Genomic DNA, 207,231 nt, shown 5'->3' with positions numbered 1-207,231 from the left:
GGTTCAAATCCCCACTCAGGCATTAACTTCACTAGCGGACCTTAAAGCAAGCACTGCATCTTAGCCTCACCCAGCTTACAGGGTTCCTCTGATGATAAAATAGAGAGCAGAAGGCAAGGTGGTTATAAATGTGTTTTTTAAAAATTGTTTTGTCTGAAAAGGTTGTTTACAATCTGTAACACATGCTTCTCTTCTCCCACCCCTATAAAATGTATCTTCATACTGCTGTCAAATGCTAGATTGCACACTCATGAAGACTCTTTCCTTCCAGTATTTTGGAGGTGCTTTATAAATAAGTAGCAACAAAATGGATGCCTGCATACGTACAAATTGACAACATACACGAGGCATGTGAAAATGAGTACAAAAGACATCTCTTAAATGTTTGACTTTTCAAATCCACTTGCAATGTGTCAAGAAATGCTATATAACACTGAAAAGCTCAGCTATTCAGCATTAAGTTTTCCCCTCGCTCCCTTAAATCTGTTCACTGCTTGAGCGCCTTCCAAGGGCCATAGGTAAAGGTAAAGGGAACCCTGACCGTTAGGTCCAGTCGTGGCCAACTCTGGGATTGTGGCGCTCATCTTGCTTTATTGGCCAAGGGAGCCAGCGTACAGCTTCCAGATCATGTGGCCAGCATGACTAAGCCACTTCTGGTCAACCAGAGCAGTGCACAGAAACGCCATTTACCTTCCCACCGGAGCGGTACCTATTTATCTACCTGCACTTGACGTGCTTTTGAACTGCTAGGTTGACAGGAGCAGGGACCGAGCAACGGGAGTTCACCCCGTCGCGGGGATTCGAACTGCCAACCTTCTGATCGGCAAGCCCTAGGCTCTGTGGTAACAAATTAACAAGTTGCATGCAAGTCAACAGGGGACTGTTGGCATCCGCTTCTGTGAGTATAGCTATATGATGCATGTGCTTTCCGAACATTTATTTGCTACGACTTCTGTGTGCACCTGAAAATAAAGTATGTGAAGAGATCCTGAAACACAGCAGGCACAGATCTCTGCTGGGGAGTTCATGTAAGCTTTTGAGGCGTCACAGTGTTCTGGTTTTTGTTGTCATGTATTTTCTGATTTTGAACATTGTGGACCAATTCACTGTAACTCAGGACTTTAGGGGAATGTAAAAGACAAGTGTGGAAGTGAATGCAGGTGGACTCTTGGCAAAGCTAGTAGTCAAGTGAGTAAGCAATTGAGTATGGGCAGATAAATGTTTTTCAAAGCCTGCATATGCATGGAAAGCAGAAGTAGAACTTTGTAGATCTGGAATTATTCAAACACTCGGGTAATTAATACAAGTGTATTTTGTTTCCTTTTTTTAATGCTAATGTTTTCAAAATGCTGGGATCTATTCAGGCATTTCCCTATCTTATGTTTAAGCTAAGGCTTGAAAGCACTGAACTATCTGCAGGTCTGTACTACAGATTAAACCTGTACAACTGAGATGACCACCTAAACAAAGATGATGAATTCCTAAATAAAGTGATTTTTGAAAAATTCTCAAACTGAAGTAGCGAACATTGTGCATAGTCTAATGGATTTTATGCAACCATTACACTGGAAGAGATAGAAGGCCATCAAAACTTATCCCAGCACACAAAGACCATTCACCCACTTGCACAACACAGATCAACCTGTGGCACAATTCAGCTCACAAAACAAACTCCAAGGCCTCCAGGCAACTTAATCTAGAGGAAAATCCCTTCCAAATGTAAATCATACCCAGTTCATACCATGTAAAATTTATCCAAGTTATGCCACATGAATTATTGTGAGTGTGACTTATGCTACAAAGCTTCCAGTCTAATTGTAGCAGTCTTGGCACTCCAATAGAAAAAGAAGGGAACCAGTTTTCAATGTAATGGTTCGCAGGTGAGAGATGTGAAATTGTACAATTTCATTGATAAATATTATTGTATCATATTATAAGCCCAGCACACTCCATTTCCTCTCAGCTAGGCTAGCCAAAAAATTAACTCAATATAAATTTTCTTTTGATTTCCACAGTTTGTTCAATTTAATTAATTGCTCCTCTATTGCATTAACTCTGCTGTTATTTGCTGTGCAACAATTGTCCCTTTCACATTTGTTTGATCAAGCAACCCTCCTGGCTAAGCCACTGATGTAATCTATGCAGGTGCTGAGGGATACAACAGGATGGCATTTAAAAAACAGAGGTCAAGTCAGGAAAATGTTCTACAGATTTTATTTAAGAACCAATGTGGTAAATATAAGAAACAAGCATTGAAAGTTTAGTGGCAGAACATAAAGTGTTTGGCTCCAGGGGGGGAAAGTGAATACATCTTTTAAGGAAAACATTTTTTTAAAACAGTAAACAAGTACAGATTTTGCATGGGAAACATGTCTTTGCAGCACACATGGAATACTGTTGTCCAAGCCACAACTGAGACCCAGTTCATAGGTTGAATTTTGCTTACACAAGACATGGGCAGTGCATCAACTGAGTGGCATGAGTACTATTAAACAGCTGGGTTTCCCTACAGTAGACACAGGGGAAACTAAAAGAACCACACACCCTTGTAACCAGGTATATTTAGGGAAAACCAGCAATTTTAAGTGCATGCTCACCATTCAACCAACATCTGCACATGTATTCTGTATGCTGATATTTCTATGCAAGTAGTATCAGTTCTGAGCTGAATATGGTAGAAGTACTCAATCTGCAAAACGTGGAGAAACTAAAACATGAAGAACAAACATTCAGGTTCCGGCGGCAGCCCAGAACATTTCAGCCTTTGTTCTCACTGAGGTGATAAACCAATCTGAGCTGTACACAGAAAACTAGGTGTTAGGGAGAAGGATTCTAGGTTAGAAACTTCTTTTCCTGAGAAGCTAGTCTTCTATGTGGAGGTGTTGTGGTTGTCAAATACAGAGGAACATTTAATCCTGTGAGCCCACTTCCTCAGACTTTCTTGAAAGAAGCCAAACACAGGCCTACCACCTCAGAGGAGAACGAGGCCTAAAGACCCAGCCTAGATATGACCCTAATTTGAATAGAGCAGAAGGGGAATTTAATTCTTTCTCTCATCAAAATTCCTTCTGCCCAGAATGGAAAAAGGTAACAGGCCCTAGTATTTATTCTTGCAAGTGCTTGTGTGTATTGCTCAGTAGGTGGTTAAGCACCACCCTCCTTCCAACTCTGATCAAATAAATGCCCTTGCAACTGCATTAAACAAAAACTATTGGGAAACCCTCCACACGTCTCCTGCACCACATCAAATTTGGCCATAAGTTACACCATTCACTTTGATAAACATCCAGGTATTCTTGAAAAACTATGCATATTTATCACTAGAAGGCTACTTAACTGAAGGGTAATTACAAAGAAGGGAAAACCCTCAAATCTTGTTCTTAATTTTACTCAGCAGAAATATTTTTTAAAGTACAGGTTCTGTAAATTAAAGACATTTATAGCACACCAAAGTAAACAATCTAAAGTGACATGTAAAAATTCAAGTTATTCACTTGAAGGACGTCATAATGCAATAAGGTATCAACAACAACAAAAATATACCAGATCTGGTAAATTCTTAATAATATATATATATATTAAACCAATGAGATGCTTACTCTGTTATTGCTATTAGACCATGCCTCCGAGCTATAAAGTATAAAAACTTATTCCAATTACATAAAATACAGCTGAGATTATTCTCATCACTGGCATAATCTAATATAAAAATACCTTTGACATTTACAAGATAGAGGTTTCTTCTATGTGTGCACGAGAGGGGTGGGAGTGGGGGAAATACATGGATGGCACTGAGCCGCTGTCAACATACAAGGCGAGATTACTTTGCTTGCAGGATTAGCACATCTCAAAACAGACCTGGCGACAGCAATAGGCCCATGGTCAGGTCACTACTGTTTTATTTACCATCTAGACACTTGGAGGAGCCCCTCCTATGAACCCATCATGACAGTGCAAAAGTCTTCTAACTTTAATAGCCTTGCTCAGGCATTTATTGGTGTGTAATCCTCAAGTCATGTAAACTGGCACAGGTGTACCTAAAACAGTTAACTTGTACAAGAGTCTAAGATGCTGAGCTAGTTTAACTTACTAATTCGTGTCTAAAGAAAAACTGCAGATAAGGTAAAGTGCTTGCACCAATTTAAAAAAACCTAGCAGAAAAATTGTGTGTGTGAGAGATTCATAAGCAATCAGGGGTCAAAAATGCTTTCATACAGGCACATAGCTCCCAACCCACTACGTGTTTTAAGTTTCGTTAAATTTTGTAGCTGTAGGATGGCTGCTCCTGTTTCATGAGCTCAACATTGAAAGCTTATCCTCAGATCCCATGACCATGCAGGGATGAGGATGCTGCTGCTGTGTTTGATACCCATTGACTCTCTGTATGACCACCAAGGGTGAAACAATCTTGTTGTAAGGCAACTGCAATCTCTTGCTTGAGCGCTGCTAATTTCCCAATCCCCTTGCCCTTCCAAGGAATGTACTGCAAGGATCCCAACAGGTTGTTGTTGTTTTTTTTAATCTCCAAGCCAAGAAACAGAATGGCAAATCCTGCCATTTAAAGCAAACAAAAGAGCAAACATCCCATGTCTACAAAATGAAACCAAAGCAGATAAGCTGTCAATCCATTGAGAAATGGGACTTCTCCAAAGCAATAAATAAAATAATAATAATAATAATAATAATAATAATAATAATAATAATAATAATATTCACAACATATAGTGTTACTAAAAAGTAAAGGTGTAGTTACATCTCTTAAACATTCAACTTCTCTTTTTAGAAGGCAGCAGGTTCAGCTGTCGTGAAGTGCTTTTTACTGGCCAAAGGGAGAGTGGGGCAATCTAACCCACAGCTCCAGTCAATACTTGGCAGTTTGGGGAGCAGGCCTATGCAGGTTGGGGAAAGCTCTTTATGCACTGCGCCACACGGAGTATCAGCGAGAGCTGGAGGTGAAATGTGGAGCCCCCTGCTTATATTTATCTCCACGTGTTCACTAGAAGCATGGCAAGGTCTGAATCAGGGCCAACAAATTTGTACTCTCCATATGCCAAGAAAGTGTTGGAGCCAGTCAGTCAGGTAAAGTACAAACAATATAAGCATTTTTCAGAGTGTGTCAGAATAAAAGTTTATAGCTAGATACCAGGAGTGAAAGTAAGGCTCTAACCACTTTGAAAGAAAAAGGTACTTCAGTTCTATAAAGTTACACAATTCCCAAGTATTTAGGAAAACTGCTATTCCAAAAATTGGTGTTTGAGTTGTTTTTGATTTTTTTAAAAAAACACTTACTTGTTAAAAATAAAACACTAAAACAAACTGGAATAAAGATAAGTGACATCATAGGTCTGGACTGCCACATGGCAAGTCCCATTATATTTAACATATGAGTGATAATTTGTAAACACCTTGTTAACAGCAAAGCTACTAGGCAACAGTACCATTTAAAACAGATAAAAAATGTCTTCAACACAATTATTAAGGGTTTAAAAATAAACATTTGGCTGAAAAATAGAAGTTTCTAAATTTTCACACAATTTAACCTAAATATAGGGTTAGGCTCTGTTACACATGCATTTGGATGATCAATATAACTTAAATGAGCAGGTTTGCTGTGCTGTGAGTGAGCCAGGCTTGATTCTTTCCAGGCTCGCTCTGTTTTTGTTGGCCTCTGAATAAAATAATATCTATTTCTGCCTATTTACAGTTTCAAACAATTAATTACACATTACTGTTTCAACAAACAGTTGGTATTCCTCTTCAAAAGAACAAATAAACCTATCCAAAATGAGAGAAAAAAGCTTTTTGCAGAAACTGAGCCAATGTTGTTATAGAAGTCAAAGTGTGCTTATTGTAGGCTCCTTTGTACAATCACAAGCTAAATATGTTCCACTTGTCTAAGAACAAACAAAAAAGACACACCTCAAAAGCAAAGGCTTCCAAACCTGGAGAAGTCCTCTAGCACAAACCCCACAGAATCCCAGAGTAGAGATATGAAGACAAGTGGGAGGTGGGGGAAGGAATAATTGAGTAACAACTGCCTCTCCACGACCTAACCCAATTTTCCAGTCCCCATCGCCCCAGGCCTTCACATACCTATCCCAGAAGTTAGGCAACTTCCAGCTCCCACTCACTCAATTAGGACTTGTGCAAGAGAAATTGCTACTGGATTAGGCCCTAGGACACTTAATATTTTTTGGCTAATTTTGCCCTTAACCATTGAAAATGGTAATGTTTTTCTGCCACCAACTCTAGATGTCATGGAAAAAGTGTCTCTGGCACTGGTGGTTGTTTTCAGTAGAGAAGCTGGTCCTCCTAACAGTTTTGCTCTGAGTGCAGAAACAGGGAGAACAAAGAGTTGAGGCATCCTGCCCATCACTGGGGGACCACTTCTTTTAGAGAGGCCAACGCTGCATGTATGCGGACATGCAATCTGTTCTCAAAATCATACCCTGTGAATTCCTCCTGCAATGAAAAAGCAAACAAACGAATACATTAGCCTAAGTCACCCAGGTTTACCAAAAAAACATGGTAACTTCTACGCAGGACAGAATATGGCATTTATTTGTTTATAGGACATAGCTCAATACCCTCAATGGCAATGCAGGCTGGGAAGGATAAGAGGTTTCCATTCACATGCCACAATTTCTATTAGCAATGCCACCCGCCAAGTCCAGCCAGGCTATATCATGAAGGAAAGGACACACCATCTGTATAATAATAACGCTCAATTCATTTACTTTTTTTTTACCTTTGCCTGGAGCAGTAATGCTTTGCCTCTTGGTACTGTCTGCAGGAGGAAGCAAAATGTCATTTTTTAAATTTGTGTGCAAATGCAAGAAAATAATACTTTGGGAGACAGACAATAGCACATTATGGGACTTTCTCCATTTCTTCACTCTCTGCTTAAATCTGCTCTGGAGGTTTTCCAAACCCTACAGTGAAAAATTGGGGGGTAGGCAGGGGAGAGGAGAGGACATCTTGTTGCACCAGTGGAAACTTGTTCTATGGTCTGGTTAGTCACCACTGAATGCCCCTCTTTAACTGGTCTAATGAGAATTCAAGTTCTAATAATGAGTTTGGCTAGCAAAATGCCAACTACCAGAAATTAGATACGTAATTTTAATAAATAACGTCACTCAATAAGTTTTTAGGTATCTCAAAATAACTGGCAGCTGTCTCTCCACATTAAAAAGAACAAATTTGCACACACAGTGGGCGATATTCAATTAATGAGTCCCATTAGCACAAGGATTTCTGCTTGTGCAGCGTGACTCCCCCCCCCCCAAATCTCCTTCTAGAAAGCAGTAAACCTCGCAGGCCATCTTCCAAATGCATTGTGTGTTTTTAAGTATACAAAAATGGGGCATAGCCCTTGTATATCCCCTCCTTTTCATGTAAGGATCCAAATAAAAAGGCAAATTCAAAATACTGATACATCATCGATGTGCCAGTGGATCTCTGATTTTCATGTTCAAAACAAGCTCGTGCTGCCTTTCCATGGTCTTGCTGGAGAGCAATTAAGAGGCAGGTCTGAAAAGCATTAATTAAAAGCTATTTTAAGACCTTCTCTTTAAATATGGCAATGAAGAGAAGCGTAGACGGCTGAGTGTATGAAGCACGAAGAGAAAGAGTACAAAGATCTCTAATTTTTACATGCCTAGATCTTTACACTCTTACTAGCTTCACAAGTTTTACCACGCACAGTTGGGAGGCATTAAGTATATGTTAATAATGCTTGGACTACTCAAGAGTGTTCCCTACTGGAAAAGGGCTTAAGCAACCCAGCAAGCCACCCATTCCTCGCTCTCTTTACCTGTACCGATGCTCTTCCCTTCCCTCCTAATCTCATCCATGATGCTAACCACCGCTCTCCCACTTCACCCTAAATGTGCTGGAAAGGTAGGGGTAGGAAGAGAGACTCCAAGCCACATTCGCAGCCAGCTAATGCCTGGTTTAAGAGTAATGCTGAGCATGCAAAAGAAAGGAAATAAGAGGAGACGGAGAACCCTTACCCAACAAGGGTTCAATGTATGTAATTTAAAAAATTTGACCACTAGGCTCTACCTACCATACTGGCATAGCATCAACTACAGGTCCCTGACATGCTAATGCTACATGTATACAGACCAGCAACACAATTTAGATATCTTCTCATGCAGTATTCTTTAACCTTTTATTGTGATACTTGAACTCAAGCCTCATTGCAAAAGGGGAAACGGGTCACCTGACACCATGCTGATGTCATGTGACCAACATCAGAGTGGCTGGGGATGGTGGAGTTCAGGAACTAGCCCGCCAGGCTGAAAAGGTTTTCCACCCCTGAGCTAGATCATATGTTGAAATGCCATATGCAATTCATTTGACTCCATCTGAGAACATCACCTGCACTACCAGTGCAATATCATTTCACAACATTTAAACATTTTTCACCAACAATGCTGCAGTGACTGAATAAATGGACATTTCAAATGGACCACTGATTTTATTGCATTGATTAAATGCAAGAGTCATATCAATAAATTGCTGGTAAAATTGATGCAATTATGTTAGGCAATCAGTAAACTGGTAGGATAAGATTAATACAACTCCCCAGAACACAGGAGCACGTGTTAAAAATAAAACCACTAAGAAAGGCCAAAAAGAGAAAATGCACATTCCAGCTTGCTTGCAACCTTCCTCTACTTCTCTTTTGAAGTAGTAATGTCACACCAAATTTTAGACAGTTCCAAAGTATGCTGTACTGTTTACCTGTGGGTCTTCTAACAAGAGACAGCCAAGTTCATAGCAAGCATAGGGTTGGATATATAAATTGTTTTGGCGGCACAGTTCATCTTTAAGGGCTTGTTGAAAGAACTGTAAAACAAAATTGACACATTCAACACACAGTGACATTTCAAAGAACAAGAGAAACCTTCACACTGGACAACATATTCTCATATCTTGCAACTATCTTCACCTGCAGGACCTGTTGATTTGCCAGTTAGCTTCAGAACCAGTTAATGCATCAAATCAAAAATAAACTTGGAATAACTCCCTAGCTCTTAGGAGTTCAGGGACTATAGAAGAGGAACATACCTGAACAGCATCTTCAGCATTTCCTAAGCATTTGTGTATGGCCCCAAGTAGCAAGTTCTTTAAACCAACAACAGTGGAATCATCAATTTCATGGCAAGCTTTATCAGAAAAGAAAAGGTTGAAGCATTTAGTTTTTAAACTAGATAAAAAATATTAAATTTAGTTCAACAATTTGTACACCATTTTATTACAATTGCCTTTAAGCAGTATACAAGAAACCCAACGTAATTATAACAAAAATGAATTAGATACAGAAAGCTGCTTGAAAAGCTTTAAAATCAATCTTCCCCAAGTTGCTGCTCTACAGATAAGTTTGGGACTTCAAATTCTCATCAGCCAGTGGACAGGGATGATAGGGGTTGTAGTCCAAAACATTTGGCGGGCAAATGATTGAGGAAGGCTACTTTAAACCTATCCCCTAATCTTCTGTCTTCACTTTAGACTTTTTAGTCCAATCAACATCTGGACAAAAAAAATGCTAATATTCTCCCCTTTCAATCAACAACCACCAGATGGATCCGGTGCCAACCCTACTACTCTTGCATGATGGCAATGGGTCCGATCTGGGCTGTGGAAGCAGCAGTGGCTGCATAGCTCCATCAAGCCCCACTTGCCAGCTAGGGGGATGGACTGACCCCTAAACCTTCAGCATGGCCATTCAAATATGCAGGAGAGCCAGGTGAAACAATATATGAATTGGCTCATAGTTCAACCAACACCAAAATGTTTATAATAGCTTTAAAGCATACTGTTCTATTGCACAAATATTTTCATTTATGTTTATGCTGGAGGAAATGCCAAATGTGTTTAAAGAAGCAGCAAATTTATGTTGACTAAGAATTGGTTAAGAAACAAAGGAGCAACGAAAGGTTTGTGTATTCTGTATGAGTCAAATGGCACAGAAAAATGAACTTCTGGAAATATGTTCAAGTTGCAGCCTTTACCTCTGGATGGCTTTTCCAACCCTAAAGCCAATTTCCCAAGGCCTAAAGCACAGTCATAAAAGTCAGAAGAAGGCCTTGAGAAGCTATATACAGTTTATATACAGAAACGTGTTTTAAGTCTTGTCTAAATTGCTCACAGCGAGTGCCAGCTGCCATTTTGAATATGAATCTCTTCCATCCTAAGGCTTATAGCCTTTTCAGCAACCCGAGACAAATGACATCACCACTAAGATCAGCCTTGGCACTATAAAGAGATGCATGACAAGGCATCTGTATAGGAATGCTGTATAGTTTTGTTTTTCCTTTGAAGAAATATGCTTTTTTATCTTCAGAAATCCACAGTCTAACAAAGTGTGGTTCAAATTAAGGCAAAACATGAGTAGATAGTAAAGAATATTTGTCATCTGTGCCTGTCTCTACTTCCTGAAGATGACAGATCTGGCATCAGTTGTTCATGCCCTAATTTCGAAGTGAATAGGTCGTGACAATGTGGGGTTCCCTTTAGACATTCAGGAAACTTCTACCAGTTGTCATCAGGTACTGGAAGACTGGGTCTTATACCATCCCTACTGGTTGCCCATCTGTTTCAGGGCTTTATTTACACTGCTGGTTCTGACCTTTAATGTGTTAAGAGTTTAGGACCAGATTGTTTCAGAAACCAGTTGCGATATATGAAGATGCAGACTGGGCAACTAACAGCCAACCCTATCTATGTAATATCAAGTAATCTTTGCTGCGCACAGAGGGGAGATAGTGAGAGGAGAGGGGGTGGCATAAACTGGATGGGCAGTGGCTAACTGCCTCAGTGTGCCCCTTCCCATCACCTTGGACTCCTGCATCTATTGATAGCTCTCTCTTGGGAAGCTACGTGAGCACTGGTACTCACAGCCTGAACATCAGAAATAAAGGGAACAATGGCAAACCACAACACTGAACCAGTAGCTACCATGCACTATATTTTGGCTCACATTACTGCCAAGAATATGTTCTGATCGGTGGTGGGAGAACAATACTCAAATTTCCACAATCTGGTTTATTATCCACTTCAAACTGCTTATTATTCAAAGCCCAAGAGTTTATAGTGTATCAATCATTAGATGAGTAAGCCAGTTTCTGCCTTAAATTGGCACAAACAGCAAGTATTAGCGACAGAAAAGTGAGGGTTTGTAAAAGAAACAGTTTGTGCAGAAAACAACAATAAAAAGAAACAGACATCACATCTTGTACCTTGACTCATGTGCTGTAGGTTTGGGAAGGAGCAGTTTGGAAGAGCTTTCCATAAATACAATACTTCAATGGATGCCAGTATACAGAGTTGCTTGGTTGGTTTCTGCTTCCTAAATCTATCTGCCTGAAAACAATAAAATGGTTTATTTTAATTTCCATCTAAGCCAAGGGCAAGAAGTTTTCAACATGTTTTCAAAATGCAACCTTTAAAGTTATACAATTGGACAAGCTGAAGGGTATTTTTAACATTCAGCCAGAAAAACAGCAAACCTCTAAAGACTGAAATGTCAGCGTAAAGAATCATGTGCCACAACATAATGCTCCAGTGTACCCCTAAATACTACAAAGTGTGTGCTGTTCAGGTCTTCAGCCAGTCTAGAACAGGAACTTTGTAGTACTGTTTGGGACTCGCAGAGCGCACATTTTTAAGTCCCACTCTTCCAAAACATTCCCCGCTAGTACTGAAAGGCTCAGAATAACGACAGGCCATGGTGCAGCTGGGCATTTAACCCTGTTGTTAAATTGCTTTGAGACTTTTTTGTACAAAGCAACTAACAAATATAAAGACCAATACACACGATGCAGATCTCATGGATTTAAAGTTAAAGGCACTTCCCTTTAACTTAAGAATTTGGCGAAGCATTTCTGAGCTCACATCAAAGGAGAGCATTTATGTTGCATGTACCCACTTTCTGGATCAGAGTCACAACTTGTCTTGCGAGGACGAGAGACTCTTTCCAATTAGTTAAGAAAAAGGCAATTTGTGGGCAAGTCCCAGACTCCTATGGGGAGATCCATAGCATATCACTTATTAGATCCTTCAACCTCATTCAACCACCCCTGTCCACCCAGACCAAGCCACCTCCATAGCAGAAATGTACTGGTTTTAAGGTCATCAACACACACTTGGGTTACTGCCCAACACCATGCCCACAGTTCCCTCTTCTAATTTAGATCTGCCTCCAGGAATCTAAACCCCTGCTATTATCTCAGGTATCAACAAAGCAAGGGGACAAACATGGGAAAGTTTTCAAGGGCAAGAGAGGACAAAGGAGAGAGAAAGAAAAGGGACCAGATAAAAGAAGTGAAGCCTTTTTCTCTCCAGATAGCTTGTTGGCAATTTAAACTGTTTGACACTCAGTGGTAGAAGCTGAGATATGAAAACTAGGAGCTAAATGGCACATTAAACTACCGTATTTTTCTCCTCATAGGACGCACCGAGTTTTTTGGAGGGGAAATAAAGAAAACAAATTTTATTTCCCTCCAGGCGCGGGGCTGGGTCGGGGGAAGCCGGGGTTTCCCCAGCCCCCAGAACAGGCTGCTCTCCGCAAGCCGTGGGAGCCATCCCGCGGCTTGCGCAGAGCTACCGAAGCCCGGGCGCGACTGCTCAGCACGCCCGGGCTTCGGGTGTAGAGGCAGCTCTGCGCAAGCCGTGGGAGCCCGGCGGGAATTCCCGCGGGCTCCCAAGGCTTGCGGATAGCTTCCTGAAGCCTGCATTCGCCCCATAGGACGCACACACATTTCCCTTTCATTTTTGGAGGGGAAAAAATGTGTCCTATAGGGCGAAAAATACAACAGAATGACTAGGCACACTTTTTTATAACAATACAAAACTGAAAATTAATGAACTGCTACTAAAATCTTATGTTCATTTTTCACATGGTCTAGTCCTCATCTGAAGACTGCAGAAAAACACAAAGCCATGCTTCCCCTGCCTGCCCCCTTAATATTCGAGGGTCCCTCAAAACACTGCCTTTCTATAAGGCCAGCTGAGAGGCAGAACCTATCAGCTTGCCTGATGCTGCAGTGATTTCTTGGAAGTTGAGCAGGCAGAAATTTCTCCTCCCACGCCCTCAGCATCAGCAGCGGCAGTTTAAATCAGAAATTTTAGGTGCAGTACTGCTCAGAAATTGCTTGTGCTAATGAAATTCCCAGTCACAAAATGTGCCTAGAACAATGGGAGTTTTGAACACTGTTGACACTGCTTTAAGCCAAGACATAAAACAAATGCCATACAGAGATTTTAAAATGTTCTTCCAGCACTAACCTTAATAGGATCATTCTACAGACACTAACAGCACAGTAACTGAACAAGGAAAACGGCATGAACATAGTAAAAAAATGGATTGTCTATTTTTCTCTTCAGAATGTCACATGCAATATAGTATTATTTTGCTTTCCCATTAAGACAGAGATGATTTAGCTTTTCCAGTGGAATTCTTCAACTACCAGTTTCCATTTACAGAAGTATTCCTGCATCTGGTAGAAGAAGCATACAAAATAAAGATTCTCACTAAAATTATGTGCACTCTCTCCATAAGGAGAAAATAATGTACAAACCAGCACAGCATTGAATTATTCTCTAGTGCTGATCTCCGGGGGTGGGGGGGGGGGAGGTGTCCCAGCCTGAAACACACATGTTTCTCATGACAGGTCCTGACATACTTATTTTAACAGGGTCAGTAAACATCAGTATTTAAACTGCATTGTTCAGAAAAGGTTTTAAAAGTTTCAGCTTAGATTGCTATCACCACCACCACCATCATCAAATCAACTCGGCCTATGCTCATCAGACCTTTTTGACCGAAAACTGCTCAATTTGATTGTTTTTTCTTTTAAAAAGCTTCTGGACTTCTTTGAACACATTCTGAGCTCCATTCACATCACCGGTGGCACCTTGACACACTGTAATAAAAGAACACACCAAAAGTTTATTCTAGTTATCTTAGGGCAAAAAACATTTTCAGCTGCCATTCCACATATTCTTAAAATTTCTTAAATGTTTAATGACTAACTGATGCCTGAATTTGCTTGTTTTTCTTTCCTTGCTCCATCTTTATGTAGGATACCTATGAGATTATAAGCCTACAGGCAGGTTCTGTGTTGCTTTTGATATTTGTACAGTGCCTAGAAAACATTATGTGCTTCGTACATAAATAATAATGAGATACAAACAAATGCAGGTAGAGGCTATCATGCAGGAAGAATATTGCATGCTCACATTTCATCTAATTAATATTAAATAAAAATATATAAATACACACCACTGTTACATTTATCTTGTGATTTGTGAAGCTATAAATCTAAGGTTTATTTACAATACATAACCTAGAAAAGGAAAAATGTAAGTTGTGGGTAGTTTTCTTGCAGAGATAGGCTACTGCCATATAATGATCAACAAATTCAACACACACACACACTCCTATTCATGTAATGATACTTCCCTGCTGTCAAATAGGCATAGTAGCATTGGGACCATCTTGATTCATTTTTAAGACGCTCAAAGGATTCAAATGCATCCTTGAAGTTCATTTCTATCATGCTGCACCAGCCTGTAAGAACAAGCAAAACATTTTTTAAACACACTGAAAAGAAACGGTTCATACACGGAATAAGCACACACACGAGAGAGAGAGAAAGAGAGAGAGAATATATATCTGGAGGAAATAGAATCTGCCACTGATGCAGGGCTGAGTGAGTCCTGATCCCTCACTGCACATGAGAGCACAAGGGTCTTGGGTGTCAACAGCCATTGCAGAAATGGAGTGGAGTTTCTGTAAGCAGGCAGCTTTTCTGGCAGCAAGTTGCCCATCACACTGCTTCAAGTAAAACCTGCTTGTTTTCTGTCTGAAGGAAGTCCACAAAGGTTAGGAGATGTTACAGTTTCAAAGAGTGGGTGAAACAAAAATGCATTGCTTTGTCTTCATTTAGAAGCCATGGTGCCTTTAATTATATCAGAAACACAGTCTTCTGTAAGAAGTCAATGAATAAAAACTAGAATCTGAAGTGTAAACACAGCTCTTAACATGCTTTCAAAATGTGTGTGTATGTGGGGAGAAGAAGTGTAGTTTTGGTTTACTAATGCTGCACTTTCTTGACAGTAAGCAAGACATGCATTCACTCCACAGTCACAGGTTGAACATTATCAATGTAACTTTTTAGGTGTGTGTTAATAAAGGCAATGAGTATGTAGCTCAAGTAATCCTTATGCATCAATGGGCAATTAAGTGTGGTAAACTTAATTTTACCCTTTGTCTGTTGACCAACAAATGATCATGATTATATAATTTACTAACACAGCTCATAAAGAAACCACTGGACCATAAAGAAGGCTGATCGCTGAAGAATCAATGCTTTTGAATTATGGTGCTGGAGGAGACTCTTGAGAGTCCCATGGACTGCAAGAAGATCAAACCTATCCATTCTTAAGGAAATCAGCCCTGAGTGCTCACTGGAAGGACAGATCCTGAAGCTGAGGCTCCAATACTTTGGCCACCTCATGAGAAGAGAAGACTCCCTGGAAAAGACCCTGATGTTGGGAAAGATGAAGGGCACAAGGAGGAGGGGACGACAGAGGACAAGATGGTTGGACAGTGTTCTCAAAGCTACCAGCATGAGTTTGACCAAACTGCGGGAGACAGTGGAAGACAGAAGTGCCTGGCGTGCTCTGGTCCATGGGGTCACGAAGAGTCGGACACGACTAAAGGACTAAACAACAACAACAACACAACTCAATATTGCTCATTCAAGCACTAGTAGCAGTGATTAAACACAGTAGCAATAAGAAAATACATTAGTATTATTATATACCAATTTCATATAGACAGACATGCTGAATCTCTCTCTGATCAGTTGCCAGTTCCAAAGCAGTATGAAAGGAGGTCAAGGCACTGTTGATTTGACACTAAGGAGAGGGAGAGAGAAATACTATTATCAAAATGCAAATATGAATAAATACCAGTTCTATCATTACAATTCCAAGCCCTCCAGCAGAGTTTGGAAGCAAGGATGGTATGGTGTGATTTTACTGCAAGCCTGCAGCCCAAACATCAGCTGGCTACTCAAATCAGGCCTGGTTCACAGGACACACTAACTTGGCTTAGCAAGATTACATAAATGTATGGTCTGCTGGACAGGAGCTGACGGCAACTTTGCTGTTCCCTGGTCATTTTAGCTGCTGCAATGTACTGAGTTAAGCCAAGGTTTGACTTAGTATGCCATATGAACCAGGTTAAGTTCTCCTCTCATTAACCAATAGCTGTAACAAAGGTTTGTTGGTTCGTTTCTCTCCAAAGAGTTTGTTTGTTGCTTTGTTTAGAGAGAAACAAACCACAAGCACTGGTTTACACATAATACTAAGCCAGCCTCCTGTTTTTCTTCCTCCTGGCATGGCAAAACGGGAACTGAGTAAGAGCAAAGCAGGCACAAATGAGGAGCTTTCACTGGCAGGCTCTGGTTCTCATTAAACCATGGTTGAAGTATGGTTTAACACTGCACATGAATAAGGCCACTGTTGTGCTGCCACCATTTTAGCTAGCCATGTACAATTTCAGAACAGTTCACTTATTCTCCCACAAGGGGTCAGGAAGACACTGGATTGACAGGAATTAATGCTACCAACGGAGCAGCAGCCAGATATGAAAAATGTCACCCTTTTGCCAAAGGAAAACCTCTGTTTTGACATCTATGACTGCCAACACATTTTGGAGATATTCTCCGCACCTATGACCTCTAGAAACTTGCTTTTCAGTTTATTTTTCTTTTTTTAAGAGTCCAGGGTGCCATGTTTCATGCTAAATAGAATGCTCCCCAAATCCCTGTCCTCTTGACTATATTATGGATAGGCCAACTGCATTGACACTCTGTTATTGAAATGGTTTTGACTCAACAAATCTTGCAAAATTACAGTCATACAGAGAAGTCTATCAGTACCTCTAGACGCTGTATTCTTCCCTTGAAGAACATAAAGAGAGACGAGTTTGGATAAGCAGCTTCTTTTTTCTGGAGAATGTCTTTAGCCTCTTGCAATCCTGCTTTGGTGTCACTGCCATCCAAAGCAAAAAAAGGACGAACCACAGTGTGGTACCACAGCAAGGCTAATCTGAAAAGACACGCACACACACAAAAATCATGATGCTAGCTGGTTCTGTAATGAGGAGATACTGACAAAAGATTTCTCTCTCTCTCTCTCTCTCTCTCTCTCTCTCTCTCTCTCCCTCCTGTGCCAGGCCAACATTATGCCAATACCTTAATTTAAACCTTAATCACAGCAAGAGGAGACATTGCCTTTAGTAAGTCTTTTTATGCTTCTAAGCAAGGTCACAATCCTACAGCATCACACACACAGGGTAGGACAGAAGTGTGCATTTGTGTTGTCATTCATTATGCAACAGAACAAGCAAACATTCCCTCCACCCAGCTACATACCGGTACTTAAAACCAGTTTGCAATTCACCACACAATCAGCTACAGTAAAAGATTCAGAACACCTCAGGCTATGCCCAACTTATTCCTCCAGCTGTGCCAGAGATGTCTAGGTTCCAGTTGAAGACCACTTGTGTGCACAACATGTAATTAACACTATACTACAAGAAGGAAACAGCTCGGCACCCCTGCATTATGGGGCTTTCATTTCAGAGGAAGAGGTAGCCCTCAGCATGCATCTCTTTGCACATACAAAGCTCTACTTTTATTGATGTGAATACACACAGTATTTCTCAATCCAGAACCCTAGCGTAGTATTAAAAAAATATGAATTACAGACTGCAATTGGAATTAACATGTTAAACCAGAATTCTAAATGAAAACAAATAGCTGCCATGCAAAATAAAAACCAACATTAACCCAACTTTGCAGGCACAAGTCAACACCAGCTAAATCCTTAACAAAAAAAATATGTTTCTACAAAAGGTAAAAGTGGTATATAATTCATTAATATCATTCAAATCTTTCCAATAGCTTCACTGGATGGAGGCTGCATTCACAGTATTTCACCTCAAGCCAAATACTTCTTGCAACTGTGGAGAACCAGAGGGTCCTTGCCACAGGGCTATTACATGCAAAAGGAGGCTATGGATTGGGCATAACTATTCCCTCCACTGAGCTGGATGGAAAAGCCTGAATGGAGGAGTTCTACATGTTGGTCACAGACCACTCAGGGCTTTTAAGAAATGTGGTCCATCATTGGAATACACAGAATCATACAGGGACACAGAGACACAAATAAGAAATTCTATACAACATTACTGAAAACCAGTTTTAAAAGTGCCAAATTATTATTGCCTTAAGAGCTGTTTATTTCAATCAGCATTTATATAGGTTGTTTGAATTTGTAAGCATCTGAGGACACAAAAATATATCCTTGGTGAATTAAAAATCTCTCTAAAAGCCAGATTCTCATTTCATAAACCATCGCACATCAAGCAACAACATTATCTGGTGATGTTTCCATTAAAATAAAATGAAAAGAACAAATACAAGACCGCTTCCTAACGTACGTTGGCTTGCAGTTTACTTACTTTCAGTACTAAGTTATTTACCAAAGCATTGCAATATAGCTACTCACGTAGCTAAAGGGGCCTTCATGTCCTTACTTTCACTTGCATATATCAGTGAAGAAAGCCCCTGCAGGCGGTCTCCAGGAAAACCCAGCAGGTTGATGATTTTGAGCAGGTTTGGGGGCACCATGGATATGCAAAGATGAAAAAGTCCATATCCAAAGCTAACAGCACCTTTCAGACGGTTTAGTGAATCCTCCGTTATGCTTTCTGCAGCAATATGATTATCATTTGCAGCGTAAGAAGTCAAGGATTCCTGAGTTATCTTCTTCTGATATAATTCCTGAAGTGTATTAATGTCTGTATAGCATTTATTGTAGATTTTCCAAGCTTTTCTAAGGATCCACCCACCTTTTATATAAGCTGAGAAAAGAAAAGAAGAGTTCAGTCAAAGACAGCAGCTTTTCCAAACAGAGAAACAACGTAATAATGGTTCCAGAACTGTCCTGGACCCTGCAATCATAATCTGAGGCCCTTCTTCATGTGCTTTCTCCATGAAAGGTCCATGAGAACAGGCCTTTTCCCGTTTGTGGAATGCTCTCCCCAGAAAGGTTCGTCTGGCACCTTCATTATACAGTCAAACCTCAGTTCTCGAACATAATTCATTCCAGAAGCCCGTTCGGCTTCCAAAATGGTTCACAACTGAGGCATGGCTTCCGATAGGCTGCAAGAGCTTCTTGAACTCAAGCAGAAGCTGTGCTGGATGTTCGGCTTCCGAAAAACAGTAAAAAACCAGAGCATTTACTTCCAGGTTTTCGGTGTTTGGGAGCCGAAACATTCCAAAATGGAGGCTTTGGGAGCCGAGGTTTGACTGTACATCTTTAGGGGGAATGCAAAAACATTTCTCTTCTTCCAGACCTTGGGCTAATTAAACAATCTATGTATGGCTTTTTAAACTGTGTGTGTAGGGTATTGTTTTTGTTTGTTATTAAGGTATGTATTTTTGTTTTTTTATATTGTAAACCGCCCTGTAATATTTGGATGGAGGGCAGTATAGAAATTTAATAAATAATAATACTAGTAAAAGTCATTCATAAATACTGAACATCAACGTATTATACCTTTCCCCACAACAAACAAACTTTACAACACACAAAGTGTTCCACTAACGCAAGCATTTTTGGCTATGCGATGGAACTTCATTTCCTGTGTGCCCCCTAAATAAGTTCTGGGGGTTCCCCCAACCCTCCTCAGATAAAGGGAAGCAAGGGGGTGAGGAAGGGGAAGGGAATTCCCATTGCACAGTCAGAAGTGCTTGTGCTAGTGGATCTGCTTAATGGACTAAAACCTAAAAAACCTTTCCAACTTATACATGTGCTCAAACCAATATGCAGGGATTCTGAAAACAGAAAAAGACTAAAGAAACTAAGCAGTTAGTATGTGATATTAAGAGGAGATTCTGGTTTTCGGAGGATTCTGCCCAGGGACTCAGAATATGTGGGGACATATAGGGCCCAAAGAAAAAAATGATGTAGCATGCAAACTCTAACCATAAATCTTTACAATGGTTAAGTCACTATTCATTCCCAATTGCTTTGGATAGGCTGTAAACAATGAAGGAAGGAACAGTTTCTTTTTTAGAACTACCAAGCTATGGAAAATTAAGCTGTCTGTTGCAATAAAAACATTCAGACCAACAGCCATGATTCAGCTTTATTAGGAGGCTAAAGTTACTGCAAGACTGTGCAGTTCGACCACTTTCTGCTGCATAGCACATTTGGTTCTTGTGTGGCTCACCACAAGGCAAGTGTTTACACAATTTTGTTCAGCAATGCCGCAGTAAGCATGGAGGGGGTAAAATACACAGTCCTCTCCTCACCTTGTGGCCTGCACATTGACAGATAAAGGTCAAAAATGAGAGGTACACTTCAGAACAATCTTATATAGACGTGCTGCGTTTTGCACTGAAATGCTAGTTTTTAAAAAATAATCAGATATACATGTATTTCTTCAGTATGCACTAGATTCATTTAAAATATTTCTAATATCCAAGGGTGACACAAGAAAGTAAAAACACACACACATTCTGTATGCAGAATTACTGTTATCACATCATTTGATTAAATGTAAAGCAGCTTCTAATCTGACCAAGAGTGTTAACTGAAAGGAGACCAACAACTCACTAACAGTAACTTGGATTTATAGGGTCTAATGTTAAATAACAATAGGAGTTCCAAAAAGCATTTGAAACCACACACAAAGAAAGCTGTAGCATGCACATGAAAGGAGAAAAATTTCTTTCCTTCTAGCAAACTTTCTTAACAGGCTACTAGAATGGAAACTGTAAGCTGTCAATCACCTGCGAATCAAACTGGTCAACAACATTTTATACTTTTTTGTCACCTACAAGTGGGAAGGACTGGAGAACTCAAAAATTCATTTGGGGTGGGGTGGGAAAATAAAGATTTAATATTAGAAGTCAGAGCTCACCCGAGAGTTCTTGTTTCACAAAAGAAAGCACAGCAAGATAAACTTGACAGTCTGCTACAATGATTTGTCTCTGCAGTCGATCAATCATGGATGGGGTAGCCTTTCGGCCATCAACCTGTTTGAAAGCCATGAAAGTAGGGTAGAAACATCCAATGAATCTTAAATTCTTCTAACTCAGGCAACACAACATATTCTTCCCTGCAACAAGGTAGTCTTTAATTTCCCAATAGGGACACACACAAAAACTGTGTGGAATCCTAACACAGCACTGAAACTAAAGAGAATTGCCTATCACATTTACAAAACTGTCTGTATGTTTGGAAACTGAAAATATTGTACATTTTCCATATGTTGCAGAGGAACACTTTCATATGTAAGAGCATTATAAGGAATGTATTGTCCATCCAACAGAAAGTGTGTGTACATACTTCCTGTCTTCTGCTCTAGCAGGTAAAAAAGTTCATTACTGGAACCATGAAACAAGCATATCTATTGTATTTCCCATTCCAGCAACCTTTATTTGAAATCATTTTCTTATTCTGTGGAAGCATAGAAGGAGATGAGAGGCAGTAGCAATAAAGCAGAAACCCTTCATATAAAGCCATGGTTAGCTTCATATTTTAGTTTGCTTTGGCATAAATAATCAGATTCTATTACGTAAATGCATATGCAAGAGTGTTTTAAAAGGAATGGATTAGAAAAGCAAGCAGTAATACCTGCACATACATTTCATAAAATGTTGGGAATATATATCACCTTTTCTTTATTCAAGTGTCAGAGGATGTTACTGTCTTTTACAAAAAAAAAGGTGATAATCTGAGGAGTGAGCACTGAGTTTAATAGGGAATTCTGCCTGCTGTTCCTCTCCACAAAGTTGCTGCCCACCCCTGCCCCTCTGCAAAAGATGATGGATGGTGCATTTGTACACTGGGAACTGGAAAACAAAGACCTCCTCATATTCCCATTAGAAAAATATATGGAACAGTGAAACTAAACAAACTGCTCAGATTTTTATACACTCAACATTAATAATGCAGTATGTTCTCAAGGGAAGCCAAAGCTTCATTATTTATAGACTATGCAGTGCTGCACTGGTCCACTGAACTAGCAAAGACAAACAGCATCCATGGGATACTTCAGCAGGATTACTAGCCAAAATTAATCACTCTGGTTTGGAAGAGGAGACGTGCCAACTACATGTTTACAACAGGTGGTGGCAACTGAAGCGGAAATCCTCTATTAACTTACATCATCTGAAACAGTAATATATTAATTGTAATTTATTTTAAGTGCAAAAACATGTGCTTCAAATGTCATTTCAATTACAAGCGTCGGCTTTGCAGTCACAGACAAGTATCAAAGGTAAGCAGAGATCCACATAGATCTGTCAAGTCACAACACTGCAAATACCGTATTTTTCGCTCTATAGGACGCACTTTTTCCCCTTCAAAAATGAAGGGGAAATGTGTGTGCGTCCTATGGAGCGAAGACACCATAGCCCCGCGACCCTCTCCCAGCTGGAGAGGTGATGCGCGGCTGTGGCAGGAACCTCTACAGCCCCGTGTCACCTCTCCAGCCGGGAGAGCGCACGCGGGGCTAAAGAAGCACCCTGCGACCCTCTCCTGGCTGGGGAGGTGACGCGCGGCTATAGAGGCTCCTGCCGTAGCTGCGCGTCACCTCTCCAGCTGGGAGAGGGTCGCGGGAGGCTGCTTTAGCCCCGCGCGCGCTCTCCCGGCTGGGGAGGTGACGCGCTGCTATAGAGGCTCCCAGCTGGAGAGGTGATGCGCGGCTGTGGCAGGAACCTCTACAGCCCCGTGTCACCTCTCCAGCCGGGAGAGCGCGCGCGGGGCTAAAGCAGCCCCCCGCGACCCTCTCCCAGCTGGAGAGGTGACACGCAGCTATGGCAGGAGCCTCTATAGCAGCGCGTCACCTCCCCAGCTGGGAGAGCGTGCGCGGGGCTAAAGCAGCCTCCCGCGACCCTCTCCCAGCTGGAGAGGTGACACGCAGCTATGGCAGGAGCCTCTATAGCAGCGCGTCACCTCCCCAGCCAGGAGAGCGCGCGCGGGGCTAAAGCAGCCTCCCGCGACCCTCTCCCAGCTGGAGAGGTGACACGCAGCTATGGCAGGAGCCTCTATAGCAGCGCGTCACCTCCCCAGCCAGGAGAGCGCGCGCGGGGCTAAAGCAGCCTCCCGCGACCCTCTCCCAGCTGGAGAGGTGACACGCAGCTATGGCAGGAGCCTCTATAGCCGCGCGTCACCTCCCCAGCCAGGAGAGCGCGCGCGGGGCTAAAGCAGCCTCCCGCGACCCTCTCCCAGCTGGAGAGGTGACACGCAGCTATGGCAGGAGCCTCTATAGCCGCGCGTCACCTCCCCAGCCGGGAGAGCGCGCGCGGGGCTAAAGCAGCCCCCCGCGACTCTCTCCCGGCTGGAGAGGTGACGCGCGGCTATGGCAGGAGCCTTTCCGCTGCGCCTTTCCGCTGCTCCCTGACCTGCTCTTTGGGGCTGGTGGTGGGCTTCCCCCCCCCGCCAGCCCCAAAGAAGAGGTCGAAAGGAACCTGAAGCCTGGAGAGCGAGAGGGGTCAGTGCACACCGACCCCTCTCGCTCTCCAGGCTTCCAAGGTAGCCGCCTGAACGCACCTTAAACGGCACCTTGTTTTAGAGCGGGAAAACAAGAGGGGGAAAGTTCTCCCCCTCTCTGTGCAGCGCCTCCTGCCGCTTCACTGAAGGGGCGCTGGGCAGAGAGGGGGAGAATTATTTTTTTCTTGTTCTCCCCCCTCTAATACAAAGTGCGTCCTATTGTCCGGTGCGTCCTATGGTGCGAAAAATACGGTACCTGTATGAACCTGCAATTCAATAGACAGAAGCATGAGGGCTAGAAGCTAAATGGTAATTGGTAACAACTGGATTAACAGATGCACCTTCTTTGCTCTCCAAGTCCTGCCTTTAAACTAGTGTGGGGAAAGTGAGGAGAAAAGACTAGATTTCAATGGAGGAGGTTTGCACAAATGGCAAAGAGAAAAAATGAGATATTTGGGGGTTGGGTAAAGAAATTTGTCTGGGGTGTTGGGGGGAGGAGAATCTGGGTAAGATTTTACTGTTTCAGAGAATCTGAAGGGCAAGTTACTTTGGAAGGTTTGATATTTGATGCTCAGATTCCACCCTCTGCTCACTTTTAGATTTTGGGCAATTGCCCCATCGAGTTAGCATTCCACTTCCACCAGGAGCCAATGTGGAGTTCTATTTAGAGTTTTCCTAAATAGAAATTCTATTTAGTTCTCCTGGCTGAGGATGCAGGCTTCCATGGACAGAGCTGGGGTGCAGCAGAAACCAAGGGAAAGTGAAACAGGAGTGGATTAACAAGAGTAGGGCGTTGTAGCTTTGGTCCCTCTGGTTTCAGGGGTTATCAGCTACCACTGTCAACAACTCAGCAGGGCTAGCAAATAGAATGGAACACGCTTCACAAAAACAAGAAAGCCAAACGACTATATATGGCCAATATCTACCAATGATATTCCTAGTGGCACCTGAAAGAAAGCTTCTAGAACAGCAAGACTAGTCATATCAGGCTACATTTTTTGTCATGACAACCAGAAGCCAAGACCTTATCTATCAATTGCCATAAGCAGTCTGAAGTTGGAGCTTGTGACAAAACAAGGCCTTTAGGATCTCCTACCTGGAGCTCCAAAGACCAAAGCTTGGGTACTAATGCCTATTTGAACAGATGGCGGTTAGGTACCCTGACGATTCTACAAAGTGGTAAATCACAGGGATGATGGGTTGAATGTAAGACAAAGACCTCAGAGACCAAGATTTAAATCTTCACTCAGCCATTAGACAGATATCTAGGAAGCAGTTGCCATATTAGCATGGGGTACATTAGTTCACATATTAGCAATGTTGCACTTACATTCTTCTTAATTTTGTTTTTAATGGTTTCTATAACTCCTGCTTCTTCACTCTCACACAGTTTTTCGGTAGCTTTTAAGTCCTCACATGCCAGCTGCATTTTTTCTTCTTCAAAAGTCATCATGGCATTCTGTTAAAACATAACCAAAACCAAAACAAAACACCCCTATTAAATCATAAGGTGACAACCTAATCTAAACCTGCTTACTGCTGCACAATCTAAGGATATTGTATAACGGTTTTATAAGCACTTGAAATAAGCTCACTATCTAAGACATATAAGCATCTCACCCAAGAGCACTGCATTCAAAATGTCACTGTGAAAATGAGAAGAGAAGTCAAAAATTTAACCATTTGCTACTGTGCACTGAATAAGTATTATAAAAGGGTACTGGGATGAAGGCTTCCCAATGGAAAAATGATATACAATTAACTGAAGACTTTCTTGGAATCATTACACACTTAATGTAATGCCAAGGTCACAATTAACTTTGCTAACATGATTGTAATTCAGGAACAGAGAGCATGTTGCCCTCCAGATGCTGTTTGATTCCATTTCCAGCTCCAGCCAGCATGGCCAGCGGTGAGATATGATTAAAACAGTGGTCTAATACAGTGTTTCCCAACCGGTGTTCCGTGGCACACTAGTGTGCCGCGAGATGTTGCCTGGTGTGCCGCGAGATGTTGCCTGGAGGGAGGTGTGCGAGTCCAAAAAAGGTTGGGAAACACTGATTTAAGTTTCTCTTTCAAAAAGGAAACGTGGGTTAAAGCGGCGCCGCCGCCCCCCACTCACTTTCCTGCTCTGGCTTCCCTAACAGTTTTCCGAGTTGCGTCACTGGATCCAGCCCCCTTTTCCACAGGTGACACGGGGCTGGAGGGAGGGAAAGAGGGCTTTACGTCGCGCACAAAGGCAGCCTCCTAGAAGCGCTCTGGGCTGGCGCCGTTTCGCCGAAGGCCCCCCACCCTCAGCTCCTTCAGAAAGGACTGGAGCGGAATAGCCCTTTCTCTTCTTCCCCAACCCTTGTCGTTGGAGGAGTCCCTCAGTCCCTCGCTTTGCTGCCTCCTCCCCCCCCCACCCCCAAAGCTTGGAGGTTCCCCGGCAAGGGGGAGGGGAAAAAATTGAAACTTACACTTTCGTGCGTCCCTCCTGGCGTGACGCTGCGCGCTGACATCACGGGGCTGTAATGGTGGTGTGCCTCGAGATTTTTTTCATCAAACAAGTGTGCCTTTGCCCAAAGAAGGTTGGGAAACACTGGTCTAATAACTCCTGGAGAGCCACAGGCTTCCCATCTTGGACGTAGTACTTATCAGATTGGCCATTCCAATGCATCATCAAGAACATGAATCTTTTCCCATATGGCATGTACTTACTCTAATAAGTCTAATGCTATATCAACTAGCATCAGGAGACCACCATATGAGACTCTGGGAGTGAGGACACAGAGTCGAAATATTAAGACACTAGAAGATTGTGCTCTACTCTCATTAGATGCAAACTAATGTTAGTGCTCACGTATTTCCAACAGAGCCTGAAAATTCTGTAGCATCCAAACTCCCTATATATAATATTCATATTTGGCTATTAGTTTTGATAACCTGTCAAAATTATCATGGAATTCTTTTTAAGAGCTTACATTTCAGCTATTCCTGATAGAGCATGTATATTCCCTACAAGTTTAGGGAAGCTTTTAATGTTTAATAGGTTATTGTATTTTAGTGTTTTGTTGGAAGCCGCCCAGAGTGGCTGGGAAACCCAGCCAGATGGGCGGGTATAAATAAATTATTATTATTATTATTATTATTATTATTATTATTATTATTATTACTACTACTACTACTACTACTACTACTACAAGTTAACTCATTCTTGCGCTTCCAGGCTTTTAACACAGACATAAAAAAGAAATAATCAAACCACTTTCCAACATAAATGAATATACATCACCAAGCTTAAATAGTTACTGCCTGTTCACATTATAAACCTATCAAACAGAACTTACTAAGCATCAAGACAGCTGTGCCTGTCCAGCCATTCTAAAAGAAATGTTAACTGAATGCCCACTGTCCATCCATGTTTTCTGTTTTTCTCCCAAAATTCCTATTAAGGAAATAGATGCTCCCATGAAAATTTCCAAGGGAAATAAAATCTTCTTTCATCAAATTAAAAACAACACGAGTTAGCAAACACTACACAGAAGCCATTGTCTCATTTGAATTTTCATAGTAATATGATTTTTCATCTTATTTTTGGCACAGCACTGATTTTTTTACACATTTCAAATTTGTCCTCATGTTAGGATAACAGGGTACAAAGTACACCTTTCTAAGGGCAATTTCACTTCCCAAACTGCCGCATTACTCTAGTGCAACTGAGGTTGTACAGTCTTTTGGACTCTTATTTCTGCTACCAGGAAACAGGACAAGCAGTAGCAGACACGCCAGGGCTGCCATTGTTATTATTAATATCACACTGATATCTCAGCATTCCACCCAAAGGAACCAGTTGATCTGGGTCTGGGAGTGCTTCAGCTCAAAGCTGAGCCCTTGCTTTTGGGTTAATATTTGGAAATTTCCATCTCATGGACCCATACTTCTCCCATCCCAAATCATCCACAAATCACTTTTGCATCTTGGTTGGGGAGAGCTTGAGACTGAAAGGGGAACGTCTCACTCCGCTTGCCTCTTGCTTTTACTACCCAACTTCTCAGACTTTGCTTCTTCCCTGACAATGAGGGATGGTACTGCCTGTACAGGTGCACTCAAAGGCTGTTAGAGGTGCTGTGGCTTGGAACCTTTCCCCTGCTCAGCTTCTTCCTGCAATGCAGGGAGGTACCATACCTGGGATCCAAACCAACTTCAAAGTGATCCCAGACAGGCTCTGTCATTTCTGAATCTGCCTTTATTCTGGAGGACTTGCACAGGACAAGCATTAGGGGGTGTGGGTATTTGAAGGAGTATTCCTTCACACTGATGTCAAAGCTTGCTCTCCCCAGGTGCCCACCACCAAGACACTGCTGTCTGGTTGGGGGGGGGGTGTGCTATAAGAGCTGCTGAAGGTAATATCCTCTGGGATCTCCTCCTTGTCTCCATGCCTAACAAGCTGATCTCCAGTACAGCTCCAGGCAGAGGCATCTCCAGTGCTGCTCTACAAAAAGAACAACAACAACAACAATAGCAGTAGTAGTAGCCAGAGTAGGCTTTCTTCCACCACTAGTGCTGCCAGCTTCAGAGGTGGGCTGGAGAGCTACTGCATATCATTGCTGTTCCTGCCTGCGGTAGTAAATGTGCATGTGAGTTTGTGGGGGGGGGAGGGGAGAATTCAATGGCCAAGTGTTACTCTGCCACTGCCATTGCCACCCGAACACCATGGACAAGCTCAGAATCCTTCCAAAGTGTCCCACTTCAGCTTGGGATTCATCCAAACCTGCTGCACTCCCAGAGTATTAACTCTGCCTTTATAGCTTGGCAGGTATCTGGGGTGGGGTGGCCAAATAAATAATGGCTAAGCAAATAAATAATGCTTAAGCAAGGCTGTTGAATTTATATACAATGCCAAACCATACTTTTAACAAACACAAAAACTGTAGCTTCACATCATGGTTGTCAGAAAACAACCCATGGTTTGTCTACTGGGGCGGGTTCAGAAGTCCAAACAATGTGCTTCAGTCTAATTGAGCCAAGGCTTAGTGTTGTGTGAACCAGTCCAAGAAAAATCAGAAATTAAAATAGTTATCTGCTTCTCCCAACATAACTGGGTGTTTCATATACAACTGAACTGAAATTACCATGATACTGTGTTTGCTGAAAAGAGAAGTAATGTTACATAAACACTTCATTATTGTTACTTCTGTAGTTTCTATTTGTACAGATTCTCCTATCTATCTATCTATCTATCTATCTATCTATCTATCTATCTATCTATCTCTCTCATCACTTTTATGCCTCAAAGTCAAAAGCAAATAGTAACCCCTTTACTTCTGGACAGGGTAATTTCATCTCAGCTCCCACATATAGCAAATTTATTTCTCAATGCTTTTTCTAATGGATGTTTTGAATGACACAGGCATGCAAAGTGCTGCAGCTATATTTAGAATAGTAACTAAGCAAAAGCTTTTCAGGGCACAATGATGCTGTGATGTGGTGTTACACTGGTTCAGCAAACCAGCTCAGATAAGCAAGGGGGGTTTTTTTGGGGGGGGGGTGTTTCTATTTATACATACCAGAAGGAAGCTATTCCTAAGAAAATATACTGCATTAAGCCTTTCCCTGACATGACAGCTGATGTTACTGGGACACTAGCAAACTCCTAGTTTTACAAAAATGTCAACACAGCTGCAAGTGGGATTTGCTCCATACTTCTTTGCTTCCCATGTAAATTCGACAATAGAAGAAAGTAGGACTAGTATATAGGCACATTCTTAGTCTAAAGGTGCCATAAAAGCTTCTGCTGTCTTCACTATTTACCTGAAACCACCAAGTTTTACAACATTTATCATGGCATGTGCTTTCATGGACAAGGGTGTACTTCACTTGATGCATCTTTATCAGCAGCATCTCAGAGGATGGTTAAGGGAAAAGGTTACCTATTCTAATTTGCTCTTGTATGTAGGTAACGAACAAAAAATTTACTATGCTACTGAAGGAACAGGTCTGTCTTAAAAGTAGAATTCATCATCAGATGCTACAGAGTTATCGTTTTAATGTATGTTTGAATTCTTAGAAGATGATCTGCAGTAAAAGTTCTAAGTTGTCAGCATAGCCAGCATGAACTGTGCATGTGCTGCCAGGTTACACAAAAATTTGGAAGTGTTTTTGCTAGCCACTAACAATGAACCTTCTTTTTCAAATTAAATAATTCAGTATCATACTACCAGGTGCAGAATTTACCAACATTAAAATACTTCTAGATCAGGAGTGGAGAACAGGATCTTATGGGTGGGCCTTATCTGCCCTACCCAATGCAGGCCAAATTTGGCAGGTCAGCAGGTCATCCACCTGTTACTTGATGTCAGGAGACACAATGGAGTATTCTTCTCTACCCGCCTGCTGCTGCTGCTGCTGCTGCTGCTGCTGCTGCCGCCACCTGCCCACTCACAGGTGAAGTGCACAAGCTGCTCTAAACAGCACTTTTGAGCCACTGATGAATGGAGATTAAATCCTGCTACCTTGACTGCATGATCCTGTTCCATGTCCTCCAGTGATGTCAGTTGATAGGAGGTGGGTGTGCTTTGAGAAAAATGGCCTTGCAAGCAAACTGGACCCCTGCATATATCCTGCGTCACATTAATTTATTTAGACAATATAATATAATACAAATGACCGCAAGAGTATTTCTGCTCACTTACCAAAAAACTGACAAAGCTAGCCCCAAAACTCATTAATGGACTATGGTTTCTGTAAAAGAAAAAGAAAAAAGGTAAAATTACTACTTGTGTCAACATTCCATATTACTACTTGGGTGGAAGCACAAAAATCTGATCAAACATCTTTGAAAAGAGCCAACATACACATCCAGCCGTTTTAAAGTTGTACTGGCGGGGTCTATTGTTCTTTAATTTTCAGGATCACAATAAAGACCTGTTCTATAAAATAATCATTCAAAATTCAAATCCATGTTCCACTTTTACACAATATACATGGATTTAATACATTTCCAGGATTTTCCAAATTCCTAGCATAAAATCAAACTCCAGATTGTATTTTTAACTAAACTTAGAATACACACTAAATATGAACTAATTGAAATTAATGACTACAGTGGTACCTCGGGTTACAGATGCTTCAGGTTACAGACTCGGCTAACCCAGAAATAGTACCTTGGGTTAAGAACTTTGCTTCAGGATGAGAACAGAAATCGCACAGTGGCAGCACGGCAGGCCCCTTTAGCTAAAGTGGTGCTTCAGGTTAAGAACAGTTTCAGGTTAAGAACGGACCTCTGGAATGAATTAAGTTCTTAACCCGAGGTACTACTGTATATGAATTTAGTGCAGCAAGGAAAAGTTCTAGTCTGCAAGCCAACTGACAAATAATAACAAGAGAAGGAATCAGGTTTGCAGGCAGATGTTTCTTTGACATTTCCACCTGAAATCACACTGCTATGAAGCATCAAGCTTTATTTTTGACAAAAAAGTGGCTTGCTTCATTAATGGTATGATTGGCTACAATGAAAATTCCAAAAATATCCAAAGTTCTCCTAAAGAACAAATTTCCAGAATAACCCCATATAGAGAGTATTACCATTTTTATCCTGAACACTAAAACACATGGATAATGAGGGAAGGACCCCTATTTTCCAAAAGCTGGTATTATAAGGCACAGGTGACAATAGAGAGTTCCATCAGGCTACATAATTTCTATGACACAGAGCTAACAACCCTTAAACTCCTTCTTTCTACGTATACCCAGAGGTACAGCTAAATAATTTGGGACCTTGGACTTAACTCTCTTGGAGTGCCTTTCAGTTGATCACAGTCACTCTAAAAAGTACTCATCACTTAAATTTATTTGCCTTAAATTGCCTTTTATTGTCATTGCACAACTACATCTCAAAACTAGATAGCCCTTTTAATCTTAGCTTGGTGATTTGAAGTTATCATGCTGACAGCTAATAAGACAAACTGATTTCAGTATAACCAAAATATGGAAGGAATGAACTGGGAGTGTTGCATACATTAAGTAAATTTAAACAGTAAATTACATACTTTCTACTCAAGCATGAACAAAATATTTAATTGCCCCAAAGTTAAGAAAAATTAACTGTTTCCCAGGAAACATAAATCTATTCCACAAGAGACCACATGAATTTTAATTAGCTGCCAGCAATAACAAGTCCCCCCCCCCCCGGAACTTAATTAGGACACAAAATAATCAGATGAACAAAAGAAATGCCTGAAAGGTCATCCTTCGTTATTTCATCTCTCTCTCTCCCCCCCCCCCTCTCACACACACCCTATGCAAATTCATATACCCAAATCCCAAATTAGGTATAGAATGTACCTAAATCTAAACTTTCAGATAATCTTGGGAGGAAGGGGAGGTTGCAAAAGGGAAAACAGACAGAAACTACTGTTTCGCAGCCATTTTCAACAGAACTGTCAACTTTGGCCTGATCATGGCACTCAGCAGCTAGATTTTACTCTATGCCAAATTTCAGATGGTTTGGACAAATGACCTGGAGCTTATTAGCATTCAGCACTTATAACTGATTAATGCCCTTTGATTCCTTCACTGAGCCTGTATAATTTAAACAGAATTCAGAGTGAAATGGAATTCAGCTAGCATGCTACTGCAGAAACTCGTTAACTGACCCTTACATGTATGTGCTACTTCATTTAAGATGTACTGTATATGACTGGCACATCATACAATGACCACTGTGCTTTCCCTTCAACTGTCTTCATTTCATCCAATTCCACAACTGGTTTCTGCTCTAAAACAGCTGTCTTTTTCTGTCTCGGTTCAATGTGTGGAGTTCAATGTTGCACTATGACAAACATTCCATCTGTGCAAGCATTTCAGCTCACCAGACAGCACAATCCTTCCTCTCTCCTCCCATGTGCTCTTCTGTAGGTTCTCCAACCCCACCCAGAGCCATGGGGAGGAGAGAGGAGAATAGCTCCACTCCCCAAGCGGAAGACTTTGCACTCAGGTTCTGCTGATGGAGCTGTTGTCCAGCGGATCTTTAAAAGAGAAAGAAAAAGCATGCCTCCCGTCAGTTATTTTTTCCACAGCTACGAGCAGGGTTTGGGGAAAAGCAGCTCATATTAATATCTTTATCATTTCCAGCCTTTTTGATGGTTTTCGTTCAACACTATTTTCTTGATAAGGCTGCATGCCTTTGAACTACAGATCTCCATAATGGGATTTACTGGCTAGAAAAGAGAGCAATTCCATATTGGTTAATCCTCTCCTGAAAGGTGGGGGCACATGAGGGATGAAAAGAAAACACTAATACAATATAAGAAACACTAGAATACAGTGGTACCCCGCAAGACGAACGCCTCGCAAGACGGAAAACCCGCTAGACGAAAGGGTTTTCCGTTTTGGAGGCGCTTCGCAAAACGAATTTCCCTATGGGCTTGCCTCGCAAGACGACAGCCCATAGGGAAATCTCTGGGACAGCGGGGAAGCGCAGCGTGTCTTCCCCACTGTCCTCGGACCTCCTCCTGCCGCGCGGCATCGGAACGAAGCTCCGATGCCGGGCGGGGGGGGGGAACGCCTCCTCCCGCCGCGCGGCATCAGAACGAAGCTCCGATGCCGGGGGGGAGGGGGAACGCCTCCTCCCGCTGCGCGGCATCGGAACGAAGCTCCGATGCCGGGCGGGGGGAACGCCTCCTCCCGCCGCGCGGCATCGGAACGAAGCTCCGATGCCGGGCGGGGGGGAACGCCTCCCCCCCCGCGCGGCATCGGAACGAAGCTCCGATGCCGGGCGGGGGGGGGAAACGCCTCCTCCCCCCCGCGCGGCATCGGAACGAAGCTCCGATGCCAGGCGGGGGGGGACGCCTCCTCCCGGCGCGCGGCATCGGAACGAAGCTCCGATGCCGGGCGGGGGGGAACGCCTCCTCCCCCGCGCGGCGTCGGAACGAAGCTCCGATGCCGGGCGGGGGGGAACGCCTCCTCCCGCCGCGCGGCGTCGGAACGAAGCTCCGATGCCGGGCGGGGCGGGGGGAACGCCTCCCCCCCCGCGCGGCATCGGAACGAAGCTCCGATGCCGGGCGGGGGGAGGGAACGCCTCCTCCCCCCCGCGCGGCGTCAGAACGAAGCTCCGATGCCGGGCGGGGGGGGAACGCCTCCTCCCGGCGCGCGGCATCGGAACGAAGCTCCGATGCCGGGCGGGGAGGGAACGCCTCCTCCCGGCGCGCGGCATCGGAACGAAGCTCCGATGCCGGGCGGGGGGGGGGAACGCCTCCTCCCGCCGCGCGGCATCGGAACGAAGCTCCGATGCCGGGCGGGGGGGACGCCTCCTCCCGCCGCGCGGCATCGGATGGCTTTCCTGAAGACTTGGGGTGGGAGGAGGGTTTTCCTTCCCACCGCCAACATTCAGAATGCTGTTCTGAATGTTGGCGGCGGGGAGGAAAAAGCCTCCTCCCACGCAAGCCCCGGGAACAGAGGGAAAGCGCTGCGCGCCTTCCCCTCTGTTCCCGTACCTGTCCTGAAGGCTTGCGGTGCGGAGAAAAGCCCTTCTCCGCACCGCCAGCCTGGCAAGCGGTTTCCCTAGGAACGCATTAATTGATTTTCAATGCATTCCTATGGGAAACCGTGCATCGCAAGACGAAAAAACCGCAAGACGAAGAGACTTGCGGAACGAATTAATTTCGTCTTGCGAGGCACCACTGTATTAAAGTAATGGTATTCTTACTACACATTTTTACAAACATTGGAAAGCTATTTGGAAGCAGGCAGCTTTCCATCATGCTTAAACAATCTCTGTAGAATTGGGCAAATAACAAAACAACTTACAAGTAGAACCTGCAACAATTTTTTGCAGTGCTCTTGCTCATTTTCCCACCCATTTTCCAGGGCACTCCATTTCACTTCCACTCCTTCCAACCCACCTATCTTTTTTGCCCCCTTAGCAGAAGTATTGAGTTTACAGAAGTACAAATATTCCCCAGAGGCAGGGTAGGGACCACTAATACCTCTCTCTTTTTTCTCTGTGGCCCCTTTTTGGCTAAAAACCTGTTGCCACTCCCTAGAAGAGTTTGCTTTTACAGTGAAGAATGCTATTCCAGGTTTGTTTGGGGTTCTTTTTATTTTATTTTATTTATGAAACATTTCCTACAAAGTACCTCAGAGATTTCACGTTGCAATAAAAACACACATAAAAGGGCGTATATAAATACAATTGCAATGTAATACATGTACTGACTAGAATAGGTCTCCACATAGAGGGCTTGCTGAAAGCGTTTCGTCTATAAAAAGAAACTCCTGCATCTTACGCTTACCGTATTTTTCGTCCCATAGGACGCTCTGTCCCATAGGACGCACCTAGTGTTTTTTTTGGGGGGGGGGAAATAAAGGAAAAAATTTTTCCTTTATTTCCCCCCCAAAAGCAGGTCGGGGAAACCGAAGCAGGTCGAGGAACAGTGGGATGGCGGCGCTGCGCCTCCTTGCTGTCCCCCGAGCTTGTGGGGCTGGCCGATGTCTGTCCAGCGCGTGGGGCGCTCTGCTTCAGGGCGCCCCTCGCACCGGGCGGCAGGCTGCTATCCACAGCGTGGGGAGCCCTGCGGGAACTCCCACAGGGCTCCCCACGCTGCGGATGTCTGTCCGGCATGCGGGGCGCTATGCTTCAGGGCGCCCCGCACGCCAGGCTGCTATCCACAGCGTGGAGAGCCCTGCGGGGAACTCCCGCAGGGCTCCAACACACTGCGGATGACTGCCCGGCGCCAGGGGCGCTCTGCTTCAGGGCGCCCTTCGCGCCGGGCGGCAGGCTGCTATCCGCACGCTGCGGATGTCTGTCTGGCGTGCGTGGCGCTCTGCTTCAGGGCGCCCCGCGCGCCGGGTGACAGGCTGCTATCCGCAGCCTAGACAGCCCTGCAGGACCTCCCGCAGGGCTGCCTAGACTGCGGATGTGTTCCCGAAGCGGCGGGCACTCTGCTTTCAGCGCGCCCGGCGCTCCAGGAAGCAGGCTGCTATCCGCAGCTTAGACAGCCCTGCAGGACCTCCCGCAGGCCTGCCTAGACTGCAAATGTGTTCCCGAAGCGGCGGGCGCTCTGCTTTCAGCGCGCCCGGCGCTCCGGGAAGCAGGCTGCTATCCACTGCCTAGACAGCCCTGCGGGACCCCCCGCAGGGCTGCCTAGGCTGCGGGTGTCTTCCTGAAGCCTGGAGAGCGAGAGGGGTCGGTGCGCACTGACCCCTCTCACTCTCCATGCTTCAGCTAAAGCCTGCATTCGTCCCATAGGACGCACCCAGATTTCCCCTTCATTTTTGGAGGGGGAAAAGTGCGTCCTATGGGGCGAAAAATGCGGTATTTTCCTTACATGATCGTAGCTTTGCATGGGTGGGGAGAAATAAATGAATATATGGAGAACGGAGGAAGCCCACTTGCCATTTATTTGGCAGAAAGCTGTGATCATGGGCATACTTGGCTTTGGGGAGGCGGTCTGAGGGCTCTGGACTACAGCTGCAGTTGGCAATAGTCTTTTATCAACAGATGTCAAAAGCTTTTTAAAAGACATCAAAGCCTTTTAAAAAAGGAGAGCTGCCATGAACCTCAGCCTGTTCCACAATTTACACGATAACCACAACTTATACTTATCTGAGGGAGTCTTCTCCTTCCATCCTCTTCCCCCATTTCCTCTACATAATGACCAGACTTGAGCACCAACTATTTTCAGAGCCCTTCAATGAACAGGAGCACCCCATTAATTCCAAAAGGGAAAGCACACTTATGCAAGCAATCTCATGTGTGCAAATAATGCTTTCTTTGTTGAAAGTAATGGTTCTAGCATAAAACAGCAGCAAATTTTCATGTAAGAACTGGACTCATTCAGTAACCAATACTGCTGCTACTACAATTCTTTAAACTGTACCAAATGTTTATTTTACACTCTGTTCATTTCATTTTTCATTACATTACATTCTGTTCTCAAAGTTACAGCTCACTAACACAGAACAAAAACCAGAACAACCCTTTCAATCTTTATAGAGGACAGAACTCAAATTAGGTATTTGTTGGATATAAGCAAGCAAGGAGATTGGTGTACTAGCTTCTTGGCAGAAACAATAAGCTCAGAGGGCTAGCAAAGAAGCTGTACACTGAAAAATCCAACAGGTATGAATTAATTAAAGGTACAATCCAACTGCAATTGAGCTCTGGGAAGAGAGTGAGCTCTAGCTGCAACACAGAAGAACAATGATCTATTAGTAACACAGGTGTTTTCGAGCACAATTTGAAGTGTTGATGCTGACCTTTAAAGCCATAAACAGCCTCGCCCCTGTATACCTGGAGGAGCATCTCCACCCCCATCATTCAGTTTAGACACTGAGGTCCAGTTCCGAGGGCCTTCTGGCAGTTCCCTCACTGCAAGAAGTGAGGTTAAAGGGAACCAGGCAGAGAGTCTTCTCGGTAGTGGCACCCGCCCTGTGGAATGCCCTCCCATCAGATGTCAAGGAAATAAACAACTATCTGACTTTTAGAAGACATCTGAAGGCAGCCCTGTATGGAGAGGTTTTTCATTTTTGACATTTTATTCTGTTTTTATATGTGTTGGAAGCTGCCCAGAGTGGCTGGGGCAACCCAGTGAGATGGGTAGGGTATAAATAACAAAATTATTTATTATTATTATTATTCAAGATTTTAACTTGTAAATCCCCCAAAGCTTTGGTTCTTAGTTCTAATACTACCATGGTGATGAGTTAGTAAATTCTTGTTCATTTTTATAACTGTCAGTTTCCATTTCATCTTCCTAGCTATTTTTACATTTGCTGACACTCTTAATTTGCCTTCTTACTCTCATATCTTCTCTTTTCATTATTACCCTGACCCCCAGCAACCATGTTAATGCTACTTTTCACTCTTACACCAATCAACATCACTAAATTTGAGTCCTCTTCTTCTTTTCTAAAGCCACCCATCTTCAGCTCCTTGACGGCATGCATCCCCTCAACCCCCATTTCAACCACACAAAATTATCCTCTGATCTGTACATTCTCCATCGGGATATGGAGCTGTTTACTCACTTTGTTGGCAATGACAGTGACAGTGAAAGAAACAGATACTGTACAGTTAAGGTGCAATACTGAGCAATGACAGGAATAAAAAGGGGGATGCAATTTTGGAGAGAATAATGGAGGTAAGAAAAGAATATTTGTCAGGAATTAAAAGGTGTGAAAGACAAAAAGCAGAGCCAGGTGTGTTTCTGTCACTGCTAGGAGACTCTGACGGACGGAGTGAGTGAGTGGCGAAGACACTAGATAGCTCAGGTGGGAAGAGCCAGACACTCAAAACTACTTTAATTGAATGTTTCAATTACTTCTACACTTGTTTTGATGCTAAACTACAATTTAACAAACCTTTTTACATTATTGCATTGCCCCAAACTGTCCACTATTTCAGTCAATTTAGAAGAGGCTTAAAGCTTTGATACACCTGACATGACACTGAGAAATTTCCTATGAACATGTACTTTAAGTGACTGTTCTACACAAGTGGGGTTAATGGACTAGTCCTAGTTCTGACAGGCAGCAACCTTGGTCCCAACTCTCAGAAGTCTCTCCCTGTTACATCACCAAAGGTCCTCACCCATATGTTCAAGCTTCCCGGAGTGGGAGGGAATTAACTTCAAGGTTACAAGCCTCTCAGGCCAGAAGTGGCTGGAAAAACTATAGGAGAAGCAGTAATTGACTAGCTCAGACAAAATCACATCTCACAACAAGGGGTGACATTTTTTTTCAAGTAGTCAATACTGTTATGAGTTGGGGGGTCACTCTGAATGATACACTGGGTCTCCTCCAAACCTGTAATTCTGTGCCTGTGAAGATAGAATGAGTAAGATGAAGCCTGCCAAACCAGTTCCTTAGTCAAGGTAATAGCTTTGGCTAACCAGTTAAGTAAGGTAAAGGTAAAGGACCCTGGGATGGTGAAGTCCAGTCCAATTCAACTATGGGGTGCAGCGCTCATCTACACTTTTCAGGCCAAGGGAGCTGGTGTTTGTCCACAGACAGCTTTCCGGGACAAGTGACCAGCATGACTAAACCACTTCTGGTGCACGGAACACTGTGATGAGTGCCAGAGCACACAAAGAAGGAAAGCCACTCTCCATTTATTTATTCCCCCCACTAACCTGCAACCACAGGCTTACCCAACTTTGGGAAAGCAGTATAAGGACTCTGGCAGAATCCCAGAGCCCTCACGGTGTCATCCCAAAGCTGGGTAAACAATTACTAGGCTTTGGGAAGGAAACGGGAGGACTCTAGGACCCTGTCAGAGGCTTTGCACCTTAAGCTGGGCAAGCTGCTCACTACTTTGCAGAGGGGGGCAGTTCTGTGGGTTCCTGGCTTTACGCCATTTTGCTTATATTCGTGATGGCCAGGAACCCAACCCACCACGTAACATGTGAGTTAGCTGTACTGCTATTTGCCATATGCAAAGAGGTCGCTCAGTTGCCATCCCACCTCACTTGGTTGGATGCCATGCCATCCTAGGATAGAGTACAATGAGTCAAGCGGTGTATAGGTATGTGAAAGTGCTGTGTGAGAGTTTTGAGTGATGCTGAAAGCTGGGGACAGAGAAACATGTCTTGCTCTGAGCTGTACTTGAGACTCCCCTGGAAAACTAATGGGGAAGCAGGATCTGTTGAGGGTGTTAATGTTGTGAACCCCTTCATCTAAACATTAGGAAGAACTTCCTGACAGTAAGAGCTGTTCGACAGTGGAATTTGCTGCCAAGGAGTGTGGTGGAGTCTCCTACTTTGGAGGTCTTTAAGCAGAGGCTTGACAACCATATGTCAGGAGTGCTCTGATGGTGTTTCCTGCTTGGCAGGGGGTTGGACTCGATGGCCCTTGTGGTCTATTCCAACTCTATGATTCTATTCTATGATTCATCTTACGTTCAGGTGCATATATGTGTAAATATAAAATGATATATCCTTAAGACATCACACTCACCACTGACCATTCCAACCCTGGGTAAGTGCACCCCTGGAAGCTCTTGCAGCTTACAGACTGGGGTAGGATGCAATATACAGCAAGAAAGAATTACAACGATTATTATACCATTTGACTTGCAGTATTCTATATTCTTCATAAATCATCTTTTTCCTTGGGTACAATTTTTTTTATTCAGAAGATAAGTCAGAAAGCTCCAGGCAAAAACCACAAATAAATAAATAAATAGGAGAGCTGGGATTCTAGGAAAACTTTTCTGTGAAATCTGCTTTGTGTCCTATCTTCCATGCAGCAACACAATTAGTAAATGCTGGAAGTGATTAATACTTTCCATAATTTCCGTTACAACTAGCTGAGAGTAGGCAGCAACTAACGGCAGCCACCCCCAAGTCATCTTTTGATTTCCCATTCCAATTACTAGATTGTGGTTTGCATTAACACCGATTGGATCATCTATTCAAATAAGATGCTATTTGCAACACCCTGAAGCAGTGGCTGAAACTCTTTAATTTCAGAGGAGAAAACTGAGACATCATTTCTTTCTGCCACCATTTCTTCCTGTTAGCTGGGCTCTTCTAGTTTCCACCTCTGAGGTCCACAGAATAGAGGAGAAGGTTGTTTGACCTATATTCATAGTGCTGGTAGAGTTATACCACATGTTTTTTCTCAACTAAGATCAACTGAAGGATTCCAATTTCCCATTGGTATATACAGTACTTTACTATCCACTTATCTAAATATCACAATAATTTTGGAACACATATGCCACTTCCCACATCTCAGCTGTTATTGCTTCCTAAAGTCTGTCCTAGAAGTTAAAGGATACACAGACATACACATACGTTCATGAGTCAAACTTTGATGTGACAAAGATATCTGATATGTTCCTGATTTGTGAGTAGACAGGTATACCAATTATCAGCAGCAGCACTCCTGTGACTGATTATTAGTAATGGTTTATGCAAATAATTTAGATGTTTTACTTGAAATTTACTTGAAATTGACAGGAAGCATAATTATGCTGTTATAGTTGTTCTAAAACCACATATACCAGTTTAAGATCAGATTAGTTTCCTCAAATGAACAAATTAATATGAAATAAAAGGTGAAACAGCTATTTAGACTTAACTCTGCAAAGCAACTTCCTCAGATAATAAGATAATGATTTCGCCCCCCCCCCCTTTGAAGTACAGGATTCTTGGAGTGTAAAAAAAAAAAAAAGAAGCACTGATTTTGATGCAGATTCGAAGTCTGTCAAACCTGCATCCCATCCAGCTGGCACTGCTGTGCACCAGGTGTTCAATACCCAGCTGTGTTTACACCTCTTCCACGGTAAAAGTCAGGACACAGTCAAATATCTGCCAGGATACAAAATGCACTGAAGTATACATTTGCCCCTCTAAAGAAAAAAATATTACTCTTTCATACTTCAACTTGCCTAGAGCTCAGTCTTTGCATAATGAAGATCACAGGAGAATAATTACACGAACGGGTCTCATTTTTTAAAATCTTAAGAAATCTATTTTGTGCAATAGAAACAGAAGAAATGGAATGCAATGTATGATTTTTCTAGAGGATTTTTTTGGCTTGCTAGAAAACATTTGCTGAGCAGCTCTACTCTTAGTAGAGCTTCTTCTAGTAGTTGGTATGCTTTATACACACGTATTCAGTACAATATGAGGCCAAAACAACATCCCCCAAGTAAATTGAGGCCAAAAGAAGTCATGGTTTGTTCCCCCATACACTCCCAGTCCCGTAGCATCCCTTGCACCCATTCTTCCCAGTCCCATTACAATTTTGTAAAGCTGGTATACTATTTATAACTTGGCACTGAAAGTTTGATGGGGGGCATGTAGGAGGGCATACTTATACCTATTTTGCCTGCAAGACCAACCACTGAGACTAAAACTTAAAACAACATAAACTATATTAATATAAAGAGATTCAGTCAGCAGCAGTCATGAGATCACCGATAAAATCAGATTCCATTCTTCTTCTTTGGCAATCACTCGTAGCAGAGTAAGATTGTCTTCCATAAACACGGTTTTAACAATGAATCCGTAAGTGACTGTGGAGGCCAATTCTGGATCCACGCGTCCTTTCACAGTGGGGACATTGGTTTCTGGGTGGGAGTTGATCACAGATGAGATCAGCAATAAAATCAGATTCCATTAAACTAGCTAGAAAGAGAACTTTCATTTCTGTCTAAAAGCTGCAATGATAAGCCCTCGACAAACTGAAGTAGTGAGTTCTAAACTGAATAAAACTAATAAAGACATTTCCTTTTTGAGATAATTGTTAAAATCTGAATGGGGTGGTTCTGAAGACAAAAAATGTTTTCTGCAAGAATGTTTGATCAATTTCCAAGTCCCTCTAGCGCAGCAGCTTTACTGAAGCTGAGCAGGTTGATAGTGCCTGAATGAGAGGTCACCTAGGAACCCAATATATATTGACTTGAGTTATATATTTCATCCCTCTTGGATTATGTATGTAACAAACAAAGTAAGTGATGCAGGAAGGCTGGCAAGTGTATTTTTGCTGGTTCATGCACTACAAAGAGGAACAGGAAGGACTAAGCATAAACTTAACAATTTTATGCTGAAATAAATCTCAAGGACTTCAGCAGAAAACACTTCCAAGTGAATGTTGTAGAATTAGGGCATAAGGATATAAGTTCTTCACATTTTACCAAACTCTAAATATACCAAAACTTACTTTGGCTAACAAAAGTATCTATGAAATTGTACACTGGGAAAACAAAAACATACTGAAGGGGGTGAAATGGGGAAGGGAAAAAAGTCAACTAAGCAGATAATCTGCTCTGCTGAACTGAAATAAAAGAGTGTAATAGAAGATGACAGTACTCTTCCCCCAAATGCTTGCAGGATGCAAGGAAATGCTCTCATTAAGAAGATACACAGCATTTGTGCTTAAGCTTCTCTCTCTTCAGCAGAATTTAGGTGGAATAAAAAGAGCTACACTGATGTGATCTTAGTCATGCTAAGAGAAAGACTTGCTGTGAAAGACTGGAGAGTGAACTGGGAGGGGAGGGGGGAAATTGGCTCATACAGGATGTAGAGATGGCACTGTAGCTTATGCGGGTGGCAAATGGCTGATCACAGGCCTGCTTACCTAGGTGCAACAGGAGCACTAAACAGGGCTTGCAGGGAAGCACAGGCACTATCAGTAAGCAGAAGCAACAAAGCTTCCTCAGAGCAAAATAGGGCAGACGTTAAGCATGACTGGAGATCCCAGAGACAATACTTTGAGACAGCCATCATATTAGGGAACTGGCAGGGGAATCAGCATCAGCTAAATCAATGTGAGATAAACGGTCACCAAAGCAAGATTAGCAAGCAACCTTATGAGAATTATTTCTTCATTTCAAGAAATTAGTCCCAACTCTAGAAGCACTGAGGTCATAACAGCCTCCCCCACTCCTGCTCCGGTGTCTCAAACACAGAGAAATGCATTTCTGTGATCAATGAATGGACTTGAAGTACTTGATGCAAAACTGTCTACAAAGCCAGAAGAGAGGGTGCCTGGGAATACAATTCCTTAAGAGGCAGAGAAGGCCAAATACAAGTGTAATAATAAATACTACTTCAAATTATGAGAAACCACATTGAAAACTGGTTTGACAGAGGACAGGAGACCCAAGCTGTTGCCAGTCAACTTTTGAGTGAGGTAGGGATGAAGAGAATGGAATTCAGGAAAGCGTCATATATGAACAAGGTAGGGTGGGAGAAAACAGGTATAAGGATAAAGTGTTAGAAGGTGGTTAATGATCACCAGCAGTGGCATCTCCTTGAATAGTAATACTGCTAGCTAGGTTGGCAGTTCAAAAGCACACCAGTGAAAGTAGATAACTAGGTACCACTGCAACAGGAAGGTAAACAGCATTTCTATGCGCTCTGGCTCCTGTCACGGCGTTCCGTTGCACCATAAGCCGTTTAGTCATGCTGGCCACATGACCCGGAAAGCTGTCTGTGGGCAAACACTGGCTCCCTCGGTCTGAAAAGTGAGATGAGTACCGCACCCCATAGGCGCCTTTGACTGAACTTAACCATCTAGGTTTACCTTTTACCTACCTAATACTGCTAGCTAAATGAATTGTAGAAGGTACCACTGAGTGCCTAGTTAATGTTTTCTAGACACTGGTGGTGCTCATTGGTGAATGGGACAGGGGGTAGAGAATTCAAACAAGGTCAAATGCAGCTGTTTTCCTGACCAGGATTAGCAGTACAGCAGTGTTTGAGCAAGTACAAAGTTCCTCATTTTCACCACTGAATCATCATTAGCACTCCCATATATACAAAAATACGTGTGTGCGTGCACACGTGGGGAGTAAATTTTTGTGTGGCAGTACTCACAGGTATGGAGGACAAGCATCTCTCTTTTTGCTGCCCCTGGCAGCCATCTTGTGCAGGCACTCACAGCTAGTATACTGATATAATATACCAGCTCCTCATTTTTTACACCACCACCACTATACACACACAGGCTTCCAGGACATGTTGCATGACTACCAGGCAGCTTGGAAGTAATAGGAGCAAACTCCTAGGGGCTGAAGGGTCTTCGCCACGCCAATAAAATATCTGAGGGGGCTGGGCCCCTCCAAAGTTGATGGGCATTTCCATTCAGATTGTGTGCATGCACCATGTCATGTGATTGATTTTGCAGGTCGGGGTTTACCTGCCCCCCTCCAAATGTTTTATTCAAGTTGGCACCCCTGCTGGAAGTTTCTACCAATTCCCATTTTATAAGTTAAATATTAGGGAGCAGCTATCCCTGAAGCCCAACAGATATTTCGCAGTGGGGAGACAAGTAAACTGGGATGAATGTAAGAAACGCAGACAAGGAAATAAAATGAATATGTAATTGTGATGTGAAGTCTAACCATAGCTGTCAAATTTTCCCTTTTTTAAAGGGAAATTCCCTTATTCCGAATAGGAGTCCTCGCAAGAAAAGGGAAAAGTTGACAGCTATGAGTCTAACAATTTGTGGGCAGGTCATGAGGTATCCAGAGTCACTGGAAAGTTCACGCAACAAGGCAAAGTAAGGGAGATTAACTGTAAGCAAACAAATAGGCACCAGTGGCTGTAGTGAGAGAAGAACTAATTGATTCCCAGCAGGAAAATATTTTGGAAAGATTGAAACAAAGGCCACCATGCAGAATTTCAATTTTATTGTGAAGGGGGTCATCATACTGATGTCAAAGTGGTACCCAGGAGTATTATTGCAATCTACTTCATTTAGCACTTATTCCAGAGGTCTATAAAATTGATTAAATTTTTTATTAAACTGTTGGGGAGGAATATAAAAACTAATGAGAGTGGAGGAAAAACTACTGAAATAAAACCAACAACTACTGAATGTGTGAGGTAACACAGCATAGTGAAAGTACCCAAGACAAGGGAGGGAGGAACCATAAAAAGACTCTTATTTGTTTGTGGGGAAGAGAAGTTATGTGGCTTATACTGAAATACCGATATCCACCTGGCTGTTACATACAGCTTCTACATTACAGTAGTACATTTCTCTAGAATTGTCATCTTTTCTTCACACCATTTTCATAGAAGATCCAGTTTGGTTGACAAATCAAATATAGAGTGATTTTAGCTTTCGCATGTTTCTCACACTCAAGTTGTATCACTTTTTAAATTACAATTTAAACCCAAATGCATTACCAGACAACACTAGTGTGGACAAGCAAAGTGCTACTAAGGTTTTTCAGAACACCTATACCTTTAATTAGAAGTATCCTGCTTGCAGGTTCTGTCCCTTCATTACTTCCTGCCAAGCATACACAGCTCTTGTTCCTAGAAATAATTGTCGAGTACTTTAATTAGTTCTTTTCTCTCACTGTTTTCTTTATTTCCCCCCTTTATTTTATGTAAAATTGAAAAGAGAACTATGAGAGGAAATCGCTGATTAAAGTCCCTATCGGAACTGATAATAAGGGACAACTAAGTGAAGCTGCTGAAGCAATAATTAAGAAGTTATTTATCAGTAATCCCACTGCTACACTCAATAGGAGCCAAAAAAAGGATCAAAGCATTCAAGTAGGAAGCTTTGGAAGAGACCTTTGCTTATGAATATATATTACAGAAAGACCGTAGTCAAGGGAATAACATTGCTGGGTAATATATGAAGTGCAGTCTTCATTTTAATTCTGCTTCCCACTGACTTCAGTGTGACTGAGGCGTTACTTTTCTGTAGAGCTCTGATGTGGAAGTAACATTAGTTGTAGTCAGTGCACAACTTTCCCCCCACATATATCATTACCAGGATAAGACCAGCCACCACAAAGCAGCACACTGGGCACATTTCACCAAAGAATTGCCACTGTGCAGTCTCTATAAACTCTAGTGGTTTTTATACAATCCCCCACATATACTGTATATGAATGAAGTTCTATCAGCAGCAGTGTTAGTTGAATGGTGTCCAATGCCTTCCTGGACAGAAGAAGCAACCCCCTTTCCACCACTGCTTAACCAGTTTAGAGATCAGTCCCAGGATCTGCTTTTAATGCCAATGCTCAGGTCTGAAGCCCGTGAAGTTATTAAGCATCTTCAAGTATGTGCAGAGTGGCTTTTTTCTTTCACCACTAACCACAGTTGATTGTCATATGTATCTGGGTATAAGCATTCAAAGAAAGATACAGGACACTGGGAAAAAAATCGAAAATACAGTGGCCTGAGAAAAGAAGAGATCAGATCATGATCTGGAAGTGGTTAGCTCTCAATGTATAAAACCATTCTGCCATTCAGCCAGATTAGCTGAAGCAAGTTTCAATAGACACCTGCTGAAAAAAAGGTGCATTAGGTGACACAGGGTGTGACTGCAGTGACAGGTATTGCTCCAAATAGGAATTAAGGCACAATTGGAAGGTGTGATCTTGTTCAGCAGGAGATGCAATAAAAGTGAAAGACGTCATTTATTTAATTTGGTATGTGGGCAACCCTTCTACATATGTGGGTGATACATACAGGAAGAGCAAATCCCTCTGAACATGCTCAAGGCTATTACCTCACACATCCCAGGGCCAAGTGCAGGCATTAAAAAACAAGCTCAAGGATGAGCACCAGCGAGGGCCGAGTTCTAGGTGCAGCAGCGAGGGCAGCAACGCCAAGCACAACAAAGGGAGAAGGACAAGTGGCGCACATTGCTAGGGTGGCAAGGGAGAGAGGAGCAGGTGGAGGGCTTCTGGCGGGCGAGCCTCCATGCACCCGAGGGCAACCCCAACGGTTATCATTCCAAAAAAGAAAAGCGGGCCGGGGGGCGGCGGCTTAAATTTAGGCTGGAGATCCGTCCCTCCTCACGTGCCCCCAGTTTAGACTGCAAGGTCCTTGGGGGGCCAGAGAGAGAGAGAGAGAGAGAGAGAGAGAGAGAGAGAGAGGATGGCGGGTACCTGTATTTCTTGAAGAGCTGGTCGGACTCCCGGAAGCCGTTGTTGAGCAGCATGTTGATGCCGGCCAGCGCCAGCTCGGAGTCCTCGAGGGGCAGCGGCGCCTCGCCGGTGCCGCCGTCCTGCTCGGAGCCGGCCATGGCAATGGGCAGGTGGGAGACCCGCCCAGCAGGCTCCGTCGTCCTCCTCCGCCTCCTCCTGTACGGGCGCCGGCAAGCGGAGAGGCTGGGCTAGCGCAGAGGGATATAAAGGCGCGCAAACAAAGCCGAGCCTCGTTCCCTTCGCCCTTCGCGGCCCCTCCTCCCTCAGCGGCAACCGCCCGCTCTCCCCTTCGCCGGCCCGACGCGAGTAGCGCAACCGGTTAGCTAAGGCGACTCCGCAGCCCTCGGAGCGAGGGCTTGCCGCTGGCGCGCCTGCGCGGGGCAGTGCGTGAGCCTGCGTGCCTCTGGCGCCGAAGCCGCTGCCCTCAGCCAGCCGCCGTTGGCACCTGCTCGGAGTGGCTGCTCGGGGTTCCGAAGGGGAGAGATCTGGGGCGGGACGTCACGGGGAGAGTTCCTGTTTGCTCTTCCAGGTGGCGTCAGCGGGTGAAGGTGGCTTCTTTAACAAACCGAAAAAAGAGGAAAAAGAAGGGGGGGAGGTTTTGGAGAGGGGGGGATGTAAGCTTTCTATTAAGTCCGCCACCTCTAAGCATCGAGAGGGCTGAAGGGTGCATCTGATGCAGTCCTTTGTTTCCAGCGGTGGCAGAACAGCTGCCTCTGTTAAAGTCTCCAGGCACCTGGTCTTCAAAGATAGGCTGCTGCTGAATGTGGAGGTTCCATCATCTAACCATCCTAGTTAACAGAGCTACATAGCCCAGTCCTCTTCGGTGCATGTTTGCTCAGAAGTAAGTTACACCGATTTCAACATACGTATATGTGCTTGTTTCCAAGCTTTTAAGTCCTGCCTCTCGGTCATAAGTGTGGTGAGCTAACAACATAAAAAACAGGGGTGGGGGGGGAATCGATGTTAAATTCGTCAGTGGGCCATTTCTCTCTGGTTGGTGTTCTTAAGACTGCAGCAGTAAAGGATTATTGTTATTTAATACAGTACTTACAAAGTGCCTAAAAATTTCCAAGCACTGTACTAAAATAGATGTATTAAAATATAAGATAGTTCCTGCCAGCAGTTGAAATGTGATACTCTGCACAATTGAACTATATTTTCAAACATTCTGTCAAATGTCCATTTAAAAAAACCTTTATGTGTGTTTTGATTTAGCTGTAATTTCTCCTTAGAGTGAACAAATCACGATAACGCTGCTATGACTGTGTGTGTGTTGTGCCTATATAGCAATTTATCTCGTGTGTCCATAATATATATGGTTTTCTGAAGCAAAAAACCCAGGAGACTTGAAATAAAAATGCCAGAGACGCCACGGTGTAATATGTTACAATTATATTTCTGTCTGCATTGCTGCAGTAGTGAATGTGAGAAGTTGAAGCTGTGTTTTCACTTTATATTCCCCTTGTCATAGAAGCCCTGCCTCCTAATACCAGGTGTCTGACAGCAGCAGGAAAAGTACCACTCTAAACATGTTCAAGGAGGTTGCCCTCCCTCTTGTTATTCTTTCAAGGACAAACCCTGGACTCCAAAGCAGATTGTGAGGCCAAGCCTTGGCCCAAATTCAGTGTAAACATGTGACTGCAGTTTAACACAGAAAATGAAACAGGAAAGGGCACATTTTCCTCCTAATAGCAATGGATTGAATCCAAACTGAAATCCTGTGCATTCTTACCTGGGAATAATTTTCATTGAACTTAAGGGGCTTGCGTCTGACTGACTAGACAAGTAAAGGCTATTGCTGATGAAGAAGCACACAATTTTAAAATCTTGAATGTTTATTGACACAGCTGTCATTTAAGCTGCAAGAAGCCACACAAAGATTATAATGCAGAAACTACTGGATTAAAAATAAAATGAAATACCAAGTATAAATTTCCAATTATGTAGGACTAAAGATTGTGGGCAGCAGGGGGAGGGGAGGCCACCTGCTCAATGTCAAAACTGACCATGACACTCAGGTTGGAGGTGAGCGGTGTCAGGCCCACAACTTGCAGGGGCCCCATTGCCAAACCCCAGAATCTCCTGTCCTTATTCCTTGCTGTTGCTGTTTGTTTATGCTCCGAGGAGGACCTTAAGGTCCATAAATAACAAAATTTTGGAGGTCCTGAGCCTCAAGGAAGTTAGATTGGTCTCAACTAGGGCAAGGGCCTTTTCGGCACTGGCCCTGACTAAGTGGAACTCTCTGACACGAGAGACCAGGGCCCTGCAGGATTTGACATCTTTCCGCAGGGCCTGCAAGATGGAGCTGTTCCGCCTGGCCTTCGGCTTGGACTCACTCTGACCCCTTATATGGGATTTGGTATATACCGGTAAATTTTCCCTTGGCCTTTTTGCTGGCTCATGTAGGACCAACATGGATAGCTGTCTCAGGTGAATATCTGATGTTTCCTCCCTTTATGGTCTTGATTTATGGGCTACTACTAAAATGAGGCTGCATTTTAAGCTGTATTTTAAGTTGTATTTTAATTAACTGCCCCCCCTTTATATTATGTTTTATTGTAATTTATATTTGGTGTTAGCCGCCTTGAGCCTGGCCCTGGCCGAGAAGGGCAGGGTATAAATAAAAAAGTATATTATTATTGTTGTTGTTGTTGTTGTTGTTTGTCCTCTTAAATGCAAGTAGTAACTAAGGGAAGAAGATGCGCCTAGAATCATAGAATTGTAGAGTTGGAAGGAACCACAAGAGTCATCTAGTCCAACTCCCACAATGCAGGAATCTTTTGCCCAGCATGGGGCTTGAATGCACAACCCTGAGATTAAAAGTCTTATGTTCTACTGACTGAGCTACAAAGGCTTAATATCCTAGTTCCCACTAATATCGTTCTTAACAGGGACAGTTCTGAGTTTAAGGAGCAGCTAGGAATTAAGTACACACAGGTATATGGCTAGAGCTTTCTGGATTTTCTGGTGCGTGTATACTGTGTGCTGTTGCTTGTCAATGCATCGGTGTATTCAACACACTTCACCTGGACTCCTCATCCTGCTGCAAGAGACATAGCATTAACATTTAAAAACTGATCCTAAGCACTGTACTGCCAAGTTGTTTTGCCTACTAGTGACTGCTTTACAGTCAAGCAAGAAAAGGATTTCAGACAGTAAGGATTGTGGTATTAAAATTCAGCAACAAAAATCTTGCAACTCTTGCTAAAAGATGGCTGAGCACCTTGCAAAGCCTTGCTTTCCGCAGAAGCCATTTAAAAGAACCCATTTATTTACCAGAGTGGATGCTGCTAAAAATATTCCAAACCTGCCTGAAATAGATTGTAGGGCTTCACTTATTACTGAAATTTAAAAGTCCTTGTATCAGAAATGTTACAGCTCTTCGGAATATGAGTCCTTACTTTAAGTGATTGTCATCTGACAGCACAGGCTCTGCTCTGCCTAATCAAAAATGGTCTCAATTTTTTTTTAATGCATGAGTTTACAATTCTTTTAGTTGGCCAGGATAGAAGTTAAATCTAAAGAAGAGGTAGTTCTTCTCTATGTAGGTTCATATTTAAACACTCAAGCAATCTTCCTATCATTCAGCCCAAATTGGAGACAGGCAACCGTGGTCCTTCTAAAATCTGCCACCTAAAGTGATATACTCCTTTGCCTAACAGTAGAGCTGGCAGTTTCTACTGAAAGCAAATAACAACTTCCCAGCTGTATCAAATTCAGAGTGATAACAAATCCTTGTATGTGATGTTCGGCCCATTCCTATGCATGTTTTCTCAGAATTAAGTACCACACGGATACCCCTTTCTCTCTGGTTTTCTAGTCCTTATCTCCAACAGTCCATTAGCATTCTGTGGTCACTGAGCACACCCAGTCATCACTGGGCTGTTCTGCAGGGTTCCCTTGTATCCTGTTCATAAGACATGTAGATTTGACGGATCAGGCCCCTGGTTGCACTGAAAGACTTGCACAGTATGTTCAGAGAACAGACCAAACACATTTGAGTTTCGTTGGGACAGGATCCTGCACACACACACCACCCTGCAAACATTTGGTATATATGCCATGTGAGCCATATTCACCCATGAAGCTCACAGGTTGACCTGGGGCTAGTCCTTGTCAGCCTAACCCAGTGTTTCCCAACCTTTTTTGGGCAAAGGCACACTTGTTTCATGAAAAAAATCTCGAGGCACACCACCATTACAGCCCCGTGACGTCAGCGCGCAGCGTCACGCCGGGAGGGACATGAATTGCTAGCAAATTACATAATCACCTCCTTGAGGGCTGGCTCATCTTCTCCGAAGGCAGAACCCCATTAATTAACAGGACAGACTCACACCATAGCCAAGACAAGGGGGGAAAACCTCAGTCATGCACAGTCATGCACATGTGGGGGCTAAATGAGGACGAAGACCGGGCAGAGAGCAGGGTTCAAATCACCCCACCTGGCCAGGACAATCCCTGGGTGCTCCCTTGGGCCACTCGCCTGACCCACCTCGCAGGGCTGTTGTTGCGAGGATAACACGGGGAGAACCACGCGCGCCCCCGGGAGCTCCTTGGAGGAGAAAGCGGGCGATGAATGCAATGCACAAAATATATGAGAGGCGACCAGGTTTTGCAGGTGAGGGGCCCCCGCCAGCCTCCGCTTCCAACACCCGGCACAACGACGCCGAAGTTTCCCCCCGGGCTCGGCTCGGGGAGCAGCGCTGCTCCCCCCGGCTCCCCTTCGCCCTCCCGGCTCTCTCTGCCGCCCACTGGGGACCCCCCTCACCTGCCAAGTCCGGAGCGCCGGTGGAAGTTGCATGCATGCATGCAGGGTGCCGCGTTGCCATTGCATTGCACTGCACTCCATGCAACGCCTGCACGCATGCATTGCCTTGCACGCCCTCCAAGGGGTCTCCCCGCGGTCCGATGCGTCCCCTCCGGCGCGGATGCAGCATTGCAAGAATAAACACCCCCCGACGCAGCCCTACCTGGGGGGCAGCCTCCGCCTCCGCCGCTCCGCCTCCGCGGGGATCCCCGGGCTCCATCCTGCCGCCCGATCTCCGTGGGGGCGCAGGCAGGCTGCGCGGGGTCTGCGCGGAAGAGCCCCTGCCCGCCCGGCCGCCGCCGCTGTGCTCATTCCATGGCCGGGAGAAGAGCGCTTCAAACAAAATGCCCGGCCCGCCAGGCCACGCTGGGAAACGTAGTTTGCGCACCCTGCGCGGGCGCGGAGCCCAAGGGCGAGGGGACTACGGATCCCGGCAGCCCCCGCGCCGGGGACGGAGGGGGAGAGGCCGGGTGCAGGGATGGAGGGACGGGTGGGCGAGCGAGTGAGTGAGTGGCAGCTGCCAAGCCTTGGCCGAGAGCCAGGAAGGGCCTCCCCGGAGGAGGAGGAGGAGGATGGAGGCGCAGAGCGGGAGGGAGGGAGGGAACCCCAGGGGTCATCTAGTGACGGCGCCCCAATCGAAAATTTGACTTTTTAAAAAATATATATATCTTTCGAATTTTTTAATTTTTCCCGCGGCACACCAGGCAACATCTCGCGGCACACTAGTGTGCCGCGGAACAGTGGTTGGGAAACACTGGCCTAACCTACCTCACAGGGCTGTTGTGAAGATAAATGTGGGGAGGGTTAGAATCATGAAAAGTACCTTGAGTTCCTTAGAGGAAATGTGGTATATAAACATAATGGAATAAACAAACAGATGAAATGTAATCTGTAAACAGACAGCCCCGATGTACTTCTTACATTTAGATTTGCCTTCATAACCACTACTCTTCATGTGGTTTGCAATTTAGCAGAGCAAAAATCATGGAGATAGCAAATAAGTACCTAAGTCCTGTGTGTTATCTGTGGAGTTCCCTGCAAAGTGTGAGAACCATGCTCTTTAGTTAACTCTGTTTGGCCCATTTACAATCAAGTTGTGCCAAATGCTTAGGAAGATTTGTGGTGTTGAAAACTGTATTTCCACTACATTAAAGCAAACATGACGTACTTCAAACAGCAGTGATCAGGCAATTTTACTGGTGCTGTTAGTGCTACAGCCTGTTAATAGTTTTATAGTCCTTTTCCTGCGTTAATAAAGTGCATTTAATCTCTTTACTATGGAACATCAAGAGATCAGCGATGCTGCAGGGTTGCTTGCAGGCAAAGTCTGTTGCATAAAGGCTGTAGGTTACACACAGGGCACTGATTTGCAGGACTTCAGTTTTTAAAAAGTTGATGTGAACAGAATAAATCTGGATTGGTATTGGTAGGGCTGTGCAGCTTTTTTTAAGAAGACCCCAGAAATGTTGAGCTTTTTAAGGGAAACCTAACCCCAAAATAGTGATTTGAGCTGTTTCCGGTGCTTTTTCTATTGCATTGCCATACATCTGGGTTTACCTACTAACACAGTTAGCCACTTAAAAAGCCCATTGTGGCTGAAAAGCAAAATATAAATATAATTTATTAATTAATGGGCAATATTTGCCTAGTCCTGTTAAATGTCTGTGGGGGGGGGGGCTATGATTGGCTGCACCTCTTGCAGATTAAACTGCATCCTTCAAAAAGAGGATGGGGACTTTATTTGGCAGGGGAAGGCTGCCTAACTTCTCATGATGGCAAAGGTGTTCAAGCTTAGCTCAGTGCTGATCCTCGGAGCTCGCAACTACACCTCGCAAACAGGGACAAGGATTGCAGGAGGAGACTGAAGAGAGTGAGCTTGTGTCTTCTGGAGCCTGAGCGTGTGGGTGGCTGATTGCTCTGTGGGAACACAGGATCTGAGCGGGAGGCGTTACAGCTAAGAGGAAGCCAACTGAGATGGGAGTTAGCAACCAGCAGCAGTCAAACTTAGCTCAGTGCAGATCCTGAGAGCTTGTGAATAGACCTCGCAAACAGGGGCATTTGTGAGGGCGTTTAGTGGGAGAGTTTAAGGGGGAGGACCAGAGTTCTGTCTCTTGGTGTGTATAGGACCAGAGACATGGAGGGCGAGGGAGCTGCTGCAGTGACCTGTAACACCTGTGCCATGTTTGGATGATAACTCAAATGTTCCTATATTTACTTACATGGGAACAAGTCCCACTGCACTCAATAGGACTTTGGGGGGACAAGGATTGCACCATCAGTGAACTGTGAGGCACCCATACAAATATTGACATTGTGCAAATGAAGGTCAACGTGAGCACAAACTTCCCCATCCTCTTCGATGTAAAGGAATGTATCATGTATACAGTGCACATTTGACTCATTTCCCAGTCTTGAGGGTTATGGTGCAGCCTTCCTCCCATGCACTTCCATGGGGCCCTGTGTCTAGGCAGATTATTTCAGTAATGAAATAATGAAATCAAGGCATAGAAGGGCCTTTCAGCCCCTAAATCAATCCATTCAAGATTAGTCCATGCTGGTAAAATTATTATCATATGATAGCCTTGCTTAGGCATCTGTGTGTGCGCGCACACACAAAGAACATTGTGTTCTCTCAGACCAGTTATGATGTCTATATACTGCACTGAGAATCAAAGGCAGTATGCTTCTGAACACCAGCTGCTGAGGAACAATAATGGGAGGCAGCTATTGGCCTCATGTCCACTGTGGGAAGAGGATGATGGACCAAATAGGCCTTTGGTCTGATCCATCATGACTCTTAATGTTAGTCGCCCCTAGAGACAGTCTTTAAAATAGATAGATGATAGATAGATAGATAGATAGATAGATAGATAGATAGATAGATACACAAATTGGGTGGCAGGGAATCAATTTTCAATAACATGTCAGCATTGGGTGTGTGTGAAATAAATCAAAATATTCATTACTGCTATTCTCAACACATACTATCAATATAAAATTTCTGCAAGTTAAGCCACTCATAGCTGCAGTACAGAAACTGATTGCTGAATAACCCTGAGAACATAACAAAATGTACTTGAGTAACCTCGTGAAGTGCAATACAGGGAAGTCTATTCCACCTTCAGTACCTGTTTTGGTTTGATGTACAAATACCTAACATCTTTACCCTCAAGGTCATTTCAGTAAAGGGTAGTTTAAGCAAGGGTTTTAGTCTATAATTAACTAGCTCTTATTTTGCTGTCCTTTCCAGAATAGCTAGTTTCTCGGGTGAACATAGTAATAATGCTAGAGCTGTTAACCTTTCCAGAGATTGCATTACATTTGATCCTTTATGGCAATAATCCTTCACTTGAACTCCACGGGAATTACTTCTGGGTAGGCATATACAGTGGTACCTCAGGTTACATACGCTTCAGGTTACAGATGCTTCAGGTTACACACTCTGCTAACCCAGAAATAGTGCTTCAGGTTAAGAACTTTGCTTCAGGATAAGAACAAAAATTGTGCTTCGGCGGCGCAGCGGCAACAGGAGGCCCCATTAGCTAAAGTGGTGCTTCAGGTTAAGAACAGTTTCAGGTTAAGAACAGACCTCCGGAACGAATTAAGTACTTAACCTGAGGTACCACTGTATAGGAATGGACTGTGCTCAACTAAGTTGCTGAGCTGGCCAGTTCCACTTCCTGATGTTGTCCCTCAGCTATCACCTTGTGTTCCTTGTGACTGACAATGCCTCTGACTCACTCACATTATGCACAAAGCGCTGTACTTAAGTCCAGGCACAACCAATCACAGTGAGTGAGTAACTCTAAATGACTAGTAACATACATTTTACTGTTCAGTTTGGAAACTTATTGCCCTCCAGATGTTGGACTATAGCTCCCATCATGCTTGACCATGGCCCAGTTGACTAGGGCTGATGGGAGTTGGAATCAAACATCACCATTGGAGGAGGAGGAATAGTTTTCTCATCTACCTTAGTGTTTCCATTCTCGAGGGGGCTTCAGCTAAGACTGAATAAAACAGTAAAATCAATAGGTAATTCAAAACAAAATGTATAACAATCAAACAGTAGAATATGGGTTTAAAATCCAAGTCAACGAAAAAGCCTTCACCTAGAACTAGAAAGTGATCAAGTAGGTACTGGGTGAGGTTCCCTGGGGGGAGCATTCCATAGGGTGGATGCCACAATCAAGAAATCTTTCTCCCCACAGTCATTGCCTGCACCTCCAGAGGCAGGAGAGCCAGAAAAAGGCCTCAAAGGATGACTGTAATGTAGTCACAGCTTATTGTGAAACCAGAAGGGCATTCAGATACCCACACCAAAGCCATAGGGTTAAACACTCAGTCAAACTATCCTGGCAGCTTTGAACTGAAAAACACACACACACACACACACACACACACACACACACACACACACAAACACCCCACCCAAAATTCTGATTACAAATCTATGTCATGTCCAGTTTGGCCCTAGTAATAAATGAGGGCTCACACAATATTGACTCTGGAAAGAGATTGTACATATTGTACTGGGGAGAGTGTTTGTTTCTAACATCTGATATAGCATCCCTGAGAAATACAGTTTTGTAATCTGAAAGGTTTTGCCACGTGTGCTTGGGAAAATAAATGACTGTAATATGTGTTTTAGGAGTGGGACTGATAAAAGTCTTTGTTTCCCTTTGTATGCCTGAACACGAAGGACTCTTCCTCAATTAAGTGTATTAAATGTGTGCATTCAAGCACAATAATTTTCATGTACGTTCAAGTGACAGCATTATCCATGGGCAACAGCTGGGTTAGGGCTCTTAATGCTTAGATAAGCTTTAGTCAAAGGCCTTCATGCCTTCCCTTCCTTCTCAAGACACTGGAGGTCACAATGCTGGCTTCTTTGTTTTTCTAAGGAAAAGCCAATTCACGAAGCTGAAACTGGAAGAGAACTGACTGTTTGTATTTATGTGTGCTTGATCCTTTCCCCTCTTGATATCTGTCGGCTTAAAATAATCCCCAAGTCACTTTCCTATCCACAGGGGGAAGGATATAGAGACACCTTATATTTTCCTTTTCAGGAAAAAAAAGCAGCTGAAGGAAAATAGTAAAGCAGCCTCATCCTGATAGCTGTCCAATTCCAACATCTTGTTTCATTCTGCATTTATTTCAAAGGGGAGGCTGCATTTATTTTGCAGCCTCCCCTTTGAAAAGGATGGCAGGCAGATCTGTGACAGGGGATATGTCTGTCATCCTTTTTCAAGTGTTAAATTAAAGATGGGGAACCTGTGGCCCTCCTGTTGTTGGATTCCTGCTCCCATCAGTCCCAGCCAAGATTTATCTCAGTCCATTTGATACCTGTATGTGGAGTGGTACCATCTTGTCCTTTGCCTCAGCCAGCAAAATATCTTGGGGCTGTCCTAGGCAGGAGTATGTGAGCTGGAATTAGGGGGAATATAGAGCAGCTATTCAGGGACATGGGTGGTGCTGTGGTCTATACCACAGAGCCTAGGGCTTGCCGATTGGAAGGTCGGCGGTTCGAATCCCTGCGATGGGGTGAGCTCCCGTTGCTCGGTCCCAGCTCCTGCCAACCTAGCAGTTCGCAAGCATGTCAAAGTGCAAGTAGATAAATAGGTACCGCTCTGGCGGGAAGGTAAACGGCGTTTCCGTGCGCTTCTCTGGTTTCGCCAGAAGCGGCTTAGTCATGCTGGCCACATGACCAGGAAAAACTGTCTGTGGACAAATGCCAGCTCCCTCGGCCTATAGAGCAAGATGAGCAGCGCAACCCCAGAGTCGTTCACGACTGGACTTAACTGTCAGGGGTCCTTTACCTTTACAGTGGTACCTCAGGTTACAGACACTTCAGGTTACAGATTCCACTAACAGAGAAATAGTACCTCGGGTTAAGAACTTTGCTTCAGGATGAGAACAGAAATCGTTCTCCGGTGGCACAGCAGCAGCGGGAGGCCCCATTAGCTAAAGTGGTACTTCAGGTTAAGAACAGGACCTCCAGAACGAATTAAGTTCTAAACCTGAGGTACCACTGTACCTTTTTAAAGAGTAGCTATTCAGGCTAATGATGTAGCACTACTGTATATTTGAAGAAGAGGCAGAAGACAAAAAGTTTCTTTAAAAAAAGCATATGCCACCTCAGGTTCCATGACAGAAGAAAGCCAAGACATAAATATAGTAAATAACTTTCTCCTGTGCTACAGTTTTAAAAATATTGACACACCAAGGTGCCTAGTCATACATTAAACCTCTAAATAAGGGTTTTCCTCTTTAATTGTTTCTTGTAGAGAAAGGGATTAGCAAGGGGCTTAAGGCAAGTTTCCAGTTCACTGCTGCACCCCTTTAAAAATATATATAAGTTGGCACAGCCTGTAAAACAAATTGCTAAAGAATCTAGCAGAGGTTCCTTTCAGGAGGTAATACTAACCTACTAAAACAGGGGTGTACAAGTGATGAGCATACCTTGTCCAACCTCCAGCCTGCATGGTTTTTCCCCCATCTGCACCAGGCTTTTGTCATGTTGATGAATTATTGTATTATGAGTGCAGAGAGGCAGTATGTCAACATGCTATGCTAGGGCAAATGAATAATGAGATCTTAAGCAAAAGGTGAATAAGTAGGGAGTGGTGCTTGTAAATGGAAACAGGATATGCTTCCTTTAATACTGCTGCATTGCAACATAGCAAAAAGAGTGTTGACACTATGCTCCAACAAAGCCACTATTACATTTCTGACTGGTGCCACTTAACTCTCATGAAAAGCTGTATTTCCTGGATTAGTACAGCAGCTCTGATGATGGTATTCATGGTAGGTGTATTAGAGGCTTGTCATCTTGTGTAACCGCTTGCTTAGATCCATAGGCTGCCTCATGCCAGGGGCTCAGGGAGGATACTCAGAGAGTCATCCATCTGGAAGGGCCAGAAGACCATCAGTTCAATGCAACTGTACAACAGGGCAAAACCAATTATAGTGGTCACATCCTCTTTCAGCTTACCAAAGGTTAGGTCTTACCACAGCAGCATCCAATGGTTTGTTGAAATATGCTGTTGAATTACCATGCTTTGGCTTATCTATACACATGTGAAACTGGCACTGCTTTCTTGCGGGCTATAGAGGGGATCTGTACTTCAGCTGACTTTGCAAACGAAAGCAGGGAAATGGACTAGAGGAGGCATGGAAAAATAATAGGATAGATAATTACTAGTCACAGCTGCAAATAGGCACTTGTTTAATGGTGCACTATGCACACATAAATGTGACTGTCCCTTTTTTTAAGGAACTGGATGCTTCCCTATATATTATGCAAAGTGAAACAAGCAAAAGGAGAAGGCAAGGGGAGAAATCAAGTTGTATGGGTGGCATTGCTGTGACTCCTTTTGCTCTCAACAAACATGACTTGTGAACCATATGGTTGAACTTCAGTGCTATTGAGCAAACGAGGAAATGGTTTGTGGAAGTAAAGTATGAATGCTAACACTAATCCAAGCCACAGAGCTGATAACGAGCAGCAAGTTTTTCTATGGGAGTTTTTTTTGGAGCTAACAGGACCAGGATGAGGAAATTAAGAAGTGGGCAAAAGGAGGAAACCTCCCAAATGTTACTGGCCAGGTAACAGGGTGGTTAATTACTTTTATGGTTTTATTAATTTATAGACAGGGTTGTACCTCTTTCAACTTACTATCAAAACAATACATATCCTATTGGGTGCCACAGTGATAGGAGGTGCTAATATTCTAGTGATGAAGGGATTCTTAGCAAAGTCCAAGTATCTATGAGCAATGAGTGGTATCAACTAAGTCGGCGTACGTCCACTGAAACAAATGGAATTATGTTATTCATAATTATTTAAGTCCACTCCTTTCAATGGGTCTACCGTGAGAATGACTGGAAATACACTGATTCCTTCATCCCTACATTATACAGGTGTAAGCTGGCTGCCAGCATGGCAGGACCATAGGATTACTAAACTGGTTTCTGAAATGTATGTGTTTCTCATAAGAAACATCATCTTCTTTAAAATATGAAATTGATGGTAGAATTGAGTGTATCATTGCAGCCCACATTGCTCAGGTATTTCTTAATTGTTATTTTTTTAAGTGGGCTGGTATAAAGGTAAAAAAGGTGGAAGGAAACCCTGAAAAAAATGGCAGTCTAAGATGTAGATAAATCATGAACCAGTTGAATTTTCTAGACGTGTGAAAGAATACCTCTGGTTGCAGATCTTGCAGTCTCCAGACTGAAACACTCACGGAAGATCAAACTACCTTCATTTTCTCCACACACACAAAAGGGCACAGCATCTTTCTCACTTCTGTTATTATGGGAGGAAATTATACCACATAGAGATATTTTATGCATATTAAGTAAAAGATAGTGGGCTGAAACTTACTGTTCTTATTCAGCCAAATTATTTTGATTAAAGTTGTTCAAAATAGTGCCATGTGTAAATACAATAAACATACAGATATTTTTTTTAAAGCAAATTGCATTTATTTGGCCATAGAACTCTTAAAACTGTAACTTCTTGGATTCCATTCTTTTAAAGTGCTTCATATTCAGGTTTATGTTATTTTTTGTCAAATGCAGACTTATAAGAAAGAGCTGGTTCAGCAACCCAACATAATTGTCTATTTTTTATAAAATTCTGCCAACAAGGTCAGATTCTGGTTGTAATCCAAACATTTTTCATTTCTAATTTGGGTAGTGCTTGTCATGTCAGGTGCCTCAGGACTGGCCGCTTATGTCAATACAAGTGTTCTAGTTATGCACAACTGTGGCTGAGAGCAGAGTCTCACCTGATAGTATTATGTACAACAGCATTTTGTATTTCACGTGGCTTTATCATATAGAATGAATTGTACACAGCAAAAGCCAAACAAAATATCAAAGCATCTAACAATGGTGGCCCAGACCACAATTCTGAAAAATATATACATCCTTAAACCATGTTAGAAATAAGTGGCAAGAATCACACACAGTTTAGAAGAGATGAAAACATATTGTGGCATTCATACAGTACATTAAGGAGATTTCATCCTGAGGAGATACATGGGGAATTTAATTGACAGGGCACCCTTGCAAGCTGACAATACCATGAACATCTGAAATTTTGCTCACTAAAACAGGTTTGTCATTAATTGAAACACCCTTCAGACAGCCAAGGAACACGTCCTGAACAGGAAGCCACGGTGTTGCCAAATTTACTGTAAAGAGAAAGGATAAAGATAAGTTGAATACAGCACATTGCGGTTTGGTACAGAATTGTAGAAACTGCAGTATTTTTTATCAGTAGAAGTGGAATGAAATCAGTATATGCCTATTCCTATTCAAAATAAACTTCCTTCTTTAGTGTAATATATAACAGCTATTAAAAATTACTTGGAATTCATCTATGTTTTGCAACAAATGTTAACATTTTACAAAGGCTCTCTTTCCAGTCCCACTGATTGGACAGCTCTAGAAAGATTAATACAGAACTCTCTAGTCAAGTATCTTCTCTTGCTCCCTCCCCTTCTACCTAAACTCGCTGGCTGTGGTCCTGTTCCTATCTGTTTTCTTCCTGACTGGCCTCTTGGGCTGACAATGCTATCTTCCCCTGCAAGCATCAAGCTCCCATGGAACTGGCTGGAACTTCGAAGTTCTTTGTTGGGATGACTTGTGTGTCTCCTCCAAAATCTTGGAAATACATCATTTGCCCCTGGAGGGAAGCCACAACTGACACCAATGATGATCAGCTTCACTTCTGATGTAAATAGCAGCTTTCTTAAGGTAAGGCCACTTGTCATTGGGGATAGCTGGGGTAGGGGGAAGGATCAAACCTTTTCTTCCCCCTTCTGTGGTCCCGCTGCTTTTGTCCCCATGGCTACTATTTACACTTTTTTAAAAAATTGCATTTTATTTCATTAATGTGCATGTTAACTGCATTAATGTAATTAACTTCTCATCTAGTTTAGCCTTCAAAGAGAAAGGCGTATTCATAAGGAGTGAGAAAGAGATTCTACTTTCTTTTGACCGAATGAGGTTTTTCCGGATAGAAGGTTGTCACATTCATTACATACATTTCTTTAAAAAATAATAAAAAAGTTAGCAGTACTGAAAGATTAACCAGAAAGAGTCTCCCTACCTGGAACTCTCCCAAAATAAAGTGGTTGAGCATGGCTGGTGGAGAGCATAGCTGATGGTCCAGTGGTGGAGTTACTCTTTGCATCTACTTCGAGGTAAACAATGTTCTGTTTCCAAGTTACTATAAACAATCACATAAATCAGTTAGTCCTGACTTTCATTAAGACATTCCCCAGTTTCAGTCACAGTAATACTTCACTTATATCCTATCTCCTTGGATCGATCTATCTATCTATCTATCTATCTATCTATCTATCTATCTATCTATCTATGAATGAAAATCTTTCCTCACCTGCAATTCCAGGACACCTATTCTAGACAAATACAATATGACTGGAGGTAAAGTAAAGGTAAAGGGACCCCTGACCATTAGGTCCAGTCAAGGCCGACTCTGGGGTTGCGGCGCTCATCTCGCTTTATTGGCCGAGGGAGCCGGCGTACAGCTTCCGGGTCATGTGGCCAGCATGACTAAGCCATTTCTGGCGAACCAGAGCAGCACACGGAAATGCTGTTTACCTTCCCACCGGAGCGGTACCTATTTATCTACTTGCCCTTTGACGTGCTTTCGAACTGCTAGGTTGGCAGGAGCTGGGACCGAGCAACGGGAGCTCACCCCGTCCTGGGGATTCAAACCGCCGACCTTCTGATCGGCAAGTCCTAGGCTTTGTCCTAGATACACTGTGTATCTGAAGAAGTGTGCATGCACACGAAAGCTCATACCAAGAACTAACTTAGTTGGTCTTTAAGGTGCTACTGGAAGAAATTTTTTTTATTTTGACTATGGCAGACCAACACGGCTACCCATCTGTAAGTGTAATATGTAGTTTGGAATGCAGGAATGTTATTTGCAGTACTGTATAGTTTATTTCATTGTTATTCCAGTGAGAAAAGCACGTGGGAAAGCTGCTACAGAGAAAAAGAGCAAATATGACTTCTCCAATCCACCGTCTAATGTTACTTAATAGATCTGTTAGCCGAAGCAATAAATCACCTTGCTTTAGAAGAATCCTGCTGTAGTCCCACTGAAATCTATGGGGCTACTCTTAGGTTATTCTGAACTAATTTACAGATTGTGTTCATAACACGTGTACAGTCAGAATTCATATCAAGCTAAACTGATAATGCACACAAATACATCTTAAACAGATACAAATTAAGTTATGCATTTAAAGAACATTAGTTAAAAATGCATTAGAAATCCAGTTAGTCATCTTTAAAAAGCATGAAGTGCTACTTTTTTTTAGAGCAATGTCTGACTCTCATTTTCTTGCCTCTAAAGAACTGGTGAATGAGATTGCATAGTACCTGCTACGGAGTGCCATTTTCCATCACACAGAGGCTGCCGAGGCGTGACTGACGTTGAGAACTCTCCAGCGCCATTATTACCAGAGGCAGTGAGCTGTGAAAACAGACATCTTTTAAATTAGCAGCAACAAAAGGAATAAAATAAAAGCATGGACACAAGAAAATGTGACAATGAAATGTTTGCTGAGCTTGATTAATTTAGCCAATGCTTTTAGGGACAGTTGTCTCACTTGTAAACCCTAGATTGCTATGCTGTTGATCTTTGGGTATACTTCCAATCCACAGAAATGCCAAGAAAGTGTGTTTTATATTCGGTGCATTACTTTGGTGAAAAGGAAGTAGCCATGTTAAGAGTTTTCTAGGTGGTTATTGCTAAGTTGAAGCTGATTTAATAATTTATACTGACATCACAAGACGTTGGCTTACACTGCCCTTGACAATGCCAGTGTCTGCGGTGAAGCTTAGATTTTGCCCATTGCCAGCTATGTCCCATACTGCTGCCCTGTACCACATAAATATATAGGAACCATGAAAACTGAGCCAGGTTCTATTTGCACACCTCCATCTCTTCATCTGCATAGTCCATCACCAGTTCCATTTGTCATGCTTGAATGTGACAAAAGTCTGGGAGCTGGCTTTTGTAAATACTGATACTAGATCTTAGTAGTTCAAAGTAGATGCTCCCTTCCCCTCACCCATTCTGTCTTCACCAAATCTGGGGGGCGGGGGAGAGATGGAATCACACCTACCATGCCTTCTTCCATGTACACAGTTAAATAGTTCCTTTGTTTGCTGCCAGTATGAATTAAAATGCCATTCAAGCTTCTTGAACGAATGTTAAATACAATCCTATAGTCCAAGCTCAATGAAAAAGCATTTTCTGGGAAGCAAAAAGAATTGGGAAAACATGTTAAAGGGGATACCAGCTCTATACTGTACATTGTTACTTGCTACTGAGATGTGTATGTGTTCCAAGAGTCTTTTCTTTTAAGATGGGTATTATATAGTCCCCCATTCTGTAAGATGTCCCTGGTCCCAAAAGGGTTCTGACTGAATGCACAACTTCTGAATCCCTGTTCTGATTGAATGCACAGCTTGTGTTCAGAACCAACAACTCCTACACCATACTTACCGATGACAATATGCCCCCCTTCGTTGAAGAAAGAGATCCCATTCTCCAAAACATTATCCAAGCAAGGCAGAACGCCGCTGTTCTGGTGGTATGTACGCATGTGCTTTCCTTCTGCGTTAAAGTTTCTCAGGCAACCTGCAAAACTCTTTCTTGGTATACTCTGTAAATATAAATTCAACATAGATTATGATAATATTTACTTGAACAATGCATCACTCCATGCTGGCTGGCCTAGGAGCAGATGCCTAAATAGATCATGCAGTTTTTAGGCTATCTTGAAATGTCAAAAAGCTCTAGAGCTATATGTATTTTAACTTTACAAAGGAATCAGGGTCAGGCTAGAACATTGGTGAGGAACTTGTGCATCCATATTTCTCAGTGGGAGTCAAGTTGGAAGGTGACATGCCAGTGACCATCTTGGCTGTGAGACCTAGAAGACCAGCTCCCTACCTTGCAGGCCTTTTCTACCTAGCCTGGGAGGGGGGAGCCCTGACTGACTCCAGCTACAAAAGCTGAGGCTGCTGAAGAGGCCAGAGACCATCTTGGCTTTCTCTTAGTGCAGACCCAGGTCACTGCACCTGAGCTTCCACAGCCACTACCTGCCATGAACCACCATTGGCAGAATTGGCAGCAACAGAGATGTTCTATGCTTCTGGTAATATTTTATTCACTTGTTAATTATGCTGTTTTAAAAGTGCATTTTGTATTTGATTTCCTTTAGTAAAGTTTTATTTTTAAATATTTAAGATAATATTTTAGTTTCCTGTTAATTATGTTGCTTTGAATGTATACTTTTTATTTGAAGTTCTAATGTGTTGTAAACTACTTTGAGATATTTTCCCCCTCTTAAAAATATAAAGTGGTAATAGTAATAATGCAGTTGTCACAGACTGGAAGTACTCCGGTAAGAACTATGTTGTTGTTTAGTCGTTTAGTCATGTCTGACTCTTCGTGACCCCATGGACCAGAGCACGCCAGGCACTCCTTTCTTCAACTGCCTCCCACAGTTTGGTCAAACTCATGTTAGTGTGAGAACTAGACTGCCACTATTTTCAGGTGGTGCCTAGATAGCTCAGTTGGCTAGAGCATGGTGCTGATGACACCAAGGTTTCAGGTTCAATCCCCATATGGGACAGATGCATTACAGAAGGTTGGACTAGATGATCCCCAGGGTCCTTTCCAACGCTATAATTCTATGATACTAGTGGCATTGAAACACACACCAGCAAATTCAGGTTGTGCCATTATAGCTGATTGGGATGTATTGTGCAACAAGCCCACTTCCCCAAAAGATTGGATTTTTTATGATAAGGAAAGTGTGGGGAAAATGCACTGGAAAACATGGGATACTAGCATTGGCTAAACTTACCTCCTTGCTAACAAACTAGAATGAATGCTCATTAAGTATTGTTATCTAATCTGCCTACAAACAACTCAAGATGAATGCTGAATAAGCAGGTCATCTGGAACCACCCCTGATTTTATGCAGCTGGAAAAAGAAAATGTTAACTGCCTTGAGCCAACCACATCTAAGTCCACATCAACTGAAACATCAGCTTTTTACCTGAATTTTCAGTGAAGGAACCCCTCCTAGGTAGATCGGTGACTCAGTCATGGCAGAGAAGGAAGGTTCTGTGTTTACTTCCCGAGCTTTCAAACCATCAACAACAAGTCGTACTCTCTTTCCAGCTCTGCTGAACACCACCTTTTCAGAAAACAAGCACAGTCTTAAACAAATACACCCAAGTTTAAAAAATAAAGCAGTGCTAAATGTCCTCTTGGAGTAACACATAACTGCTTTTTTCATGCTAAGTGATAACAGGACTGTGCCTTTTTAAAAACTATTTTGAAGTTTAGCATTCTATGGGGGACACATAACTGACCTTCACCTGGCATTGTCCACACATCCTGAAATATATATTCACAATGAGGGCTGGAGGCTTCAGCTGGTGACAGTAATGCCTGAGTGGATGTTAAATAAACTGTAATTTGCTGCCATGTAGTCATCTGGCAGTTCCTTAATGTGGAGAGTATGAGAGATTCTCTGTGTTTTAAATTTCACCAGAAATTGATCTGAACTAACCAGCCACAGAAGGAGAGGGGAATGAGAGGCAAATCATGGATTGGGTTCCAGTCAGATACCCTCAGCAGATGGCATGAAAATAAAGTGGTTTGGACCAGTGGTTCCCAATTAGCGAAATACTGTGGCCCCCCTGTTTTTCAAAAGCCAAGACATGGACCCCCTACTTTTGAAAAATTTGATACCTCTGTAGTAGCTTTTGTGGGTCTACGGCAGCGGGTCCATGGCACAATTCTCACGTAGGTTACGCAAACTCCCTGGGGTCCATGGACCACCAATTGGGAGCCACTGGTTTGGTCAATAATTGTATCACTAGACTTTGCTGCTTCTCCTTCCCACCATGGCAGTGATAGCTTTTGTCCACAAGCTGCCTCCTTCAGAGTTAGAGATCTGTCACAATGGCTACCCTATGCACTAAATGACTGAATCCTTTAGCCAAGGCAGATTTCATACTCACAGTATGCCACTGTCCATCATTGTATTTAGCTTTGCTTTTGATTTTTATCTTCCTTCCATCAGCAGCAAGTAAAAGCACAAAACGCCCTTTTGAAAGGAAAAGAGCTGTGTAGCTGTTCCCCAGCTTGTCTCCCATGAAGAAGATCAATCCTCTAGATGATGATGTACGAATGTCCACAGCAAAATGGGACCTTGAATTACATTTTTTTAAGTTCAGAGAAGATTAACCAATACAGAAGCAGAAAATGCAATGGTTATATTATTATATTTCTCATTAAATTAATATTCAGTTGCTTCCAAGTTCCTCTCTCTTCTGTGCTCTCAATTACTCTTTGATGAAGGATATAATTTACCACAAAGACATCAATAAGCTCCAAGTATAACCAGATATTTGAACCTGGATTGCTGTATCCAAGCCCAGAACTGATTATCACATATATAGTCAAACAAATGCCGCATTGCCTTATTTACATGATTATTACAATATGGAATAAAATATGTTCCTAGGAACCCAGTCTGAAAGTACCTGTATGATGTTTGGGGACATGATCCCCTCCCTCCGGCAACCTGGTGCCTAGCCACCAGCCTGCCTTCCAATTGTTTCTCTGGCCCTTGTTTGTCTGTTCCAGTGTCTGAATTCCAGCCTGTTTGTCTGCTGCCTTTGACCCAGCCATCGTCTACTTTGCCAGACAACAGCTAGGTCTCAGCCTGAAAATATTCCATGGAATTCTAGATGCTTTGAAAATGTTGAGAACAACAACCACAACAAATCCCATTACCTGTCTCTTGATGATGCTTGAGATGTTGTAAACAACAAATAAGTGTCAGGAGTATTGCCAAAATGATATGCTCCAGTGACAAAATTTAACTGAGCATGTAAAGGACAGCCCTTCTTGTTTTGCTGCATACTTCCATCTGTCAAATAGGCAATGGTTTTTTTCCTCTGGAAAAGAAAATGTAAATATTTAGTACTGGCACCTCTTAAGAATAATCTAATACAAGGTTGGGGGGTAATAATTTTGCAGAGTTGTGCATTTCCTTGAGATCATTGAGTGTATTCACTCATTTGTCGTGTCTGAAAATTGACATCTTGTTTTTCTCTCTGGTATCTGTCGTAGATCTGAGGATATTTTTAGAACTATGTTTCAAAAATCATTGAGTCACAACTTGAGGTTTTCAAGGTTTTCAAAAGTAAATGCTATTCCTCTCCGCTCTCAGTGTGGTGTTCTTGATTAAATTATCCATCCTCTTCTGATTGGCAATCTATGTATGTTTACTCAAAAGTGACTCCCTTTATAGTAGGGATGGTGAACCACAATTCCTGTCATCCTTTACCATTTGTCATGCTAGAAGGAGCTGATGGGAACTGGAATCTATAGAAAATGGAATCCATGATGAGCTCAAAAGACGAGAGTAGCAGTTGCCAATCACCATACTCCTGATGAAGGAAGCAACACTAGCACAAAATGAGCCCATGCAACCCACCTCTGGATCTGAACTACAGCCAAGTACCGTATTTTTCGCTCCATAAGACACACTTTTTTCCTCCTTAAAAGTAAGGGGAAATGCCTGTGCGTCTTATGGAGTGAATGTGTGGTCGATCGCTGGCTCCCTTTCTGGCCCTGCCCCCTTGCCCAGGCCTCCTTGTTGAATGTCCTGCAGACGGAGGCTGTTTCCCCAGCGACATGTGACTGGCTGATTAGATTATCTGTCTGGAAACTGTAGAAACTGCTCCCTTTCCTTTCCTAAAGAAGCTGCTGAACTGTGAGGTGAACCCCATAAAAACGGGGTTTTTTCGCTTTGCAAAGTCAGCTCAACAACTGTGAGCTGATCCCCCCAAAATCGGGGCTTTCCCCCTTTCCTCCTCTAAAAACTAGGTGCGTCTTATGAAGTGAAAAATACGGTACAGTGGTACCTCAGGTTACATACGCTTCAGGTTACAGACTTCGCTAACCCAGAAATAGTGCTTCAGGTTAAGAACTGTTCTGTTAAGAACAGAAATCGTGCTCTGGCGACGCAGCGGCAGTAGGAGGCCCCATTAGCTAAAGTGGTGCTTCAGGTTAAGAACAGTTTAAGGTTAAGAACAGACCTCCAGAACAAATTAAGTACTTAACCCGAGGTACCACTGTACTTCTTCTGGCTATTGATCAACCACACTTGTCCCCTTATCATCCCATGAAGCAGCATCCAGCAAGGAAGCAGAGGAGGAAGACTACATTTGCTGCACTCACACCTCACTGGTAAATGCAGCGATGCCCCCACCCCCAGTTTTATAGGGGTTGTTCTGGTTTTATGCAATTTTGCTCATAAGTACAATAGCCAGGAATGTAACCCTCACGTAAGATGTGAGATAACTATGTTCTTTCCATGGTAATTACCAACTGTTATTCTTTCAAAGCGTGTACTGTATATACTAATTCAAGCACATTAGCAAAAAATTTACAAATGGCTTATTTGTTGACAACGTTCACTGAATGTATCCAAATAGGTTTCCCTTCCATGCTGAGCAGCATGGTTATTTACAACAGATCTTTCTACAGTACTTCCTTTACCCAACTCATTTCCCAGAGTTTGTTCTCAGTCAGAGCTCTCTTTCATTATGCTTCTGCTATCACCACTTGCCCTACTCAGGCTTTCATTATAAGGCTTACTAGCACAAGCAAGGAGAGGAGAGGGGCACAAGCTCACCTCCCATCCCCATTGCCCTCTGTGTGTTTAAGGGTAACTGTTTGCAACAAGGACGCCTCCTGTACTCATGGAGGCTCCCAAGCATTTTGGAATCCTGATTTCTATGTCTAGAGAACTAGACATAGTTCTATAATTAAATAACATAACAATCAGAAGTTACCGTATTTTTTGCTCCATGGAACGCATTTTTTCCCTCCTAAAAAGCAAGGGAAAATGTGTGTGCGTCATGTGTGCTGCCCTTCTCCCTCCTCGGGGAAAAGCCCCCGAGAGCCACACACACACTCCACGTGGCTTGTGAAAGGGAGCGCTGAGCAGAGCCTGGGATGCAGACAGGTTCTGCTCAGCGCTCCCGTTAAATAATATTTTTTTTCTTGAATTCCCTCTCTAGAAACTAGGTGCGCCTTATCATCAGGTGTGCCTTATGGAGCGAAAAATACGGTATGTTTTCTTGTTGCATAAACTTGCATTTTCTTTTCTTTTCCTTTTCTTTACAGAACTCTGAACTCCCAACCTTTAAAAGCCTTGGATGGTCCACATCATTCAGGTCTTTCAGCAGCATCAGCTTGGGTTGTTTCTTTATCATACAGGATCCTAAGGACACATCAATCTTCTTAGTGTTATCAGTTAGGTTTTGTACTTGAGGAAGCCGATCTGATCTGGAATAGATGTAAGAGAAAGCACATATTTCACATAGCGGAGCCAGCTGATAGGCTTGTAAAATACATAGGAGAAATTCTTTTTTCTAGGAAGACAGTACAAATAAATCAATGTAGCCTAGTTTTCCCTCTAAATGCTTTGCCTTTCTACTGTGTTTTGTATACGAGGTGACACATTTGGAGGTGGCATTTTTATTGGCACTACTTTATTAGTGAAAAATTAATGCATCTTTGGGAAAGGTGTTCTGAATGCAGCTGTGCTGAGAATAAGCACACACAATACAGGCAATAACATCTATAAATTTGAAAATCTTAGTTGAATTGATGAATGTTCTGCCTTGCCCAGTCAATAATACTTCTCTTTTAAGTGGCTCCTTACTTATTCTGTTAAGGGGCGATGTGCAAAAATATTACTTTCTCTCACAGGGGCCTCCCACCTGGAATCTGATTTAGCAAAAAGTTCTATAATATTTATGTTAGAAAATAGCTGATACACTGGATAGGTTACATGAGCTAAAGTCTACAGGGGGTAAAAGATTGCAGCCTGAGTTGAGAGAAATGAGCAGGTGGTCTCAGTATGGGTGGTACCAGAGGAAGAGGGGCAAGCGCCCCTCTAAATGAGGAACTTGCCCTTCTCTTCATTGCTGGACCCCTGTCCTTAACACATACTGTTATTTTTCTTTCAGAGAGCAACTTGCCTACCTAGAAATATACTTTGCCCCTCCTGTTTGCAGCCCCTGAAATATTTTTCTGGTGCTGCCTCTGGGACCCAGCAACACCAAAACAGTTATGAAAGTGTAAAAGTATCACAACTGTACCTCCGCACATTTTGGGTGGGTTCTGATAAACTGATGCAGTGCAAGCTGCACTGGGAAGCTGCAGTGTGCCTAATCTGCACCAATTTCCTGATAGTCCACGAGTTAAGCTGTATGGCAAATGCCAGCAGTACAGTCAACACAGAGGAACGGTGATCCAAACCCTGCACAATACAGCATTGTCTTTTTCAGGTACTACTTGCTAACGTTCTGGTTTCACTTTCAGGCATACAGATGCTACTTTTTCAGTATGTGCCCAAAGGCATCGTGCAGCATATTACGATTCTGTTGTGCTCATTGTAAACACTGGTTTTGTGAGGAGCAGAAAGTACCATATTAATGGATTGGAACAGTCTGTGCTCTTGTGCAATATGTTTACCTTTGTATAAAGACATTGGAAATGCATCCTTCAAAATCATTCCCACCCAACTCTATTGGCCGACTCATTGTTTTCCTTCCAAGGGTTCCAACGATTGTTGACTCAGGCACATCATCAACTAGCATCTTAAGCCTGGAATGAGAAAAACAAAACCTAGCGTGAAATTTTGAGAGCAAAACTGTTAAGTCATCCCAACATTAATTTCATCAGCCACTTAACATTCGTACAGTACGTTTTAACCGTGGTTCACAAAGCTGTTTACAGCATAAAGCACTACTAGTACATTTTTTAAAAAGAAAAGAAAACCAACCAATCAGATCAGTGTATATCTTAGTTAACTCATTTTCAAAAGCCTAGAACATTTTTTTTTTGCCGGCCTCAAAAAATAGGCAAGTGAGAGCCCCCAGAAGGAGGACATTCTATAATACTGAGGCAGCTACCCAAAAGGTCCAGCTTCTAATGGACACTAATCTAGAATTCACAAAAGATGATACCCTGAGCGGGTAAATTATGACTTCAAGCACAGTCTTGTTCTCCTGTTACAACTTAGATGGAAAAGGGTTGCATATAAGCACCACTGTCTATTTATTTTTTAATCGTGTATTTATTAAATTTGGACTGGCTGCAGTAGAGCTCCCCTTTTCTGCATGGGACCGTGATTAAGCAGAGTAGAATAAGATTCCGCACAACTTATGCAGAAGTATGTGGCCACGTTGGTGCCTCTTTTGCTCTTTGTTTTCACACTGCAGCACAAAACCTACACCACTCATTAACAGTCTAACATTTTCTGTGGCTAGCCAAAGGGCCCATGCAGTCTATGTATACCCATGTGACTAAATGAGAGCATCCAATACAGATTCTAAAACTCCATATAGGCATTATTTTAGAAATCAAACCATTACATTTGACACATTATTGTTGATGAATTGGATTGTTGCCGCAGTGCTCTCCACACAGAATTCAAGCAGCTAGTTGGTTGTCATGGGATAGGGTTATTTCCTGCCAGGTTACCTTCCAGAAGCTGGTATACATGGAGTAAGAAGCCAATATTTGTGATGGCCAAACCATGACTGAACGTTCAACTAACCAGGTTAACCATGGTGATGATCGTCACATGAGATGCACATCAGCGGAATCTAATCATAGAAGCTTCTGCTCCACCAAGCCAACACAAATTAACAGTGGGCACAGGTTTCACAATTGCAGCAACATTACAGAATTTCCCCATTAGGTGGATTTATGTAAAATTAAAAATGCCATGATTCCTAGGTTGCTAGCAAATATCAAAACAGATGTGAAAAGAAGATATCTGAGCAAGTCCATACAAAGAAGATGTGGAGGCAAAAGGTTAGCAGCATCTGTGTATTTAGCATAACCTGGGAAAGCTAAGAGATCAATTTATACATGCTAGTTGTGATCTAGCAGTTTCAATCTGCTTGCAGAGCTCTGTGTGCACAATATTTGCTTCATTCTGTTCTCTGAGAGGGAAGCACATAGTGCACACAATGGGAAATGCCAGTGAAGTCTCACGGAAGAGTATGAAAAGCCTTTCTACTCTTATGTGCAGAGCTGCAGAGCTCTTGATCATGCCCTATGGAAGAGGAGTGGGTTGTGAAACTGGCGTACCAAGCACAGGGATAAGCGCATACAGAACACACAAAAATAAACTGGGTCTACGTTTTGTCACAGAAAATGCTCTAATATTCAATAATGGAACTGTGATGACTTTGAAAATACAAAAAAAGTCTCCTGTTTATTCAGAGGTTCCACATCAACTGCTGGCATTAATCCTAATGCAGTTTTAACTTTCTAGATATTATATAATCAAATGTCAAGTCAAGCAATACAGCCCCATATTTTTTCTCTAACATAGTATTCACTCTGTCCCATAAAGTGTTGGACTTACGTGTCACCCTCTTTCATCACTGTTACATAATGCATTGAGCCATCTTCATATCTCTTGCTAGACTGACCTTCTTCATCAGCTAACTTTACGATGACAAAGCCATTTCTCAGGAGCACAGTAAGCACATCAGGCTAAAAACAAACAAACCAAAATTTAATTTTTGAGGTTTTAGCTTTGGCAAAAAGGGGGCTATGATTATCGTTGAACAGGAGAACAAAAGAAGATATATCTCTCATACCCGTAAATTGTAATATAGCAATGTTCCATCAAGGGCCAATGTGTGAAAGCCAAATCCAATTTGGAAGTCGTTAGGAAATGGAAAACCATCATCACTCAAATCAAGTACTCCATTCTTAGAAAAAGTCGCAGCTCTCACAAGCTAAAAATACAAATGGATAATGAATAGGTTTCCTTTTTCAGAAGAGTCATTCCCACTTTCCTTGCTTCTGTCTAATATATCAAGTGCAATTAATGGATCTCACATTATGGGCTCCATGGGAATGTGGGGCTCACATATCTTATTCTGGAAAGGTGTGAAAGTCCTCACTTTGCAAAGTTTTTTTTTTGGGGGGGGGGGTCTTAAATTCATTATATGAATGAAATGCTATCATGATCAAACAATGTTGAGCTCTATAGATTAGTATCCAGTACCTAAGGAAGTTGTAATCGGCAAATTACCTTCCAGTCTTCGGGACAATTTTTGCTGACACCAAGCATCTCAGAGATGGTAGGAGAAGACTCAAAAGAAGTTTTTACATTCTTCATGCACCCACGAAATGGAGGTGTCGATATATTAAAGCTGTTTCCATAAAGAAAGAAAAAATACCACATAGCCTTTAAATTTGCCATTATTGATTCCAAATGTCTCATTTCATGTACAAACTGTTTTCCACTTCTTATCTCCAGAGTAATTCAGTAAGTGCTGTTAAGAGATTGTGAATTGCCCTAGATCACTAATTAAATATCTTGGTTAGAAAAGGGTATCCCACTCTCAAATCTGCCACTCTATTCACTGGCCCCCACTATACACATGAGAGAAGTATTACAATGGCAGAATGACAAGTGCAAACCGGCATTAAACTTACGTGAAGCATATATTTGTATCTACGTAGTAAGCTTTTGTGTTTGTGAACTGGAACTGGAGGTACAAACTTAAGGCCTTACAGTTCAACCCAGACCTGGAAAAGGACCATCTAGGTCTTTCAGTGAAACGCTCTGCTTTGTGTTAATCATGCCTGCACAAATGAAACCTACCAAGCTGAATACAGCCCAGCCGCCAAGTATTTGTAGCGTTCAAGGTGATTTGACAATACTCACACTAGGCATCAAACACAGGAGAAACGTCAGACCACAACACATTCAGCTCGGTGGACCCCAAGTTGTGCAGGCCTGACTTCCATCCATAAAACAACACAACAATCTTAGGGAGTAATCTGTAGTGTAACTCACCGTTCTCTTATAGAGGCTGGGATTCCACCGAGGTAATATGAATTGAACGGAAACATACTTATGTTAACTTGTTCTCTAGGCCTGCCGAAAGCAACTATTTGTGGGCCAATGAGTAAAAGAACCTGAAATGAATAAAACAATCAGATTTTAAACCAGCCTACAAAGAAACAAGGGAATTTATATATAAATTTCATATTATCACAACTTGTTTTTAAAACAAATAATGCTTCAGAAGTTAATCTAACTGTTGTTCCATTGGGTAGTTAAATAACTAGTAAAAGTGAGAAGACTAAGTTCTAAGAAGAAGAAGAAGATGATGAAGAAGAATTTATTATTTATATCCCGCCCATCTGGCTGGGTTTCCCCAGCCACTCTGGGCAGCTTCCAACAAAACACTAAAATACAATAACCTGTTAAACATTAAAAGCTTCCCTAAACAGGGCTTTTTTCCCTTTGAAGGAAAAAAGGACATAACATCTAGAAGATGCTAAGCAGAAATGTTAACTTTTATAAATGGTGTGAATTTGCTTCATTTATAGCATCATTCATAAGTGATTACATAGTCGGATATTCATTTATTTTACATTTTTTTAAAAAAACCTTACTATTTGATCCATTCCGTTGTTTATGACCACTTGGCTCTTTGCTTCTTTTGGAGGCTGTGAATCAACTTTATACCTGAGTACCAGCTGGCCTTTTTCAATCCTCAAACAAATGAACTTGTCCTGCAATTAAAAAATAATATGTCATGTAATATATTATAAAGAGTCATTTATTTGAATTAGGCATAATTAGCAGTACTCTGTGCAGTAATCCTGAAAATTTCAGCCTCAACATTTTAAAGAAAATGTGCATTACCAGTTCTAGTGGCTGAATGTACAGATGAATTTGAATCTGAGCCACATTTCAGAAATCCATAACTCGCCTTTATGCGGAACACAACAGCCTTACAACGTCAGCCTTACAATTGGCTGCATACAAGTTTCTGGATTGGCCAGAGCTGGTATGATTGCCATGGCAGGTTCCACAGCCTTATTATACATTTCTAGGTTAGGAGTTCAATATGTTGTACCACGAAAAAGCTCAAGAAAACACAGGCATTCCTTTGAGGACTTTGTTCTGCTTACTGCAGTTCTGTCCTACTATTACGTAAGTGGCCTACGTTAGAGAAAGCAGAAGGGCAACTCTGAAAGAAAATTTTATCGCTATGCCCTGAGGAATAATTCATCCTTTCAGTTGATTCACATCTACATTTTTTTTACTCAAGCAGTATTTCCTTTGATCTGACATGTGCAAAACTTTTGCCTCAACTCTATTTATTTATAAAACACATATAGCATTTTTCTATATGAAGACAACACAAAGCAGTGAACACAGTAAATCACAGGCTGAATATTTAGGTTGGGGGTTGTTACAGTAATTTCTCCTAATCTTTCATTCAAAACATTTCACCTGCTAACCTCACTTCTTCAAGTCTTTTGACTGTGGGCAAAGGAATTGGGCATAACCATTCTTTCCACTTCTGCCATATGTTTCTATGGTGCCTGCTGGCATCAGAATTCCTTGCTGGAATAATACAAAGCTTTAAATGGATCTAAAATAGTCTTCTTTCAATTGATTAAGCTTCTGCCCTGGCCTGAAGAATTAGTTAACTAAGATTTCTCAATAATCATTGAAGTTACTCATCAATTTTTGCCACCAAGCAGTATGAAACACAGTGGTACCTCGCAAGACGAATGCCTCGCAAGACAAAAAACTCGCTAGACGAAAGGTTTTTCCGTTTTCGAGTTGCCTCGCAAGACAAATTTCCCTATGGGCTTGCTTCGCAAGACGAAAACGTCTCGCGACTTTGTTTCCTTTTTCTTAAAACCAGTGGCGTAGCGTGGGTTGTCAGCATCCGGGGCAATGCAAGTAATTTGCGCCCCCTAACCCGTGGATTTGCGCCCCCTAACCCGTGGATTTGCGCCCCCTAACCCTAACCCCCAGATGTTGCGCCCAGTGCGGCCGGCCCCCCCTGCACTCCCCACGCTACGCCACTGCTTAAAACCGTTAAAACAAAGGGTGCTTAGCTTGAACAGCTGCAGTTGCGACTTGACTTCGAGGAGCAACTGTTAGCACGTGGTTTTGTAGCCTTTTCTCAGACTTTGCTCACTTTTGAAGCTTTTCCAAAACTTTTCCAGAACTTCTCTTGCATCCATTTGGTAAATTAAACTTTTAAAACTTTTTTTTGGGGGGGGTTGGATTTTGGGTTGGGGTGTTTGGGATTCAAGGACTTGGTGTTGTGGGGGGGGGTTGCGATGATCTGGGAGCTTGTGGGGCTTTTTGGGAATTTTTATGATTTTCTGTGACCATTGGGCCACTCTGCTGTTTTTTTAAAAAAATTCTGGATTTGAATTTCTGTGTGGTGGGTGGCTGGGGGAACAGTTGAGGAGGGGGTTCTTCAGCAAGAAGCAAAGAATGGAAGAGGAGCCTTCTTTGAGTGGTCCCCCAGAGTCTTAGAAAATGTACTGTACACTTTGTTGATTTTTAAATGTTTTTCTGTCATGTTTATAAAGTTAATTTATTTTCCCTTCAATTTTTGAACTGCTCTTTACAGTATGTGTGACTTTAAAGAGCAGTTAATAAACTGTTGTTGTACCAAATTTGGCTTTGTTTGGACTTTTTTTGACCATAGGAACGCATTAATTGATTTTCAATGCATTCCTATGGGATTTCGTGATTCGCAAGACGAAAAATTCGCTAGACGACAAAACTTGCGGAACGAATTAATTTCGTCTTGCGGGGCACCACTGCACTGTGTTTTACAAGACATGTGTAAAGCACATGCTTTTTAAACATTTTTCCTAATTACATTCAGGTTCTACAATTCAATTTTCTTATCCATTCACTCTTAATTGTTATGCAAATATTATTTGCATGAATCTCTTTCTCCACATGAGCAGAAATATTACCTGATTACTTGCAAAAAACACAATTCCATCATCTGTAGTAGTCTGAATGGTTTGTTCATATCGTCGAAAAGCGCTAGTTGGTGAAGTTACATCAACATGTGCATAACCTGTGCCTTCAAAATAAAGTCTGGAAGACTGTTCTTTATATCTGTAACAAAGAAAGGGGGAAGTGAGAACTACTGCGTGTTCAGAATCTCAAGAAGTATGTTAAGCAAACATTCACAAAATTAGTATTTTTCAGTTTGAGATCATAAAAAGGGGAAGTTGTATTTTAAAACTTTTTATAACAATTTTTTTGTCACAATTATTTAAAAAAAGGCTGCTTTCTCCTGTTGGGATATAAACAAGAAGAATCTACACAGTGGATTTATCTTGCACGATCTCACAGCAAGCCCACACAGATGACCTTCCTTCCCCAAGATGAGCATTCTCATCCTCTGACAGCTTAATCATTAGTATCAACCTACTAAGTGGAAAAGATTTTACACAAAGAATGCCTGAGTTGTCTGTATGGGCTTCTTAAAAACTGCATAGGACTTGGAGCAGTTCAGCACACCTAATTGTAAGGCTTGCTGAACACATGTTCAGCTTCCTTTGCTAATTCTGTTCCATGTGGATGTCATTACAATATGATAGAAAAGATCTCTCTTGAGGCCACAATTGCTAAACTTTGACTGGGATAAGGAGAGTGTGACAGTGTTAGAAACTGAGATATGAAAGCTAGGAGCTAATTGCACCTTAAACCTAGGTTATGGGCACAACAACGGTTTAGGCGCGCTTTTTTGTAACAAGAATACGATACTGAAAATGAATGAACTGCAGCAAAAATACTATGTTCATTTTTCACATGGTCTAGTCTTTCCCCTGCCCACCCCCCTAATATTCTTAATACTTCTCTAGTCTTCAGAGAGTAGCTGGAAGTGGGGAGGCAGAAAAAGTTCCTCCTTTCCTTCCACTCTGCAGTTTTAAATCTGAAATCTTAGGCGCAGAACTGAGCCCAGAGCTCAGAAACTGCTCACACCAATGAAATTTCCTGTCGCAAAATGCACCTAGAACAATGGGAGTTTTGAACACTGGTGATAGATTATTCTGTGGCACAATGCGTCAGTGCACCTGGCTGTCAACCAGAAGGCTGGTGGTTCGAGCCCACCCAGGGATGGCTGTGGGCAGGATTATTGCATTGCAGGGGGTTGAACTAAATGACCCTCAGGGTCCCTTCCAACTCTATGATTCTATGTATTATAAAATTCCAAATATACAGCACATGCCATGTGATAGGATTTTTTTTTTTTAATTTACCTTCTGCATGGTTGTACTTCACTGGTATCAAGATTAAAACTCCTCTTGAAATTGTACAGGCTGATAACTCTCTCATTCAAGCTATCCAGTTCAATGCAGCCTTCATAAGGAGAGTAGTTTAGCGTACTGGGAAGCTGTAAAAGTAAAAACAGTCTTCAGTGAAATTCAGCCCCATAATTTTAATTAATTATTCAGATTGATGAATTCTGCTTTTCAATGCAAAATTTGGTTAGATTTTTTGAAACCCACCTATGATATATATCTCATACTGACTAATAATAATAATAATAATAATAATTTATACCCCGCCCAACTGGCTGGATTTCCCTAGCCACTCTTGGCAGCTCCCAGCAGAATATTAATAATAACAATAAGTTATGCATTGTTATTGCTTCGGTCCTTTTTGTGAAGCAAATATGAAATGAAAGACTAATCTGGAGTATCAGCACTTGATTTACAACACACACACACACACACACACACACACACACACACAATATTTCCATAAGTTATAAACACATTACTATAAAATCTGACGGATATCCTCCAACATAGAAGACCACATTGTCAGGATCCAGGTTGAGAAGAGTATGGCTGTTTCCACTGCTGTCATCAAAAGGCCCAAAGCTTGATGGTGAAGGAGAGGTTGCACCTTGAATGTAATTCAGTTTTGCATACTGGTAAATCCTAAAAAAAGGGGGGGGGACAAAATTTGAATATCTCAACCTAAGCCCACAAAAACATCGGGAAGGATTTTTTTTATAGAGTCCCATACCTTTCAAACTGCACACGATCCAAAATTGCATCCTTGGTATCGCTTTCAAACACTGATTCCGGCACCCGTATTTCGGCTTCATCGCCCCCTAAACTATAGGCGCAAATGAGACGGCCATCGCGGACAGCCATGCCTATGTAGTCCTTGGAACTCTAAACATGAAAAAAAAAAAAATTAATTAAGAAAGCTGGCTTCACATTTATTTATTTTTAAATAATCTTTAGAAGTATCAGTTGTTTGTGACTGTTAGGCTGTGCACAGGGAGTACATTCCCCTCACCCAACCTTTTCTACCTATTTTGTGGTCCCAGTGAAAATTACCCTCCTAAAGCTGCCATTTGCCCCAAGATGGCAGCTGCCAATTGGTGTCATTTATAACTTGAAGCATAAACCAATTCTAGGCCAGTTAAAGAGGCACACCAACTCCAAGAAGTATTGGAACTATAGTTTTGAGCCTTCTGGTTATGTTTTTATTTCTTACTTGCCTTTCCCTATGGGTTCCAGAAATTTAAAAATATAGTATGCAAACAAATTACAGTCACAAGAATTGAGAATATTTATCTCATGTGTCAAAAGAGTAAAAATGTGCCTCTGCAATATATTATGTAAACTACATTATGAAGGTGTCAGATACATCTCTGTGGGAATAGAATTCCAAAACTTAAGGACCGCCACAGGGAATGCCCTCTCCAGGTCACAAAAACCCAAACTTCTGAGAGTGGCCAAATTACCAATAGGGCCCCTTCTGTTGATCTTAACATCCAAGAAGGTCCATAGGGAAATATTTGGCCAGGGAGGAATTATTCCCTAAGCCAAATTGAGCCTATCTGATGCTTTTGCCTACCTCATAGCTATTGTCACAACTTGCTAGTGGATAAGGCATGGTGGTGGATCTTTAGTCAAGGCAAAGGAGTGGGGGTTGGGAGTCCCATCCCTTACTCCCAAGAATCAGGGTACCCCATTAAGGGAGTCCAGAGGAACACGTTTCTGTCCAGGCAGGGAATGATGGGCCATAGCTCCCCCACCCCAAATGATGATTCTGGAGGAGTCGCCCCAATTTGATATACGTCATAGCGTGACCCTTAACCTAAGATTAACCCTGCCAAATCCAGATGGTCTGTATGATTCAGAATACACACCCAATGCCTACTGACATCTGCAATTATTGAAGTTGTGGTCTGTTTAATCCTAAAATGCTTGTCTTGTAATTACTGCATCTTCCCGTGCCTTGGCCCCCACCAGCTTCAGCCTACTATGCCTGGGCCCACAAGCCACTTTCAGTTAATTGACTGTTAGATAGAATAGTCCGATGTCCATTCACATTTGCCGCCCCAAATTAAGTTAATAAGCCATGTCTGTGCATGTTTAAAAGATGTAACCGTCACTCTACTTTCAGCTAATATTATAGTCAAAAAGTGGGACACATTCACACAGTGATACACAAACTACTTACATATGTGAGGTTCTAAGGTATAAGAATAAAATTATCCCTTTATTGTTTTTTAAATTCCTGAAATGTAATTTTAAATTATAACACAATGGGCCTTTATTTACAATTGGACTGCAAGCTTTCAAATTATCAATGGATGGCAAATTAAAAGCACATTTGCTTTTTAAGGCTAATTTGGTTCCAAATGGCCACATAAAACTGTGTGTATCTTGCATAAAATAAAAATTGAAAAAATTGCCACCTAAAACTATATAAAATAAACAAATTGGCAGAACTGAATTCACATAGACTTTTTGTTTTGTTTGCTTTTTGCAGAGATACTCACTTTATCAAAGTAATTCAATTATTGAACAGCTGCTCAGATATTTACAACCCATTGTCCATAATGATGGGTGAATAACGTAATAAATATTAATAAAAATAATGGAGACAAGAAACGAATACTTACATCCTTGTCACCCAAGTACATGACAAACATGTTGGACGTCTGCCGCCGTGGGCTGTCCAATCGTGAGAGAGGCCTTTGCAGATACAAAGAAAGAGAAGTATAGCCTTTCAAGTCATCAAGGTTATGTGGAGGCCGGACCTCAACCCCAGAACTGCCATTGAACCTCATGGGAACAGCAACCTATTAAAAATAAAAATGAATATAATCAGTTACAAACTCATATGGGAATCAAAACAGACATGCAATATTATTACAATTTTGACTTAAGTTCTGGGGAGCCATGCAACAGCCTTAATATATGTAAACAACTACAGTCCTATTCGGACATTTCATTGTCAGTTATCACTGTGTGACTGGGAGAGTGCTCCCTGGCCCACACCAGCTTTTGTATCCCCATTGGCTTCCCTCTGCCACCCATTTTTTTGTGTGTGTCTGGAGGGAGGAGCCTACCCTACATACATGGGCTTCCTATACAGTTTGTAGCCTATGTGACCAGGAACCTTATATGTGTAGAACAGGCTCCTCCTTCAGACCCCCCCCCCTAAAGTATTCAAGAGGAAAGCAATATTTACATTCTGTGAAACAGAGGAGAAGCAGGCAACTGAAGCTTTGTTACTGTGGGCCTGTAGGATATGTTTGCACCATGTACCCATGGAAAATACTGGTTTTTCTTGTGACTTACATTGGTAAGCACAGGAACATTTTTAAGCATGTAAGTAATGGTTCTTACTCAGTTAGTGAACAATATTAGCACTTAATTCTTGTACCCTCCTTCTCTGGGGCCATCTTGCCTGCTCCATAAGGGTAGAGTCCTATGAACATTGATTAGCATCTTTGCCCCAATGCTTTTGTGAACTGACTGTTTTAATGACTGGACTGGTGCCGTACTGTGTTTTTTAATTGTAATTGTATGGCTTAAACAGATTTTACATATGTGTCTAACTTTACTTCTAACAATGTTTACTTTTTTATTATTGTTTTTCCTATACTTTTAGTGGCTCTCATTTTAATATGTAAGCTGCTTTGAATCCCATCAGGGAAAAAGGTGGAGTATAAATAAAATAATAATAAGAATAATGATGATGATGATGATGTCCAGTTGGCTTTTCAGCATCAAACCTGTCCTGGGGGAAATTGCTCTCTGGGCAGACCTAAAGAATAAATTATTCCTCTTTATTAAAGGTTTCACTAAATACACCTGGGTAACAATAATAAAATATGTGAGCGTGGGCATGTAGCAACATTCTTGGGCGAACATGTGATGACAGGTAGCAAAAGAGGACAGAAAGAGGAGCTATGGAAGATTCTGCCACAAGCCACATACCTTGTTAGCAGCATCTCTTGCTTGCTGGATGAGCTCTCTGATGCGGTTTATATTCTCCGATATGTTAGCTATTGGCATAAGTTGTTCATTGATGCGTGTAATCTTGTTAAACAGATCTGGGAGGATGTTTGTCAAGTTCTTTACTGTGGATAGGATTTTTTATTTTTTTAGTGACATGAGGGAAGCATTATGTACTAAAATGCAAAATATGAGTCATGTAATCTGCAATTGCTGGAATACAATGGTACCTCTGGTTACGTACTTAATTCATTCCAGAGGTCCGTTCTTAACCTGAAACTGTTCTTAACCTGAAGCACCACTTTAGCTTATGGGGCCTCCTGCTGCTGCCGTGCCGCCGGAGCACAATTTCTGTTCTCATCCTGAAGCAAAGTTCTTAACCTGAGGTACGATTTCTGGGTTAGCGGAGTCTGTAACCTGAAGCGTATGTAACCTGAAGCGTATGTAACCTGAGGTACCACTGTATAATGGGGCACACTCAATTCATACCAAGGTAGTTTCCCGACAACCTATTCATTTAATGTTTATCCTGCCGGTTTGAGGGGTAGTGGGGATGGTTGTACGACATTAAGTAAAGCAATTGTCATCCCTTGCTTTCCAGTACATTTTCCTTTCATTTCCCATCGTGCTCCTTACTTTAAAAAAAAAAAATTGGAAGGAGCTTTGTTGTTTCTAGTCCACTTTAACTGTATAACCTGAATTTTCCAGTCTTGAGAGTGAATCCCACTCACAAAACAGTGACAGTCTGGAAGTGCCCCAAGTCTTTGGGTAAGGACCTTTTCTAGGAATTCCCAGCAATAACCAGATTTATAACATCTATATTTAGCAATTTGTGAAAGAATATTCAACAACAGCAACATGGCCTAGTTCTCCCCTCCAAAACAAATGCCGATATCACTCCTGAAAAGCTGGAAGAGGCCCATGGAACAAACAAACTGCCTACCTGTATTGTTTGCATCATTCAAAGCCTTGTTATAGTTAGAGCTCTGTGTGCTTCCATAGGAAATCCTTATCTTTTCCACATCTTCTTTAATTGGGTTCAGTTCCGTGAGAACATTAGCAGTAATGTCATTGGCATTTTTGACCATGTTCTTTGCGCTTGTAATCAAGCCGTCTGTGTCATCTAGCAGAAAGGAAAAGATGCACAAAGATCCAAATATTTGAATGGTTTCTATATGACCACATATTTTGCTCCTTATTATCTTTCCTTCCCCATTTGGGTAGGGCTGTTTTTTATTTACAAGGCAAGGGCTGTCTAACGTTTTTGGTCTGAGGGCCACAGTTACCGTTGGCCAACCCTCCAGGGCCTGCAAGCCACTGGTCTTGGCCTCTGCACCCTCTTGCACGCAGCTCCCCTGCTCTACGTGGCTAATTCCTGCAGATCATCTTAAGGGAATACCTCCTCCCCACTCATCAGTTGATTGATCTGATGACTGGGGAGAGAGTGCAGGACACAATCTCTATTCATTTATTCATTTATTTATTTTTCTGCCAATTGCTAAAATTGGTGGGGGTTTGGGTGGTTGGCAGAAGGTAGGGTTTTGCTTGCGGGAAGTTGGGCCAGGGATTAGTTGCTTGGCATAATAAGAAATGCAGAACAAAATATACAGCAGTGGAAGTCCACATCAAATTATTTACCTCTATTTATCCCCTGAAGGTTGTTTTGAAAGCTTGTAAGATTTGCCTTTATCACATTTTCCTTGTGCTCAGCAACCTCAAGTCTGCTCTTTAAGTCATCAAGAGTGGGACTGATATCTGTAAAAAACACACACAGAAAAACCACCAACCAACTAAGTGTTAAATCAGTCTGATAACTATGGATTGGATCATTTTCTGGTGAAGCTTCACTACTTTGTTCTCTAGTCTTTCAACAGGAGGAGGGGAAGCAACTCCATCACAGCCAAATTCAATCCTAATATAAGCACATTAAATGGCCACCTTTACACTTGACTTTGGAGATGGGTGAGCATTGGGTATACTCAGTAAACTTGTAATTCTGCATTAAAAACCCAATATTCTGCAACCAGATAATAGCTTTCTATGGGGTCAGGTTGTAAGGAGTAGAATACAGGAAGAATTACCCTTTCAAAAAAGCTCCAAACGGATTTTATTACTTGCCTAAAAGCAGCTAGCTGAGAACTAAGCAGGACAGAGATATTTGGAATCCTATTACATATTACTCCTTAATAGCCAATAACAGCGATGAGGGTGCCACATGTCTTATGAGCGGACTGGAACTGCATGATTTTAATCACTGAAACCCAACTATTCTCAGAATCCCTCAATCCTGCATATAGCATCCTGGGCACTGGGAGTATTTCTGGCTGCACACCCCTGATCCCTGGTGGGTCAGGGTCTGCAATAAAGTAGGTATCAATCAAGACGTTGCACAAATCCCTCAAACAGAAATATATATGACTTCCAACAGTTTTTGAATGCTATCCTTTTCCTCATGAGTCAAGAAGCATGCTGATCAAGCTACATGCAATTTCCCCCCTTCACGTTGATTTCATCTTGTTAAAATTGCTGCAGGCCAGATAAAATTGTTGCATTGCCTAGATTTGTCCCATTCCCAGCTTTGAAAGGTTGTAAGGCTGTAATGCTTTCTAAAGTGGTAAAGCCCTCAGACAGTACTTTTACCACTTCAAAGCAGAGAGATCTGTTTCTCCAAAATTGTTCCCAAGTAACCAAAGCCCCCCACTCTTCAAAAGGAGCCAGTCTTTCATCTGATACTGTTACTTTGTTATTGGCTCATCCGAAAACTGCCAGTTTCATACTAATGTCTTTCACCATTAACATTGCAGTAATAAAGATGGTGCAACTCAACCCTTAATGAGACATGAAGCAACAATACCAGAATGGTGGCAAAACTTTTATGAACCTGCACATTATTTATTTGCTTTTCAAGATACCCTGTAAGGTCTTTTCTGCAGCCTGTGCTTGGTTTAAGAGATTGCCGCTGTTGGTCTTCAGTCTCTTGGCACTTCCAGCTAGGTCTTTTCTCTCCACTGTCTGAAAATGAAGCATTGCCATGTAAAGTCTTCATATAAGGGAGGTAGGATACATAAAAAAAAGTCAAAGGAGGCAGTGCACACAATCAGGAGGATTTAATCTCTGCCAGGTGTTTTCTATTTTTGTTGGATGCAGTCCATGAACATCTGCTACTGTGCAATCTCCATTCATTTTAAAGATACTTCCATGCAAGCCCTATTCAGAATATGAGACGCTTGGAGAATTGTCAGAGTGTTGCCTTGGAACCTATTGTGAATCTGCCTGGATTAGTTCTATAATATCTAAAGCTATGATGAAATGAGATGGTGTCTTTTTTTTAAAAAAAAAAATCACAGCTAAGCTGAACAAAATGTAGGCACCCTGAGATATGTAAGATTAGGATCAAAGCTTCCCGTTCTATCTCCCTGATGAGTCTGGAGTGCTATTAACTCACTTTTCATCAATCAATCACTGCTTTTAACTGCATTAAAAAAATAAACAAACCCGTATGTGTGTAGCATATTTGCAACGGCAGCATTCCAAATCATGCAAGATACTAAGCTGTGAATTTGAATTCACATTCAAATTCTATCTAAATACCCAGTTAAGAGTTGTCTTAAGAGAACAAAAACAACAAGAAGGAGCAGGGCGGTGTCTCCCACTCTGGTGCTTCATTGGCTCTCCTTTCCCACCTGCTATGAGGCCCAATAAGAATCCTGGTGACAGCAGGCAGGAGAGAGGGATGGGACCAAAGAGATTCTGGAAGAGGAGAGCTGGAAGCAGGCTTTCCCTTATGTTTTCCCTCCCCTTATGGTTTTGATCTATGGGCTACTATTAAAATGAGGCTGCATTTTAAATGATATTTTAATTTATTTTAATGTATTTTAAATTGCTTGGTTTTCTAAATTGTAATTTTACTGGTATTAGCTGCCCTGAGCCCAGCTCTGGCCAGGGAGGGCGGGGTATAAATAAAAATTTGTTATTATTATAAGGTTAACTTCAGCTAACAGGCAGGCTGTCTGAGGTTGTACCTTAAGGGCTGTGCATTTTATTTAAAATAAGATAAAATAAATCCAATGGCTAAAAAACAAAACAACAATTCTGATGTGATTTCAGAATACTCTTACTGATAAAGCTGTGTCTGCAGCATTGGATGCACTGTTGGCAGCAACCTCTGCTGCTTTGATGGCATCAATAATGTCATCGTAGGCAGTAGCTGCTGCCACAGAACAGGACACCAGCTCGTCATCGCTGACGTTTTTCTTGATCCTGTGGGGAGAAAAGCAGAAAATCTAGCAATTTGGACCATGTATGGTGAAAGTATTTTTGGTTGCTCTTTTGGTGGCATTTGCTCACAAATGCCCGACAGAAAAGTATACATCATATAATAACACAAGTGGTCCAACAAATGGTACTTTAAGGTGCCCTTTTTGGGTAGGGACACTCTGCTGCTGAAGTCCCTTTTTTACCTTGAGAATTCATGTCATGAGGCTGTAGATCAAAGAGACCACTCCAATCCCCAAGAAATGTTTACATGAAAACCGCAGAGGTAAGCGCTTAAATCAGAATTTAAAACTGAAACACACACACTTTTATGAAAGAAGAGAAAGAATGAGAGGCTTTGGAGCCATAGGTGCCAACTCCCTGGGTGCCCGAGCACCCACAAATTTCAGTGCCAGGGCCATGCACACTGCATGACACCCACGGCCATAGGCGCCGACTCCATGGGGCCTGAGGGGGCCCGAGCCTCCTCAAAAATTCGTTTGGGGGGGCTCCGCCCCCCCAATAATTTAGGAAAATTATTAGTTATAGAGTGGTGTGAATCATGATAGTGTTCTCGGGCGCCTCTCCAGCAGAGCGCCGCCGCCGTGGACCCCGCCTCCTCCCCACCTGCTCCCTCGCCAGCCAGCCAGCCAGCCAGCCAGCCGCGCGCCCTAGACGGAGAGCCCCGGCCATCCCCGTCGCGCAATCGGCTGGATCTCCCTTCAGCAGGCCGTGCTCACAACTCGGCCCAGGGACCCCCCAGCAGCGGATCTCCGGCCCAGCTGAAGAATCCGGCAACAAGCCCCCTCCTCCCCAATCGCTCCGCCGAAATACGCTCCAAATCCCCCCAGATAGGCCGCCGGCCGCCAAGTCTCGTGGCGCCCTGAGCGAGGGTCTCTCCCCAACACCGCCACCTCGAACTGCGTTCTCCCGGCTACCCGAGCGAACCAGCGGCAGGACCCCGGTATGGGCCCCCCCAATATTTTTTATAAGTCGGCGCCCCTGCCCACGGCTCCGGGCACCCATGGTCATGGGGCCAGGCTGGCACTCCTGGTCAAAGCAAAACACTTTCAAATCCCACCAGTTCCATCTAGTTAAACGCTGGCTTTACTTTCCCACTGAAAGCAGTGAGACTTAAGCATGCTTCCCTTTAGCTGGTTCAGGGTTTTAAGGCTGGCAAATTGACAGTGCAATGTGTAGATTTGGTCAAAAATCAGAACCCCTCTGGCATTCTAAAGATATGGTCATGTTCTGGAAAGTGACTGATACACAGGTATCATCTGAAGGGAGCATGCCTGCAGGTTTGGCACCAGTTTTATGGGACCCTGGGCAAGCACCGTCCTGGTTCCCCATCTCCACCCTACAAGTGGGAAGGGGCTGCAGGAGGCAACCCAGTGCTCTGAAGGGAAGCTCCAGGTGAAACAGCTGCCATCTTAATTTCCTCAGAATGCCTCTGGTCCCTATATCAGGGGTGCCACAGAAATTAAAGATGGAAGAGGCTGCAACTACCTCTTCTCTTTAGAATGCTGGGCCCCAAATACTTCAAAAGGCAAGAGGACACACAAAAAGAGGCTGGTGTCAGTTGTGGTGGGTCCTTTAGGACCCTGACATTTGTCCTACCATGCTGGCTGCTGGAGCTGGGTCTGAATGTTCATCTTCCTTCCTGCTGGTGTGGGCTTGAAGGGCAGGAAAAGGGGTTTAGAACATGATTCAGTATAAGAACCTCTCCCATCTGATCCATGAATCAGCTCTCACATATAAATAACAAGTTCCTCTTCTTCTGCCTTCACCGTTCACCTTTAGCACAATACAGTATACAATGCTCTTTAGCAAGATACATGATATCTAGCTATTCATCTGCAAAAATGAAAACATACTCATCCAGTTTTCTTGCCAGGTCTTGTAAAAAGTTGGCATGCTCTTCTGCTCTCACTACTAGAGGTTCCTTGCTGGCCGATAAAGACTGGCTCTTCAGTTTTTCACTTAGGTCCTTCCTCGCGCCATCCAGCTGGGCAGCTAAGTTTTCATATTCCTGAAGTTTGAAGGCAAATGTCACTTTATTTGCTGTGACCCACAGGAAATAAATGGCAATTCTATCTTTTGTGTGCTTCAGCTTTTCATGCAAATCTTGGTGCTTTGAGCACAGCACAGAGGATTAGGCACAAAAGATTAGACAGAAATGGGGGGAAATGTTTTCAACATATAACTTGTATTTTGTGAGCAGCTATTACCGCCTACAAAATCAAATCATTACTTGCAATAGATTTTTATTTCCATTACAATGATTTCTCTCTCTCTTCACAGAATTAAAGCATTACTTCTTCAATACCTCTTTGCTCTTCTGCAGCAAGCCAAACACACTGTTTGCTTGAGACAATGATGCTTCAGCGGAGCTCAGAAGATCCAAGATCCCAGTCTGTTGTTTAGTCATTGCATCAATCCGTTTCTGACAAAGAAATGAAGAGGAGACTCAATTTTTAAATGCAGCTGTCATTGGCAGAGATATAAGTAACATAGCTTTCTGAATAGTAACAAGGGGCACTATCTATCCATAGGCTGTCTCCAGGTTGCAAGTGCAATTTTGGGAAAGGTATAACTTGTTTAATGGTCAGGTTGCATTTACCCAAAGGCAGGTGGATCCTAAATCAAGCATGTGTCTTAGGGCCAATCAACATGTTATACCATCTACTAAATCATAGCTTTAAGTGAAGGTTTTCATTTTTGGCATGAATTGCCTAATCTGGATTGGAACCCATGCCTGCAATTTGCATAGGGAAGAAGTTCCCATTGAAGCAAATTGCAGGTATGGGGCTCTTATCCAGTTCAGAACCATAGTATGGACAAAAGGTTAGAGGCCCCCCTTTATAACCCAGACCAGGAGTACCACCACCACTTCCACAGCCACTTTGTGTACAATACAAGCAGACAGCTTTGTATTTAAAGGCACAGCTGCATAGCTAATGTAACCTGGCATGTAGAAGTAAAGATTATGATTAGGAGCAAAGGAACACTGGCTTCCTCCTGCAAACCCTAACTGAAGGGAGGAGGACATAGAAAATTCATAGTGCAAGCCTTTGCACGGTCTACTCAGATTTAGGTTCCACTGAGTTCATTGGGCCTGACTCCCAGGTAAGTGCATATAGGTCTACAGCTTATGCCTATTAGCACTCTACAGCAGCCATTGCAGGGGTTCCTTATCAGTGCTCTACAGTTCTGACCCTGCTTCCTGAAAGCCAAGAAGGGTTGGTCCAGGATTAGGGAAGGAGAAAGCCCTTCCTCACTCACATCCAGTCCCCCAGGGGGTACTCAAGGGTACGCAGTACCGGCATCTCTTGTTGTTGTTAAAAAGTGTGTTACTTACTGTAACAACTTCATGGTGAGCACCAGCACCTATTTTTCAAGTGAAGGTACTGCTGTAAAACTGAGGACTGTCCTATCCTGAAATCTCTGGATAATTATTTCCTAAACTAGAAACATTTACTATTATTATTAATAGGTAACTAATTAACTACCTACCTACCTACTGGTATTTGGCACAAAAGAAAAGCAGAACAGGATGGAACAATTTATGACATGTCTGTGTATCATTGGGTCATCCCAGGTAATTTCAGGACAAAGAGAATAGGTCTGGGCAGGCTGAACAATTAAATTACACTTCATATAACTGTTCCAGAGAAACTAAGCTTTGTTTCTTTATTAAGAAACAAAAAGCAAAATAAAGCAGCAGTTTCTTATTCCATCAGCCTTTCACAGTATCCTTTTTAGAGAGATTATTGATAAGGCCAGATAAAACGACTTGGAATTTCACATATTCTTCATCTATTAAAGATTTTTTTTAAAAGAAAAAGAAAATAGATAAAAGTGGTATTACCTTAACATCTTCCAAAAGGAGTTGATTATTTCCATTTAAATTTTCAGCCTGCTTTGTTTGCTCTTTTGCTTCATTCAAAGATATCCGAAGATCTTCGAGCTTGGATTCATACTCATTTAATGACTCTCTTATAGTTTTAATAAGTCCCTGGTTTTTTGCTTGGTGCTTTAGTAGTTCAGTCCTTACACGCTCCAGCACTATGGAGAGAATTAGAATGGATAAAGTTTGATTATCGGATAGCAAAATAAGAACAAATTTGATTATCCATACTGCTGTAAGCAGATAGCGTCCACCTAGCTTAAGTCCTTTCTGGCCACTAGTCCTGTTCTGGTCTTGCCAATGAGTGGATTTTAATCATCTGGAACGTTCTCTCCCAACCTAGTGCGCTCCAGATCTTTGGACCAATTCCCATCAGCCCCAGCCAGCATGGCCAATGGTCGGGAACGATGGAAATTGCAGTCAGAACCATCTGGAGGGCACCTGATTGGGGCAGACAGAGATTAACCATCTGTGACTGGACTAGTGAGACTACAGGAAGGGAAACATCCATTATTTTTCTTTAATTTGCCTGCCATAACATGATGTGACGACATTTGTCAGGCTAAAGTCTTAGTGAATAAAGAAGTGTTTCAGCTGACTTACATTAAAGTAACTAAAATAATACAATGCAGAATTATGCTACTGCTACAATTCACATGAAGACCTTTAGTGGGCATCCAGAATGTACTTTGTACTACGTGATTTTCTCGTACAATCCTACCCTCATTAAGTATTTTGCATTCTCTCCGCAATTTCTTTACCAAATTGTGTAGCGGCAAATGATGAATGCACATCTGTTGCAGGCAAAGTGAGGAAAAAAGGGGTGGACATTACATATCACTGCTTGCTGGTTTTGAAAAGAGAAAAGAAGTTCTCACCTTGACTTCTTGAAATGCAAAAATTAAAACACAAAGCTTATAGGCCCAGCTGCAGTAAGCACTGAAGTCACATCCAACCAGGAGGACTTGTTTAACCTGCTCCTTGGACTTATGGACCTCAGAAAGTTTCTTCCTGGTCTAGCATTTTCTGATCTTACCATCTGTACTCCTGTCCCCAAGCCTACCACCTTCACCTTCTTCTTCTCCACCTCATGCTAGCTACAGAATGATCGTACATGATAAGACCACTTTCAGTTCCACGTTGTTTACAACTCCACTGGGCATTTACAAAGAGACAACAGTCCTCCTCATTCTACTCAGAGTCATTTCTATCCCAGGATCTATGCATACAGTCTTTATGCTCTTACAAAGCTGGGCTTCTCTTTTCTCCTTTTCTGCTTCTGTTAGTTGTTGCTCGAAATTGCGGTTTCTCATCTCGTTAATCATTCGCTGAGCTTGAGCCAGCTCTTTGGCACCATCTCCTGAAGCTGAAGGAGTTACTGCTGTAGAAGTACCAGTTATCTGATCCAGGAGAACTACGACAAGGAAAAAACACAGATGAACAAAATACTCTGACAGATACTTATTTCTCAGAGCCATGTGTTGTGTTGTTTTCTTTTCTTAACCTAAAAGGTTCTACTTTCCATTCAACACATATTCAATGATGCAGAAATAGTCCATCAAACGATCCTAGTGAAACAGCCCAGGCCTCTTGCCTTTGGATCACTTTGACTGTTGTCGGGGTGGGGTGTTACACCTGCTTTTTAACATGCAGATTATATCCCACTTATTTGGTAAGGAACTGGGGCGAGTGCCTATGTCTATCTTGCCAAGGGGATGCTTCCAAAACAACTTTTCCCTGGTGAGTTGTCCACTCCTTAGCTGTTCTACTTAAAAGCAGTGGTTCTCAAAGGGTGTGGCAGGAGGAGATGGCAAGTGTGGCAGGAAGATTCAAGGACAATCAAAGAAACATTTGCACATTTCATTGCAGTATAAAATAGCATTTATTTATTTATTTATTTATCTCAGCTGCGGCTCCAATCTGGTGGAATGCTCTGTCACAAGAGACTAGGGCCCTGCGGGACCTGACATCTTTCCGCAGGGCCTGCAAGACAGAGTTGTTCCGCCAGGCCTTTGGTCAGGGCGCAGCCTGACTCCCTCCTCTGGCAACCTGCACAGAATTTTGCTTAATTGGTTGCCATCAATTTGATTTAATTAATTTTTATAATGAAATATTTTTAGATTGTGTAACTATTTTACTGTTTGATTATTTGATTGCTGTTAGCCGCCCTGAGCCCGGCTTCGGCTGGGGAGGGCGGGATATAAATAAAATTTATTATTATTATTATTATTATTATTATTATTATTATTATTATTATTATTAATGCATGCATGCATAATATGGATAGATCTCTTCTCAAAATGAGAGCAAGAGCATCAAGTGTTCAGGGGATGATTCGTGTTCTTATGCAGCTGTATTGTTTTATACTATGTGGTGTCCTATGATCATATTATAAAGTAGTTGTGGTCTATGTTATAAATCAAGCACTGCTTCAGAATTGTTTCTTTTTGTTTTCCAATGTATTTCTTATCAATAAAAAAATTAGATGTTTATTCTGAAAGTGTGACCCAGAGAAAAAAGTTTGAGAATCACTTAAGCATATTTTACTGCACAGATCATCCTCCTAGACACCTTCACTTTTTGGCAGCTCCTAGCAGGGCAGGGCAGCATCATGAGGGCAATCCATGGGATTTGAACTTCTACATCAGATGTAGGGAATGTTTTTCAGTCTGAGGGCGGCATTCCCCTCTGTGCAACATGCTCGTGGTGGGGAGAGTCAGAGGCAAAAGCAGTTGAAGCAACAAATGTGAAAGTTACTTTAGGACAGTAGGGTAGTTATATACATATTCGTATACTCTCCTTTATCCTCAATCCAGACAAGGAATAGGACTATCTGAGTTAAACTGCAATTGCAATAAAGCAAAAGTAGTCTGGGCATGAAGCAGGGCCAGTGAAGAGTATGGCCTAGGAAGAGTTTTGAGGCCTAGACAGAGAGGTTTGGGAGGTGGGCACATTTGGCCACCAGGCCTGAGGTTCCTCACTCCATTCTACACATTACAAATTGGGGGAGGAGAATTACCACAAAGATGCCATTTTCAATAACACTTCTGAAGCAAGCATAATGTCAGATCTTAATCTAGGGCAATAATCATTCATAAGAATTTCTCATCAATAACCACTGCTCATAAACCCCACCTTTTATTTGTTTATGTTATTTTATTTTATTACAGATTTTCTTGGTTTACAAAAGTACATGTCTTGTCTCTTTTTTCAAGTTGCAAAGTCTTTTCTACAGATCCGTCACATTTGTTATGAGACATTAGTGTTGAGTACAGTATGAGGTAAAGGGACGCGGGTGGAGCTGTGGGTTAAACCACAGAGCCTAGGGCTTGCCGATCAGAAGGTTGGCAGTTTGAATCCCCGCAATGGGGTGAGCTCCTGTTGCTTGGTCCCTGCTTCTACCAACCTAGCAGTTCGAAAGCACGTCAAAGTGCAAGTAGATAAATAGGTACTGCTATAGCGGGAAGATAAATGCCATTTCCGTGCACTGCTTTGGTTCTCCAGAAGTGGCTTAGTCATGCTGGCCACATGACCCGGAAGCTGTATGCCGGCTCCCTTGGCGAATAAAGTGAGATGAGCACCGCAACCCCAGAGTCGGTCACGACTGGACCTAATGGTCAGGGGTCCCTTTACCTTTACCTTACAGTATAAGGTTGGGGAGGAGAGGAGGGAGGGTGGTGAAATTCATATTTTTTACAGTGTATGTGTGGGATTTTGGGTCAGCGTCAACTAGATAGGTTCTCTTTCTATTTGCTTGTTATATTTTCTTGGTAGTGAGAGAGGTTGGAGGCCCAGGGTATGGTTGGTTGTCTGTAATGGGGTTTGTTTGCATGGGGGGGGGCATGTTGAGCCAAGTAAGACAGTCTGATTCGTAAGCTGTTGCTGGGTTCTTGTTGTTGTCTTGTTGGGTTGTGTATGTGATGAAGGGGAGTCATATTGTGGGGTAAAGGCATCCTCTTCTATTTGTCCCCGTGTCAGTTTCAGTTTATTGGTTAACTTTCCTAGCAAGGCTGTTTCCCATACGATTTGGTACCACTGGTCCATGTAAGCCCCGTATTTTATAACAATACTCCATAATCAGAGAAATGTGGTATATCAAGTTGCAGTAGTGAATTAAATCAGCTGGAATTTATCTCCACAAAACAGAATTGTGATCAAATAAAATAATGTAGGAGATCAGCAATTACTCTTACCGTTAATATTGGTGGCAACACTTTGTATCTTTGAAATCAAGTCTTTCCCCCTTTCATTAGTCTTACTGAATTTGTTGAATAGCGTCTCTGCTTTCTTGTAATTGCTTTCAGCCTGACAAGAAGTAAGAGTTTTAAAAGAAGAGAGCACAAATCAATATTAGTTTTTTAAAAGTATTTGCTACTACAATTCAATGTTTCTGATAATAGCTAACAAAATTTTTTAAGTCATGACAGATTTCAGAAACTTGGTGAATTTGACATTTACTGGTCATTCTTAAGATTTTACAAGAGGAAATATCAGAAGTGTTTGTGTCATGTTGCCCTTGGCTTCAGTGGGCAGGGCACCTTGAACCTGGTTTCATCCATATCCAGACCCCATGAATAAAGAGGAAACCAAGATGTAATGCTTACCAGTCATTCATTCTGATAGCTATAAATACTTTTGTTCCCCAAACTACATCTGTGGCGGAGTAGCACAGGCAGCATGGATCACCCCAAGTAGAAGGACAATTAATCTTTAGTTCTGCTATGTCCTCTGCAATATCACAACTGGGACCTTCTTGGAAGCTTCCTGGTTCTGCTTTTCAACAACATATTCAGTTACAGGGATACCTCTCCACCTGTGTCCTCTAGAAAATGCTGGCTGTTCCTAAATGGGAGCTCTAGGTCTTTGATTATAAGTAAGCCCCACCAGGATACTGGCACAGTGTTCGGCCTGTAGGATCTCATCATAGGGATCCCAAAGGGGGATATCTACCCTCCAGGTTGCAGACCTACCCAATTCACCCCTCTCACACCTTTATTTTTCTTTCATTGTGTGCTCTTTAACGCCACTGCCTTCAGACCTTCAGTTTCCAGCTTTTTTGCTGCAGCTGCAGTCTGGGGTTGTTCAAGTCAGTATGCTATCTGGTGGCCTCCTTTCCTGTGTCTTCCTGTCTTCTTTTTCTATCCTCCTGAAGGATAGCTTTCTGTCTGTCACTTCTCCTCACCTTTCCCCTGTTAGCTCTCCTCTTTCTGCTGAGCTCTTTCATTCTTGCCTCCCCTCACACCACATTCTTTATTTCCTTCTGATCACCTTATGTGGCTATTATTGTCTCTCCTCCCTGGGCATCTGTTTCTCACTTCTCGGCTAATTGGCAGGGCGGAATACCAGCTGGCAGTGCCCACATGACTTGCCATTTGTGGGTAACCCCACTCAGAATCTGCTCCCTCAGAACTCTTGAAGCAAGGGAAAGGGAGCTTCCTCTGGCTGGGATCCCTCACAGTCAACACAGGTAAATGACATTTAATACCCCATACATGATCAAAAGTCTTTCGACTAGAAATTAGGCTTTCCATTAGAATTTTAGTGAAGGCACTGACATTTTCTGACCAGCAAATTCCAGCACTTCTTATATATAAAAAATGTAAACAGCTCACCTTTTCTTTTAGAGCATTAACATTTTGGTTAAGGTCGAGCAGGTCTGTCTCCAGTTCATCCACTTTTGGGCCGTGAGTCGTAATAACGGTACGATAGCGGCTCAACAGAATCTGAAAAGAAAGGCCACCAAAAAGAGAGGGAAATTGGATGTCTGACTGAGCTGAAAACTGTATCTGAATTCAGCATGAGTTTGGGCCAAAAACATATTTTACCTAGACAGGAATCATAAGTCATTTACATAGGAAAGAATTCAACTGAAAGACTTAGGTTGCAACCACACCAATACATGTAGGAGTAATTCTCATTACACTCGGTTTGATGTACTTCAGAGGAAGCATGTGTTGGAGCAAGCTGTTACTTCCTAGAAAAATGTATTTAGAGTTTTGGTGCCAGTCAGAACAGATTCAAAGATCTGGTGCATCCAACGCCTTTAAAGTATTCGGCATCTAGCTTGTCTATAACCCACGCTAGTAACAGTTTATGTGGCAGACTGAAAAGATTCAGAGTATCAGTTGAGGCATCATAGCAGGATGAGACGACAGGCAAAGCCACAATCTACTTGGACAGAGCATACAAAATCCCACCCAGCATGTCTTACTTCCCCAACTTATGGGTTTGTGCTAAAGAGATGAACTGGGGCCATGAAAAGCTTTCGTACAGACAAGCCTTAAGCCTACCTTCAATAAAGCAGAGCCTAAATAGGTCCCTTATGGCACTTCGCAGACCTAATTAATTCTGTCAGTTCCAACGCCTAGCAGCTGAAGCTAGGGGACCTGATGGGTATTGGGCGGTGGAGTCACAGGGGCTGCTAAGTCAGCAATGTGCAGTCATGTGGCTGCTGACGGGCCAGCAGCAACCATCATAGACCATGTCACGGCCAGTGCTAGACACTGCTTGCCATGGTGGTAAACGAGCAGTCCTTGAGTCTCCGCCACTGTTCCTGCTCCTGCTGTTTACAGGGGCTGATGGGAGCTGGAAACAAGGGAAGGTGGGAAGCTCCTCTTTCCACACAGGCCCAGCTCCAAAATACGGCACCCTTAGGCAGATGCCAGCATTCCAGTGCCCTGGCAGGCCCCACTGCTATGTTGACAGCTACCCTGCTGGTTGTTCCTAGGGCAGGCTCATGTGGAAGAAGGCAATCTTTCAGATACCGGGGTCCCACAAAATGTAGGTTTTCAAAGACAAGCACCTGCACTTACCGTATTTTTCCGTGTATAACACGCCCCCGTGTATAAGATGCCCCTTAAAAGTAAAGGTAAAGGTACCCCTGCCCATACGGGCCAGTCTTGACAGACTCTAGGGTTGTGCGAGCCAGAGCCGCACACGGAAACGCCGTTTACCTTCCCGCTAGTAAGCGGTCCCTATTTATCTACTTGCACCCGGGGGTGCTTTCGAACTGCTAGGTTGGCAGGCGCTGGGACCGAGCAACGGGAGCGCACCCCGCCGCGAGGATTCAAACCGCCGACCATGCGATTGGCAAGTCCTAAGATGCCCCTTATTTTGGGCCAAATTCATAAAATGGGGGGAAATTGCCCAGAGTTTTTTTAAAGGAGGGATTGCCGGAAAATGCTCACCCACCTGACATACACTGCCACTCGCATGCAAATGCCACGTATTGTCTGTCACTTCACTGGCAGAAGACACCAATGACACGCCCAATAGCCACTGACAATCTCCGGCTCGTGGCAGCAACCAATCACATGACCCCCTGCTATGCACTATCCGTGTATAAGACAATCCCCAATTTTTAAGAATTTTTTAAAATAAAAAACCTCATCATATACACGGAACAGTATGGTAATTGTGCTCACAAATGGATCTGCAGCCAGTATAGCAGGCAACAGTTATTCCCCCCTGCCAGTGCCGGGCACTAACCATGCAACTATGCCAGCTTTCCCCAACCTCCTGCCCTCCAGAACTTGTTGGACTACAACTCCCATCACATCATCTCAGACCACTGGCTGGGGAAGACTGAGCTATGCTATGGCTAACTGAATTTTCAAATAGGGGAACCCCAAGGACGATGTGGACTGGGCTGCCACGGTCTTTCCCAAAGAACCGGCACAGGAAAGGACAATGCAACTGGCTCCATCAGTCCAACCTCAGCCACATGGGATCACGTCACAGACAAGTGGATCTCGCCCAGCTGCTTCTAAAGGTCATCACATTGTGTAGTTAATTTGAAACCTGTTTCTTTATTTCTTCCCCCAGCCCTGTAAGGAAATGCCAGCTTTTCACATTACCTTCAGTTCCTTGATGTGGTCTTCCAGATGCTTCATCTGCCCCAATGTGTGGGCACTGGCATTGACGTTTTGCATCTGAGACTTAATCAGACGGAGCTCGTCCCCCATTGTACTCAAATCCTTCAGCAAAGTAATTACACAGCTATCACAGGCTGAATGGAAAAGAGCACATCCAAACAGTGCAAAGTGTTAGTTTGCTGTATGGGCAGAGAATGACAGCACCAAAATAACACCTTTCCACAAACTGTCATCTACTGCTATAAATGAACAACAAAGGCAGGGGAAGCTCAAGTGCATTTAAGGCAGTAACCAAATCCTGAGGCCCTCCCTGGTATGTCTTGACTTATTTTAGAGTTACTCCCTGTCAATTTTCCTTAAGAGTAGGATAGAGGAGAACCTTTTCTTTACCTCAAGAGATGCATTCTCTCAGAGGTAGTTTGTCAGGAAAAGTGCACTGGTGCATCCTAGCAGTGGCACTATAAACACACTCTCTGAAGATCATCACCACTCCCATATGTTCTCTCTCTCCTACACATACACACTTATTTATTGCATTTATATCCCAACCCCAAGGAGTTCAATGTAGCATACATGGCTTTCCCCATCCATACACACACGCATACTACACAGAGACATTCAACAACACAGACACCATCCACAGCTACACTCCAACACTCATCCATCTACAACCTTCTCCACTCCTACCACCACCACCATCATCCACACAAAGCACATGCTGAGTCCCCTTTGCAATCAGCAGAGGGGGGGGCAGAGCTGATCTGCTCCTCCCCACCCCCCTACGCTTCCTACCCCCCAGTCCTAATGGGAAGTCTTCCCTGTGGAGGTCTTTCATTCTGGATACAAAGGGAACTAAGCAAACTGGAGGAGCAGGACCGAAGGACGATCACGGTGGCGGGGGAGGCACAGTGAAAAAGTAGGCACCAGCCCTTTGTAATCAACAAAGAGGGAAAGGGGGAGAGCAGAAGCACAGAGTCTCTGCTCCTCTAGCTCATTTGGTGTCCTTGGCTAGCACAGAATGCAGCAGGAATGAAGCCTTCTTTAAAAACTCACTTCATAGCAGATGAAAGGAGAAGGGGCTGCAAGACAGCTTTGAGTGCACTGTGGGCTGAATATCACTCAAGGGGTTCCCCACCCCTGTGTAAGCATTTCTGAATAAGTTCACTGTCAAAGCATGTGTTGACCTTTGCAGTCTCCCGTTTAAAACAATGGTGACTCTTTAATAAAGCCCTATAAGCAAGCATCCAGACTGCTCATGCGTTATTACTTACAGTCGCAATCTTCTTGAGGATCTATATCTTTTGGTTCTTGGCTTATGCATTCTGGAGGTTAGGGGGCAAAAGAAGCAAATTAGAATCACATGATAATACAACACAGATATCAGACATGAGATTTTGAAATCGCATTCAGAAAACTGATACCGCTATATAATGGATGTTCTCTTTATTCACTGAAAACTAACCATAACTCTTAGCAGGTTTTCTACTCCTGGAAGATGGAACTTGTCTTTTCAAGAGTTACTTTTCCGGCAGGTACTAGGGAATGCTACTCAATTTGGCTTCCTTTGTTCTTGTTTCTATCTAGGACACCATCTGAAATTAATCTCTACTTCTCTTCAATTCTATTGCCTACCTAACAAGGAGCTTATGTGTTTTACTAGAGACAAAACGGGATGCGGGTGAACGCTGTGGTCTAAACCACAGAGCCTAGGGCTTGCAGATCAGAAGGTTGGCTGTTCGAATCCCCACAATGGGGTGAGCTCCCATTGCTCAGTCCCTGCTCCTGCCAACCTAGCAGTTCGAAAGTACGTCAAAGTGCAAGTAGATAAATAGGTACCACTCCAGCGGGAAGGTAAACAGTGTTTCCGTGCGCTGCTCTGGTTCGCAAGAAGCGGCTTAGTCATGCTGGCCACATGACCCAGAAAGCTGTCTGCAGACAAACGCCGGCTCCCTCAGCCAGTAAAGTGAGACGAGCGCTGCAACCCCAGAGTCATCCGCGACTGGACTTAATAGTCAGGGGTCCCTTTACCTTTACCTTTAGAGACCAATCAGGGTTAACTGGGGAATCAATCACTGTGTGTGCCTTTGTCCCAGCAGTTCTGGGTGCAACCTGAAACCCGCACAGCATCTAATCCAACAACTTAATCCAAGTGAGTCTGTATCTTTATTTTAAGGCTGTGGCTAAATACAGATAATCTCAGTAAATTCACATTAAGGATGAGTATCTTGCATCTATGCCAAAAGTTACCTAGGCTGGAACTAGGAACTTGTGCAGGTGCTCTATATGTGCAGGTGAGCTATCAGACTGCAACTTGGGACATCTTCCGGACTCTGCCCTACCCACCCTCTACTTAGCTGAACTTCCAGCCTGATGAAGAATTCTGGAGAACTCGAAATCTTGCTCACTCACTGACTGTGGATTTTGGATTCCCCCGACCCCATGGGCCAACATGGCTTCATTTGCTTTCTGACCATCTTGCTAGTTGTGGTTAGAAAAAAGGTCTCAGGCTGTCCAAACTGAGTAATAGCTTGACACCGGAAAGCAAGTTCACACTACCTAGAGTCATTGGTGTTCTCAGGGTTATTGTTACAGACTGGTTCTCTTTAAATAACAACTTCCATTGACATGAACAAAAATGTCATGCTCTATCTTAAGCCATTCTGAAGTCTGCTTCTGCAACAACTGCCAGAGGCAATAACCCTGCTGTTGTTCACTTACACAGTGATAAAATGAGACCAGTCGAGAGCCCTTGAACTTGCTATTTAAAAAAACTTTGACCCTGATTTAGCTCTTGAACATGTAAACAGAACAACGGTTAAAGTGACTGTAAGGCTCATAATTTCACAATAAAAATGTAAATGAGCCTTGAAAGTCTGCAGTGAAAAAACCCTGAGGCCCAAGAATTAATCTTTAGGCCTGTCCAAATTTCCGCTTGTCCTGTGCCTCAAAATCACAGGTTCAAGCATGTTTCCATTTGACCTGCACATTCTAAGCAGAGGTCTGATCTTGCCCCACTTTTCCCAGGAAAGCCCCACTCTTTGGTGCTAAATCGGAGCAAATGTCAATCCAGAGAAAGCTCCAATTGCCATTTGCTCCAATTAAGTGCTAATTACCTTATTTATCGCTCCATTGGATGCACCGGACCATAGGACGCACCGAACCATAGGAGGGGGAAACAGGGGGGAAAAAAATTTCTTGTTCTCCCCCTCTAAAACAAGGTGCGCTCAAGGTACATTCACCAGAGCTTGTGGGGCTGGCGGTGGGGGGAAGCGCTGCTTTCCCCCACCGCCAGCCTCAAAGATCCCTGAAGCCTTTGGAGCGCAGCGCCCCGCTGCCCTGCAGAGGTTTGCACGCAGCAATCCCCAAGCTAGAGCAGCGAGACGGAGCCCTCCGTCTCGCTGTTCTGGCTTGGGAACAGCCTTGCTAGCTTCTGCAGGACAGCGGGGTGAAGGCACCCCGCTGCCCTGCAGAGGTTTGCGCGCAGCCGTCCCCAAGCTAGAGCAGCGATACGGAGCCCTCCGTCTCGATGTTCTGGCTTGGGAACAGCATTGCTAGCTTCTGCAGGACAGCAGGGTGAAGGCACCCCGCTGCCCTGCAGAGGTTTGCGCGCAGCCGTCCCCAAGCTAGAGCAGAGAGACGGAGCCCTCCGTCTCGCTGTTCTGGCTTGGGAACAGCCTTGCTAGCTTCTGCAGGACAGCAGGGTGAAGGCACCCCGCTGCCCTACAGAGGTTTGCACGCAGCCGCTAGAGCAGCGAGATGGAGCCCTCCGTCTCGCTTTTCTGGCTTGGGAACGGCCTTGCTAGCTTCTGCAGGACAGCGGGGTGAAGGCACCCCGCTGCCCTGCAGAGGTTTGCGCGCAGCAATCCCCAAGCTAGAGCAGCGAGACGGAGCCCTCCGTCTCGCTGTTCTGGCTTGGGAACAGCCTTGCTAGCTTCTGCAGGACAGCGGGGTGAAGGCACCGTCCCCAAGCTAGAGCAGCGAGACGGAGCGCTCCGCAGTGCTCCGTCTTCCTGTTCTGGCTTTGGGCTTAGCGGCGCAGCCTGCATTCGCTCTATAGGACGCACACACATTTCCCCTTAATTTTTGGAAGGGGAAATGTGCGTCCTATAGAACGAAAAATACGGTAGCTGTTTTCTCCAGGGGGAAGCAGCAGGACAAGAGGAAGTGTGGATAAGCCCTTTGTAAGGATAAATCACCCTTAGGTCAGACCAGGATTATACTTCACGCTGAAATTTTATACATTTATTCCAAACCTGAATAAAGCATCGAAATCCACAAATGACAAAAAAAAATCTCTAAACATTAAATAAGTAGTTCCTTCTGCAGCATTTGGTTCTTTCCCATACTGATCAACAATGAAATCAAAGGTTGCATAGCCTGGGTCCATGCCATAGGTCCAGACCATGCCAATTCTGCTCTAGTCCTCTGAAGGATTGATGCTGGCATTTGAAGGAGCCATGGTATGGTACAGACTGCTGCTTATGTGACCCCAGACTCCAGTAGTTCTCAAACCACTATAAGTAATCTCAAAACAAGCCCTTATTCTCACATTCCATGGCTTGGCGGAGATTCCAGGTTGTGTTTAGCCCATACTATGAACACACTGGATTAGAATACTTAAAATGGACTGAGCCTGAGCTACATGGAACAAAAGGCTTTTTACGGAACATTCATGTGTCCGCTATCATGGCCAGATGAATTCAGCCTCTCAGTGGATTGTCTGTCTGCTACTGTGTGAATTGAAAGCAATTCAGGCTAAGAAAATATGAAGCTAGAAGCTCAAATTGGAAAAACTGCAGGGGATGTAATCTTTCACATTTAACCATTGACCACCATACATAGAAATCCCCTGTAGATATATTGCACGATATATTTAATAGGCACCTGCCTTTAATGCAACTTTTATTACAGCCTAGGTTGGACTGATGGAGCCAGTGCAGTATTAAGGACAGTCCATGATGATGCAATTAAATGCTTCAGTAATCTAGTGGAAGACCGCAATAATGTCTGAACCTACTAAAATCACTGGTCTGCTGATTACAGGTTATACTGCTGCTGATGTGGAAAAAGTTCAACACTTGAAATAAAACTGCATTCTGAGTCAAGATCAAACTTGTCCTGCCAACCTTTAATTTCAGTAACATATTTTCTGCAGAATATATCCACCAATAACACAACTCTAGTGAAGGAGCTTTTGCATAATGGAAGATAGTTAACATTACCTTTGAGAAAGAAAGCATCTCAGTCGATTCATATTAAGAATGAATGAACTGCCTTCATGCCAAAAGCTACCTGGGCTAGAGCTAGGACCTTGTGCAGCTGCTACCAGACTGCAGCTTGGAACACTTTCCAGGCTCTGCCAACCAGGTTGGTTGCTGGGCTCTTCTGAACAGGTAGAGCTTCCTGTTTGGATTGGAAACTTGCCTGAGCAGCAAAACTTTCCTGGCTCCAGCATAGGAACATAGAAAGCTGCCTTATACTGAGCCAGACTATCAGTTTAACTAGCTCATTATTGTTTACGCTGACTGGCAGCGGCAGTCCAGAGTCCACACAATTTCCTTTGTGTTGTACAGTTCAATGGAATACAGTCACTAGGAATAGCTATACAACTCTACATACCCCCAGTCAGGCGCTCACAGGTCATGAGCTGACCATTATCAGGGCAGTTGCACTTCTGACAGTAACCTCCATATTTGAGTGGGTTTCCAAAATAACCAGGAGCACAGCTACACAGGGAAAACAAACACAATTTGCAATTAATACATTTTTCCTCAGACTGAAACATCTTCTGCTGGCATTATGGTCTGCACAAAATCCAGTCGTGAAATCTAGCCATTTTATTAGATTTAACTTGTAAGTGCCTATTCTGACAAAATTTTCACGCACAAAAATTCTTAACACATCACATTGAGCATCTGGGGTTAGCTGTAACATCTGAAAGACTGCAGAAAGCAAATCCAACTGTTGACACACAAAAAAAGCAAACCCTGGAAAACTTGACTGTATCTTCTTTCTTTCAGATCTCCTATGACACTGGCCTTCAATTGGTGGGTTAGGACCCACTCGTAGGTCATGGTCTGATTCAATGTAGATCACAACTAGAGCACTTCCACCACCCAAATATATATTAAAAGGTTAATAAATGGGTCCCCAAATGCATGTTTAGGTTAAAAATGGCTCCTGGATATGAAAAGGTTGAAGACTATTGTCCTACGAGGCAAAGGACCAGTTAGTCCAGCCAGAGTTGTAGGCTGCTCCTCATTGTCTGGACATGTAATTCAGGACTCCTGGAATCTTAAAGAAAATTAATATGTGGTCATGAAATTCAATTATGTTGTCATTATTAACATAAAGAAAGAGAAATTAATTCAAAGTTATGCAAGCCAGGATTAGGGAGAAAAGAAATAATCCAACAGAGATGATGTTTCAAAAAGTCTAAATTAAGAGGAACACATTGCAAAGGGCTTAGGCACACTTCCTCTTCTCCTACTGATTTCCCCCAACAACTCTTTAGTGCTCAATTGGAGCAAACAGCAATTTGGGTTTTCTCCAGATTGACGTTTGCTCCAAATGAGCACTAAAGAGTGGGCTTTGCCTGGGAAAGGACTGGGGAAAGGGGGAAGCCTGCAAAACCTCTTGTACCCATGCTTTCTAGGCGTGGGGCAAGTGGAAGTGTGGACAAGGCTAAAGTGACAGTACCCAACTTTTTTTACTGCATTGATTTGGCCAACAATTCCTACCTTTGAAATTCAAAGCTGATTTCAAGTTGGCTTCTTTCAAAATGAACCACATTTAATAGTACCCACTACATGACAGTTTGGACAAAACAACAAACTACAGTTAAGGCATCCTTTTTGCAACTGCTTGAAGTGCACCTAGGTTACCGTATTTTTCGCTCCATAGGACGCACTTTTTCCCTCCTAAAAAGTAAGGGAAAAAGTCTGTGCGTCTTATGGAGCGAATGTGTGTTCCCTGGAGCCAAATCGCTGTTGTCCTATGCTCCTGGGCTGCTCTTTGGGGGTGGGGGGAGGAGCCACGGTACTCTGCCGGCAACCTCTGCTTTCCCCGAAGTCCCGACAAGGTTTGCAAGCAGCAGGAAGGCTGTGCGCTCCCGGGCTGCTCTTTGGGGGTGGGGGGAGGAGCCACGCGGCTCTACCGGCAGCCTCTGCTTTCCCCTGAAGTCCCGACAAGGTTTGCAAGGTTTGCACGCAGAGGGAAGGCTGTGTGCTCCTGGGCTGCTCTTTGGGGGTGGGGGGAGCAGCCACACTGCTCTGCCTACAGCCTTTGCTTTCCCCTGAAGTCCCGACAAGGTTTGCAAAGTTTGCAAGCAGAGGGAAGATTGTGTGCTGCTGGGGTGCTTTGTGGGGGTGGGGGTGGGGGTGGGGAGCTACACTGCTCTGCCTACAGCCTTTGCTTTCCCCTGAAGTCCCGACAAGGTTTGCAAGGTTTGCAAGCAGAGGGAAGGCTGTGTGCTGCTGGGGTGCTTTAGGGGGGTGGGGGGAGGAGCCACACTGCTCTGCCTACAGCCTTTGCTTTCCCCTGAAGTCCCGACAAGGTTTGCAAGGTTTGCAAGCAGAGGGAAGATTGTGTGCTGCTGGGGTGCTTTTTGGGGGTGGGGAGCTACACTGCTCTGCCTACAGACTTTGCTTTCCCCTGAAGTCCGGACAAGGTTTGCAAGGTTTGCAAGCAGAGAGAAGGCTGTGTGCTCCTGGGGTGGGGGTGGGGAGCAGCAAATTGCTGTCTCTCAGTGCCTCCTAATTCAGCTGCAAAGGATTGCCTAACTGGATTCTGAGCTCCATTTGAAGTTTAAAAATAGTAAGTTTGGGGATTTCTTCAAGTAGCAGTTTTGGGGAAATAGTCATAAATACATGCAAAGCATCTCCACAAACCAGTAATAGTAATTTCAGCTAAAACTGAGCAGGTATCTGGCTCAGGAACAGTTTAAACTGCACAGCTATAACCAGACATCCTGTGTGTGTGGACCATGTTCCTAGTAGCTAATCTTTACTGCTGAAAAGAGGCTCTGATATTCCACTCCAACTCTATAATTCATTATACAAATTCTTACAAGTACAGTCCACCTATACTAAACCAAAAACATTGTGTTCTCTTGGTATTGAATGGAAGCTATTTATCTGCCCTCTTTTCCTCCTCTGTTCTTTGCTCAGTCACTCCATTTTGAATCTTCCTTTCAAAACAACCATGCCTGTTTTGAGAAAACTTCAGAGATTTAGGAACTGGAGCACAATCATTTGATCTTTAGCTTCACAGTATTTTAATATTCTTTTGGAAGCCGCCCAGAGTGGCTGGGGAGGCCCAGCCAGATGGGCGGGGTATAAATAATAAATTATTATTATTATTATTATTATTATTATTATTATTATTATTATTATCATCATCATCATCATCATCATCATCATCATCATCTTTTTGCTGTTCCTCCATACTCCAAGCACTTCTCATTTGCACAGCCCTGGTTTCTCTCCCTGACTATTAATATTCTTGATTAATAACAGTAAAATGCTCAAATTTTAGTTTTTGTGACTGCTGCCAATACTAACTTCCCAGTGATAATGAAAACAGCTACATTATAATGGAATGTGTCCTTTTTCCATTCTCATCATTATATACCATGGCTCGCTTTAAAGCAGCAAAGTGGACAGGAGCCACACACTTTGCTGTTTTAAATAGTTTAGTACAAAATTTGAGTCAGATTTTTTTTCTTGTTTTCCTGCTCTAAAAACTTGGTGCGTCTTTTGGTCAGGAGCGTCCTATGGAGCGAAAAATACGGTAATTCTTGTCAGGCTTAACTATGCTTTACTGAGATGTCCAACATATTATTAAATATAGGGTTCGATCCAGAGGGGTGATGAAGTGTACTTTCCTTTGAAATTTGTAAAATTTTAGCAGAGTTAAAATTTCTTTGGACTGCACTTGTATTTCACACTACTGCTCAGATCCAAATGCTCCAAAGTACATACAAGGGCTCTCATGTACAATAGGAGAGCTGCGTAATTCATGTCAAAACCAAGAACAGTGTGCACAATTCCAGCGGAATGTGCAGACTTCCCAAAACACTGAATTGAATGCAGCAGGTTGTATTTGCAGAAAGCTTTCAAACCCCACAGCACCTTGGACTGTAGACCAAGTATGTTAATATGGCACACCCTTAGAATACACAATGGGCTGATACGCTTTTCATGAGGAGCCAGACCATGGCTCGGTGCAAACATCGATGTGTGGTGTCTACAGAAGACTGTAGCTCCCTGGTTATTATGCTGCAGACTTGTACTGAGCTAAGCCACACCTTGGCTTAGTGTGTTGCTTGAACCTGGGCACATGAGTTATCTTTCTGCACACTAACCACAAGCTATAACCAAGGCATGGTCTAGGTTGATGGCTCACAGTTAATCTGGAGAGTGCTCAATCATAAGCCTGGATTTGGACAACATGCTGAGCCAAGTCATGGTTTTGCTCATGCCAGAGCCATAAAATAGGGGGCGAGGAAGTGAAGCAACCACACTCCTGTCTTCAGTAACCTGCATGCTTATATGTTTGTACTAAACCATGGTTTGGCTTAGCATGATGTGTGAATTAGGCTAATATTTTGCAATGTGCCACTTTTTAATTAGAAAACCCATATTGAGACAAACAATCACCTTTCACAGTGCATTCCAGTATAACCTTCTTTGCAGAAACACTGAATTTCTCCACCATTTTCCACGCATCCATTAGCAAAACTGGAGGGAGGGACAGAAATACAATATTTAGACAGGTTTCAATATTTTGCAAGAAGCTGAAATTTAAATTGCTGCCAAAATATCAAATAGCATTGAGAGTTCAGGTGTATTGCTGCCTATCTGCCTAGACCTTCTGAGAACAGTTTGTTCTGCTTAACAATGCAAACAACCAAATCCTTTAAAAAGGAAATAGGGAATAAAAATGACATCTATTGATGTGTTATTATTGAGCAAATACAAATGTACTGCATTTCCTTGAGGATTCTAAGTGAGGCGTTTTTATCTACAGAAATCTTTGTATTTGGTGATGCATTGCCATGGATAATCTCTATGACAACTCACTCACTGTTTCTCTGAATTCTGCACAAGATTTAGTCTATACCCACATAGCAGATCAAGGCATTTATGCCAGGCTACCAGCCCAGCCCACCCTTTACCAGGCTCATAGTGGCTGGTAACCCCAGTGAACTGAGCATGTGTAGTATGATGGCACCTCTGCAATTCACTAGATCTCACTCATTGCACAAGAACAGTGCCTGTTGGTAACAAAGGGCGATGAGAGGAAGCAGGAGATCTGCCACTGTATCAAATTGCTCAGACAGTGGTGCTATTACATCTGCTTCTCCTCTGTGGTGTAGTTTCTCAATTCCCTTCCCCCAAGAAAAGATCCTTGCACCTTGGGAATCTTGATACAATTTGGTCCCCCACCCACCATTCAACTATGCAACACATACATAGGCACGAGGATCAGGATGTAAAACATTCACTATTATTTGCTTTTTAAAAAATCACTTTCTACACACTCCTGAGGGAAACCATGAGTTTACAGAGGAAAAAACTACTTAACGTCAACTATTTATCTATCTATCTATCTAATCTATCATCTATCATCTATCATCTATATCTATCTATCTATCTATCTATCTATCTATCATCTATCATCTATCATCTATATCTATCTATCTATCTATCTATCTATCATCTATCATCTATATCTATCTATCTATCTATCTATCTATCTATCTATCTATCTATCATCTATCATCTATCATCTATCATCTCTATCTATCTATCTATCTATCATCTATCATCTATCATCTATATCTATCTATCTATCTATCTATCATCTATCATCTATCATCTATATCTATCTATCTATCTATCTATCTATCTATCATCTATCATCTATCATCTATCATCTATCATCTCTATCTATCTATCTATCTATCATCTATCATCTATCATCTATATCTATCTATCTATCTATCTATCTATCATCTATCATCTATATCTATCTATCTATCTATCTATCTATCTATCTATCTATCTATCTATCATCTATCATCTATCATCTATCATCTATCATCTCTATCTATCTATCTATCTATCTATCTATCATCTATCATCTATCATCTATCATCTATATCTATCTATCTATCTATCTATCTATCATCTATCATCTATCATCTATATCTATCTATCTATCTATCTATCTATCTATCATCTATCATCTATCATCTATCATCTCTATCTATCTATCTATCTATCATCTATCTATCTATCATCTATCATCTATCATCTATCATCTCTATCTATCTATCTATCTATCTATCATCTATCATCTCTATCTATCTATCTATCTATCATCTATCATCTATCATCTATATCTATCTATCTATCTATCTATCTATCTATCTATCTATCTATCATCTATCATCTATCATCTATCATCTATCATCTCTATCTATCTATCTATCTATCTATCTATCTATCTATCTATCTATCTATGTATCTATCAGTTATTTTCATAAGGCTCTTGTCCTCTGCTTTCGCACCTGGCAAATGTTTGAGGCCCTTGGCCATTAATTATCCTAATTTTAAGTGCTACAGGGTCTTGCTATTTCACAGGACCCCAAACATTTTTAGCCAATCTCATTCTGCAGAGTCAGGTTCAGTGTAATCTTCATCAATTCCTATCAACCCTTGAAATGAAAACAAACCCCAAAGGCCACTATCATACACTGCAGTGTGCTCTGTCCACACAGGCATATATAACTATTTTTGCACTGTTGTCATTAATTGTCCCACCTATATTCTTTTGGCAAATGGTAGTATTTCAAGAAGATCAGACAGCTGCAATCTGCCCCATCCATATACCCAGTAGTAGCTTTTTGAACTCCTATCATAGGATCAGGTGTCCCATTTTAGGGAACCATACACATGGGAAAATACACCATATCTAAGGAATAACATGCTCAAGGAAGCCTCAAGCATTCAAAAAATAACTACACTTAGCAGACATAATTCTTTTCATGGCAGAATAGTCCAACACCTTTGTCAAGCAGATGGAAGATAAGGAGAGGACAAAGGGTGAGGAAAGAGCTGTCAGTGGAGGGGGGCCCTTTCTCCATCCTCTGGACCCCCTGGACTACTCAGCTAACCTGCTGTACCTGAACTGGGTGTGGAGAGTACAGCTGAATGGGACACAACTGGGGCAGTCTGAGGAAGTACCATTCACCTTGGGCCTGCCCATAAAAAGCAAATCTAGAGTGAGAGACTAGGGTGATGTCTGCTGTTTCCAGGAACTCTTTATTGTGAGACTTTTGTGGGTGAGCTGAAAGTTTGTTCGGATCCTGGACAAGAACCCAGAGCCTGAGAGGAGGGTGTGTCAGAAGGTAGATGAATTAATATTGATGTAGTATATATATATTAGTAACTTTGTATTACTGTAACATTTTTATATGTAACTCTGTATTTTTGTAATATGTTGTTTAAGTTGTCTGTTGTTGCTTCAGTGTTCTGTACACCGCTTAAAGATATTTTTAATATGTTAAGTGGTATAGAAATTAATCAATCAAATAATCAGTCAATGTGTCAAGCCCAAGAAAAACAGAACTCTCCTTTCCTAGAATCCCTCCCCCACGCCCACACAGTACCTGCTTGTAAAAGGACAGCGACAAGCCCTGCAGGTTCTTTGCGTGGCATCTCCAAAATAGCCTTCTTTACAGCGTTCACACTTCTCGCCAGCAGTATTATGCTGACAATTCTTTTAAAATATGTACAAATATATAAAACCAGAGAGTTAACAGCAATTCAATTACCAGCAGGAGAAAATTAGAGTTGATCAGCTCCAAGCCATTTCCTCCACACAATTATATTACCACAAGAACAAACATATGACTTTGACAATGTCTTCATTCTCTTGAATCATAGAAAAGTTGCTCGCTGGGGCCAGAGATGGTAGAATATTACAGTATCCACATATCTGGTTAACATGTCAGTGGTTTAAATAACTACACATCCAAGAATCAGACTCTTAGTGATGCAAATACTTGTGAGCAACTTTGGATTCATTTCACAATCTATTCGAGTCCCTCTATAAATGAATATCCTGCTACCCATTTTTTTCTGTTTAGCCCTTTAGTTTGAACAAGTTTATATAGTCTCAAATCTAGGTAGACTGGTCCAATAAAAGATTTTTTTTGTACTTCTCACAGCCCTAGCATAGGACTTAACAGTCCCAACACCACTGGAACAACAACACTAATACAGGGAAGCAATTGCCTCAGGACAGGTACAACAACTTTTCTTAAAATTAGTTTTTATTGAAGATTTTATTGTGTTACAAAATAAATAAATCAAAGTACATATAGCGTATCCACTTTCAATTCATACAGTCTTTTTCACAGTTCGTTTATGTTTGGTATAAGATACTAATGTCCTGGACATCTTGTGGTTCGGGGGAAAGGGGAAAGGGGGGGAGAGGGGGGTATTGTTCTTCCGTTCTGTTGCATAATGTTACCTGCCACAGCAACAAAACCTGATCAGATCATCAAACTGCCACCAATGAATTAACATTTTTTACTTTATGTGGACACATAACTGCACCCTGGAAAAACTATTTCCTCTGCAAAATGAATTGAAAGTGTCCATCTTTCAATTTGAATTTGGAACCAATAGTCATCTAACAGTCGAGACCACCTATACACACAGAATGCAAGCTGCATTAATTAGTAGCAAATATATGGCACTAGCTATAACACAGTTTGCATGGCTATTAAAACAGCAGGAGCAAGGCTGAAAAAGCAAACCTTGTCTTCTCTTGATTTTCCTGCCTGTATGTTTTCTTGTCATGGCCTGCCCCATTTCTCTAATCAAAATTTCTTATGATTCATACATCTCCTGGAACATGCTGATTTGGCTAACAACCCCAAAAAGGTTTGTTGAAACCAAAGTCAAGGGAAGTATTGCATAATCATCGTCAGAGGATTTCAATGCAGCCAAAATAGGTTCATAATGAAAAAGGCACCCATGCAATGAATCTGGCAGTGAATCCATGCAGTGAATAGGGGGCATGATCTTATGATAACTTTTCAGAATAAACTATTGAGACAAAAGCAGTGAAATAGAATACAAGATAACACTCCCCAAAGAGTGCTATTGATGCAAACCCTGATCCTTCAACTAGAGCTCATATTTGTGCAAGTTCTTTAGCAACAGAATTGTAAAGTACACTTTTAAAAGCGTGATTCATTTCAGATGAGATTTGTATCTTGCTGCAAAATTAGTTTGCAGAAATCAGACATTTACCAATTATGTCTGCATTATAACTGTCCATTTCCAATGTGCAGAACTACCTTCTCTTGACATGCTTATACATGCATTCTGTAGCTTTCACTCTTTGAGCAGAACTAGTTGCTACAAGAGAAACATGCTGCAACCACTTTCTAGTCTTTCTATCAATGTGTAGCTTATTATCAATGTGTGACATGGTTACTGCCCAGAATGTTCAGACAGCCAACAAGTTGAGATGGTAGTGGAAAATGCAGTGCCATGGCATCACACCACACACTACCAGGAAAACTGGAGACACAAAAGTGGCAGCAATTCTGTATTTTTTGTAAAATGCAGTTTTATAATGAGTGTTTGAAGTCTGCAAAGCAAGCAGCTGGCACAATCATACTAGCATACCCACAATCATGGTTCAGATAAATAGGATCAGTGAACTAAAGTTTCCAAAAGGAATGCACTGCTAAATGGGTTGCTTTTTTAAAAGATCGGGTGCCATTTTCAAATGATTAGAGAGATGGAACCATTTATTATTGTGACACACAGATTTGTATTCCAGGTAAACAACTTGCATTCTTACACATACTGTATAATGGATAATATTTTACCTATGTTTACGAGAAAAACAACTAATAGATAAACAGCACCTTGAAGGCTAACAATTTTATTATGGTAAATATTTCATGGTTGAGGGTGTACTCCATCAGATGCGTGGAGTGTTACTGGACAATACTCCATGCATCTGATGAAGTTGATTCTAGTCCATGAAAGCTTGCACAATAATACATCTGTTAGTTTTTAAGGTACCGTGCAATTCTTTGGGGTGTTGTTGTTGTTTTTGTACTAATAAACCAAAGCAGACACCCTTATGAGATCACTAAGCTTTATGAGTTCACTATACATGTGCTTATAGAACTCATTCACTTCAGAGGAGTGGTTCAATATATGCATTGCTTTGCAAACACAATTTTTTACCCTCTACTAGACAGAAGGGCCTAGGATCTAGTCCAGTACCAGACAGAGCAAAACTACTATGCACGTCAGTGTTTAGTAACCAACAGCAGTGATAAATCTCAACAATCTTTGCTATTATTACTTACAATACAAATTCCAGAACCATCCAGGCATCTATTTGCATTTCCATGACAATTGCAAGGAACACACCGTCCTGTTAATAGGCCACTGTTCTCACGGTAGAATCCTGGGCTGCATTCCTATTGCATACGAAGGAGACTTTTTTTAGAAGGCTATACGTTTATACCTTTAAAAAGAGGTGTTCTGTGAAATTTTAAGGTAGAAGAAATTAAATTGCTACATATTGTCATATGAATACCTATTATATGATTAAGAGGCATAGGTTGTATTCTAATATTCATCTCAGTTTGGTAAGCCAAGACATATGGCCAAAGTTTTTCAGTTTGGACGTAGCAGGAAACTATACTTAATGGAAGACTTCTCGGCTTGTTTGCTCACTTTCAGGAAGGGGTGAGCCAAGGGTCTCCTTGTGTGAGGCCAAAAGGCTCCTTCATAACTTGTCATACTGAGATATGATCAAATGCAGTCAATGTCAACCATGTCTAAAGTCCACAAACTGCCCAACCATTCTGAAAAGTAGCTGTATATATCAGTGCTCTAAGATCTGTCAAGAAGGATTCTCTCAACCTAAACCCCTGAAGGCTGTTCTGGCTGAACATATTTCATATCCTGTGAAGAATGTTTCCAGAATAAGTCCAGTTTAGTAAAGTATTTAAAATACAGCTAAAGGTGTTTTTGTTCTAGATCCATAGGTTTCTGTAGAACTATGCTTGTTCACTAGCGTTTAACCAATTTAAAGTTTAATTTTCAAAACTACTTGCTGTAATATAACCTCATCCTGATTTCCTCACCTGAGGGTATGTGAAACTATGTTGAAGCAATGAGAGGCATTCTTTAATATGAAGCACAATTTGTACGTACAGGCTTGTCCCAAAGACAAGTGAAGCATGAAAAGAATGTTCATCAACTAGAAGCATTTAAGAAGTAAAGCTGCTCTTCCGCGATCAATGTCAACTGACAGAATTTTGGGGAGCAGGATAATAATTTTTTTAAAAAGAAAAGAGACACAGTTGTCAAAAAACCATGTCCTGTTCCAATAAAGCATATCAATTGAAAATGTGGCTTTCACCAATGAAAAGGGATTGTAAAAAAACTATAATAATCTCTGGGCCACCACTTCAACCCTCCCCTCTTCAAAACCTATAGTCCAGTTGTGATGTGAGCATCTTGACAACCCCAGTACTGCATGCATGCTCTTTGTGCTTAAACAAATGGAGTTAAAGGAGGGGCCATATACAATGGCCCCTCCCCAGATATCACCATGCCCCCCTGGACCTGTCCTTTTCCTCCATACATGAAGTTTGAGGTCTGAAAGCGGCATGTACATCCCTAGGTGCTCCACGTGATGGGAGACCTTGCACATTCAGACTTCCCAATCGTGTGGAACTGCTTCATGTGTCTATTCATTTCTTGTAGCATGAGACCTTATTCCTGGCTGAGACTGCAGAGGACAAAGGATTAGCAAAGGATTAATCCCCACCCCATGCTAAGGTCCTGATCCAGATTGCTTCCTCCCTCTGCCCCCAGCAGCAATTTGTGTAAAAGAAAGAAAGCAGTCAAGGACAAACAATGAAATGAGTTGTCATGTGCAGTTTTAGCCCTTAGGTGTGGTTCTGGGAAACTTGTCTTGAAGTCCTATCTCTCTCATGAGTACATTGTTCAGAGCTGGGCAAAACTCCCTACGTGTGAAAAAATAATGAGTAACCTCACTTGTTTATTGTGAGGACGAACAAAATGAAGATTATAAATCACATTACAAATTAGTAGGTCTATGTGGATGGTTGTAGTAGATTTTTTTAAAACAACAATTGATGCTGTTCACAAGAGGGAATTATCCTGCAGCAGCTACCAGTACAGGCATTTAAAGTATGGATTATTGCAAAAACAGCTTGCTGAAATAAAGCTACTTATGACCCAATTATTAAAAATCAGTTAAAGAGAACTATTTGAGATGTTCATATGAAATAATCACTTTAAAGCTAACTATTGTCTTTCTCGTGTAACATTTTTTTAAAAAGTTCTTCCAGTAGTAGTTTCCCTGCACACTCAAATTCCATTTTCAATTGCCTTGAAGGAAAATAAGATATCCTGTGCAGATAACACTTCCATGGAGGACACTGGAGTGTGCACTGTAAGTTTTGACAAATGCATATTTGTCCACTTTGTTAAAATGGATGGGGAGCAAATATTTTGTTGGCCACATGGCAATACCACTCTGGCGGTCAACATTTCAAAGCCATAGCAAAAGTGAATGTGCATTACGTTTTGTGTTTGAAACAAGGACTGCAATCTTAAAAAGAAGAAGAGAAAAGAATAGAAACAGCCTGGCTAACCATTCTATGACCTTGTACACCAGTAGAGTCTAGTATAAATGGTTAACAAACTGCCCAGCTAACGACTCAAACAGCAACATTTGGTAGCTGTCTTCTGGACAATATAGTCCAATGGATAAAGAGATCAGCTTGTTGTTGTTTTCACTCAAAATACTGCACTTTTATGTCAGGGCTATAAAAAGCAAAACAAAACACCTTAAAGCAGGGGGATAGGGGAAGAGAGAACACACGTTACCTGTCTTGGTTTAAAATCCCAGTGATTTTGCTGCTGCTGCCCTCCGCCACGAAGATAAGGGAATGCTATCCTGTGTTGTGTAGCATGCACCAAACAGTGCCTCAGGCCTATGCACAACACCAGCCATCCAATGTTGCGCGGCCTCTGAATTCCGGCCGTCATTTTACTTAGCTTAAGGCTTTGCTGCTCACATGCAAGGAGGCTCTTTTTGCTATGCAGCCCTTTTCTTATACTACCCTCTTATTGTTCAGCTTCTCTGACTCAGTCGGTGTGCTGTGATATGCCCCTCCTTTAAAACTTCATACATGAGTCAGGTTGTGCAACACATAGCAGTTCTTGAGGTTAACGAACCGCTTTCTAATTCCTGCAAATGAGCGTATATCTGCATTAAGGTGTGGCAGGCATCACCTTTTCCCTGCCTAAGACAGTCAGGCAGTACTAGACGATTAGAACTGTAAATCACAGGCTGAGTAATTCTGCGAAAACATGCAGGGTGTGTGAGCTATTTTATGGAGTACTGTGGTTCTATACCTTCCTCTGGGCTACATGTTTTAATCAGTCCAGGAAAAGGGAGCAAAAGAGGCATTTTTTCACATGGTGAGTAGGAATAGGAATGAGAAGAGTTTAGTTAGTGTATTAAATGCAAGCCTTGGCATGCTGATCGATTGCATTTTTCATATAACAGACTGTGAAGTGTATTTTTTTTTAAGCCTCTGAAAGTATTTTTAAAAATGACAAGCAAGCTTTATGTTATTATTGTAACCTGAGAATAAAGTTGATAAACTTGCACATCAATCCAAGTGCATTTACTTGGAAAAGTCACAACGAACACATCAATGAAGTGTTACCAAACAAGTAGCATTATTAGAGGTAGTAAAACACAGAAGAAGACAGAAGCTTAGTAGGTACAACTTTTCTCCCATGACAAATGGCAGCTGTCAAAGCACATTCTCCTGTGCAGATATCAAGGCACAGGCCTTTGGTCACCCCCATGAGCAGAAGCTTAGGCAGAGAACCAAAATACCTGAAGATCAGTTATCACCCCCTTCCCATCCATCAAATAATCAATCTGATGCCCGCAGGGGGTAATTTGCATCCCCACTAGGGAGCTGGAGTGGATGGAGATTTAAACCTCTCCCAAACCATGTCTACTTTCTTCCTATTTCTCCTTACTTCCAATTCCTTCTCCTTCTCCTCCTTCCCACTGATGCCAATATCAGTGGGTTTCTGGGAGACCTGAATATGTTGTTTGAGGATGGGTTCAGGCTCCCAGGCCACCCCGTATGTAGGATCAAACCAGTCAAACCCAGATTTTCAGATTAATAATTTAAGTACTAGGCAATTTTTTCCTCTCCTTTACTTCTGAACAATTCTGAATATACCCGTCACACAGCATTATGGGGCATAATATGGAAGAATAGTTATCAGAGGTATTTCTGGAGGCAATGATGTCTTGGCAGAGTGGGTGGGAGATATCTACTGCATGACCACTCCTGCTGATTGGCAACTGAGGAACTAGCTAGTTGGCTCAGGATATATGTGAATCCATTCCTCCTCCCCCCCCCAAAAAAAAAAACCCCCCACAGCCTGACTTTTTAAAGAAATGCTGAAATATTATGCTTCACACATCTTTAGAAACTGGGTTGTATTTTATTGGTTTTACTTTTAAACGTTTCTTGATTCTATTTTTGTCATTTGGATGTTTGAAGTTTTTTGTTCACACAAATGAATTAAAATGAAATCCATAAATGATAAAACTCCACAAATATATAATAGCTGAATTAAGTACAATTTCTACAAGAGGACTACACCGTGAAGGTGGAATGTCCCATCGAACATAATTGTTCAGAAACGCGTCTCTCCTGCTCTTTTAAGGCAATCAATAAGAATGAATGAATAAGACTCTCTCGTTGCTATAGCTAAATCAGTACTGTTATCGTGTGTCATGAATGATGCAGAGCAGAAACAAAGACAATTTCCTACCTGACATGAATCACCCATATATTCAGGAGGGCAGGAGCATGTCTCTACATCAAAAGCAACGATGCCATTTCCTGCATTGGAGGCTTCTTCCAGACCGACCTCGCCCAAGGTTAACCGCTGAGATTCTGTGAAGTAAAGTCCTCTGATTCGTAATCCATCCAGTCTAGACAGGACCATCATCAGTTCCTCTCGAGATACCAAGCTATTGCTGCTTGCATGTCTGAAGTTTCCCTGCACATTCAATATATAATTAAAGTTAGGAGAAAGTTTAATTAGAAATCTACTCAGTGTAAAAGTACTGTTGCACATGCAAAGGGATATAGATTAAACATAATAATAATAAAACAGGTTCATGCCTTATAAGAAGCAATGGGTGCTGGTAGCCTAAGGGAAAAGGACACTAGCAGAATGAAAACCCAAGCAAGAGACAATCTAAAGTAAAGTAAAATAAATGAGGGTCAGCCTCAGAAGTAGACATATAAGGGCAGATTACAATAATAACATACAAAGTCAACTAGGACAGGAACAAAAGGTTTCACTTGACACGGGGCTGTGCAAGAAATTCCCAGTGTTTAATTATTCCACAGAAAATTTCCTGTTTCATTAGTAACAATAAATGGGTGCCAATTTTGAAAGGAAAAAAAAACACCATACTAAATTGCATATATGCATACATTGTAATAAAATACATTTAGAAATCTACACTTGAGAGAAAATACATTCATAAATGTGCTATTCTATGAGAAAACGCGTTCAAAAATATATATTTAAATATCATGTGAAACTGACATGGGACGGAAATACACTCATCCATCCACACTTCATTGACAGAGTTTGTTGTAGGCTGGACTACGAATGCCTGAGAGGAAACCTCATGCATCAAAATGTGATTTGTTTGGAATGGCCTCAAACCATTTGCAAGCACATATGTAATTGAAGGCAGAATATAACTCAAAAGTACTTTTCTTTTTCAAGTTCAGGCATGAGCCTGACAAGAACCCAACTTGACTTTGAGACTGCGGGAACAAGCAGCTGTTTCACTGTAAATAATGACACTATTTCTGGACAACAATGAGGCACAAAACAGAATAATCTGAAGCCCTTTTCAGAGTTTGGCTTTTCAGAAGTCTTATACTTCCTCGGGCTGTGAGAAGTCCAGGTGCAGCACAACAGGAAGTATTTAATTTAGTTGAGAGAGAGAGAAAAAAATACTGGAGAAGTATTTCTGTGAAGTGGGTTGTACCATCTCCAGTATACAGACTCGCCAAGCTCAACAGTCACCGGAGTCTCATACAAAGGAAAAGTTAGGAAAATATGCAGCAAAAAACCACTCACTTTCCACAACTAATGAACCTTAGAATTAATAACAACTGTAACCCACACATTACTTTGACCCCATTGCAGTACAGATTAGGGAGAGACCCCAGTGCCTGCATGACGCCCTCATAAATCTATGCTTCAAGTAAGCACCAGTCATACCATCTAACTCAGGATACAGCAACTTCATATATACCATTTACGCTTCACATTCTCAGTTCCTTATTGACCAAGAGGCAAGGGAACTAGGCTTCACCTGGCATGCATATTGATATTCTCTTTGTTGTATGGTTTCTCTTCCAGATTAGAATACACTTGCAACACAGTTTCTTCACATTTGTTCAATTTCAAAAATTTTGTTCAGTGGGCTCTACCTGCTCATAAGAGTATTAAAAACTGCAGCCTTTAAAGTGTACTTTGAAGCAAGACTGTTTCTGATGCTGAGCTATAAAATAAGCAGAAATGTCAGCTAGTGATTTATGAAAGGGGACTTCCATGAGTCTTACCTCAAGTAGCCGAACTGATCCATAATACTGTTTGTCGGGCAAAGGATTGTTAGGATCCACATAGATTAATTTCATTTGGTGGCCCTGTGCAAAAACATTACCATTCCAAACATCAGTATAATATTCAATGTGCAGAGTTAGCATGCTTTACAGAACTGCGTTAGTTGAGAGATATTTCTGTTGTTATTAGATCTCAACAAAAAGAAATGTAGTTAACATTAAAGTTTAGTGGGGGTAGGGGGGAACCTTTTTCAGGCTGAGGGTGGCATTGCCAGAGGCAAAAGTGAGTGTACCAATGAATGCCAAGTTTGCTTTTGTACAGCAGTCTAGTTTCTACACCCACTCCTCTCTAACCTCCATCCAGGAAATCAGGAGGAATTATTAGAGTTCAGGGACACATTCCAGCCAGGGTGTGTGGTCTGAGGAGTCCCAAGGGTCAGCTAGAGAGATCCAGGGCTCATCCAGACTTCTTTTTGTGCCATGTTTCTAGGCACAGGTCTGTGCTTTAAAGCTACATGTCTGGGTGCTCCCCCCCCCTTTTTTGCCCCTATGGAAAAATCCACTTCTTACCACTGAATCAGAGCAAATGGCAATCTGTGGGAAACCTGAATTGCTCTTTGTTCCAATTCAGCATTAAAGAGCAGGCTTTCCTGGGGGAAATGGTGAGGCAAAAAAGAAAAGAAGAAGCACTCAGACATGATGCTTTAGAGAGCAGACCTGTGCCTGGAGAGCAAAAGGTAAACCCCTAGAGAGCTGCATTTGTATGAGTTCCCCACCCTGGAAGTACAGTATGGTATCTCATAAATGATTAGCTAGCTTATTGCATCATTTTAGAATGCTGTAAAATAGAAACAGTGTAAAAACTCTATTCAGACCAGGATGGTTCTTGGGGAAAGTTTAGGAGCAGGCTTCAACTTTTTCTTCCAAGAAATAGTAAATACCAAAACCAGGAAATCCCAGGTTTATTTTAATGTGTGGTCTTCCAGTTCCTTGCAGCTAAAGCTAAAGCCATCTTTCCAGCAGATTTATTCTCATGTGGTCATAAAGATGGCACATTCAAATAAACACATTTCAGGCTTTCGCCTCTCCCAACAGGGGCTGTATAAAGTGAGCAGCAGGAGAAGGAGAGGGAGGAGCAGGAGAGGAGAAAATGCCACCTGAACAAAGCAGAACAACCCTTAAAAACGGTTTAACAGGAAGACTCTTGATTTCACAGACAACTTTCACTTACAGTAAGCTGCACATCAGGCCTTTTTTCCAGTAGAGTCATGCCTTCGCTAGGCAAGCCAAAGGATTTAACTTGATAGCTCAAGTAACCGCCATATGAAGAAAGCTGAACAACATATTTAAAGAGATGATGAGAATTATTATGAGAGCTTATAACATGGTTTCTAAGTATTCAGAGCACACTTATCTCAGAACCTTGACCCTTGCAAGAACATTTCCAGTGCTACTAACACAGGATTAATGGAGGTGCAGAAGCAGTCGGATCAGGAAAGGGGTAATGTATTCTGAAACATGCATCTTTAGAAGGCATTTCTACAGGCATAACCCCAAGAGGAACTGATGATTATTACTTAAAATACTTAATATAGGGCAGGGAACCAAAGATTACTGTACCTTAAAAGTGGCTAAATTGTGTGCTGCTGCTATAAAATTAAGGCTACAAGCTTAATTTTAATCTATTTATGTTTGTATGCTCTCTGTTGTTGTATATGTTGCACTCTGGTCAGTGAGCAAAATAAATGGATTCATTCACTCATTCATTCATCCAGCCTTAACACACATCATGCCCTGTGATATAATGCCAGGTCAAAAATTATGAAACCAATATCAAAATATGGACTTCAAACCAGTTTTGGACAGTATATCAATATATCACCCAGCCCTACTATTGACCTTGGATGTTAACAATGTTCTGAAAACAGCTTTGAGGGTCATGTACCTTTTCTCCCAAGTAAGATGGTGGTGCTACCCAGTATAAATTGTGCACGGAGGGAGGCAGTTCTTGAACATCAGCAACCACACTGTTGCTTTCTGGATTGAAAGTTACAGGGATGCTCATGCCATTATCCACAGCTTCTAGGTGCCAGTTCCTCATATCAACAAACTAAGAGTGAAACAGACAATAAGACACTTAGAGACGTTTCTATACTGAATACAGTTTTCCCAGAGCAATAGAGTTAATGTACATGACTACCTGTTTTCTGGTGGAAATGTTTTGTTTTGCCTCACGTGAGAAGTTTTTCCAACTCTTTTCCATGAGCAACAGCTGCTGGTTTTGTGTGACATCACAAACCGTCTCAGGCAAGTTACTGCATTCAGTTCTACACACCCACCAGCCATATCACAATATAGAAACCCTTCTGCAGCCCCCACTACAAGGAATGGGAACTAGGAAGCCACAAGTGCTGACAAACTATGTGTCTGGAGGGGTGAGAGGCTTTTCACAGGGATTGCTACGGTGAGTGGAACACATAGCCTGTGTGTTATAGTGATGTGCAAAGCTTATTGCTTCTGTTCACAGTGAACAAGCAAGTCAAACTCTCTTCTGCAATCAACAGTCAGCCAAAGGCTGAAGAAAAAAGTACCAGCCACAAACTCAAGAGCAGCCTCAATTATCCCTAGCTCTTCTAAGAAATTACAATGGCATAAAGGGGAGGGGAATAAAACATCTGAAAGACACATGTATATACAAAGTCACAACCCCAACTTCAGACATAAAAACAGTGACTCTAATTCAGTCATATCTTGGTTCTCAAATGGAATCCTTTCCAGAAGTCCATTCGACTTCCGAAAATGTTTGAAAACCAAGGCAGGGCTTCTGATTGGCTGCAGGAGCTTCCTGCACTCAGTCAGAAGCCACGGAAGCCACGTCAGACGTTCAGCTTCCAAAAAAAGTTTGCAAACCAGAACATTTACTTCCGGGTTTGCGGAGTTCGGGAGCCAAAACGTTTGAGTCACAAGACGTTTGAGAACCAAGGTAAGACTGAAATTGGAATATGTCTTTAATTTTAGGCCACAAAATTAGACGAGACTTGATCCACGATTGGATCATTCATTTTAAAGAAGAGGTTAGAAGCGGCGCACCTATAAGTGTTTCCCTGCAGGTCAAGCAGCACCTTCAGGCAGAGGGCTGTTTAGACTGGGGAAAGTGAAGTGTGTAGATTCTTCATGGCACCGAAGCCCAATCTAATTTCCCCATGCCACAGCTAATTTGAATTGAAGCAAACAGGAAATCCAATCAGATCTCCTGCTAGTTGCACCCTTAAAATAGTGATTGAAAAAAGAATAACTTACAGCAAACATACCTTAACCCTACGTTTATTTGTGCTGCGACAAATATTGGTTGCTCCGAAACAAAAGCAATTGGTGCAACCCTTCGGGTTAGCAGAGTCCAAATAAAACGACCCAGGGCGGCACATGTCACACTGAATACCTTCAACATTCTCCTATAAGTCAGTTGCAATAAGTCATTAAATGTTTCCACATAAAGCTCCTGCAGTAATATACACATGAAAAAAGCTGTAAAATACATACAAAATAATACATAACATTGTTTCATCGCCTTGATTTTCAGTACACAGTAGCACAAATGCAAATGAGGTTGACTCCTTCTGAAAGGAGTTTCAAGCAAATGACACACATATGCTTTTGCTCCTTTGAGTGCATAACAAGCAGCTCCGTCAATACTATGCTCGTGTGCATTAAAATTAAGGTGCTTCCAAACAAACCTTTTTTGTGGGTGTTTGTCACACATTTTGACTGCTGTCAGTCGCAGACTGATTCACACTGAGCACACACAATATTGTGAGGCTCTTGATCTAGTTGGAAGCATGGATGAGAAAAATCCATCTATTTCTGGTCCTTGTTGCTATTTCATGTGTTCACCCATAAGTCTGTTCTGTTCCATTTCTGCATTGATCCGCATTTTATTTTTATTTTAAAGCTCTGCACAGAAATTTGCAAAATATGCATTTTAAAATGCACTTGGATATTTTTGACCCAAGAACAACAATGTGTCAGAACACTCAGGAACTGTAAAAGCTTGTGAATGTTCTGATTTGAAACTTAGTCCAAGAGGTTTGTTTTGGAATTTGCAAAGATCAACATACAGTGGTGCCCCGCAAGACGAATGCCTCGCAAGACGGAAAACCCGCTAGACGAAAGGGTTTTCCGTTTTTGAGCTGCTTCGCAAGACGAATTTCTCTATGGGCTTGCTTCGCAAGACGAAAACGTCTTGCGAGTGTTCCGATTTTTTTTCGCTCCCCCCCTTTTTCTAAGCCGCTAAGCCGCTAATAGCCTTTTAGCCGCTAAGCCTTTAATAGCCACTAATCCGCTAATAGGGTTGCTTCGCAAGACAAAAGAAACGCTAGACGAAGAGACTCGCGGAACAGATTATTTTTGTCTTGCGAGGCACCACTGTACAATCTTTCTGAGTTTAAAGACTGAGCCCAACTGTGTGTGTGTGATAGCCACTGTGTCAGAGAATTACAATAATACCAGATATATGTGATGTGCAGCTGATAAGACAACTAAATTAATCATCCTAGAAAAAGATAATTGAAGCTCAAGGGATTGTTGAAAGTGAGCAGTTGCACTTGTACTTACTCTTGGAAATGATTGTTTGGAAGCACTATTAAAGTTTGGCAACGAACAGTTAGTACATCAAGTTAACACTTTATATACGGGACCATGTGCATATTCCTGAACTGCAGGGGCATGGACTAGATGATCCTCAGGCTCCCCTTCCAGCCCCCAAATTCTATGATACTATAAGCCAGAAGCTGAATTAATGTGGGATCACAACTGAGTAACTCCCGCAAATCCATTGCTACATTCACTGAGCCCATTACTAGATGATTAGTAGTGAAGTGGCAGCTGGAGTGAAGTTAGCAACATTCCACCAGCATTATTCAACGAGAGTCCTAGAAATGTGCTAAGCAGTGCACACGAGATATTGGAGCAGTGTACACAAATATCCCCAGGACAACGGAAGTGGGTTTTCCTAGAACCATTTGCACTACTGGCAGTAGAGAGTATTTAAGGGGGGGGGAAAGGTTTTTGCACAAGGGTTCCTCTTGATCAATCTGTATAATAACAGAATCCAGTTGAAGTGTTTCTATTGATTTCAGCAGCAGCTGAATTTGCTTCTCTCTGAAATAAGGGACGAATGGTGAAATAGACATTCAAGGAACAGCAGTGTTGCTACATGTTTCCTTCCGTGGCTTGATTGCAAACCAAGGTGTTGTACTAACAAATGTTTCCTTTGGAAACTCACAAGTGTTAGCTCCATTTAAGAATTACCATTGGTTTCATATTATGGTAATTTAGACATGGAAAATGCTATACAGCTAATTAATAATTTTATTATTCCTTAAGAAATCATGGGAACGGTAATCACCACTAGTTAATTAAGGACAAACTCCTGGCAATTACAGTCGGACCAATTTTGAATGCAAAAGCACCTGACCTTACAGAGGCAAACTCCTGTCTGTGGATGACAAACATCTGGCTCTGTTCCTTCTCTGTTACATTCGCAGGGTTTGCAATTTGGAAAACCATAGGAACCAGAAGCACATCGATCGCACCGTCGACCAGTTATTCCTATGCGGCATCTTCAGTAACAAAATAAAACCAAAAAACAATTTCTGAAAAAAGGTTTGCTTTTTTGGAAACTCTGAGCCAATGAAAGAGTCTTTATGTAACAGTATTAAAATCAGTGTATATGGTAGTTTTTCATTAGCAAATAAATATCACACTGTGATATCATAAAATACTAGTGTTTCTTAGATATAATTTAGGCATCAAAGCTGGACATGCTGGAACAAACATTTAGAGGTGTCAGCATTAACTGAATGCCATTCTGTAAAGACCTCATTATTAAAACTCATTGCTTTCTTTCACAGTGGTATACAGCAATGGCATTTTTTTAAATATCTGAATAACAGATTAACCTGAAGGACTAAACAAGGTTCAGAGCTCTGCTTGAAGTATACATAAGGCAAGTAAGATAAGAACACTGCACACAGGTGAGGCACAATACACACAGTGTTGAAGTGCAATATCCACACATCTTGATAATAAAAGCAAATTTGCACACTAAATTGGGACTTTGAGCTTTGGTGCACTGCATAGATCTGAAGCTGTGGAAAGACAGTAGCTCTGTGCCAGCAGACATGTGGCTGCTGACCAGCCCGAAGTGCATGTCGTTCAGAAGTCACATGTCTGTATGGTGCTAACCCAGCAGCCCCCATCCCATTTTCTTCTGCTTAGGTCCATAGGTAAGAGGGACAGGATCCGCTGTTTCCTCAGCTGATGCTTGATGGTGGTAGCGTCTTTCTTCCCAAACACACCCAATCACCACCATAAATGATATAGGCCAGTTGGCAACTTTGATTCATATGTGGGAAGTTCAAAACACTTATTCTTTCATCACATAATGTAATGCAGGCCAGGGAACCGTGGCTATTGGGTGGGACATAGATATTTTATATAAATAACAGACACATATAGCCAACAATAAAGCATACTGTCTCCCACAAATTGTTTCTCAGAGTAAACCAACCTCCTAGCACACACTAAAGCTCCCAGGCATTCCACTTTTCAGAAGTTAATTAACACTGCAGAGATGCCTATTTCGAAGAAAGGGGCTTCTTGTCCCATCCTATTTCTCTCCCTTGCATTCCCCGCCCCCCCCCCCCGAACGTGGAAGTTTAAACTGTAGCCTGATAATATGATAATATGGACTTACTTGCACTGCCCAACAATTTTATCACATTCAGCATTTCCCGGATTAATAATGCCTTTCCTGGAGCAATTGCAGCCCTCGCAGCCAGTGAGGGGATGATAGCCAAAGTGCTGCCTCACACACACTTCACATCTGGGTTTAACGGTTTGAGGAGGACAAATACACTTTCCAGTGATGTCATCACAAAGTCGCCGCCCGCAACTGCATGCTGGGATTGAGAGAACCATTTGACACATGAACAATATTGTATACCAGTATATGCAAGTTCATCTAAATTTGAATAGAAGTTTTTTAAAAAATCCACTAGAGCTTGTTTTGCCTCATATCAACTTTATCATATAATGGTCTTAAAAGAGTTTAAAAAGTGAAAAATGAAACATACATATGCTACAGGAAGTAGTTATTTGGGACAAGCGCTAGGCTTTTCCGTCATACTTTCTAATTAGGTTTTTAAATAAGAAACACAAAAAGCACAATAAAAAACAATTAGAAAAAGACAACATCTCAGATATCTCATCAAGTACTGTGAAGAACATGAAGGTATAATTCTGCTGCCAGGGTTTTTTGAGGCGCAAGAAAGACTTGAAAGCCTTGCAGACAAGAAAGACTTGCAGCTGTACACAGACCTGGACCTCAAAACTGGAGAGGCCAGCACTGCTGCACTGCCCTCTACCTCTGTCTCTCTACTGAGATCTGCCCAGTGTGTTCTCCACAGCTCTCCTCTGAAGCCCCATCTCTAAACCAGCTTCATGCCAGCATGGGACTTACAACTTAAATCAGAAATAAGGGGAAATGGTGAGAAGACAGGATGCCATATAACAGTTACAGCTATATGATAAACCATTATTTGAAACCATACACATAATGGCTTTCTTTGGGGGACATATATCTTGAAAGTGCATGTTTGTTGCTTAGGAGCAGATATTGAGTACGTACAGATTGTGGCATGCACTCCTTTCAGAGCGGAGATCAGTACCCAATCTCTCTCCATTTCAGAAAACGTGTCAAGACATATATTTTCAAATGGCCTTTTAAATCAGTATTAGTGCTCCTACTACTGCGTGTAATGCTGTTAGTTATGCTTTATTGCTTTAATGCTTTTATGATACTGTTGCTTTATTGTTCTGCTTCGTTGTAAACTGTCATGACTGGTTTACAAAAAGGCAGTATAAAACTATTAACAGAAATAATCTTGATATTACTACAGATGCACTTGGATGTCACGTTACACTATTGTATAGCAAAACATAAATGAGCCTAGCCTCCTCTAAGGTAAGCTTAAACAAGTCAACTTCAAAAACCATGGTTTTAAAGTACCATAGTTAAACATTAACCACAGTTTGTTGGTCTGGGCAGCAAGACAAACTGTGGTTAACAAAAAGCAGAGGAGAAAGCTTCTGAACACTTACATGGAGAGGAAATCGGGGAACATGTAAGTCCAAGAGGATACTAGGCTCATTTACATCTTGCTAAAACATAGTTTAGAGTGACATCTGAACACCAATAGTACAAGCATATATAATATAATAATTTCTCAAAACCCCACAAAGAGAGGGAACCAAGGCTTTTTGTGCAAATGTAATAGCTGCATTAGTATTTGCTTTGGTCATTTAAAAAAACACCTGCATATAGATGACCACTGATGGGACAGGCTATAAACTTAAGGGAAATAAAACTGGAATGAAATACAGAATGAAACTTTAAACTCTTTAGGCAACATTCCAAAAAAGTGTAACGCAGCACATGACCTCTCCCAACAGTTATTAAAGACATTCTTACGTTTGCAAAAGGGAAATCCATAATAGCCTGTTTGACACCTGCTACACTGGCGGCCAATGATGTGTTGTCTGCAATTGCACTGCCCTCCCACAGGGTCGCAAGTGCGACTGGTGGCCCCATTTCTGTGGCAATTACAAGGCAGTGCTCCATCATTGTAGGCAGCTACAAGTGACCTTGCAGACGTTCTACAGAATTCTGAGGAAGTGGCAGGGCTGTTAAAAGAAAAGGAAAAAGTAATCTGTGATTTGTAAAGCACCATGAACACCACAGTGGGCAACCTATGGCCCTCCAGATGCTGTTCAACTACAACTCAAATCATTCTTGACCATTGGCTGGGGATGATGGGAGATGGAGTCCAACAACTTTTGGAGGACTACAGGTTCCCCACTGCAACATTACATAGACAGTGTAAGTAAAATAAATTAACTAGCTAACTGGCACCCATATAATAAATAACAGATGTGTTTGGTGTTGCGGAATATGAGGCTGACTTACTTAATGTAAAAACTGTTCCCACCACAATGATAGATGAAATCAAATGACTTGTCCACAGTGTCTTTCTGAAGAAGTCTATAACTGTAGCTGTCTGCTGGAACAGCCAGGACACGTTCCTTTAAAAATGATAAAGAAATGAAATGGTATGTTTAATCTTAAGTATCCAAGCACTGTTTCCTATTTCTATTCATTTCAACGCAATGTGTATGCAAACGGCACTTGCACTGCACTGATAGGCACTCCAGAAAAAAAGGGCCTTAAAGTATTTTTATTTTACATACCACCCTCCATCTGAAACTTAGCAACAGCCCATTAAACCCAATAAAATAGGAGAAATAAATAAAACATATCACAGCAGAGACAGAAAACACAACAGAATCTGGAGAAATAAAGCGGTTTTTCACTGGTGCCTAAAAGATGTTAATGTAGGGACCAGGAGGGACTCCCACAGGAGAGAGTTCCACAAGCAGGACATCACAGTCTAAAAAGTCTTCTCCTCCATTGCCCCCTACAGCCACATAGTGGTAGCACTCAGGAGAGCTCCTGAGGAACAGCTTGATATAGTAGAAACAGATGATTGGGGGAAAAGACAATTCCCTCAAAATACAGAGGTCTCAAGCAGTGGAGGTGAGAAGCAGCACTTTGAATTGTGCTTAGAGACAGACCAGAAGCCAATGGAGCTCTTTAAAGATTTGGTGAAATGTGTTCCCAACCCAACATCTTGTCTCATTTGGTGCCATGGTGGCAATGTTTTGAACTGCTGTTTCTAAACAGTCTTCAAAGCAGGCCTTCATACACCAATAGCTGTAGACTGGAAATTACTAGAGGGTGGATAATTGTATATTTTTTTTAATAATACTGTAATCCTAAACAACCAGCTCATTCAGCATACATCATGGGGATGTGTGGTTCTAAGCACTAAAACATTTTATAATTATTAAGTCATAAAATATTGTAATCTGTCTGTCTCTATCCAGATAAAAGGAATCTTCCCTGGTTGAAAGAAAACTGCAGCAGCTGCCTGCATGACTCAATGAAAATAGCTATACTACTGTTATCTATGCTTTGGGTAACTTCCCATTTAAACTATTATAACATATGTAGCATGTGGAGCTGTGTTTTTAAAAAGTTAGAAAATCAACATTGGTCTGGAATAGGGCTACAGATTTATTGACTGGGCAGTTTGATCATATTACATCTGTATGTTGTCAAACGCACTGGTTCCCAGTCTGTTTCTGAGCCTAATTTAAAGAACTGGTTTAACCTTTACAGAGATAAATAGATTGAGACAATGTTTGCTGAAAGAATCTTAAGATCATTTTCAGAGGTTCTGTTCCAGGTGCCCTTGCCAAACAAAGTGAAGCAGGTAACCACAAGGGAAATGGCCATTTTGGTAGTGGTATCCCAGTTATGGAACAACCATCCCTTCGAAGTTTGCCTGATGCCATCTTTGTGGTTTTCTGGTGCCAGGGGAAGATATTTTTGTTCGCCCAGGCCATTTAAATAATGTATGTCTTATGGTCTGGCCTGGTCCTCTTATGTTTAAAAAAACAAAGCAAAACTGTATTTTAAATGTAATTTTAGTTTTTAATAGTTTGCATTGTTTCATACTGTAGTTTAATTTTTGCATTTGTTTTGTAATGAACTTCTGAATTGGGTGACAATATAACTTTAGTGAGTTGGTTAAATTAATATTTTTTAAATAATAATAATAATTAAATTGTCTTGAATATAACAAACCCTACCAACACAAGCATTTTTCCATTAGGAATTTTCACAGTGACTGAGATATCGTGCTGAGGGATGTCAAGTTCAATTCGATTTTCTGCCATCACCAAACCTCGGCATCCAGCAATATGCGGACAAAATGAAGCATTATAAGCCCCTAAAACAGACAAATGGAAAATAAAATGAAATGAAAACTGTGAAAACTCAAAACGTGCTAAAAATATCTAAACCTATGTAAAACCCAACTCACCTGACCAGAGTCGTCCTCCATCTACAGTCACATGTACAGGAAATGTTGGGACCTCCGGCTGGTAAAACTGTATGACAAACACGTATCTGCCCAAATGCGTCACTCTCCCATGCAGAGTAATTTGGTTCTGTCAACATAAAAAAGTTTTGTGTTTTGAGCTTCATCCTATTTGTAGTCAAAGTGTGGCAATGTCCAAGCAGCATCTTTCCACACTACTGGTTATTCAACTTAGCACAACTGAAAGTGTGGGAAGGTATCCTATATGAAAAAGAAGGTTAAGTTTATGTACAGGATTGTAAAAAAATAAATAAATGCTAGAAATCTCTTGTTTGAATTCTCATCCTGCTAATTCTCAGATAGCTGCTTGGACCTAGAAAGCTGCAGTAAGGACTGTCCTTACAGGAAAATAGAGGCACAGCTAGTGGCTTCAAGAACTACTTCTTTCTTTCTGCACCAGCTTTTTGCCCAGACCTGTAGTAGAATTTAATGTCAGAGCAAAAGCTCTGTAAGAGGCCAACGTATTGTAAATCATTTAAGAGAAACTCCTACAGTTGTGCAAGAGTTCGGCTGCATGCCAGATGATATTAACTTCTACAAATCAATTGACATAAACACAGCCAAGTCTGTGCTGGACTGTGACCCGCATTTAATTCAAAATGTTAAATACCTGTGAAGAAGTCAAAGTTACTCCATTAGCTGTATGAGCAGATGGCAAAGGAGAACTCAGTGACTCCTGGTATATCCCATTTCTTTGCACTTCTGCAACCTGCCCATCCCTCAGAGCATCCAAGACCACGGCTGAAGGAGGAGTTTCATATTGCGAGGGGAGGCATGAAGCACTTTAAAAGGGAAACAGAATCAGAACATATACATGTATACACAGAAAAGTGAGTACAAATAAATATGAAGCCTATACATTTCATTTTCAATTTGTTTGCTGCCATTTACATTACTATATTTACAACATACCCTGTAAGTGTCCCAGAAAAACCGGGACATCCCACTTTTCCACATGAGAGCATGGCGGCCTTTTGGGTGGCATGATTTCATGCAGAGATCTCACCCCCCAAAAACACTTGGGGGGGCACAATCTGACACAGTGCTCCAAAATACATGTTTTGGGGCGTCTGCTGTAGTGCAAGAGCACAGCCCAGAAGAAAGCATGTCTTTTGGGCTCCTTTATCTTGCGCAGGTCACATGATTCACGCATGAGCATGGCTGAGAAGATGCACATCCCAGTTTTAGGACTCAGCATGTTGGACGGTATGTTTACAACCCACAGAAATAACGAAATACACAAACAAAATGTACATTGTTGTGGTATAACAATTAAAAATACTGGTGTGTGACTGTTTTAAATGTCCTGAGCTGGAACATTTGTCAGAGTTTGCAAAGAAGCTAAAATAATTCAGACAAGCCAAATTTCTCAAGAGTGTGTGCACAGCTCTGGGCAAAGCCTTGCATATCTCTGCTAAGAAGAAAGCATAACTGAGATCAAATTATTCTTATTTCAGAATACATGGCAGCCTTGCTGTATGATGGGTACTGCAGTTATTCCTAGGTCAGAAAGAACCTTAAGCCTTCTCTTGATGGAAGCAAAAGCAGTTTACCTTGGATCAGCTGAATGGCCAGAAGTGGCAATGCAATATACTTTAGGTTCCAAGTACTCTATAGAAAAATCTTCCAGAGGAATAAGGCAAACTTTATGCTAGGAAACAAAGACGACAATGAAGGTTCTGTTATTTTCTTCTTCCAGCTAAGAGCAGCATGTGAATAAGGCAGCTACAATATGTGAAAACAGCACACCATTTGTGCTGTTAAAGAAAGGAAGGAAGCAATTCAGTTTAGCAAAGAGGCAGTGCAGTATGTGGAGACCTGTGAATGGAAGGCTTGTAAGCTACAGGATCCTGCCAAGGAAAGGGAGGACAGAGAGCTGAAAACCCCTTTCCATGACCACAGGGTCTTCCACAATCTCTTGCTTCATTAGAAGGATTTGTGAGAAGCCATGAGAGCAATGTGGTTGGCCAAGAGCTGCTACTCTACCATTATATGGGATTAGAAGTGTACGCTTTTGACAGTGAGTCACACAGCAGTGCCTTGAACTGCTCATTGGTCTTTACTAAGAATAGAAGCAAAAAATAAGCATTCAGCCTACTTTTACTGTTCAACCACAGTAAGATTATTCATTCCAACTTCATTTATTCAAAGCTGGTAGTATTCCTGTGCAACTACAAAATGTGGACTGTATCCCAGAATTTGGCACATTGAAAACCTCAACTTATTTTTGAAGAAGCACAGTTCTAATCCTGATGAATTCAGATAAATGTCTGAAAACACACAATGTGTACCTATTAGACGGCCATGTATCCTATCCATGTATCCTGCACAGGCTCTCATAAAGACAAGTTGAATAAATGCATGCAATGCAAGGACTGCAGCTGAAGGCTCAGAAACAAAAGCTGACCTCTTCTGATAGCTCCAGAATCCATCTTATGGTGAACTTAAATTAGCCTCCCTTGGGAATAGTAACAGCCCCAGTCCTGTGGAAGTGAGAGATCCTGTGGAACTTTGTTTGCCACTTTCCCAGAGGCAGGTAAAATATTTTCTTTTTAAGAAAGCCTTTGAGAATTCCTGAGAACAAACGGCTATTGTGTTTTGTACTGTCTGCTCATATTTCAGATATTGTGCTGCCATTTTACAGTATTCCGCAATTTTTCCCGTTCTGTTATTTAGTTGGATTTCATTAAGTGACTTTCTATACATTGCTTCTAACTGTGTAAAGCTGTGAGAGATATCATATGAAAGGGAAGTGCAGAAAGGTTTAAAAACAAACAAATAATAAATAAACCAAATGTCTAACAATGATTCAAGAAACATAACAGCAAAACAATCTCACTGACTAACCAGTGAGCCAAGAAATTAACTCCAGAGAAATTTTTAAAAAGGGGTGGGCGAATCCCCTGGCCAACAGGATCTGGGTACACTTCCTTTCCAATTCTGGGTAACTTCACCAACAGGAACATATGAATCTGTCAGGCCCTTGGTCCATCTAACTTAGTATTGTCAACTCTGATTGGCAGTGACTCTATAGGGTTACAGGCAGGAATATTTCCTAGCTCTGCCTGGAGATGCCAGGGACCTGGAACCTTTTGAATGCAAAGCATGGGCTCTGTTACTGAACTATGGCCCTTCCCCTATTCAGCCACTATTTATTTTTTAAAGGAGTATTCAGTATGAATGTCCACAGTACCTTGCAACAAGTAGAAGTTCAACTCCTTCTGAATGCAACCACCAAGTAGCCGCATTCTATTCTGGTTTTTATCCCAGCGTTCTCCATATGCATGCTAGCCAATGCATTGTTTTGGAAGCAGAAGGCGCAAGGGGATAAGTGAGGAAATATTTAAGTATCCAAAAGGTGGCAGCAAAGATCTTATAATGAAACTTTTAAACCAATTTACTCACAAACGTATCTTCATAGCCAGTCCCTTTGCTTTGCATTTGGGAAGGGTTGAAAAAGACACACACGCCCACATTTTTGTGGGGGATATTATGGAACCGCACAATCACTGTGATCCTTTGAAACCAAAATATGTGAAAGCCTGCATCACAGCGGCTGGCAGGACATTGATAATAATGGATTATTATTGTGGTTATTGTTATTTATTTATTTATACCCCACTTTTTTCCCTGGCAGGGACTCACAATGGATCCAGGTGGCAAGAGATCCCTTATTAGAGACCCCAGAGTAGCCCACCTGTCAGGAAAAATGTCACAGAACTGAAACTTACTAGGAGAAAATCTATTGCTGAAGCCCTGAGATGGAAGTTTGCGTCAGCCAGAAGGTCATAAACTGCAACTCGGTGCATTTCATCAAGCACGACACTGCGGCATAGAAAGCTAGAATAGATTTTAAAAGTAGTTAAAAAACCATACTGGAACTCTTCCACCCCAAAAACTCTTCTACCGTTTGCTTATTTCCTCCAAAGCCAAGAAACAGTGAGTTATTTATCAGGATTGTACCATTTATATCTGGCTATTTTAAATCATGTTGATTGGAAAATAGGGAATGATCTGGGATAATCAATACAATCCAAAACAGGGAATTATGTTTGGAATTAAAGAATGAAGTTCTCTCTATGGATTAATGCAATGAAAATTATTTTAAAATCTATTTAAATCAGTATTTCACTCCCTCAGATTATTCTGTTTTCTTTAGATGGAGACACACACAAGCCGCCCAATCCATACACTATCTGAGCCCGGCCTTGGCTGGGGAGGGCGGGGTATAAATAAAAATTATTATTATTATTATTATTATTATTATTATTATTATTATTATTATTATTATTATTATTATCAAACATAGAGCACAAGAACATAGAAATTTGCCTTCTAATGAGTCAGACCACAGTTCTATCCAGCTCAGTATTGTCAACACTGACTGGCAGCAGCCCTCTAGGGTTTTAGGCAAGAGTCTTTCCCAGTTCTGCCAGGAGACACCAGGAACCTGCAAAGCACATGCCCTATTGCCAAGCTGTGGCGCTTCCCCATCTCAATTCCCATTTATTTTAAAACAGTATTCAGAATGAGTACACGGTAGGCATATATAAGCAAGTTTAAAAAGAAAGACAAAACAGATATTCAACCCAAATGGATAATTAAGTTTCCACATTTCCCCACCTGTATTTGCAGCTATATATATTGATTTTTGCTTCCATCACATTCCCGGGGGTATCAATCTTCACATTGCCGACATATACTCGATCATGTTCATTAGCATACTCCAGGACTACGACGTAGCGGCCAACTTGGGGAACTGTCAGCCTTATCTGCAGATCCACCTAAGAAAATTTGAACCACACTTGACTACTACCAAAGTAAGGATTGCAGGGGATGCCATCCATTTCCCAGTAAACACTTTTCTCAAGCATGCAAGAGTTTCAAGAAAGCAAAAGGAGAGCTACATAATTCCTGAACGCCGAATCCCAAATCCACCAAAGCCTTTCCTACAGAAAAGGCCTTCCTTACCCTGCCCCCAAGAATGATTGCCCCATGGGTAAGTCACACAGTAATACTGCAGGGGATGCATGGAACTAAAGGTAAAGGTAAAGGACCCCTGACAGTTAAGTCCAGTCATGAACGACTCAAAGGTTGTGGCGCTCATCTAGCTTTACTGGCCGAGGGAGCCAACGTTTGTCTGCAGAGTTTTTCCAGGTCATGTGGCCAGCATGACTAAGCCGCTTCTGGCAAAACCAGAGAAGTGCACAGAAACACCGTTTACCTTCCCGCCAGAGTGGTACCTATTTATCTACTTGCACTTTGACGTGCTTTCGAACTGCTAGGTTGGCAGGAGCTGGGACTGAGAAACGGGAGCTCACCCCGTTGCAGGGATTTGAACCACCGACCTTCTGACTGGCAAGCCCAAGGCCTTTAGACCACAGCGCCACCCATGTGGAACTAGAATGTACGAAACTGACACATATGATGGCAGATTTACCCACAAACAGAGCCATCTTACCTCTTGACCAGTGATATGAGACATTACGGGATGTTTGGCTGTTGGCTGTTGGGAAGCTACGTTCCTGTACTCTCTTCTGTTCAAGGAAACTCTGACTTCCGAACCAAGCACACAGCAAAATCTATCCAGTGGCAGGTGCTCATACTGTAAACAACTTTTTAAAGAGGAGGAAGAGACACCATTAAAATCAAATAAAACAACCCAAGGCAATGGTCTCAATAATATAATAGGTGCACTAACTTATCTGTCACTGCCTGTCCTGAATATGTGCAAGCCTCTGTAACTGGTATCTGCAGGATGGGGGCTTCATAGTAGTCGCTAGGCAAGAGCACCAGGTAATCCTAACAGGACAAAACAATATTAACATAAGCATATTTATTAAGCACATAGAAAAGGATTATGTGAAAATTTCAGCATAAGTTACAAACAGAGTGGGTTCCTGTTTCCACAGAAGATAAACAATGCAAGCCCATGTATTCAGATATAAGCCCCCAGTTATTTTGACTTATTCCTATGCAAATGTGTATAGGATTGCTCCCCAAGGACACAGTCCTGTACTCAAGATCTTCTAGCTGAGGGATTTTAAGAAGTGGAGGAAGCCAGGAAACAATAGTGGATCTTGATCTATGGTGCCACATGTCCAATGGATTTGTATGATATTCTTCAATCTTCAGTCCTAGGTGCTGTTGGACTACAACTCCCATCATCTATAAATGTTGGCTGGTGATGGTGGGAGTTGTAGTCCAACAACATATGGGTGTTAGGATAGTTCCATTCCACCTTAAAAGGGAACAGGCTGTTGTGTGTCACATGCCTGTTTAGTTCCAGCTCTCGCTGGGAACTTCCGTTTTGTATATAGCTTTTGTTCCGGCTGTTTTCCTGGACACGGAGACAAGCAGTCATGTTTTTCCTTTGTTCTGAACTACGTTGAATAAAGCTGTAAAGATGCTCTCCTGTCTGCATCCTTTTGTTGTGGAGACTCTGCTGAAAGGGTGTGCATGGGTCTTGGAATGTCTCTGAGGCTCGTGTCGCTAATTGACTGATGATGTTCCACGGGAGACCGGTGATCGTCCAGAGACAACTGGGGGCCTGCCTGATGCCTCCGTCTCCTTGACAGTATCCCAACACTGGGAACCCGAGGTGAAAGACTAGTGGAACTCTTCCAGTGTGCTAGTGGCACCATCCCATCAGCAATTATATGCCAATGGGGGGGGGATGGGGACAGGGTAGAGTTGTATATGTGAGGGGTACACTTGTCCCAAATCCTATATTCACTCAGACCACAGTCATGCTGCTGACAGCATCATTTTACACTAACCCCAGAACTGGACAATAGAACTGAAAGCAGTCCCTCTGCCCACTCTGGCACAGAATATGGTGTGATTCAGCACCTAATCACAGCACACAAGCCTAGCACAGAGAGACCACCACTCCAATAACTAGGCACAGCTCATGAGGCTATATTTCTCTGTCCTCATGTTGTGCAAACTGAGAGATCAAAAGGGGGAATGATGGGGGGGGGGTCAGAGAAGAGAAAGGGCACTCTGCACAAAACAGCCCAACCTCACACAGCATAAATAAACTCTTAAGAGGAGCTCTGCCTCAGGACTCCAGGCACAACCAACTGGCAGTAACCTCCACTTCACCAACTGGGGTTTTCAGAACCAAGCATGTAAGGGGAAGGGGAACACAAGTTGCAAAACGTAATATCTGTCATAGCCTTCCACGCCCCTTTCCCCTTTTTTTGCTATATATTAAAACTCTGTTTTGACTGAACTATACTGCTCTAACATTATTTTCTCCTCGTAATTATAGCAAACATCTTACCAAAAGGACTCCCTCTGCCATGATTTTAAAAATCCAGGTTCCAGGAGTCAGTGAAAATGCATCTGCAAAGCTCTTCCCCGGGACAGTGACAAAAGCAGGTTCTTTACTGGGTGGGAAGACAACACCTTTGCTCTGAGGAGTCCCTGCCAGCAAACAAGAAAATAATAATAATTTTTAAAAAACACTCCCTGATGACTCAGAAACCAACATTTTTATTAATTAAAATGAGATAAGCAGCAAACTGAAAGAACAGGTGCATCCCCCTGCCTGCCCAACCATGTACAGTGGTACCTCGGGTTACATACGCTTCAGGTTACATATGCTTCAGGTTACAGACTCCTCTAACCCAGAAATAGTACCTCGGGTTAAGAACTTTGCTTCAGGATGAGAACAGAAATCGTGCTGCGGTGGCAGCAGGAGGCCCCATTAGCTAAAGTGGTGCTTCAGGTTAAGAACAGTTTCAGGTTAAGAACGGACCTCCGGAACGAATTAAGTACGTAACCAGAGGTACCACTGTACCTGCAACTCAAGACAACACTTCATGTGTCTGATAAAAGGGACTGTAGCTCACGAAGGCTTATGCCATAATAAATCCATTAAAGGTTACCACATGACATTTTTTAGATTTACACTTTGGGGGGGGGGGGACCTTGGGTGGCCAGCTAAAGATTATGTATGAAGAGGCTCAAAGTGTGTGACAGACATATTACTGCAATGCACTGCAATAGACTGTATGAGGTATGAGATTAAGATCCAGCCAAATCCCATGATATATGCGATCCACATTCTGTAACAGGCTGCCCTCCATGAAACCACCCTGGGAAATATCTGTCAGAAGAACTAAAAGTGGCAAGCAAGCTATTAATAAGCTAAATTTTTCAATGAATGTTGGCTTATATATTTTTTTAGGAACCTACATGTTTTTAAGTCTAGCATCAGAGGTCTTTCTCTAAATATCCCTGCCACTCTGTAGGCTTTCATAAAAATAATTACTGTTATTTACATGCCGCCACCTGATTGGTTTTTCCGGAGAGCCATGTTTTAGACTTTTTTTTTTTTAAAAAAAAGATTGCCCAGGATTTAAACTGATTTTCTATCTACCGCTTTTTGTATTTTTACTGTTGCTACAATAACTGTCTTTTTACTGTGTATCTGAAGAAGTGTGCATGCACACGAAAGCTCATACCAAGAACTAACTTAGTTGGTCTTTAAGGTGCTACTGGAAGGAATTTTTTTATTTTGACTATGGCAGACCAACACGGCTACCTATCTACTACTGTCTTTTTACTGTGGGTGGCGCTGTGGCCTAAACCTCCTCGTAAATAGACAATATGGCATTGAGAATTTATCCATGGAATGTGCATGGCATGAACATGCCACAAAAAGGGGGGGGGGGATCACATTTTGGAGAAACAAAATTTGGACATAACTTGTCTACAGGAAACCTACATTACAAGACTACATAGAAAAAATTTAATAAATAAAAGATTGGGCCAAGAATTCATTTCCTCTGACAAAGTTAAAAAAAGAGGAGTGGTTTTCTACATCAAAGATAAATGGAATCCAAAATTTGCTTTCAAAGATGAGGAAGGAAGATACATTGCAGTTGAAATTTCAGCACAAGGCGAGAAATATTTGTTATTAGAAGAAGAAGAAGAAGAAGAGTTTGGATAGGATATCCCGCCTTTCACTCCCTTTAAGGAGTCTCAAAGTGGCTAACATTCTCTTTTCCCTTCCTCCCCCACAACAAACACTCTGTGAGGTGAGTAGGGCTGAGAGACTTCAGAGAAGTGTGACTGGCCCAAGGTCACCCAGCAGCTGCAGGTGGAGGAGCGGAGACGCAAACCGGGTTCCCCAGATTAGGAGACTACCGCTCTTAACCACTACACCACACTATGCACCGAATGATGTCAAAGCGGAATTTTTTAAGAACCTAGAAGCAAGTCTGCTAGAATACATGGATTATAAAATTATTTTGATGGGGGACCTGAATGGAGTTGCATCTACTTTAATGGACAGAACTCAGAGATCAAAGGTTACGAACTCTGGCAGACTACCGAAGACTTTCTTTGACTTAAGCGGAAAATTTGATCTGTCAGATATATGGAGAATTAGAAATCCAATGGAAAGAGGCTTCACTTTTTTTTCAGATGCAAATCAAGTATTTTCGCGAATAGACTATCTATGGATATCCAGAGTCTTGGTTTCTAAAGTGATAAAAACAGAAATTTGCCCTAAAACTTGCTCGGACCACAGTGCAGTTTCTATGGACTTGAAAATGTTTGTTCAGGGTTCCTTCAGATGGCGAATGAATGATGATTTGTTGAGAAATTCATCAATTGTCACTAAGGCCCAAAAAACCCTAAAGGATTATTTTGAACTTAATATGAATCAAGGAACGGAAATAAGGGTGATTTGGGAGGCCAGCAACGCGGTAATGAGAGGGTTTCTGATACAACAAAATGCAATTAGGAGAAAGTCACAGAATGAGACAAAAGACAAAATTATGGAACAACTGAAAGATAAAGAGAAAAAGCTTAGAGGAAACCCAAAGTATTTGCAGATCCAAAAAGAAATTAAAGCCTTACATTTTCAATATTCCACAGTTAGTTAACCAAGAAATTGAATGGAAGATAAGAAGGATGAGACAAAGAAATTTTGAATCTGCAAATAAATGTGGGAAATTATTAGCCTGGCAATTAAAGAAGAGACAAAAACAAAGTACTATTACAAACATCGTTACAGAAGGAAAATCAGTAGAGAACCCTGTAGACATTAGAAAATGTTTTTATAAATATTATAAACAACTGTACAAAAAAGAAAAAGAAGATTTAGGGAAAACCGAGCAATTTATAAAGAACAATGGACTGCAACAGATTCCAAAGGATAAAAAGAATCTACTAAACAGCTTAATTACAAGTCAGGAAGTGGAATACACAATAAATTCAATGCAACTTGGCAAGACACCAGGACCTGATGGTCTATCAGCGAAATATTATAAGACATTGAAAGACTGGCTTATGCAACCTCTGGTAGAAATATCTAATTCAATTTTACGGGGGGGGGGGGCAAAGCACCTGAAACCTGGAAACAAGCTTACATTACTCTGGCTCCTAAACAGGGTCAGGATAGATCCAACGTTAAAAACTACAGACCAATCTCCCTACTTAATGTGGATTATAATTTTTTTGCAAATATATTGGCTAATAGGCTAAAGAAGGTTTTATCTGAGTATATTCATAAAGATCAGGCAGGACTTCTGCCTGGAAGACATATGAAAGACAATATTAGAAATGTTGTGGATATTTTGGAAAAGTTAGAAGCAACGAAGAGTTGTAAAGCAATGTTAATGTTTATCGATGCTGAAAAAGCCTTTGACAATGTTTCTTGGAGTTTTATGTTACATAACTTAGAGAGTATGGGGATGGGTCATGACTTTCTAAATGGTATTAAAGCGATCTATCAAGAACAAAAAGCTAAAATTATTGTAAATAATGTGGTTTCAGAGGAAATTAGAATTGAGAAGGGAACCAGGCAAGGGTGCCCACTGTCCCCTCTGCTGTTTATCTCGGTTCTGGAGGTCTTGCTAAGTATGATTAGAAAAGATGAACAAGTTAAAGGTGTTACAGTAGGTTTGAAACAATACAAATTAAAAGCCTTTGCTGATGATTTAGTTCTGACATTACAAGATCCAGATTCCAGTGCAGTTAAAGCACTGGAGCTGATACATGAGTTTGGTCAGGTAGCAGGATTTAAATTAAACAAGAGCAAGACCAAAGTAATAGAGAAAAATCTGGATAATGAAGAAAGGAAATTACTACAGGAAAAAACGGGCCTAGATTTTGTGGAAAAAGTTAAATATTTGGGGATGAACCTGTCTGGGAAAAATTTGAATCTATATAAGGATAACTACGAGAAAGTATGGAACGAAATTAAAAGAGATTTAGAGGTATGGTCTAACTTAAAATTGTCATTAATGGGCCGGATTTCCGTGATTAAGATGAATGTGCTGCCAAAGATGCTTTTTCTGTTTCAAGCCCTCCCAATTATAGATAATGTGAAATGTTTTAAAGAATGGCAAAAAGCTCTTTCTGGATTTATCTGGCAGGGGAGGAAACCCAGAATTAAATATAAATTACTAACGGATTCCAAGGAAAGAGGGGGATTCTCTCTGCCAGACTTAAAAATCTATTTTGAAGCTGCTGCACTTTATTGAATTAAAGACTGGATGAAATTAGAAGATACAGACTTATTAGATTTGGAGGGATTTGATAATGTGTTTGGTTGGCATGCATATTTGTGGTATGATAAGGTAAAAGCCCATAAAGCATTTAAAAATCATATAATTAGGAAATCGTTGTATAATGTTTGGATAAAATACAAAGACCTTTTAGAAAGAAAGACGCCCAGATGGCTTTCACCAATGGAAGCAAAGGCCCAGAAAAAATTAAATATGGATACCAAATAGTTGAGATATTATGATTTATTAATAGAGGAGGAGGAAGGTTATAAATTAAAATGATTTGAGCAAATTAAAGATAAGCTAAATTGGCTACATTACCACCAGATTAATGGATTGTATAAATCGGATAAGAGAAATGGTTTTGCCTTGGAAAAGTCTAAGTTGGAGACGGAGTTGTTGGATACTGAAGGTAAAAATTTATCTAAAATGTACAAGCTTTTGCTGGAGTGGCATACGAAAGACAAACAAGTTAAATCTGTGATGATAGATTGGGCAAGAGATTTAGGACATAATATGTTTGAAGACTGGGAAAGATTGTGGAAGAAAGGGGTCAAGTTCACTGCATGTACTTTGTTAAAGGAAAATATTATGAAGATGATGTATAGATGGTATTTGACTCCTGTAAAATTAGCAAAGATGTATCACAATTGTGATAATATATGTTGGAAATGTAAAGAAAAGGAAGGAACATTCTTTTATATGTGGTGGACATGTCCCAAGGTGAAAGACTTCCGGGAAAAGATTTATAATGAATTGAAAAAAATGTTGAAATATACATTTATAAAGAAACCAGAGGCCTTTCTTCTTGGAATAACAGGTTTGGAAATGCCCAAGAAAGATGTTAAACTATTTTTGTATGCCACAACTGCGGCTCGTATTTTGTTAGCTAAAAAGTGGAAAATTCAAGAACTACCAACAGGAGAAGAATGGCAGATGAAGATGATTGATTTTTTGGAGCTAGCCGACCTAACCGGAAGAGTCCGCGACCAGAAGGAGGAGGAACACTACGAAGAATGGAAGAAATTTAATGATTATTTAGCTAAATTTGTTAAGCTAAACTAACCGGAAATAGCTTCCAGATATTTAATGGGCTTAGGATTGTATTTATGTTAACTGATAAAATAATCTGAAGAAGTGTGCATGCACACGAAAGCTCATACCAAGAACTAACTTAGTTGGTCTTTAAGGTGCTACTGGAAGGAACTTTTTATTTTGATAAAATAATATGTTTAATACTATAAGAAGATTTAAAGATGTTAATGTTCAATTTAAAGTGTATAAAAATTGGGTTTTGGAAAACCATTATTAAGGATATGCAATGAAATTCAACTAAGGGGAAATGAGGAAGTCGCTTTACAAAGTAAATAACTGTTATTTTCAATAAGGTTATGATTTATGTTTGTTATGTTTGTTCGTTTTGTGTTTTTGTTTGTCGTTAACATTGTAAAAACCAATAAAATTTTTGAAAAAAATAAAAATAAACTACAGAACCTAGGGCTTGCTGATCAGAAGGTCGACGGTTCGAATCCCAGCAACGGGGTGAGCTCCCATTGCTTGGTCCCTGCTCCTGCCAACCTAGCAGTTTGAAAGCACATCAAAGTGCAAGTAGATAAATAGGTACCGCTCCGGCGGGAAGGTGAACGGCATTTCCGTGCTCTGCTCTGGTTCGCCAGAAGCGGCTTAGTCATGCTGGCCACATGACCCAGAAGCTGTACGCCGGCTCCCTCGGCCAATAAAGTGAGATGAGCACCGCAACCCCAGAGTCGTCTGCAACTGGACCTAATGGTGAGGGGTCCCTTTACCTTTACAATAACTGTCTTTGTACTGTTGCAAAAACATACATGACACCAGACAACATGTAGGGTGGACGGGTGGGCATGGCATAAAAGAAGCTTTTAGTTCAACTGAATTCAGTGCATGAAGACACATTGCAACTACCGGCTGAGTTCCGCTGCCATTTTGCTCTACCTACCTTTACGAAGCCGAGAATAAGCGATTATGTGGCCAGATACCGCAGTAGTTCCAGGATTAATATACCTCAAGATAACACGAAATAAACGGAGGTTTGATTTCTCCACGTACAGAGTTATCCTTACTTCATTCTGTAAAATGGGAGGTTAATAAACAAGGAGGAAAAAGCCATAAAGTACCAAAAGGATAAATCTTCAGAAGCTGTGCAAGCAAAATACACAATTCCTACAGGGGGAAAAATAAGAATAACAAGTACCACACATATAGACAGAGACATTTATGCGGAAGGAAAAGCATTTTCTGGCATAAGGAAGAGAAAGGCAGGCAAACCTAGCAAGAAACGTAATTCACTTACAAGTGTTATTAGGGCCAAAATGTTTCCCCTCAGCAATTGAGATCCTCCCTCTACAGCTTTTTGAAACCAAGGTGACATAGTGCAGTGCTAGGTGGAAGAGCTTAGGAGAAGCCACAGTGACAGGTACTACCACCTCTGGCTGGGGAAAAAAGAAGCAAAGAAGAGGACAGGAAAGCATATTATTTTAATACTACCACCCAAAAGGCAGAAAATGTCTAGAAACATTTAGCAAATGTAACACGACAATCAAAAAAGTTATGGTGGGTTTGGATGAAACACAGGTCTAAAGCACAGGTCTTCTTACTGATCCTCACTGTGAACGATGTCCTGATGAATCTGGAAGGATAACAGGTTTTGGCTGTACTATGGTCCGCATTTTTACGTCTGCACTCTTATACACACTTACCTGCATCGTCTGCTCCTGTGTTTCTGAGAAGACATGTATATCATTGCTCTGTTAAGCTGACATAGTACTGTGGTGTCCATGTGGCATGGCTTAAGGATAAGAACTGTGTTAAAAGATGTGTGCTAATGTTAAATCATGGAAGATGTACCTTGCACTTCTCCAATCTATTTTAACTTGGCATTTGAGATGAAGGTTTTCCATGTATTAACTTTAGGGTTGCCAAGTAACTACTACCTAGAGAATCCAACTGGATGTGAACGATGCAATGGGAAGGTTTGAAACCAGATGACTGGAGTTCATTTGGCATATGCCTAGAGTTCCATGCATTATTAAACTTATTTGGTTCAATTATGCTTCCTCACCCTTTTTCTATGCATCTCCCATTGCTTTTTCATTGGTGACCACCAACTACAGAATCACTGCAGCAAGAAGAAGGAGGGGAGAAGTTTGGAGTGGGGATGTCAGCATTGCTTCCCTTCCTCCTCTAACAAAAGCTTCAGAAATGAAGTTGACTTAATGGGAACAAAACAGGAAATGCTGAGCTGCTCTACTATCTAAAATTAGTATAAAAAAGCCAAAAATGTTCTTCTCTGGATCATCTTAACTAGGCATTTCTGGGGGCTGATCCAGGTTTCTTAAGAGCATGCTCTGTTTTTGAAGGCTAGGAAAAGCAGAGGGGGGAAATGGCAATGGAGAAGTTGTAGTTCATAAATTTATATTTTACCCTTGTAAAATTCTGACACGGTTAAAAGAATAACCCTAAGGGAAAACCCTAGATTAAGAGGAGTAAGGCATACAAATGAATGAAGATTAACCAGAAGGAATCCATTATATATCATGCTACTCCAACAATCTCTCTGAACACGTCCCCAAGGATGAACAAGCATCAGTTGATGAAATAAAACATATTCTCCAAAAAGATGCCAAGACAGCACTTACTGAATACATTTCTCCAATTTTTTCTGTAATGCTCACAAATTGAGAATCACAGAATCATAAAATTGTAGAGTTGGAAGGGACCTTGAGGGTCATCTACTCCAACCCCTGCAATGTAGGAATCTCAGCTAAAGCATCCATGACAGATGGCCATTCAACTTCTGCTTAAAAACCTCCAAGGAAGGAGAGTCCAACACCTTCCAAGCAAGTCTGGTTCACTGTTGAACAGCTTTTACTGCCAGAAAGTTATTCCTGATGTTTATTCAGAATCTTCTTTCTTGTAACTTAAAACTATTGATTCAGGTCCTACCTTCCAGAGCAGGAGAAAACAAGCTCGCTCCATCTTCCATGTCACAGCCCTTTAGATATTTGAAGATGGCTATCATATCTCCTCTTAGCCTCCTCTTCTCCAGGCTAAACATGCCCAGCTCCCTCAACTGTTCCTCATAAGGCTCGGTTTCTAGACCCTTAATCATCTTGGTTACTCTCCTCTACATGTTCTAGCTTGTCTATATCCTTAAATTGTGGTGCACAGAATTGGACACAGCACTCCTGGTATGGTTTGACCAAAGCAGGATAAGAGTGGTACTATGACTTCCCTTGATTGGAACACTATACTTCTGTTGATGCAGCCTGGAATAGAATTAGCTTTTTTCTGCTGCTGCTGCTGCTACATCACACTTTTGATTGATGTTAAGCTTGTGGTCCACTAAGACCCCTAGATCCTTTTCACATGTATCATCGGCAAGCCGGGTGTCCCCCATCTTATATTTGTGCAAGTGGTTCTTCCTGCTTAAGTATCGAATCTGACATTTGTCCATATTGAAATTCATTTTGTTAGTTTGGGCCCAGTTCTACAATCTGTTAATGTCACCTGGAATCTTGATTCTGTCTTCTGCAGCATTAGCTACCCCTCCCAGTTTGGTATCATCCCCTGAATTCCTTCATCTAAGTCATGTATAATTGAACAACAATGGGTCCAGGAGAGAACCCTGTGGCACCCAACTTGTTACTTTTTCCCCATGATAATATTCACTTCTGCCTCACAACTCCAGCTATTACACCTAGGAAAACTTGCTATATGGGTCATCTCAATCACATGGGGAGTTTCTACAACTACAGTGGATTTCCTGGAAGCATCTGTCCCTGGTGTGGATATATCTCCAAGTGACTGGAAGGAATCACATGGCAGACTGGAGCCAGTGGTGGTGTAGTGGCTAGAGTGTTGGACCAGTACCTGGGAGACCAGGGTTCGATTCTCCACTTGGCCATGAAGCTCACTGGGTGACCTTGGTGGCCAGTCACAACCCCTCAGCCTAACCTACTTTACTGGGTTGTTGTGAGGATTAAATGAACTATGTAAGCCACCTGGAGCCCCATGGAGACAAAGCTGAGCTATAAATTCAACAAATAAATAAAAATAATAAACTGCTGCAGAAAATGCAAGAGGGCATGTGGAGTCACCACTTAGAAGATCTCCCCACAGAGAAAGGGTAAATGCATACAGCAGGCTTTGCTGAAGAATGTTTCCTTCACACCCATTATAAACTTTTAAGAAAGAAAAGAAGTTTAAGTATATGTGGGATCAACTTCTTCTGGCCTCTTCTATAATCCAGCAGGACCAAGGAAATGAACTCACATCTTCTTCCCAAGGTTATTTCACAAAGTAACATCTGGTCAGTTAAATACATACTTGTACTGAGGACATCTGTGCATAACCTCGCCAGCTAAAGCCAGGAAATTCTTGAAGATCATAACCAAACCGGATTCCTCTTCCGTTAGGAGATGTACCATCTTCAACTTCAAACTTCATGTGATGTAAATCAGGTAAGTAGTAGTCCTTTTCAGGCCTTTCATAAATACAAAAATGAAATGGCAGGCAATGCTTTTATTTTCTAAAAATGTTTCATTTGCTGCATATGAAAAATAGACATAACACTTAAGACCTGGCCTGTTGGATTAGACCATATGGCATAAGTTAAGGAGGGAGAAGGCTAAACGAATCCTCTCCATACAGTGGTGCCTCGCAAGACAAAAAGAATTCGTTCCGCGAGTCTTTCCGTCTTGCGATGTTTTTCGTCTTGCGAAGCACGGTCCGTCGCAACTGCGCCTCTTCAAGCGGCTTTAAAAAAAAGCGCAAGACGTTTTCGTCTTGCGAAGCAAGCCCATAGGGAAATTCGTCTAGAGAAGCAACGCAAAAACGGAAAACCCTTTCGTCTAGCAATTTTTTCTTCTTGCGAGGCATTCGTCTTGCGGGGCACCACTGTACTACTACCAAGGTGAAGTCACAAAGAGCGCCCTCGCAGAACTTGGCACCCACTGTTGAAAGTAGCTGGTTAATACTAGATTACCAATCAAGTGTTGATGAATCAGCACAAAATCTTAAGGAAGTTTTGATGCTGTATTGTGTTTTTAATATTTGATTGGAAGCCAACCAGAGTGACTGGGGAAACCCAGCCAGATGGGTGGTGTATAAATAATAAATTATTATTATTATTATTGGATTTACTGGTGCCTAAGCTTCACTTTTCCATCTTACTTACTCATTGCAGGATTTTCCAACCATGTGCCTTCTGCACTGGCAATCACCCGACAGATCATCGCACACACGGCTTACGGCCCCTCCCACGTCACATTTGCACCCTGTGAGTAAAGGAAAGAACCAAACTTTTTAAGCAAAAATATATGATGCCAGAAGATAGATTTGTAGGTTTTCTGGGATAAAGAGATGGGAAGAACACTCTCTGCCTTTCCATAAATGACTTTAGTGCCGCATTGTTTATGCTCGAGATCAATTCTCAAAAATGTATATGTATGGCTTTCTGCAGTGGGCTGGCACAGCCCCAGAGTCATCACAGCAGATGCTCAACAAAGTACCTGTATAGATACAAAGTCACCTCTCCATCTCTCACACACAATCAAGAGCAAGGAAAGAGCAGAGGAGGAAGAACTGACATTGCCCCAATTGCTATGGCTGTTTTACCGCAGGTCACTGTTGGAATGAGTCCCTGTTTCTGAAGGGAAAGAGTAGCATAAACAGAATGAGATAAGCAGGGACTCATTAAAACAGTAGTCTGTTTTCTATTTATATCTCACCTTTCCTCCAAGGTAGCTGACATAGTTCTCCGTCCTGCATTTTATCCTCACAACAACCCTGTGAAGCAGGTTAGACTGAGAGACTATGACTGGCTTGAGGTCATGAGGTGAGCTTCAAGATTGAGGGGGGACTAGAACCTTGGTCTCCCAAGTCTGGGTCGCTAACCACTACACCACACTGACTCTCAAAAACTCCGCACTGGCAACACAGTAAGTGCGCAGTAATCAGGAGTGTGAACACAGCTTAAGGCCATCAGTTGAAAGAGTGATCTGTGTTGAAGGAAGCAGATATTTAATACTGAAAACTTGCCCCCTGTCACTTACCAAAATTTAAACAGAAGACTCACATTGGTAAGAAGCAATAATAAAAGTTCATATGCAAATATGTTATATAGGAGTGATTTGAAGACTGTTTTTTAGAAACATGTCCTGTAGTAACTAAACCACATTTTACCTTGACATCCAAAATAATTATTGTCTTCTAGGCCATAATAACCATCTTCACAAGTATCACACGAATCTCCACAAACGTTAGGCTTGCAGTAACATTCACCATCCACCTATAAGGGGAAGGGAGTGGAGAAGCTTTCAAGTTTTCCTTTGATTCATTTCTTATTTCAAAAGAGTCTTTAGTAATGACCTAAAATATGCTTAAATAGGCATGAATGGATGGTTGTGGCATTAGGTGGGAGCTGGTTTGCAAACAAAGAGATCACGATATAGGAAAGGAAAGAAGCCAAATGTCCCACTTCTGCAGGATAGCCTTATGGGGAATTATCTCCCAGGTTCTAGTCTAGTGATGGGGTCTTTGAGCCACTGTTGGACTCCAAATCCCAGCATTCCCAGCCAGCACTGTCATGGATAGGGATGGAGCCCAATAAAATCTGTGGGGCCCTGTTCTAATAGAAGCCTAGAGTGGGAAGTTCCTCCTGTGATTTGCCAGATTTGAAGTCAGCCAGTCATGGGTAACTTTGGCAGGGTGAGGGAGCTCATTTATAAAAATTAGCTGAACCTGACACCAACTTGCTAAGCAAGCTACTTGGGATACAGATATGAACATTTACATGGGAGAAGTTCCTATTTAATTTAGTATTGTATTTATTTATTTATTTAGGTAGGCTATTTTTCGATTGCCTAATAAAAAAGCTTCTCTAGGAGGCTTACAATGTAGACCAAAAATTCAAAAATAAAAAGATTACAATATAAGCCAACAAATAAAACACAGCAGATCAAAATGTAGAGAAAGGGATAAACAGAGAGAGGGATAAAAATGCACAGAATTAAACCAGTTTTAAAAGAGGGAGCGGAGAAATAAAATTCACTGAGGTAAAACTAGGTTGTCATCCTGTTTGCCTGGCAATGAAAAGACATTAGGGTAGGTGCTAGGTGGGTCTCTCTGGGGAAGGCATTCTACAAACTAGGGAGTCACTACTGAGAAGGCTTTTTCACTCATTGTCATTTGTAGTACCTCACCTGGAGGGGACATTCATGCATGTCACCAAGGACTCAGAAAGATGAAAAGCAAAGTTTTAAATTGGGCCTAAAAAGCAAGACTTGCACCCAAGCAACAAAGAATATTGGGATGCCAAGGGCCCTTCCCACCCACACATTTGGGGCTGTAGACCAGTGTGAGAGCTGGTGCTTGATATGGATTTGTCCAGCCAAAAAAGTTGAATAACGCATAAGTGAAAACTGAATATTTTTACCTGCCGACACTCTCTGACTCCACTCAGTGTTCCAGATGCCTCACACTGGCACTCTGTAAAGGCAAACGTATCCACCTGAAACCATTTTCTTAGAAACCTTTATATGATTGACATCTGCTGGATGAGGGCTAGACAACAGGCATGCCTAAAGGAACTCTCTGCCTTTTTAAATTATAAGACCAAAATCCAGAAAGACTTAGGGTTCATATAATACTCTAACTTGGAATGTCTACCTGTGGTGAGATGAGCCTGTCTGCCCCCTCCATCCCTTCTCCATCCCCATCTGCAGAGCAAAACTCCAGAACTAGGAGATAGCATCTGTTTGAGTGGAAGCTCCCTCTGATTTCACAATCCAGACCCTTAATGAAAACAAGGCCAGGATTACACAGACAGGGAGATTCCACTTTAAAATAAATATGGGCTGTTCCATTTCAGGTATTAAGTTTATGATGGAGGAGGTACACATGAGACAGAGATATGCTCCTGATTTTCCCCAAACATAGAAATTATGGGGGGTAAGTATCTTGCATGTGTTCCTGCTAGGTTGACTATCTGTTATCTTCCTCAGTAATTCTCCTGGGGCTATGAAAATCTTACCATCACAACCACTTTCCAGGGAATCTTTGCTGACCTTGCCACATTCTGTTACCATGTAAGTGGAATTCAGTACTAATAATTCCTGTATCTTTTGCTAGATTGGTGGAGGCACGTTACCATAAAAGTGACACAAATTTTCTTTGGAGGGAAAGCTATTTTAAGACTCCTTTCCACACAGCAAGCTGTCTAGACCTATCAGATAAACTTTGGGCGTTGCTGAACATTTTGAAAATGCTTCCAGTTATTGTTGTACTTATTTTCCATGTTCTGCATCTCAACATAACTCTAGGCAGTCCATGAAAAAGGCAGGTGTTTTCCAGAAAACTACCAACAGGAGGCTTCTTGGGCAAGTAAATAAACAATTTTCTCCAGGCAAAATGGCCTCACTCTGTGCCAAATCAAACACTAGATTGAGGGTGCAATTCTATAGCCCTTGAACCTGGGAGTTAAGTTTCATCGAACTTAAGAGAACTTACTTCTGAGTAAATATTTACAGGAATGTGCTGCAAAAGCATGCTTGCATTTGTGTACTTCTAATTTTATTTTTAAATAGCAGATGTAGATGACCCTGATCCAGATCAAGACTGTGGTGTATAGGAACAGAGGCTTAAGTCCTTTATTCTGTGTCATTTTCATTATAATCCTGGGCCCCAAAAGGCTGCTATATGAGTTTTGCAAGTGTATGTTGCCTAACTCTGCTAAATTTACATCAAGTGATTCTGCAGAACAGAATTTGGCTATGCATCATTAGGCATCTGTGTTACTAATGGGAAACAGAGTGGTGTTTTTTTTTTGTTTTTTTAAGCAACTGCAAGAATACTGGTTTGTTTGATACTCTCAGCCTGTGAGAATTGTGCTTTCACTAAAAGAGGAGGACAAAACCTTCTGCGATATACAAGGTAGCTGAATCCAAAGCCAGTGGTTTAAGACTGCACAATGAAGGCCTTTGCAACCATGTCCACATCCGTGTCAGTCAGTGAAGCCCCTTTGGAATCTCAAATGTGTACAGGTACTATCATTTTCTTAGGGTTGCTGTATAAAAGATAATAGTGGCAGGTTTGGAGGACCTGGACTGGGCTGAGAACAGGAAAAAGCACAGGCTTTATTTTTATAATATAACATGAGGTGTGTACAGTGCTTGTTTCTTTAAAAAAATGTTTAGAGGTACTCTCATTTTCCTACTCATATTGAAAAAGTGCCCCTCAATGAGGCCAAACTTAGATTCACAAAATGTTTAGGGGTATGCGTACTCCTGCGTACCCCCAGAAAAAAAGCACTGGTTGAGTATCAACACAGCCTTACCTATGCATCCATACGGGTTTTCTCTGGCCAGATGCCAGTAAAGTGGTTTGCAGATGCTACAGGTTGGACCTTCTACATTTTGCAGACACCGGCAATCGTCCTAATGGACAAAGGGAATAATGCATATGTCATGACAGGGAGCTAAGGGTCTTGACAAACTAGTATACAGCTTTGAAATACACATAGGAAATGGGAGATGGAGAACAGTTTTACAGGTGGAGAATCCAGACTTAGAATTAGTAAGTTGTCTGAAGATACACAATGAGCAGAATACACCTAAGGAGTTCCATCAGCAGAAGTCCTGCACAAGGGCTTCTGCTCATACAACAGGACTTTCCCCCTCTCCTTCCCCTGCAGCCCCTGAAATTGCCTTGGAGAAGCCCCACAGACAGCCTACAGGGAGAGGAGAGGGGAGATTGTTTCATCTGGCAAGCTGCAACGCTTGCACTGATGGGACGTTCCACCCAATACAACCCCAATACAATGGTCTGTAGCTGCTAGACTATACTAGTTTGGATCCTTGCATGGCTCAACATGTGACTGGAGGAGCTGAAGGAACCTATCCAAACTCTGAGAAAGCCCCCCCCCCCAGGCCAACTTACAGTTGCATCCTTCCAACTTGCAGGTGTACCCTTAGAAAATGTGTTGATTTCTTCATGCTTTTTAAATTAATATTTTTATACTGCCCATCAATAAAGTCCACTGGAAAATTTACATTAAGTTATGGATCAATAAACACACACACACACACACACACACAAATAAAAGATTATCAAAAACCTGTTTGAGTGGGGAACAGTCTTACACCTCTTTGCTCAATGGAACTAATGAGACTTGAGCAGAACAGAGGCAAATTCACTACAGAACATTTCCCTATTATGTACGTATATTATCATCAAATCTCACAAGTAATAATATTCACACATTTGATATTAGGAGATATGACAAACATTCCATTTCTCCTACACTTATGAACTAAAGAGGGCTTACCATCCCACTCCACACAGTTCCTTATCTAAAAGTCACTTACTGGAGGAGTCTCCTCCCTGGGGCTACGGTGCCTGTGAGGACAACTTGCCCCGTGCCCATTAACTAGCAACGGAAAAGGGTGGAGAACCAGTCATTCAAGCCCTAGCAATGTGGCCTTGTGTTATAATTGTAGATGCCACAGTCAGGTTATTTAGCAGGATAGGTGCTAATGTGTTGCCAGTTATTTGTTTCTTTCTCCATATAAATCCACTGTTATGAAAATGAAAGTTCAATGAACTATGGCCTTTGCATGACAATTCTATTATGCAATACAATTCTATTATGTAATACTTACAGAATAAGAATCCATGGTTCCTGCTGGGTCACATTCGTTGCTGTTTCCTGTTTACATTTTTTAAAATGAAAAAACCCATTATTTTAAAGCTATTTATTTTCAACAATCCATATAGCACTTTTTAAGTGAAGAAAGTATTCCCTGGTTATTTCACTATACACTGAGCCTCACAACAAACACTGACAGTTTCTCTCAGATATATTTTTAATATATTAATTTAATATTGAAATACTTCCTTTTATGTACATACTGAATAGTGTTTTATCCTCACACTGGCCCTGTAGTCAATGTTCCTCCCATTTTACAGGTAGGAAACAGAGATGGAAAACATTAACTGAGGCCAATAACATGAGTGAGATTTCCCATTAATTTTATACATAACACTGCCCAGTCATTGGTTTTGACTGACTTGGCCACGGCCACTGAGGGAACCTCATGGCCACAGGAAAGCAGAAAGAGATTTATGTGCTTGTATCTCTCAAACTTAAATCCAGACACATTCCATTCATGGAGGATTGAGCTATAAACAACCATTAACTCCTTTCTTCTGGCATCAGTACAACATAATTTCTCCGATGAAGCAAGATTATAGCATTTGAAACTTCTTAATTTTAAAAGGCAAGTAAAAGGGGATGTAAAGGAAGTGTATAAAAGTATGCATGGCATAGAGAAAGTGACAAAGAATAGTTTTTCTCCCTCTCTCTTAACACTAGAATGCGTGGGCAAACAATGAAGCAGGAATAATGTTGATTCAGAACAGATAAAGTACATCTTCACACAGCACATAGTGAAACGATGGAATTTGCTCCTATCAGAGGCAGCAACTTGGATGGCTTTAAAAAGGGATTTTCAAATAAATTTTATTTACTTCTTTATTTAAAACATTTTTATCCCACTCTTCAGCCGAAAATGGTTTGCAAATGTCTGAGATAAGGTAGTATGGCTTCCTTGCCTCAATAAACTGTCCCTCTAAAACACCAAATGACATCCTTCAGGACACTTGCCACCACCTGAGCATAGCTGTCAACTTTTCCCTTTTCTTGCGAGGAATCCTATTCGGAATAAGGGAATTTCCCTTTAAAAAGGGGGAAAGTTGACAGCTATGCACCTGAGCTCTAAGATCTAAGCATCTTACACTTAGCAATGGCAGCCTAAACAAGTAATTAGCCGCACAATGAGGGCAAAACTTGTCCAACTCCCCTGATCGCATACAATTTTCTGCTTCTAAAAAATCGCCATAAATAGATGTGTCTTGGTAATTATTACCTTGGCAATGAGGAAAACTGTTGGCTGCTGAGAGACATCTGTGACACTGTTGTCCTGTAAAGCCTGGTTGACACTCACACTGGCCTGTGACTGCATCACATGCGTCCTGGTAGGAGCCATGGGTCGAGCACTGACAAGCTGAACAAAGGTGTTAATTTTATAAGGACACCAGGTTTCATATTACTACGCACACACATATACACATATGGATAAAAGTTTGGAGACATGCTCCAGCAAGCAGCTGCTGCTTTGTGGATTGATACATTCCATGCTTCTCCTTTTAGAGAGAGATATGTAACTTGGGGTCAGAGGTCTTATTCATCCTCCTTCACCTCATGTAGCCCCTAGCTATGTTGGCAATCTCTCTGAGGACACCAAACCAGAGAGCAGAGGCTCCCTCAACTGAACGAGAAGAGCCATATTTTCCTCTAGTCTTCATGCCTCCATTCAAGCACTTTGGGCATTGAGCAAAAAACAAAAGGCCTCACAAGTTGGTGGAATTCTGCAAATATAACACACTGAAATCATCAGCTTCTGAAGTCCACCTACTCAAACGCTTTCAAATCTTGCAAAAATTTTGTTGCAAAAAGTTAATTTTCACAAAAAGTATCAAGATGCAGCTAGTTCTATATTGAACAATACAGTGCTGAAACCTGCAATTTTGAATACAGGCCTCTCTCCCCCCCCCCCTCTCTCCCAGTTAATCTGAGGACAGGAGTTGTTTGAAGCAAAGAGCATGGAAAACATGTTCTCTGCTTACTGTGTAGGTTGTCAGGAATTCTGTCAGCTGCACAGCTAACTATACTGTTCTTAGTTATGCAGATTTTGCCAAGTTGGTGCCCTCTGGATGTTTATTATATTATTATCTACATTTCTATCCTTCCCTTCCTCCCAAAACAGCACAGCCAGCCAGCAACAAATCAGCAGAATGGTGCAATAAAAATCAATAAATTAAAACATCAAGGACATCTAAAAACATTTTAAAACAGTCACATATCCTCATCATTTCAAGGTTGCCAGGAAGAGTCTCTTTCAGTCATCAAATGCCTGGGTGGACAGAAATGTTTTTAAATTCCTCCTAAACGCTGATATTGAGGTAGGAAGATACACCTCATCAGAGAGGGCATTCTACAACCAGGGAACTGCCAATGAGAAGGCCCAAGCAGGGGTCAGGGCCAACCAAGAATACTGGCTGGGACTAATGGCAATAGTAGTTCAAGACATATTTGAGGCCACCAGATTGGGGAAGGGTAAGTGAGCATCACCATCAGAGAGTGTATTCTACCCAAGCTAGAGTTGCTGGGCACACAAACAAAACATTTGCAATATATTGAGCCAGTCTGCTGCTCCTTATGCAATCGAGGGTCAATTTACACTTGAAATTTGTCATGTACCTTCCCCTTGTGCAGCTGGTCTTTTAACAAATAAAAAGCTGGTGCAAGAGTGGGGGGGGGGGTTTGACCAAGATCAGCATCATGGCACAAGGGCATTAATCCTTTGCCTCCAGTCAAAATGCTCCTCCCACCCACATCATAGCTGTCAACCTTCCCTTTTTTGTGGGAAATTTCCTTATTCCAGTGCCCTTTCCCGCTGCTTCCTGCTGCTATCCCGGATTGTTAGATATCCCGTAGACTTTCCCCGGGACAGGTGAGGCTGCTGGTCCCTTATTTTCGAGGCTGCTGATCCCTTATTTTCAAATCTGAAAATTGACAGCCATGACCCACATGCCTGTTAGAAACAGTTTAGTCCTAAGTGGCAGCTCCTCTCTAGAGCAGGGGTAGGGAAACGTTTTTGGCTCTGTGGGCCAAATCCCTCATCAGAACTTAGCATCGCAAGCTGAATTTGACAGGTGGGCAGGGCAACCCACCTGTCAATCATCTGACATCATTTTTCTTAAATACATCTAGTAAACTAAAACAGTTTTGCTTCCACATATAGTAATACATTGTTAAATCAGAGTTCATATCTGAGAAAGAAACGTGATTGGTTACTTACGCAAACAATTGGGATAGCTATAGTAGCCAGGAGCACACTGGCTGCATTTTGGCCCAGCATAGTTTGTATAGCAATGACAATGTCCCAAAGAGCCACACATGTTGCTCACAGACCCAGATATATCACAGTTGCATTCTGTAAAGGGGGAGAGAATAAGAAACCATGACATTGTTGTTTGTTAGTTCTCTTTAAGTTAGAGGTTCTTGGCCATTTTCGGCCTGTGGGCACATTTGGAAATCTAAAACACTGTTGTGGGCACCACAGAATGCTGATTTCATAGAAGGAAAACTGGTGATGCTCAGAATCACACACACACACCCCAAAAAAATCCCACTTATACGCACTAAAGCAGGCAACCTCCCTGCCTTTAAGAAGCTAGCAACCTCTCCAAAACAAAAATTATTTGAAAAAACATTGAGAGGGACAGGTGGTTTTGGATGGTACCTAGAAGACTGTCTTGGGGTTCTGTGGTGCTCACAGGTGTTACACAGGGGAACCCCAGATTTTAATCATAATTTTTATTCCCCAAAGCAAATGTCAAGAGACGGCAGTAAATATCCTAATGTTAGGAGGAGGGAGGGAGGGAAGGACCTTCAGCGAAAGGAAAAAAATATGTTCTTCTTAGCACGTCAATATTTAAAATTGTGTCAACATTTATTTAAAAAATAATAATTCAACTAATTTCAAGCTGCAAACCCTGAAGCTTTCCAGTGGACACCAATGCACCATAACCAAATAATAATCGCTATGCCTTTTTGTCTGTAAAGTTAGAGAGATGGCTCTAGCATTAGGCAGAATGAGGTGGCTACCTCAGGAGGATGCTTTTGCATGTTATGAAAGAGCAATAAATTATTGCCTATTTAATTTAGTGTTGTCACATTTTCACTGACAGGGAGGGGAAGAGGTGGCTGTGGGATATTCTGCCTCAGGCATGAAAACGACTTGACCTGGCTTTGGTACTATGAACCTTGACTTGGGAAGGTGGGTGCAGAAGGCAACATGTGCTGCTCTCCCTTAGGCAGCAAAATGTATGGGGTTCACTTTATAACTGACATGTCTGGGGACCAAGCAAGATGAAATGAAGCTATCCTTAGTTAAGTGTTTGTGGTCTTGCTAGACGATACCCTTATAGTACTAATTCCCTGAGCCCAGCAGCCGATTACTAAATATGCCTTAATTTTTTGCAATGTCAGCTATTAGCATAACCATCTGACGTTCTGTGAGCATTTTAAAAATGCTGATCAGTCTAAACTCTGCAAAAGCAAACTGACAGATTAATGGCTGCTTAGAGCCAAAAGTAATGCATTTATTATGCATATGCATTGGCTTGTGGTACATTATGAGATTTAACAAACTACTGTTGCTACTTCACTTTTTAAAAAGTTCTTTATGCACCTCCAGCTGTGAGTTACTATCTGAAGACGCCCAGAGGGAGGGCAGGAATGCAAAGTAGATGCCTCTTAAGATCCATTGTAACCTAATCGCCTTTTAAATATATCAGAATCGTTATTGAATTTGGCTTCAATATGGAATTTAGTTCAGATTTCTCAGCTCCATCTTGAACATGACTGTGGCAAATTATCTTGGCCGTTATTAGACTGTATGGTGAATTCTGATGTTCTAAGCCTCATTAGGTCCTCATGGATAATTGTACTTAGCTGGAGGCTTTTGCTGCAAAAAAGAGTGCCCTCAAAATCACATACAGTGGTGCCTCGCAAGACGAAATTAATCCGTTCCGTGAGTCTCTTCGTCTTGCGGTTTTTTCGTCTTGCGAAGCACGGCTATTAGCGGCTTAGCGGCTATTAGCAGCTTAGCGGCTATTAGCGGCTTAGCGGCTATTAATGGCTTAGCGGCTTTAAGAAAAAGGAAACAAACTCGCAAGAACTCGCAAGACGTTTCGTCTTGCGAAGCAAGCCCATTGTGATGGCCTGGGATTCCGAGTCTGAGAGCGATCCGGAGGAATCCCAGCCGGCACAGGAGTCCCCGCCTCCAGGGCCGGCTGAACTGGGGCAAGGCCTAGATGCTGAGGAAACTCAAGAGCAGGCACCAGGTGAAGCCATTCTGGCCCCAGAGGTGCTGGAAGACTCAGTGGCCACAGGTGAGCCTCCTCCAGGGCCCAGTAACCCTTCGGCCTCTCCTGATCTGCAGAGGCTTAGGGCAGAGAGGCGAAGGGAACTGGTTGCCCCCAGGAGGAGTGCTCGCCTTAAGGCCAGAGTAGGCGGGGCTCCTGGGGGTCGGGACCGCCCCTGACCTTAGAAGAGGATAAAAGCCCACTCATCCCGGCCCCAGGTTGCAGGAGCAACGTCGTTGTTGGCTTCGGACCTTCCTGTGATCCTGATCCCTGCTCGGCCTCCTGTTCCTGAATAACCGGTACTCCTGTTCCCTGCTCGGCTTCCTGTTCCTGACTATCCAGTACTCCTGTTCCCTGCTCGGCTTCCTGTTCCTGACTATCCAGTACTCCTGTTCCCTGCTTGGCCTCCTGTTCCTGACCATCCGGTGTTCCTGTTACCTGCTCAGCCTTCTGTTCCAGCGTTCCTGTTCCCCGCCCGTCTCTCTGCATCGGACCTCGCCCCGCTTCGTGTGGACTCTGCTACACTCACGGTACCTTACCCCCGGGACCAGCACACCCATAGGGAAATTCGTCTTGCGGAACGACTCAAAAAATGGAAAACTATTTCGTCTAGCGAGTTTTTCGTATTGCGAGGCATTCGTCTTGCGGGGCACCACTGTACTGGCCTCATTCAGGCATAAGGCTAAGCCCAGCCATAGGTTGGCGTAAAGAAGTAAATATGAAAGCTCCCAGCGAGATGATCATGGGCCCTCCAGTCCCAATTGCTGTTGTGTTGCTGTCCAAACCTGGTCTTCTGATTTTCTAGCCCCTGAATAAACCATAGAACAAACCTTTTGTTTTTCATGGTGTAAGCTAAACCGTGGGCCAGGGTTTTGACAAAGTGCTAAACCAAACTATAGCTTAGCACACAGCAATGTGTGCAGGAGCAAAAGTAGAGGAAGTGGTCACTATCTTCTTATTGCAGGTTTGCTTATTATGTGCAAATGGGATCACTGATTAGTTCCATGTAACAGAAAACATCCCCCCCCCCCACTCCCCAGTACTTCAGGTGCTTTCGTAAGGGCTCTTGTACTGTCAAATCAGTTTTCTGAGCATTTTCAAATAAAAATGGCTCCACTTAGATCAATATAACGGAGAGTCTTTCATCAATTTTAATGGCTATGGATTTAATGTCTCCCACATAAATCTCAACTCTTATATTTGGAATTTTAACATTACCCTTCCGATCTATTTAGCTTTCATAGGATGTTTTCCTTTCTTTGGCTGCCTTTTGTGAGCCCCTCTCACCTGGGCCTCATGTCAACTTTTTAAAGCTCAACATGTCAACCAAGCCAATTTGAGGTACATTTTCTTAACAAAGCCATGAACTGACTCATTTCCAATGAAACATTCTTCCATGCCGACTAAAGGATATAAGTTATGGTTTTCATTAAATCATTTGTATGTCTTCCCGGTCCAGCAATATCAAACTCTTTTGCTGTGTCGTCTCAATCCAGCATTTTGCAATAAGTGGAGAACTTTTCAAAGTTCATAATATTTTCCAGTGTCGCATTCAGGAAGGGGCAAGCATTCTGCACTCCTGTGAACATAGTGCTTTTTATATTTTATTTTGCCTTTATTTTTCATCACTTTCCAATTACTGGGTCATGTGATAAGAAGAAACTGTCACACAGTCCTGTGACACATTGCATCCTGACACCGCAACACATAATGTACGGGGAGGAATTATAGTACAGTAATTGCTTAGTGGGATGCGGGTGGCACTGTGGTCTAAACCACTGAGCCTCTTGGGCTTGCGGGTCAAAAGGTTGGCAGTTTGAAACCCCGCAACGGGTTGAGCTCCCGTTGCTCTGTCCCAGCTCCTGCCAACCTAGCAGTTCGAAAGCACGCCAGTGCAAGTAGATAAATAGGTACCACTACAGTGGGAAGGTAAACAGCGTTTCCATGAGCTCTGGTTTCCATCACAGTGTTCCATTGCACCAGAAGCAGTTTAGTCATGCTGGCCACATGACCCAGAAAGCTGTCTGTGGACAAACGCCGGCTCCCTTGGCCTGAAAGTGAGATGAACGCCACAACACCATAGTCGCCTTTGACTGGACTTTACCATCCAGGGGTCCTTAGCCTTACAGTACAGTGGCACAACACATGCTTTGCAGTTCCAGGTGCAACTCCTAGCCTCTTTAGTTACAGGATCTTAGCTGAGGGGAAACCTTGACTGAGACCATGGAGAGTGCCTGCCAATGAGAGTGGATAGCACCTAACACTGCAATCCTATACAAGTCTATTCAAAAGTAAGCCCCATTGGGTAAGCCCCATTGAATTCAGAGGGACTTACTCCCAGGTGTGTATAGGATTGAAGCCTAAATAACCCACTGCCTTACTCAGTGTAAGGCTGCTTCTAATATCTCAATATGCTTCCCTCCCAATTCTCAAAACATAAGGATGCAGCCAAAAGGAACACATGACTGTACACATTTTCAAGTTTGATGTCCCCCTGACCAGATCAATGCGGTCAGATTTCTTTATTTGTTTATTTTACCTTGACAGAAGGGGAAAGAATAGTATCCAGGCTGGCAGGCGCTGCACTGAAAGCCATCTACACCAACACGGCAAAGGCATCTTCCAAGGAAGTCACATATTTCAGGGAGGGTGCCAGCTAAATTGCACTCACACACTGCCAGGGGAAGACAGGGCACTTTCAGAAGTGATTCTGATAGAAGCAACACACTTCACAGACGTCAGAAGCTAAACTACCTCCAGGATTGTAGTGAAAATTATCCCCCGTCCCACCATTTGCTAGTTCCCAGTTTGACATGCAGGTCATAAAAACGTTGATTCTAAAGAAAGCTAATTATTTATGCCACTGCAGAAATCCAATTAACTTGAACTTGAACACTCACAAGTTCCATAACTAGGTCAACATGCTCCTTCCCCAAGCCTTTTGGAAGTGATATTTATTTTTTCTTCATTGTTTGATTTTTTTAAGACAGATATGGAACATGTGGCCTTCCCGAGGTTGTTAGACTCCAACTCCCATCATCCCCAGGCAGCATGGCCAAGGATCAGAGATTATAGGCAACAAGGTGGCTAACAAATACAGTATAAAATGAAGCCAAAACCATGATTACTTACTTTGACAGAAAGGGTAATGGAAATAGCCTACAGCACAGCTATCACAGGCAATTCCCTGGAATCCTTCACGGCATCGGCACTGTCCTGTTCGTCTGTCACATTCACGATCACCTAATGCACCTGAACCATGGCACTGGCAAGCTAGGGACATTTTTAAAAAGTTAATAGTCTTGAAATTCAAACGTATTTGGATGGGGGGGGGGGTTAAAATTGCATTGCATTTGATTTTGGCATCTGTCAGCAGAATCAGAATCGTAGAACTTACGTTTACAACGTGGCCCAAAAAATCCTGGCTTGCAGCCTCCTAATGCAGAAAGACAGAATGACGCCGTGGAATTAACAGAACAAGCAAAGGAAACCCTCAAATGTAGCAAATCTATTAGTTGCTAAAGAACGTTATTAAAGGATAAGCCCTGCCTTGCTGATTTCCAGGTGCAGGAACTGAGGAAGCCAGGAAGCTCTAAGTAAAAGATTTTCAATGCTAAGAAACAGACAGGTCTTGTGATGGAGGAATTCTTGACCAGCAGAAGTCAACTTCCTTTGCAGGTGGACATACACACACGTATTAAACCTATCTTTCTCTTCTTTTTTAAAATGTAGTATTTATTAAGCTACTGAAACAAGCACGTACAGTTCCAAATGTTGGCGCTGTTCAAATGTAAGAAGCTATGCACAGTGTTGTTTATTCTGATTGGTAGTTGCTCTCCAGCATCTCAGGCAGAGATCTTTCACATCACCCTGCTACCTGACTCTTTTTTTAAAAAAATGGAAATGCCAGGGTTTGAACCTGGGACTTTTTGCATGCAAAACATGGGTTCCTTCTCTCAACGGAGAATGAAGTGAATCATTGTGATGCACTGTCTGCCTTTGGTCACGTCCACGCCATACATTTAAAGCACTCTTATACCATTTTGACAGCCATGGTTTTCTCCAATGAAATCTGGGGAATGGAGCTTGTTAAGGGTGCTGGGAATTGTAGCTCTCTGTGGGATTCTCTAACAACCCTCAACACCCTTATAAACTTGGATTCTTTGGAGGAATTCTTTAAACACATGCATTTCTACTCAAAGTAAGCCCCACTGGGTTTAAGTGATAAGGCTCCACTGAGCTCAAAGCCTCAATCCTTTGCATACTTACTTGGGATTATACTCCTGAGTAAGTATGAAAAGATTGAGGCGTTGAAGCCTCTTTCTCTCATCCCAGCACAGAAGTCAAGCAAGCTGCCAGAGGACGGACAGAGCAATCAGTCCCTCTCTGGGCAGTGTGCTGCGTGGAAAAGAAGAATGAGGCAAAGAGAAAGGAGAAAAGTGGGTGGCATAAAGAGAGGGAGAAAATGAGATGGCAGTAAGAGAGAAAATGGACACCAACCAAAGGAGGAAGGCACTCGCAGGTTTTAATCTAAAGACGAAGCACATTTATACTAACAATTTCTGAACATCCACATACAAACCAGCCTCAGAAAGGAAAACTCATATGCTACTTGAGTAAACCCACCCTCAGATTAACTATATTTACCGGGATTGTGCCTATGATGGATACAGGGTTATTAAATTATAAAAATGCAAACACAACAGAAAAAGATCACTTGCCAGCTATATGACCAGCTGAAGGGTCTTCTGGACTTGGAGTAACAGGATAAACAGGATTCCCTTTCAAGAGGGGAGGAAAAGAAGACAACTTTCAGAAAATATCTACTACATTTTACTTACTCACTACATTTATACATCGCTCTTCTACCCAAAGCACTCAATGTGCTTCACAGTATAAAACAATTAATTTCATAAATATGATACAATGGCTCAGGATCGCATTATCTCAAGAACCACCTGTCCCCATATGAACTGACCCATACCCTGTGATCATCATAAAGCCCTTCTTCGTGGGCCTCTTCCACAAGAGGTCTGGAGGATGGCAACATGAGAGTGGGCCTTTTCCGCAGTGGCTCCCCATTTGTGGAAATGCTCTCCCCAGGGACATTCAGCTGACACCTTCATTACGCATCTTTAGGTGCCAGGGGAAAACTTTCCTCTTCAACCAGGCCTTTGGCTGATTCTATGACCTTTTAAATGTGTTTGGGGCGGTGGTTATGGGTTTATTTTGTCCTTGTCCTTGTTCTTATTATGAATTTTGTGTTGTGAATCACCCAGTGACCTTTGGGTGAAGGGAGGTATACAAATTTAATACAACAATAATAAAATGAATCATGACAATTACCTGAGACAATTCCAGAAGATGTGGGGGGATGTGAGTTGGTGCATCAGAGAGTATCTCACTGTGTCTCACCCTTTCCTCTACTGTAATATAGGAAGCTGCCTTACTCAGAACCAGACCACTGGTTCATAGCTCACAATTGTCTACACTCTCCAGCATCTCTCCAGGGTGACAGATAGGAGACATTCCCAGTCCTATCTGAAGATGCCAACAACTGAACCTGGGATCTTTTGCATGTAAAGCAGATAACTCTGTCATTGAGCTACAGTCCTTCCCAGATATTACATGCATGGAGCTGCATAGACTTGTTGGGATTAGGAAGGTGGGGCAATGGCTGAAAACAAAATCTTTTGCTTCTTACCTTCCTTTTTTCTTTTCACTAACTCTGGCTCCTCACTTGTCAACATTCTTTGTCATTCTTCCTCCTCCCAAATCCCCCTCCTGACACATCATCTTTACCTCTCTTCTCCCCACCCTCCACCCTTGGCCTTATGTTCTCCCTTACCCAAATCTTCTTCTTCCCCTTCCCTCACTCAAAACATCCCTCTGGCTTACTTCCCCTACCCTTGCTCAGATCAGCGCTCTGTCCTGGCCCTCCTCATCTGAAGAAGAACTTGAGCTCACAACTCTGGTTCTGCCAAAGGCTTTCGTTTTCAGATTAGATCAATGCATGAGGCGTATTACAGGTCACAGGAATCTGCAGGTACATGGGAGGTGAAATATAGGGCTATGTGCCAGCTAAGGCATTGATGCAACAAGCAACATGCCCTTAGTGGCAAGCAGCAGCTGCAGTCCTGAGACTTGGCAAGCAGGTAGGCACTACTTGAGGTGGGCTGGCCTTGTTCCAAGGTGACAGAGGCAGAGACACAACTAACATGGCATCAGACTTACTGCTAGCCACCTCCCCAGAAGGGGGTGGAGTCTTGAGTGACAGGAGGAACCACCAAAGGACTAGGCACCTCTTGAGGGAGAAGAGTAGAAGGCTCCTCCATCCATCTACTTGGGCCCTCCCCAGTGTCCCCCAAGATGCTGTGTCCCTCCTTGAAATTTAGACACATTTTGTGCCCCAGAATTAATGATGATCATAGGGACCCTCCCTGAGGTCTTCTAGTGCCCATTCTTCAAGCCCCTCCAACTCTTCCTCCATGTCTGACCACTCCCTCCATGATACCCTAAGGGACTCATGACACCCTCTCTTGCCCACATCTCTCCCTGGCTCACCTTCTCTTGTAATCAACCCCTTGCACTTCTTCACCCAGTTCTCTTCTCCTCCACTCTTTATTTCACCCCAGTCCACCCTGTTCTTCATCCCTCCTCCTCACCTTCCTCTGTTACAGAGAACTGAGTGAAATGATGCATTTAAAAAATATTCAAGGGATTTCCCTTGTGCTGGTAGACCTTTGGAATGCTTCAATGGCCACCTGCTTCCTTTCCTCTAGCTATTTTCTGCATTTTTATCCACCCGTCCCCACCATGTTTAGGTATGTAGACGTCTTGCAGCTTTAGAAAGAGAATTCTATATACCATGACCTTTGACACCAGACTAAGATGTATATTTTTAGGACCCATCCTATTTTTCTGATTGTAAGTTGTTTTCAATTGTTTTTAATGTTGTGTTTTAAATTGTTGTACGCCGCCCTGTGACCTTGGGATTAATCGCACATCATCATTATCATCATCATCATCTCATTATTTTCTAAGGGCTGTGTTCTATAAGTAACAGTAGCCTGAAACACAACTGAAATATTACGCAGTATTGGAATGGAAACAAAGAAAACAGGGTTGGGGAGGGGCAGAAACACTCAGCCAGAGAAAACATGTTTAAAAATAGAAGTTGCAGATGTCTGCTTCCCAACCCATGAGCCAACCAGTCACAGAGATATATAACAACATGTTTTGTTAGTAGAATTCAGCTTTATCTCACATTTATGACTGCTACTTCCCTCCATGCTTCATTGCAAAACCCAGAATATTTATTTCCTTGTCTTTTTTTGCAGTATAGCTTTTACTTACTGGTGACTTTGGGGGAAATATGATTGGAACAAATGCATGTGTAGGGGGGATATTTAATGAGACAGGACAAAAATGCAGAGCTGTGTGTTGATATATGGATACTCACCATAGCAGAAGGGGAAGCTATGGTATCCTTCAGCGCACCGGTCACAGGTCTCACCCTGATAATTCAACTTGCAGTAACAGCGACCAGATCCTTCCTCACAGCCATCAGAATGTTCTGGGTTACAGCTGCAGGCTGTATATAAAACAGTATCAGTCCCAAATCTTTCTTCAGCTTGAATTTATTTACTTCCTATTAAAATTAAAGGAATGTCCACTGCACTTGGGCTACTTCCTGGTTTAGATAGCACTGTTGCAATAATCCTTTCCCTCTTTAAAGTGCTGTGAGAACTTTACCTCTTCAGTCAATACAGTATGATGCTTTCCTGTCAGCAACAGCTTAGGTTGATTTTTCTCGATATATGTCCCTCGTAGGCTCACGCGGGGGAGCGGGAAGAGGCTGCCTGCCTGTCAAATTGCTTTCTAGTATCCCAATTAACATCCTGGGTCCCAGTTTCTGAGCTTTATTGTTGTTTTTATTTATTTAGGCAGTTATGCCCCACTTCAATGTTACCACTTCTATTGCAACTTACAGCAAAATGTTTTTAAAAACTGAAGTAAAGAACTGCTTAAAAAGATGGATAAAATGGCAAAGAAATAGCACCAAAGCCAATCTGAGCAGTTTTTTAAGGGGCCTAATTAAAAATATAAGGGACGCAGGTGGCGCTGTGGGTTAAACCACAGAGCCTAGGACTTGCCGATCAGTAGGTCGGCGGTTCGAATCCCCGCGACAGGGTGAGCTCCCGTTGCTCGGTCCCTGCTCCTGCCAACCTAACAGTTCTAAAGCATGTCAAAGTGCAAGTAGATAAACAGGTACCGCTCTGGCGGGAAGGTAAACGGCGTTTCCGTGTGCTGCTCTGGTTCGCCAGAAGCGGTTTAGTCATGCTGGCCACATGACCCGGAAGCTGTACGCTGGCTCCCTCGGCCAATAAACCGAGATGAGTGCCGCAACCCCAAAGTCAGCCATGACTGGACCTGATGGTCAGGGGTCCCTTTACCTTTACCTAACTAAAAATATATTTGCTCGGTGCCAAAAAAGATAAGCTATTTGGTGCCTGGTGTTCCTTTCTGAGAAAGCTTGTCTCTCTGGTCTGACACCATCCTGACTCCCAAAGATGGGAAAACCCTAAGAAGGAGCCCCGAAGACTATCTGAACATATGGGTAAGTTCATGTGAGGGTAGGCAGTCCTTCCTGTACCCAGGTCCCAAGGGCCTTAAAAATAAGTGCATCAGCCTTTTGAATTCCCCTAAGGAAGGAACAGCAGCGGGTTGTCCCATGAAATGGCTGGAAAATACTTAATACAGTAACTGAAGAGATGTATTCTGTTCAGCAGGCTCCAACTCAACAGTTCCTATGTCTCAATCCTGACATACATTGCCAAATTTCCTAACTGCAGTATTCGGAGCCAAGTAAAGTTTCTGAGAGGGTTTCAGGGGCTACTCCACAAACAACGTATTTCAGTAAGTTTGACTGGGACGTTCTTTGAGCACGGCAAGCAATTACCGATCTATCATTCTCCAGCAGCAGTCACAGCTGGTGCACCAGTATTACCTCTTTTGGTCTCACACCAAAAACACAATAACATCACATGGGCAAAATCTATCTGAGCATTTCTCAAGCACATAGAGCAAAAAAAAATTTTTTTTTAAAAATGGTTCCTGTACCTTTGCGGTTTGCATGGCAGGGAAAAGCTGTTCTTGCAAAGTGAACTACGCTTAGAATCAGAGAAATTCTAGGGCAATAGAAATATACTGACTTCACATTCTAAAATATATTGGCATTAACTTCCCATTTTCCCATGAAATTGGAAGGTAGAGTGGAAACAAGGTCAGCCTCCCCATGAGGTGGGGTGAGGCAGCCACCTCAAACAGTGAAAGCAGCCTGCCCCCGCCACCAGGCCCCCCCCCCCTGACAGAAGAAACGCACCGCTGCCAGTAGCACCAGTTTCCAGCGACATCTCACAAGATTTCAGCATGATTTTGCTGGAAGCCAGTGCCACTGCTTGCACTTCACAGGTGCCCCCATGCAGCACCAGGGAAGAGAGACTTGCGGGGAGGCAGGATGCTAGCGGGGCAGCATATTCCTGCTTTGCCTCAAGCAGCAAAATGGGACGCACTGCCTCCGGGTGGAAATCAGTAGGGGGGAAAGCAAGAGGGAAAGAACATACGTATACATCCATACGTTGCTGTCACTGGAACACCATAAGGACGGTAGAAGCCCTTCAAGCATTTCTCACAGTTTACACCGGCTGTGTTGTGCTATGCAGGATAAAATAAGGAAAAAAGGTGACACGAGAAAAAAAACAGCTAAGCAAGGAAAGAACTGAATGTGGATGTTTGAAAATATGTTACTATGGCCAAGGAAGAATGTTAATGTGGTAGAAATGCAGTGCATTCTGGGTTTCTTGGAGGGCGGTTCTTTTGCATGTTGTCAGAAGCTGAGGAGTTAGAACCCACAGCTCTGGGTACAGTTACCTAAGCGATGACCCTGAAGTAGCACCTGAAGTAGCCAGGCCCACTCAGGCTGTCTCTTGGCTTATTCCCTCGTTTGACTTCCTGACTCAAACTCCTAGTCTAACTCCCAACTTAACCCCCTTCTCTTGGACTCCTCCCTCCAACTCGACAGCTTCTATGGCTCAACCTGGCATGTACAATTATACCTTGGTTTTCAGATGCCTTTGGAGTTGAATATTTTGGCTCCCGAATGATCAAAAACTGGAAGTGATCGTTCCAGTTTTTGAAGGTTCTTTGGAACCCAAACATCTGATGTGACTTCCGCGATGTCCGATTGGCTGCAGGAGCTTCCTGCAGCCAATCGGAAGCCGCACCTTGGTTCCCAAACATTTTGGAAGTCGCACGGACTTCCGGAACAGATTCCATTCGACTTCCAAGGTACCACTGTATTGACAAATGCCCTATATGATCAAAATCTAGTGAAATTAATGCAATCTTATATGAAAGACTATCTTCATGGCTGCTTTGACCATTAAATGACTTTTGTTAAATACAGTGGTAGATCAGTTTACGAACTTAATTAGTTCTGGGAGTCCATTCTTAAACCAAAGCATTCTTAAACCAAGGTGCGCTTTCCCTACTGAGGCCTCCTGCTGCCGGTGCCCTTCACCGTTCGGCTTCCGTTCGGCTTCCGAGGCAAAGTTCACTAACCGGAACACCTACTTCCGGTTTTGCGGAGTTTGTTCACCAAATAGTTCGTTAACAGGGCTGTTCGTAGACCGAGATACCACTGTATAAGAGAACATTCACTTTGGCTCTCCTTTAATTTACATCAGAAGGGAAAGCCAGTAACAAAGTTATCTGATTTCCATATGTTGCAACACACACACACCCAGTTCATTTCAAATGCAATTGGATGAAATGTGTTTTTTAAAAATGGAAAATGTAACACCAACTTATTTGGATAGCAGAGTTATTTAAAACTTTGTGATCATGAAAGATTAGCTCTACAGCAAGGGAATGGCATCTGTGTAACAGAAACTCATTGCCTGACACAGAGAACAAAGCATACATGATATCATTATTTTGCAAAGAAACAGACTCTGCACACCATGTCCCAGTTTTCTTCAGTCGGTCATTTATGCAAAACTTTATAATTGTGTTTCTATGATACAAATTGCAAAAGGGTAAGCCCAATACCTATGCCTTTTTTAGGATGGAAAAATTATAATTAGATTTCATGGCTAAGCAATTTCATGCAGCTTAATTTCCACAAAATCAAATTATGGACAATCAACATCAGTTGCAACGGACAGCGGGGTTTTTTTAAGATACCAGTCATTTTCCTTGCTTTGATGATGTTCAGAAAAGATGCTTAGCTAACATATTCTTTCATGGGCAAAAGTGCAAAGAGGAAACGACACAGAAATGGCAAACTGGAAACAAAGAGTTTCCCTCTTTCCCTTAAAAAATATTTTTTCTTTGATTTACATCCAGCTACATGTGAAACAAATACTGCTTTCAGTTTTCGCATGATGGTTGCACTGGATGTTTCCTATGACCCCAGGTCTCAAGTGGAAGGCTAGCTGTCCTCTGAAGCACTTGCCAGGGAAGAATGGGTTCTGCATCAATTCTGCACTGCCCGCCCAGTTCTGAACATGGCTTGGCTTCTTCAGCTACCCAAGCAATGGCCTGCTTCCCCCCTTAAATGATCAGAACTAGTATGACTGCATTGACTGATGGGATAAATTTGTAGTTTCCCAACAGGCTTTTGGGCCTCCTAAGGATCACCAAGACTACATTAGTAACAGAGCAGCTGTGCTGCCTGTGATGATCCTCCAATCAGCATCCTGAACATGTGGATGAGGAATGACCAGCACTGATTTGATGTGTTTTTCCACTGATAAACAGTGTCCAAAGTATCTGATTTAAATGGCAAAAGTCACCCTGCAAATAGTCTGGAGAAATGTCTCAAAATATCTCTCTTGCATCATTTCACCTTCATTACTCATGTCTCTTTAAAAAACATATCCATGTATTATTTCAAGCATGTATTATTTCAATCAGAGGTTTTGGGATGAATAAGATGAAGTATCCTATACTTGGTACAACACTTTCCCTTTAAGTGGTGTACTAAGTACAAGGTCCTTCATCTTAGTCATCTCAAAAGTCTTGTTCCCTTGATTTAAATTGCTGTTGGCTGTGCCTATTCAGAAGCTTAAAAAACAAAGTTCACAACACAATCTAACACACACAGAGAGAGAAGTAAGTCCTACTCAATTCAATGAGGCTTGTTCCCAGGTAAGTGGACATTGGATTGCAGCCTTATATGACTATCTCATACTCATTTACGTGGTAATGAGCCCAATTAACTCAGTGGGACTTCTGCGGAAACATGTTTAGAATTGCACTGTCAATCTTCCATTACTGAAGTTTACATATCAAGCGACCAGTGATTTCGGCTATCTCCTCTTTTGGAACATTTTTAGAAAAGATTGTGATGGGTATGATAATAAAATGTATTACATGGTTTCAAGACAGGGAGGAATGAAATAAACACTTTAATAATGGGAGTTTTACCTGACAGTTGATGCAGACCCCTCCACCTTGATACTGTTCATAAATATTTAAGCTCTCTTTACGTTGCTCAACTTCAGGATCATAATAGCAGTCCATGGCATGTCCATGGCAGTTGCAGGCTGAGAGAGATGATAAATTTCATTACAACCATCAGGCAAATGAGCAATGGAACACAGAGAAGAAAAAAGCACCTCTAATTTCCATATGTCATGCAATGAGTTTTTACAGCAGATGCAGCAAGGTCATCACAGTCTGTTCAGTCCTGCACTGTTCAGACTGAGAATTGTCATTTTGGGGGACATACGGAGGGCAGTGTATGACTGAAAAAGCTGCAAATTCACAGGGTAGTTTTTAGCAATACTTTCCAAGCACACAAATGGGGCCAAAATTGCTTCCGAAGAAGCAAGGAGTATCTCAACCAATTTTTTTGCCAGATAACTGGCCTTGAGATTGTTCCAAGTCAGAGCAGATGGGAGGAAGGGCAGGGAGTCGATCACTTCAGCATCCAAGCATGACCTGGAAATATCAAACCTGCATGGTTGCACTGGAGCTCTTAACAATATAGGATGGTGTCATATTATTTACTTATTCACAGCCTATCTGTTGCATAAAAGAGATTTTTCTTCCATATTACTCATGTGGGATTCAGGTACTGTTTGGTCTGACACGCCTATTTTCATTCAAAGGTTTTTGCAATGTTTGTCACTTTCAAGCTTCACAATATAGGCCGATTGGCCTGAAATGTTTGTACATTGATTTTCGTCAGTCTTTTGTTCTATGCCACATCCATGGCACGTGTTCACAGTTGAGTGCTCCTAATGTTGCTCTCCAACTCAGTTGCAAAACATGTTCCAATTCGCATCCAGAAAGCAGTTTTGCCAGTCCTTAGCTTGTGATGTGGTTCCCTGGCTGTCAAGCACTTGGGAAGTGTTGTGAAAGGGACTTTGGCAAGTGGATGAGACAATTCACTTGCCAGTCATTTGATGTCAGAATGGCATAAGGTGACTGACAGGTTGGCTATCTTGCCCACCTGTCAAAGTTGGTCCACAGGGGTGGAGACAGATAATAATCTGCCTTGGTCTGAAAGGGCCCTTCTTTAAATGGCTGGAATGAATTCTTTCAACATGTGAGGCAATAATACAGAGGGAAATTATATTATGTATATTAAAAGCACCTTTCCCTCCCCACCAAATAATCACATTCAGATGCTAAACTTACGTTCACAAGCATTTGTACTGCTTGTTGTTGCAGGTTGCCATTGTTTCTGGTTATATCCAGGGCAGCAATGATTGCAGGTTTCTCCACAAGTGTTGTGCTGACATTCACATCGGTACCTGGGTATATAAGTAATTGTCATTTGATTCCCCGCCCATCAATGATTCTCTCTCTTTTTGTATTTTTCACACTCTGACGTGATGTGTGCACAAACCTAACTCACAGAATGTACCAGCAGTCTCTTAAAATTAAACTTGAATCCTTTATAACAGCCATGGGGTTGAAGTATTATTATTATTAATAATAATAATAATAATAATTTATTATTATTATTATTATTATTATTATTATTATTATTAGATTTCCAAAACAACTTATATGAAGACATCTCAAGATGATGAACAATGTAAAATAGCACAAAAAATACATTACCATACATTTAAAGCACTGTTACAACACTTTAACACTCATCGCCAAATAATCCTGGGAAATGTAGTTTGTTAAGGGTTAAGAGAGCTATAATTTCCAGAGTGGTTCAATCACTCTTCTCAAGGAACTCTTGAGAACTGTAGCTCTCTGAGGAACCGGGATCTCCTAATAACCCATTTCCTGAAACTGGGATTAATTTCCACCTTAGAAACAGTAAAGTGCTAAAGATGCCTTAAACAAATTCTGAAGTTATAGAAGTAAAACCTGAAAATGATGCCATCATTGTACAGCCACAAAGCAACCGTTTTGAAAGCACAATGGTTTTGGTCGTACTGTTGAATCCTTACCTGTATGAATTTATGTCCCTTTCGGCATCACAGATATCTGCATGTCCATTACAAACACACTGTCCACCAACACTGATGTCTTTTATGCTGTAGTAATACTAGACAGAAACAAGATTTGCAGGTAAGTAGCTGACAGAGCTTATCCTCAGGGTGTTCTCTCAAAGATTATGAATTCTAGACCCAAGATGATATAAACTTGCTAGTGAAATATATATATGACCACCAATAATTTCCGCCTACCATGAATCTTTGACCTTGATAAACTTCTTCTCCACTAAAATTTGTATTTTAAACATATTTTGGTTATTTATTGATTGATATGGGCTGAGGGGCAGAAGATAAAAAAGGGAAGTGAAAAATAGAATGGGCAGCTCTAGAACAGAAAGTTATAATAATTGTTGCAGAAGGGAGAGCTAAGAGGATTGGGAGAGCCCTGCTGGATCAGGCCAAAGGCCCATCTTGTCAAGCACTCTGTTCTTCCATAGGAAACCCACCAGCAAAACCTTAGCGCAACAGTACTATGGAAGCAGATGCAGTAATGCAAGTATACAGCCATGAGTTGAAGTAGCTGGTTCGATCCTTTCTGATCACCCACAAATCCATTGGCTGTCTTTAGGCAAACAACTATGTTTCAACACTTCATCTTTACATTCCCATCTTTTTAAAGGGCATTATAAGGATGATTAGATTAGAATGTGACTAAACCAGATCAGGGTAGCTGAAGGGTCTCAAACCCTCAGTGAGTTAGGGGCTTCCCCTGCATATGAAGACAGGCTCTGGCAGATTGAGTGGACAAGACCAATACTGGGTCCAACAGTCAAGAAGATGGTTTTTACATGTGCTGTAGAGGGAAGTGAGGGGCTGGTGGAGCTCATCAACCTGGGAAGGTAGCCCCTCTAGGAGAAGGAAAATGCTGGTCCTAAACCTCCGCTGCCTTGCAGGATATCTTCAGGAGAAGAAAATGAGTAAACCTTATACAAATCTGGAGTGGAGTCCCTAAGATGGTTGGATGGCACCTTGTATGCCTCCTTCCAGCAACTCCTGCAGCCAAGCTGGTACCAAACATATTGCTCTGCTTTCCTTTGGACCACATCAACAAGGCCAAGAGGGGGGTCCTGTAATTTGGGCTTGCACCCCATGGAGATCAGTTTGGTGCTGCTAACACAGTGGTTTGACTTCACCCCCAGAGGTGCACTCCATTGTCTCTCCAGACAAACAGATGCCAACAATTCTTTGAGAATTTAGGAAGAGGTGCAACACATACTTATTTCATCACGTGTAGCCATACAGTGGTTTATGAGGCTTCATACAGCACCTATGCAATAACAAGTCTTTCTCCATAATGTCAAAAGGGTACAGAGCTATGCGGATCAAAGCCGAAGATCTTAGAATTATGTTAAATCCCATGCTCCATGGTTTCAAATTGGCCAACCATCTATTGACTTAAACAGCAGGAATCCAAGACACAGAGTAAGCATTACAGCAATATCAAGTAAAGTGGGAATACAAAAAAGATAATTTCCACTCACTATTCATGTCACTGACCAGGGGCCCAAAATAATGTACTGTATAGTTGTCTCAGAAACTCAAAATTGTTAGTCATTCTCCAGAACTGTTTAGCCTTATTCAGTGCATGTCTGTTCCAATATAACAATTCAGGGATTAAGATTAAGGCTGCAGTCTATAGGAACTTACTTATCTTGCAGTGCTCAGTTGAGTCTTACTTCTGAGTAGACATTCACAGGATTGCACTGCTCGGCTGCAATTGAGCATATGCTTATTTGGAAGTAAGTCCTATAGTACACAGTGGATTTATTTCTGAATAAATATGCATAGGATTGGGCTTCTAGTCATTTGCAAGCACTACTAATCCATATGGTGTCCAGAGAGCTTAAAAGTATGTTATCTGAGCACCACTCCCTGCCACCAGCCCATGTATGGCAGATAAAGCCACACTCAGTCAATAGTTATAATACCTTCTGTGTACATTTAAGAAAGAGAGAGAAAGATTCTCCACCCTACCTGAGCAGTACTGATGTACAGTGGAAGGAAGAAGGCCAATAAAGAAATCAAGTTTGCTACCTTATCCTCAGTGACCAGGAAAGGCAAAAGGTTGCATCTGCAGGGGAATTATTTTATCTTACAAATTCTGCTTCACATATGTGTAATGATTAAAAGCCTACTCCATGTTTTCCTAGCAGTTCTAGCACATCAGAATCTGGAGTAATTCAAAACCAGGTTTTATTTAGGAGTCACACTCTTTTTCTCTAGTAGAAGATTCTAGTAGAACTCTGTGAAACTACCTGCTTGATAAAGGTCAGAGTGATAAAATCATACTCTGCTTAGACCACTTTTCTGCATCTTCCTGGATCCAAATTTCCTGAAGAAATTTACAATATGCATCCCACTTTCCCCAGAAATCCTTAAATATGAATGCAGCTGGAGTAAGGAGTGGCTTTAGACCAGAGGTAGCCAACATGGTACGATATTGCTGAATAAAATCTCCCTTCAATACCAACCAGTATGGCCACGGCCAGGGCTGATGCTAGTTGCAATCCAGCAACATCTAAAGGGCACCACATAAGTAGGAAGGTTCCTTATGTAAAGTTAGACCATTGGTCCTTCTTGTTTTTAAGCAGAGTTTGGATGGCCATCTGTCATGGCTGTTTTAGTTGAGATTCCTGCATTGCAGGGAGTTGGACCCGATGTCCCTCAAGGTCTCTTCCAACTCTACAATCCTATGATTCCTCCCTGCCAAAAGATAACATTTACTCACTCTGCGCGTCACTGTAGGATCCCGTTGAGCTTTAGATATCAAGTGCCCAAGAAGGGTATTGGTTCTGAGGAAATGTAAACGAATATTTGTTGCTTTAGTAAATTCTCTAAGTATAGGAGAATGGGTGAAGTTATTTGCTCCTGGACGACCGTTTACCAAGGATATCACAATCTAATACGAGAGAGAGAGATCAGTTTTAAAACATGGACAAATTAATAGAAAGCAACTTATCTAGGACATGAATAAGCAAACTGGGCCCCTGGTCCATTATTGCAACCATTATTTCAAGAGTGGGCATTGTTTCAAAAGGTGAATAGATTCCAGTGAAATGTTGTTAGAATTAGTGTAATGCCACCCACTACAAGCATAGCTAAATGCAAACGTGGGCATAGGCAATTGGTGGCCATACAATACAGCCACAGACTAGGGGAAAGGAATTACAATAGGCTTCATTGTAGAAACACTCAAGTAACTTGCAGCACAAGCCTAGACATATCCTCTCAGAAGTGAAATCAGTGGGCTTACTAACAGTCAAGCCTGGAATGAGAAGGCAGAGTGGGGGCAGCACTTTGATGATGATTTGGAGGCATGTTGCAGCCCTGAGCTATCAACCATAATGTTTCAAATGAGCCCTCAACCCAATCTTCTTTAACAGATTTGGGGACAGGGGCTGCAGAGAGAAGGGAGAATCAATGAAAGTCATCTCTTCCCTTTCATCTAACAGAAGCCTCCAATGGATCAATGAGCCTTTAATCAGTGGAGCAACATAATAATAATGTATTTTACACCACCCTTCAATCATATTCCAATAAGTTTAAGACAGCAATTCAAAGAAAAATGGGTCTTAAGCCATGAATTACACATGTACAGTATAAAAAACTAAGTACAGTGCTACCTTGGTACTCTAATGGCTTGACTTCCGAACAAATGGACTCCCAAACGCCACAAACCCAGAAGTAAGTGTTACAGTTTGTGAACGTTTTCAGAAGCCGAACGTCCAACGCAGCTTCCGATTGAGTGCAGGAAGCTCCTGCAGCCAATCAGAAGCCACACTTTGGTTTGCGGAAGGTTTTGGGAGTTGAACGGACTCCCAGAATGGATTAAGTTCAAGAGCCAAGGTACCACTGTATTCTAAAGGCAACAACTGCCTAGGCTCTCAATCTATTAAGATAGCCAACAGTCACAGATTCTCACAAAGGATAAATAACCTTGTCCCATTTGTGATATGAAGGCATCTCCAGTATTAACTATCTAATTGAAAGAACCTTTATGTCCGGCAGATAAACTAGATTAAATGCTTGAACATTTAATGTACTTTAAAGCACTTAGAATTATTGCAACTATCAATACTAGTTATTCGTACACCCCTAACAATCAGTTATGTTGTTAAAAGATGTGTAAATACTGAAGGATTTGGCCAAAATGAATTATTATTTTTAGTTGTAGCACAATGATCCATGACATAAGAGATTGCCAGCAGCAAATAAGCTTTTTAAATACTCTCTCTTTACGATAGAAAGAAAATACAAAATGTAGTTGTGGAATTTCCCCATAAGCCAGAGCAGGTTTTTCTAATGATTAAAGAAAACTCTTCAAAGCCCTTTTTAACAAGAGCTCATTGTAGACTAATAATCAGCTCCACTAACTCAGAACCCAGTTCTTGGAACTATACTATTTTAGGAGCCAACTGGAATCTTTATCCATGCCTCTAAGCACAGTAAGTCCTACCAATAGGGGGAAAGAGATTATCTGTATGAATGATTGCTAGCTAATTCAAGACCAAGGTGTCTGTTTGTAGTTTTATAGCCTACAAAATGACTTATAGTTTTTAGAACATGGTGGCCAGAAAGGAAAGCAAAAAGCACCAGTAACTAGGGCAGTTGTCAGTAGTGGCACTTGCGGTGGGCCAAGAAACATAGAGGAGGTGGATATCTGGTGGGAGAAAGTGTTCTATATGTCCTTGGAAGAGTGGAGTGTAATTCAAGAGTGCTCATCTTCAGGTCAATCCATTCACCAATCTAACTTATATCAGAATGCTGGAGTGGAACAGGGAGGTACGTAGACAAGTGAAGTGAGTTTCAATGGTGGTTACAGACAGAAGAGAGAATGACCACTGGTCACTAAGAACCCATTTAATGGTACTGATCTGCCTTATAGTTTTGCTATGGTACTATTACTGAGGTACAGTGGTGCCCCGCAAGACGAATGTCTCGCAAGACGGAAAACCCGCTAGACGAAAGGGTTTTCCGTTTTTGAGCTGCTTCGCAAGACGAATTTCTCTATGGCTTGCTTCACAAGACGAAAACGTCTTGCGAGTGTTCCGATTTTTTTCCACTCCCCCCCCTTTTTCTAAGCCGCTAAGCCGCTAATAGCCTTTTAGCCGCTAAGCTGCTAAGCCTTTAATAGCCGCTAATCCGCTAATCCGCTAATAGCGCTAATCCGCTAAAACACTAATAGGGTTGCTTCGCAGGACGAAAAAACCGCTAGACGAAGAGACTCGCGGAATGGATTATTTTCGTCTTGCGAGGCACCACTGTACATTTGAAGTACCGGTACTTTCATGCAAAACTCTTGTCTAAATGCCAAGTGTTATTACTGCTGTCATTCCGTCCCCCCGTCCCCTGCCCTGAACTTACCTCTCCATTTTCTAAAGGCACAATCCGAGAATATTCTGTAGTGCAAATGACATCATCATCTTTTCTAACACGGGCATTTGCTTCCTTCCCAAAACGTTCCCAACAGCCTTGCTTAGAATCTAACAAAAATAAATAAATCAACGTGTGCAGTTCCTAACTTCAGAACATTACTCCAACAGTTACATAGAAAATAGCATAAACCGCCGAATCTGTAGTGGAGAGAATCCTGGTAACTCAGATCCTGCGCCGTGCCTTCCCAAGACTCTTTACTGTTCTTACAAAGTTATGCCGGATAGTCTGAGTGTTTCAGTGAGTCTGAGAAAGGGAAAAGGGAAGAGCAGGTCTTGCATACCCCATTTAGCAGGGAAATATCACCTCTTTCTCAATATTGGGGTGTCTAATCCACCTCATTGGTTGTTTTTAAACCTTGAGACACAATGTGCAATTAGGCACTGGCAGAATGTAGTCTTACGTTTGCCTTAAGTGAGCATTAAACTACAAACTTTCAGTCTCATCCTATGTAGCATACAGCATGCTCGCTAAAATCTATTGATGTATATAGTACACATTTGGCTCGACAGGATTAACCACAGTTTCTAAAGCTTGGGCATAACAGGAGGCTGGGGCTTATTAAAACAGAAAGTGAAAGATTTCCTTCTCCTTTACTCACTGGTGAAGGAAATGGGAATGGGAAGTCTGCAGCCTGATGAATCAGTCCATTAGCGAGTGATTTTGAACTTAGCTAAAGGTATTTGGCAGGCGGGGGTGGGGGTGGGGGTGGGAAGAGACTTGTTCATGAATTCCTTAAGGTACCACATATTCTTAGAAGTTAAACGCCCAGCAGGAAATAGTTGCTATTGTCAAAATAAAAAGTTATAAGAGTTTTAAAAACTGGTACTCACAAGCAAAATATTGCCATGGCATATAAGTTTTTCCAAAGTCTGTTGATTTTTCTAATACCCACAGATCTGGACGAGGAGAATTTGCAAATTTGATGAGGACATAGGCCACATGAAAGAACTGGTAATAAAATAACACGTAGAGAAACATTAAAATATACTAAATTGTACAAAGAGAAAGCTAATCCTGTTATTTCTGCTAGAAAACGATAGGGGTGGTGAGGTTGTGCCTCCAGTGGAATTAAACATTTAATGTCTGATATTAGTAACCAAACAATATCATGACTATGCTCATGTTTGCTCTTCTATACTAGTGTTCTTTAACCTTGGGTCCCCAGCTGTTGTTGGACTACAACTCCCATCATCTCTGACCATTAATCAAGCTGGCTGGGCATGATGCGGGTTCAACACTGTTTTGGACACTGTTTTGGATACAGTTTGAAACTGGATGTTTCAAACACACTTTAAACAGCAGAGGTAATTAACTTTTAAGTTACTTTGGGTTGCCTTGGGCAACATAGTGACTGACAAATTTAAGGGTAAGGGAAATTCCATTGCCATGCAACACCAAAAAATGATAACTACAACAATTTAATCACGAAGACAAAGTATAACTATGGTGCCAGAACTACAATGAATGCAACTTCACTGGAGCGGATCTAGAGTAAGCAATTTTTACACTATAGCTATAGGGTTCAGTCTTCCTAACTCTTCTGTCAATGTTCATATTAGTGGTATTTTACTTGGAACAGTGTATGGAGGCTTGGCCTATTTATTTCTTTAACATCAAAGAGAATGCAATAATTAACAAAGTTGAAGCCTACACTTGATGAAGAGGAGTCAGTAGGCCTGTCCCAGGCCTTCGAGCACTGATGTTTCTTGGTACCCACTTCCTAAATGAATAGAGCTGTATTCTGGCAAAGCGCCGACTAAGCAATTGTTAGCAGCAGGACATAGTACAGTTCAAAGAGAGATAATGACAGAAGATTCATTCTCACAGCAACTAAGAGCAATTTGTAGTTCAGGGTGGGCCAACTTTTCATACCAAGTGGGCCACAAGAGTACTTTGACATGGAACCCATGGGCCACACACTGCCTTGTTCTATGAGGGGTGAGAGGAGCTAGGCCTCACTTAGCTGGCTATAGGAAGGCAGCCAAGACCTGGGGGCATGTGAGATGTTGGCCTTGCTCCCCCCCCCCCACAATCATATGCAACAAGACGGTGTGTGTGTGTGTGGCCTGTTGGTTCTGTGTCAAAGTACTCTTGTGGCCCACTTGATATGGAAAATTGGGCCGCCCTGGCCTAGGTACTGGCCATTATGGGAAAAAAGGAAGTGGCTCAGCACTAGAGGGCAAATGGGTGCCCCCCCCCCCCAATCTGGCTGGTAGTTAGAAAGACAAAAGGCCAGAACTGAGAGTTGAGTGATATGAGCTAGAAGCTAGAACTAGAAAAGCAACAGGCTGAGAAGCCAGAGGGTCAAAGCGATGTTTGACTTCTGTTTGAATCCAAGGGGAAAGCAAGGCCCTCTTGGGGTGTTAATGCTGTGAACTCCTCCATCATAGCCTCAGGTTGTGTATATATGTGTGTAAGTAAGCCATATATCATATAGACACAACAGTCTCTGCTGTCTCTCATTCCAAAAGTAACACAAACCCTGGGTAAGTGCCTGGAACCCCTGGAATCTCACACAGCTCAGAGACTGAGGTGGAGTGCCACAATACTGTCCCTGAAAAATATATCTAGCATAGTAGCCAAGAATCTGAGCTATGAATAAGGGAGCTTCTGGTTAGAATCTCACTAAAAGCCGTAGGCAAGCCATACCGTCTTTCCACCTCAGTTGTTGCATCTAAAAATGGAGGAAATATTGGTGTACCTTACAGGATTGTTGTAAGGATTACAGTTAAAAGAGTGGAAGTGAAGTTAAATAATGCTTCAAAGAGCTTTACAAATATTATCATCACACAATTGGCATTAGTATTGCCTAGTTATATCACACGGAAATGCATGCATTCTATATCTTCCTCATAAGATAGGCAGTTGGGAAAATATGTATTCTTCTGCAAATTATTTTGATTATATCGTGGGTTCAATCGATCCAAGTACAGACTACCTTAACAATTTTTAACCAACTTACTTATGAATCACAATGATTCATTGTTATTATTAAGTTCATACTGCTCTCTAATAGAAAAATGTTTGTAAGCATTGCCTGTGGCACTCAAACGATTCTGACTTCATCTTTTTTGGCTCCAGCTGAGGTTCATCCAAAGGACTTTTGATACTGTGGTTAGTATTCGTATGCCATAGAAATGCAATATCTGAAAATATTATCTTAATTTGATTACCTGAACATAAATAATGGAGAAGGAGCATACTCAGTGGCCACATTTGGACTATCATATTTCAGTTTAATAAATTAATTTATGAACAAGTCTTATTCTCCTACATGCAGTTTTTTTAAATATTCCCTGTGGGTGATCAAATAAAGAAGTCCATAGTAAACTATTGCTTCCAAATCAGGAAACTAAAATTTAAAAATCACGTGTAATCCTGATTACTGAGTGGAATAACTTACCTTTGGTATTTTAAAATCTTAACTAAATGACGTAAAACAGCATTGGAACACTTACATTTCACGTAATTTTTTAGCTGGCCATACCTACTCTTGTCAAATGCCAACGGCTAGCTGGTGGGCAGCGTGGTCGCAACGGTTGTCCTCACACATGTATAGACACGTTTTAGTGATGTTGCAACACAAACAATGTTTATCAATATCGAAATATTGTTGGTGTATCAATGTGCCGCTTGCATCAATATGCCCCACCTCACCCTATATGAAACCATGGTTTACTGTTGCCATTAATCAGAGTTCCTTGGTTTGGATGTAACCAAGTGCAGACTTCCTGCCTTGTTTGCTAGGCTGAGTGAAGGGAGAAGCAAAGTGGGTGGATGCTGGCATATGAGGTTTGTTTAGAATGGGCTTATTTATTAAGCCAATCTTAAGTCCAAACACAGCAATTTTCTTATATACCTTTCAGTGCTTACAAGTTATTGAAATCTCCTTTAAAAAGCTAGACGGTCTCCCTGTTTGCCTTGAAATATAGAATATATCTTTAGCATACTAGTAGAGAGTCTCAGTGAATTCACTTGAAGCTATTTCTGAATAAACATGCTTAGATTGTGCTACACATGATGATAGTTTTGATCCCTTTATTTAGAAAATCAGCCATAACGAAACAGTCATATTAAACAAATAGGCATTGTCCTTATGTATAGTACATAAAGACAAACAGATTAACAACATTTGACTTTCCTGGTTGTATATACAGCAATTTCTATTAAAAGAAGTTGACGCATTAATCTTCCAGGAAAGAATAAAGCTGCTGACATCTGGTATGCAGTTATTCAAAATGAAATGTTCAAATTAATCTTAAACCACACATGCTTAACCTATCAAGCCACTTTAAAGTTTTTAGATTCTGGGCCCCGTCACATGGCCATTTCATTATTTAAAAGATTTCTGTGAAATAAAGGAAAGCTCCCAGGTGAAAGCTGGGATGGTCCACCGCTTTCTATGTGAGACAAGGGTTAAGAGCTACCTTTCAGAGAGGACTCGTTTTATTTTCTTTCTCTCAGTGTTTGTTTCTATTTAGACTATTTTCTTTAATCTTATATTATGATAAAAGCTTTAATTAAATCTTATTTTTTATTAAAAAAATAGAAATGCAAATAAACAAGCAGAAATCAATACACACAAGCCCAGCCACAATTTACCATATCCAGCTAAATGCTTTTAAAAGGTTTTTCAGTTGCATAAAAAGTGGTGGTGGCACAAATTCAAGGCAAGCTATCTAGAAGGTCCTAGGATATGGCTAAAGACACATATTTGGCTCTGGTCAGCAGCTGGGTGGGTGGCTGACCGCTTGGTAACCATAGGTCCACAGCCATGGCTAAGTAAAAGAGGAAACTATAGTATACTGTATTCCTGGCTGTGGGGGGCATTTTCTAAATGGATTCATTTACTTTTAACCATTTTCAGCCGCTTATAAGCTAGTGTTGCCATATTTCTAAAACTGAAAATAAAATAAAAGTTTTTGGCAGTTGTTGAGCATTTTTGGCAAAATTGCAAAGAAAAAATTAAGTTTTTGATTTTTCCTGATTTCTGCCCATACACTGCTTCTGACTGCAATATTCCATACATGCCCAGAAAATTCTGGACATATGGCAACCCCGTTATAAGCCAACCCTACATTTGCTCATAAATCTCCACATATCATACTTCTTGCATTCACTGCTTGAAACTGACTGATCCATCGCATGAGGGGGACACAACCAACCAACCACTACCAGTTAAAATTTCAAATACTGGTATGTGGTTTGATAAACCATATGTTGTGGTTGTGAGGAAAGTACCACAACTACAAAGCATACTCATTATCTATGAAATAAAAGCAGAACTAATATAAAAAGGAAACCTATGAGGTTTGCCAAGCAATGAGTAATGTTAAAGTCCATGTTATCAATAGATCTTGCAACAGATTCATTATGGTCTTTGAAGCATTGTACCATTTGCTTAAGGGTTTTTAGTTAAAGGTCATTTGCATGTCTATGTCTGTCTGCTAAGCAGCACTTACGTTCTCTTTGCAATGAAATAAAAGCAAAATAGGAGGCCAATAACTATTCTAAAAATGATCATGTCCCACTTGTGAGCTCCTGGCTAGTCCATATGGAATACTAGGCTAACATGAAATGGGGGAGAGGCTTCCCAAATGGGAAGGCTTTGAACTGGTGTTCAAGAAAGGAATCTATCTAAGGTATTGAATGTACCCCACATATTTCAACGTTTAGTAAAAACCCGTAGATCTGTGATAAGCAACATACAGCTTATACTATTGCGACAGTAAAGGAGGTAAGGTAGCCATTTTCAAGATGCCCCAGGTTCATACAGTTCACGTAAGATACAGATCTGAGAAAAGGAAAACTAAGTCAGGAAAAAAACGTTTCCTTGATCTGGTGACAAGCAGAGACCTGAATCACCCACGAAAGCAGCTGCAAAGTCTTCGCTGAAGCAATTTCATTCATTAAGAACAATGTTCTTAGGGTGGATTGTAACATTGTGAAGCTAAGATGGCATATCAAATCCCACGTTTGCCTCAAAATGCTAAGAGAGAGAGAGAGAGTGTGTGTGTGTGTGTGTGTGTGTGTGTGTGTGTGTGTGATTTGCAGGAGAGGACTGGGAAACAGGGGGTGGTGCTTAATCTTTTCCTAAATCAGCTGATTCTCCCTGAAGGTTATCTCCTAAAGCCATTTCCCCCCAAAGTGGGCCTGAGATCTCAAATAAAACCAGCAAGGGGGAAATAGTTTTGGAGGCATTTAAAGAAGAAGAAGAAGAAGAGTTTGGATTTGATATCCCGCCTTTCACTCCCCTTCAGGAGTCTCAAAGCGGCTAACAATCTCCTTTCCCTTCCTCCCCCACAACAAACACTCTGTGAGGTGAGTGGGGCTGAGAGACTTCAAAGAAGTGTGACTGGCCCAAGGTCACCCAGCAGCTGCATGTGGAGGAGCGGGGACGCGAACCCGGTTCCCCAGATTACGTGACTACCGCTCTTAACCACTACACCACACTGGCTCTGGATAATAAGGAAGGATGGGAAGTTAAACACACAAAGCCCACCATCTGTTTCTCCCTTGCAAATACAGTGGTACCTCGGGTTACAGATGCTTCGGGTTACAGATGCTTCGGGATTATAGACTCTGCTAACCCAGAAATAGTACCTTGGGTTAAGAACTTTGCTTCAGGATGAGAACAGAAATCGTGCGGCGGCAGTGGGAGGCCCCATTAGCTAAAGTGGTACCTCAGATTAAGAACAGTTTCAGGTTAAGAACAGACTTCTGGAACAAATTAAGTTCTTAACCAGAGGTACCACTGTATCCACCTGCTTGGGAAATGCAAGTTTGGGGATATGATTTGCTGAAGAAGCATGCATTCCAGAAGGCAGTGAAAGGAGGTACACCATACAATATGAACATGACACTGTTTTCTTAAAATGTATTCTCAAGCTGTCATCAGTGTGTGATATAAGAATCTATAACCTTTTAAAACATACAATGTTACAAGAATTGTGTATCTGGAAGGGACGCATCAGGACATTTAATCTAACCTACAAGACACAAAACAAAACAAATAGCCTCTATCTGAAGGAACTCCAAGATGCTTATAAATTTTTTTTTCTCAGAAGCAGACCCCACAACCTCCCTTAGCGGTACATTCTTTTACTTAATTGCTCTGATAATTGGGACATATTCCAAAATTTAACTGCAACTTAAATCAACGGCCTCTAGTGCTAATTTCACCTACTTCTTTCTCAGGTCCTTTAAAATATTTCGAAGTATTTATTTCCTCCACATTTTCTGTGGTACACTGCCCTTTCCATATTGTATGAGTGAGTGAGTGAGTGGATATGAGTACATACATCTGTGCATGTGCTTGTATGTGTACCCAGTTCTTTTATCTAGGGCAAGGGTGGGAACCTTTTTCAGCCTGAGGGCTGCAGTCACTTCTGGGCAACCTTCCAAAAACCACATGGGGCCAGAGGCATAAGTGGGTGGGGCAATGAATGCAAATTTTACCTTTGTATAATAGTCTAGTTTCAACACACACCCTCTGTCCTCTATGCAGGCAAGGAATAAGCATTTTCAGAGTTCAGGGACACATTCCAGCCAGAGTAAAACACTCAAGGAGGGTTTAACACAGGGCTGTTGAGGGGTGTGGTCTGGGGAGGGGGTGTGGCCTGGGGTGTGGGTTGTGAGAACCAGACGGAGGAGCCTGGAGGGCCGCATTAGGTCCCAATGTCTGAGGTTCAAGACCTCTGCTTTTCCTTCTGAACACAAGTCTAAAGCATCTGACAAAAAATTACAACACAACCAAAGCAGTTTTCAAAATTATGATCAATATAAACACAATAAAACAAATATCTGAACAATAAATCATGCGGTTCAGAATCATACCAATTTCATAATGGCAATTCAGCTAATAAATAGACAGCAATATTTCAATAGTTAATTTAAGTAATCCAATAATGAACCATAGAAATTCAGAGAAATGCAGGACAACAAAGTCAACAACATGTACACTTTCCTCAGAGGAGACAATGTGGTGCCTTTAGATCAGGGGTCAGCAAACTTTTTCAGCAGGTGGCTGGTCCACTGTCCCTTAGGCCTTGTGGGGGGCCAGACTATATTTTTGGGGGGAGAGAAATGAACGAATTCCTATGCCCCACAAATAACCCAGAGATGCATTTTAAATAAAAGGACACATTATATTCATGTAAAAACATGCTGATTCCCGGACCGTCCGCAGGCCAGATTTAGAAGGCGATTGAGCCGGATCCGGCCCCCAGGCTGTAGTTTGCCTACCCATGCTTTAGATGTTGCTGGACTCCAACTTCCATCAGCCCCAGTGAGTATGGCCACTGGTCGGGGGGAGGGCTTTTTTTCAGCCAGAACACGCCAGAAGGGCATTCCAGCACCTCTCAGCTGGGCGCCAGAAGTAGACCTGACCTGACAAGCCTCAACAAAGCCCCAGCTCGCGAGAAGACCCTCCTCAAAGCCCTAAGGGGACGTACTCTATGAGTCTAGAGAGGGTCTCTTCATAAGCCAGAGGCACAGTGGGGCTTTGCTGAGGCTCTTAAGTCTCCTAGCTAACAGCTGATGGAAAGCACAAGCCAGAGAAGAGGAGGATGGGAGCTCATTAATGTTGGGATTCCATTCCACCTGTTGTTGCAGACATGGGATTGTTGTGTGTCACATGTCTGTTTACATTCCAGCACAGTTTGCTGGCGTGAGCCGAACTTCTGCTCTGTATTGCTTTTGTTTTTAGTCTCTCTCTGAGAAGACGGCAAGGAGAGATGACATGCTTTCTTTGTCCTGATTTATGTATAATAAATGTGTAGTTTAGTATGTATCTACAGCCTCAAGCCTCTTCTGTTGCGCAGTTTACAGTGCTGAGTAAAGTGTGCTCAAGTCTGCAAGCTTGAGTCACTGATTACGTTGGAGCAGAGGTCGAGGGATCTCTGCAGCAGCAAGGCTGAAGGGAGACGCTCCAGCTGGGGCCGAGCCAGCTGGCCTTTCAAACCCCCCCCCCCCAATTCTGACAATTAAGGTGTCCAGTTGAGGCACAGAAGCCTCTCTTCCTCTCAGCTGCTCCAGCTCATTCAAGCCAGATGAGGTGGGTCTCCTTAAGGTGCTCAGCTGAGGTGTGGAAGGCTCCCCTGGCCTCAGCTGAGCAGCCTCAACAAGACTCCGGCACATGAGGAGACACCCCCCCCCCCAGCCCAAAGAGATCTGGGGTGGATCTTCTGAGGGAGGTGCACTCCGGCATCTTTTTTGTCTAGAAAAAAGCACTGGTCAGGGGTGATGGGATTTGCAGTCCAACAACATCTAGAGAGCACCACATTGGCTACCCATGTCCCAAAGCAACAGCAAGAGGAATAATAGAGGACTAGATATTAAAGTCCAAATTTCTTTCTTAGCTGTTGCTGCTGCTGCTCAAACTGCCCCTGCTGTGCTGTTTGAATTCATGCTGGGTTTGGAGTTTATCCAGATTACTGAACTTAGCTGTGCCAGCCTGCCTTTTTTCACTTCCCCCATGCTAAGGGGAAAACATTGTGTTTGCATTGCTGGTATTCATTAGCTCCATTATAAATCAGTCATTTAATATGCACAATGAGAGGAAAGCAACCGCAAACAAAATCAAACACTTTTTTGAATGACATGTTCCTCCTATTCGCTCTCAGTGACTTCCTTCCTACTTACCTAATCAGTGTAAGATTTTAGCTCTTTTTAATGGGTGAGAAGCAGTGTGGAACAACATCTTTGGAATTTGCTTTCTAATAGTGAAAGTACACTGAAAGACAGGAAATGCTTCCTTGGCTGTCAATATTTCTATAGAATTTCTGTGTATTGGGAATACGCTAGTTTACAAAGCTTCCAAAGTATATTGTTCAGCACACTTGTTACTACGCTTACCATTGTTGTTGCTTGGCCTGTTTACAGATACCTAAGCAAAGACTCATGGGCTTGTACAGCAGACAACCAAAACTACTGATCCTAAATCAGATTGATAGTGAAAAACACTTCACCCCAAGAACTGTCATCCACAGCCAGCTCATGACATCTGTTCACTGGCTTCAATCACACCTAACACTGGCCACAACCCATGGTTAGAGAAATTAAACTGTGTGAGAGCTGAGAGCTGCTACACAGACAGTTCAATCACTCCCTGCTTGGCTTCCTAGAGTAGGGAAATAAACCAGAATGTGGCCAGCTGAGCATTACGTGTGACCCTACACTTCTTTCTCTCCAAAGAAACCACAATTGGAAGCCAAGGTTCGTTTTTGCCTTCCTATTCATGGTTTGTTTGAGAAAACAAATCACAAGCTCTGGTTCTCACTTAAAGCTAAGCCAATCACTCTATGGTTTGTTTCCACAGTCTAGGAAGGAAGGAGCTAAGAAGGAACTGCTTGAGCTGTGTGCATCAACAACCAGTTGCTCAAGAACTCAGTTATGTTTCTTGATAGCAGCTGAATTGGTTGTTGCCCATTCCCATATGCTTACAGTCATTCTCAACTCTCTGCTTTTGGATCCGTTTAACGCCACAGAATTTTACCTATTTCCTTAATATGAAGTTAGGTCTGAAAAATGAGTGCGGTAATTTATTTAACGGCTGCTAATATCACAAAGATACTACACTGGGGACCAGTGATGTTCCTCTACACTTTCCTAGAAGGAGCATGTGAGGAGGGTCTTCTCTCTCAGGTGAAAGATAGGTAACTCTATGGACAAGCTGGGATGCTACTTCTCCCATAACGGGAAGAAGCAGAGGTGTCTTACTTCTCCATGCCTGCACAGAGCTGCCACTACCTCAGTTGAACAAAGCAGCCTTGTGGGTAGTGGGAGCCTGCATGCACCCTGGAGTTTCTGAAGCTGCAGAAAATCCCCGCGGTAAATCATTCTGATCTAGTGAAGTCTTCAGCAGTTGAATTATTAAACAATATCATCTACTGATGGAACAACAAAGTAGCAGCAACTAATTTTCTGTCTGTATCCATTTCATTGGTAATTTAGAAGAGAGTAACCACAATTACAGAAAGCCCTCCTCAGGCACAGTGGGTCAGTGGGTCTGGCTCTTAAGCATAAGGCTGGTGGTTGTGAGCAGGATTTCCTGCATTGCAAGGGACTGGACTACAATTCTATGATTTACTTGGCCTAAAACATAATTTAGTAAATAGAGAGGATGTAGTATCTATGGTTAAAGGTTGTTAGTCAACTAGCAGCCCCCCCTTTAAAGGGATTAGTCACCTGATTCATCGATAAAGTTTCATAATCTCAATACAAGTGCTATTTTGAATATGTTTAACTAGCATAACAGTTTTATTAATGTTATGGACACCACTAATTGATAACCTCATATTAAGGGCTGATAACTGAGGTCAGACACTGTGGCCCAGAGCTCCTTGATTATAGAGTAGAATCTCCAATGGCCAATAGTAGGGGAAAGTTGTTGATGGAATTCTTGTTGAGCTCAGCATCCAGAAATAATTAAGAGTTACTCAATCTGGAATCTTAAAGGCATGCACATCTCATTACATAAAAATGGTTTTTATCCTGAGAGGTGGGAGCAAAAAGAGACTGGCGGTTAGCTCTTTGAATGCTAAACAGCTCCCATCATACTTTGGGCCATGAATAGACAACAGACAAGGGAAAATGTCAAAGTCAACAACATGGAAAGCAACACCTGTACTTGCCTGTCCTAGATCTAAAGTAATGTTGACCACATCATACTTTAAACCTAAGGAGAGAGAAGGACTTTGCCACCAGCGCTCTGTCCCGTCTATAGCATTGGTTGCTGGGTGAGCTTTGTTGGGATCAGCGGCATCGCAATAGTCACAAAACTGGCCCTGAAAGAGAAGAAAACAAAAAAAATGCAATGATCAATGCGGCCGTTTGAACTTGACCGCTAATAGTTAAAGATCTAGGAAGTTGGAAGATCTAGCCAAGGTAGTGCTTTTCAACAATCAGCTAAAAGCAGAATTAAAACGATGGCTCTAGATGGCACCTGATAAAGTGTTATATTATCTAACCACACCCTTGCCCATGGCCAAAATCCACCAATTTTTACGCACATTACTTCCAGGCACAAGGAATAGTAGTGCACTAATTAAAGGGCAATTCACTAAACTTCCAGGCACACCAAACAAGAAGCAAGGCAATAAGGAAGCTTTTCAATAAAAGGACAGTTGCCTGAAAAGTTTTTCTGCACCAGGTGGATAATTTTTATTAGGGAGGATCATCAAGTCTGAAAAAATACAGGACGACAACATGAAAACATTAGGCTGCAATGGTTTGACACACAGCAATGGCCTCCCCTCTGGGAGAAGAGAAGTGGCAAGTGGAAGTATTTAAAGGGTGGTAAGAAAACAAAGTAATCAAATTGGATTGGGGATGGAGGTTCTCCATCCTTCCCCCCTCTGCTGATGGTCAAACTGGACAGGCTTTTTTGCCAGGTTACTGAAGATTAGGCCACAAGAGAGTCATTTCAACTTAACTAGGTCACTTGGAGTTCTGAGGACAAGTTTAATAATGTTTCTAAATGTACGTCAGTGAATTCTTCTGGAGCAGCAAGCATCTCAGTTATTTAAAGTACATTCCACAAGAGCTGCCAACGAAGATGGCAGATGGAAGCTAAAGGAAAATAAGTTGTCGGGCAAACTTTTCCTTTTGCTTTACACTGACAGTATCTGCAGAAAGGCATTCCCCAATGCAGCCTGCCTGGTACAACGTCTCAGTTCCAGGAGATTGGGAGTATTGCCTGGATCTGGGCCATGATTCATCAAAGCAGCTCTGCATATACTAGTCACCTCAAAACGCACATCTTCTAGAGTTTGCATGACTGTGTATATAAAATTATTCTCAGTACAAAAAGTAATGTAGCCTATGGAAAATTGGAAGTATGGCTGCATATGTACCTTCTACAGGAGTAGTCTATACAGGGCATAAACGGAACATGTAGGAAATGATCTTCTCAAACATAGTGTTGTTGGAAATTCCAGTCCAGCTCTAAGCACAACACTTATAACTATGTTGCCCATCTAGGGTCAAAACCATAATGACACCTGGGTTGTCCCTCTACTTTATCTTATTGGATATACCTGTTGGGAGCTGAGTTTCTGCTGAAGAGAGTCTGCTGCACTTGGATAGACTCCCTGGCCTATTTAGACAACCACATCTTTCCAGGGTTCTAAATAATGTGAGGAGTCTAAACAAGTACAACATACTCGCCACTGCAGATGTTTCACTCCTCAAAATAGGAGAGGAGATGCTGCAGGAAAGGGGACGAGTGCAAAAGGGAGAGGGCTTATCATCACTCTCCCCTTTGAGTGAAGTTAATTGTGTGTAGGGTGGTGGTAGAGAAAGAACTGAATATAGCTCTGAGGTTACAGGATACTGGGTTACCCTTCCTCCTGTCAGGTAGATTGCTGGTTTTACAAGATGGTTTTCGCAATGGGAGTGAAGGGTTAGGGTATATTTGGGAATAACTCATGTTTCAATGAGATAGCCCAAAAAGCTTGGAGAAAGTCATATACATGTACCATTAAATGGAGGAAAGGGGGAGGGCAGTGCACATGCATAGAAAGACCTATTTGCATTTTTGAAGAGGCAGAAACACAAAGAGGATTTAGAGATGTTTGCAGCCTGAATACATCTCAGTGATGAAGAGCTGGGAATGTGATGTTGGGAAACAAATCAGCTGCCTTGTAGGATTCCTGAATGTGACCTTTGTACATGTATTTATTTTAAATACTCATATACCATTCTTCATCTGGGCGATACCAGATGTAAACATAATATAAAGCAATCACACGTTTGAAATATTTAAAACCACAATAAAATGACCTCCACCGTGAGGCAATATAGATACCAAGCTAAAAATGTCAGCAGCCAACAAGTCTTCAGCAGGTACTCACCCAAGTCAGTGCCTGTCTTATTTCATTAGGGAAGGAATAAATAATAAAACTTTGGAAGCAACTTGGAAATTCTGAAACTTCTCCCAGAATTCTCTCCAAGTTACCTGAGGGCTGTGGATCTGCCAGAGCAATTACATCCTTTGAATGTTAAGTGTCCTTGTCTCCCTCACTTCCTGCTTTGTATAATATCTTGCTTGAAGAGTTACACAGAACTCAAAAAGTTTGCCACACTTTTGGTTGATCTAAAAATAGGTATTGGCCAATTGTGAGTTTTGTAGTTGGTTGGTTGGTTGTTGTCCCACCCCACCCCCTTATGCTGCTACCCTTGTGTTGCTGTTGTTGTTGTTGTTTGCAGGAGAGCTTCTTTTCTGGGCACACACCCACACCAAAGTACAAGGTCAAGCCCCATTCATACTTCTGACACAGAGCAGGGCACAGTGGAGCAAGTACAGCATTTCCAGTTAACTGATATTTCCTGTTGCTAAAGTTCTCTATCTTACATCTATAATTCATTCACTCTCTCCATTCTTTTATACTGCGGACATGAATAGATGTGAGCATGTTTGTTTAAGCCTTCTCCCATTTCATAGGTATTTGAAATATGGTGTCCATAAAAACTCTCTTCCTTAACTTTGAATTCGAGGGTTGGGGCAGTGTGATCGCATATGCACTGTGCTGTTATCACATTTTCCAGGTCTGCTTTCCCCAGCCTTTTGAAAGAATTTGGAACCCCTCTTGAACCAAAAAGATGACTGGTAAACTACAGAAATATTTCTGCTATGTGTCTCAATGAGGCTTTGTTAGAAACAGGAGAGGGAAGCTGCTGAATGCACATTTCTACAAATTCTGTAAGCAGCACACAACATGTACTCTTGTGCCAGGGCACATCTATCAGTAATCCTTCCGGGAGCTTGGATCAAGCACAAATCGCAGGTGACCTCTCACCCAGAATCTCTGCAACAAATGTTAAAGTAAGAGGAATTCTCTTGTTCACTATTGCTGTCATACCTAACTGTAGAATTATATCAATTCACAACTAAACCACAGGGTTTTAACTTCATAAATGGGTGAAAGGAAACAATACCACAGAAACAGTACCTTTGGCTTAATTCACCTGTTAGGATTTGCTTCTGCCTAAATGACTGTAATTGCCTCTAAAACCTCTTAATGTTAAAATCAGGTACTCTGCAGCATTCAAATTTGCCCCTCAGAAGACTCCTCAGCCTCTAATTTCCTGTAGTCATATAAAATTTGTGGTGCAGGTTAGCTCTAAGAGGGGTTGTCATCTCGCTCACAAAATAAAGAAGGCTTAGTCTACAATCCTAGCTCTTCCTACCTGGGATTAAGACACACTGGATTCAAAAGGACTTACTTCTGGGTAGAGATAGTTATGATTGCACAGTAAAGCTGTTCTGCATATACTGTATGTTAATTTATTTAAAATATGCTAATCTAAACTGATTTTGGTGAGCATTTAGAATCAGTTAAAAATAGATAGGAATCAAATACAGACATGACAAATAGGGATTTGGCTTGGCAATCATTTGGCACATTTCTTCACATATGCCATTGTAAGGTACATGCTGAACTAATGGTGCACACTGTAATAGATCATTTTTTGGTTAGAATTTACTGTTCTTATCTTCAGACAGACAAGATCCTAAAAGCTACTGTCAAAGCAGGGGGTGGGGTGGGGGGCATTTTCTTTAACCCAATCTAGTCCAGAATTCTGTTCTCACACAGTGGCCAGCCAGATGCCTATGGGAAGCCGCCCCACCCAAGCAGGACATGAATAGAATAGGTCTTCTCCTTGCCTTGCCAACAGATTAGCATATCATAATACTGACACAACAATACCAGATGGAAGGCAGGTCAATGAGGAGAGTAACAGAGATCTACAAAGAGGGCTTCCTCCAACATTGACAGTATAAAGTGTAGGAGATCAGTCTTATTTTTGTAAGTTATGTGGTCAGCTCTGGACAAGATGTGTATTTGGCTTGATCCAGCAGAGCTCTTCTTGTATCGTCTTAGGACAGGCACAGAGAAAGTGGAAGGGCAGCTTGTATATATTGCAGAGGTCCCTGGGAATGTCCTACAGAATTGGCATATGCCGTCTCTTTCTATGGAAGGAAGGCCACCAGTTGTTAAGAGGACCTTTTATTCAGCACTTCCTTCACAAATCCTGAAGGACACTTTCCTGCCAGTACACAGCAGTTTCCCCCATTTTTAAGCGGTGAAGCAGTATCTCTAAGCTGCAATGGATGAGTCAACTACCACTATAACCTCGTTCTGTATTCCTAACCAGTTACCTTCAGCACATGCACAAGAGCCTACCCTTGTACTCTACTTGACAGACTGTGGGTGAGTGAGATCCAAAGAATAATAGTTACTTTGGCCCTCATTTCAATCATAATTATGTACTGAACTTATGGAAACACCCAAACATTTCCAAAGTGTCAGCACCTGGATCATGAGAAGACGGCAGTGAAGGCAGGGATATCCGATCCGGGTTATCTATACATAGGGGAGAGTACTCCCTCCCCGAATATTTTTCCCCCTACACAGTTCCTGTGCCTTTAATCTATCAAAGAAACACAGGAATTCAACTGGTGCATCTTTCTGTTGCACAGAGATCCGATGGGAAAGCTGCACCTATTAAATTTCTGTCGTGTACAGGTGTCAAGCGGTTAACGATGCCGGTAAAACAAAGCTGGCAACTATTGATTTAAAATATGCAGCTTGCGCGTAAAGTACTGGCGGAAGGAGAGGCGCCCGCGGAAGAGATGCAACCTTCTGCCAATTCATTAACTATCCTGATGCTATACTGTTCAGTCTAGATTAAGGGGTACATCATGTTAGGAGACCAGAGTGGCTGCACAGGTACAGAATGAGTTAATTTGTCCGCATTTAATGATCTGGACTGGAGGATCCATGCCACTGATCCCTCAGTTGATCCCCAACTTAACCCACACCCGCGCCAACCGGAGTTACCTGGATGTTTTTCCCCGCGGGGAAAGCGGCGGGGCCCCCCACCAGCTTGCAGAAGAGCTCTCGGCGAGGCCTCCCGCTCTCGTCTTGGCCGCAGGTGTCGGTCGCCGAAATCTTGGCGATCTCCGCCAGGTTGAAGTAGGGCGGATGGAGGCTGAGCCCCGGCGCTTGGGACTCGTCCGGAGAACCATCCACCCGAGGATCCGCGGAGCAGCAGCGGGACCAGAGCGCCAAGAGGAGCCCGGCCATCGCTGGGCTGGCAGCCCGGCTCTTGGCCATCGTGCCTGGGCTCTCTTCCAGCGCGCACGAGGCGACCCCGGGGCTGCGTTTGTTTACGGCGCGCGGAGCCACTGACCCGGGAGGGAAGGGCAGGCGGAGATGGGCCTCGCTCCGCTCCTCCTGCGCGCCTTTGTTTTGCGCCGATTGGCCCGAAGGGCGCAGAAAAGGGAAAGGAGCGGCGAGGCGGAGGAGGCGGAGGCAGCGAAGACACCCCCTGCCGCTCGGCCGCCAGCCTCGCAGGATCCAGGCCGAGACGCCGCCGCAGCCTACATTGCGGAGACGGAGTCCGGGGAGGCAAAGGGGCGGGTGGGGGGGCAAGCGATCCACTGAGAGACCTCTCCTTCAGCCCAGCCTGGGAAACAGCCAGGAGTCATAACAACGGCCACGTGTAGGGAGGTTGGCAGGTCTGGGGTCCCCATCGTTACGCAGAGAGAGACTAGCCCTCCATGGCATTTCTCCCGTGGCTGCGATCAGGGGTGCCAACTTGAACGAAATATTGGGGGTGGGGTGGGGCAGGTAAGCCCCGCCTGCATAATTGATCCCAAGATGCGATACACGCGCACCATTTCTATGGCAATGCCCATCAACTTTGGGGGGCAGACCCCCTCAAATGTTTTATTGTGGTGGGGCGAAGGAGCCTAGGCGCAGACTCAACTTGACTTCGTGGCGTTTGTTTCCGTCTCTACAACTCTAGCTCAGGTTGAACCAACCAGTCTCTATCTCTCAGCATACGGCCCCCCTCACAGGTTCGTTGTGGGGGTGGAGTGGAATGGAAGAACCATCTCTGCTAAATGCAGAAAGTTAAGGAAATGAATAAATAAATTAGACTTAATGATTGGCAACTGAATATCTGAAGTGTAACATTGAGAAGCACGGCAATGTTTTATGAGGTGCTGGAGGTGATCTGAACAGTTGTGTCTGGCGATGGCCCATTCACACTTGCAAGTAGGGACGGGGAGAAATCCAACTCAGTTTGTATTTAAGGAAAAACTGATTTGCACTTTCTGGAACAATGTGAGAACTGAAACACAGCAGTCCTTCAAAAGTTGCGCTAATATTAATTGTGCAGTGCAGCTCTCCAACCAATCAATGGTGGGTTTGTTTGTTTTGAAAGAAAAGCATATATTAGGGGAAGTGTGCATAACAATATATATTAATGAAGATAACATACAGGGGTGCCTTTTATTAGGGGAAATTGTTTGTCAAAATGTGTATGTAATGTATTTATTAGGAGATATTTGCACTAAAATTCTGAAGAATTTCCATGAAGATTTTAAAATATATATATATATTTGCAAATTGCTGCAGAAATATGGAGAACTGTCTTTAATACTGGAAAAATGAGAAATGGAGAGAACCAAAATTGACAGACACTTTTATCTGAAAGTCATCAGCTGATGTTGCAGTCCATAAGATTTAGGTGATTAATATGTATGTGTGAATCAGACTGGTGACAGGGTTTGTGATGGGAATGAAGAAATTACTAAAAAGCTAAGTCTGTCTCTACAACGCAACCCCCATGCACTGAACTTAAGATAAACTACTCAGGGTTATCTTTTTTAATAGCTTTAGCTACACAAATAATATTTGTCATTCATAACCACTTAGGGCACGGGTGTCAAACACAAGGCCCGCGGGCCGAATCCGGCCCGCCAGACCTCATCATGTGACCCGTGTAGCCGCCGCCGGCCGCCAGCCTTCACCTTTTATTCTCGCTTTTTTTTTTTGACACAAGAAAGCCGCCTCTTCAGCGCATGCGCAGCAGCCTACAAGCCAGAGAACGTCTGCCCTCTAGCGGCGCCGGCCGTTCTACACAGGAAACCTCCACTTTACATGCATTCAGCAAACCTCCACTTGTTTTTATATTGAGCGCATATTGAGTCCTATACAACCGGCCCTTTGAGGGTGACCAAACTGCTGATGCGGCCCCCGATGAATTTGCGTTTGACACCCCTGACTTAGGGAATGTAATAATATATTTTCCCCTCTCCTCTCCTCATCATCCCCAAACATCTTAGACAATGTCCAACATCATCTGAGCTGGGGAATCAAGGATGGAGAACGCTGCACGCGCACGCACACACACACACACACACACACACACACACACACACACCTCTATTGCTACATCCACAATGCCTTTTGTATTGCTTCCTGTATAGTATAACAATAGAAATGGCAGCTTTTTTTGATATATTGGTGATAATTATCAGTTAATAAGGCTTGCATGTTACACACTTATTGAGGTCTGACATGTTACACATGTAGCCACATTTTAATGCCTTTTGTTGTTGTTTTGGGGGGGAAAGCCAGTTTGGGGAGTGATCAATTTAGAGCAGAGAAGCAGTATGATGGAAAAGAGCTGCTTCACTCTTTCCCCATCCTCCTCCACTACAGATTGCCCTCTCCTGAAGTTTCCTTTTTGGAGCGGGGGAATGAGGAAGAGAATCAATGGGTAGGTTTGGTTCATGGGCGTAGCCAGGATTTTTGTTGGGGGGGGGCAGGCCTTTCGTTAGGGGGAAGCAGGCCTTTTGTTAGGGGGGCAGAATCTCAGTTTGCTATGCATTTATATTGATTTTTATTGATTTGGGGAGGACACCCCCTGCCCCCCTTGGCTATGCCCATGGTTTTACATGCTTTTCTATGTAATGTGTTATTGGGCCTTAATTTTTCAGAGTTGAAACATGTTGACTTAAACATATACTTCCTTATAGACTCTTGAAAAATGTTGACTTACACATTACACTAAACTTTTTTTCTGCAGAGTGTCAAAATTACCTTTCAGCAACTGTAAATGGAGACACTTCCTCTGCACATAGGCTGCCAGAGGCTACTTCAGCACTTTGTCAAGGTTAAAGCAGCATAAGTAAAGTGGCAGGATTACCTTATAACTTACTGCCAACATCTTCTTGGAGAAATTTGATGAGCACAACTAACCGGCATGCTGATCTTGCCTTTATTCTTCAGAAACAACAGTGTGGAGTGCATGCTGGCGAGTTTTAAACCCAGTCACGAGCTGGATCAAGAAAGTCCACCAGTTCTACTTAATTATTCAATTAGAAAATTGTGGGGTTTTTTAGCTTAATCACATTGCATTTGGAGTGTAAGACTTCTCCAGGAATAAAACAATATGTCAAGGGGGAAATTCATATACATTTATTTTTAGAAAACACTGACAGTGCAATCCTATATATGTTTACTCAGAATGAGTCTCATTGTGTTCAGTGGAGCTTACTGCAGATGGGTATGTATATAATTTATGCCTGAGTTGTTGTTTTGGTACATATTCCAAGGCAAGCATATCATAAGCCCATGGGTAGCTTGTGCACTTACCATAAAGAGCTCAAAACCTGTTCAAACACATGAACGACAGGACACAGCACGTTTACTTCATACAATGTTTACACTGTTATGCATCTTCTGGTGTTCAAAGCTCAGTGATCCAACTTTGGACCCAGAAGGTGATTCATTGATTGATCAATGAGATAACAAAATGATGAACTTTAGAAACATTTGTGGTTATTTTTATTCAAATTATGATTTTGGTTTCCCAGTTCTCCCAGCTAATTGCTGTTAAAATTTCCAGCCTTCTTTCTCTCTCTTTCTCAGTTATAGAGGTATTGGGAATGCCAACATATATTGCAGCGTAGGAATATTTCTCCTGCCTTTCACAGGGTTCCTGGTAGCAACACCCTTATCCTCTATGGAAGCCACATCCGATAGAGTTTGAGTAACAGAGCCTTTAGCAATGCTCCCCTTCAGGCAAATTAGCCCCCTTTATCTTAGGTCAGAAAGGTGGCATGTTTTTTTCCATGTATGCCGGAGGCCACAGTCTTGCTATCCATCTTGGTATCAAGGATGCAGACTGAATGTCACATTATTGCCTTTAAATCAAGCTGCTCACTGGGCCATTTGGCAAAAGCTAACATGTGGTAAGGGCAAGCTTTCAACTGATTGTCTGGATAAGCTCTAACACTTCTGTTTCTAATCCAAGACACATTGGAGAGTTGTACCCACTAACTTGATCCAGGGAAATGCTTACAACACTGTATGAGACACAAAGGAGTCATTTGTGTGCTTATAAGAAAAGAACAATTTAGGTATTTTGGCTTCTTTTCCTTGGTATAAGATCTAGGCACTCTAAGTGAATTACACTGACTTCTTGTTTCTCTTGTCTTATTGGACTTTTGCCCAGCCCAGTGTTATATAAACATAAATAAAAAACACTTGTCATTCCACAAAGGCATAATTAAACATCACTCTGAAACCCCAGCTGAGGCAATTCTCCCTAGAATTCATGTGATCGGTCTCTGAGTGCAGTAAAAATAGGGATGAGCTGCTAAACCTGCACTAGATGGATACATCTAGCCAAATCTTGGTTAGATGCTTAATGCAAAGACATATTGGTAGATAAAAAAAAGACTCTCAGGGCTGGCCTAAGACATTTTGCTGCCTGAGATGAATGAAAAGATGGTGCCCAGCCCAGCTGACCAGACTGACAGCTGAACCTTACTTCAACACTGGCAGTGGGACAGCATTCTCCACCACACCTTAAGGCAGCAACTTAGCACAAGGGAACACAACTCTCCCCTAACATATTTCTGCCACTGATTGCTCTCCAGAATCTGCTGCCTGAGGCTGGTTCCTCACTTTGTCTAATGGCAGAGCAGCCCTGGGGAATAAAAAAGTAGGGAACGACAGCTACATTTCGCTATTCCAAGTGCTACTGATGCAGTGCTGTCAGCTTCTGTCATGCCAAACAAATATTGCAGGGTGGGGGAATTCATGCTAAATCTTTTGTATTTCACATCCTGTTTTTAATGTGCTGCTGCCGCTGCCAACGTTCCTTCTCTTTGTCATGCTGGTCAGGAAAACTGGCTACAGTGGTACCTCAGGTTACATACACTTCAGGTTACATATGCTACAGGTTACAGACTCCAGCTAACCCAGAAATATTACCTCGGGTTAAGAACTTTGCTTCAGGATGAGAACAGAAATCGTGCTGCGGTGGCAGCAGGAGGCCCCATTAGCTAAAGTGGTGCTTCAGGTTAAGAACAGTTTCAGTTTAAGAACGGACCTCTGGAACGAATTAAGTACTTAACCCGAGGTACCACTGTATTACCACACTTTTGCCATTGCACTCAGAACAGCAACTTCAAGCACATGAAACATCATAGGGATGTCTTCTGAGCAAAGAGGCCGAAAGGCCCAGCCCCAGGATGAAGTAGTCCATCCACCACCCAGCCATAACCAGGCCCTGAGAACACACCTCCATTAAAGACAATGCTGGGCCAAGAAGGGGTTTGCAGGCACCACTGGGCAGCCAATGAGCTATGGAAGCCCAGTGTTTATACTGGACTCATCGGGTCTACGAGTGCATATTTTGGACACTGCCCTGCCAATATAATTCCACGTGGTATCCATAATATTGCAGCCTTATAATGGTTCTATTCATCTTTGAACAGAATAATTCCACAATATCTACATGCTATAATGGTGTGTGAAAAGCAGAATCAGTGATAGTGGGGTAGGAGAGCTGAAAAAGCATGCCATGTATATTGTGCTCTAGCAGGCTTAGTTGGGTCAGAATCAAGTATACCTTTCCAGAGTCAACACTAAATAGCTCTGGTAAATGAGCCACCATAACTGCTACAGGGCTGTGAAAATTTGTGTCCCAACCTCTGTGTTAAACCACAGAGCCTAGGACTTGCCAATCAGAAGGTCGGCAGTTCGAATCCCCACAACAGGGTGAGCTCCCGTTGCTCGGTCCCTGCTCCTGCCAACCTAGCAGTTCGAAAGCACGTCAAAGTGCAAGTAGATAAATAGGCACCACCCCGGTGGGAAGGTACGGTAAATGGTGTTTCCATGTGCTGCTCTGGTTTGCCAGAAGCGGCTTAGTCATGCTGGCCACATGTCCCGGAAGCTGTACGCCAGCTCCCTCGGCCAATAAAGCGAGATGAGAGCCGCAACCCCAGAGTCGGTCACGACTGGACCTAATGGTCAGGGGTCCCTTTACTCTTTACGTTTTACCCATGTACTATCTGAAACCAAAGGGATGCAATGGTTGGCAGATGTGAAAACTATTGGTGTTATTTTCAGCTCTCCTACCCCACTATTAGCATTACGTGACTAAAGACTAACTTGATGTCCATTGATTTTGAAGGGTCTACTCTGAGTACGACTTCATCAGAAGCCACCCACTATATTCTCATTTAAGATGCTGTCATTATAAGTCATATTAATGTCATAGTCACTTTATTTGTGTAGCACATTTTCCACAAACACATGGTGCTCAAAGCTCTTCAAAGGATAGACAATTTAAACAAAGGCGCTCTCCTCCATTGTCTCCCGAGACAGACAGATGCCAACAACAACAATACATTACAACTTAACATTACCAATTCCGTAAATACAGGTCATTTGAACATCATCAAAAGTTTAAATGGGCATAAAACGTACCAGTAGATCAGTTAATAATACCTAATACCAATAATATCAGTACTGCACCCACATTCAGCAATTCATTCAACAGCTCATAATTAGGAGACCTCACAAAACTAGTGGGAAAAAAGAGAAGAATAACAAAATAGACGCAAGGCACTTTAAGCAGCCCATCCTGAACAACAGGAGAGATCCCCTTCTCACCAGGGTCTCAGGTCTCATGCCAGGAAAGGGCACCTTCATCTCCACGGCAACAGCTCTCTTGTCTCTGGGCAGCAGAGCCCCAAGAGAGGCAGGATGAGGAAAAGCCTCTCCAAGTCTTCAGATAAAAGCACACATACTGTTCCTATACTCATGCCATGAATAAACAAATTGCCATCTCCACACCCAAAACACATACAGTACAGATAGTGTATTAAAAATAGGCTTTACTGGAGTGTAACTTTTTATTTCAGCTTGTTGGTAACCTAAAGCCTTTAACCTTCTGGATGCAGCATTTTTAGATTGATTTTAACAGCAAAAGTGCAATTCACTCACAAATTAAGCTCCCCTGTAATGTAAATGTGCATGGAAGGAAATGCTAAGAAAAACAGTAGAAATTCATTTTGCTTTTTTTATTGAGTCAACTGAGGACAGGTAAACAGTTAACTATGGAATGAGTCATAAAATACACAAAAGGGGAAAAGGGGAGACGGGAGGAATCTGAAAAGTTGGCAAAACAAACCATGAAATCATAACCTGCACACAATGTACCAAAGCTGGGCGGGGGGGGGGGGGAATCCTCAGGGCTGGGAGGGGAGGAAGAAAGTATTTTTAAACTTATTGTAACTATACATATATGAGGAATGTTTGTACACCCTAAGAATGAAACTCAGCGATACAAAGAGCAACTTGAGTCCTGCTAAAGGTTTTAAGAACTGAAGCGGGTTCCGAACAGCACACACAGTTGTGCCACTAATTGGAAGCCAAAGCACACAACATGCCACAATCCTCTCTCCAGGAAACCACATTGATTCTCATGTATATGATGGAAAGTGAGTCAAGCACCTTTTCACCCTATTCAGTGAATCCCATGATGTAACTGACAAGTTACTTAACAACAGGAAAATGGGAATGTGTGCTTTGTTGTACTGGTTTGGGGACCTCCAGTTCTGTGGCTCACTTTAAGTTGTGGCATCCGATTGAAATCTTATATGAGAACTTTCCAACGCAATATACAGTTAATGTGCAAGACTCAATGCCACAGGATGCGTGATGGTCATATATTATAAAAGAACCAGGCTATTTATTGTGGGATTCATGCTATTTCGTGCAGAATACTATTGACAGCTAGTTAATGCCAAATATCCACAACCCCTACAATATAGCAGGGGAGAAATTAACATGATAGGTCACTCAGTTATTGAGTTTAGTTCGTGTACATTTACCATCAAGTATCCAGGACTGGTGATGCACATTCCTGTTTGATCAGAAGGAAAAACTGTAAATGCAGTCCGTCAATATGACAACCAATCAATACAGAATAAGGCCCCATCTGCACTATACAGTACAGAGAGCTGCAATTCCCAGACTTCCTCTAGAACTGTAGCTCTATAATGGCAATAAAAGTCTCCTAAAATCTCTCAACATACTTAAAAACTACAGTTCCCAGTTTGAAGGAAGCCATGACTGTTTAAAGCAGTATGATACTGCTTTAAATATATTGTGCAGAGATGTTTAGGTATGAAGAGATTATCCCACTGATAAGTTACCTGTTGACGAGATAACAGTGACAGAAAATGCTGAGTAGCTGCTACACATTTCACACTGCAGCATTCTGCTGTGGACTGCAGTGGAATCTCCTTGAGTTAAAACTGCATGTATAGCTAAACGCTCTGGGGAAAGTATTTAATATGCCTGTAAATAATTTAAAGCACGCTTCGAAAGCTGTTTTACTTTGTAAGAGATGAGTGATTTTCATAAGGTATTTCTAACACTCTTTGCTGGAGAGAAGAGTGCCCAGAATTCAATTAACTAAAGAGGAAGCAAAAGTTAATGAAAGGGCATGGCATTACTGGCCACAGGACGCCATTTTAAAAATGTCAGTATGCGCATGCACGCGTTAAGAGTTCTCAGTCTTCATGATGTTTCTTTTGTCTCTAGATGTTAAATCCCAAAGCCTGCAGACTCATGCATGCATATATTTTTAAGACCCACCTTATTATTCTCATTTTTTATTATATTTGTGTATTGCCCTTTTCCCATAGATCTAAGGGTGGTTCACAACATTAAATTACAATATAAGAAACACAAATTGTAAGTTGTTTTAAACTGTTTTTAATATTGTGTTTTAATGTTGTAACCTGCCCTGGCACCTTAGGGTGAAGGGTGGGTAATTAATAAATAATAATATTAAATTACGGATCTAGTATCTTGTGGCACTGCCAAAGAGCATCATAGTTTTTTGTTGTTCTTTCAAGCTGCTGTTGTTAAATGCATATTTACATGCGTATACTCCAAGGCAAATATATAGAATAATGAAAGCTCACAATACACTCCATGAGCAGAGATCATAGGCACTCAGTTTGGGGTATCAGCATGTAAAAGTCTGGAGGATGAACATCAGTGCCGCCCTTGGCTATATGCCTTGGCTATATGCCTTCATTCCACAGTGGCACAATGAAAAACTGGATCTATTTTTACAGTGCAGTCTGTAGGCAAGGATGTTATTAGGCTGTTGGTCTGGGGCATCTAACTGTAAAAATCAGGATCTATGGGAGTTAGCATTTCAGATCTGTGTTTTAGCATCATAGCTGTTCCAAGCTAGTTGTTTTTTATTGTGCAATCCATGGGTATAGAATCGAGTTACTAATGCTCCAGTTGTAAAAGTCATGAGGTTTTATGTCTTAGCTCTCCATTCTTTTTACACCATTGGATTGAATATATTATTTGTATAGCACACTTTATAGCATGGATGAAAGCTGTAATCAGATAGTGCATATACAAATTGTGAGGATTTGTGTCTCTGAATTTATACTGCAGCACTGCCACAAAGTGGTGGATCTGTGATTTGTATGGAATACTCTGAAGGCAAAATGGTGAGTTGAACCTTCAGGTTTCCAAGAGGTCCAAAGTTTAACCTCAGAGGATGCTGAGCCATGGTTAAATGCCATGAAGGCTGAACTTGATTCCTTAGAGAGGACCAAGACACGGGAACTACTTCCGGGCCTGCCCTGGCCACAAAAGGTTTACAAA

At 42.2% G+C, this 207,231-nt stretch overlaps 2 protein-coding genes and 2 long non-coding RNA genes across 5 annotated transcripts; 1 reads left to right on the top strand and 3 right to left on the bottom strand.

Moving 5' to 3' along the window:
- Positions 1 to 4,712: 4,712 nt before the first annotated feature.
- On the bottom strand, positions 4,713 to 47,290 carry TTC39C (tetratricopeptide repeat domain 39C). Its single transcript, XM_081205499.1, has 14 exons — positions 46,940 to 47,290; positions 30,264 to 30,312; positions 24,920 to 25,048; positions 21,014 to 21,128; positions 18,592 to 18,946; positions 16,959 to 17,127; positions 15,837 to 15,930; positions 14,474 to 14,578; positions 13,822 to 13,934; positions 11,247 to 11,370; positions 9,076 to 9,173; positions 8,749 to 8,853; positions 6,749 to 6,787; positions 4,713 to 6,462 (listed from the first exon to the last, which is right to left on the bottom strand). Exons 1-14 carry the CDS (start codon positions 47,074 to 47,076, stop codon positions 6,373 to 6,375), a joined length of 1,722 nt encoding a protein of 573 aa, XP_081061625.1. The 5' UTR covers positions 47,077 to 47,290; the 3' UTR covers positions 4,713 to 6,372.
- A 171-nt stretch (positions 47,291 to 47,461) lies between these two features.
- On the top strand, positions 47,462 to 64,432 carry LOC308593286. Its single transcript, XR_014010894.1, has 3 exons — positions 47,462 to 47,819; positions 61,388 to 61,553; positions 64,307 to 64,432. It is a non-coding gene; the product is annotated as an uncharacterized lncRNA (long non-coding RNA).
- On the bottom strand, positions 58,395 to 59,052 carry LOC308593287. Its single transcript, XR_014010895.1, has 2 exons — positions 58,729 to 59,052; positions 58,395 to 58,632 (listed from the first exon to the last, which is right to left on the bottom strand). It is a non-coding gene; the product is annotated as an uncharacterized lncRNA (long non-coding RNA).
- On the bottom strand, positions 60,253 to 197,794 carry LAMA3 (laminin subunit alpha 3). Of its 2 annotated transcripts, XM_081205493.1 has the most exons (78): positions 197,281 to 197,794; positions 192,070 to 192,222; positions 181,267 to 181,384; positions 180,365 to 180,483; positions 177,729 to 177,899; positions 174,953 to 175,050; positions 174,180 to 174,295; positions 172,962 to 173,080; positions 170,096 to 170,186; positions 167,932 to 168,063; positions 165,191 to 165,250; positions 163,867 to 163,905; positions 163,602 to 163,742; positions 163,009 to 163,143; positions 158,399 to 158,533; positions 156,404 to 156,541; positions 155,138 to 155,184; positions 153,814 to 153,913; positions 151,915 to 151,967; positions 150,663 to 150,768; positions 149,656 to 149,755; positions 148,806 to 148,962; positions 145,417 to 145,546; positions 139,202 to 139,344; positions 137,615 to 137,715; positions 137,375 to 137,528; positions 136,537 to 136,697; positions 135,645 to 135,753; positions 133,467 to 133,564; positions 132,524 to 132,695; positions 131,857 to 131,983; positions 131,624 to 131,763; positions 129,879 to 129,994; positions 129,384 to 129,595; positions 127,608 to 127,812; positions 126,327 to 126,471; positions 124,165 to 124,305; positions 122,799 to 122,963; positions 122,085 to 122,186; positions 120,854 to 120,937; positions 119,031 to 119,261; positions 114,485 to 114,598; positions 111,752 to 111,861; positions 108,735 to 108,815; positions 104,695 to 104,801; positions 100,347 to 100,397; positions 99,058 to 99,209; positions 96,814 to 96,924; positions 95,395 to 95,506; positions 92,448 to 92,615; positions 91,163 to 91,359; positions 89,621 to 89,737; positions 89,169 to 89,323; positions 87,156 to 87,297; positions 85,950 to 86,049; positions 84,676 to 84,792; positions 83,981 to 84,160; positions 83,020 to 83,162; positions 81,696 to 81,875; positions 79,799 to 79,950; positions 79,548 to 79,710; positions 79,024 to 79,157; positions 77,725 to 77,872; positions 75,379 to 75,498; positions 74,774 to 74,895; positions 74,003 to 74,123; positions 73,563 to 73,703; positions 73,325 to 73,455; positions 71,419 to 71,550; positions 70,080 to 70,224; positions 67,660 to 67,823; positions 66,882 to 67,071; positions 65,909 to 66,049; positions 64,345 to 64,504; positions 63,962 to 64,092; positions 63,213 to 63,306; positions 61,909 to 62,028; positions 60,253 to 60,988 (listed from the first exon to the last, which is right to left on the bottom strand). In XM_081205493.1, the coding sequence occupies exons 1-78, from the start codon at positions 197,554 to 197,556 to the stop codon at positions 60,843 to 60,845; spliced, it is 10,332 nt and encodes a 3,443-aa protein (XP_081061619.1). In that variant the 5' UTR covers positions 197,557 to 197,794; the 3' UTR covers positions 60,253 to 60,842. The 2 variants fall into 2 exon arrangements, with proteins under 2 accessions (XP_081061619.1, XP_081061620.1); XM_081205494.1 differs by lacking the exon at positions 163,867 to 163,905.
- Positions 197,795 to 207,231: the final 9,437 nt, after the last annotated feature.

The sequence above is a fragment of the Podarcis bocagei genome (assembly GCF_964188305.1).
Source record: "Podarcis bocagei genome assembly, chromosome: 8".
NCBI lineage: Eukaryota > Metazoa > Chordata > Lepidosauria > Squamata > Lacertidae > Podarcis > Podarcis bocagei.
Note: the sequence above shows the minus strand (reverse complement) of the source record. Positions and strands in the feature narration are given on the sequence as shown.

What these genes read in the sequence shown, in the direction of transcription:
- TTC39C (XM_081205499.1), bottom strand. Translation starts at nt 47,076, where the DNA reads ATGGCCGGCTCCGAGCAGGACGGCGGCACCGGCGAGGCGCCGCTGCCC. An exon ending in CTAGCTTTGTCAGTTTTTTG is followed by an intron (nt 25,049 to 30,263) that starts GTAAGTGAGCAG and finishes ATGTTTTAACAG; the next exon opens with AATGCCATGATGACTTTTGA. An exon ending in GAAGAATACAGCGTCTAGAG is followed by an intron (nt 15,931 to 16,958) that starts GTACTGATAGAC and finishes CCCTCTCCTTAG; the next exon opens with TGTCAAATCAACAGTGCCTT.
- LAMA3 (XM_081205493.1), bottom strand. Translation starts at nt 197,556, where the DNA reads ATGGCCAAGAGCCGGGCTGCCAGCCCAGCGATGGCCGGGCTCCTCTTG. An exon ending in AGGGACATAAATTCATACAG is followed by an intron (nt 174,296 to 174,952) that starts GTAAGGATTCAA and finishes TTATATACCCAG; the next exon opens with GTACCGATGTGAATGTCAGC. An exon ending in ACAACGGAATGGATCAAATA is followed by an intron (nt 74,896 to 75,378) that starts GTAAGGTTTTTT and finishes TATTCATTTCAG; the next exon opens with GTTCTTTTACTCATTGGCCC.